Here is a 288,358-nt window from a genome sequence, read left to right as displayed (position 1 = left end):
CCCTTACAGAGCCAGAAGACTTCGGTGGCAAGTGAGTCACCGGCCCCCCTGGCAAGCGGGAAGCCAGTGTGAAGATGGTGGCAACAGGGTAGGGAGCGCAGTACTAACTGTGCTCCGGGTCACAGCAGTACATAGTGCGGTGCTGTGAGGTGCACCCTGAGCCAGCGTCTATACCCTACACTGGCCAGCAAGCCTGTCAGGGTCCCCGGATCACTGCCAGCAGACATCCTCAGGCCAGTATAATAAAATGAAGAGCGGGAAGTTCGGGGGGTGGAGCTTCTCCTCAGAGCGGACCCAGCAGCGTTCAGCGCCATTTTCCTGCCTGCAGTTCCTGTACATAGATGCTGACAGGGAAAGCTGTCCCTCCAAGCATCTCCAGCTATCCTGTGTGGTACCAGGGGGTTGTAGAAGGGGGGAGGCTGTGTAAAGTCTGTGTAGTCTATTAAGGTACACAGATAGCGCTGGTAGTTTTATTAGTTCTACTGTACCTCAGAAAGCGCTGTGTATGGGTTTGCTCCAATCTTTGTGTATCTTTGGGCATACTTGGGGGGAAACTGTGTCTGACATTTCTGTGTGTGTGTGTGTGTGTGTGTGTGTGTGTGTGTGTGTGTGTGTGTGTGTGTGTGTGTGTGTGATTAATATCTCCCATAACCATATCTAGGGACTCTGTGTCATATGCTGCAGAAGATGTTTCCTCTCAGGAGGGATCCATCCCATGTACACAGGATTGTAATGCTTTGTCTCAGATCCATATTGTTGAGCCTGAGTGGTTAACTTCTATCAAAGGAATGATCTCTCAGATCTCTACTCGGGTAGCTAATACTGAGACTGAAACTCAGGTGTTGAAGAAGTCTATGGCAGTTTGGTCAGGTTCTGTTCCTATTCCTGCAAAATCCCTTAGCATGTTCCCACAGAAACGTACACTTGCCCAAATTATGCAAGATGACATGGATACCGATTATGATACTGCAGACGGTGATGGGGATGTGCTAAGGGGGTGCAGCTCATGATTGAGGCCGTTAGAGATGTGTTAAACATTAATGACACGCCACCTGTGCAGGTTGAGGAGGCTTACTTCACTGACAATAAGAAAGCCTCGCTAACCTTCCCTGCGTCAAAAGAATTAAACGCTATATTTGAAAAATCCTGGGAAAACCTGGAGAAAAAATTTCAGATCCCCAAAAGGGTTCTGCTTGCTTTTCACTTCCCTGAGGAGGATAGAACAAAATGGGAAAACCCACCCATAGTTGATGCATCTGTCTCCAGACTGTCTAAAAAGGTGGTTGTACCTGTCCGTGGCTCTACCGCGTTAAAAGAACCAGCTGATCGTAACAATGACACTACGCTCAAATCGATATACACTGCTTCAGGAGTGGCATTAAGGCCCACTATTGCCTGTGCATGGATTTCTAAAGACATGGGGGGTCATTCTGACCCAATCGCTCGTTACAGTTTGTCGCAGTGCAGCGATCGGGTCGGAACTGTGCATGCGCTGGCGCCGCAGTGCGCCGGCGCATGGCAGTCGTCGGTGCCCAGTGATCACCTCTGAGACAGAGGCGGTCGCTGGGCAGGAGGGGCTGAACGGTAGCGTTAAGCCGCCATTTAGCAGGCGCAGTCCGGCCAATGCAGGCGTGGCCAGACCATTGAAGGGGCGTGGCGCGGCGGCTGAGTGACGTCTCACGCAGCCACTGCGGCCAGCGGCAGTGACAGAAAACTCCCAGCCAGCCGCAGGAGCTGCACTGGCCGGGAGTTACTCCCCAGATACAAAGGCATCGCCTCTGTGCGATGCTTTTGTATTTGGGTGGGGGGGCGGCACTGACATGCGGGGCGGATTAGCCCTGTGCTGGGCGTCCCCCCGCATGTCTGAGTTTACGATCGTAGCTGTGCTAAATTTAGCACAGCTACAATCAACACGGAATGACCCCCATAGTAAAGTGGTCAGGGACATTACTAGAGGATTTGGATACAATAGATAGAAGTGACATTGAATTGTTTCTACGTAACATACAGGATTCTGCGAGGTTCATGGTGGAATCCATGAAGGACCTGGGTACGCTGACTGCACGGATATCTTCCATGTCGGTCTCAGCTCGCAGGGGACTCTGGCTACGCCAATGGTCTGCAGACGCGGAATCCAGGAGAAGTGTGGAGAACCTATCCTACACAGGTCAGGCTCTTTTTGGGGAAGCGTTGGATGTGTGGATTTCCACGGCAACCGCGGGAAAGTCACCTTTCCTTGCCTCTGCTACACCATCTACAAAGAAACCATTTTCTTCAGCTGTGTCGCAGTCCTTTCGGACCGCTATGGCAAAAAAGTCCAAGCCTCCTACCACTTTCTTTAGAGGTGGTCGTGCAAAATCCAAAAAGCCTGCACCCGCAGGCTTCCAGGACCAGAAACCTGCTTCTGGTTCCTCAAAATCCTCAGCATGACGGTAGACCGCACAGCCTGGGGGACGGGCTGGTGGGTGTGAGACTCAGACATTTCAGACACGTCTAGGTGTCGTCCGGCCTGGATCCCTGGGTGCAGGATATTGTGTCCCAGGGGTACAGACTGGAGTTTCAAAAACTCCTGCTTCACCGATTCTTCAAATCAGGCTTGCCAGCTTTGCTGACATACAGGGCTATCCTACGGGAAGCCATCCTAAAATTGGAAAAGTCACAGGTCATTGTCCCAGTTCCCTTGGGTTATTATTCAAACCTTTTCGTGGTACCGAAACCGGATGGTTCGGTCAGACCAATTTTGAACTTGAAATCATTGAACCCTTACATGAGGGTGTTCAAATTCAAAATGGAGTATCTCAGAGCAGTGATTTCAGGTCTAGAGGAGGGAGAATTCCTGGTATCCCTGGATATCAAGGATGCGTACCTCCACATTCCGATTTGGCCACCACACCAGGCTTATCTCAGATTTGCACTGTTAGACAGTCACTATCATTTTCAGGCACTGCCACTCGGCCTCTCTGCAGCACCGAGGGTGTTCACCAAGGTGATGGCCAAGATGATGGTTCTCCTCCGCAGACAGGGGGTGAACATAATCCCATATCTGGACGATCTGCTGATTTGCTGATAAAGGCATCGTCCCGAGAGACGTTGTTGCAGTTCATTGTTCTCATGACTCATCTGCTCAGGGAACACGGTTGGATCCTGAACCTTCCAAAGTCACATTTGGAGCCGACAAGGAGATTGTCTTTTCTGGGGATGATCCTCAACATGGAAGTGCAGAGTGTGTTTCTGCCGGAGGAGAAAGCGTTGGTGATTCAAACAATGGTCCGGGATGTCCTGATGCCAACCCGGGTATCGGTTCATCAGTGCATCCGCCTTCTGGGGAAGATGGTTGCCTCTTACGAGGCTCTACAGTATGGAAGGTTTCATGCTCGGTCCTTCCAACTGGATCTCCTAGACAAATGGTCGGGTACTCACCTACACATGCACCTGAGGATACGTCTGTCGCCGAAAGCCAGGACTTCACTCCTCTGGTGGCTGCAAATGCCTCACCTTCTGGAGCGCAGCAGGTTCGGGATTCAGGACTGGGTCCTTCTTACCATGGATGCAAGTCTCCGGGGCTTGGGCGCAGTCACTCAGGGCTGAACCTTCCAAGGAAGGTGGTCAATCCTGTAATCCAGTCTTCAAATAAACATTCTGGAACTAAGAGCCATCTACAACGGTCTTCTCCAAGTGGCTCATCTTCTGCGAGATCGAGCCATTCAAAAGCAGTCGGACAATGTAATGACGGTGGCCTAAATAAACCGACAGGTTGCAGAGAAGAGCAGAGCTGCAATGTCAGAGGTAACAAGAATCATCCTCTGGGCAGAAAAGCATGCAGTGGCGCTGTCAGCGATCTTCATTCCAGGAGTAGACAACTGGGAAGCGGACTTCCTCAGCAGACACGATCTGCATCCAGGAGAGTGGGGACTCCATCCAGAGGTGTTCATGGATGTAACAGATCTTTGAGGTGTACCTCAAATAGACATGATGGCCTCTCTTCTCAACAAGGAGGTATTGTTCCAGGTCAAGGGACCCGCAAGCCATGGTGGTGGACATCCTAGTGACTCCGTGGGTGTTCCAGTCGGTGTACGTGTTTCCTCCACTTCCACTCATTCCAAGAGTTCTTAAACTCATAAGGAGAACAAGAGTGCAGGCAATCCTTATTGCTCCAGACTGGCCAAGAAGGGCTTGGTACGTGGATCTTCTGGATCTACTGCTGGAAGAGCCGAGGCCTCTTCCTCTTCGGGAGGACCTGCTACAGCAGGGGCCATTCGCTTATCAAGACTTACCATGGCTACGTTTGATGGCATGGAGGATGAACGCCAGCTATTAGCTTGGAAGGGCATTCTGAACAAAGTTATTCCTACCTTGATAAAGGCTAGGAAAGGAGTAACGTCTAAACATTACCATCTTATTTGGAAAAAAGATGTATCTTGGTGTGAGTCTATGAAGTTTCCTACAGTGGAGTATCAACTGGGATAGTTTCTCCTTTTCCTGCTAGCAGGTGTTGATATGGGCCTGAGGTTGGGATCCGTAAAGGTCCAGATTTCGTCCCTATCCATTTTCTTCCAGAAACAATTGGCTTCCCTCCCTGAGGTTCTGACTTTCTTGAAAGGGGTTCTGCACATCCAGCCTCCCTTTGTGCCACCTACGGCGCCCTGTGATCTTAACGTGGTGTTACGTTTCCTCCAATCGGATTGGTTCGAACCTCTACAGGAGGTTGAGGTCAAGTTTCTCACATGGAAGGCTGTCACTGTGTTGGCCTTAGATCTGCTAGACGTGTGTCGGAGTTGGGGGCTTTGTCTTGTAAGTGCCCCTACTTGATCTTCCATGAAGATAGAGCTGAGCTCTGGACATGTCAGCAGTTCCTTCCGAAGGTTGTGTCGGCATTTCATATCAACCAACCTATTGTGGTGCCAGTGGCTACTGACTCCTCAATTTCATCAAAGTCCTTGGATGTTGTAAGGGCTCTGAAAATCTTTGTGAAGAGGACTGCTCGTCACAGAAAATCGGACTATCTGTTTGTCCTGTATGATCCCAAGAAACTTGGTTGTCCTGCTTCTAAGCAGATGATCTCTCGCTGGATAAGGTTCACTATCCAGCATGCGCCTTTTACGTCAGTATTGCCGTGTCCTACGTCTGTTAAGGCCCACTCTACTCGTAAGGTATGTTCTGCCTGGTCAGCTGCCCGGAGTGTCTCGGCTTTACAGCTTTGCCGAGAGGCTACTTGATCTGGGTCGAACACGTTTGCAAAGTTCTACAAGTTCAATACTTTGGCCTCTGAGGACCTAAAGTTTGGTCAATCAGTTCTGCAGGAGCCTCCGCACTCTCCCTCCCATTCTGGGAGCTTTGGTACATCGCCATGGTAAAAATGTGGACCCCAGCATCCTCTAGGACATAAGAGAAATAGGATTTTATTTACCTACTGGTAAATCCTTTTCTTGTAGTCCGTAGAGGATGCTGGGCGCCCACCCAGCGCTTCGTGATTCTGCAGTGATTACTTAGTTCAGTACTGCTTAGTTCTTGGTTAAGTACTGTTTTGTTACTTGGTTAAGTAATATTGTTCAGCCGTTGCTGAATTTTCAAACTAGTTAGCTTGGTTTGCCTTGTATGTGTGAGCTGGTGTGAATCTCGCCACTATCTGTGTAATATCCTTCTCTCGAAGTTGTCCGTCTCCTCGGGCACAGTTTCTAGACTGAGTCTGGTAGGAGGGGCATTGAGGGAGGAGCCAGCCCACACTCTCAAACTCTTAAGGTGCCAGTGGCTCCTAGTGGACCCGTCTATACCCTATGCTACTAATGTGGACCCCAGCATCCTCTACGGACTACGAGAAAAGGATTTACCAGTAGGTAATTAAAATCCTATTATTACAGTGATTGCAGGCTGGGATCCCTCTCCCATAGGCTTCTATTGGTTAGAACACAAGGTCCAAGCTCCGTAATGTATCACATTATGGAGCTTGGTGCATATGCGCATAACAGCCAATCAGCAATTCCAGTATCAACCATTTAACTGTCTTTGCACCAGTATCTCCAGCAGAACACATATGATTTACTGGCAGACGGGATGCTGGCTGTCAATATACCGACAGCGGCATCCCATCTGTCATAATCCCATCAGCAAGGCAACAAATCCCCTCACGGGCTTGCTGCACTCTCCACACTTCAGGCCCAGTGGCTTGCTTCGCTCACCACAGGGTATATTCTCACTCAGTTGGTGGTGTGGACCCACCAACCAAGTGGGAATACCCCATGTTTGTCGGGATTCCACCTGGCAGCATTTTTCCAGCTGGTGGAACTCCGGCATTGGTCTCCTGAATACCGGGATCCCGACAGCCGGTATATTAACTACTACACAATATCATCAGTATACATTCAGTAAAGTTGACCATTGAGTGGGTTGGGTATAATGTCCAGGTAGTTGGGAAGCCGGCAGTCACACGAACGACAACGGCATCCCAACATTGAAGATCACAACAGTGGAGGGGTAAGAATTTTAACCCCACTTCCCTATCCTAACCCTCCGGGGATGGCGGCTAGGGACAACACCCCCCTTAGTGCCTAACCCTAACCCCTGCTCCCTAACATACTCCCCAATACTTACCTTCAGAATGTCGGCAGTCAGCCTTCTGTTTCCGTTGTCCTGAGTGGTGTCCATAACAGTGATCCTGGATACAAACTCCATAATGGATCTCATGGAAGGACTCCTAATAGTGTGGTGGATGGATAAATTAGGTTTTAGTTACTGTATGTCTGGAAATAGGTTTGCACTGCCTTTTACTACACCCCCTTCTCGTTGCTCATTCTATATTACAGCCTCTCCATTCTATATTATTCCTCTTAACAACACTACTGTACTGGAATTATGGCTCCTTGATCCTGTCCCATACCAATCCTCACTGCTAGGTCACCCCCCACCCAAATTTCCAGACCGCCCACACGCATTCATAACCCAGCCAACCTGATCCCCATCTCCCCTGTACCCTCCCTTCTCCTGTGCACTCTGGAATGCTAGGTCAATCTGCAACAAGCTGATTCACCTTCCCTGCTGCCCTCTCCTACAGAGGCCTCTCCTTCACCCACAAGGTCAGACCTGATGGCCGCCTGGGTGGATGCGTGGGCATCCTTCTCACCCCAAACTGCACCTTTCATGTCATCCCAACAGAGCCCTCCTTTGCCTTCTCCACCTTTGAGGTCCACACTGTCTGCCTCTTCTACCCCTTTCACCTCCATGTGGCAGTGATCTACCACCCCCTGCCCGCTTTTCACCTTTCCTTGACAACTTTGACCTCCCCTCTATAATTGTTGGTGACTTTAACATCCCTATTGACATCACTTATGCAGCTTCCACTAATCTTCTTGCCCTCTCCACCTCCTTTGGACTTTCTTAATGGTCCTCCACCCCTACTCACAATATTGGCCACTCCCTCGACCTTGTCTTCACCCACGGATGTGATCTCTCTGATTTCTCTAACTCTTCCTCCCTCTCTTTGACCATCATCTACTTTCTTTAACCCTCTCATCTTCCCCTCTCCTCCACACCCAGACCCACCATCACCAGACGCAATCTCGGTGCTCGTGTGTCTCAACCCTGCTATCTTGTCCTCCCTCGAGATCTTCCTCTCTCCTCTTTTCAGTATGACTTGTCCCAACCAGGCAGCCTCCTTCTATAACTCTTCCCTTACCGCTGCTCTCGACTCTGTGGCCCTCCTCTCCTCTGTCCCCCTCCGCCGCTCCAAACCCCAACCCTGGCACACCAAACTAACACGATTCCTACAAAAATGTTCACGCTCCGCAGAACGCTCCTGGAGGAGATCCCACTCTCTGGCGGATTTCCTCCATTTCAAGTTTATAATCTCCTACAGCTCTGCTCTTTCTCTCGCCAAGCAATCCTTTTTTCAAGCACTTATCTCTTCTCAGTCCTCCAGTACACGCTGACTCTTTGAAACTTTCAACACTCTCCTTCGCCCCCTCCTCCTCCCCTCCCCTCCTCCCTCACTGCTAGTGACTGTCTCCTTCTTCATCTCCAAAATTGAGGATACATCTCCTCCCGTCACCCCTCTGTTGCCCCCCTGCCCCCACCATCCCTCCCCTCCATCTATTCCACCCTGTCCTGCTTCTGTCCCACCTCAGACAAGGAAGTCCACTCCCTCATTTTATCCTTTCCCCTCAACCTTCCCCTTGGACACCCTCCCCTCCTGTATTCTCCGCCCCCCCCTCTACTGCCTGCTTCCACCTTGCTCATCTTTTTAACCTATCGCTCTCTACCGGCATCTTTCCCTCACCATTCAAACATGCGCTGGTGTCCCCTATTCTCAAAAAACAACAACCTCGACCCTTCATCACTCACTAGCTACCGCCCGATCTCCCTTCTCCCTTTCGCCTCCAAACTACTTGAATGACTGTTCTACAGCCATCTCACTAGCTACCTCTCTGACAACTCCATCCTTTGATCCACTACAAACTGGCTTTCGCCCACTCCATTCGACCGAGACTGCCCTGGTGAGAGTCACCAATGATCTGATTTTGGCCGAATCCAAGGGCCACTTCTTTCTGCTCATCTTTCTGGACCTCTCTGCTGCCTTTGACACCGTGGATCACCCTCTCCTCCTTTGCACACTCAAAAACGTTGGCCTCTCTAGCACCGTCCTTGACTGGTTTACCTCATACCTCACTAATCGCTCCTTCTCTGTGTCTGCCTCCAGAACCACCTCCCACCCTTCCATCCTTCCTGTTGGTGTCCCTCAGGTATCTGTCCTTGGCCCCCTTCTGTTCTCCCTGTACACCTCTTCCCTGGGTACGCTCAATAACTCCTTTGGCCTTCAAAACCACCTCTATGCTGATGACACACAACTCTACCTTTCCTCTCCTGATCTGTCCCCTCTGCCCTCTCTCAGGTCTCCAGCTGCCTCTCTGCCATCTCCTTCTGGATGTCTGAGCGTTCTCTGAAGCTCAACATGGACAAAACTGAACTCATTATCTTTCCCCCAGCCAGAGCAACACCCCCTACAAATATCTCTATCACTGTTGACAACACAATCATCTCCTCTGTTCCCCAACTCCACTGCCTGGGCGTCACTCTTGACTCCTCCCTCTTCTTTGCACCCTACATCCAAGCTCTGGTGCAATCTTGTCGGTTCCAGCTACGCAACATTGCTCGCATCAGGCCATTTCTCTCCCAGAGTGCAAATAAACTTATCATCCACTCACTGGTCATCTCACGACTTGACTTCTGCAATGTTCTCCTCACTGGCCTCACTTTCTCCCACCTCGCTCCCCTCCATCTGTCCTCAACTCCGCAGCTAGGCTCATCTTCCTCTTCCGCCGCTCCACTTCTGCTACTCCCCTTCGACAAATTCTACACTGGCTCCCATTCCCCTACAGAATCCTCTGCAAACTCCTCACCCTCACATACAAGGCCATCTCTAATTCCACTGCTCCCTACATCTCCAACCTCCTCTGCCTTCATAATCCCACCCACTATGGTCGGCCGATGACCATCGTCTCTCCTCTGCCTTGGTCACCGCTTCCCATGCACGAGTTCAAGATTTTGCCTGTGCTGCACCCCTTCGGTGGAACCCGCTCCCCCGCTCCATTAGACTCTCACTGACCTTGCAAAGCTTCAAACGGGCACTGAAAACCCACCTATTATCAAAGCGTACCCCTCCGATGCATAACCTAGTCCTTAGGCTGCTCCTCCTCCATCCCCCTGCCCCATGCCTTGAACATCTCTGCTTTGCTTGCATACTGCCATCAGGCTTCCTCCTGCTTTCTTGCACTTCATGTCATCTGTCTGTCGACCCTCCCCACTAGATTGTTAGCTCTTCAGAGCAGGGCCCTCTTTCCTCTTCATGTCTAAGCCCTCTTCTCGACACATTTCATTCAGCGACCATATTTACCTGCTTTTTCTCCTAGTGGTAATGGCTCCTCTCTATCTATGGCCGCCAGCCCCAAGTAGTACAATGATTACTCCCTCGCTACTTACATCTAAGCTGTATTAAGTTTTGAGAATTGTGGTGCTCTTTGTTACCTGCACTCTATTTTTGTTATTTATTTACCGTTATGCTAAGTTTTGTCTCCCTGTACGACGCTGCAAAACACTTGTGGCGCCCTATAAATTAAATGTAATAATAATAATAATAATAATAATAATCAATTAATTGGATTTCCAAGATGGTAAAACTATCTTCTTAAGGTTAGTTACTCCCTATGCCTTGAAAAAGATACCTAAGGGTGTAAAAACACGTTGGAGAGAGGGGAGCTGAAAAGAACAATTTGGAGGAACACCTGTGGGAGTGAGACATCGGTATCGGGGGTGCCTGGTGATTATATCTTTGCCTTGTCTGTCTGCTTGTTTTGGTTGACATAACCACATGGTGAGAGTCCATTTTGTACCTGGTAGTTGTGGAATTTAAAACTTTTCTGCATGAATAAAATGGTAGTACACTATGCACGTGTTTCTCTCATTTTAATGAGGAATTAATGATAACTGTGAAAGCAATAGAAGAGGAACCTGGTGGACGGACATATTATAAGGTTCTACCTTCTCCTATTCATGTGATCCTTGTCTAGCATAATAGTAGACAAAATATTACAGTACGGGTGCAATCCAGAGAACAGGATCTAACACTGTTGTGCTTTATTTCTTATTTTTTATATGTGGAGACACATGGTTCTATTGGAGCCACAATTGATGTAAACGAAGTTGGAAGTAACACACTGTGTAAAACCTGAATAACGTTCATGTGAGCAACTAATAAGGATAAAAGCAGCATAATATTGCTACACTGTAATAAACGTTTTTTGGAACATTAACAAGCAAGGGCAGTGTTACCACTAAGTAATATACAGGAGCAGGCTCAGACTGGGCCACCGGGGAGCCAATGAACTCACCGGTAGGCCCAGCCAAGTTTTATCCACGCCCTCCTTTATGTGAGGGCGGGGCCTACAAGAGTTTGACTGAGGGGAGGCGAGGCACGTGCTGCGCTCTCATCCCCAGCCACAGGAGCAGCGAGGGTGATCCGATTCCTGGGCAGCGGCGGTGAGTCGGTGACTGAGGGGAGGAGAGGCACGAGCTGCGCTCTCTTCCCCAGCCACAGGAGCAGCGGCGATCTGATTCCCGGGCAGTGATGCAGAGTCAGACTGAGGGAAGGAGAGGCATGCGCTGCGCTCTCCTCCCTGTCCCTCAGCCGCAGGAGCAGCAGGTGATCCCGGGCGGTGACGTCGGCGTCAGAGCATTATTTCTTTAAACCTGCAGATGGCCACTGAGTTAAGGGTTCAGCAAAAATTTAGTCTGCTTTTCTTTTTAAAGCAGTTTTACCTCCTAATGAAACTTTAAGTTACTGACTTGTACTCGCCATCCTGCAATGTTTACCAAATATAGTGGTCTGTACTTTTTTATCAGTGTCTTTATATAATCAATTGCTGTACCACAATACTGTTGAACATGAAATCTATTGTGTACCTTGTACAGTGGTATCCATAAAGCAGCTTTGTGTTGTGTTCCAGAGTTCTAACCCTTTTTGCTGTAAAGGCCTTGCAGAATAATCACACAAACAAGAAATGTAGAACAATGTAATTTTATATATCGGAGTGATTCTGTACAATTTGAATAAATACAGTATACAAGAATTTTATTTTACTTGCCAACCTTGCCCGGCATATTTTCTCTATAATATTATTGCCCAGATATGAAGATGCAGAGATATTTCTTTCATATGTGTATCTGGCACTGCACTACTGGGTTCATTATGTGTATCTGGCACTACTGGGTTCATTATGTGTATCTGGCACTACTGGGTTCATTATGTGTATCTGGCACTACTGGGTTCATTATGTGTATCTGGCACTACTGGGTCCATTATGTGTATCTGGCACTACTGGGTTCATTATGTGTATCTGGCACTACTGGGTCCATTATGTGTATCTGGCACTACTGGGTTCATTATGTGTATCTGGCACTGCTGGGTTCATTATGTGTATCTGGCACTACTGGGTTCATTATGTGTAAGTGTATATACTGTTCTCTCCCAGTGAAACTAAGGCACATATACAGTACTACTGTTCTCTCCTGGTGTATCCCAGGCACATATACTACTGTTCTCTCCCGATGTAACCCAGGCACATACACAACATCTTAAAGTGGACAGCGAGGTAGAGCTCTTTCTTTATATACCATATTAGGTGGTGCCTATAATGGGTGGCCACTCCTCTCTGGTCACATGGCCACACCCAGGGCCGGTGCAAGGTTTCTCAGCACCCTAGGCAAAACTTCAGCCTTCTGCCCTCCTGCAGGGATGGAGGAGCCCGGTGAAGCTGTGACACAGAAAATGGGTACATGAGGGGGCGACATGGCAACATGACGGGAGCAGGAGGGGATGGAGGGACACAGGACCTGGGGACATGAGGGGGTGACACAGTACATGGGGGCATGACACAGTACATGGGTACATGGGGTGTGACACAGGACCTGGGCACACAAGGGGGGTGGGGTGGTAACGCAGGACTTAGGGACATGGGGAGGGGGAATGGTACACAGGACCTGGGGACGGGGGAGGTAACACAGGACATGTACACATGAGGAGAAGGAGGTGACACAGTACCTGGGAACATGAGTGGGAGTGGGTGAAACTGGACATTGGCACAAGACAGGGGGAGATGGGACACTGGACCTGGAGAAATGGGGGGAGGTGACACCTAACATGTATACATGATTGGCAGAAGGTGATACAGTACCTGGGGACATGAGGGTGGAGAGAGGGATAGGAGGGACACAGTACTTGGAGACATTGGAGGGGGGTTTGACACAGGATATGTGGGGGGTGACACAAGCTGGCGGGGAGATACAGGATCCCGCACAGCGCGTTGGCGGATCAGTGTTGCATATACTGTACTATGGGGAGATTCTCTCCTCACCTCTGTTTTCTTCCTCTGTACTCTGAATATCCTGTGGAGTGGGGGCGGCTCTGGCCAGGCGTTGTTTGGTGAACATTATCTGTCAGCTGAAGCCGGCAAAACCTCATGAGCTGACAGCGCGGGCCGGGGACAGTTCCTGCGCTGCTGTGCATGCATCATGACACCAGCAGGGAACCAGGAAGTCCAGGTGACGCGCTGTCCTCCTCTCTCCATGGCGCCTGCCTGTCTGCGAGTGTATCCTCTCCTCCTGGCGCTGACTGATTCACACTGCCTGCCAACCGCTGATCTAGAAGAATGATTTCTCTCTTTCAGAGACATCCTTCATTTTTATCCCAGGCAGTCTCAGCGCGCCGCCCTTCAGCTCACTTCGCCCATAGGCAGCTGCCTAAAGCTGCCTAGTGAAAGCGCCGGCTCTGGCCACACCCCTTCCAGCATATGGCAATGCCCCTTAGAGGGCCCCTGTGATTGCATTTCCCTGGTGGGCCCTTCAAGCCCCAGTCTGACACTGTACAGGAGAGAAGCTACTACTGAGACAGGCTGTGTGGAATCAGACATGTTGTTACAAATTTACTGAGTGTATATGTATATATATAGATGGCCATAATATTGGTGGTAATTCAGTAAGGATGCATGCTGGTGGCCGCCCAGCATGCAGACCAGCGCTCCCCCCCCCCCTCAAAAAGCAGAAATTGTGATCACTTCGCCATCTTACCTGTCGTGGTGGCTGCGTGTGATGTCACGCAGCCAAGCGCAACCCTTCCCCCAACATGCCCCCATTCGCACCGTACCGCCCACCGTCCACGTGGATCCGCCCACGCAACACCGTTGCCGTTCCCCCTGCCCTGTGACCGCCTCTGCCTGATTGACAGTTTGCGATCCAACCTGAATTAACCCCATAATCAGTGCCAAATCAAAAAAGCATCTTTTCTGTCTCATACTTATCCGCTCTATCTAGTTAGGTGAATAAAGAGCTGTATGTATTATCACCGTTTTACACCCTCCTATTAAAATCCTTGGCAGAACACTGCATACCAAAGAAGCTGTACTGATATAAACGACAGTGAAGGCATGTATCAAACTTGCACAATACTTATGGGAGCAGCTGGCCCGATAAGAACAGCACTGATATTGCTACAATGTAAGAAATGTTTGTGCAACATTAATAAGCTAAATAGCAACTTCATTACCTAATATGACATATGAGAGCAGTCACTATTGATACAAGTTGTGTGGAATCAAATCTATTATTACAAATTTGCTAAATAGACATGTGAACATACAGCTGAGATATAACTAATGCTAAAATAACTGACATTTCAACAATATGGTCTCAGGATACTTATAATCAAAGTTGTAGCTCTGCTATAGAAGTGGATCCTGAAACAACGAATGGAGGATTACAGTATTTCTCTTACTTCCTAGAGGATGCTTGGGTTTCTTTTAGTACCTTGGGGTATAGATGGGTCCTTTGGGAGCCACTGGCACTTTAAGAGTTTAACAGTGTGGGCTGGCTCCTCCCTCTATGCCCCTCCTACCAGACTCAGTTTAGAAAATGTGCCAGAGGAGCCGGTCACAGCTAGGGGAGCTCCTAGGAGTTTTCTTAGTTTTATTGTTTTCTAGAGTTTGTTATTTTACAGACAGGTTGCTGGCAACAGCCTCCCTGCTTCGTGTGACTAAGGGGTTGGGGGGAGTAGTGTCCAACCCAGAGAGGTTAATTGCCACTATCTCTGCTGACAGGACACTGAGCTCCTGAGGGTGATGATTGTTAGCAGCCCGAGGCGACCGCTCACTCCCACGGCATGCCACCATGCCCTAACAGAGCCAGAAGAAAGAAGAGTTGTGAATCTGACGCCGGAGTCCCAGTAAGCGTATCCCCGGCGAGAATGGCAGCACAAGGGTGGGAGTGCAGCTCTGACAGGCTGTGCTCCGGAAGGCTCAGCGGCACACTATGTACGGCGCTGTGAGGGGCATCATGGGCCACCTCATTTACGTAACAGGGGTTACTATTCAAACCTGGTGTCATTGATTCCCTACTCGTGGGTGTTCAATTCGGGATGGAGTCTGGGAGTGGTGATCTCTGCTCGAGATGTTGAGGAATTCCTGCTATCCCGGGATATCAGGGGTGCGTACTTCACATTCCAATCTGGCCACCTCTCTAGGCCTATCTAAGGTTGCACTACAACTATGTCACTTCCAGTTCCAAACACTGAACTTGGCTTCTATGCAACACCGGGGGTGTTCATCAGGGCCATGGCAGCCTTTATACTCCCGCTCCACAAACCAGGAGTGGACATATCTGGGCGACCTTAAAATCCTCCAGGGAGATGTTGTTGTGGAGTGTTGCTCTCTCAAATCAACTGTCCCAGGATCTTGGGTGGATCCTGAAGCTTCCAATTTAGCATTTGAAGCCGATAAGGAGGTATTCCTTCCTGGGGATGATTCTCAACACGGAAGTGCAGAGGGTGTTTTTACCGGTGAAGAAACCATTGGTGATCCAATCAATGATCCGGGATGTCCTTGTGACAGCCCGGGTATCGGTTCATCAGTGTATTCGCCTTCTGGGAAGGATGGTTGCCTCCTAAGTGGCTCGACAGTACAGAACATTCCTTGCAAGGTCTTTCCCACTGGATCTCCTGGTCTTATGGTCAGGATCTCATCTTCACATGCACCAGCGGATACGCCTGTTGCCAAAAGCCAGAATTTCACTCCACTGGTGGCTGCCAACTGCTCACCTACTCGAAGGCCGCAGGTTCAGGATTCAGAATTGGATTCATCTAACCATGGATGCAAGTCTCAGGTGTTGGGAAGCAGTTGCTAAGGGGGAAAACTTCCATGGAAAGTGGTCAGTTCATGAATCTCTCCTTCCAATAAACATTCTGGATCTGAAAGCTGAAAGCTGGATCTGAAAGCTGGCACATCTTCTACGAGATCAAGCCGTTCAGGTTCAGTCGGACAATGTCACAGCAGTGTCCTACATAAACAGGCAGGGCGGTACGAAGAGCAGGGCTGCAATGTCAGAGGTGACAATAATCCTCCTCTGGGCAGAGAAGCATGCGCGGGCGCTGTCAGCAATCTTCATTCTGGGAGTGGACAACTGGGAAGCAGACTTCCTCAGCAGACACGATCTCCATCCAAGAGAATGGGGCCTCCACCCGGAGGTATTCGCAGAGGTAATAAGCTGATGGGGTGTACCTCAGATAGACATGATGACCTCTCGCCGCAACGAGAAGCTTCAGAGGTACTGTTCCAGGTCATGAGACCCACAAGCAGTGGCGGTGGATGCCCTGGTACCTCCGTGCAGAGGCGTCACTCACCTCTGTAACACCCGGTGCGGCAGTGAGGGAAAAGGGGGTGGGGCTTCACAGGAATAGGTGGAGTTTAAATAGAGGTGTGGCACCCGTTTTTAGCCTATTGAAAGCACAAAAGGGGCGGGGCTTTGCGGGAGGGGGAGGGGCTTCGCGTCCCAACACCCGTTTTGTTTTTTCACTGGGGGGTGTGGGAGGTGAGGGATGACTCCCAGGGGTGCTGTCCCTGCAGTGCTGGCTCCTACACAGTGACAGGAGCCGAGTGCTGCACATAATATAACAGTGCAGCACTCGGCTCCTGTCACTGTGCAGGAGCCGGCATTTTGGTGTCAACCCTCGGCAGGTGACACCCGGAAGCGGGCCGCACCCTCCGCACCTCCCTTGTGATGCCACTGCCTCCGTGGGTGTTCCAGTCAGTGTAAGTGTTCCCTCCACTTCCACTCATCCCATGGATTCTCAAGTTAAAAAATAGAACAAGAGTTCAGGCGATCCTCATTGCTCTGGACTGGCCAAAAAGTGCTTGGTACGCGGATCTTCTGGAATTACTGCAGGAAGATCTGAGGCCTCTTCCTCTTCGCGAGGACCTTCTGCAACAGGGGCCTTTCTCTTATCAAGACTTACCACGGCTATGTTTGACAGCATGGAGGTTGAACACCAGATCTTAGCTCAGAAGGGCTTTCCGAACAAAGTCATTCCTACCCTGATACAGGCTAGGAAGAGGGTAACATTACCATCGCACTTGGAAAAAGTATGTGTCTTGGTGTGAATCCAAGAAGTTCCCTATGGTGTAGTTTCAACTAGGACAGTTTCTCCTCTTTCTGCAAGCAGGTGTGGTTGTGGGCCTACACTTGGGCTCCATAAAGGTCTAGATTTCAGCCTTGTCTATTTTCTTCCAGAAACAATTGGCTGCTCTCCATGAGGTTCAGACTTTCTTGATAGGGGTTCTGCACATCCAGCCACACTTTGTGTCTCCTACGACACCTTGGGATCTTAAGGTGGTGTTGCAGTTCCTGCAGTCGGATTGATTCGAGCCTTTACAGGAGGTGGACGTCAAGTTTCTAACTTGGAAGGTGGTCACACTGTTGGCATTGGCATCTGCTCGACGGCTGTCGAAATTTGGGGCATTGTCATGCAAGAGCCCCTACTTGGTTTTCCATGAAGTTGGAGCTGAGCTCAGAACGTGTCAGCAATTTCTTCCAAAGGTTGTGTCGGTTTTTCACATCACCAACCTATTGTGGTGCCAGTGGCTACTGACTCCTCAATTACCTCACAGTCCTTGGATGATGTGAGGGCTTTGAAAATATCTGTGAAGAGGACTTCTCGTCACAGATAGTCGGACGCTCTATTTGTTCTTTATGATCCCAACACGGTTGGGTGTCCTGCTTCTAAGCAGACATTTGCTCGCTGGATCGGGTTTACTATCCAGCATGCTCATTCTATGGCAGGCCTGCCTTGTCCAAGATCTGTTAAGGCCCACTCTACTCGTACAGTGGGTTGTTCCTGGGCAGCTGCCCGGGGTGTCTCAGCTTTACAGCTTTGCCGACCAGCTGCTTGGTCGGGGTCGAACAAGTTTGCTGAAGTTCTGTAAGTTCGATACTTTGGCATCTGAGGACCTAAAGTTTAGCCACTCTGTTCTGCAGGATCCTCAGCACTCTCCCTCCCTTACTGGAACTTTTGGTACATCCCCATGGTACTTAATGGAACCCCAGCATCCTCTAGGACGTAAGAGAAAATAGGATTTTAATTACCTACCGGTAAATCCTTTTCTCGTAGCCCGTAGAGGATGCTGGGCGCCCACCCAGTGCTTCGTTTTCCTGCGTTGCTACTTGGTTAAGTATTGGTTCAGCTGTTGCTGCTCCTCTTTCATGCATGGTTTCTTCAGGTTACATGCTGATTGGCATGGTTGCGTCCTGTTTCATGCTAGATACCATGTTTTCTTCGTGTTGCATGATGGTTGGCATGATTTCTTCATGATTCATCCTGGTTGGCATGATTTCTTCATATTGCCTGCTGGTTAGCCTGGTTACTTCATGTTACCTGCTGGTTGACATGGTTTCTTCATGTTTCATGCGGTTTTGCATGGTTTTTCCATGTTGCATGCTGGTCAGCATGTTTTTTTTCAATTCGGTGTGAGCTGGTGTGAATCTCACCACTATCTGTATTTCCTTCTCTCGAAGTATGTCCGTCTCCTCGGGCACAGTTTCTAGACTGAGTCTGATAGGAGGGGCATAGAGGGAGGAGCCAGCCCACACTGTTAAACTCTTAAAGTGCCAGTGGCTCCCAAAGAACCCATCTATACCCCATGGTACTTAATGGAACCCCAGCATCCTCTACGGACTACGAGAAAAGGATTTACCGGTAGGTAATTAAAATCCTATTTTCTCACACAAGTGGCAACTATCCTCAAATGAATATTTTGAGTATACAATAATAATTTTGCAGCAAACCATCACTACATAATTGTAGAGAAGATATATCTAATCAGTGGTTTTATTCTACTGGTACCCGTACACTTCTGAGATTGCCTTCGACACAATGGCCCTCATTCCGAGTTGTTCGCTCGTTATTTTTCTTCGCATCGGTGCGATTTTCCGCTAACTGCGCATGCGCAATGTTCGCACTGCGGCTGCGTCAAGTAAATTTGCTAAGAAGTTCGGTATTTTACTCACGGCATTACAAGGTTTTTTCTTCGTTCTGGTGATCGGAGTGTGATTGACAGGAAGTGGGTGTTTCTGGGCGGAAACTGACCGTTTTATGGGTGTGTGTGAAAAAACGCTGCCGTTTCTGGGAAAAACGCGGGAGTGGCTGGAGAAACGGGGGAGTGTCTGGGCGAACGCTGGGCGTGTTTGTGACGTCAAACCAGGAACGAAACTGACTGAACTGATCGCAGTGGCAGAGTAAGTGTGGAGCTACTCAGAAACTGCTTAGAAATTTCTATTCGCAATTTTGAGAATCTTTCGTTCGCAATTTTGCTAAGCTAAGATTCACTCCCAGTAGGCGGCGGCTTAGCGTGTGCAATGCTGCTAAAAGCAGCTTGCGAGCGAACAACTCGGAATGAGGGCCCATATCGGGCCTGATTTCCCTTGCAGCTCACCTTGAGACAAATCACATCGAAAGTGCATTTTTTGTGCATTCGATGCGCATACAATCCTGCGATTTTATCTCATGCCCCTTACGACCGGAAATCGGGTGGTATCGGATGCTCGAATGCGAGTGCATCGAATGCTGACCAAAAGCACACCAGATTTATCTGCCAGATTTCTAAAAATTTAAATAGTGGGCTGACCTATCTGGGGGATATATAAACAAGCAGCCATTTTATAGTCTGTGCACTTCTATTTGCTCTGTGACTAGAGAAGTTTGGTTTATACCTGCTGCTCGTTCCACATTGCTAGCTACCATGCACTGCTTAGTTCTGCTTGCATTACAAAGCGTTTCTATAGTGCTGTGTGTGTAGAGATGGATTTTGCTAGCTATCAGGCTCTCATGTGCTACTCTGTGCTGAAGATGAGGGGAGACATGGAGAGGGCCCAGCAAAGGCGGAGGGAGAGATCTTGCTGGACCAAGGACTGGTTACTTGAAAGGCCTACTCGGTCCTACATGCCCTTCCTGGATGAGATCAGGGAGAACAACCCGGATGACTATCGCAACATCCTGTGCATGAATGATGACACCATCCAGGAGTTGCTGCATCTGGTGACCCCCCACATACAGAAGCGGGATACCAAATGGCGGGTTCCTATCCCTGCTGAGGAGAGGCTCGTGGCTACCCTGAGGTTCCTTGCTACTGGACAGTCATTTGAGGATCTGAAGTATCGGACTCGTATCTCTGCGCAGGCTTTGGGACACACAGCGCTGCAAGTATGCGGGTACGGGTTGGTATGGCTCCCTCCCCTGCTGCTGCTCCTCACCACGCCGCTGCTACCTTCAATTCGGTGCCAGCCCGTGATCATGGCTCGGCACCTAATTGAAGGTAGACACTGAGGGGCAGGAGAGGCGCGCGCTGTGCTCTCCTCCCCTCACACACAGGAAGCAGCAGCGCGAGGTAAACAGCAGGGGAAGGGTGGGAGGGGGGGCATGTGTACCTGGCACTGGAGCATATCTGGCACTGCGGGGACATATGTATCTGGAACGGGGGGCATATCTGGCACTGGGTGTATCTCTGTATCTGGCACTGGGGGCATATCTGGCACTGGGGGGCATTTCTGTATCTGGCACTGGGGGCATCTCTGTATCTGGCACTGGGGGCATATCTGGCACTGTGGGGACATATGTATCTGGCACTGGGGGCATATCTGGCACTGGGGGGCATTTCTGTATCTGGCACTGGGGGGGCATATCTGGCACTGGGGGCATTTCTGTATCTGGCACTGGGGGCATATCTGGCACTGTGGGAGTATTTCTGCATCTGGCACTGGGGGGGCATATCTGGCACTGGGGGCATTTCTGTATCTGGCACTGGGGGCATATCTGGCACTGTGGGGGTATTTCTGTATCTGGCACTGGGGGGCAATGTATATCTGACACAGTGGGTGCATTTCTGTATCTGGCACTTGGGGGCAATGTATATCTGACACAGTGGGGGCATTTATGTATCTGGCACTGGGGCGCAATGTACATCTGACACAGTGGGGCATTTGTGTATCTGGAACTGTGAGGCAATGTATATCTGGCACTCTGGGGGCATTTATGTATCTGGCACTGTGGAGCAATGTATATCTGGCACTCGGGGCATTTGTGTATCTGGCACTGTGGGGCTATGTGTATCTGGCACTGTGGGGCACTGGGGGCATATCTGGCACTGTGGGGGTATTTCTGTATCTGGCACTGGGGGGCAATGTATATCTGACACAGTGGGTGCATTTCTGTATCTGGCACTTGTGGGCAATGTATATCTGACACAGTGGGGGCATTTATGTATCTGGCACTGGGGCGCAATGTATATCTGACACAGTGGGGCATTTGTGTATCTGGAACTGTGAGGCAATGTATATCTGCCACTCTGGGGGCATTTATGTATCTGGCACTGTGGAGCAATGTATATCTGGCACTCAGGGGGCATTTGTGTATCTGACACTGAGGGGCAATGTGTATCTGGCACTGTGGGGCAATGTATATCTGGCACTGTGGTGCAACGTGTATCTGGCACTATTGGGGTCATATGTGTATCTGCCCCCCCTGTATGTGTATCACGCCCCAATTTTCATTGGCCACGCCCCATGTGGCATTTGGCACGTGCACACAGTACCTGTAAGACATTTTTTCTACTTGCACCACTGGGGACACATAATACCTGAAACCTGCAATGTTATTATCAAAGTGCTTCAGTATAAGTACTGCAAGGTAAGAACATTACACCACACATTGCTTGTCGTGTAACAAAATGTTTTATTTTGCAAACTGAAATTGCGTAGAAAAAATATGTGCTTTTTATTTCAAGACATAATTGTACATGTGGCCAACATGGCTAAACGTCAGCAAACAGTATAAAGTTTTCATGATGCAGCACATCTGCATCATTACATGTATGACATGATAACAAAAATGCTATATATAACAACGAATGTGCTGCATTTTGATACTACGGCGTTGAGTGGCACCGCAGCCAGAGGCACAATGCACACATGCAACTTGGGGTAGGAAGATGGCTCCCCGGTTCCATCCACCTGCACCAAGTTGCATGTGTGCATTGTGCCCCTGGTAGCGGTGCCACTCAATGCCGTAGTATCACAATGCACCACATCTGTTGCTATATATAGCAAGGGCAGCATTTCCATTTGAGAAACGTAAAAAAAAAGCCATATTTATATATCAAAATATAACTTTTTATAAATATGCAGCCAATATGGCTGAACTTTTTCAAACAGTATAAAGATTTCATGATGCAGCACATCTGCATCATTACATTTATGAAATGACAAAAAAATACTATATACAGGTTGAGTATCCCATATCCAAATATTCCGAAATACGGAATATTCCGAAATACGGACTTTTTTGAGTTAGAGTGAGATAGTGAAACCTTTGTTTTTTGAGGGCTCAATGTACACAAACTTTGTTTAATACACAAAGTTATTAATAATATTGTATTAAATGACCTTCAGGCTGTGTGTATAAGGTGTATATTTAACATAAATGCATTCTGTGCTTAGACTTGGGTCCCATCACCATGATATCTCATTATGGTATGCAATTATTCCAAAATACGGAAAAATCCCATATCCAAAATACTTCTGGTCCCAAGCATTTTGGATAAGGGAGACTCAACCTGTAACAACAAATGTGGTGCATTTTGATACTAAGGCGTTGAGTGGCAGCACAGCCAGAGGCACAATGCACACATGCAACTTGGGGTAGTAAGATGGCTCCCCAGTTCCATCAACCTGCACCAAGTTGCATGTGTGCATTGTGCCCCTGGCTGTGGTGCCACTCAGTGCCGTAGTATCACAATGCACCACATCTGTTGCAATATATAAGTGTAGTCTGATATACGGTGATGTATGATATACAGTGTTTTTTGAGTGGCAGCGCTTTCAGGGGCACAATGCACACATGCAGGTAGAAATAAACCCTGCGCTTCAAAAAAGGTGCTGCAATACTCCTGACACCCATCCACAAAGGTGTCGTAGAACAATGGTACAATAAATAATAAATGGACTATGCGCTCCTTAATTGGGACAATGGTGAGTCTTTAGATGTTATTTCTCAAAAAGTCTTTTAGTAGTGTCGGGGGATTTCTTCCTTTTATCCACAGAAAAGCCTCAGAGACAAGAAAAGAGACAGGGAACACTTCTCATAGTGTACATTAGATAATCATAGTAGGAGATGTATGAAACACAGGAAAAAGGGGATTTACTTCATACACTTTATAGGCCTCCACTAGGCCAGATTTCACATATAGAGGGTCATTCCGAGTTCGCTCGCTAGCTGCTTTTAGCAGCATTGCACACGCTAGGCCGCCGCCCTCTGGGAGTGTATCTTAGCTTAGCAGAATTGCGAACGAAAGATTAGCAGAATTGCGAATAGAAATTTCTTAGCAGTTTCTGAGTAGCTCGAGACTTACTCCTACACTGCGATCAGCTTAGGCCGTTTCGTTCCTGGTTTGACGTCACAAACACACCCTGCGTTCAGCCAGCCACTCCCCCGTTTCTCCAGACACTCCCGCATTTTATCCTGACACGCCTGCGTTTTTTCCGCACACTCCCAGAAAACGGTCAGTTTCCGCCCAGAAACACCCACTTCCTGTCAATCACACTCCGATCACTTCAACAATGAAAATTCTTCGTTCGGACGTGAGTAAATCTACGAAGTTTTGTGCTAAAATACTTAGCGCATGCGCACTGCGTATCATACGCATGCGCATTTTTGCCTTAATCGCTCCGTTGCGAAAATCGGCAACGAGCAAACAACTCGGAATGACCCCCATAGAACAGAAAATTCCTCACGTAGCTGTTTTGGAATTTCCACCTGGAGACCTCCACACAATGGGATTAATCCTGATATAGCCACTCCTTTTTCTCCAAATCTCCCTGCTACCAGACACAGCAATGGCTGCTCTCTGCTTCTGCTGCCTTGTGGGAATGATAGAAAGGTTTCTATCATTCCCACAAGGCAGCAGGAGCAGAGAGCAGAATTTTCTGTTCTATATGTGAAATCTGGCCTAGTGGAGGCCTATAAAGGGTATGAAGTAAATCCCCTTTTTTCTGTGTTTCATACATCTCATACCATGATTATCTGATGTACACTATGAGAAGTGTTCCCTGTCTCTTTTCTTGCCTCTGAGGCGCTGGAACTACCCAACATCGGGTCGGACTACTTCAATTATAAAGGCTACTTTAGCATTGTTCTCTGGCGGTGGTCAATGCAAACTATGAATTTATTTTCCTGGATGTTGGGAAAAATGGTCGTTGCTCGGATGGTGGATCATTGAAAAATACGCGCTTCTATGATAGACACACCACAAACTCCATTCATCTGCCACCTGTGGAGCAAACAAAGAATGGCCTGGGACTTGTGTTCCTGGCAGATGAGGCCTCCACACTTCACGAACACATAATGAAGCCCTATACGCAAAGAGTCCTGAAACCCTGATAGGTGCATTTTTAACTACCGCCTTTCTAGGGCCCGCAGGGTTGTTGAGAATGCATTTGGCATTCTCAGCAACTGGTTCAGGATCTTCCACAAACCAGTCAACATGAGGCTGGACAAAATTGACTGTGTAGTAACAGCATGTTGTATACTACACAACATGCTCTGACACAAGGCCACGAGGCAAATGCCTTTGCTGCCAGCAGGACCGGAAGATCCCAACCAGCCAGTGGTGACATCGCCGATTTGCTCGGTGGGACCACCTGCAGCAACTTTACGCGGCACTGCAAAAGAGGTCTGAGAAAAATATAATGCCTTCTTCAATGGGGAAGGAGCTGTGGCATGACAGGAGCAATGTATAAGGTAAAAACAATTTGAAAAGCAACTTACCCCTTCGGCCTCCTCCACTTCCAAACTTCCGTCCTCGAACTCGGCCATCACCACCAGGTACTCCTTAGCTGACCTTTTCTCCAGGAGGAAGTTGAGATCTTTGTAGTACCACAGCTGCGGCACATACACCTTCTCTGCATCGGCCCCTGACCTCTTGGACTCCTCCACCTTGCGGTTCTCTTTGACAAAGACTGTCCATAGATTGGCGATTTTCTTCCAAACCCAGGCCACCGAGGCAGCAGAGAAGGTGGGCTTGGAGTACTCCACCATGTGGGTAAAAGCAGCCTCCCTCTTCTGCTTGTTGCTGTAGTCTGGTGAGGACGTCAGCCACAGACACTCCTCCTCGCGGTACAGGCTGATAATGCCTGAAAGAAACTCACGGTCAGGGCCGGTGCTAGGGTGTTCGGCGCCCCCCTGCAAACTATAAATTTGCGCCCTCCCATATTCGCGCCGGGAAAAGGGGTGTGGGCTCACAAGTAAGGGGCATGGCCACACAATAGTACCCCCATTTAAAATTATGCCACAATGTAGCACAATCTTATTCCTCTTATACATAATGCCCCACCCGTAGTAGTAGCGTCATATGTAATGCACCCCAGTAGTAGTAGCATCCTTATACATAATGCCCCCCAGTAGTAGTAGTATCCTTATACATAATGCCCCCCCAGTAGTAGTAGCATCCTTATATGTAGTGCGCCCCAGTAGTAGACACGTCCTTATACGTAATGCTCCCCCAGTAGTAGTAGTATCCTTATACATAATGCCCCCCCAGTAGTAGTAGCATCCTTATATGTAGTGCGCCCCCAGTAGTAGACGCGTCCTTATATGTAGTGCACCCCCAGTAGTAGAAGCGTCCTTATACGTAATTCCCCCTAGTAGTAGTATCGTCCTTATACGTAATGCCCCCCCCCAGTAGTAGTAGCATCATTACGCGTAATGCCCCCCCCAGTAGTAGTAGCGTCATTACACGTAATGCCCCCCTGTAGTAGTAGCGTCCTTATACGTAGTGCACAGTGGCGTAACTAGAAATTTTTCTCCCCCAAGCCAAAAAATTCTTCGGCGCCCCCCCCCACCCCCCTTCATGCTCCATAATTGGGAGCAAGAAAGGGATAAATATGTGCGCGCCTTCGGCGCGCGCGGCAACAAGGGGGTGTGGTTTTGCATAAAGGGGCGTGGTGTTGCAGGAAAAGACTACCTTATACCCCAGTTTTGCAACCTGCACACCCAGATGTTGGCCACCACAGGAAAGAAAAATAATCCTGATTCATGCCCCTTACATTATTTGTCATTTTTCCTCCTTATAGTAATGCCCAGTATACATTATGCCACATACTGCAATGGCCCTTAGACATTATGCCGCACACAATAATGCACATGACACAATATGCACACACTGTAATGCCCCCAACACATTATGCCACACACCGTAATGCCTGTGACACATTATGCCACACACCGTAATGCCTGTGACACATTATGACAGGAATCGCAATGCCCGTTATACATTATGCTACACACTGCAATGCCCCTGATACATTATAGCACATACAATGTCTGTGACACATTATGACACACACCGCAATGTCCGTGATACATTATGCCACACACTGCAATGCCCGATACATTATAGCACATACAATGCCTGTGACACATTATGCCACACACTGCAATGACCTTGAGACATTATACCACAATGCCCGTGATATAGTATACCATACACCGTAATGTCTGTGACACATACCGCAATGCCCTGCCCGTTATACCCTATGCCACACACCGCAATGCCCGTTATGTATTATGCCACACTGCAATGACCCTGAGACATTATACCACATACCACAATGCCCGTGATATAGTATACCACACACCGTAATGCCTGACACATTATGACACACACCGCAATGTCCGTGATACATTATGCCACACACTGCAATGACCCTGAGACATTATACCACATATCACAATGCCCACGATATAGTATACCATACACCGTAATGCCTGTGACACATTATGACACACACCGCAATGTCCATGATACATTATGCCACACACCGTAATGCCCATTACACATTAAGTCCTACAGTAAGGCTTCTAATTACTTTTCAATTACCTGCTCGTTGTCAGGGGTTTCATGCACTGGGTGTCATGCTCGTTGCCAGGGGTTTCATGCTCTTGGTTCCATGCACGGTGCCAGGGGTTTTCATGCTCAGGGTGTCATGCTCGTTGCCAGGGATTTCATGCACTGGGTGTCATGCTCGTTGCCAGGTGTTTTATGCACTGGGTGTCATGCTCGTTGCCAGGTGTTTCATGCACTGGGTGTCATGCTCGTTGCTAGGAGGTAGTCCTTGTTGCTAGGGCTGTGCTCCCAGTGCCACATATGTCCCCAGTGCCAGATATTCCCCCACGGTGCCAGGTACTCACATGCCCCAGTGCCAAATATAGCCCCCCCCCATGTGCCAGGTACACATATACCCCCCCAGTGCCACATATGCCCCCAGTGCCAGATATTCCCCCCCAGTGCCACATATGCCCCCAGTGCCAGATATGCCCCCAGTGCCATATATTCCCCCCCAGTGCCAAATATGCCCCCAGTGCCAGATATTCCCCCCCAGTGCCATATATGCCCCCAGTGCCAGATATTCCCCCTGTGCCATATATGCCCCCAGTGCCAGATATTCCCCCCCCAGTGCCATATATGCCCCCAGTGCCAGATATTCCCCCCCAGTGCCATATATGCCCCAGTGCCAGATATCCAGTGCCAGATATTCCCCCCGGTGCCAGATATGCCCCAGTGCCAGATATTCCCCCCCCCCAGTGCCATATATGCCCCCAGTGCCAGATATTTCTCCCCCCCTCCCCCCCCCGCCGCTTTTTGGAGGGACACGGAGGGCACAGCTCGCCTCTCCTGTGTCCCTCCTGCTGCATCATCTCCGGCGGCCGCGGGTCTAATAGGGGGAAGTGCCGGTTCGTGAGCCAATTAGAGCTCACGGACGGCACTTCCCCCTATTAGACCCGCGGCCGCCGGAGATGATGCAGGAGGGACACAGGGAGGCGCGCTGTGCCCTCCGTGTCCCTCCAACAAGCGGCGGAGGGAAGGAGACCGCAGACTGACATGCGGACGCTCGTCCGCATGTCCGTCTGCTGTAAATCAGTGGCGCCCCCGCAGCCCCTCGCCCCCAAGCCACCGCGACGGCTGCAGGGGCAGTAGTTACGCCACTGGTAGTGCACCCCCAGTAGTAGAAGCGTCCTTATACGTAATTCCCCCCTAGTAGTAGTATCATCCTTATACGTAATGGCCCCCCCAGTAGTAGCGTTGTTTCACAAAATGCCCCCCCAGTAGTAGTAGCGTCCTTACATGTAATGCCCCCCCAGTAATAGCGTCATTATACGTAATGCCCCCCCTGTACTACCATCCATAAAGTGCGCGTACACAGACATACCTCACACACACACACACACACACAATTCACACATATATACACACACATACACACCCACCATATACACACACACACACCCGTATGCACACACACACACACACCCACCATATACACACACACACCATATATACAAACACACACTTCTCTCTCACCCTCTACTTACCTAAGCCAGTCTCCCTCGGTACAGCAGCCTGGTCCGTGTAGCCCCGCCCCCTTCCGTCCCGTTTAGCCCCGCCCCATTCCGTCCCGTTTAGCCCCGCCCCCTTCCGTCCCGTACACAGTTGCTGCCACACAGGTGAGGGGAGGGAGGAGGCTTTTCACGCTGCAGGCTCCGCTGCCAGTGACTGTCACAGTCATACAGTGACAGGCACAGCAGCAGCAGCAGCAGGGGGGCCAGGACGGCGCAGCAGGGAAGGAATGCAGAGCAGGGGGAGCGCCTCTCCATCCCAGCGCCTCCCTGCACTGCATCCCTTCGCTGAGCGGGTAGCGCCGGGCCTGCTCACGGTTCTCATAAGACTTCTACAGAATGCAAAAAAAAGGAAAAGTAATAAACATGAAAAAAGTTCCATTATTCTGGTTAAATAAAGTTTGTTTTCTAGTTACTGGTGTGAGTTATCTAAAATGTGCATACAATCCTCTGATTTGTCGCACAGATCCAGTCGAAATCGAAGGTTAGCACCGATTATCTCACAAGTGTATGGGCACCATAACATTTGGTGGGAATCATATTTGGATATTTATTATTTACAACAGGAATAAGCATGACCTAGTTTTTGGATATGTAACTTAATTTGTTTCAGTTAAACATAATACGGAACAACTATTGCATTTATTCATGATCTTTTACTGTCAGTTTTAGAAAAAAAGGTATAATAAATTGTTTTGATCTAAATGATGCACTATAGAGCCACTCTGGTTCATTAGTAACCCCACCAACAACTGCAATAGGATGTGTGTATATATGTGACTTCATTTATGGTCCAGGGGTCATGACAATCCCTCTGATGAATAGAGTTGTAGATATTATATTCTCTTCAACACACCAACCTACACTTTCAGCCCACCAATAAGGAGCACTCCTATGAGGCCATATAGGATAAGTGTGAGGTGATGCTATATGCAGCAGCTATTCTTATATTACAGGTTGAGTATCCCATATCCAAATATTCCGAAATACGGACTTTTTTGAGTGAGAGTGAGATAGTGAAACCTTTGTTTTTTGATGACTCAATGTACACAAACTTTGTTTAATACACAAAGTTATTAAAAATATTGTATTAAATGACCTTCAGTCTGTGTTTATAAGGTGTATATGAAACATAAATGAATTGTGTGAATGTACACACACTTTGTTTAATGTACAAAGTTCTAAAAAATATTGTCTAAAATTACCTTCAGGCTGTGTGTATAAGGTGTATATGAAACATAAATGCATTCTGTGCTTAGACTTGGGTCCCATCACCATGATATCTCATTATGGTATGCAATTATTCCAAAATACGGAAAAATCCCATATCCAAAATACCTCTGGTCCCGAGCATTTTGGATAAGGGAGACTCAACCTGTATAACTAATTGAAGGATTTGAGACAATGTGGACAATATGTGTATGAGATACTCAGATATTGAATCTTAAAGTAATAGTGTCTATAGTTTGAGGTTTAAAATCTGCAGATACATAAACCTATGCTTGTAGCCTCTAAATATAAGGAGCCTTCCTTTTGAGGCATTTACTAGAAAGTAGTAGATTTATGATACTGCTATATATACTAGAAATGAGCGGGTTCGGCTCCTCGGAATCCGAACCCCCCCGAACTTCACCAATTTTTCACGGTTCCGAGCAGACTAGGATCCTCCCACCTTGCTCGGTTAACCCGAGCGCGCCCGAACGTCATCATCCCGCTGTCGGATTCTCGCGAGATTCGTATTCTATATAAGGAGCCGCGCGTCACCGCCATTTTCACTCGTGCATTGGAGATGATAGTGAGAGGACGTGGCTGGCGTTCTCTCAGTTTCTGTGTTCAATGTGCTGCAAATATCTGTGCTCAGTGTGCTGCAAATATCTGTGCTCAGTGTGCTGCAAATATCTGTGCTCAGTGTGCTGCAAATATCTACGTTCTCTGCCTGAAAAATGCTCCATATCTGTGCTCAGTGTGCTGCAAATATCTGTGCTCAGTGCGCTTTATTGTGGGGACTGGGGACCACCAGTATTATATAGTAGGAGGACAGTGCAGAGTTTTGCTGACCAGTGACCACCAGTATTATACGTTCTCTGCCTGAAAAACGCTCCATATCTGTGCTGCATTGTAGTATATAGTAGTAGGACAGTGCATAATTTTGCTGACCACCAGTATATAATATATAGCAGTACGGTACAGTAGGCCACTGCTCTACCTACCTCTGTCTCGTCAAGTATACTATCCATCCATACCTGTGGTGCATTTAAGTTGTGCGCAGTATATATATAGCAGTAGGACAGTGCATAATTTTGCTGACCACCAGTATATAATATATAGCAGTACGGTACAGTAGGCCACTGCTCTACCTACCTCTGTGTCGTCAAGTATACTATCCATCCATACCTGTGGTGCATTTAAGTTGTGCGCAGTATATATATAGTAGTAAGACAGTGCATAATTTTGCTGACCACCAGTATATAATATATAGCAGTACGGTACAGTAGTCCGCTGCTCTACCTCTATGTCATCAAGTATACTACAAAAGTTCAGTAAAATGAACCAAAAATCAAAATTAAAAGCGTCTGATGAGAAGCGTAAACTTGCCAATATGCCATTTACGACACGGAGTGGCAAGGAACGGCTGAGGCCCTGGCCTATGTTCATGGCTAGTGGTTCAGATTCACATGAGGATGGAAGCACTCATCCTCTCGCTAGAAAACTGCAGATGGGGCAGGTGTTTGTGTCGGCCACTTGGGTCGCTTAGCTTAGCCATCCAGCGACCTTGGTGCACCTCTTTTTTTCTTTGTATCATGTGCTGTTTGGGGACTATTTTTTAAATCTGCCATCCTGTCTGACACTGCAGTGCCACTCCTAGATGGGCCAGGTGTTTGTGTCGGCCACTTGGGTCGCTTATCTTAGCAACACAGCTACCTCATTCCACCTCTTTTTTTCTTTGCATCATGTGCTGTTTGGGGACTATTTTTTAAATTGTCCATCCTGTCTGACACTGCAGTGCCACTCCTAGATGGGCCAGTGACCTCGGTGCAAATTTTAGGACTAAAAATAATATTGTGAGGTGTGAGGTGTTCAGAATAGACTGGAAACGAGTGGAAATTATGGTTATTGAGGTTAATAACACTATGGGATCAAAATGACCCCCAAATTCTATGATTTAAGCTGTTTTTGAGGGTTTTTTGTAAAAAAAAAAAAAAAACTAATCCAAAACACACCCGAATCCGACAAAAACTTTTCATGGAGGTTTTGCCAAAACGCGTCCGAATCCAAAACACGGCCGCGGAACCGAAACCAAAACACAAAACCCGAAAAATGTCCGGTACACATCTCTAATATATACAGAAGTGAAATTAGGATAATCCCAAGCATAACACTTCTCACATCCAGGATATTCTGAAGTGGGGTTGTTAAGCACAGATGTTTGGATGTCCTCATAATCTATAAAATTGTACTACATTCAAGGACCGAGTGGATGTGCAATTGACTATAATTACGATATACCATTTATCAATAATAACATGTGGACACAATTTTAATATCTTTAATCTACAATCTTCATTTTTTCTCACTCATATGTTAGTTAGTCTTTACGATTTTAACCTCTATGTTTCATTGTACTCTCGAATTAATATGTAAACTAGTTTAAATAAGATTATTTGGACAAAATTACTTTTATTCTCCTTGTGCATCAACAATACAGATTCTTCCTCTTTTAAAATTTGTGCTTTTCCCTCTTGAACATGGGCTTTTGAATGCAAATGAGATCTGCTTTCCAGATAAGATCTTCGGCCTCTACTTGTTCTTGCATGGATAGCAACCTATTGTTCTGTTAAAATTGTTGTCAATTTTATTATACTATGTTATTGTTTATATTTATTCAAATCACTTGTGACATATCTTGTGAAGTACATTCTTGGCCTACAGCCTTTACATAGAATTTGTTGGTAGGCTTTGTATGGCCTCTGAGCCACTCAACAATTTCTAGTATTGGGGGTCATTATGAGTTGTTCGCTCTTTGCTGATTTTCGCAATGCTGCGATTTGTTGCAAATTGCGCATATGCAAGGCACGCAGGGCGCATGCGCTTAGTTATTTAACACAAAACTTAGCGGTTTTGCTGTGGCTTCTGCTGCGTTTTTCAGTCGTACTGCTGTTCGGTAAATGATTGACAGGAAAGGGGCATTTCTGGGCGGCAAATCAGCGTTTTCCCGGCGTTTGCAAAAAAACGCAGGTGTGTCAGGGAAAAACGCGGGAGTGTCTGGAGAAATGGGGGAGTGGCTGGCCGAACGCAGGGCATGTTTGTGACGTCAAACCAGGAACTAAACGGACTGAGCTGATCGCAATCTGTGAGTAGGTCCGGAGCTACTCAGAAACTGCTAAGAATTATTTAGTAGCAGTTTTGCAAATTTTTAGTCACTATTCTGCTAAGCTAAGATACACTCCCAGTGTAGCGAGCGAACAACTCGTAATGACCCCCTTTATTCTATGTTACAACAGGAAATTTATTGTTCATATTATAAAATATAATCTAATGTTTTATCACCTTGATTGCTCTCTCTCTTTCTTTCTTTCTCTCTCTCTCTCTCTCACTTGCTGTCTCTCTCTTTTTTTCTCTGTAGGGAAAGGTCAGATGAGTTCTCGAGATGGAAGGTAAAACTCAGACAAATAAAGGGCAGGTAAGCCGAGTTATCTCTCTCACTCTAGAGGAAATGTGCCAACAAGGTAATGTGAGTTTTTTGTAAGAGCAAAGGTGGAGTCTACTGTGGATTATTGTTATTGTGTCATAATGCAGCTCTCTCCAGTTATAATACAAATGCACATAAAAAAAGTCTATTACTACTTTTCTTATATCATAATTAGAGATGTGTACTGACCCACATGTTTTGGTTTTGGATCTAGATTAATTTGTGTGTTTTGGTCCTGTTTTTTCAAAACTGTGCTCATATTTTTGTTTTTGATCTGTGTATTTAAAATACAATTCTAAAAACAGCTAAAATCATGTAATTTAGGCATGTTTTAGTTCCTACAGTATAATTCACCTCAGTATTATTAATATCCAACTCTGACCACCTCACAGCTCACAATATTGTTTTCACCAATATTGGCCAAAGGCTACAGTGAGCTTGCTGGCTACTAATAGCCCTTTTACACCTACGAGCACGGGTCGCAGCCGGGAGCCTGACACGGGAGCTGCCCCCTGCTGCGACCCGTGCTCGGTCCCTTTCCCATTAGCAGTCACAACCCGGCATATGCCGGGTTGGTGACGCTTCTAGCTACACGGCAGGGGCGGCGCAGGGAGATCACATGATCTCCCAGCGCCGCCCATCCATACAGTGTAAACGGGAGCCGTGTCGCATCGACACGGCTCCCGTTTACACTACACCCTACCCGGATCATTCCCGTGTCCTACCCAGGTAAATAGCCGGGTAGGATTCACGGGTCACTTGATCCGGGTTTACCCTTTTCCACTTGCCAAAAACACGGGTAAATGCGCGCCCCCGTGCATTTACCCGTGTTTTTTGAGCTAGTGGAAAAGGGGTATAAGTGACAGAGCACAAGCACACAGCAGTTTAAAAGAATATAACACATCAATGAAACACAGCAGCAACAGATAGCAGGAAGGCAGTTTATTAAACACTAAACAACCCCGTAGAAAGTAACCTAGAATGTTTTATTAATCAACTAGCTCAGAGACCCAGATGCAGTACAGGGAAATATAGGTGGAATATGTAGTGGAAGGCAAGTCAAAGAATGATTGATCAAATATTTTTTTTTTTTTTTTAGATAGAGACATGGGGGTTTATTTACTAATATTCGTGTTTTAGCCGTTTTTAAGGGTGTTTGATCTCGAATGGTATCGGGTGCATTTTACTGCAACTTTTTGAATCCTGATACGGTCATTTACTAAGCTGCCGAGTTTTCAACATTCGTATTTTCCGATGTCGATGTGATTCGTAATGTCAGGCAGTGTTTTACGGGAGTGACGAGTAAAACACTGCCTGACAAAACACAAGGAATCCCGGCCGGATCTGTAAGATCCATGCAGGGCTTCATTGTGTCCATTGTGAGCAGTGCAGAATGGGTAAAAAAAGTAAAAAAAAATTGCGTGGGGTCCCCCCTCCTAAGCATAACCAGCCTCGGGCTCTTTGAGCCGGTCCTGGTTGTAAAAATACAGGGAATAACCTGACATGGGTACCCCTATATTTAAACAACCAGCACCGGGCTCTTCACCTGGTCCTGGTGCCAAAAATACAGTGAACAAAAAACATAGGGGTCCCCCGTATTTTTTACACCAGCACCGGGCTCTACTCGTCAGAGAGATAATGCCACAGCCGGGGGACACTTTTATATTGGTCCCTGCGGACCTGGCATTAAATCCCCAACTAGTCACCCCTGGCTGTGGTACCCTGGAGGAGTGGGGACCCCTTAAATCAAGAGGTGTCCCCCCCCTCCAGCCACCCAAGGACCAGGGGTGAAGCCTGAGGCTGTCCCCCCATTCGTGGGCGGTGGATGGGAGGCAGACCCTTTCCCATATATAACCATGCACAGATCTCACTGATCCGTGCATGATTATCCAAACGCCTGGAAAAAGCAGGTCTATTTTTTTGCTGCTTTTTTTAAAGAATTGCAAAAAAATACACCCGCAATTGAGCATTCAGAGACTAACACCCAAATATGAATGAATAGTAAATTCCCGTGTTGTATGAACAAACAGCCGCGTTTGACCGATGGTCTATCCATTCGTATTTCTGAACTTTGACGTCAAAACCATTACGAATAGCCCAAACACTGCCGAGATTTGTGCTTATTAAATTCCCGTGTTGCCACTTTGAAAAAAACACACAAATCGGACAAACTCAGATTTTTAGTAAATATACCCCCTGGACTTTTATATTGCAGCAACTGTGAAGAGAAAAGGCCATAAAAGAATACAAGAATGATTGACTGATTATTAAATGACATGTGTAATGCCTAGATTGAGAGCTGTAGCCTGTTTTGCAGCAACCGAAAAAAGAAAAGGCCATAAAACAGTACAATATTGATTGATTGATTGATTGATTGATTGATTGATTAATTCATTCAAACTAACATGTGTGAGTCACGACATAATTTCTGGTTAGAAATGTGTTGCAAATTAGGAAATATTTTAGGGCAATAAACAAACCAATAAACATTTGTCTCTGCAAAATAGACCATCACCAATGCCCCCAAATAGCCGATAATTAAACAAAAGAGGTGCAAGATGGAATTGTCCTTGGTTGGATATTAAAAAGGCACAGTTTAACAAACCAAGCTCTTCAGCAACACGGACTGACACTATTATGGCTGAAGTGCATGGTTTGATTAAGCCAACACAAAACAATTTATTGGAATAACTATAAATTATTTATTTTTTAACTGTCATTTATAAAGCACACGTATAGTCTGCAGCACTTTACCAGTGACGTGAGGTGGGGTGCGGTAGAGCCTTTCCTGTCATTTTCCAGTATACAACAGAGTTTTTAATATATAAAGTATATGAAAAATACAAAGAATATTTTAGAAATTATTTCTTTCTATTATACTAATCATTTTTATAGTCAAAACTCTGGAGTTAAAAGTCTATGGGAGGTGAGGCACTGCCTTTTCTGTACATTTCTGATCAAAACTGACCAAATTTCCAGCAGTATATACTGCTACACCTGTGTATAATGCCCAAATGTATATACTGCTGCACATGTGTATAATGCCCTACATGCACCCTTTGGCTCATATATTATGTGTAATCTGGTTCTAGTACTAGACAGTGCCTCCTGAGCCATTTACCTCAGCACACGTCCCTGGCTTTTACAGATAATATTTATCCATTCACAGCAGTCCCTGCCTCCAGTGGAGCTTAAGGGGTAAATGTATAAAGCAGTGATAAGAGTGGAGAAGTGAACTTCCGGTTCCGGCTGCAATGTGAACGGCAGCGTGAGGAGAGAGCTCCGTGCTGCCCGCCAGCTACCGCATCTTTAACAAGGCTATTAGCCTCCAACGACAGCCGCAAAAGTCTCCCCACTGCAGCCAAAAGCCGGGACCGCTGTATGGAGCGGTATTTAACGCCGAGCATGCCCACCAGAAAGAAGGAGAAAGAAAAAGAGAAGCGCCGCACAGAATCCAAAATGGCGCCGGACGCCGGAGCTCTGCTGCATGCTCCGTCCCCTTCTCCTACACCCACCCTGCACAGCCTGTCTGAGGTCCCACCTGCATCAGCCACCCAGGTCAGTGACCCCAAGACAATACCCTCAGGGGACCAAATCCTATTTACCCCAGCAACACCTGTCACGTATAATGACATGGTGGGGGCTATCCGCATAGCCATGGGTCCTCTGTTACAGGCTCAAACGGCAGATATAAGTAAACAGATAGCACAGCTCTCACACAGAGTGTTACAAACCGAACAACGTACTGGGGAATTATTCCAAGACGTATCTGTGCTTAAGCAGGACATGCAGCATATCACTAAATCACAACACCAGATTTGGAATAAACTGGATGATCTTGAAAATCGATCTCGCAGATCGAATCTCCGTGTAATAGGTCTCCCAGAAACACTTAAGGGCACCGAGTTATACACATTTCTGCGAATCACCCTACCCGAGTTACTCGGTATATCCGCTGCCTGCAACGATATGGTGATCGAGCGTGCACACAGACTTGGCGCCCAGAAAACACACGATGGAGCCAGACCACGAGTGGTGCTTTTTAAGTGTCTAAATTTCTTACATAAAGAGGTGATATGGAGGGCATCCCGTAAAACACGCAATATTACATGGAATTCCTATAAGATCCTGTTGTTCCAGGACTATTCAGCAGAACTTTCCAAAGCACGAAAAGCTTTCTCTCCCCTTTGCTCTCACCTCATTCAACAAAACAGAAAGTTTTCCCTATTGTATCCTGCACGATTACGCATATACTCAGGCACATCCTTTGCTGACTTTCTCTCCGTAGCGGACGCTGAAGCCTTCTTGAAAGAAGAAGAGAATTACGCTGATACGCCTGATGACAATGATGAGAATTGACACGATACCAGTTGTTTACTCACAGAATATTCCACCTACCTAAACCTGAATGTGCCGGTCATCACTCTCTAGAACACACATTAATACACCCCCCGGACACTTCATTACATATGTGTTCTTACACCGGCACATACATGAGACTTCTGCACTGTAATATGATAGACAATTATATACCTCCAGGCATAGTTTCTGCAGATGACCAAATGGCAATACAACACTGCTGCGGGACGATTCCCAGATTACTAACCCGATCTTAATGCTGGCGGGATCGGCGAGGGCACGCTCTATCCTTGTTCTGATCCTTACATATATACTAGTATACCACGGAAGTCGTGATGTACTCATATTCATGTTTAAAATTGTTAGCTAAATGCCTTGTAAGTACCCCTTTGCTAGTCAGGGGGTTACTTTCCTTTTACTTACAATGTTATGTTCTTGGTACAGATAATTCTAACTGTACCATATTGTTCCTATTCTCACAACTTTCTTTCCTCCTCTTCTACCCGCCCTCCACTTTCCCAGTTACCCCCCCTCCACACAGAGCAATGCCATTGTATTACTGTACATTTAGAGTATGCCTATTTCTAACCATGTATAATATGAATAATGTCTACAATTAAATTAGGCTCCTGGAATATTGGCGGGATTAACTCGCCGCAGAAAAGGAAGAAAATACTATTGTACCTGAACAAACTGAAACTAGATATTGTATACCTGCAAGAAACACACTTAGTGGCATCTGAAATATTGAAGCTTAATACTTTGAAATGGAAGGTGCTAGCCGCCTCTCCATTTTCCTCTAAAGCCAGAGGAGTGGCGATCTTAGTCAAGAATACAATCCCTATTGAACTCACATCAGTGAAGGAAGACCCTGAAGGTAGATATATTTTATGTAATGTGTTATTGAATCAACGCCCATACCTTCTGTGCAATGTATATGCTCCCAACACCAAAATACCTATTTTTTTACGTAAAATGCTACATATTCTCACACCACTACATGACACACCTCTCATTCTGGGTGGCGACTTCAACATGATCACCTCTCCTCAACTAGATAAACAAGCCACAGGCACTGGGGGCACATCCCTACCCAAAAAGGGTATATCATGGTTTACACAATCCCTACATCTTTTAGACACCTGGAGGTCATTTAACCCCATAGAAAAAGATTATACGTGTCTCTCTGTAGCACATGGAACATTGTCTCGAATAGACTATGTCTTTATTTCTGAGCACCTACTGCCCCGCACCCGCAGGGTCATGATAGAGCCCATTGCACTGTCTGACCACGCGGTAGTTTGGATAGAACTACACATGCACACTGAGAAAAGTTCCTTCCGATCTTGGAGATTCCCATCCTCGCTATCCCACTCCCTTACCTTTAAGAATAAACTTGAATCAACATGGGACTCATTTTGCGACACCAATGCCGAAACCCTCACAGACTCACCTCAGATGTTTTGGCAAGCCTCAAAAACAGTCCTTAGAGGCGAGATTATCTCATATACTTCTCAAACATACAAATCCCTAAACTATGAATATTTACAGGCACAGTCTACTTTGACAGACTCATTCCAATCCTACAAATCTGACCCAACTCCGAATAACAGAACCCTATACCACTCAGCCAAACGAGAATTCGATAGCCTACTTCTTAAAATGGAGTCTAGATATTCCTTTAAAAAAGATGCTAGATTCCACCGGTTTGGAAACAAATCCGGCAAATTACTCTCACACCTTCTACAAGGCCAACGAACACCGAAATTGATACACCCCCTCAAGACTCCTGGAGGGTCACTCACCTCAACTAATGCCCAAATTGCCCAAATCATGCACCAATATTACAACACCTTATACTCCAAACCAACCACACCCTCTTCCTCAACCCAGACCAAAAGCTTTTGGAATGATTTACCCATTCCACAACTTGACCCCAACTTAGGAACCGCACTAACGGCGGCTGTAACTGAGACGGAGGTCTCCCAGACCATAGCTCACCTGAAACCCGGGAAGGCCCCAGGCCCAGATGGTCTTTCCTCTGAATTCTACAAAATATTAGCACCTAAATTGACGCCATTACTAACGAAGGTTTTCAATAATATTCTCTCCACAGGACAACTACCCCTATACTTTAACTCTGCCACAATTACCATCCTGCCCAAACCGGGCAGAGATCTGTCGGACCCTGGCTCTTACCGCCCAATCTCCCTGCTTAACCTAGATTACAAAATGTTGACAAAAATACTTGCAGAAAGACTCAAACTAGTACTGCCTTCAATCATTCATGGAGACCAGACTGGTTTTATCATGGGCCGCACCTCCACGGTGAACATTAGAAAGGTCTTATCGGCAATTATTACTTCCCAGTGTGCCATGCCCGATGTTCCCGCAGCTATACTATCTTTGGATGCGGAGAAAGCTTTTGATATGGTACACTGGGATCACTTATTTGACACAATGTCTAGATTTGGACTTCCTCCCCTTTTTATAGACTACATAAGAATCCTATATAATAACCCTGATTCGAGAATCCTCTGCAATGGTTTTATGTCACAACCTTTTCGTACCCAACGGGGTACCCGCCAGGGCTGCCCGCTATCCCCACTCCTATTCGCATTGGCATTAGAACCACTAGCCATTTCAATCAGACAATCCCCCCAATACCAAGGCATTAAAGTGGGTGATCTTGACCTCCGTCTCTCATTATTTGCCGATGACATGTTGCTACTAATGTCCCACCCAGATTTAACACTGCCAACAGTTTTTGACTTAATCAATGCTTTTGGTACATTCTCTGGATATTCCATAAATATACATAAATCAGAATTACTCCCACTGAATGGCCCACCCACTTATTTAGATACACACGGCCCATATAATACCATTAAAATAGCTACTAAAGCTATAAAATATCTAGGGGTACAAATACCCATACACCTCCGAGATCTGTATAATCTGAATTTCACTCCGGTTATCAAGGCTATCTCCAAGAAACTGGATAACTGGACATCTCTCCCACTCTCAGTATTGGGTAGAAATGCATTGATCAAGTCGGTACTCTTTCCCCAATTGTCATACCTAATACAATTGCTTCCCCTACGCATGTCAAAATCAGACATACAATTAGTAGAATCCCGGTTCAGTAAATTCCTTTGGAAAGGAGGCAAACCTAGAATAGCAAGTAAATTCTTGCAGCTACCACGTGAGGGAGGGGGTGTCGGTTTTCCGGACATATCTCTCTTTTCTCAATCGGTTCACTTTAGATATGTACTAGACTGGTTCTATGAACGCAGTGTGTTCACCTGGTTTGAATTAGACTGTGCTCTTTTCGCCCCATACTCTCCTTGCGCTTTGCTACACACACCCAGCTCCATGATCCCAGACAGAATACGTTTCCATGTGCTGTTCAGAGACATTTACCTGTCTTGGGGTGCAATTAACAGGAAATTATCTAGAAACCCAATGTATTCTCATTTTCTACCTCTGTGGGGTAACCCACTCTTCTTACCAGGCATGGAGGATGCAATCTTCCACCGCCTACAATTAAAAGGCATAAAGAAAATTGCAGACGTATTTGACCCAGGTGGAACTTTATTACCATTTCTCTCTTTACAAGAGAGATTTGGTTTACATGCCTCACACTTCTATGCTTACCTCCAAATGCGACACTACATTAACTCGTTGCCACCAGCAATGAGTGACACCACCTTGTCCGACCCTCTCTTTCCATTGCTAAATATATCACGCTCCCGACCATACAAAACCAGATACCTATACAAAGACTTACTCAATACCACACGCGACAAATTACAAAACAAAATTGCAACTTCATGGTGTAGATTTATTCCAAGCATTACAAATTCGGAATATATATTTCAACATTATGATAAAACATTACAAATACTGAAGACATCCTCTCTACAAGAGATTCATGTTAAAACTGTGTACAGGGCATATATCTCCCAGGCACAGAGACGACATTTCGTAGAGGAAGAGACTGGAGGTTGTATAAAATGCTTTCACTCTTCGGCAACCTTTTTCCACAACTTCTGGGAATGTGGTATCATTAAAAAGTTCTGGAATAAAATAGTGCAATATATTAACAATAGTCTTGGAATAAAGGCTACACTACATCCACAGGCATTACTACTGACAAACTTCTCGGTATGGGACTTAGACATATCCCAAACACACCTTCACCCATTCCTAACTATGCTAGTAACCATTGCAAAAAAGGTCATTCTCCAGAAGTGGATATCTAAACACACCCCAACTCTGTCAGCAGTACACAATATACTCCTTAAGGTTTTATATATAGAACGTTTTTCTACTATAGCTGACTCAGAAGGAGGTGTGAAAAAATTCTACAAACGGTGGAGCCCCTATATTAATACTCTTTCACATGCAGCTCAAGAACAGATCTTTTCCAGATTTGATTCCACTGATTGGTACTTACATTGGAAAGGGCAAATGACACCTTGACTATATACTCTGATGAGTTATGATGTTGGAGTACTGTATTCGGCGGTTGATATTGATCTGTATCAATAAGAAAATTGCTAATCTCATATATCCAATTATAGATTTATGCCACTATATCCCTCCCCCATTAAAATGTCTTCCATGCAAATTGATATCAACTACACTAGAATATAAGAGCCCAGTGACCATATAGCTAGGCATTGACCACTCCTACCCCACCTCTCCCTCTTCCCTTTCTCCCCCTCTTCTCTTCTCTAACTCTGTTTTCTCTGTTATGTTAAATTTAGAGGTAAACCCTAAGATTGTATGGACTTACATCTTACACAATAAGTTCATGGGTCCTCCATAAGATAACTATATGTTCCAATTATGTCACATTCTCTGACCCAATTATACCTACCCATGATTGACCATGTTGGTCCATAATTTGTCTAATGCAAATGTTTGTTACTTCATTTATGAAAACTCAATAAACATTATTTGAAAAAAAAAAAAAAAAAAGAGTGGAGAAGTGATCCAGTGGGGAAGATGCCCATGGCAACCAATCAGGATTGACGTAACGTTTATAATTTGCATACTATAAAATTATACAGAGCAGCTGATTGGTTGCCATGGGCAATTTCTCCATTGGCTCACTTCTCCACTCTTATCACTGCTTCATTCATTAACCCCTATATTCTATATTCCCAACCACATAAAGACACACATTCACGCTAGGGTTAATATTGCTGGAAGCCAATTAACCTACCAGTATATTTTTGGATTGTGAGTGGAACCAGAGTACCTGGAGGAAACCTACACAAGCACCGGGAGAATATAAAACTCCACACAGTTAGAGCCATGGTGGGAATTGAACCCATGACCTCGGTGCTGTGAGACAGTAATGCTAACGATTATACCATCCATCAATCATTAGCGATTACCCCATATCATTTCCTGTGTCAAAGGGCACCCAAATCTCCGCAGGAGGGTCTTATATCGAATCCAAAACACGCAAGATGTGACGCAGGTAAGATGACATTTTGCCTCATTTTGCAGTTAGAGCCTGGAGGGAAATCTCGAGCCACGGCATGGATTCAATCAGAAATCTCAAGCTGACAATATGCATGCTGCACTGATTTTTGTGTTGCTGACTTTTTTTTATAATATCTGAATGTAATACTGCTCCATCTCCATTATGTAGCATACAGTAGCTTCTTTCAATGACTTGCTGAGGAACTGCTTGGTGACCATTCCTGCATATATGATGCCCACTCTAATTACCATTTGGTGCATATGCGATTAGCAGCCAATCAGCAATTCCAGTATTATTCATTTAATTGTCTTTGCACCAGTTTCTCCAGCAAGACACATATGATTTAATCAAACTTATAGAAGAATGTGGTGACTTGCGCCCTTCTAGCTGCTGCTTAGATCCACTCACAAGAGCACCAAACTCGTTGGAAACATATATACAAAACAATGGAGAGCGATCCTTGAGCGCTGCTAGATGATCCCAAAAGTTCCTGATGACCGTAGCTCAGTGAGATGCGTTCACGTAAAGGTTTCTTTAATTGGTCGTAATTAAATTCCCACCAACAGCCACATATAAGCACATGTGAAATGACACTCACCTGGGCTTAAAGGCCCTATATGCACAGAAAGGTTTCTTTCATCCACGTGTTTTCAAGCAGGCAGACGTGACCAAAAGTTCATAAAAACAATTTATTCATCCATAAAAAATAATCCATAAAAACATACAAGTGAAATAATTCCTCCTGATTAAGCTGGAAGATGTTTTGTTCCACTCTAAACCCAAAAAGATGTATGGAAGACTCCTTTTAAGAAAAAAACACTCCTCACCATACCGTTCCCAGGACACGAGTAAGATGGGGCGTTTCCTCTCAGATGTTTAGCAAAAAAAGGGCTTCCAATCTATAGGGTAAATTGGAGTGGACACCAGCAATCAGGGGATCTCCAGAACACCAACGCGTTTCGGAATGTCTTCCTTCCTCAGGGTGTAGAGTCAAACAAAACACTGGGGTTTTTATACCCTATAACCTTGGTCACATGATCACTTCTGCCAATTTAATAATAAATCCCTTAAAAATACCTTAGTTTCTATACACTAAGTTTCTATATGCTATATTCATTAAATCCATATTATGAATATTCAAATATTATACATAAATTGATAAAACAAATAATATATCTGCATTTTTAGTAACTTCAATATCTGAATTGGTTATATATAAAGCCTGTTGGGTACCATAGGGTCCATTACTCTCTCTATTAGTAACACCGTAATTAAACCCATTCCATTCTAACCCATTCTCCACAATTTTTAATTAACCTTATACCCACAATTCCTGGCAGCATATTCCTAAACCATTGGTAGTTCATTGTCATAGCAACCGCACGTTCACAGTTCTTTATACAATTTTTGGACGCAATGTTCACGATCTTTAACCAACTTTTTTGCTAAACATCTGAGAGGAAACGCCCCATCTTACTCGTGTCCTGGGAACGGTATGGTGAGGAGTGTTTTTTTCTTAAAAGGAGTCTTCCATACATCTTTTTGGGTTTAGAGTGGAACAAAACATCTTCCAGCTTAATCAGGAGGAATTATTTCACTTGTATGTTTTTATGGATTATTTTTTATGGATGAATAAATTGTTTTTATGAACTTTTGGTCACGTCTGCCTGCTTGAAAACACGTGGATGAAAGAAACCTTTCTGTGCATATAGGGCCTTTAAGCCCAGGTGAGTGTCATTTCACATGTGCTTATATGTGGCTGTTGGTGGAAATTTAATTACGACCAATTAAAGAAACCTTTACGTGAACGCATCTCACTGAGCTACGGTCATCAGGAACTTTTGGGATCATCTAGCAGCGCTCAAGGATCGCTCTCCATTGTTTTGTATATATGTTTCCAACGAGTTTGGTGCTCTTGTGAGTGGATCTAAGCAGCAGCTAGAAGGGCGCAAGTCACCACATTCTTCTATAAGTTTGTTCTGTTCTGCACCTATTTGTGTGTGTTTTGCTGCCTTGAGAATGTTTAAACATAGAACAGAAAGAAGGGCTCATATCACAGAGATCTTCAATGATAATTTTGATGTTAATCTTAAAGATTATGATCTTAAGAATGCTATGTATAAAATGGAGAAAATTTTAGTTAAAGAAGGGAAATTATGGTGGGAGATAGCCTCCCTTGAAAAATATTGTTCAGAGAAAATTGTCCCGAGGGGATTACATATCAATAAAATGCCCACATTTGAAAATATATCTAAGGATTTTAAGGAAGGATGGTGTGGTATCTTAGACATATGCTCACTTTCATTAATGTCATTTATTATTAAAGAGAGGAGTAAGGAACTACGAAACTTAGAAAGTGAGATTGAAATGCTTAAATCTTTGATGGAACCTTTTTCAAAGTTAGAAGAATACCTTATAATGGAGGAAGAGGTTATAAGAAAAGTAGAGAGGAATGAAAAATAACTTAAGCTAAAGAAATATAAAAAATACACAAGAGATAAAAACGATTATGCTACAGGTACCCCATATCCTCTGAGGTACCAAGGGGGAGATAAAATTATAAATACTGAAAACCTTGGGGATGGTAAAACCGAAGGAAGGGAAAGACAGTATAGGGATGAAAATCCCAGGTACAATAGGAGGGAACAAGTACCCAGAGAGAGAGGATTAGATAGGAGGAGGATACAATACAATCAAACCCCTGATAGATCCACACATAGAGGCCGATTCAGGAATAATGAATATGGGAGATCTAATGGTACATATAGAAATTTTGAGGATCAACATAGGTGGCATCAGAAACCCAGGTATGGGGAAGAAAGAGTAAGAACAAGAGAGGAAAGAGAGAATTACTCCAGATTTCATGGGACCAATAGATTTAGAATGTTGGAGGACCAGGAACATTTTTTAGGGAACCGTACCAGAAGGTCACACTCACAGATACAACCCCAAAACATAAGAAGAGACCCAGGGGCAAGAGGGGAGGTAAGAACAGATGTTTAAATAAGGAAAGAAGACAGCGGAGAAATAGGGACAGATATATACCATCTGTAGAACAAATAGAAGGAAATACCTCTAATGAACATAAAACCAAAATATACAATTTGAGTAATTATACACTAACGGAACAAGAAACCAATGTGTTGGAGAGGGGCCTGAAATTTGCTCCCTCTAATAAATGTAAGAAATTCGATGTCTTTGTTGACATCGAAAAATTCATTAGAAGATTAACTCTAAAAAGATTTTTTGAAGAGAACCCCAGTAACAACAATACCAGTGAGGAACCAGTGGGGATTAAATTTAAAAGAAAATCTTCCTTTTATCCAAAGTATAAAAGGGGTTGCTTTGTGGAATCATTTGAAAGGGCAATAAAGGAGGAGTTAGAATCCATTGATCTTAAACCTAATAAGAAAGCAAATTTAACTAGAAAGGAGCAGGAGGCCATCAAATCCTTGAGTAATAACAAGGATATTGTAATAAAACCTGCTGACAAGGGGGGAGGGGTGGTAGTGATGAATGCAGAGGATTATAATGAAGAGATCATAAGACAACTCATGGATAAAACAACATATAAGAAATTAAAGGGCAACCCTAATATTAATATTATGAAAAAATTAGATACCTTTTTGGCTATGTATACCTCTAAAAGGGTTATAACAGATGAGGAACGTCTATTTATATACATTGAGAATCCATCCATCCCTGTCATTTATGCATTACCCAAAATGCATAAATGTAAAGAAAAACCCCCAGGTCGGCCAATAGTAGCTGGAACAAACTCCTGTTTATCTAACTTATCCTTGTATATTGATCATCTCCTACAACCTTATGTAAAAACCACCCCCTCCTATTTAAAAGATACAATCGATACCATCAATAAGATCAATGATATACAGTGGGGTGATAATTATTTCTTGGTTACAGCGGACGTGTCGTCTTTATATACTATTATAAATCATGAGACGGGTTTGAAATCTGTAGAAACTTTCCTTAGGAGAAGTGAGATGGTAGAAGACAAAATCCAATTTATATTGGAGGGTATTTCTCTTATCCTCAAAAATAATTTCTTTTGGTTCAGTGATGAGTTCTATCTCCAACTTAGGGGTACGGCGATGGGCACCAGACTGGCGCCGAGTTACGCTAACCTATTCATGGCCCATTGGGAAGAACATTTTGTGTGGAGTGGCCATGAGCTCGGCGCCAGTCTGGTGGCCTGGAGCCGATATATAGATGACATCCTGTTCGCATGGAAGGGTGACAGACAGTCTCTGGACCAATTCTGTAACCATCTGAATTCAAACAGTGATAATATTGTTCTCACCTTTAATATCAGTCCCACCCAAGTGGAGTTTTTAGATTTAAGTATATATGTGGAAGAAGGTAGAATCAAGACTAAGAATTTTATAAAACCCACCGATTGCAATTCATTTATTGACTATAGTAGTAATCATCATCGAAATTGGCTGAGTGGTATTCCCACAAGCCAATTTCAGCGTATCAGGAGGAATTGTACGGACCTCAATAATTTTGAGGAACAAGCTGGTACTCTTAGCAATCAGTTCATAGCTAAGGGTTACAACAAAGAAATGATTGACAAAGCAAGAGATGATGTACTGGCATTAAATAGAGATCATATGCTAAAAGGTGAAAAAAAGCGAAACAGTTTTAAGAGTAATAATAACATCCCATTTATTACGGGGTATAATAGCCAACACAGACAAATAGAAGGCATTATTAAAAAACATTGGGGTTTTTTAAAAAACGACCCCTTATTGCAACCCTATGTTTCAGAACGTCCACGATTTGTGTATCGGAAGGCACGTAACTTAAAGGATAATATTGTTAAGAGTGCACTATCTGTACCTAGGATGATGACCAGGAACAAATCCAAGGGTTTCTTTAGATGCGGAATGTGCCAGATGTGTCGTGTATGTACTAGTGAAACTAATAAGATCACGGAATATAGGTCCACACAAACAGGAAAAACGTATGTGATTAAAGATTTCATTACGTGCAATACAAAGGATGTAGTATACCTATTGGAATGTGAATGTAAAAAACAGTACATAGGTAGGACATCCCGGATGCTTAAAGTCAGACTAGCTGAACATGTCAGAAATATAAAAAAGGGATTAGAGACACATAATGTGTCACTGCATTTTAAGGATAAACATGAGTGTAATATCAAATACATGAAGAGTTTTTGTGGAATAAAGGCTGTGCAACCCAATTGGAGGACCAACAATAAGGAAGAAACATTAGCCAAAGAGGAGATGAGGAGCATTTATGAAATTAGAACTTTGGCTCCTAAAGGTTTAAATGTTGAATTTGAAACCAAATGGTTTTTGTGAGTCTTATTTATATAACACTGTTTGATAGCATGGGTATATGTACTTTTATCATGTTGCTAACGGTATTTTATCAATATGTTAGAATATGGTATTCGTATGCTGTAATATATGCACTAATATATCGTACTAATATGTACCCTTTTATCATGTTTTCTATGGCAAATATTGCATACAAAATGAGGGATCCATTGAGTCTAAGAGACAGAACTGAGAAGATCTTCTTTAATTACGAAATTTAATTACGACCAATTAAAGAAACCTTTACGTGAACGCATCTCACTGAGCTACGGTCATCAGGAACATATGATTTAATGGCAGACGGGATGCTGGCTGTCACTATACCGACAGCGGCATCTAGTCTTTCATAATCCCGTCAGTGACGCTGCGATTCCCGTCACAGGCTTGCTGCTCTTGCCACACTTCAGGCCCAGTGGCTTGCTTCACTCACCACAGAGTATATTCCCACTCGGTTGGTGGCGTGGACCTACCAACCAAGTGGGAATACCCCACGTTTGTTGGGATTTCACTTGGTGGCATTTTACCGGCTGGTTGGACCCTGGCATCGGTCTCCTGGATACCGGGATTCCGATAGCCGGTATATTAACTGCCTCTCTCTCCAGCTACACAATCTCTTCAGTATACAGTCAGTAATGTTTACCACTGAGTGGGTTAGGTATGATATCCTGATAGTTGGTAAGCCGGCAGTCACATGAATGACAACGCATCCCAACATTGAAGATCACAACAGTGAAGGGGGTAAGTATTTTAACCCCACTTCCCTACCCTAACCCTCTGGGGGTGGCAGCTAGGGCCAACACCCCCCTTAGTGTCCAACCCTAACCCCAACCCGCTCGTGCATAACCGTAACCCCCTGCTCCCTGGTCCCTAACCCTAACATACTCCCCAATACCTTCAGAATGTTGTCAGTCAGCCTTCTGTTGCTGGTGTCCTGAGTGGTGCTCATAACAGTGATCCAGGATACAAACTCAGTTATGGATCTCCTGGAAAGACTCCTAATAGTGTGGTGGATGGACAAATTAGGTGTTAGTGACTCTATGTCTGGAAATAGGTTTTACTTTGTAATGAATAAATTGGATTTCCAAGATGGTATAAATATCTGCTTAAGATTAGTTACTCCCTATGCCTTGAAAAAGAAACCTAAGTGTATAGAAACACGTTGGTGAGAGGGGAGCTGGTAAGGACAATTTGGAGGAACACCTGTGGGAGTGAGACATTGGTTCCGAGGACGCCTGGTTATTATATCTTTGTCTTGTCTGTCTGCTTGTTTTGGTAGACATAACCACATGGTGAGAGTCCATTTTTTACCTGGTAGTTGTGGATTTTAAAACTTTTATGCATGAATACAATGGTATTACACTATGCACGTGTTTCTCTCATTTTAATGAGGAGTTAAGGACAACTATGAAAGCAATAGAAGAGAGTCCTGGTGGATGGACATATTGTAAGGTTCTACCTACTCCTATTCAAGTGATTTTTGTCTACCATGATAGTAATCAAAATATTACAGTGCGGGTGCAATCCAGAGAAAGGGATCTAACTTCTTTATTAGAAGTCACGTTGCAATATTAAACTATTGTGCTTTATTTCTTCTTTTCTATATGTGGAGAAACATGGTTCTATTGCAGCCACAATAGATGTAAACAAAGTTGGAAGTAACACACTGTATAAAATCCTGTATAACGTTCATGTGAGCAACTAATTAAGATAAAAGCAGCATAATAATGCTACACTGTAATAAACATTAACAAGCTGAAGGGCAGTTTTACTACTCAATAATACACAGCAGAGCAGCTACTACTGAGACAGGCTGTGTGGAATCAGACATGGGGGTATATTTACTAAAAATAGTTTTTGGCCCGATTTGATGGGAGTTTAATCTCGATTTTCATCGGACTTATTTTACTACAACTTTTTGAATCCATTTTCGGGAATTTACTAAGCTGCCGAGTTTTCTATTTTCGTATTTTCCGATGTCGATGTGATTTGTATTGTCGGACAGTGTTTTACAGGAGTGTTTAGTAAAACACTGCCAAATATAACACAATGAAGTCCTGCCGGATCAGTGAGATCCATGCAGGGCTTCATTGTGTACATTATGAGAAGTGTTTAAAGAGTTAAAAGTTGAAAAAAAAATTGCGTGGGGTCCCCACTCCTATACATAACCAGCCTCGGGCTCTTTGAGCCAGCCCTGGTTGTAAAAATACAGGGGGGAAAATGCGTAGGGTCCCCCATATTTATACAACCAGCACCAGGCTCTGCGTCTGGTCCTGGTTCAAAAAATATGGGGGACAAAAGATGTAGGGGTCCCCCGTATTTTTAAGACCAGCATTGGGCTCCACTAGTCAGAGAGATAATGCCACAGCCGGGGGACACTTTTATATAGGTCCATGCGGCCGTGGCATTACCCCCCCAACTAGTCATTCCTGGCTGAGGTTCCCTGGAGGAGTGGGGACCCCTTAAATCAAGGGGTCTCCCCCTCCAGGCACCCAAGGGCCAGAGGTGAAGCCGAGGCTGTCCACCCGCCCATCCCTGGGTGGTCGATGGGGGGCTGATAGCCTTTGTGTAAAAAAAAGAATATTTTTTTTTGCGGTAGAACTAAAAGTCCCAGCAAGCCTCCCCTGCAAGCTGGTACTTGGAGAACCACAAGTACCAGCATGTGGGGAAATAACAGGCCTGCTGGTACCTGTAGTTGTACAACAACAAAAAATACCCCCAAAAAACCACAAGACACACACCGTGAAAGTAAAATTTTATTCAGACACACTTACACACTCACATACTTACCTACCTCCAACGCTGAGATTCACATCCACTTGTCTTTGTAGAATCCACGGGGGATCTGTAAAAATAAAATTATACTAAGGGTGTGTACACACGGTGAGATCCTTGCTATGTCCTATTTTTACTTGCGATTTCCCTTGAACTACCCGGAGGCCAGATAGGACAGATTTTGGCTAACTTTTCTTAAGATCTGTACCATGTGTGCTTACGATTTTGGCTTATGTGAGATTTTGGCTTATGTGAGATGTCATTGACATGGGAGATGAACTAGATAGGACACCGATCTAGCAAGGATTGACTTGCCTGCACAGTCTATCTTTTCTTGCGATGCCGACCTGGCGGGACCGCGCATCGGGATCGCAAGGTGACTTTCACCTTGCAATCTGCACTAACTTTTCTTACGATTTTGGCTATATAGTCAAAATCTTAAGAAAAAATCTCACCGTGTGTACACACCCTTACAACCAATCCAGTGAAGATCTGTTCTCTTCTTTCACGAAGTAATCCAGGGACTTGAATAAAATAAAAATCAAAAAAACCCATTCACGCACTTAAAGTTGTTCCATGTTTACACATGGAACCCCTTTCCCCGATTTCTGGGACCCCCCGTGACTTCTGTCACTGAAGGTCCAGCCAGCCAAGCACCATTTCATGGCGCTCTCCTGATTGGCTGTGCGCTGCTAGCCTGTCAATCAGGAGAGCTTAGCGCAGATCCATTCTACCCAATGATGGGAACTCTGCAGTCTGCGGTTAACCGCAAAGCTAATTGGGGTCACTCTTGTGGGTGACCCCAATTAACTTTGCGGTTAACCGCAGACTGCAAAATTCCAGTTATTTGGTAGAATGGAGCTGCGCTAAGCTCCATTCTAGCCAGTGTGCTCCTCCTTATTGACAGGCTAGGAGCGCACAGCCAATCAGAAGAGCGCCATGACTGTGGCGCTCCCTGATTGGCTGGCTGGACCTTCAGTGACAGAAGTCACAGGGGGTCCCGGCATTCGGGAAAATGGGTTCCATGTGTAAACATGGAAACCCCTTTTAAGTGCGTGGATCGGGTTTTAGTTTTTTTATTTTATTCAAGTCCCTGGATTACTTCGTGAAAGAAGAGAACAGATCTTCACTGGATTGGTTGTAAGTATAATTTTATTTTTACAGGTCCCCCGTGGATTCTACATGGACGTGAGTCTCAGCGTTGGAGGTAGGTAAGTATGGTAGTGTGTAAATGTGTCTGAATAAAATTTTACTTTCACAGTGTGTGTCTTCTGTTTTTTTGGGGGGTATTTTTTTGTTGTAGAACTACAGGTACTAGCGGGCCCGTTATTTCCCTGCATGCTGGTACTTTTGGTTCTTCAAGTACAAGCTTGTGGAGGAGGCTTGCTGGGACTTGTTATTCTTCCACAAAAATAATAAAACATTTTTACACAAAAGCTATCAGCCCCCATCCACTGCCCAGTGATGGGGTGGACAGCCTCGGGATTCACCCCTGGCCCTTGGGTGCCTGGAGGGGGGGACCCCTTGATTTAAGGGGTCCCCACTCCTCCAGGGAACCCCAGCCAGGGGTGACTAGTTGGGGTGGGGGGGTAATGCCACGGCTGCAGGGACCTATATTAAAGTGTCCCCCGGCAGTGGCATTATCTCTCTGGCTAGTGGAGCCCGGTGCTGGTTTTAAAAATACGGGGAACAACTACATCTTTTGTCCCTTATATTTTTTGAACCAGGACCGGATGCAGAGCCTGGTGCTGGTTGCATAAATATGGGGGGACCCTACAAATTTCCCCCCCTGTATTTTTACAACCAGGGCTGACTCAAAGAGCCCGAGGCTGGTTATGCTTAGGAGGGGGACCCCACACAATTTTTCTCTTTGGATTTTAACACTTTCACACACCTTTCCACAGATAAGCATGCACGGATCTCACTGATCCGTGCATGCCTATCTGAACACGCCACCAAAAAGCAGTTCTATTTTAAAACTGCTTTTTTAATGAATTCTATGCTTTCCCGGCAGTGTTTGGCTATTGGCCCTCATTCCAAGTTGTTTGCTCGCTAGCTGCTTTTAGCAGCATTGCACACGCTAGGCCGCCGCCCTCTGGGAGTGTGTCTTAGCTTAGCAGAATAGCGAACGAAAGATTAGCAGAATTGCTACTAAATAATTCCTTGCAGTTTCTGAGTAGCTCCAGACCTACTCATAGATTGCGATCAGCTCGGTCCGTTCAGTTCCTGGTTTGACGTCACAAACACGCCCTGCATTTGGTCAGCCACTCCCCTGTTTCTCCAGACACTCCCACATTTTTACCTGGCACGCCTGCATTTTTTAGCACACTCCCGGAAAACGCTCAGTTACCACCCAGAAACGCCCCTTTTCTGTCAATCACTCACCGATCAGCAGTGCGACTGAAAAGCGCCGCACGAACAACAGCAAAACTGCTAAGTTTTTAGTTAAATAACTAAGCGCATGCGCCCTGCGTACCGTGCGCATGCGCATTTAGCAACAAATCGCAGCATAGCGAAAATCAGCAACGAGCGAACAACTTGGAATCACCACCATTGTCGGCAGTTAGTGTAAATACGTATTCTTAGTAAATTACCGAGTTGTATCAAATAACAGGCATGTTTGACCAATGGTCTATTCATTCGTATTTCTTACCTCCCAACCTGACCCTCTCCAGGAGGGACAGAATGCTCTGCTTCTGGACTTCTCTCTTAATTTATGATTGCAATCACCTGTGCTGAAACACCTTTCTTATCCATTAACCTGTTCAACACAGGTGATGGCAATCATACATTAAGAGGGAAGTCCAGAAGCAGAGCACTGTGTCCCTCCTGGAGAGGGTAATGTTGGGAGGTATGGTATTTGTGAACTTAGCCAGGGAAAACAATACGAATGGACCCAACACTGCAGAGATTTGTGTTTAGTAAATTCTAAAGATGACACTTAGAAAAATAAAACAAAATCGGTCAAAATCGGGACCTTAGTAAATATACCCCCTGTTACATGGCCATGATATAATCAGTGCCATATCAAAAAAGCATCTTTTCTGTCTCTTACTTATCCGCTATCTCTAGTTAGGTGAATAAAGAGCTGTATGTATTATCACTGCTTTCCACCCTCCTATTAAAATCCTTGGCAGAACACTGCATACCAATGCAGCTGTACTGATATAAATGACAGTGAAGGCATGTATCAAACTTGCACAATACCTATGGGAGCAGCTGGCCTGATAAGAACAGCACTGATATCATATCTCCAGGAGGGACAGAATGCTCTGTTCCTGGACTTTTCACTTAATGTATAATTGCCATCACCTGTGCTGGACAGGTTAATGGATAAGAAAGGTGTTATGTTGGGAGGTACAGTATGCTGATACTGATACAATATAATAACAGACCCTCCAACATGACCCGCCCCACTAGGTACAAAATGCTCTGTTTCTGGACTTCCCTCTTAATTTATGATGTCCATCACCTGTGTTGAACTAGTTAAATGATAAGAAAGCTGTTTCTTCACAGGTGATTGCAATAATAAATTAAGAGGGAAGTTCAGAAACAGAGCATTTTGTACCTAGTGGGGCGGGTCATGTTGGAGGGTCTGTAATAAGTGTTTGGGCAACATAAATAAGCTGAAGAGCAACTTCATTACCTAGTATGACATATGAGAACAGTCACTATTGATACAAGTTGTGTGGAATAAAATATATTATTACAAACAGGGCTGCCATCAGAATTTATGGCACACTTGCCTCCCTGACCCTCTCCATAGGGGAGAAAATGCTCTGTTCCTGGACTTTCCTGGTAATGTATGATTGCCATCACCTGTGGTGAAACACCATCAATTAACTAGCTCACCACAGGTGATGGCAATCATACATTACCAGGAAAGTCCAGGAACAGAGCATTTTCTCCCTCATGGAGAGGGTCAGGTAGGCAAGTAAGAATTATGGGGCCCGGGACTGGCCAAATAGGCAGGGCCCCTTCAAAAATAAATAAAATGAAAAAATAAAATAAAATAAAAATATATAAATAAAATGTAAAATAAATACATATTTAAAAATAATAATAATAATAATAATAATAATAATAATAATAATAATTTCTATGCCCCCATCATCATATTATTCAATGTCCCACACAGTAATGCCCCAGTACCTGTTGTGGGGTTCTAATCATTTTCAGGGGTTCTGCTCATCCTCCTCCCTTCCCTGCCGCCACAGCAGGCTGTTCAGCAGCCTGCTTCTTGTAAAACTATTCAAAATGTCCCTCCCAAAATGGCCCACTCAGAGTTATTAAAGATAATAGAGCCTCCTCTAGTCTCCTCTGAGGTGGCAGCCATCTTAAGTGTGACATTTTCAATAGCCTGCTTGCGCTGGGCAGTGGGCACATACACAGAGGCAGTGGCGATGGACATACGGCAGCAGACAGGTGGTGGCGGACAGGCAGTGGCATGAGCAGCCCGGGCCCTCCCCTCTCTGTCAGAGAGGCCGGGCCCAGGACGGCTGTGCCTGCAGCACCCCCCTGATGGCGGGCCTGATTACAAATTTGCTAAATAGATATGTGAACATACAGCTGAGATATAACTAATGCTAAAATAAATTAAATTTTAACAATATTCTCCCAGGATACTTAGAAGCAAAGCTATACCTCTGCTACAGAAGTGGATCCTGAAACAATGAATGGAGGATTACAGTATTTCCTCACATAAGTGGCAACTATCCTCAAATGAATATTATGGGCGGGATTCAATTCTTTTCACCCCTTTCCACACCCATTCTGTTTCTGCCCTCAGGGACATTGTATCATTATTTCAGCTTGCTACCTCCGGAGTAGCGAGGCACCCAGCCCTTTACACAGCTAAACCCGATTACTATGGGCGCAATATGCACGATAACGGAGATCATTTTAGAAAGGAAATTGGGCGTGATATATCATTTGAATCTCACCCTAAGTGTATACTATTGATAACTTTATAGCAAACCATCAGTACATAATTGTAGTGAAGATATACTGTATCTAATCAGTGGTTTGATTCTAACATTTGGTGGGAATCATATTTGGGTATATATTATTTACAACAGCAGGGCCGAAACTAGGATTTATGTCACCCAGGTCAAGGCATTAATTTGATACCTCCGCCCCCCACCCCCCCAAAAAAAAAAAAAAAAAAAAAAAAAGAAAATAAATAAATAAAATAAGAAATAATAATATATAAATAAATAAAATAAAAAATAATAATACAAAATAAAAATAAATAAAAATACAGAAAATCCAACAACTGTACACTCTGCCTTTTTCAGACATTTTTTAACCATGAAAGATGGCCTTTCTGGCATAAATGTAATATGCACCCTTAACAATATTGAGTGAGGTATCTTAAATAACACCATCAAATATCCAATTAGCTTTATTCAAATTACAATTATTGAAATAACAAAATGGTTATAATCAGTGGCGGTTGCAGCGCCGACCATATAGTGCAGGGGAACTGCTTAGCACATGTAAACATACATTCAGCCACTACTGGTTACAATATAAAACACAGATGCACACAAAAAGCAATTAAAACTGTACTTTCCAAGCTTTTTTCGCAGCAAATATTTTTATAATGTCTTCATAGCAAAGAGTGGAGGCTCTCTTGTGTTCTATTGAAATTATGCTGAGGTTTGTCAGCCTTTCCTGACCCATGGTACACCTTAAGTAGGTTTTAATAAGTTTTAATTTACTAAAACTCCTTTCCCCTGAGGCGACAGAGACTGAAAGTGTTAGAAAAATTCTTAGTGCTGTAGTGATATTAGGATATGCCTCTTTAGGCCTATGTTTGTAGATGAGGGTCAAGATGGTCACTGGAGGGGATGATTTCATCTTTTTGTCGACTTCCAATGCACGAAATGTAAAACTTTTGATTTCATGGAGGAACTCTTCATTTATATCTTCCTTGTACATTTGAGCCAATTCCTTTGCATGTGTTTTCAGATGCTTTGTTTCTCTTTTCTGTAGTTCCATTCCATGTAGGAATACACATTTTTCATTGATTTTTTCTAGTGCTAGGAATCTCTTATTAAGTTCACTTATTATTCGATCAATAATTTCCAATAGTGAGATCCTAAACAATTTTTCCTGTGAGATGTTAGATGCATCATCACCAATATTTTCACTTTCTTCAAACATTCTCTTTTTCTTTCTTCTTCTTGTTTCTTTATAAATCAGTTGTAAGATTGTTAGTGTGTGCTATATCTTTTGCTTCAATTATAGCTTCGAGCACAGTACTCTCTTGCTAACTGAATCAGGTTTATCAGCCCACGTATATTTCTTACTGTCTTGTCAACTGTTACATCATCTCTCTATTAGAGATGAGCGCCTGAAATTTTTCGGGTTTTGTGTTTTGGTTTTGGGTTCGGTTCCGCGGCCGTGTTTTGGGTTCGAACGCGTTTTGGCAAAACCTCACCGAATTATTTTTGTCGGATTCGGGTGTGTTTTGGATTCGGGTGTTTTTTTCCAAAAACACTAAAAAACAGCTTAAATCATAGAATTTGGGGGTCATTTTGATCCCAAAGTATTATTAACCTCAAAAACCATAATTTACACTCATTTTCAGTCTATTCTGAATACCTCACACCTCACAATATTATTTTTAGTCCTAAAATTTGCACCGAGGTCGCTGTGTGAGTAAGATAAGCGACCCTAGTGGCCGACACAAACACCGGGCCCATCTAGGAGTGGCACTGCAGTGTCACGCAGGATGTCCCTTCCAAAAAACCCTCCCCAAACAGCACATGACGCAAAGAAAAAAAGAGGCGCAATGAGGTAGCTGTGTGAGTAAGATTAGCGACCCTAGTGGCCGACACAAACACCGGGCCCATCTAGGAGTGGCACTGCAGTGTCACGCAGGATGTCCCTTCCAAAAAACCCTCCCCAAACAGCACATGACGCAAAGAAAAAAAGAGGCGCAATGAGGTAGCTGTGTGAGTAAGATTAGCGACCCTAGTGGCCGACACAAACACCGGGCCCATCTAGGAGTGGCACTGCAGTGTCACGCAAGATGGCCCTTCCAAAAAACCCTCCCCAAACAGCACATGACGCAAAGAAAAAAAGAGGCGCAATGAGGTAGCTGACTGTGTGAGTAAGATTAGCGACCCTAGTGGCCGACACAAACACCGGGCCCATCTAGGAGTGGCACTGCAGTGTCACGCAGGATGTCCCTTCCAAAAAACCCTCCCCAAACAGCACATGACGCAAAGAAAAAAAGAGGCGCAATGAGGTAGCTGTGTGAGTAAGATTAGCGACCCTAGTGGCCGACACAAACACCGGGCACATCTAGGAGTGGCACTGCAGTGTCACGCAGGATGTCCCTTCCAAAAAACCCTCCCCAAACAGCACATGACGCAAAGAAAAAAAGAGGCGCAATGAGGTAGCTGTGTGAGTAAGATTAGCGACCCTAGTGGCCGACACAAACACCGGGCCCATCTAGGAGTGGCACTGCAGTGTCACGCAGGATGTCCCTTCCAAAAAACCCTCCCCAAACAGCACATGACGCAAAGAAAAAAAGAGGCGCAATGAGGTAGCTGTGTGAGTAAGATTAGCGACCCTAGTGGCCGACACAAACACCGGGCCCATCTAGGAGTGGCACTGCAGTTTCACGCAGGATGTCCCTTCCAAAAAACCCTCCCCAAACAGCACATGACGCAAAGAAAAAAAGAGGCGCAATGAGGTAGCTGTGTGAGTAAGATTAGCGACCCTAGTGGCCGACACAAACACCGGGCCCATCTAGGAGTGGCACTGCAGTGTCACGCAGGATGTCCCTTCCAAAATACCCTCCCCAATCAGCACATGATGCAAAGAAAAAGAAAAGAAAAAAGAGGTGCAAGATGGAATTATCCTTGGGCCCTCCCACCCACCCTTATGTTGTATAAACAAAACAGGACATGCACACTTTAACCAACCCATCATTTCAGTGACAGGGTCTGCCACACGACTGTGACTGATATGACGGGTTGGTTTGGACCCCCCCCAAAAAAGAAGCAATTAATCTCTCCTTGCACAAACTGGCTCTACAGAGGCAAGATGTCCACCTCATCTTCACCCTCCGATATATCACCGTGTACATCCCCCTCCTCACAGATTATCAATTCGTCCCCACTGGAATCCACCATCTCAGCTCCCTGTGTACTTTGTGGAGGCAATTGCTGCTGGTCAATGTCTCCGCGGAGGAATTGATTATAATTCATTTTAATGAACATCATCTTCTCCACATTTTCTGGATGTAACCTCGTACGCCGATTGCTGACAAGGTGAGCGGCGGCACTAAACACTCTTTCGGAGTACACACTTGTGGGAGGGCAACTTAGGTAGAATAAAGCCAGTTTGTGCAAGGGCCTCCAAATTGCCTCTTTTTCCTGCCAGTATAAGTACGGACTGTGTGACGTGCCTACTTGGATGCGGTCACTCATATAATCCTCCACCATTCTATCAATGTTGAGAGAATCATATGCAGTGACAGTAGACGACATGTCCGTAATCGTTGTCAGGTCCTTCAGTCCGGACCAGATGTCAGCATCAGCAGTCGCTCCAGACTGCCCTGCATCACCGCCAGCGGGTGGGCTCGGAATTCTGAGCCTTTTCCTCGCACCCCCAGTTGCGGGAGAATGTGAAGGAGGAGATGTTGACAGGTCGCGTTCCGCTTGACTTGACAATTTTGTCACCAGCAGGTCTTTCAACCCCAGCAGACCTGTGTCTGCCGGAAAGAGAGATCCAAGGTAGGCTTTAAATCTAGGATCGAGCACGGTGGCCAAAATGTAGTGCTCTGATTTCAACAGATTGACCACCCGTGAATCCTTGTTAAGCGAATTAAGGGCTCCATCCACAAGTCCCACATGCCTAGCGGAATCGCTCCGTGTTAGCTCCTCCTTCAATGCCTCCAGCTTCTTCTGCAAAAGCCTGATGAGGGGAATGACCTGACTCAGGCTGGCAGTGTCTGAACTGACTTCACGTGTGGCAAGTTCAAAGGGCATCAGAACCTTGCACAACGTTGAAATCATTCTCCACTGCACTTGAGACAGGTGCATTCCACCTACTATATCGTGCTCAATTGTATAGGCTTGAATGGCCTTTTGCTGCTCCTCCAACCTCTGAAGCATATAGAGGGTTGAATTCCACCTCGTTACCACTTCTTGCTTCAGATGATGGCAGGGCAGGTTCAGTAGTTTTTGGTGGTGCTCCAGTTTTCTGTACGTGGTGCCTGTACGCCGAAAGTGTCCCGCAATTCTTCTGGCCACCGACAGCATCTCTTGCACGCCCCTGTCGTTTTTTAAAAAATTCTGCACCACCAAATTCAAGGTATGTGCAAAACATGGGACGTGCTGGAATTGGCCCAGATTTAATGCACACACAATATTGCTGGCGTTGTCCGATGCCACAAATCCACAGGAGAGTCCAATTGGGGTAAGCCATTCCGCGATGATCTTCCTCAGTTGCCGTAAGAGGTTTTCAGCTGTGTGCGTATTCTGGAAAGCGGTGATACAAAGCGTAGCCTGCCTAGGAAAGAGTTGGCGTTTGCGAGATGCTGCTACTGGTGCCGCCGCTGCTGTTCTTGCGGCGGGAGTCCATACATCTACCCAGTGGGCTGTCACAGTCATATAGTCCTGACCCTGCCCTGCTCCACTTGTCCACATGTCCGTGGTTAAGTGGACATTGGGTACAGCTGCATTTTTTAGGACACTGGTGACTCTTTTTCTGAGGTCTGTGTACATTTTCGGTATCGCCTGCCTAGAGAAATGGAACCTAGATGGTATTTGGTACCGGGGACACAGTACCTCCAACAAGTCTCTAGTTGGCTCTGCAGTAATGATGGATACCGGAACCACGTTTCTCACCACCCAGGATGCCAAGGCCTCAGTTATCCGCTTTGCAGTAGGATGACTGCTGTGATATTTCATCTTCCTCGCAAAGGACTGTTGAACAGTCAATTGCTTACTGGAAGTAGTACAAGTGGGCTTACGACTTCCCCTCTGGGATGACCATCGACTCCCAGCGGCAACAACAGCAGCGCCAGCAGCAGTAGGCGTTACACGCAAGGATGCATCGGAGGAATCCCAGGCAGGAGAGGACTCGTCAGAATTGCCAGTGACATGGCCTGCAGGACTATTGGCATTCCTGGGGAAGGAGGAAATTGACACTGAGGGAGTTGGTGGGGTGGTTTGCGTGAGCTTGGTTACAAGAGGAAGGGATTTACTGGTCAGTGGACTGCTTCCGCTGTCACCCAAAGTTTTTGAACTTGTCACTGACTTATTATGAATGCGCTGCAGGTGACGTATAAGGGAGGATGTTCCGAGGTGGTTAACGTCCTTACCCCTACTTATTACAGCTTGACAAAGGGAACACACGGCTTGACACCTGTTGTCCGCATTTCTGGTGAAATACCTCCACACCGAAGAGCTGAATTTTTTGGTATTTTCACCTGGCATGTCAACGGCCATATTCCTCCCACGGACAACAGGTGTCTCCCCGGGTGCCTGACTTAAACAAACCACCTCACCATCAGAATCCTCCTGGTCAATTTCCTCCCCAGCGCCAGCAACACCCATATCCTCCTCATCCTGGTGTACTTCAACACTGACATCTTCAATCTGACTATCAGGAACTGGACTGCGGGTGCTCCTTCCAGCACTTGCAGGGGGCGTGCAAATGGTGGAAGGCGCATGCTCTTCACGTCCAGTGTTGGGAAGGTCAGGCATCGCAACCGACACAATTGGACTCTCCTTGTGGATTTGGGATTTCAAAGAACGCACAGTTCTTTGCGGTGCTTTTGCCAGCTTGAGTCTTTTCAGTTTTCTAGCGAGAGGCTGAGTGCTTCCATCCTCATGTGAAGCTGAACCACTAGCCATGAACATAGGCCAGGGCCTCAGCCGTTCCTTGCCACTCCGTGTGGTAAATGGCATATTGGCAAGTTTACGCTTCTCCTCCGACAATTTTATTTTAGGTTTTGGAGTCCTTTTTTTACTGATATTTGGTGTTTTGGTTTTGACATGCTCTGTACTATGCCATTGGGCATCGGCCTTGGCAGACGACGTTGCTGGCATTTCATCGTCTCGGCCATGACTAGTGGCAGCAGCTTCAGCACGAGGTGGAAGTGGATCTTGATCTTTCCCTAATTTTGGAACCTCAACATTTTTGTTCTCCATATTTTAATAGGCACAACTAAAAGGCACCTCAGGTAAACAATGGAGATGGATGGATTGGATACTAGTATACAATTATGGACGGGCTGCCGAGTGCCGACACAGAGATAGCCACAGCCGTGAACTACCGCACTGTACTGTGTCTGCTGCTAATATATAGACTGGTTGATAAAGAGATAGTATACTCGTAACTAGTATGTATGTATAAAGAAAGAAAAAAAAACCACGGTTAGGTCACTGGTATATACAATTATGGACGGGCTGCGGAGTGCCGACACAGAGGTAGCCACAGCCGTGAACTACCGCACTGTACTGTGTCTGCTGCTAATATATAGACTGGTTGATAAAGAGATAGTATACTCGTAACTAGTATGTATGTATAAAGAAAGAAAAAAAAACCACGGTTAGGTCACTGGTATATACAATTATGGACGGGCTGCGGAGTGCCGACACAGAGGTAGCCACAGCCGTGAACTACCGCACTGTACTGTGTCTGCTGCTAATATATAGACTGGTTGATAAAGAGATAGTATACTCGTAACTAGTATGTATGTATAAAGAAAGAAAAAAAAACCACGGTTAGGTCACTGGTATATACAATTATGGACGGGCTGCGGAGTGCCGACACAGAGGTAGCCACAGCCGTGAATTACCGCACTGTACTGTGTCTGCTGCTAATATATAGACTGGTTGATAAAGAGATAGTATACTCGTAACTAGTATGTATGTATAAAGAAAGAAAAAAAAACCACGGTTAGGTCACTGGTATATACAATTATGGACGGGCTGCGGAGTGCCGACACAGAGGTAGCCACAGCCGTGAACTACCGCACTGTACTGTGTCTGCTGCTAATATATAGACTGGTTGATAAAGAGATAGTATACTCGTAACTAGTATGTATGTATAAAGAAAGAAAAAAAAACCACGGTTAGGTCACTGGTATATACAATTATGGACGGGCTGCCGAGTGCCGACACAGAGGTAGCCACAGCCGTGAACTACCGCACTGTACTGTGTCTGCTGCTAATATATAGACTGGTTGATAAAGAGATAGTATACTCGTAACTAGTATGTATGTATAAAGAAAGAAAAAAAAACCACGGTTAGGTCACTGGTATATACAATTATGGACGGGCTGCGGAGTGCCGACACAGAGGTAGCCACAGCCGTGAACTACCGCACTGTACTGTGTCTGCTGCTAATATATAGACTGGTTGATAAAGAGATAGTATACTCGTAACTAGTATGTATGTATAAAGAAAGAAAAAAAAACCACGGTTAGGTCACTGGTATATACAATTATGGACGGGCTGCGGAGTGCCGACACAGAGGTAGCCACAGCCGTGAACTACCGCACTGTACTGTGTCTGCTGCTAATATATAGACTGGTTGATAAAGAGATAGTATACTCGTAACTAGTATGTATGTATAAAGAAAGAAAAAAAAACCACGGTTAGGTCACTGGTATATACAATTATGGACGGGCTGCCGAGTGCCGACACAGAGGTAGCCACAGCCGTGAACTACCGCACTGTACTGTGTCTGCTGCTAATATATAGACTGGTTGATAAAGAGATAGTATACTCGTAACTAGTATGTATGTATAAAGAAAGAAAAAAAAACCACGGTTAGGTCACTGGTATATACAATTATGGACGGGCTGCGGAGTGCCGACACAGAGGTAGCCACAGCCGTGAACTACCGCACTGTACTGTGTCTGCTGCTAATATATAGACTGGTTGATAAAGAGATAGTATACTCGTAACTAGTATGTATGTATAAAGAAAGAAAAAAAAACCACGGTTAGGTCACTGGTATATACAATTATGGACGGGCTGCGGAGTGCCGACACAGAGGTAGCCACAGCCGTGAACTACCGCACTGTACTGTGTCTGCTGCTAATATATAGACTGGTTGATAAAGAGATAGTATACTCGTAACTAGTATGTATGTATAAAGAAAGAAAAAAAAACCACGGTTAGGTCACTGGTATATACAATTATGGACGGGCTGCGGAGTGCCGACACAGAGGTAGCCACAGCCGTGAACTACCGCACTGTACTGTGTCTGCTGCTAATATATAGACTGGTTGATAAAGAGATAGTATACTCGTAACTAGTATGTATGTATAAAGAAAGAAAAAAAAACCACGGTTAGGTCACTGGTATATACAATTATGTACGGGCTGCCGAGTGCCGACACAGAGGTAGCCACAGCCGTGAACTACCGCACTGTACTGTGTCTGCTGCTAATATAGACTGGTTGATAAAGAGATAGTATACTACTAATATTATTTACTGGTGGTCAGGTCACTGGTCACTAGTCACACTGGCAGTGGCACTCCTGCAGCAAAAGTGTGCACTGTTTAATTTTAATATAATATTATGTACTCCTGGCTCCTGCTATAACCTATAACTGGCACTGCAGTAGTGCTCCCCAGTCTCCCCCACAATTATAAGCTGTGTGAGCTGAGCAGTCAGACAGATATATAATAAGATGATGCAGCACACTGGCCTGAGCCTGAGCAGTGCACACAGATATGGTATGTATGTGACTGAGTCACTGTGTGCTGTGTATCGCTTTTTTCAGGCAGAGAACGGATTATAAATAAAAGTGGTGGTCACTGGTCACTATCAGCAAAACTCTGCACTGTACACTACTGAGTACTCCTAATGCTCCCCAAAATTAGTAAATCAAGTGTCTAAACGGAGAGGACGCCAGCCACGTCCTCTCCCTATCAATCTCAATGCACGTGTGAAAATGGCGGCGACGCGCGGCTCCTTATATAGAATCCGAGTCTCGCGATAGAATCCGAGCCTCGCGAGAATCCGACAGCGTCATGATGACGTTCGGGCGCGCTCGGGTTAACCGAGCAAGGCGGGAAGATCCGAGTCGCTCGGACCCGTGAAAAAAAACATGAAGTTCGTGCGGGTTCGGATTCAGAGAAACCGAACCCGCTCATCTCTACTCTCTATAGATACTGACTTATGCAGTCGATCTTTCTTAGGATTCCATACCAGAAACAAGTATTGTTGATAAATTCAAACTTGCTTATGTGTTTTAACAGAGAGTTTGCCTTTGACTTAATTTCTGGAGAAGACAGAGGGCTGGTCCCCAATTCTTCCAGGGCCTTCATAACTTTATTGAAATGTTTGTTTACTGCCTCAACAGCTTCCACGTTCGCTGACCATCTCGTCTTACTTTGTGATTTTAGTGAGGTTGGGACATGTTTCTTCAAAATTTCCCATCTTGAAGTTGATGCTGCAAAGTACAGATAGAGAGAGTGCAGTGTCCCAAAGAAGGTCTGTGCTTCAGGAGATACATCAGCAGGAAATACTCCTACTAAATTTAGTGAGTGTGCTGCACAAGGCACAAAGTATGCCAATTTGTTTTCTTGGAGTATTCTTGCCTGGACACCTTTATAAACTCCAGCCATGTTCGCTCCATTATCATATGACTGACCTCTGCTCTAAACAGTAGCGGATCTTGCCACGGGCAAGCAGGACTTTTGCCCGGGGCGCCGCCTTCCGGAGGGCGCCGGCGCCATCCGGAGGGCGCCACACCATGGCAAGAGTCGCAGCTGTTGTGCCCCCCGCTGCCGCTGCCCACTGTCCCGCTGCCCGCTGTGAAGGGAAACTAGACACTACGCGTCTAGTTTCCCTTCGTCGGCTGCCCGTTGTGAAGGGAAAGTAGACGCTAAGCGTCTAGTTTCCCTTCGTGGAGAGGACCTTTACTGTAATGATGTGCGGTGCGTGTTGACGTCATTGCGCACCGCACAGCAAAGGTTCTCTCCATGAAGGGAACTAGACGCTTAGCGTCTAGTTTTCCTTCGTGGAGAGGACCTTTGCTCTGCGGTGCGCGATGACATCATCGCGCACCGCACATCCTACTACAGTACAGGGGGCGTAACTGACCACGCCCTCTGTATGAAGCCATGCCCCCTAATGCCGCCCGGGGCGCAAGAAGCCCCGGAACCGGCCCTGGCTCTAAACCATCATCTTGCACTTTCTTGAGGATTTCTTCACTCAGACCAAGGTCTGTCTTGTCAGAAACTACAAAAAAGTCAATAAAACTTTCCTAAATTTCTGTGCCATTTTCGCTTACTTTGACATATCTAATTACCACCGTCATTTTTTCAAGTTTGCTCACATCTGGAGGGCAATCAAACATGAGCGCAAAATATCTAGCTTCTTTTATTTCATTGAGTATATCTTGTCTTTTCCTGCAATTATTTTAAGTAATTTGTCCTAAATCGCTGAAGAAAAGTAGCTCACTTGGCCTTTTTTGTACTGTGATATAAGGTCTATGGTGTTTAGAAATTTGCCACTGTTTGGGTTCCCAAAATCACAACTTTCTTGAGATCCTCTCTAGGGACTCCCCTGCTTGGCCAAGGACATAATAGCATCTATAATACAATGCAAGACTACTCGTTAATGTTTTTCTTCCTTAGCTATCTGGAGTTGCAGTTCTCTGTCTATACCACCAATTCTGAGGGATGTTTCAAGAGTTTTCCAATTACAAAAATGTGATTTGTGCTGTTGTGAGTTCTCGTGGCCTGGGATTTTGTCACTGAGCTTTCTCCACTGAGTTAACCCTTCCTCTTAAGCCAAATAGGGCAGTGTTGTCTCTGATGCAGGTTGTGAAAATAGCCTACATGGAATGCTGAACAAAGCTTTTTTTGTTTGGCTATAACCTAGCCATGATCTTTATACTTTTTGACCATTTAGTACTTGTTTGAAAAACCACTCCTTTGTTAGATGTCTTCCATCTCTCAAGCTTCTGCTTAGATCAGGATTATGTTGGGCCCCTGCTCTCATTCTTGTGATGAAACATCTCTCAGGATCAGAAATTCTACTTGGCCATGTACCTGGGTCATTGATATCAAAAGCAAAATCCTTGCAACTAACACCTTGTGAGCCTGCTGAGGTTCCAGAAATGGTGTCCTGGTTGTGAATGTATGTAGAACTGGTACTGCTTGAAATATCTGCCTGCTGATCCCTAATCATCTCTTGTGTCTTATCTGCCTCCAAATCACAGCTCTTTTCAATTTCACCTGAAAAACACAAAATAATATAATATAATATTTTACAATTTACTACTTTGCCTGAAGTTCAAGTAAAAGCATTTTAATTTAGTGTTATTAGAAATGCATATTTTTAATGTACATTTGTTGGAGATTTTGTCACTCAACCATGACGACATCAAGGACGATGATCGTTGTGCTGCTTGTTCTCTTTCCCTTGCCTTCTTCCTGTACTCTGCTCCCAATGGTTTCTGTTATCTTTGCAACTTTTTAAGTTTATGCAAATTAAAGTGTAAAATACATCTACAAGATAACTAAAAATATTTGGTCCCGGTATTAATTTTCCTTTAACCCATCCCCTATTCCTCCCTGCTAGATACAGAGCAGGAGTTTTTTCTTAGCTACTGTATATGGTGGTTTCTCTTCAATGGGGAACCTGTGAATAAATGTATCCTCCCTGGGCATATGATAACTTCAGTCGGTATCCACTCATAAAGGTGATCACATGGTCTAGAAGACATCTGTTTATGTAGGAATATAACCAATGTCACCATCATACAATAGAAGTAATGTTTTTATTTTTTTATTTTTTTAGAATTGGTGTTGTCAAGACCTTGCGTGACTACTGGATTACTTTAAACCCGAAACTGCCACCAGCAAGAAGATTTTAGCGACTAAACGCAAAGCCGTCTTTGCTTCGGCCTACACACACAATTATTAATGCGTCACAAAATAATAGCATGGACCATAAGGCCTTTGGGCAGAAGAACACAGACCAGTACTAAAAATAAGATGTTTCATTTCAAGAATATCTTCAGAGCTTTAGTTATAATAAAGAGTTACAAAGATAATGAGAAATATTTAAAAGTACACACCGATTAGGATACAATATCAAATAAACAAAAGAGAATAATAATTTCAGAAGCCTAACTTACTCAGCAGTAGGTGAGCCTTCTGTGTGGAGGGATTTAACAATGTAAGATATATGGTGCATCCCAGCTCTTAGCTGTTCCCTCAGGAATGAACAAGCCAGTGTGGGTGAGAGGGGCAGATATAACCCCCTCACAGTTTCGGCCCCCACTCTTTCCTTAACTTTCTCAATGCTGTGTACCTTGGCAGTGAGAAACTAAATTTACTTTTTAAACAGCTGTATTCTTAAGCTTCAATAGGCTAGGTTTCTTGACCTGGTCTGTAATGTTGTTTATAGCTTCTTAGATAAGTTAAGAGCCATAAATTAACCTCTGACTCCCCACTATACATCAGTGTCCTCTACTCCCATAACTATGTAGCTATGGGTTCACTTAGAGGACAGGCTGGCAACCATGTTGTGTCACAGACTCCATTACAATATACACATAGACATTACAAACAAGACTTATATCGCTGGATGCAAATGAATGTCCCGTTTGCCACATTCCTACCTGTAAATTGAAGTTTAAGGGGACTAGTGACACATGTCACAGTCTTACTTGTGCACCACTGAACCCCTGCTCATTTTGTCATGAAAGCCCATCATCATTTCCATGCTGCGCACCCTTCCTATGCTGAATAGGGAAATTGAATTGTTGGAGCACCAGACTCCAACTTAGGAGTTTGCCATTATCTCCGGAAACTCTGTTCAACCAAATGAGTGGATTTTTGTCCGTGATTATGGTGAAGTCTCGTCCATACAGATATGGCTGTAGTTTTTGGAGAGACCATACAATGGCTAAACATTCTTTTTCAATGGTGGCATAGGCCACTTCCCGGGGAAGTCATTTCTTGCTTTAGAAAAAGACTGGATGTTCTTCCACCTGTTCATTGACCTGGCGGAGTACAGCACCTAAACCATAGTTAGAGGCATCAGTCTGTACAATAAACCTCCTTTTAAAATCTGGGGCCTGCAGCACAGGTGACTGGGATAATGCAGATTTTAAAGCTACAAAGGCCTCCTCACAGTCCTCTGTCCAGTTAACCACTTGGGGCAATTAATTTTTCCTCAAATCCGTCAGGGTAAATACAGTATGTGTTTTGGGATGGGAACACTCTCCTTCATACACGGTGCTCCCTGTGTTGCTATCTCTGCTGTTGTTTGTGTTATAGCTGCGTCACAGCTATGGCCTTTGTCACTCTACCCCTCCCCACAAGACTGGGGTCGCTCACCTCCATACACAACCTCTGTGAATAAACACTGTATACCCCTACTCCCTTGTTACTTTGATTGGGAGGGAGAGTACCATCAGACATCAGATTTTTTAAATTGTCATCTTTCAGGGTCACCAGCACAAGGGGTTGGGATTTCATCTGTGCAAGCTGAGACTCTGACACAGCCACTCACCTTACAACCAGACCTGATGCATGGTCATTAACCCCTGCAGCACAAGGCAACATCTGACCATCCGCGGTGTCAGACATCCCACAAGTTCTACATCCTCCATCAGGAACATATTGGAGACATAATGTTTTCAGCATAGGGTCAGACATTATAACTTGGGGCCCCAGCCCCGCTGTTTCTATTTTTACACCTGCGATCTCCACATCATCAAGGGAATATTCTGACACAGGACTAACTGTACCAGGCTCCACAGTACCTCTGGTAACCAGCCTAATGGGCTCTGTTCTGGGAGGTAGAGGGATGGAAAGGGTAGGCCTTTTCCTAACAGCTTGAGTCATTGCACGCCGTCCCTCAGTCAACACAATTTCTGGTACCACTGTGGCACCTGTCTCCCTGTATACATTATTGAAGAGTGTAACATATTCCTTTCCTGGCTCAACCTTAGGTAAAAGAGATTCTGCATCATCTGACTGTGGCTCTCTCTGAAGGGTCTCACCCCTCCCTGGCTGCTCTCTGCCAGGGCAGAGGGGGGTTTGCATGGCATGACTTGCATCACACTCCTTTCCAAACCTTTTGTTCATATAACCCCTGGCACTTGTAAATGGAGATTATCACCCTCCATCTTATCCACAGGTATCTCATCCTGACTGGAGAGTGCTATCATTCCCATCTATATGGGAAACACTGTACTATATATATATATATATATATATATATATATATTTATTTACACACACACACACACACACACACACACACGATATTTATTTATACATATATATATATATATATATATATATATAAAAAATATATATATTTATACATATATATACATGTACATGTATATATATATATATATATATGTGGCATACTGGTTTCCAAAAATGTATATTGAGCAGTCAATCAGTCACAGTGTATATAATATACTATATATTTATTAGGCTCCCCCCTTCTCCATCAGTGCTGTGCTATGTACTGCAGCCAGGTGTTATGTACTTAGCCTGTTAGCCCCAGTGCTGCCACTGTGCACTGCCAGCACACACCTTCTTTTTGGTGCAGTTTAAACAGTGCGCGGCCACCAGAGACTCCCGCCTCCGGCTCCATAATCTCTGTGACGTCACATGCACGTGCACGCGTGACATCATGACGTCACACGCACGATGTGCTGGTGTCCGCATCCCGGATGCGCCTGGAGCCTCTAGTGCTGCTACCACCCGAGAGCAGGCCACTTGCTGTTGGGGGGCCAGCAGAAGCGATCACTGCACCAGAAATGGCCTCGTTAGCGCCCCCTACAGCCCAGCACCCGGGGCACGTGACCCCCTAGCCCCCCTAGTTTCAGCCGTGATGACAGGAATAAGCATAACCTAGTTTTTGAATAGCTAAATTAATTTGCTGTTTTGTTTAAACATAAAACGGAACAACTATTGAATTTATTCATAATTTTTGACTGTCATTTAAGAAAAAATTGTATAATAAATTGTTTTGATCCGAATGATGCACTATAGATCCGCTCTGGTTCAGTAGTAACCCCACCAACAGCCGCAACCTACACTTTCAGCCCACCAATAAGGAGCACTCCTATGAGGCAATATAGGATAAGTGTGAGGTTATGCTATATGCAGCAGCTATTCTTATATTATAACTAATTGGAGGATTTGAGACAATGTGGACTGGGACCATATGTGTATGAGACACTCAGATATTGAATCTTAAAGTAATAGTGTCTGTAGTTCGAGGTTTAAAATCTGCTGCTACATAAACCTATGCTTGTATCCTCTACATATAAGGAGCCTTCCTTTTGAGGCATTTACTAGAAAGTAGTAGATTTATGATACTGCTATACATACAGAAGTGAAATTAGGATAAACCCGAGCATAACACTTCTCACATCCAGGATATTCTGAAGTGGGGTTGTTAAGCACAGATGTTTGGATGTCCTCATAATCTAATAAGATTGTACTACATTCAAGGACCAAGTGGATGTGCACTTGACTATAATTACGATATACCATTTATCAATAATAACACGTGGACACAATTTTAATATCTTTTATCTACAATCTTTATTTTTACTCACTCATATGTTTGTGAGTCTTTGGGATTTCATCCTCTATGTTTCACTATAGCCTCGGTTTAATATATAAACTAGTTTTAAATAAGAAAAGAAAATTATATTTTAATTGAACAAAATTACTTTCATTCTCCTTGTGCATCAACAATACAGATTATTCAATATTGTGTTTCTCCCTCTTGAACATGGGCTTTTGAATGCAAATGAGATCTGCTTCCCAGATAAGATCTTCGGCCTCTACTTGTTCTTGCATGGATATCACCTATTGTTCTGTTAAAATTGTTATCAATTTTATTACACTATGTTATTATTTACATTTATTTAATTCACTTGTGACATATCTTGTGAAGTACATTCTTGGCCTACAGCCTTTACATAGAATTTGTCAGTAGGCTTTGTATGGCTTCTGAACCACCCAACAATTTCTAATATTCTTGTATATTACAATGAGAAATTCATTGTTCATATTACAAAATATAATTTAATGTTTTATCGCCTTAATTGCTCTCTCTCTCTATGTATATATATATATATATATATATATATATATATATACAGGTTGAGTATCCCTTATCCAAAATGCTTGGGACCAGAGGAATTTTGGATATCGGATTTTTCCGTATTCTGGAATAATTGTATACCATAGTGAGATATTATTGTGATGGGACCTAAGTCTAAGCATAGAATGCATTTATGTTACATATACACCTTATACACACAGCCTGAAGGTCATTTTAGCCAATATTTTTAATAACTCTGTGCATTAAACAAAGTGTGTGTACATTCACACAATTCATTTATGTTTCATATACACCTAATATACACAGCCTGAAGGTCATTTAATACAATATTTTTCATAACTTTGAGTATTTAACGAAGTTTGTGTACATTGAGCCATCAAAAAACAAAGGTTTCACTATGTCAGTCTCACTCAAAAAAGTCTGTATTTCGGGATATTACGTATTTCGGAATATTTGGATATGGGATACTCAACCTGTATATATATATATATATATATATATATACATATCTTTCTCTCTTTCTCACTTCCTCTCTCTTTCTCTTTTTCTCTGTAGGGAGAAGTCAGTCGAGTTCTTGAGCTGGAAGGTGAAACTCCCACAAACAAAGGGCAGGTGAGCCAAGTTCTCTCTCTCTCTCTCTCTCTCTCTCTCGGAAACATAACACGAGAAGTTTTGCTGCCAACAAGGTAATGTGAGTTTTTTGCAAGAGCAAAGGTGGAGTCTACTGTGGATTATTGTTATTGTGTCATAATGCAGCTCTCTCCAGTTATAATACAAATGCACATAAAAAGAGCAGTCTATTACTACTTTTCTTATATCATAATTAGAGATGTGTGCTGACCCCCATGTTTTGAATCTGGATTAATTTTTGTGCTTTGGTCCTGGTTTTTCAAAACTGCGCTCACATTTTTGTTTTTGATCTGTGTATTTAAAATAATATGCTGAAAACAGATAAAATCTTGTCATTTAGGCCTGTTTTTGTTCTTACATTATAATTCACCTCAATCTCAGTAATTTCCGGTCAACTCTGACCACCTCACAGCTCACAATATTGTTTTCACCAATATTGGCCAAAGGCTACAGTGAGCTTGCTGGCTACTCAGCAACAGAGCACAAGCACATAGCAGTATAAAAGAATATAACACATCAATGAAACATTGCCTTACAGCAGCGACAGACAGGAGGAAGGCAGTTTATTAAAAACTATACAACCCCATAGAAAGTAACCTAAAATGTTTTCATTAATCAACTAGCTCAGAGACCCAGGGTAGTACAGAGATATGTAGGTGGAGTATGTAGTGGAAGGCAAGTCAAAGAATGATTGATCAAATAGTTGTTATTTTTTTTTAGATTGAGACATGGACATCTCTATTGCAGCAACTGAGAAAAGGCCATAAAAGAATACAAGAATGATTGACTAATTATTAAAATGAACATGTGTAATGCCTAGATTGAGAGTTGTAGCCCATTTTGTAGCAACCGAGAAGAGAAAAGGCCATAAAACAGTACAATATTTTGTGAGTCACCACATAATTTCTGGTTAGAAATGTGTTGCAAATTAGGAAAGATTTTAGAGCAATAAACAAACCAATAAACATTTGTCTCTGCAAAATAGACCATCACCAATGCCCCCAAATAGCCTATAATTAAACAAAAGAGGTGCAAGATGGAATTGTCCTTGGTCCCTCCAACCCGCCCTTATGTTGGATATTAAAAAAGACATGCACAGTTTAACAAACCAAGCTCTTCAGGGACTGACACTTTTGTGGCTGAAGTGCATGGTTTGATTTGGCCGCCACAAAACAATTTATTGGAAGGACTATAAATTATTATACATTTTTTACAAGTTATTTATATAGCACACGTATAGTCCGCAGCACTTTTACAGTGACATGCGGTGGGGAGAGGTAGATGAGGTAAAACCATCCCTGTCATATTCCAGTATACAACAGATTTTTGTCAATATAAAGTATATGAATAATACAAATAATACATTAAAAATATTTTCTTTATTTTAATCTAATAATTTTTATAGCCAAAACTCTGAAGTAAAAAGTCTATAAAGGTGGTCAGAGCCGCAGAGAAGATCATCGGGGCAAACCTTCCCTCAGTCCAGAACCTTTACCTGTCCAAAGCTAAAAGCGGGCAACAAAGATAATAAAGGACCAGCTACACCCCAGCCACAGCATGTTTAACTTACTTCCTTCAGGCAGGTCTTACAGGGCCGTCCCCACCGGGTCCACCAGAAGCCTCAGAAGTCTATTTCCCCAAGCGGTCCGCCTGCTGAACTCCTGAACATTGACTGACTATATGTACATGTAACTTCCTTATGTCCCTATGGTATTCCTATCTGTATGACTTTACTTGCCCCCCCCCCCACACACACACCTGCTTATTTGTTACATACGTGACTGTTGTATAACAAACCAAAGACAAATTCCTATTATTATTATTATTATTATTATCCTTTAGTTATAAATTTCCAGCAGTATACATTGCTGCATCTGTGTATAATGCCTATATAATGCCTGTGTGTAGTGCCTGTGTTTAGTGCTCACATGCACCCTTTTGCTCATATACAGTATTATGTGTAAATCTGGCTCTAGTACTAGCCAGTGCCTCCTGAGCCATTTACCTCACCACACGTCCCTGGCTTTTAAAGATAATATTTGTCCATTCACAGCAGTCTTTTCCCTAGTGGAGCTTAAGGGGTAAATGTATGAAGCAGTGATAAAAGTGGAGAAGTTTCCCATGGCAACCAATTAGCATTGATGTGAAATTTATAATTTGAATACTAGAAAATTATACAGATCAGCTAATTGGTTGCCATGGGCAACTTCTCCACTGGCTCACCTCTCCACTCTTATCACTGCTTCAAACATTTACCCCTGTATCCTATATTCCCTACCACATATACACACACATTCATGCTAGGGTTAATATTGCTGGAATCAATTAACCTAGCAGTATCATTTTGGACTGTGGGTGGAACCGGAATACCTGGAGGAAACCTACACAAGCACCGGGAGAATATACAAACTCCACACAGTTAGGGCCATGGTGGGAATTTAACCCATGATCTCAGTGCTGTGAGACAGTAATGCTAACCATTACACCATCCATCAATCATTAGTGATTACCCCCGATAATTTCCTGTGTGAAAGGGCACCTGAATCTCCGCAGCAGGGTCTTGTATAGAATCCAAAACACGCAAGATCTGACGCCGTTAAGATGATGTTTTGCCTCATTTTGCAGTCTGAGCCTGGAGGGAAATCCCGAGCCACGGCATGGATTCAATCAGAAAACTCAAGCTACCAATATGCATGCTGCATTGATTTTTGTGTTGCTGACTTTATTTTATAATATCTGTATGTAATACTGCTCCATCCCCATTATGGAGCATACAGTAGCTCCTTTCAATGACTTGCTGAGGAGCTGCTTGGTGACCATTCCTGCATATATGATGCCCACTCTAATTACCATATATAACATTGCTTATTACAGTGACTGCAGGCTGGGATCCCTCTCCCATAGGCTTCTATTAGTTAGAACACAAGGTCCAAGCTCCGGAACGTATCGCATTATGGAGCTTGGTGCATATGCGAATAGCAGCCAATCAGCAATTCCAGTATCAACCATTTAACTGTCTTTGCACCAGTATCTCCAGCAAGACCGGTTCGAGCCCTATCTGCGCCCCGTGCAGGAAACGGGGCGTGGCTTAATACAGGGGCGTGGTCAGTTATGCCCCCTGTACAGTAGTAGCGTCGCTTAAATGCTGAGCGGTGCGCGATGACGTCATCGCGCACCGCAAAAGGTCCTCTCCACGAAGGGAAACTAGACACGTAGCGTCTAGTTCCCTTCGTGGAGAGGACCTTTGCTGTGCGGTGCGCGATTACGTCATCGCGCACCGCTCAGCAAAGGTCCTCTCCACGAAGGGAAAACAGGAGACACAGCTGCACAGCCGGGGGACACAGCGGGCAGCGGAGGGCACAGCAGTGGCGGATCTTGCCATGGTGTGGCGCCCTCCGTAGGGCGCCAGCGTCCTCCGGAAGGCGGCGCCCCGGGCAACAGTCCTGCTTGCCCGTGGCAAGATACGCTACTGAGACACATATGATTTACTGGCAGACCGGATGCTGGCTGTCACTATACCGACAGCGACATCCCGTCTGTCATAATCCCATCGGCGAGGCAGCGAGTTCAACAACCAAGTGGGAATACCCCACGTTTGTTGGGATACCACCTGGCAATAGAAGATAGAAAGCAATAGAAGAGAGACCTGGTGGACGGACATATTGTAAGGATCTACCTTCTCCTATTCATGTGATCTTTGTCTACCATAATCGTAGACCAAATATTACGGTACGGGTGCAATCCAGGGAAAAGGCTCTAATTTCTTTTTTTATTAGAAGTCACGTTGCAATATTACACTGTTGTGCTTTTTTGCTTATTTTTTTATAAGTGGAGAAACATGGGCCCTCATTCCGGGTTGATCGCTCGCTGCCGTTTTTCGCAGCGCAGCGATTAGGCTAAAAATAATCTGTTCTGCGCATGCGTATGGTACTCAGTGCGCACGCGCGAAGTACTTTTACACAAAACTGCAGTTTTACACAAGCTCGAGCGACGCTTTTCAGTCGCTCGGGTGTTCGTAGTTTGATTGACAGGAAGTGGGTGTTCCTGGGCGGCTACTCAGCGTTTTCAGGGAGTGTGCTAAAAAACGCAGGCGTGCCAGGCAAAAACACAGGAGTGGCTGGTGAAACGGGGGAGTGGCTGGCCGAACGCAGGGCGTGTTTATGACGTCAAACCAGGAACTAAATAGACTGCAGTCATCACAAGCTAGGAGTAAGTCTTGAGCCACTCTGAAACTGCATGAAATTTTTTAGTTGCAGAACTGCTAACCTTTCGATCGCACTTCTGCTAAGCTAAGATACACACCCATGGGGAGAGGGCGGCGGCCTAGCGTTTGCACTGCTGCTAAAAGCAGCTATCGAGCGATCAACTCGGAATGAGGGCCATGGTTCTATTGGAAGAAGATCAGACAGTGTATCTCGACTATGGATTCCTGTTTCTCCATGAATCGGTAAGCGCCTGTGGACTGAGTGGTGATATCTTTTTAGATGTCTTTCCTGCAGTAGTCCAAATACAAACGTCAATTAAGTAATGCAAACAGAAAGACGCAGCTTCTATAATACTGCCCCAGTGCTAATGATTAAAGTACTATGAGCTGGAGGGGGTCAATGCACTGTCATCCAATTAGTAGTGGCTACACAGTACTACGTATAGTTGTCATCATCATCACTCTCCTATCTAATGAATGGCTATGTGTGCACCACGCATCACCCTTGGCTCTAAAGTGCTCAGAGGTTGTACTTTCATGCGGCGGTTACACATTTACACAACGGGTCTTTGGTGATTTTCAACCACTCCGCACATCATTGTTCACTTCCAGGCTGTGGCTGCATCTTCTCTGAGAGGAGCGTATGACCTACAGTATTGCATGTTACTTAATTAACTTGGTTCTTTTAATCTTTTTTTTTATGATTTAGGGGTCAATTTACTAAGCCTTGGAGAGAGATAAAGTGGTGAGATGAAATACTAACTAACCAGATCCTGTAATTTTCCACAGCCTGTAACATGACAGTTAGTAGCTGATTGGTTGGTGCTTTATCTGTCTCCACTTTATCACTCTCCAAGGCTTAGTACATAGACCCCTTAGATGGAGATCACAACACATTGAAGGTCACATTTATGAATACATTGTGAAAATTGTAAAATGTTCATAAACTTTCTAAACAGTATAGGCAGAGGCACAGAGTGAGGGGGGAGTTATGGGGGTCATTCCGAGTTGATTGCTAGCTGCCGTTGTTCGCTGCGTAGCGATCAGTGAAAATAACTGCAAATCTGCGTATGTGTGTGCACCGCAATGCGCACGCTCAACGTATGGGTACAATGAGCATCGTGGTTTTGCACAGGTACTAGCAACGCTTTCAGTTGCACATCTGGTCGCAAGAAGATTGGTAGGAAGTGGGAGTTTCTGGGTGTCAACTGACTGTTTTCTGGGAGTGTTTGGAAAAACGCAGGCGTGGCCGGGCGTTTGCTGGGCGGGTATCTGACGTCATTACCGTGTCACTCGTCGCAGCAATCATCGCACAGGATAAGTAACTACAGGGCTGGTCTTGTTTTGCACAAAATGTGTTTGCAGGCGCACTGCTGCACAGGCGTTCACACTCCTGGAAAGCTAAAATACACTCCCCTGTGAGCGGCGACTATGCGTTTGCACGGCTGATAAAAACTGCTAGCGAGCGATCAATTCGGAATGACCCCCTATATACTAATTACCCAGCCCTAAATCTACATTGATTTTTAGGGGGGACCACTCCCCTTCTGTACTGTGCCACCACATAGCAGTCTCAACGGCCCCACTGTATAACTACTGCCTTGTGCCTCATATAGAATTTATAGCCTATACACAAGCTGGATTGCTATTGGCTCCAATTATTTAAGCTCTGTGGTGTGACCGAGGTACAGTATATAGAGGGAGAAGTTTGGGTGGAACACAAATGATAGAAACAATTCCACACGGAACTCTAAAGGTGGCATTGCATTGGAGAAATATGCCAAATATTACATGGACCATATATAAGAATTTTGCTCATTTGTTTCTCATGCAAAAACAAGATTGGAAGCATCACAGGTACAAGAATATAATCTATTGTCCATTACAGCATAGGATGAGACACAAGACTGCCAGGTCAGATCTGGTGCAAAATGAGATCCCTTTAGCATCATGTAAATAGCAGTGTTCCCAGTGCCATAGCAGGGCCCTTGGCACATGTGAGGGCAAGATGTGATAGATGAAGTGCCGATGCACTGTGCCTGTCTGAACTTCTCCAGCCACCCCGTAAGTTGGAAAAACAGTAGGTGCTGTTGGAGCAGCAAGCGTGCCAATCTTTGGCACTACAGCCTAGCATGCGCCACACTGGAAGGAACACCCCTAACATGCACCTTCTTCACCTCTTTAATAAAGTAATCTCTGTAATATGAAATTTAGTTTCTGCAATGATCCTCAATAAGATGTGACTACTGTGTATCAAGAACATCTTTATTCCTCCCCTCTGTCTGCACAACGGTCAGTTGCCACCCACAAAAGGCCTCTTCCTGTCAGTCACCTTGCGATCGCCCGTGCGAATGGATCCTTCGCACCATCTCATCGCTGACCAGCGATGCCCGTGGTTGTAGCTGTCCGACGCGCCTGCACATTGCGGTGCATACGCATGCGCAGTTTGGACCTGATCGCCTGCTGCATGAAAATGCACCACAGTGATCAGATCTGAATTACCCTCAGAGAACATTCTACTGTATCATCTGCCGTATTGCACAGACTGCACATGGTATCATTGACCACCATACCATACAGACGACACCTTTGGGATTGCAATATAGTACACTGAGTACAAGGTGTGCTGGGTACTTGTGGTCCCTCTGCTAGCTGGGCATAGGCATGTCAGTCAGTTACATGGATTAATACAGGATTCACAAAATTCCCATGATCTGTAGCTGCACTTGCCAAATGTGGTGACGTGCACCAGAAAATAAAGGGGTGGGATAATTAATTGCTGACCAGGAGGGAATGGAGAGACTACAGCCAGGGAGGAGCCACCCGAGAACAGGTGCTGTACGGGCAGGTGACATCACAACACACGACAGTCATGTGACTGTCAGTGCCGATGTTGTAGCCATGCTGAGACCAGCACCTAGAGCCAGGCTGGCAGTTTAGTCATATGTGCAGCGCAAATGCAGAATTCGTGCCGGGGTGTTTCCAAAGAAACCCGTTCCATGCACGGCTCGGGTTTTCCCGCCAGATGCGGAAACCAGAATGAGGCAAAACATCATCATCCCGCTGTTGGATTCTCGCGGGTTTTGGATACCATATAAGGAGCTGCGCATTGCTGCCATTTTCACTCCAGTCCCAGAGAGTGTAGCGAGAGGACTTGACTCTCTCCTCAGTGTTTGTCTGTGCGGGAAAGTGGTGTGGTGACCTGCTCTGTCTTATGTGTCATTCCAGTGCTGTCTTGTGCTGCATCAGTCCAATCAAAGTGGTGGTGTCCTCTGCTGCCATATGTCCAGTGCTGCTTTATAAGTCCAGTCCACCGCAATGGTGCTGTGTTGTCTGGCATTAGTCCAGTGGTGTTGTCCCTGTGCTGCATCAGTCCAGTCCAGTGGTGGTGTCCCTGTGCTCCCATAAGTCCAGTGATACTTTCATATAAGTCCAGTGGTACTGCCATGTAAGTCCATTAGTACTGCCGTATAAGTCCAGTGATACTGCCGTATAAGTCCAGTGATACTGCCGTATAAGTCCAGTGATGCTGCCGTATAAGTCCAGTGATGCTGCCGTATAAGTCCAGTGATACTGCCATATAAGTCCAGTGATGCTGCCGTATTAGTCCAGTGATGCTGCCGTATAAGTCCAGTGATACTGCCATATAAGTCCAGTGATGCTGCCGTATTAGTCCAGTGGTATTGCCGTATAAGTCCAGTGATACTGCCGTATAAGTCCAGTAATACTGCCGTATAAGTCCAGTGGTATTGCCGTATAAGTCCAGTGATAATGCCGTATAATTCCAGTGGTACTGCTGTATAAGTCCATTGGTACTGTTGTATAAGTCCAGTCCAGTGGTACTGCCATATAAGTCCAGTGGTACTGCCGTATAAGTCCAGTGACACTGCTGTATAAGTCCAGTGATACAGCAGTATAAGTCCAGCGATGCTGCTGTATAAGTCCAGTCGTACTGCCGTATAAGTCCAGTCGTACTGCCATATAAGTCCAGTGAAACTGCCGTATAAGTCCAGTGATAATGCTGTATAAGTCCAGTGGTACTGCCGTATAAGTCCAGTGGTATTGCAGAATAAGTCCATTGGTACTGCCGTATAAATCCAGTACAGTGGTACTTCTGTATGAGTCCATTGGTACTGCCGTATAAGTCAAGTCCAGTGATACTGCCGTATAAGTCCACGTCCATTGGTACTGCCGTATAAGTCCAGTGATATTGCCGTATAAGTCTAGTGCTACTGCCGTATAAGTCCAAGACCGATGCCCAATGTCAGAGTAGAGGGCATGTAAAATCCAAAAAGCCAAAGTTCAGTAAAATGACCCAAAAAAATAAATTTAAATGGTCAGAGGAGAAACATAAACTTGCCAATATGTCATTTACGACACGGAGTGGCAAGGAACGGCGAAGTCCCTGGCCTATGTTCATGACTAGCCCTCATCCTCCTGCTAGAAAAATGATGAGTTAAGCTGGCAAAAGCACAGCAAAGAACTGTGCGTTCTAAGGTGGTATCACAAATCCCCAAGGAGAGTCCAAGTGTGTCAGCGGTTGCGATGCCTGACCTTCCCAGCACTGGACGGGAAAAGGTGACTCCATCAACCATTTGCACGCCCTCTGCATGTACTGGAGGGAGCACCCACAGTCCAGTTTCTGATATTCAAATTTAATATGTCACTGTTGAAGTACACCAGGATGAGGATATGGGTGTTGCAGGCGTTGAGGAGGAAGTTGACGAGGAGGATTCTCATGCTGATGTGGTATGTTTAAATCTGGCACCGGGGGAGACAGTTGTTGTCCATGGGATGAATAAGCCCATTGTCATGCCTGGGCAAATTAGCAAAAAATCCACCTCTTCAGTGTGGAATTATTTCTCCACAAATCTGGACAACTGGTGTCAAACCGTGTGTTGCCTTTGTCAATCTGTAATAAGTAGGGGTAAGGACGTTAACCACTGGCGTATAAATCCAGTGGTACTGCCATATAAGTCCAGTGGTACTGCCATATAAGTCCATTGGTACTGCCATATAAGTCCAAAGATACTGCCGTATAAATCCAGTGGTACTGCCATATAAGTCAAGTGGCACTGCAGTGTAAGTCCATTGGTACTGCTGTATAAGTCCAGTGATACTGTCATATAAGTCCATTGGTACTGCCGTATAAATCCAGTGGTAATGTCATATAAGTCCAGTGATACTGCCATATAAGTCCATTGATACTGTCGAATAAGGCCAGTGATACTGCCGCATAAGTCCACTGATACTGCCGTATAAGTCCAGCTTTTATTTAAACCTAGGATCAAGTACAGCAGCATCCCTGGAATTATACGGCAGCACACTCTGATTTATAAAGCATATGCTCACCTTTGGAGAATTAAACAGCATAGCAGATTGAAAACAGCACCCCTGGACTTAAACAGCAGTGGGACAGCACCCCTGGACTGTTAGTTCAGAGGGACAGCACCCCATATAGGGCAGCACCCCTGGAATGATGTGGCAAAGAAAAGAGGTGCAAGATGGAATTGTCCTTGGGCCCTCCCATGCACCCTTGTGATGAATAAACAGGACATTCACACTTTAACAAACCAATCATTTCAGTGACAGGGTCTGCCACACGACTATGGCTGAAAAGAAGCAATTAATCTCTCCTTGTACAAACTGGCTCTACAAAGGCAAGATGTCGTCCTCATCCTCTGATTACTCCCCCCCTTCAAATATTACATCCTCATCCTCATCGAGAAATAATTCACTCCAAAGAGGTTGCTTTTTTGGTATTTTGCTCAGGCATGACAATGGGCTATTTCCATAGGCGTGCGCATGGGGGGGTGCCTGGTGTGCACAGGCACCCCCTAATGTCCGGCACTCCCCTTACACACACCTGTAACAGAGTCATTGCCAAGCTTGCAGTTCTATTCCTGACTGTGTATGCCCACCCACGCTCGCCCGCCAGCACTGATTGCCCGCTCTCTACGGCCGTCCGCCTACTCGCTATGCCCACCCACCCTCGCTCTCTACACCTGCCCACCTTTGCTCTCTACACCCGCGACAGCCCTCCACCCGCCGCTTCCCTCTCTTCACCTGCCCGCTACGCCCGGTCAGCAGGATTGGCATTAGGGTAAGAGACACACCGCTGCAGGGGCAGTAGAGGGTGCATTTGTCAGCTGCACCCGCTACTGGAACCCACATGTGAACAGGACTGCAGGGAAGGAGGGGGTGAAGGAGAGAGAAAGGACAACAGTAGTTGTCTATGCATGGAGTGGCAGGTGTCGAGCGCACCCACAACAAGTATTGTATAATGTATAGTATATAATGTATTTGGAGAGGCACTATGTGTCACATAATGAGTGGGGGGGTCACTCTGTGGCATATGTGTTTAGGGTGCACTATGTATTATATAATGTGTTTGGGGGGTACTATGGGGTCTATTAAGGCTGGGGCAAAATGTGGCGTAATGTGAATTTTGGCTCATACTGTGTGGCGTAATGTTAATTTTATCTCTTACTCTGTGGCGTAAGGTGAATTTTATCTCATACTGTGTGGCATAATGTGAATTTTGGCTCATACTCTGTGATGTAATGTGAATTTCGTCTTATACTGTGTGGCGTAATGTGAATTTCGTCTCAAACTGTGTGATGTAATGTAAATTTCGTCTCATACTGTGTGATGTAATGTGAATTTCGTCTCATGCTGTGTGGCGTAATGTGAATTTCGTCTCATACTGTGTGATGTAATGTGAATTTCGTCTCATACTGTGTGGTGTAATGTGAATTTCGGCTCATACTGTGTGGCGTAATGTGACTTTTGGCTCATACTGTCTGGCGTAATGTGACCTTTGGCTTACACCATGTGGCGTAATGTGAATTTTGGCTAATACTGTGTGGCGTAATGTGAATTTCGTCTCATACCGTGTGGCATAATGTGAATTTTGCACCAAGACCCACCACTCTCTATTTCCACCACTACATCAGAGATAGGTTGGGGAAGTGGAAGCAGCAATAGGGTGCAGCGGCAGCTAGGATTATACCGTAGCGGCAGGGCCGGTGCAAGGTGTCTCAACACCCTAGGCAAAACTTCTGTATACTGCCCCCCCAAAAAACAAAAAACAAAAAAAACAACCCTCCCTCCACCCAGGAAAGGGGAGAGGGGTGAGTTGTGAGTCAGTGTGTGAGGGGTGGATATAAGGCAGCTGGGGGAGCAGGAGAGAGTGAGAGACAAAGAGGGTTTCAGGGAGAGAGAGAAAAAGAGGGGGGAGCAAGGGAGAGAGAGGGGAGAATGAGCGAGAGAGAGATAGACTGTATCAGGGATATTGAGAGGAGTGACAGTGAAAAAGGGTGTCAGGGAGCGAGAAAGAGATGAGAGAGAGGGTGTCAGGGAAAATGGGGCGGGGGTCAGGGAGAGAGAGGGGGTGTCGATGCGAGAGAGAGGGGGTGTCAACCAAGGAGAAAGGAAGTTTTGGGAAACCGTCAATGAGCACAGCAATTTAAGTCGAAGTAGTTAGAGAGGGGTCATAGAACAGTTCACATCAAAATGACATCAAATAACTAGCGTATATTTAATATAGCAGGTGGAGGTGCGCCCAGAGAGTAAATATAGTATTGACAGAAAAAAAGAGAGAAAGAAACTCTCTAGTTGGGGCACTCTTGTCTATGAAAAAATTGAATTAGTTAAAACTTTACTTTTATTAGTTATAATTATAATAGCTATACAATAGCCTGTGAGAAAAATTTCACATGGGGCATAAAACTAGAAATTTCTAGGGTTGGTGAAAAATATCAGAAATAATATTAAGAAGTTTGAGTTCAATGACTCAACTCAAAACATATAGGCAGTCCTCAGAGCCGGCCATAGGCATAGGCAAACTAGGCAATTGCCTAGGGCATTTGATATGCCTAGGGGCATCAGCAGCTTCTGTTGATTAAAATGATATGCGGCATGCCTATATTCTGTGTGTATCATTTCATATGCAGATACAGCCACAGTCTCACATAGTATATAGGCATGCCACATATCATTTTAATCAGCAGAAGCTGCTTGTGCATCCTAGACACATAGCAATGCAAATAATTTTCATTAAAAAAAAGGTGTGCCCGACGTTAGCATTGAGGCAAGATTTATGAGGACACATCTGTATCCAAGCAGAGGCAGAGGTCAGTGTTAGCGGCAGTGTGAGTGCTGTGTGCATGTGAGTGGGTTGGTTGTGCAGTAGTGTTCGGCATATGTGTAAGGGGCATTATGTGTGTCATGTAAAAATGCATTAATAATGTGCAACATATGTGTAAGGGGCACTATGTGTGTCATTATGTGTATAAGGGCACCAATAATGTGCGGCATATGTGTAACAGGGTACTACTGTATGTGTGTCATTATGTGTATAGGGGCACTAATAATGTGCAGCAAATGTGTAGGGGGCACTATGTGTGTCATTATGTGTATAAGAGCATTAATAATGTGCGGCATATGTGTAAGGGACATTATGTGCAAAAGGGCATTAATAAAGGTTGTCATAATGTGTAAGGCGCATTATATTTATAAGGACATTGATAAGGTGTCTCATATGTGTAAGGAGCATTACTGTGTGGAATGTGTATAAATGCATTACGAATGTATGGCATTATGTGTATAAGGTGCTCTACTATGTGGCGTTGCGTATAGAAAGGGCACTACTGTGTCATCTAATGTGAATAAAGAGCAATAGGGTGTGGTGTAATGTGAATAAAGAGCAATTCAGTGTGATGTAATGTGAATAAGGGGCTCTACTGTGAGGAGTAACATTTATAAGGTAAAGTGATACTACTGTGGGATGTAATATGAATTATGGACACTATCACATGATCAAATGTGAATAAAGTTGCAGTACTGTGTGGCGTAATTGGAATTGGGGTTACTATTGTGTGGCCATGCCCATTGCCAGCAAAAACACACCCATTTTTGGGCTGTGCGCCAAATGTGAGAAATGTTCCTAATTAAAATATAGGGGGCACAAACACCAAAATAAGGACTACTACCGGTGAGCGGTGATAGTGCTGGGAAAGAGGTGCAAGGTCAGAGGCGGAACCAGCGGTGGTGCTAGGGGGCACCAGCCAAAATCTTGCCTAGGGCATCATATTGGTTAGGGCCGGCTCTGGCAGTCCTATATAAATATAACGACAGTCTGATACGGTTATAAAATTGTCTGAAACCTGAAATATAGATAATAAAAAAAGCAGGATGCTTCAATATAAGGAGTTTCATCAATTGTAGGTCAGACTGACACTATATTAGGCCGAAGTAATTTCCACAGACACAATCAATTAGTAACACGTGCAGTCACAAAATACATGAGTGGCATATGCAGTCCATCTCAATAACCTGGATGTTAATGGTTAACAGATTCCCTCTGTATGGTAACAGTGTTGTTGAACTGTCGAACAATGGGGGCCCGACCCGTTTGCACTCTGCAGTTTGTCGCAATGGTGCGAATGGGTCAGAACTGCGCATGCACGGTGGCCGCATTGGGCACACGCGTTGTTGCCCGGCGACAGCAGTGATGCCGCCAGCGGAAAAAGTGATCGCAGTGGTGATCGCAAGAAGACTGACAGGCAGGAGGCGTTATGGGGCGTCAACTGACCGTTTTCAAGGCATGGTGAGGCGAACGTAGGCGTGTCCAGGCGTTTGGAGGACGGATGTCTGACGTCAATCTCTGGACCTTCGTCGCTGGATCCGTCGCACAGGGTAAGTAGGTCTGAGCCTGGTCTTGCTTTGCAGGAAACTTTTTTAGCATAGCAGGGCTGCTATGCAGAAATACACTCCCCCATAGGCAGGGTCTAGTTGATCGCACGAGCAGCAAAAAGTTGCTACGTGCGATCAACTCGGAATTACCCCCACTGTGACAATGTAAAAAATTAGTGTGATACAGTGCAGTTCAAAATAAGTCTGCCGCATAGATGGATACAATGTATAAGTCTGCCGCATAGATGGATACAATGTATAAGTCTGCCGCATAGATGGATACAATGTATAAGTCTGCCGCATAGATGGATACAATGTATAAGTCTGCCGCATAGGTGGATACAATGTATAAGTCTGCCACATAGATGGATACAATGTATAAGTCTGCCGCATAGTTGGATACAATGTATAAGTCTGCCGCATAGATGGATACAATGTGTAAGTTAGCTAGCAGTGAAAATATTACTGATTAGTTTAGATTCAATGATGTATCTACCATAATAAAACCCTGCATGGGCACACTGGGTGTGGATCATAGAGTCGACAGTAACTAGGACGACAGTCACTAGGTCGACCACTATTGGTCAACAGTGACTAGGTCGACACCTGAAAAAGGTCGGCATGGGTTTTTAATGTTTTTTTGGGGTCGTTTTCTTCGTAAAGTGACCGGGAACTCCAATTAGTGCACTGTGTCCCCTCGCATGGCTCGCTTTGCTCGCCGTGCTTTGGGCAAAATGCCTCGCACTGCTGCGCTTGGCACAGGTTACCGTTTCCAATCGTACGTGGACGTACAGTCCACGAGGATTGTAAAGAATGAAAAGTTAAAAAAAAATGTGAAAAACTCATGTCGACCTTGTCCATGTCCACTTAAAGACCGGATACCGGGCACACTCAGGGTGATAGAAAAGAAGGTCTCACGCGTATGAGCTCTGTAGGGCAGCTGCTGCTCTGTCATATGCAAAGGTCGCAGTGATGAGTGACTATGGGGCTGATTCAGACCTGATCGGTGCTGTGCGTTTTTTTGCACAGTGGGCAATCAGGTCTGAACATGCCAGACAGCCAACGGCTGTCTCAACCCAGCGATCGCCTCTGCCTGACTGGCAGACAGAGTCGGTCGCTGGGTGGGAGGAGGTGGCTGGCGGCATTCAGTCGTCATTTAGGGTGCGCGATCTGGGCAACGCAAGCGTGCCCGGAACGTTGGGGGGGGGGGGGGCGGGCTGCAGCAGCTGTGTGAGGTCACACGCAGCCGCTGCTACCTGAGCAGCAACGAGTAGCTCCCTGCCAGCGTGCAGGAGCTGCGCTGGCTGGGAGCTTCTCTTCCAGTACAAAGGCATTGCCGCTGTGCGACGGGGCAGGGACTGACATGCAGGGCGGACTAGCCCTGTTTTGGGAGTCTCCCCACATGTCAGGGAAGCTGATCATAGACGTGCTAAATTTAGCACGTCTACGATCAGGTCTGAATCACCTCCTATAGCCGTAGAGCCGGCAATCTAGAGAGGAGATAGGGGGGTATATAGAATGTCTGCTATTGGAGAAATGAAGTCAGATTGTCACTGTTGAATTCAATTAATGAATTAATTAAATTAAGCGCAGGGACACTGCTGACCCATGATTCAATGACAGCACTCTGGAGAGGAGAGGTAGAGAGATGAGATGAGAAGAGGTGCAGGCAGAGGAGAGTAATAGAGCTGGAGAGGGGTAGAACAAAGTTCCGGTGAGGTTGTGGAGAGCCGCTGCCGCCTGCTATATGTGATGTATAGTCACAGTATAGTCACAGGTCCTGCCGCAGCTGTGACCGGATAGAAGGAAGAAAGAGTGGGCGGCTGTGGAGAGCGGTCGAGTCAGCAGTGTACCCTGTTGCAGTGCCCTATTTTGAATTGAATCATTGAACTTAAATTTCTTAACATTATTCTTGATATTTTCGCCAACCCTAGAAATTTCTTTCTAGAGTTATGCCCCATGTGAAATTTACCTCAGAGACTATCGTATACTATCTAATTATAACAAATAAAAGTAAAGTTTTAAGTAATTCAATTTTTTCATAGACAAGAGTGCCCCAACAAGAGAGTTTCTTTCTCTCTTTTTTTCTGTCGAGAGAGAGAGAGGGTGTCAAGGAAAGAAAGGGAATAAGAGAAAGAGAGGAGAGCGAGAGAGGGTGTTAGGGAGAGAGTGAGAGAAGGAAAGAAAGGGGGAGAGAGAGTGATGGAGAAAAGGAGATATGAGAGGGGAGAGAGAGTGAGGGGGCAGAAAGGAGGGAGAGAAACAGTGTCAGGGAAAGAGAGCGAATGAGAGAAAAAGAGGAGAGCAAGAGAGAGAGGGTGTTAGGGAGAGAGAGAAGGAAAGAAAGAAAGGGGGAGAGAGTGATGGAGAAAGAAAGAGATGAGAGGGGAGAGAGAGTGAGAGGGCAGAAAGGAGGGAGAAAGACAGTGGGGGTCATTCCGAGTTGTTCGCTCGGTAAAAATCTTCGCATCGCAGCGATTTTCTGCTTAATGCGCATGCGCAATGTCCGCACTGCGACTGCGCCAAGTAAATTTGCTATGTACTTCGGAATTTTACTCACGGCATTTTCATCGTTCTGGCGATCGTAATGTGATTGACAGGAAATGGGTGTTACTGGGCTGAAACAGGCCGTTTTATGGGCGTGTGGGAAAAAACGCTACCGTTTCCGGAAAAAACGCAGGAGTGGCTGGAGAAACGGGGGAGTGTCTGGGCGAACGCTGGGTGTGTTTGTGACGTCAAACCAGGAACGATAAGCAGTGAAATGATCGCAGATGCCGAGTAAGTCTGAAGCTACTCAGAAACTGCTACGAGGTATGTAATCGCAATATTGCGAATACATCGTTCGCAATTTTAAGATGCTAAAATTCACTCCCAGTAGGCGGCGGCTTAGCATGAGCAAATCTGCTAAAATCCGCTTGCGAGCGAATAACTCGGAATGACCCCCAGTGTCAGGGAGAGAGGGAAAGCAAGTGAGAGAGAGCCAGAGGGTGTCAGAGAGAGAGAGAGACAGAGGGGGGGGGGGAGCAAGAGAACATGTCAGGGAGAGAGTGAGAGGTGAGAGCCAGTGAGAGGGAGGAGGATCGAGCTAGTGTGAGAGACAGAGGGTGTCAAGAAGAGGGAGAGAGAGAGAGAGAGCGTATCAGTGAGACAAAGGGGGAGAGAGGGAGGGGGTGCAAGGGGGAGAGAGCGAGGGTGTCAGGAATGGAGAGAGACAGAAAGGGGGGAGAAAAAGAGAGGGAGAGAGTGTTGGGGAGAGAAAGAGGACAGATTGAGCGGAGCAAGAGTGAAAGAGAGAGGAAAGACACAGAGGACGGGATGTATTGATACATCGACGCCCCTCGCCGGTTACCGCAGCGATGTTGATCGCATATGTACTAACAAATGCGATCAACATCGCGATGCGGTGATGGAGGCCCCCCGTGATACCTGTTAGGTGGTCTGTGGGGGGTCTCCGTCACCTCCCAGGGGTCCCCACACTGGCTAGATGCCAGGAAGCAGCAGCAGGCTGCCCCTGGCGCCTCCTCCTCCCTCCTGCAGCCGGAAGGACCTCCGGCTGCGTTGCTAGGGGGAGGAGGAGATTACCTTCTGGATCCAGGGCAGCCTGGAGGAAGGTAAGCCGGGGGGGAGGGGGGGAGGCATCTGCGGCGGTGTCGGCGGGTTGCGGCGGTCGCCGAAAAGAAGCCCATAGGCTTCTATAGGGTATCGCTATCCAGAGATGGCGATACCCTGGACGGCGAAAACGCTGCGGTACGATCTTAGTAAATTTGAAAATTCGGTAAAACCCCCGTTTTCGGGGGTTTTACCGCATTTTTGCTTTAGTACATCCCTCCCAGAGAGAGGGAGGGGTAGTGAGTAGGAGAGAGCACATCAGGGATAGAGAGAGGGGTGGGAGAGAGGGCGGGGGGAGATGGAGAGAGAGCTAGAGAGAGGGGAGAGGGAGAGAGAAGGAGGGTAGGGGGAGTAGGGAGAGGTAGAGCTAGGGAGAGAGGGGGAGGGAGAGAGGAAGGGGAGAGATGGAGAGAGGGGGGGATAGAGAGGGAGATGGAGAGGGGTGAGAGAGTGAGCTAGGGAGAGAGGGGGGGATAGAGAGGGAGATGGAGAGGGGTGAGAGAGTGAGCTAGGGAGAGAGGGTGGGAGATAGAGGGATAGATGGGGGGAAAGAGAGAGTGAGGGAGAGATAGAGAGGGAAGAGGGATGAGGAGAGACACACTACCTGTCCCAACCTTGCTAGGCTTCAGCACAGGTCTCTGATGGGGGCGGGCACTTCACAGCATTAGGCCCCGCCCCCTTTCCAACCGCAAATCTCGGCAATGCATTCCCCTGCTGCCAGGAGCCGGGCAGGTAGAATGGTCCCGCCGGGCCAGCAATATTTGTTGCGTTCTGGAGACCCCGGGATGACCGCCCGCCTGTCCTACAATCCGGCCCTGCACACATACACAGCACGCCGGCACTACGGAGCCTTAGCAGTGCCCCCACCAGGCCAGGCTCCAGCTGCAGGGGAAGAAACTCCCGGTGTACCCAGCGCTGCCATAGTCACACTCACCATATGTCCTCCAGTTGGTGCCCCTGCTCAGTGCTGCCCGGGATCCATCAGCGCGGTCATCATGCAGGGGGGGAGGTTCCCAACGGAAGTGGCTGTCCAGCCTGTCCTCAGAACAGGAGCGAAGGAACACCAGGTATTAGGGGATGGGGGGGGGGGGGCATCAGGTCACGGTGTATGAAGCACATGGGGGGACCACCTGACCTATGCACGCTGACCCACTGATGTCCCCACTGGCAAATTAGAAAAGAGATGGGCAGGCGCACTGACTGCAGCATGCGAGAAATCAGTGCCTGCCAATCGTTTGCTTCATATTTACCCCAGGCAACCTCAGCGGGCCGCCCTTCAGGTCCCGGCGCCCATAGGCAGCTGCCTAAAGCTGCCTAATGGAAGCGCCGGCCCTGCGTAGCGGACAGTCAGTAGTGGCTACTGGTCGCACTATTATGTTTCATTTTATTTCTCTGGGGTGTATTGTATCTACTTGTATTATTAGGAACTAGGGATAAATTAGATTACGCCATTTGATTACTGAGAGAATGTAAAATAGTGTTAGACATGTCCCTGGGCGGTGCTAGACATGCCCAAAAGGCGGTGCTAGACACGCCCCTCCAGCAGTGCACCCCCTAATAAAATTAGCTGCGCACGCCTATGGCTATTTCATTCCATGACCAACAACTGTCCCCACTGGTGCCTTATGCATACAAACCACATCATCATCAAAATCCTCATCATCAACTTCTCCCCCCACTTCAGTGTTTACATCCTCATTGAGAAATAATTCCACTCTGAAAAGGTGTATTTCTTTACTTTTGTGTTATTAATTTTTGCTTCTTGGATTTGACATGCCCTCTATGACATTGGTCATCGGCTTTAGCAGATGACGTTGATGGAATTGCATCATCAATGTCATGACTGGTGGCAGCAGCAGCTTCAGCACTAGTACTAGGAACTGGAAGTGGTTCCTGATCTTTCACTATTTTTTCCTCCAAATTTTTGCCCCGGATGCGGCGGTAGGCGAGCCGGGGCGGGTGTGCCCGGGCACAGATGGACCCACGATTTGTGTGGCTCCATCTGTATTTCAGCTCCAGGCCCATGGCCCCCTTAATCTGGCACTGGTGGCGCTCCTGTGTGTCTGCAATGTAAGAGGCGGCTATGTAGGAGTCCAAGTGCAGCACCAATAAGAATCTAGTAGTAAGTGTCAGCCAATCCTGTGCTAGTGCTGCCTATAAGTAAGTTGGGATTCTTACACTCTTGGCCAGTGCTTTGTTGTAGCTACTCTGTACCCTAGCTCTGTGCTCTCCCTGAGGATTCCTGTGTGATTTCAGTGGTCCTGATTCCATCTCCGCTCCAAGGAGTTTTCCTGCAGTCTTCGCCGCAAGTGACGCCGCAGCTCCCTGGTGCGCTGTCAGTGAACCGCTCTCCAAGTGGTTTCAGTGGATTCCCGGAGTCCCGTGAGAGGTTCCCCTGTCTATTCAGTGACTGTCTGCTATAATCTCACAGCCAGTGGATGATACTACTTAACCGTGGTCCTTGTTTTCTCACCACCCTGCAAACCATTCTTTACAGTTGTGCATCCTCGTCTTTACGTCATCTACTACAGTTCTTCACAGTGTCTCAAGTTAATTTCTTCAACATTTCTGCAATTAATCTTTTCAGTATTGTGTCTTCGTCTTTAAGTCATCCAGAGACAATTCTTCACAGTTCTTCAGTTCAGCCTCTTCAAATTTCAGTAACAAGTTTTCATAGTTATTCTTCTATGTTTTGCAACATCCAATCAACAACTCTTTACAGTTTGGCACCAGCCGCAACTTCCCGCTGGATAATTCTTCACGAATCTTCAGTCACGTTTGTCTTCATTCTTAAGAACATTTCTTCAAAGCATCTTCAATACAAATTCTGTTAATCAATATGCCACTCTTTGCAGTTCTTCAGTCTTATAGTTGGTGACTAGTAATTGTCATATAACTACTAATTGGAACTGTCGTCTTTTAATAAATATATGAAACGGAACTATCTTTTTCCTCCCTGTTTTCTCCATAGTACACCACCAATACCTTCGGTTGGTCTGAGGTTATCGGATTTACAAAATCAGTCGGCCCTGACGATGTTTCAGTGATGCTTACACATGTAATGCCCCCCTGTACCAGTGACGCTTACACACATAATGCCCCCTGTACCAGTGACGCTTAAACACGTAAAGCTTACACACCGCCTGGTCCCGTGTAGCTCTGCCCCTTATTCCCGTGAGCTCTGCCCCCGTATACTGCACTGTGACAGAGGAGGGGAGAGGAGGCTTCATGCTGCCGATGCCACTGCCTGTCATAGAGTGTGACAGGCATAGCAACCGGTAGCAGCAGGGACATCCGCTCAGCACTGGGATGCAGAGCAGGGAGAGTGCCTCTCCAGCCTGGTGCCTCCCTGCTTTGCATCCCTTTGCTCAGCGGGTAGCGCAGGGCTTGTATACAGCACTTTTCTACCAGTAGGACTCAAAGTGCTTTAAATTTGAATTTAAGAGCATAAGATACACAATAAACTTAACAGAAAAGATAACTAAGCATATTTGGGGGGGTTTCTGGTTTTTTTTTTAGGACCTTAAAACATTAGTGAAATGGGCCCTGGCAGAGGCGGAACTACCGCCAGTGCAACCAGTGCGTTGCACTGGGGCCCGCCTCTGTCTAGGGGCCCAAAGCATGTAATGAGTCAAACTGACTCATTACATGCCGCTGTGCGCTGCGGGCAACCGCTGCCCGCAGCACACAGCCGCCCGGACAGAGAGGAGAGTAGCAGCGGTACGGGGGAGAAGGAGGAGGAGGCGAGAACAGCCTATAGTGAAGCAGAGGGCCAGCAGCAGCGCCTCAACCAGTAGTAAAGCACTGCTACGGCTCCCTCCTCCACCTCCCTCCTCCTCCTTCTCTCCTGCCCGGGAATCGTGACCAGAAGCTGCACCGAGGAGCCTGAGCCAGCGGAGAGGGTAAGTATAATTCATTCTTTCTTTCTTTCTTTCTTTCTTTCTTTTCTTTTCTTTTCTTTCTTTTCTTTCTTTCTACAAAAAGGGGGACTGTCTGCCACAATGTGTAAAAAGGGGGAATCTGCCTGCCGCAATGTGTAAAAAGGGGGAATCTGCCTGCCGCAATGTGTTAAAAAAAGGGTGAATCTGCTTGCCGCAATGTGTAAAAAGGGGGAATCTGCCTGCCGCAATGTGTAAAAAGGAGGAATCTGCCTGCCGCAATGTGTAAAAAGGGGCACGCTGTCTGCCGCAATGTGTAAAAAGGGGGATGCTGTCTACCGTAATGTGTAACAAGGGCACGCTGTCTGCCGTAATGTGTAAAAAGGGGACGCTGTCTGCCATTATGTGTAAAAAGTGTACACTGTCTGCCGTTATGTGTAAAAAGGGCACGCTGTCTGCTGTTATGTATAAAAAGTGCACGCTGTCTGCCGCTATGTGTAAAAAGGGCACGCTGTCTGCCGTTATGTGTAAAAAGGGGGATGCTGTCTGCCGTAATGTGTAAAAAGGGGACGCTGTCTGCTGTAATGTGTAAAAAGAGGAATCTGTCCGCCGTAAGGTGTAAAAGGGTCTCTACCTGGTGTAGTGGTGCTACTGTGCGGCGTAATTTGAATAATGGAGACTACTGTGCACCGTTTTATGAATTGGTATTATTTTGTGGCCACACCCCTTCCCCACGAAGCCACGCCACTATGTATTTTTGCACACGCCTACGGCGCGCACTGCCCCTGTTTTGCATGCAGCGGTGGGGCTCCGATGCCATTTCTTGCACATAGTGCTAAAATGTCTAGTTACGGCATTGTTGCTAGGTATCCATTTCTCTGGCCCTGAGCAGGTCCCCCTCACCAGATCCTCTCCAGGGGTGAGGGGGTGGACATGGATGGGGGGCCCAAAGCATTTTGTCGCACCTGGGCCCACCGCTCGCTAGTTCCGCCACTGGGCCCTGGTCATGTAGAGCAGGGGTGTCAAACTCAAATTCATCGGGGGCCGCATCAGCAGTTTGGTCCCCATCAAAGGGCCGGTTGTATCTGTAGGTCTATCCAAAATTTACCGCTCCACCTGCCTTATATGTGCCCAGCCATCTGCCCCCTTTTAAAGTGCCCAGCCATGTGCCCCCTTTTATAGTGCCCAGCCATGTGCCCCCTTTTATAGTGCACAGGTCCCCATTTTACACATTGCGGCAGGCACAGGTCCCCATTTTACACATTGCGGCAGGCACAGGTCCCCATTTTACACATTGCGGCAGGCACAGGTCCCCATTTTACACATTGCGGCAGGCACAGGTCCCCATTTTACACATAGCGGCAGGTACAGGTCCCCATTTTACACATTGTGGCAGGCACAGGTCCCCATTTTACACATAGCGGCAGGTACAGGTCCCCATTTTACACATTGCGGCAGGCACAGGTCCCCATTTTACACATAGCGGCAGGTACAGGTCCCCATTTTACACATTGCGGCAGGCACAGGTCCCCATTTTACACATAGCGGCAGGTACAGGTCCCCATTTTACACATTGCGGCAGGCACAGGTCCCCATTTTACACATTGTGGCAGGCACAGGTCCCCATTTTACACATTGCGGCAGGTACAGGTCCCCATTTTACACATTGTGGCAGGCACAGGTCCCCATTTTACACATTGTGGCAGGCACAGGTCCCCATTTTACACATAGCGGCAGGTACAGGTCCCCATTTTACACATTGTGGCAGGCACAGGTCCCCATTTTACACATTGTGGCAGGCACAGGTCCCCATTTTACACATTGCGGCAGGTACAGGTCCCCATTTTACACATTGTGGCAGGCACAGGTCCCCATTTTACACATTGTGGCAGGCACAGGTCCCCATTTTACACATAGCGGCAGGTACAGGTCCCCATTTTACACATTGTGGCAGGCACAGGTCCCCATTTTACACATAGCGGCAGGTACAGGTCCCCATTTTACACATTGTGGCAGGCACAGGTCCCCATTTTACACATTGTGGCAGGCACAGGTCCCCATTTTACACATTGCGGCAGGTGGTGGAAGGAGGGAGAGAGAGAGAAAGAGAGGAAGGGAGAGGGCTGACTTACATTTGAAGCGGTTCTCGCCGCTCTTCAGCCGCCTCTCCCTCCTCGTCTGCGCGGCTCCCTTCTCCCTCCTCCGACGGGGTTTCGTTGAATGACGCGTTTGCGCCGTGACGTCACGACGCAGTCGCGTCATTCCGCGAAACCCCGCCCCCCCCCGAGCTGGGCACTCGGGAGAAGGGGGTTTCATGGCGGCGGCACCGCGGGCCATCAGACGAGGTCTGGCGGGCCGGATTTGGCCCGCGGGCCTTGTCTTTGACACCCCTGATGTAGAGCTTTGAAAGTCAGTAAGCCAATCTTGACTGACAGCTGTGTTTTTGTACCAGCTGTAAATGGTAAAATTCTTTTGCTGGGAGAACCACGTAGAGGCGATTGCAGTAGTCTAATCGAGATGATACAAATGCAATATGACTTTTGGCAGATCTCGGGGGGAATTAAGTGCTTCATTCTGGCTATGTTCCTCAGATGAAAGAATGAAGATTTGATTGCAGCTGATACCTGATGTCTAAAGGCCCCCATCCACTAGGGAGTTTTATCTCAGCAATGAGTTGGATCCATTTTTACTGCAATCTGGCTGGGAGCTTCCCGGGAGCCCTGCAATTGCGATTTGCTACTTGAGTGTATTTTTTACATGTGATTTATCTCATGTGATCAAACGCACTGCCATCCATCTCATGCCATATATCTTAACGGACATTTTTTTCCTGCAATTTCATATATGATTAATCTAATGGAAAGGGCTAAAATTAGCATATGTAAACAGCAGCCAGGGAGACTGAGGTATCTGGCTACTGGAAGATGTAAAGTTTGGGACCCTCATCTCTGCTCAAACTTTTGTGCGGATCATTCCTGACACCTGCAAGGCCGTCGTGAAGGTGCTGCAGAACCAGTATTTAAAGATAAAAGAACAACACGACACACTTGTTTACATGATTAGTAAAAAAAAATTTCTTAGGATAAAACATCCGAAAAAGTGCGCGACAAATGCCAACATGGCATATATTTTCACTGTAGCCAACATGGCTTTCAACAACCACAAATACTCCCAAATAATAAACAGTATAAAATACAAAAACTTTAATGGTAGAGGGATTGGGTAAAAGCCAGAAACATCCGGAGCCCCTTACGCCACACCGTACCAGATCCCAGCACCAAACCCAGCAATTTTGGAGAAAGCACTGCACATCCCCATACGTCCTGGTTTGGGGGGTCTCCAGCCCGATGGGGTGTATATGTCAGTGGTCATTGCAGAACACTGGGAAAGAGAGATTACAGCATCTCTGGATGGTCTAGGTTGTTCCGGTTTTTAAAAACATCCCTGGATAATGCAGAACAGCTGGAATCTCTCCCTCCCTTTCTCCACGATGACTGCTGTCACATACACCCCCCAGGCAAAGAACCCCCCCCCCCCCCCCCTTCCTTCCCGGATGGGAACCTGCAGTACTTTTTCCAAAAACTGACCAAGATTAGTGTGATGTTTCAGTACGGTGTGGCGTTTGAGGATCTGGGCCTGTCTGGTTTTTAGCAAATCCCTGTAATTCCCAATAAATATGGTGCGGTATATATATTCCTAACATGGGATGGATATATGGTGTTTTGGTCGCAGATTTAGGGCCTAATTCAGGTTGGATCACAAATCGCAATCCAACCAGATTTTTTTGCGATTGGCTCACGGGTACATGTGCAGCACCCACCCTGCACATGCGCCATCACTTTCTGTGAGGTGGCCGCAGAAAATGCAATCACCTCTGCCTGTCAATCAGGGAGGAGATGGAGCGTTGCGGGGGCGGTGCAATGCAAACTGAGGGCAGACACACAGGGCATGATCACGGCGGCTGCGTGACGTCATACACAGCCACCACAATCAGGAAAATGGTGGCAAGTCTCCTGCGGCTGCAGCTAACCTGCGCTGGCAGGAAGCTCTCACAGTTTCTGCTAACAAGCAGAAATTGCAAAGCATTCAGCGATGGGCGGCCCCCAGCATGCGATCCAAAGGATGGTAAATTCTGCTAATTAGCAGAATTTGCTATCCTTACTGAATTAGGCCCTTGATCCGGAGAATATACAAATGCTGTAAAGCAGGCTTGTCCAACCCGCGGCCCGCGGGCCGCATGCGGCCCAGGTCGGCTAGTAATGCGGCCCAGTGCAATTTTTTATTTTTTAAGAAATTCTAAATTAAAGTTTCAAGTTATACTGCCGGCGCTTGCGGCAGGAATGCGGCCGGAGCACGTCACAACGGTGACGCCAGCGCGCTTCACCCGCCCCATCCATTTTTTTTTTTTTGCAGAGTACGGACACCACATGTGAAGCTGAGCTGGCCCCAGCAGGCTGTCAGCACATCCTGATTGGATTGCTGCTGCTGGGACCAGCACCAGCTCACGCCCTCTCCGCTGTCAGTCACAGTGTAGCCCTCCTCCGCTGCATAGCGGCACACGTGACTGAGCAGCGCGAGAGTAGAGGAGCCCAGCGGAGAAATTGGTTCTACAAGAACTCGTAAGTGAGCCGAGGGGGGTGACTGAATTCCGTGGCCGCGCCGCTGTACAGTGTCCGGGGTGGGGGGGGGAATCGGGATCTGCAGTCCGTGGCCGCGGCCCGCGCCGCTGTACAGTGTCCCGGGGGGGGGGGGGGAGAGAGGAGGTCTGAACCGCTGTGCAGTGTCAGGGGAAGGGAGGGTCTGTTCTGAAGTCCAGCGCCACGCCGCAATACAGTGTCCGGGGGGTTTCTTGGGAGCTGGGATGGACTTGATGTCCAGCGCTGCAGCAGTAAAATGAGGCCGGCGGTGTCTAAACTCCACAGTACAGATTGGTTCGGGGGGAGGGGGTAACGAGGATGAAGTCAGATGCCACTGCAGTACAATGTGTCCGGAAGGGGGGGGTTTGGGGTCCGCTGTCAGTCACAGTGTAGCCCTCCTCTACTGCACAGTGGCATACGTGACAGCAGCACGGAGCTCAGCCCAGCGGGAGAAATTTGCGGGCCCTTGAAGAAGCACAGTGTGGAGGGAGGGGGGGAGAGGAAGAGGAGAGGAAGAGGACTACAGTGTGCGTGTGGGGGGGTGATGCATTGGTGGCTGAGAAACAATGTCAAACATCTCACTAACTTCATTTCCAAGTAAGTGTCACGATCCAGGTAATTCCTTATCAGTATTTACCTTCCAGATGTCTCCTGAGACTGTCCCAGTGTTCCAAGCCTGGATTCCATCTGCACTGTCTGTGTGCAGGACGCTGCATCTCATTGTCTCTAATCTCCTTACTGTGATTCTGGCAGCATCAGGGTTAAGTTTCACATGCAAGTTACAAACAATCTTTCCCTCCAAAAGCTAACATGGGCGCAGCCATGTTTTCCTAATCACATGATACCATTCAGCCTATCAGCTGCACTATGCTCTCAGCCTGATTACCCAGCAGCTGCACTCTGGTCTCTGGTTAATCAGCCAGCCAATCCCTGTTTCCCAGCTGGTATAAATATCTTGTTCCTGGGGTGGAAAGAGTTCAGTGCTTCAATTGTCTTCAGTGATTCCAGTGTGCAGTTCTCCCAAGGACTTTCTCTGCAGTACAGCCTGACTCTGCAGTGTCTCAACATTGCACCCTGTGACTGGCAGATACCCGACACCGGCTTCCAGCTTCTAGCTTCCAGCGGTGCTCTGCCCTGCCAGTAACCATCGGTGTTCCGCCATCGATCCCAAGTCTCCATCGGTGTTCCGCCATCGATCCCCAGTAACCATCGGTGTTCCGCCATCGATCCCCAGTAACCATCGGTGTTCCGCCATCGATCCCCAGTAACCATCGGTGTTCCGCCATCGATCCCAAGTCTCCATCGGTGTTCCGTCATCTATCCCAAGTCTCCATCGGTGTTCCGCCATCGATCCCAAGTCACCATCGGTGTTCCGCCATCAATCCCAAGTCTCCATCGGTGTTCCGCCATCGATCCCAAGTCTCCATCGGTGTTCCGCCATCGATCTCCAGTAACCATCGGTGTTCCGCCATCGATTCCAAGTCACCATCGGTGTTCCGTCATCGATCCCAAGTATTTCTCTGAACTGTGATTCCTGTTACCTGTACCAAGTCATCAGTATTCCTCTGAACTGTGTTTAATAAACCTTTGAACTTTCCTTCGTTGTCTTGGTCACGCCTTCGGGCATTTGTTCTAAAGGTTCCCTGCATGTCTAAGAACCCTGTACTGCCTCCCAGGTACACATATACCTCAGTCCCTACAACTGAGGCTTCCCCCTGGTCAGCACCAGCCCTCAGTTGTGACAGTAAGCACTGACCCAGGATCCGGCCGGAGACCAGGTCCAAGCGACCAGGCCGATGCAAGAACTTGCAGCCCACCTTGAACGTCAGGAGGCTGCACGGGGCCATGTGATTCTCTGTCTCCAGGACCTCTCCTCTTGGCTGGATGGAATACAAGTAACCCTCCGTGGTTCAGGGGCGTCCAGTGTGCCGACTGCAGTACCTTTGGTGGTATCTCCACCCACCATTCCTGTTTCTGCTCCTTGTCTCCATTTACCGACACCTGCCAAGTTTGATGGTTCCCCAAAAGCATGTCAGGGTTTCCTAAATCAGTGTGAGATTTATTTCGAGTTACAGCCTGGTAGTTTCCCAACTGACCGCACCAAGGTTGCTTACATCATCTCCCTCCTCAGTGGCTGCGCCCTCGATTGGGCATCACCTCTATGGGAGAAGTCTGATTCCCTGCTCTCTTCATATGCAGATTTCGTGGCAACCTTCAGGCGCATGTTTGATGAACCAGGTCGTGTGACCTCTGCCTCCTCTGATATCCTCCGGCTACGTCAGGGGACACGAACAGTCGGTAAATATCTGGTACAGTACCAGATCCTAGTGTCCAAACTTTCCTCAGCCCAAGGAAGGGCGTCTGTGTCTACAGCCCAAGAAGGGGCGTCTGTGTCTAAAGCCCAAGAAGGGACGTCTGTGTCTACGGCCCAAGAAGGGGCGTTCGTTTCTGCAACCCCAGGAGGGGTATCCAATGTTCAAGCTCTAGTAGGGGCATATGAGTCTTCTCAAAAAGGAGTTTCTGATCTGTCAGCCCCAGGAGGGGTGCTGGAGAAAACAACCCTGAGAGAGGTGTCTGATTCGTCAACCCCAGGAGGGGTCACCAAAGTTTCAGCCCCAAGGGAAGCATCCAGAGCCAAGTTCCCAGATGGAAATTTTTGTGCTACAGATGCAGTTATGAACTCCTGTTTGCCGTCTTCAGAGAGCACCACCCTGTTGGCATCCAGCATGGACCAGATCCAGGATGGTCTAACTGAACACTCGGATACCACTCATTCCGGTTCTAACCGGATTCTGACTCCTTCAGTTCCAGCTGATTCAACTGTCTCCAAACTCAATCCTGTCCTATCCGTCGGCCCAAAGATTCCGCCGGTCTCAGCCGGTTCAAGTTTGTCTGGAATCAATCTGGTCTCGTCCATAGGTCCAGTACAGTCTCCTCTGGTTCCAGCCAGTTCAAGTTCATCAGGATTCAATCTAGATTCTTCCATTTGTTCAGGTAAAGAATTTATAAGAAGTGTCCTGGGGCCACTCCTAAAGGAGGGGGTGCTGTCACGATCCAGGTAATTCCTTATCAGTATTTACCTTCCAGATGTCTCCTGAGACTGTCCCAGTGTTCCAAGCCTGGATTCCATCTGCACTGTCTGTGTGCAGGACGCTGCATCTCATTGTCTCTAATCTCCTTACTGTGATTCTGGCAGCATCAGGGTTAAGTTTCACATGCAAGTTACAAACAATCTTTCCCTCCAAAAGCTAACATGGGCGCAGCCATGTTTTCCTAATCACATGATACCTTTCAGCCTATCAGCTGCACTCTGCTCTCAGCCTGATTAACCAGCAGCTGCACTCTGGTCTCTGGTTAATCAGCCAGCCAATCCCTGTTTCCCAGCTGGTATAAATATCTTGTTCCTGGGGTGGAAAGAGTTCAGTGCTTCAATTGTCTTCAGTGATTCCAGTGTGCAGTTCTCCCAAGGACTTTCTCTGCAGTACAGCCTGACTCTGCAGTGTCTCAACATTGCACCCTGTGACTGGCAGATACCCGACACCGGCTTCCAGCTTCTAGCTTCCAGCGGTGCTCTGCCCTGCCAGTAACCATCGGTGTTCCGCCATCGATCCCAAGTCTCCATCGGTGTTCCGCCATCGATCCCCAGTAACCATCGGTGTTCCGCCATCGATCCCCAGTAACCATCGGTGTTCCACCATCGATCCCAAGTCTCCATCGGTGTTCCGTCATCGATCCCAAGTCTCCATCGGTGTTCCGCCATCGATCCCAAGTCACCATCGGTGTTCCGCCATCGATCCCAAGTCACCATCGGTGTTCCGCCATCGATCCCAAGTCTCCATCGGTGTTCCGCCATCGATCCCAAGTCTCCATCGGTGTTCCGCCATCGATCTCCAGTAACCATCGGTGTTCCGCCATCGATTCCAAGTCACCATCGGTGTTCCGTCATCGATCCCAAGTATTTCTCTGAACTGTGATTCCTGTTACCTGTACCAAGTCATCAGTATTCCTCTGAACTGTGTTTAATAAACCTTTGAACTTTCCTTCGTTGTCTTGGTCACGCCTTCGGACATTTGTTCTAAAGGTTCCCTGCATGTCTAAGAACCCTGTACTGCCTCCCAGGTACACATATACCTCAGTCCCTACAACTGAGGCTTCCCCCTGGTCAGCACCAGCCCTCCGTTGTGACAGTAAGCACTGACCCAGGATCCGGCCGGAGACCAGGTCCAAGCGACCAGGCCGATGCAAGAACTTGCAGCCCGCCTTGAACGTCAGGAGGCTGCACGGGGCCATGTGATTCTCTGTCTCCAGGACCTCTCCTCTTGGCTGGATGGAATACAAGTAACCCTCCGTGGTTCAGGGGCGTCCAGTGTGCCGACTGCAGTACCTTTGGTGGTATCTCCACCCACCATTCCTGTTTCTGCTCCTTGTCTCCATTTACCGACACCTGCCAAGTTTGATGGTTCCCCAAAAGCCTGTCAGGGTTTCCTAAATCAGTGTGAGATTTATTTCGAGTTACAGCCTGGTAGTTTCCCAACTGACCGCACCAAGGTTGCTTACATCATCTCCCTCCTCAGTGGCTCCGCCCTCGATTGGGCATCACCTCTATGGGAGAAGTCTGATTCCCTGCTCTCTTCATATGCAGATTTAGTGGCAACCTTCAGGCGCATGTTTGATGAACCAGGTAGTGTGACCTCTGCCTCCTCTGATATCCTCCGGCTACGTCAGGGGACACGAACAGTCGGTAAATATCTGGTACAGTACCAGATCCTAGTGTCCAAACTTTCCTCAGCCCAAGGAAGGGCGTCTATGTCTACAGCCCAAGAAGGGGCGTCTGTGTCTAAAGCCCAAGAAGGGACGTCTGTGTCTACAGCCCAAGAAGGGGCGTTCGTTTCTGCAACCCCAGGAGGGGTATCCAATGTTCAAGCTCTAGTAGGGGCATATGAGTCTTCTCAAAAAGGAGTTTCTGATCTGTCAGCCCCAGGAGGGGTGCTGGAGAAAACAACCCTGAGAGAGGTGTCTGATTCGTCAACCCCAGGAGGGGTCACCAAAGTTTCAGCCCCAAGGGAAGCATCCAGAGCCAAGTTCCCAGATGGAAATTTTTGTGCTACAGATGCAGTTATGAACTCCTGTTTGCCGTCTTCAGAGAGCACCACCCTATTGGCATCCAGCATGGACCAGATCCAGGATGGTCTAACTAAACACTCGGATACCACTCATTCCGGTTCTAACCGGATTCTGACTCCTTCAGTTCCAGCTGATTCAACTGTCTCCAAACTCAATCCTGTCCTATCCGTCGGCCCAAAGATTCCGCCGGTCTCAGCCGGTTCAAGTTTGTCTGGAATCAATCTGGTCTCGTCCATAGGTCCAGTACAGTCTCCTCTGGTTCCAGCCAGTTCAAGTTCATCAGGATTCAATCTAGATTCTTCCATTTGTTCAGGTAAAGAATGTATAAGAAGTGTCCTGGGGCCACTCCTAAAGGAGGGGGTGCTGTCACGATCCAGGTAATTCCTTATCAGTATTTACCTTCCAGATGTCTCCTGAGACTGTCCCAGTGTTCCAAGCCTGGATTCCATCTGCACTGTCTGTGTGCAGGACGCTGCATCTCATTGTCTCTAATCTCCTTACTGTGATTCTGGCAGCATCAGGGTTAAGTTTCACATGCAAGTTACAAACAATCTTTCCCTCCAAAAGCTAACATGGGCGCAGCCATGTTTTCCTAATCACATGATACCTTTCAGCCTATCAGCTGCACTCTGCTCTCAGCCTGATTAACCAGCAGCTGCACTCTGGTCTCTGGTTAATCAGCCAGCCAATCCCTGTTTCCCAGCTGGTATAAATATCTTGTTCCTGGGGTGGAAAGAGTTCAGTGCTTCAATTGTCTTCAGTGATTCCAGTGTGCAGTTCTCCCAAGGACTTTCTCTGCAGTACAGCCTGACTCTGCAGTGTCTCAACATTGCACCCTGTGACTGGCAGATACCCGACACCGGCTTCCAGCTTCTAGCTTCCAGCGGTGCTCTGCCCTGCCAGTAACCATCGGTGTTCCGCCATCGATCCCAAGTCTCCATCGGTGTTCCGCCATCGATCCCCAGTAACCATCGGTTTTCCGCCATCGATCCCCAGTAACCATCGGTGTTCCGCCATCGATCCCCAGTAACCATCGGTGTTCCGCCATCGATCCCAAGTCTCCATCGGTGTTCCGTCATCGATCCCAAGGCTCCATCGGTGTTCCGCCATCGATCCCAAGTCACCATCGGTGTTCCGCCATCGATCCCAAGTCACCATCGGTGTTCTGCCATCGATCCCAAGTCTCCATCGGTGTTCCGCCATCGATCCCAAGTCTCCATCGGTGTTCCGCCATCGATCCCAAGTCTCCATCGGTGTTCCGCCATCGATCTCCAGTAACCATCGGTGTTCCACCATCGATTCCAAGTCACCATCGGTGTTCCGTCATCGATCCCAAGTATTTCTCTGAACTGTGATTCCTGTTACCTGTACCAAGTCATCAGTATTCCTCTGAACTGTGTTTTAATAAACCTTTGAACTTTCCTTCGTTGTCTTGGTCACGCCTTCGGGCATTTGTTCTAAAGGTTCCCTGCATGTCTAAGAACCCTGTACTGCCTCCCAGGTACACATATACCTCAGCCCCTACAACTGAGGCTTCCCCCTGGTCAGCACCAGCCCTCAGTTGTGACAGTAAGTTTAATATGTTAACTATGTTTTCTATGGTTTTTTTGGATGATCAGGTATCGTTACTGTTATTTTATTTTATGTGCGGCCCAATCCAAATTTTCATCTTCTAATGTGGCCCAGGGAAGGCGAAAGGTTTGACACCCCTGCTGTAAAGTGTAGAGTCAGTGGACCCAGCCCCACGACTATGCACTTGCAGCTTGTGTGTATCCTCCATCCAAATTCTGCAACCAAAGCACCATTGATCACCGGTATGGCACCATATTTATTGGGAATATAAATATTACATTTATTAAAACAACTAAAATGCATCATCCTCACCCTCCAGCATAGCGGGGAAAAAAGATCTAGGGAAGATGAGTGGGGTTGTTAGCTCGGTTCGGGTGGAAGGAATAGGCAGTGAATCGGTGGGAGAAATGCTGGAGTTGGGTGGGAAAAAATAGGCTGGAGTTGGTTGGGAGGAATAAGCTGGGGTTGGGTGGGAGGAATAGGATGGGGTTGGGTGGGAGGAATAGGCTGGGGTTGGGTGGGAGGAATAGGCTCGGGTGGGGTCATATAATCTGAGATGACTTTGGAACAGTGACCAATCACTGTATCAGCACTCAGACGGCCTCTCCTTATCATAAAGACCAACTCAAGAGACAGTCACTCATAATGTTCCACTTGGTCAAGAGAGGCATCGCGTGTACACCTGGCGATGTATGTCCCAAACTCCGAAAAGCGGTCAGTGGATTGGACAAAGCCCTATTCACTTGCAGGAAGCAAGCTGCCTCGTCCTCATCCTCCGGTGTGTTCTTGTGCTTCTGCCTTCTTTTGCGTGGACCTTGTGGACGGGTGGTAGGAGGCACAGGTGTGTTGGTTTGTTGTGCTTGCAGGGTTTGTGTGGTGTCCTCTAGTTCCACCAAAACAGTGAGGTCTGGGGTGCTGGACATTTCAGTCTCCAAAGTTGTAAACTGTGGGGTATAAAGACAAACAGTGAATATGTGGTAATTTTTAATTGTTTTTTCCCTAGTTCCCTGCAAGTGTTGAAGAGTGTCAAGCCATCGGCCAGGAGTTTGAAACCAGATGGAATTTCACTAATTGCGGTGGAGCCATCGATGGGAAACACATCCTCATTAACCCACCTGTTGACAGCGGAACGATGTACTACAATTACAATGGGTACTTTAGCATCGTTCTGATGGCAGTGGTCAATGCAAGAGGAAGAGGAGGATTCACCTATTCCTTCTCTGCAAGCACCTCCTCTCCTGTCCTAGGGGACTAACTGTGAAAACCAGGTTAGGGAGGAGTACCTGGCCTATTATAATGGTGTAGGCACAGTCCACTGGCAGGAGAATGCGATAACATAACGTGAGTGGAGTGTGATGGATTGGGGGCCAAGGTTAACAATTAAAGTGACAATGACTGAATACTTACAGATGTGGCTTGTGAAGCTTCACCCGTTTCACTCTCCGCTATATCTGCCCATGGGATGGAGGAGAATACAGTCTTTGTTGGTTCTGGCTCATTTAGGAAGGATATCAGACTGTCATACCATAACGTAGGTGTATATATTTCATCTGTGCCTGCCCCGGACTGCTTAGAATACTCCATCTTTTTCTGCTCCTTTCTCCAAATCAGCTGCCACATAGAATGGTTACTAAATTCCACCAGTTCCTTATTGGCTGCAAGGCATTTGGGCTTATTAGCGTAGTCCTTGGACTTGACTTTCCACAAGCATTCTTTGGACTGGAATAGCTCAATGAGTCCAGTGAGAAAAGTCCAAATTTTTATCAAGAGACATATCTAAAAAAAAAGGTTCCTGACAAAATGTAGTTATTGTTTTATTACTAGGTTATGTTGAAATGATGTTTTTTATTGTTATTGTTGTAAAAATTATTATAAATAAAGTTTGTTTGGAAAGCAACGTGTCATAAATAAGCACCAACAGGTTCATTAAACGCTTTGGCACAATGGTAGCAATGTGGGCCATAATAGGGGTAAAGTGTAGGTGACGAGAATGGGCACCAACAGATTCTAGAAACAGCACAAAGAAGGATTTTTTTGCACCCCCTTTAGGGGGCATTGCCCTGCTGTGACTTTACCACCTGATGGACTCTTTGGACGAATAGGATGACATAGATGGTCAGTGGGAATTTAATCACAGGAGTCAACAAGCAGGTTATTTTCTGGGGTACTCCGCATCATTTAACACCTGCGGCTCCATATACTTTCACCGTTACGATTTTATTCCTGCCACCAAAAGTGTTTCTGAACCACTTTATTTCTTAATAATTTATTAACTATTTTTTTTAACTATTTTATTTCATTACCCTAAACTCACATGTGATTTATTTTATTATGTTTATCGTGTTTTATATGGATTAAAAGTGATTTTATATTCTACATTATCACACCTACTTATTAGACACCTAGCAACAGGGTGTTAAGGATCCAGCGTCCTAAAGGGGGTGCAAAAATGTCCTTCTTTGTGCAGTGTATTCAGGGAGTTCACTAGGGGAACTCCAGAACCTTCCCTGGGCTTGCTTAAGATTCTATACAGCGCATACATCTACCCCCACTCCCCACCTTTTCACTTCAGGTTCCATAAACACTTTTGGCACAGCAGTAGCAATGTGGGCCACAATAGGGGTACAGTGAAGGTAATGAGGATGGGCACCAAGAGGTTCTATAAACACTTTAGGAGAAGCTGGGACAAATAAACAGGATGCACAGGTTGAGGGATTTGGATGAAGTTAGGCAGTGTACAGTGGTTTAAATAGTGGTGGAAAGTGTTTACAAGCAATACTTGGCAGCTAGTGTGTGATTGGTGCAGTTGTTGGGTGCTGGTACTCACTTGCAATTTGATTGCAGTCCAATTTGAAGAATTCCAAGCAGTGTGCTATACTGATCCACAACTACTGGCGCTGCTGCTGCTGGGCGTGTGTATGGGTATGTCCAAGCCGTAACTAGGGGGGGGGGGGGGTTAGGAGGGCATGTGACCTGGGCGCTGGATAGGAGGGGGCGCCATGATGATCAGTTTGATCCCCCTAACACTCCCTTCCTATGTTCTGTGGTCCCTTAGAGCTGATGGAGCACAAGCTCCCGACTCTACTAGCTGGTGTGGCCACATTGCTGTGATGCTGTCACGACTAGTGAGGTTTGAGAATCCGGCAGCTGAGACTTGCCCAAGGAGGTAGTTGGCTGTGGATGAACGAGACGAGGGGGTTGGATATAGTTCCTTCTCATGGGACAAGGGGCAATGAAGAACATAGGCGGAGCTAAGAGCCAGTGGATTGTAGTTCTTATGGACAGGGCTGAGGTAGAGAACTGTGGTTGGTGAACGATGACTTAAAGACGTAGTTGTAGACAAAGAACTGCGGGTTGTGGCTTGAAAGACAAGGTTGTTAATAATGAACTGCGGAACTGTGAATAGTGGTTAGAGACGTGGCTGGAGACAAAGGACTATGGACTGTGGCTTGAAAGATGAGGCTGTAGATTATAAACTGCGGAACTGTGGATGGTGGTTAAAGACGTAGCTGGAGATGAAGATTTGTGGAGTGTGGCTAGAAAGACGAGGCAGAAGACCCGGGACCGACCGTGCCCAAAGAGTATTACTGGACCGTGTTTTCCAGGAGCGCTTCCACAGGCAGCAGCAGGCTAGGAACGGCAGGGCTGCAGCAGCAACAGAGAACCAGCCAAGCAGGGTCAAGAGTAACCAGAATACGGCAAGAATCCTGGGAGCACAGGCTAAAGCACCTACAACAGGGTTGTAACTCGAAGCACTGGTGTCCCTGTCCTAAACCAGCCCCATTTTATAGGGAGAACTTCCCCTGGATTGGCTGGAAGAAACAGGAAACAAGAACTATGCCTCAAACTTGGTATCCAACATGGCGGCGCCCAGTAATGCAGACCTTTCTGCATAGCCACACAGCTCACTGCCCCTGGTCTCCTAGCAACGGCTCAGCAAAAGCGACCCGCTGCAGCGGACCCCCTCACCGCCGCTACTGCTGCCCTTGGACCCGGCACAGCAGCCCACCTCCGCCGCTGCCCGCACGCCGCCTGAGAAACCAGCCCTGCGTACCGGTAAGACTCCGGACGCTGACAGATGCAACTGAAAATAAACTATAGCTCCCAGAAGCCCTTGCTGCGGTAGCTGTAGTTTATTTTCAGTTTATTCTATTTAGTTGCCTACAGTGCCTGCCCCGGCAGAGCTGGATGAAGAGGGAGCACAGGGAACAAGTTGACTCCCCAGTCTCCACCCTGCTTCCTTTAATCATCGCAGCAGTGCACTACTATAGTGCACTGTTGAGCTGGAAAAGAAGAAGCAGCCAGAGGTCCGAAAAGGGGACAGGACTACAAAGCACTGTACTGTACACAGTGCCAGGCCAGCCAGCAGCATCATTGGGAGCGAGGAGAGCTCACTATCCAGGAGCAGAAGAGCCTAAATAGTGACTGTTAGGGTAGCGGCACTGTATATGTTTGTGACTACCATATATGTGTGTCTCTATGAATGTGTGCATGTTTGTGACTGTGTGTGAATTCGTGATGTGCACCGGACATTTTTCGGGTTTTGTGTTTTGGTTTTGGATTCGGTTCCGCGGCCGTGTTTTGGATTCGGACGCGTTTTGGCAAAACCTCCCTGAAAATTTTTTGTCGGATTCGGGTGTGTTTTGGATTCGGGTGCTTTTTACAAAAACCCCTCAAAAACAGCTTAAATCATAGAATTTGGGGGTCATTTTGATCCCATAGTATTATTAACCTCAATAACCATAATTTCCACTCATTTTCAGTCTATTCTGAACACCTCACACCTCACAATATTATTTTTAGTCCTAAAATTTGCACCGAGGTCGCTGGATGACTAAGATAAGTGACACAAGTGGCCGACACAAACACCTAGCCCATCTAGGAGTGGCACTGCAGTGTCAGGCAGGATGGCACTTCAAAAAAATAGTCCCCAAACAGCACATGATGCAAAGAAAAATGAAAGAAAAAAGAGGTGCAAGATGGAATTGTCCTTGGGCCCTCCCACCCACCCTTATGTTGTATAAACAGGACATGCACACTTTAACCAACCCATCATTTCAGTGACAGGATCTGCCACACAACTGTGACTGAAATGACTGGTTGGTTTGGGCCCCCACCAAAAAAGAAGCAATCAATCTCTCCTTGCACAAACTGGCTCTACAGAGGCAAGATGTCCACCTCCTCCTCATCGTCCGATTCCTCACCCCTTTCACTGTGTACATCCCCCTCCTCACAGATTATTAATTCGTCCCCACTGGAATCCACCATCTCAGGTCCCTGTGTACTTTCTGGAGGCAATTGCTGGTGAATGTCTCCACGGAGGAATTGATTATAATTAATTTTGATGAACATCATCTTCTCCACATTTTCTGGAAGTAACCTCGTACGCCGATTGCTGACAAGGTGAGCGGCTGCACTAAACACTCTTTCGGAGTACACACTGGAGGGTGGGCAACTTAGGTAAAATAAAGCCAGTTTCTGCAAGGGCCTCCAAATTGCCTCTTTTTCCTGCCAGTATACGTACGGACTGTCTGACGTGCCTACTTGGATGCGGTCACTCATATAATCCTCCACCATTCTTTCAATGGTGAGAGAATCATATGCAGTGACAGTAGACGACATGTCAGTAATCGTTGGCAGGTCCTTCAGTCCAGACCAGATGTCAGCACTCGCTCCAGACTGCCCTGCATCACCGCCAGCGGGTGGGCTCGGAATTCTTAGCCTTTTCCTCGCACCCCCAGTTGCGGGAGAATGTGAAGGAGGAGCTGTTGACGGGTCACGTTCCGCTTGACTTGACAATTTTCTCACCAGCAGGTCTTTGAACCTCTGCAGACTTGTGTCTGCCGGAAAGAGTGATACAACGTAGGTTTTAAATCTAGGATCAAGCACGGTGGCCAAAATGTAGTGCTCTTATTTCAACAGATTGACCACCCGTGAATCCTGGTTAAGCGAATTAAGGGCTCCATCCACAAGTCCCACATGCCTAGCGGAATCGCTCTGTTTTAGCTCCTCCTTCAATGTCTCCAGCTTCTTCTGCAAAAGCCTGATGAGGGGAATGACCTGACTCAGGCTGGCAGTGTCTGAACTGACTTCACGTGTGGCAAGTTCAAAGGGTTGCAGAACCTTGCACAACGTTGAAATCATTCTTCACTGCGCTTGAGTCAGGTGCATTCCCCCTCCTTTGCCTATATCGTAGGCAGATGTATAGGCTTGAATGGCCTTTTGCTGCTCCTCCATCCTCTGAAGCATATAGAGGGTTGAATTTCACCTCGTTACCACCTCTTGCTTCAGATGATGGCAGGGCAGGTTCAGGAGTGTTTGCTGGTGCTCCAGTCTTTGGCACGCGGTGGCTGAATGCCGAAAATGGCCCGCAATTCTTCGGGCCACCGACAGCATCTCTTGCACGCCCCTGTCATTTTTTAAATAATTCTGCACCACCAAATTCAATGTATGTGCAAAACAAGGGACGTGCTGGAATTTGCCCAGATGTAATGCACGCTCAATATTGCTGGCGTTGTCCGATGTCACAAATCCCCAGGAGAGTCCATTTGGGGTAAGCCATTCTGCGATGATGTTCCTCAGTTACCGTAAGAGGTTGTCAGCTGTGTGCCTCTTCTGCAAAGCGGTGATACAAAGCGTAGCCTGCCTAGGAACGAGTTGGCGTTTGCGAGATGCTGCTACTGGTGCCGCCGCTACTGTTCTTGGCAATACATCTACCCAGTGGGCTGTCACAGTCATATAGTCCTGAGTCTGCCCTGCTCCACTTGTCCACATGTCCGTGGTTAAGTGGACATTGGGTACAACTGCATTTTTTAGGACACTGGTGACTCTTTTTCTGAGGTCTGTGTACATTTTCGGTATCGCCTGCCTAGAGAAATAGAACCTAGATGGTATTTGGTACCGGGGACACAATACCTCAATCAAGTCTGTAGTTGCCTGTGAATTAACGGTGGATAACGGAAACACGTTTCTCACCGCCCAGGCTGCCAAGGCCTGAGTTATCCGCTTTGCAGCAGGATGACTGCTGTGATATTTCATCTTCTTTGCAAAGGAATGTTGGACAGTCAATTGCTTACTGGAAGTAGTACAAGTGGTCTTCCGACTTCCCCTCTGGGATGACGATCGACTCCCAGCAGCAACAACAGCAGCGCCAGCAGCAGTAGGCATTACACTCAAGGATGCATCGGAGGAATCCCAGGCAGGAGAGGACTCGTCAGACTTGCCAGTGACATGGCCTGCAGGACTATTGTCTTTCCTGTGTAAGGAGGAAATTGACACTGAGGGAGTTGGTGGTGTGGTTTGCAGGAGCTTGGTTACAAGAGGAAGGGATTTAGTGGTCAGTGGACTGCTTCCGCTGTCATCCAAAGTTTTTGAACTTGTCACTGACTTCTGATGAATGCGGACCAGGTGACGTATAAGGGAGGATGTTCCGAGGTGGTTAACGTCCTTACCCCTACTTATTTCAGCTTGACAAAGGCAACACACGGCTTGAAATCTGTTGTCCGCATTTGTGTTAAAATAATTCCACACCGAAGAGGTGATTTTTTTTGTAATTTGACCAGGCATGTCAATGGCCATATTCGTCCCACGGACAACAGGTGTCTCCCCGGGTGCCTGACTTAAACAAACCACCTCACCATCAGAATCCTCCTTGTCAATTTCCTCCTCAGCGCCAGCAACACCCATATCCTCATCCTGGTGTACTTCAACAGTGACATCTTCAATTTGACTATCAGGAACTGGACTGCGGGTGCTCCTTCCAGCACTTGCAGGGGGCGTGCAAATGGTGGAAGGCGCCACCTCTTCCCGTCCAGTGTTGGGAAGGTCAGGCATCGCAACCGACACAATTGGACTCTCCTTGGGGATTTGTGATTTAGAAGAACGCACAGTTCTTTGCTGTGCTTTTGCCAGCTTAGGTCTTTTCATTTTTGTAGCGAGAGGATGAGTGCTTCCATCCTCATGTGAAGCTGAACCACTAGCCATGAACATAGGCCAGGGCCTCAGCCGTTCCTTGCCACTCCGTGTCGTAAATGGCATATTGGCAAGTTTACGCTTCTCCTCAGACGCTTTTAATTTAGATTTTTGGGTCATTTTACTGAACTTTTGTGTTTTGGATTTTACATGCTCTCTACTATGACATTGGGCATCGGCCTTGGCAGACGACGTTGATGGCATTTCATCGTCTCAGCCATGACTAGTGGCAGCAGCTTCAGCACGAGGTGGAAGTGGATCTTGATCTTTCCCTATTTTACCTTCCACATTTTTGTTCTCCATTTTTTAATGTGTGGAATTATATGCCAGTATCAATAGCAATGGCCTACTACTATATATACTGCGCACAACTGAAATGCACCACAGGTATGGATGGATAGTATACTTGACGAGACAGAGGTAGGTAGAGCAGTGGCCTACTGTACCGTATTGCTATATATTATATACTGGTGGTCAGCAAACTGTGCAAAACTGAAATGCACCACAGGTATGGATGGATAGTATACTTGACGACACAGAGGTAGGTAGAGCAGTGGCCTACTGTACCGTACTGCTATATATTATATACTGGTGGTCAGCAAACTGTGCAAAACTGAAATGCACCACAGGTATGGATGGATAGAATACTTGACGACACAGAGGTAGGTAGAGCAGTGGCCTACTGTACCGTACTGCTATATATTATATACTGGTGATCAGCAAACTGTGCTAAACTGAAATGCACCACAGGTATGGATGGATAGTATACTTGACGACACAGAGGTAGGTAGAGCAGTGGCCTACTGTACCGTACTGCTATATATTATATACTGGTGGTCAGCAAACTGTGCAAAACTGAAATGCACCACAGGTATGCATGGATAGTATACTTGACGACACAGAGGTAGGTAGAGCAGTGGCCTTCTCTACCGTTCTCCTATATATTATATACTGGTGGTCAGCAAAATTATGCATTGTACTCCTACTATATACTACAATGCAGCACAGATATGGAGCGTTTTTCAGGCAGAGAACGTATAATACTGACGGTCACTGGTCAGCAAAACTCTGCACTGTACTCCTCCTATATAGTACTGCTGGTCCCCAGTCCCCACAATAAAGCAGTGTGAGCACAGATATATGCAGCACACTGAGCACAGATATGGAGCGTTTTTCAGGCAGACAACATATAATACTGGTGGTCACTGGTCAGCAAAACTCTGCACTGTACTCCTCCTATATAATACTGCTGGTCCCCAGTCCCCACAATAAAGCAGTGTGAGCACAGATATATGCAGCACACTGAGCACAGATATGGAGCGTTTTTCAGGCAGAGAACGTATAATACTGGTGGTCACTGGTCAGCAAAACTCTGCACTGTACTCCTCCTATATAATACTGCTGGTCCCCAGTCCCCACAATAAAGCAGTGTGAGCACAGATATATGCAGCACACTGAGCACAGATATGGAGCGTTTTGCAGGCAGACAACATATAATACTGGTGGTCACTGGTCAGCAAAACTCTGCACTGTACTCCTCCTATAATACTGCTGGTCCCCAGAATAAAGATATTTGCTCTGCAGCCCCCTGAAACAAAGTGAGAGGACGCCAGCCACGTCCTCTCACTATCATTTCCAATGCACGAGTGAAAAATGGCGGCGACGCGCGGCTCCTTATATAGAATCCGAATCTCGCGAGAATCCGACAGTGGGATGATGACGTTCGGGCGCGCTCGGGTTAACCGAGCAAGGCGGGAGGATCCGAGTCTGCCTCGGACCCGTGTAAAAAGGGTGAAGTTCGGGGGGGTTTGGATTCCGAGGAACCGAACCCGCTCATCACTAATGTGAATAGGTGTGTGACTACATATCTGTATGTGTTCTTGTGTGTCACTGTATGTATATATGTGTGACTCTATATATGTATATATGTGAGAGTAAGTGAGTGAGTGAATGTATGCATGTATATATTTAGGTGTGTGACAGTATGCATGTGTATAGGAGTGTGATTTTACGTATGTTTCATGGTATGGGGGTAGCCCAAATAAATGTCTACTGTAGCTATCACCTTGATAAAAAGCTTTACAGCAGCTACCACACACACACACACACACACTTACAATGGGAGGGGGGTAATTTACTGTCTTGCCCCGGGTGTCAAAAATCCTAGTTTCGGCCCTGTTCAAGGTGCCAGTCAAGTGACTCCTCCAAGCAATCGCATGCGACCGGATCACAGGTGTACAAAAGCACTTTGATGTGCACCATTTTCTATGCAATTGAGATAAATATAACGGTTAGCCTGTGTGATCTGCAAGATATACTGTTTGGTATTTGTCACTGTGTGTTTCAGTCACCTCACACCGCTTAAATCCTCTGTTTGTGCTCTGCATTTGCTGTCACATAACAGGGTTTTTTTTTTTTTTTGCAGATATTGTGTTTGTCTGGGTATATTGTACTGTTACGCCCTAAGGCTACATCCCCAATAATGTCTGCTACACAGGGCGGGAGTTCCGCAGACGCTCCTGCATCATGCAGTGCTGGCGCTATGGATTTGACTGAGGTAAAGGTTTCAGCCGAGGGTTCAGGTACTGGGTGCCCTGCACCTTCCAGTCAGTCTGCAGCACCTGTGGTAAATCAAGACCCACCTTGGGCTGCATTTTCAAATATTCTGACTACACTTGTAACACGGCTTACGCTCCCTGTGGGACCTCCTGTGCCATTACAGCCACATATTGTCCCTGTAGTTAACCCGCCTTGGGCGGATACTCTGTCTACCCAGTTACAACAATTAAATCAGTCTTTTGGTTAGAAAAAAACCTACCCCACGCCCTGCTGGGGCCTAGGGGTCATCTAAGCGGGCCATTTCTTCCTCACAATCCACTAATATTTTGGATGATTCTTCTGATGAGGGTGGGGATTATACTGATCCGTCAGACACTGATACCGTTGTTTCTGATGAGGAATCTACAACTCAAGTTGATGTTCCTGACCTAGTGGAGGCTATCAAGCTGACTCTCCAGATTGATGATGACACTGAGCCCCCGCTAAGTCTAAGAAACCGGATAAGTTCAAACGTCAGAAGGTTACTAAAGTAGTTTTACCACATTCTGACCTTTAAATTGACATACGTCAGCAATCCTGGTCATCTCCAGGAAAGAAGTTTTCCCTGTCTAAAAAGATGCTAGCTCGTTATCCTATCCCTGCGGAGTTGAGTAACTAGTGGGAAACTCCACCTCCGGTGGACTCTCATGTTGCCCATCTTGTGGTGTCATCTACTCTGCCTCTCACCACTGTCACCTCACTGAAGGAACCAACAGATAAGTGTGTGGAGGGATGCCTGAAGTCTATTTACACTCTTACCAGTACTGTACATAGACCCACTGAGGCTGCCTCTTGGGCGGCAAAAGGAATTGAAGCATGGGTTCAGGCAATTGAGGATGAGCTGCCTCAGGATTTTTCTGACACTGCCAGACAAGATCTGTCGTATATTACTACAGCCTCTCACTATATTCAGGAGGCGGCCTCTGATGCAGGTGTAATGGTGGCCAAGGCATCTACTATGTCTATCCTGGCTCACTGGATTCTGTGGTTAAGGTCCTGGAAAGTGGACCTAGACTCTAAAAAGACCTAGGAGGTGCTTCCTTTCAAGGGAGACATACTATTTGGGGAGGATCTAAACAAGATTGTGACTGACTTGGCGACATACCAAGACTGCATTTCTCCATAGTACTAATCCTTCTGCTCCAAAGGCTAATAGTACAACTTTTCGTTCCTTTCAACCTCCAGGTAAAGCAAAAGGTCAGGCGTACCCGAGACAGGCTCATACAAAACCTTCAAGCCCAAATCTAAAAAATCCTGTGCCGCCCACCAGCCTGCTTCCAAACAAGACAAGCCTGCTGCATTATGGGGCGGGCCTCCCCCTGAGAGAACCCAGGGTAAGAGGCCGACTTCTGCAGTTTGCCCGGGCCTGGTTAAAGACCACTTCAGATGCCTGGGTGTGGGAAGTTGTCTCTCATGGGTACGCAATCTCTTTCAAGCGACGTCTCCCTCGCCAGTTTTGTTCAACGGTTATCCCCTCAGATCCTTTGAAATCGAAAGCTCTACACCTGGTTGTACAATCCCTCCTGGAAACAGGAGTGGTGGTGCCGTTCCATCTGGGTTACTATTCAACCCTGTTTCCTGTTCCGAAACCAAATGGGTCTTTCCGGCCTATCCTCAACCTCAAATCATTGAACAAGTTTGTGAGAGTGTCCACATTCCATATGGAAACCATGCGCTCTATTGTGCTGGCCATGGAACCCGAGGACTATATGGTATCCCTGGACATACAGGATGCTTACCTGCACATACCTATTGCCATTTCACATCAGCAATATCTGCAGTTTGCTATTGGCAACCTTCATTTTCAATTCCGAGCTCTACCGTTTGGACTGGCCATGGCACCTCAGATTTTCACCAAGGTCATGGCCGTGATGACGTCTTTCCTTCGTCATCAGGGAATCAGGATCCTGCCATATCTGAACGACTTGCTGATTCTGGCAAACTCCCTAGAGGTCCGCCTCAGTCAACTGGAGATGTCGGTCCAATTCCTACAAGCCCATGGTGGCTCATCAACTGGAAGAAGTCCTCGCTGGTCCCTGCTCGGAGCATGGTGCACTTGGGGGCGCTGCTGGACACACACAGCCAAAGACTGTTTCTGTCTCTGTAGAAGGTCCTGAAACTTCAGGACAAGATCAGATACTTCCTCTCTCACCCAAGCGTGTCAGTACACTCGGCGATGCAAGTACTAGGCCTCATGATGTCGGCTTTTGACATTGTAGAGTACGCTCAATTTCATTCCCGCCATCTGCAGAGGTTAATCCTTTCCAAGTGGTTGTTTTTCTTTGTAGTTACATCCTTTCCAAGTGGGATGGCCTGCCTCATCGGTCTCAAATGATTTCCTTGATTCCGGAGGTCCATTTGTAACTGAGCTGGTGGCTACAGGACCAACAATTGGGCAGGGGCCATCTCTACTGGATCTCCAACTGAGTCCTCCTGACAACGGACGCCAGTCTGCGAGGTTGGGGTGCGATGTTGGAGCAACACTCTTTCCAGGGTCTGTGGACCAGGGAGGAATCTCTCCTCCTGATAAACATTCTGGAAATATGGGCAGTGTTCAATGCGTTGACACTGGTCCTGCCTCTGGTACAGAACAGGCCTGTTCAAGTACAATCAGACAACGCCACCATGGTGGCGTACATAAATCATCACGGCAGCACTCAAAGCAGCATGGCAATGATGGAAGTGTCAAAAATTCTCCAATGGGCGGAACGCCATCTACCAGCCATTTCGACAATGTGCATTCCGGGAGTCCACAACTAGGAAGCGGACTTCCTCAGTCATCAGGACGTGCATGCCGGAGAGTGGAGTCTTCATCCAGAAGTCTTTCAACTCCTAGTGGACAAGTGGGGCCTACCAAATGTAGACCAGATGGCATCTCGACACAATCACAAGGTTAAGGTCTTCGGAGCAAGGACAAGGGATCCCCAAGCAGCGTTCGTGGATGCACTGGTGATTCCATGGAACTTTTGTCTGCCATACGTGTTCCCTCCGGTGTCCCTCCTGCCCCGGGGTAATACGGAAGTTCAAGCAAGAAAGAGGAATACTGCTTCTAGTCGCTCCAGCGTGGCCCAGATGGCATTGGTTCTCAGACCTGCAGGGTCTATCGCTAGAGCACCCTCTTCTACTTCCTCAAAACCCAGATCTCCTCGTTCAGGGACCTTGTGTCTACCAGGACCTGGCCAGACTGGCTTTGACGGCGTGGCTCTTGAAGCTTCACTCCTGAGAGCAAAAGGATTCTCTGAGGCAGTCATTCAAACTATGTTGAAAGCCCATAAACCAGCTTTGGCTCAGATTTATTACAGGGTCTGGAATTCTTACTTCACCTGGTGTGCTGCTAAGAATTATGATGCATATATTTTCAGAACTTTCAGGCTTCTGGCTTTTCAACAACAAGGCCTAGACTTGGGCCTTAATCTGACCTCTCTCAAGGTCCATATATCTGCGTTGTCAGTGTGGTGTCAGAGAAAAATTGCATCTCTTCCTGATGTTCACACTGTCACTCAGGGTGTTATACGGATTCATCCTTCCTATGTCCCTCCTGTGGCTCCATGGAATCTGTATGTTGTTCTGAATGCCCTACAAGAGTCTCCATTTGAATCTCTTAAGTATGTGGACCTTAAATGCCTGTCGTCCACCTTTTCTGATTTTTCACCGTGACAAGGCAGGTCTTCGAACTCGCCCAGGTTATTTGCCTAAGGTGGTATCATCTTTTCACCTTAATCAGGAGATTGTGGTTCCGGCCTTCATCTCTTCTGGTTTGTCCTCCAAAGAAAGATCTTTGGATGTGGAACAGGCTCTCCGTATTTATGTGGAAAGGACTGCCTCTAACAGGAGGTCAGATTCCCTTTTTGTACTTTGTTTTTCATAAATGTGGCTGGCCTGCAAATAAGCAGACCTTGACCAGATGGATTAGAATGGTGATTGCACAAGCCTATGCGCAGGCTGGGCTCCTAGCTCCTGCTGCTATCAAAGCCCATTCTACTCTGTTGGACCTTCTTGAGCGGCCCGCCGTTGCGCGTCCACAGAACAATTGTGCAAGGCAGCTATGTGGTCCTCAGTAAACACATTCATCAGGTTCTATGCCTTTGATACTTCTGCCTCCCAGTATGCTTCCTTTGGATGCCGGGTTCTTGTGCCCACTACAGTGCGTCCCATCCCATGAGGAACTGCTTTAGGACATCCCCGATGTTATTCCCTGTGGAATACCAGAGTACCCCACTGCAGAAAAGGAGATTTATGGTAGACTTACCATTGTTAAATCTCTTTCTGTGATGTACACTGGATTCCACAGGGCGCCCACCCTGATGCACTTAGCTTCTTTGGGTTTGTATGGCATTAGCTGCTAGTCCCTTCTCCTGTCGTGAGAATGTAGGTCTATGTCACTAACATCTACCGTCTCTCTTACCTGCTACTGCATTGGACTGGTTAACAAAACTGAAGTCCAGTGCCTGGAGGCGGGGCTATAGAGGAGGCAGTGCAGTGCATCCTGGGAACAGTCAAAGCTTTAGCCTGTTGGTGCCTCGGATCAAGATCCAACTCTACACCTTGATGTTATTCCCTGTGGAATCCAGTGTACCTTGCAGAAAGAGATTTAACAATGGTAAGTCTACCATAAATCTCCTTTTAAAGCCATACCTATTATGTATTTGATTTTTGGGGGATTTATATATATATATATATATATATATATATATATACAGGTGTCTATGGTCCTACAGAGAGGAATACTCACTCTCAATGTGCAAGATGGCATATACCTTATGATTCACTAAAGTTTCACCTGTACTCAACTAGTCCTTGGAGTGCCGCCTGGTTCTTGCATATTGAGAGTGAGTATTCCTCTATATAGAACCATAGACACCTGTATATTCTTTAAGGAGGGCACCCAGGCAGCTGCTCTTTATTCCAGGAGTGCCGACCAATTCCGTTTCTTTTCTATCTATCTATCTATCTATCTATCTATCTATCTATCTATCTATCTATCTATCTATCTATCTATCTATCTATATATATATATACAAGATGTATAGACCGGCACTCACTAATAGCTGGTAAACTTGGTCCAGTGCCTGAACAGTCCCTGGACTGGGAGTAGATAGCAAACGGAGGTACGGCACTCAGGACTCCTTTCATACAGTATACTATTAGCCCAAGGATGGAGGTCAACGTTTCAATTTTAATTAATTTTCTTCAGGGGAAATTTGTTGAAAAATTACTTCACAGAAAAAGTAATGGACAAGTGGAATAGCCTACCACCAGAGAAGTAAGAGGCTAGTTAAACAATTTAGACATGCATGGGATAGGCATAAGTATATCCATAAAAAGAAAAAAATATCAAATAAGGTTTTAGGTAACAATATGGTAAATAAGGGGAAGACTAGTTTGGCCCCGGAGGTTCTTATCTGCCCTCAAATTCAAGGCTATTATGTTGTTATTTTAAAGTGAGCCAACCTACTTATTGATTATCTAGTTTATTGTACATAAAGAAAGACACTAACCAGTAAACAAATCCATAGACAGTATTTCCATTGAACCTGCTTTTGTGTTTTGGATGTTGGGTTCATCTTCTTCATTTTGCTTTTGTTGACTTTTTGGTGGTTTGCTAGATGATTTTTTCTTTTTGGTTACATCTTCTGAAAAGATTTTTCCATTTAATTATTCTGTAAATCATGGTAAAAAATTGGTCGAAGTCAATAACAATATTTCACTAATGATCAATAAAAGAAAAATGAATAAAACACAAGCGTGGAGATTGGCGCAAAATAAACGTCAACCAAAAGGACCAATTGAGGTTTAACACATTTGCAAGATTTATTACCTTGCTCTTTGGATCCATAGCTAATCTCTGTGTCTTTGTTGCCCATGTAAGATGATGATGCTTCTGAATTCTGGCCGTGTGAGGTATTGTCCTCCAAACCTTTATTAAAAAATATACATATATATATATTTAATTGAAAGCCAGAATTGGCCGCCCACACCATACTCAATTATATTTTTGGATCAGCCTTGCTGCATGGCCAACCAGCAGACTATGGGGTCAATTTTCTAAGCCTTGAATGGAGATAAAGTGGATGGAGATAAAATAGCAACCAACCAGCACCAACCTGTCCTTTTTCAATCCCTGTCTGTGACATGGCAGCTAGGAGCTGATTGGCTGGTAGTTTATCTCCGTCCACTTTATCTCCTTTCAAGGTGTAATAAATTGACCCCTTAGTTAGTCAAGACATGCAGCATGGCATCACTTGTCCCTCTAGCATTCCCCAGCATTGGCGAGAGTCTATCCAATCACTAATGCAGGGTGCAAATACAGTATGTGTGCCCTTAAAAAAAAATACCTGCCTGCTTGGCTACACAATGCTGTATGAGTAGCTGAATCAATTCCACCAGCAATTCCAGTAACTGCTGCAGGACATATTTTCGTCATAACTTTATTCTCCCAGGAATTGAATTCAATGTTAAGAGGCCGACCTCCACCGGTTCCTCTGGCATGATGAGCCTTTTCAGCAAGCTTTCTTTTAACGGTCATCTTACAATCAGAAAAGTGTTTTTTACAAATGTAGGTTGTTCGTCGACGCTGTCCCACAGAGGATACGTTTTCAGCAATATTGCACCAAATCTGTTCTTTATTTTCTTTCCATAACTTTGTGGCATTTGCTGGCCAAACAATGGGGGTAATTCTGAGTTGATCACAGCAGGAACTTTGTTAGCAGTTGGGCAAAACCATGTGTACTGCAGGGGAGGCAGATGTAACATGTGCAGAGAGAGATAGATTTGGGTGGGGTGTGTTCAATCTGCAATCTAAATTGCAGTGTAAAAATAAAGCAGCCAGTATTTACCCTGCACAGAAACAAAATAACCCACCCAAATCTATCTCTCTCTGCACATGTTATATCTGCTTCCCCTGCAGTGCACATGGTTTTGCCCAACTGCTAACAAAGGGGGTAATTCTGAGTTGATCGCAGCAGGAACTTTGTTAGCAGTTGGGCAAAACCATGTGCACTGCAGGGGAAGCAGATATAACATGTGCAGAGAGAGATAGATTTGGGTGTGGTGTGTTCAATCTGCAATCTAAATTGCAGTGTAAAAATAAAGCAGCCAGTATTTACCCTGCACAGAAACAAAATAACCCACCCAAATCTAACTCTCTCTGTACATGTTATATCTGCCTCCCCTGCAGTGCACATGGTTTTGCCCAACTGCTAAAAAATTTCCTGCTGCGATCAACTTGGAATTACCTCCATAGTTCCTGCTGCGATCAACTCAGAATTACCCCCAATATACGGTAATATTTCACAACGCCATCTACTAATTTCTCATTTTCAGCCGTATTGAATATTGGTACTCACATTTTCTTTTCATCAGGATTTTTAGTTTTTTTGCCCATTATCTGTTTGCTCAGTAAGGGGATCGTCTATTTCTGTCTCATCATCATTGCTACTAGAAGACATAACTATTAGAAAAAGAAATTAATCACAAATACCCAAAATGCAAATTAACATTCAATTTAACAAATCAACTAAAAAACAAAACAAAAAAAACCCCAACACATTAAAATAAAAAACTTTAACATTCCAATCAGGACAGGAATCCAATGAACAGTGGTACTTCTTTACTGCTAATTTAATCACAATAGGTAATCCTATTAGGCCTATTAACCTCCGCAGTTTCCACGTCGGTTATTTGCAATGGTGCCATTTGTCCAGTCATGATACACCTTCACCACAAAAGCACTCAAACAGTTCACAGACTGCGCTGTGGTAGGAATACTGCCACCCTTGGCTCAAAAGACGATAATCATCCCTAAATGGAACTCTGATAAATCGTCCCTTTTACCCATGACAGTAACAGGTGATATGTCTGCAGATGGCCTATCACACACCCTATATACCCACCAAGGTCCACCAGAACCTTCACTGGCTAGTGGCTACCCTTCCCATTCAGCATCCAATTCAAGCTTCTCACACTCACCTTCAAAGCCCTCACCCACTCTTCTCCCTCTTACATCGCTGACCTTATCTCTCTTTACATTCCCACCCATCCTCTTCGCTCTGCTAATGCACACCGTCTCTCCTGACAACTGATTACCTCCTCCAACGCCTACCTACAAGATTTTGCACGTGCTGCTCCCTATCTCTGGAATTCTCTACCTCTCCCCATCCGACTCTCCACCTCTCTACAAAACTTCAAACGGGCTCTCAAGACCCACTTCTTCACCAAACCCAGCCAACTCTCCTCCTAACCCTCTTGTCTATGCTCACTGTCTACCCCGTCTGTGTCACTCTGGTCTGTTAGCCCCTCACCTTAAAGATTGTAAGCTCGCAAGAGCAGGGACTTCTTTCCTCATGTGCCTTTCCTTTTCTTACTTACACTATCTTATATTGCATACTCCCTTTGATGGCACCTAACCCCGGGTTTTCTGTACCTGTCCTATATTGTCTTGTACTGTAAGTGTGGTTTTCTTGTTTGCCCGTTTGATTATGTACTGTGTAATGGGCACTGCGGATACCTTGTGGCACCATATAAATAAAGGAGAATAATAATAACCAAGCCAGCGCACGACATCACATATAGGAGGTGGTCATAATAATGGAACTTGGCCATGTATTTTGCCCAATATTGACATGACCATTATTTTGCAAAATTAGCACCCTATAAAACAGCAGGCTCAAAAATAAAACAACAGAAATGTGTTTAGATTAAAAAAACAACAACATAAAACACTACCTTACTGTATATACTGGAAATGAGATGAATCAGACAAACACAGTTGCAAATGTACATATATTAAATCATCAACCTTTCCAGATTAGCTTGTGTACATAGCTTAATGAATCCAGCAAGCACAAAATAAGATTTATTACAACCACCAACAACAAACTACTGCTGCCTTGAAGAAACATCTCACATATAGGACAATTATAAAGATTAACAGCGCTTACACATAAAGCTTAGGAATCTTAATTCTGCTTCGGCAAACAACGCATACACCAAAATAACATAAAAGTTCTATTACCTGTAAGAGTTCAGCAGAACACATGTTTAATGCGGTTTTCAAAGGAAGCACCCTGAAGACTTCCAACTTCCACGGAACTGTTTGTGCCACAGTGATCTGCGCAGGCTCCAGTTCTTAACTGCACATGCATGATACGATCATTTTCAGGGTGTGGACTAGGAAAATGCGATGACAAGTCAGGTACATCATCGCATCCATATCGCAAAACCCCCACTGCATTGCAATGCAAAGTTAAATGGGGTGATTTTGATACATTAATCAAAACAACTTTTTTATCGCATTGCGATAAGCGGCGAACTGAAACAATGATACATAGACCCCCATGTCTCTTGAAGGTTTGATACAATACATCTCCCCCAAGTTCTGAAGCCCTCAAAGCTTCTTTTGATAGCAGACATAGCTGTGCTCAGTGGCTGAGTGTTAGAGTACATAGGGCAAGCCCAGCCAAATATGCGGTATTGTCAACTTGTCTTCCTGTCTTATTTATAGAAATGTAATATATATAAGTATATACATATGTAAATAGATGTTTCTCCTCCTGGGTATTGGCTGGATCACAGCCTAGTTCCTCCTCGTCTGAGCCTTACTTCATATAGAGCTCTAAAGATGGAAGTTAGTGTCTTCATCTGAAGTCTTGGTACCTGCCAGCCATTCATTAACAGGTCACCAGATCCACCTCTGTTACCCTGGATCCATGAAGGGTTTTAGACAAGTTGCAAAGCACATTAGGTGCCATGGCTGAAGCCCCAGATGATTAGATTGGTATACAAAGCTATTACAGAGTATGTACAGAGTAAAAACAGCATGTACAGATCTTGTACAGAGTAAAAATAGATGCCATGGGGTAAACTTACTAAGCACCGGGTTCATTCGAGTTGGCAATCACCGCCGTCATTTCCATCTCGGTAATTTACTAAATGCTCAAATAGAACTGAAAAAAAACAAACCATGGTAGAACAGACATGTAAGAAAAAATTGACCATCGGCAAAACTCGAAAGTACTTTCATAGACCACTACAACACGGAAATTTATCAACATACGTTTCTGCAAACACAACCATGAATCGGCTTAAAATGCACTTTTCAAATAGACGTACCCTTGAGCAGCGTTTTTTTTAGGTATTTTTGGAACCAGGACCAGCTCAAAGAGGCCATGGCTGATTATGCTTAGGAGGGGGAACCTTAACACTTTATAATAATAATAATAATAATAATAATAATAATAATAATAATAATAATTTTATTTATATAGCGCTCTTTCTCCAATAGGACTCAAGGCGCTTAACAGATACATAGCATAATATAGTAAAGAAAATAATGAAGTACAGAACATTTTTTCATAAAATACAGAAGCATGTAGATACTAAAGGGACAATTATGGGAATGCTTGAGTAAAAAGGAAAGTTTTGAGTCTACTTTTGAAGGATTCTATTGTTGGAGCCTCTAGGTACTGCTAAAAGTCCTTCATCTGAAGATCGCAGTAATCGAGTGGGGCAGTATGGGGTCAGAAGCTGCTTCAGGTACTTTGGGCCCTGGTCATGTAGTGCTTTGAAACTTAGTAAGCCAATCTTGAAGATGATTCGCCATCTTACAAGTAGCCAGTGAAGGGAGTAGAGTATGGGTGTTATGTGGCTAGAACGGGGCTGGTCAGTTAACAGCCTGGCAGCTGTGTTTTGCACCAGCTGTAAGTGCTGCAATTCTTTTGCTGGGAGATCAAGGTAGAGGACATTACAGTAGTCTAATCGAGATGATACAAATGCATGGATGACTTTTGGCAGATCATCTGAGGGAATTAAGTGCTTAATTCTGGCTATGATCCTCAGGTGAAAGAATAAGGATTTGATTGTGGCTGATATCTGATGTTTAAGTGTCAAGTGTCAATTATACTTATACTAATTAGTTCATTTGGTATGTATCCATATATCTATCTTTAAATGGATTTAATCCCAGTCTGAAATACATCTTGTTCTGATTTTGCTACATAATGCCACGTATAAGAGAATTTACTCGTATTCACTTTACATTCAATATGTCCTCCCTGTACTTTTATTATTCTCCCACCCAGTTTGCTCCATCTGCACCTAAGAAAGTCCATTTGGATGAAATGCGTAGGGTCTTGGTACGCAGTACCCACAAAACCAGGAGGTTCTTTATTCACCTGAAAATGATTTCTGTAATACTTATGTCATTGGTGTGACAGTGATAATTATTCTCTTTGTAAATTGTTGGATTGCTGCTGCCATTGTTCAGAAATTTTTAAAAATAGTGTATTGTTTTTATGGAAAATAAATGAAAATATGACATATTTTTGGAAATTTTAATTGTATGATCTACTGGGTGGTTACTGAAATAATCTGGTTTATGACTAATTGAAAAAGGAATTGGTTTGCTCCATTCCCACTAGCACCCTATTAAAAAAAAAATTCTATACTTTCTTATACTTATACACCAAGAAGCCCTGCATGGATCTCACTGATCCAGGCAGACTTCATGTTCGGCAGTGATTGGCTGCTGGCAAACCAAATCACGAATGCTTACACCCTTGGAAAACATGAATACAGCAAACAGAGGAGTTTAGTAAATTACTCGGAATTATTTTTCAAAAATACACCCGTGTACGTTTGTAACCAGACGAGTTTAATCTCGGCCAAAACACAAATGTTAGTAAATTTACCCCTTAGGAGTAAATTTACCAATGCTTCTAAAAATGAAAAGTGGTGATGCTATCATTTCTCTATTGCATCCTAGAAAATGGTAGAATCTGATTGGTTGCTATGGTCAACATCATGACTTTTTATTTTTAGAATCTTTAGTAAATGTACCCCTTAGAATCGATCTTAGCATAAGGAAAAAAAGGGGTATAAAACTGACGTGGTAATTCAGTCCTAATCCCTGGGCTGCTAACTTTGTGGTCCAGTCCAATATATATCATGTCAAAAAGTTGAACCAGTCCAATGGCTCAGCCCATAATTACAACCAGTTCAGAATAGCTTCATCAACCTCCACCCTCACCCGTACTTAGCACGCTGCACGGGCTGGATGGGACACCCCCTCATAACCTCCCTTTATTTCTTACTTTATTTTGCTGTAACTTGTACTCAGTTCCTAAATGCACTTCGTCAGTGGTGGTGTTCCTTGCTACTGTATCTTAATCATACTAGTCTGTTATTCCATGGATTTGATATATTATTCTCTATGTCTGCTTTATAATGACCACTGCTGCTGGGTATCCAGATGATAGATAGACAGTGTCTAGTTAGAATAGGACTTCTTATATGTTCTTCCTATCAGTAAACCTTTTTATTATTAACTGTTTTATTACATTTTTGGTAAAAAAATTATTAAAAGTAGACATACAGTACAAAAACAATGCAGTAGAGGCAGTGATGTAACAAAAAAAACAAGGTACAGTCGTCAGGGTGTGGGATGATACATAGACAGTGTCTAGTTAGACAGTCAATAGATAGACACCATATATTAGACAGACATTAGGTCAACAGGGTCAAAAGGTTGACAGAGTCAAAAGGTCAACATAAAAAAGGTAAACAGTAAAAAAGGTCGACAGGGTCAAAAGGTCAACATGAAGATGGTCGACATAAAAAAGGTAAACACAGTTTTTAATTTTTTTACATGTTTTTGGACTATTTCATACCTTCTCTATCCATGTCGGCACAGAGTTATAGAGTTGGTCATAAACCTTGATGCGAGTGCAACAAGCCAACAAGCACAAAGCGTGGTGAGCGAAGCGAGCTCTTTAAGGGTATGCCTTTCTACAATTGGGGGACCCAGATGACCAAACTATCCACACAAACCACAAAAGTGCAAAAAAAATGGTGTATACCTTTTTGTGTTGACCATTTTTATGTCGACCTTTTGACCATGTCAACATTTTGACCTTGTCGACCTTTTGTACTCTCTACCTTTTTTATGTCGACCTTTAGACAGGAACAAAAATTTAACAGGGTCAAAAGGTCAACATGAAGATGGTCATCATAAAAAAGGTAAACACAGTTTAAAAAAAAAAATGTACATGTTTTTGGACTATTTCATACCTTCTCTATCCATGTCGGCATAGAGTTATAGAGTTGGTCATAAACCTTGCTGTGAGCGCAGCGAGCCACCAAGTACAAAGCATGGAGAGCGAAGCGAGCCCTGTAAGGGGATGCCTTTCTACAATTGGGGGTCCCAGATGACAAAACTATCCACACGAACCACAAAAGTGCAAATAAAATGGTGTCTACTTTTTTGTATTGACCATTTTCATGTCGACCTTTTGACCATATCGACATTTTGACCCTTTTGAACTTTTGTAGTCTACCTTTTTTTCATGTCGACCTTTAGACAGTACAAAAAGGTTGAAAGGGTCAAAAGGTTGACATGAAAATGGTCAACATAAAAAAGGTAGACACAGGTTTTTTTTAAATTTTACATGTTTTTGGACTATTTCATACCTTCTCTATCCATGTTGGCATAGAGGGTTCCGGTATGAATGGTCGACCATGTTATGGTCGACAGTCATTAGGTCGACCACTATTGGTCGACATTGACATGGTCGACCTGAACATATGGTCGACACATGAAAGGTCAACACATGAAAAGGTCAACATGAGTTTTTTTTAACTTTTTTTGGTGTCGTTTTTTGCGTAAAGTGACTGGGAACCCCATTTAGTGCTCAGCTACCACTTCGCTCGGCACAGATTACCGTTCCAATCGTAGTCCACGTGGATCGTAAAGTATGGAAAAGTTCCCCAAAAGAAAAAACCTCATGTTGACCTTTCCATGTGTCGACCTTTCATGTGCCGACCATTTTCATGTGTCGACCATGTGTCCATGTCCATGAGAAAAGGAGCATAAAAAGTAGGACATAAAATATACAGGAATAAAGCAATCAAATTTCAAAGAAAAGAGGAGTAAATATCTTAACTTATGCTGCATTCAGACTGCAAATGCCGGATCCTACCCGGTAAGACAAACGTGTACTTACCGGGTGGGATCCGGCATTTGCACTCCGCTGCTGGCTTTCCGACCCGGCAATATACCGGGTCGGTTGCCATAACAACGGAGCACGCAGCAGCAGCAGGGGCGGGGGTGGAGGCGGCGTCGGGAGATGAGCTCATCTCCAGCGCCGCCTCTCCCTATCTTGTGAATGGGAACCGTGTCGCATCGACACGGCTCCCATTCACACCGCACCTGACCCGGTAATCAACCCGGGTAAAACCCTTCTTTTTTTACCGGGTTGATTTACCGTGTCAGGCGACCCGCTAAATCGGCCAGTGTGCTTTCACATCGCACACTGACCCGGTTCGACACGGCAATATGCCGTGTCGGTACCGGGTTATTTGTGCGATGTGAAAGGGGTATAAGTGTTTGAGGTTAGATCAAGGTAGCAACCAACGCGTTTCGTCCTGTGTGGACTTCATCAAATCCTACTTTTTATGCTCCTTTTCTCTTGGAGTTTTTTTTTTTTATGAGTATTTTATGCGTTTTTGTGTATGTATTTTTTCTGTATTAATTCCCACCTTTTTAAGACCTGGGTTTGTTTTAGTGCTTCATAAATAAATGATTTTCCTTTTTTACTAAACTGCCTAGTTTTTATAATATTATCTGGCACCAGTGGTCGCCTGTAGTACCTCATTCCCTGTCCACACACTTTTATTCAAGGCATCTATACCAGTGCCTTATCTTACCTGAGGTAAATAGGCTGACGCCCTAATAAACTATAGGGAGTGCCCACTAAGCAGTTCTTTTTAGTTTTTTTAGTAATTTTACTGTTTGGTCCTAATACTAGTGTTGATATTAGAGATACTGCATCTGTGGCACTGACAGCTTCCTTGGTACACACATATATATATATATATATATATATATATATGCATCCAAGGATTCGGTCGATCCTATGAGGATTCGTTTGATTTTATCACATGCTATCCGCATCCTTGGATACGGATGGTGATAAATCGTCCCCTAAGTGTGTGACACTATTTGATACTGCTTCAAATTGTAACCTGCCTTCGTGTAGTTGGAGCATAAGGAAAGGACAGCTTGTATCAATTTATCTCCTTTGCCATTCTGACAAATATGATAGCCTTGTACCTTTACAACTGGTTATCATTGTCTTTGCAAAAAGGGGAGTTACACCTATACTTGCCTCTCTGTCTCAGCGCGCCTTCACTGGTGGAGACTTCAGAGGAAATAAATGGTCACAAGAGCAGTAAATAAACAAATAAATATAATAGAACCAGTAGAAGACAGTACTGCATTTTTTAAGCACACATTCTCCCACCTCAGGGTAAGGCGCCTGTTTCTTCTTCCTGGCAGCTACTCTCACACCCAGTGCACTGCCTAAGGGCTCAGATTCGCACACACAGCAAACTTGGAAGAAGAAACTGCTACACTGGGCATGTGTAGTACCTCCGCTCTGTCCATAAAACTGCATGTTGTGATGGCAGCTCTAGTAATTGTATTAAATTCTATTGCTACTGTGGTCATAATTTGAGCCGCTGGCTAAGACGTGGGGGGTTTCTGGGCAACCGGAACCCCCCTTGTTTGCCTATGGTGCCAATGGAAAAAGTGCCCCCTTCAGGCTGAAGCCCAGTGGCAAATGACTCCATTGTCTCCGGCAGTTCCGCCTCTGATGTGGCTCACGGTTGTACAGTACAATAATACTAAATCATTATCTCCGCTTTGCTCTTGTGTTCAGTGTATCTTTAAGGAGTTTTCTGGCAAGTTTACAAAAACTTTATTGCAAAACTGTTTACTCTGGGTGAGAGAACTTGTCCTTTTCATACCTTTGATATTATGAGTTAGATCTCTCTATAAATACGGTACAGCCGAAACTGACTTGCTGAGAGTTGGTGAGATTTCTGTACCAGCCGTGCCCTCTGCAGACTCTAAGGTGAGTCCTTACTATAAGTGTAGAAAGTCCAGTTGGTGTTATTTAAAGTAATTAATCTATTCTAGTTATATTTATTAGAGATGAGCGGGTTCGGTTTCTCTGAATCCGAACCCGCCAGAACTTCATGTTTTTTTTCACGGGTCCGGGCGACTCGGATCTTCCCGCCTTGCTCGGTTAACCCGAGCGCGCCCGAACGTCATCATGACGCTGTCGGATTCTCGCGAGGCTCGGATTCTATCGCGAGACTCGGATTCTATATAAGGAGCCGCGCGTCGCCGCCATTTTCACACGTGCATTGAGATTGATAGGGAGAGGACGTGGCTGGCGTCCTCTCCGTTTAGAATTAGAATAGATTAGAGAGACACTTGATTTACTAATTTTGGGGAGCATTAGGAGTACTCAGTAGTGTACAGTGCAGAGTTTTGCTGATAGTGACCAGTGACCACCACTTTTATTTATAATCCGTTCTCTGCCTGAAAAAAGCGATACACAGCACACAGTGACTCAGTCACATACCATATCTGTGTGCACTGCTCAGGCTCAGGCCAGTGTGCTGCATCATCTATTATCTATATATAATATTATATATATCTGTCTGACTGCTCAGCTCACACAGCTTATAATTGTGGGGGAGACTGGGGAGCACTACTGCAGTGCCAGTTATAGGTTATAGCAGGAGCCAGGAGTACATAATATAATCCGTTCTCTGCCTGAAAAAAGCGATACACAGCACACAGTGACTCAGTCACATACCATATCTGTGTGCACTGCTCAGGCTCAGGCCAGTGTGCTGCATCATCTATTATCTATATATAATATTATATATATCTGTCTGACTGCTCAGCTCACACAGCTTATAATTGTGGGGGAGACTGGGGAGCACTACTGCAGTGCCAGTTATAGGTTATAGCAGGAGCCAGGAGTACATAATATATTATATAGTGAGTGACCACCAGACACATAGTGCAGTTTATTTAATATATCCGTTCTCTGCCTGAAAAAAGCGATACACACAGTGACTCAGTCAGTCACATACCATATCTGTGTGCACTGCTCAGGCTCAGGCCAGTGTGCTGCATCATCTATATATATTATATATCTGTCTGACTGCTCAACTCACACAGCTTATAATTGTGGGGGAGACTGGGGAGCACTACTGCAGTGCCAGTTATAGGTTATAGCAGGAGCCAGGAGTACATAATATTATATTAAAATTAAACAGTGCACACTTTTGCTGCAGGAGTGCCACTGCCAGTGTGACTAGTGACCAGTGACCTGACCACCAGTATATAATATTAGTAGTATACTATCTCTTTATCAACCAGTCTATATTAGCAGCAGACACAGTGCAGTGCGGTAGTTCACGGCTGTGGCTACCTCTGTGTCGGCACTCGGCAGCCCGTCCATAATTGTATATACCACCTAACCGTGGTTTTTTTTTCTTTCTTTATACATACATACTAGTTACGAGTATACTATCTCTTTATCAACCAGTCTATATATTAGCAGCAGACACAGTACAGTGCGGTAGTTCACGGCTGTGGCTACCTCTGTGTCGGCACTCGGCAGCCCGTCCATAATTGTATATACCACCTAACCGTGGTTTTTTTTTCTTTCTTTATACATACATACTAGTTACGAGTATACTATCTCTTTATCAACCAGTCTATATATTAGCAGCAGACACAGTACAGTGCGGTAGTTCACGGCTGTGGCTACCTCTGTGTCGGCACTCGGCAGCCCGTCCATAATTGTATATACCACCTAACCGTGGTTTTTTTTTCATTCTTTATACATACATACTAGTTACGAGTATACTATCTCTTTATCAACCAGTCTATATTAGCAGCAGACACAGTACAGTGCGGTAGTTCATGGCTGTGGCTACCTCTGTGTCGGCACTCGGCAGCCCGTCCATAATTGTATATACCACCTAACCGTGATTTTTTTTTCTTTCTTTATACATACATACTAGTTACGAGTATACTATCTCTTTATCAACCAGTCTATATATTAGCAGCAGACACAGTACAGTGCGGTAGTTCACGGCTGTGGCTACCTCTGTGTCGGCACTCGGCAGCCCGTCCATAATTGTATATACCACCTAACCGTGGTTTTTTTTTCTTTCTTTATACATACATACTAGTTACGAGTATACTATCTCTTTATCAACCAGTCTATATATTAGCAGCAGACACAGTACAGTGCGGTAGTTCACGGCTGTGGCTACCTCTGTGTCGGCACTCGGCAGCCCGTCCATAATTGTATATACCACCTAACCGTGTTTTTTTTTTCTTTCTTTATACATACATACTAGTTACGAGTATACTATCTCTTTATCAACCAGTCTATATATTAGCAGCAGACACAGTACAGTGCGGTAGTTCACGGCTGTGGCTACCTCTGTGTCGGCACTCGGCAGCCCGTCCATAATTGTATATACCACCTAACCGTGGTTTTTTTTTCTTTCTTTATACATACATACTAGTTACGAGTATACTATCTCTTTATCAACCAGTCTATATATTAGCAGCAGACACAGTACAGTGCGGTAGTTCACGGCTGTGGCTACCTCTGTGTCGGCACTCGGCAGCCCGTCCATAATTGTATATACCACCTAACCGTGGTTTTTTTTTCTTTCTTTATACATACATACTAGTTACGAGTATACTATCTCTTTATCAACCAGTCTATATATTAGCAGCAGACACAGTACAGTGCGGTAGTTCACGGCTGTGGCTACCTCTGTGTCGGCACTCGGCAGCCCGTCCATAATTGTATATACCACCTAACCGTGGGTTTTTTTTCTTTCTTTATACATACATACTAGTTACGAGTATACTATCTCTTTATCAACCAGTCTATATATTAGCAGCAGACACAGTACAGTGCGGTAGTTCACGGCTGTGGCTACCTCTGTGTCGGCACTCGGCAGCCCGTCCATAATTGTATATACCACCTAACCGTGGTTTTTTTTTCTTTCTTTATACATACATACTAGTTACGAGTATACTATCTCTTTATCAACCAGTCTATATTAGCAGCAGACACAGTACAGTGCGGTAGTTCACGGCTGTGGCTACCTCTGTGTCGGCACTCGGCAGCCCGTCCATAATTGTATACTAGTATCCATATCCATCCATCTCCATTGTTTACCTGAGGTGCCTTTTAGTTGTGCCTATTAAAATATGGAGAACAAAAATGTTGAGGTTCCAAAATTAGGGAAAGATCAAGATCCACTTCCACCTCGTGCTGAAGCTGCTGCCACTAGTCATGGCCGAGACGATGAAATGCCAGCAACGTCGTCTGCCAAGGCCGATGCCCAATGGCATAGTACAGAGCATGTCAAAACCAAAACACCAAATATCAGTAAAAAAAGGACTCCAAAACCTAAAATAAAATTGTCGGAGGAGAAGCGTAAACTTGCCAATATGCCATTTACCACACGGAGTGGCAAGGAACGGCTGAGGCCCTGGCCTATGTTCATGGCTAGTGGTTCAGCTTCACATGAGGATGGAAGCACTCAGCCTCTCGCTAGAAAACTGAAAAGACTCAAGCTGGCAAAAGCACCGCAAAGAACTGTGCGTTCTTTGAAATCCCAAATCCACAAGGAGAGTCCAATTGTGTCGGTTGCGATGCCTGACCTTCCCAACACTGGACGTGAAGAGCATGCGCCTTCCACCATTTGCACGCCCCCTGCAAGTGCTGGAAGGAGCACCCGCAGTCCAGTTCCTGATAGTCAGATTGAAGATGTCAGTGTTGAAGTACACCAGGATGAGGAGGATATGGGTGTTGCTGGCGCTGGGGAGGAAATTGACCAGGAGGATTCTGATGGTGAGGTGGTTTGTTTAAGTCAGGCACCCGGGGAGACACCTGTTGTCCGTGGGAGGAATATGGCCGTTGACATGCCAGGTGAAAATACCAAAAAAATCAGCTCTTCGGTGTGGAGGTATTTCACCAGAAATGCGGACAACAGGTGTCAAGCCGTGTGTTCCCTTTGTCAAGCTGTAATAAGTAGGGGTAAGGACGTTAACCACCTCGGAACATCCTCCCTTATACGTCACCTGCAGCGCATTCATAATAAGTCAGTGACAAGTTCAAAAACTTTGGGTGACAGCGGAAGCAGTCCACTGACCAGTAAATCCCTTCCTCTTGTAACCAAGCTCACGCAAACCACCCCACCAACTCCCTCAGTGTCAATTTCCTCCTTCCCCAGGAATGCCAATAGTCCTGCAGGCCATGTCACTGGCAATTCTGACGAGTCCTCTCCTGCTTGGGATTCCTCCGATGCATCCTTGCGTGTAACGCCTACTGCTGCTGGCGCTGCTGTTGTTGCCGCTGGGAGTCGATGGTCATCCCAGAGGGGAAGTCGTAAGCCCACTTGTACTACTTCCAGTAAGCAATTGACTGTTCAACAGTCCTTTGCGAGGAAGATGAAATATCACAGCAGTCATCCTACTGCAAAGCGGATAACTGAGGCCTTGACAACTATGTTGGTGTTAGACGTGCGTCCGGTATCCGCCGTTAGTTCACAGGGAACTAGACAATTTATTGAGGCAGTGTGCCCCCGTTACCAAATACCATCTAGGTTCCACTTCTCTAGGCAGGCGATACCGAGAATGTACACGGACGTCAGAAAAAGACTCACCAGTGTCCTAAAAAATGCAGTTGTACCCAATGTCCACTTAACCACGGACATGTGGACAAGTGGAGCAGGGCAGGGTCAGGACTATATGACTGTGACAGCCCACTGGGTAGATGTATGGACTCCCGCCGCAAGAACAGCAGCGGCGGCACCAGTAGCAGCATCTCGCAAACGCCAACTCTTTCCTAGGCAGGCTACGCTTTGTATCACCGCTTTCCAGAATACGCACACAGCTGAAAACCTCTTACGGCAACTGAGGAAGATCATCGCGGAATGGCTTACCCCAATTGGACTCTCCTGTGGATTTGTGGCATCGGACAACGCCAGCAATATTGTGTGTGCATTAAATATGGGCAAATTCCAGCACGTCCCATGTTTTGCACATACCTTGAATTTGGTGGTGCAGAATTTTTTAAAAAACGACAGGGGCGTGCAAGAGATGCTGTCGGTGGCCAGAAAAATTGCGGGACACTTTCGGCGTACAGGCACCACGTACAGAAGACTGGAGCACCACCAAAAACTACTGAACCTGCCCTGCCATCATCTGAAGCAAGAAGTGGTAACGAGGTGGAATTCAACCCTCTATATGCTTCAGAGGTTGGAGGAGCAGCAAAAGGCCATTCAAGCCTATACAATTGAGCACGATATAGTAGGTGGAATGCACCTGTCTCAAGTGCAGTGGAGAATGATTTCAACGTTGTGCAAGGTTCTGATGCCCTTTGAACTTGCCACACGTGAAGTCAGTTCAGACACTGCCAGCCTGAGTCAGGTCATTCCCCTCATCAGGCTTTTGCAGAAGAAGCTGGAGGCATTGAAGGAGGAGCTAAAAGGGAGCGATTCCGCTAGGCATGTGGGACTTGTGGATGCAGCCCTTAATTCGCTTAACAAGGATTCACGGGTGGTCAATCTGTTGAAATCAGAGCACTACATTTTGGCCACCGTGCTCGATCCTAGATTTAAAGCCTACCTTGGATCTCTCTTTCCGGCAGACACAGGTCTGCTGGGGTTGAAAGACCTGCTGGTGACAAAATTGTCAAGTCAAGCGGAACGCGACCTGTCAACATCTCCTCCTTCACATTCTCCCGCAACTGGGGGTGCGAGGAAAAGGCTCAGAATTCCGAGCCCACCCGCTGGCGGTGATGCAGGGCAGTCTGGAGCGACTGCTGATGCTGACATCTGGTCCGGACTGAAGGACCTGACAACGATTATGGACATGTCGTCTACTGTCACTGCATATGATTCTCTCAACATTGATAGAATGGTGGAGGATTATATGAGTGACCGCATCCAAGTAGGCACGTCACACAGTCCGTACTTATACTGGCAGGAAAAAGAGGCAATTTGGAGGCCCTTGCACAAACTGGCTTTATTCTACCTAAGTTGCCCTCCCACAAGTGTGTACTCCGAAAGAGTGTTTAGTGCCGCCGCTCACCTTGTCAGCAATCGGCGTACGAGGTTACATCCAGAAAATGTGGAGAAGATGATGTTCATTAAAATGAATTATAATCAATTCCTCCGCGGAGACATTGACCAGCAGCAATTGCCTCCACAAAGTACACAGGGAGCTGAGATGGTGGATTCCAGTGGGGACGAATTGATAATCTGTGAGGAGGGGGATGTACACGGTGATATATCGGAGGGTGAAGATGAGGTGGACATCTTGCCTCTGTAGAGCCAGTTTGTGCAAGGAGAGATTAATTGCTTCTTTTTTGGGGGGGGTCCAAACCAACCCGTCATATCAGTCACAGTCGTGTGGCAGACCCTGTCACTGAAATGATGGGTTGGTTAAAGTGTGCATGTCCTGTTTTGTTTATACAACATAAGGGTGGGTGGGAGGGCCCAAGGACAATTCCATCTTGCACCTCTTTTTTCTTTTCTTTTTCTTTGCATCATGTGCTGATTGGGGAGGGTTTTTTGGAAGGGACATCCTGCGTGACACTGCAGTGCCACTCCTAGATGGGCCCGGTGTTTGTGTCGGCCACTAGGGTCGCTAATCTTACTCACACAGTCAGCTACCTCATTGCGCCTCTTTTTTTCTTTGCGTCATGTGCTGTTTGGGGAGGGTTTTTTGGAAGGGACATCCTGCGTGACACTGCAGTGCCACTCCTAGATGGGCCCGGTGTTTGTGTCGGCCACTAGGGTCGCTAATCTTACTCACACAGCTACCTCATTGCGCCTCTTTTTTTCTTTGCGTCATGTGCTGTTTGGGGAGGGTTTTTTGGAAGGGACATCCTGCGTGACACTGCAGTGCCACTCCTAGATGGGCCCGGTGTTTGTGTCGGCCACTAGGGTCGCTAATCTTACTCACACAGCTACCTCATTGCGCCTCTTTTTTTCTTTGCGTCATGTGCTGTTTGGGGAGGGTTTTTTGGAAGGGCCATCCTGCGTGACACTGCAGTGCCACTCCTAGATGGGCCCGGTGTTTGTGTCGGCCACTAGGGTCGCTAATCTTACTCACACAGCTACCTCATTGCGCCTCTTTTTTTCTTTGCGTCATGTGCTGTTTGGGGAGGGTTTTTTGGAAGGGACATCCTGCGTGACACTGCAGTGCCACTCCTAGATGGGCCCGGTGTTTGTGTCAGCCACTAGGGTCGCTTATCTTACTCACACAGCGACCTCGGTGCAAATTTTAGGACTAAAAATAATATTGTGAGGTGTGAGGTATTCAGAATAGACTGAAAATGAGTGTAAATTATGGTTTTTGAGGTTAATAATACTTTGGGATCAAAATGACCCCCAAATTCTATGATTTAAGCTGTTTTTTAGTGTTTTTGGAAAAAAACACCCGAATCCAAAACACACCCGAATCCGACAAAAAAAATTCGGTGAGGTTTTGCCAAAACGCGTTCGAACCCAAAACACGGCCGCGGAACCGAACCCAAAACCAAAACACAAAACCCGAAAAATTTCAGGCGCTCATCTCTAATATTTATCAACTTCTTAAGCAAATACAGAAGTATACATTTTATTAGTTATACATAAAAGTATACCACAAAGTAATTGCAGATAAAATGCACATAGAAATATAAAAATACAACCTCCAAACACATACATTTTTTATATTGTCATTTTTGCATTTGAATGTCTTTGCACCAGCTCCTGGACTACACTGGAGATTTGCTGAAGGATTTAACTTTGCTAATCTGTGCTTAAAGGGTCATGAAGCGGGATCTGGTCTGAAGGTCTACACTGTCTAGGTCTACACTGTCTAGGTCGACAATGTTTAAGTCGACCACTATAGGTTGACAGGGTTTCTAGGTCGACAGCGTTTCTAGGTCTTCAGGGTTTCTAGGTCGACATGTGTTAGGTCGACAGGTCAAAAGGTCAACATGAGTTTTTCACATTTTTTCTTTTTTTGAACTTTTTCATACTTAACGATCCATGTGGACTACGATTGGAATGGTAATCTATGCCAAGTGAAGCGAGCCATGCGAGGGGACATGGTGCACTAATTGGGGTTCCCGGTCACTCTATGAAGAGACCGATACACACACACACACACACACACACACACACACACACACAAAAAACCCTCATGTTGACCTTTTGACCTGTCGACCTAGCAAATGTCGACCTAAAACCCTGTCGACCTTCCAACCCTGTCGACCTAGTGACTGTCGACCTATAGTGGTCGACCTAAACATTGTCGACAAAAACACTGTCGATCTAATGATCCACACCCCATGAAATATGTTTAAGTGGATCCACGGTGCTCAGTTGGCCAATTTGCTTAAATTGTAAAAGTCAAAATTTTCAATTTATTAAAATTTGAGAATGTGATAATGCTTTTTTTTTTTTAATTCAGTTTTATTTTAGTACTGTATACTTATTTTTATGGTGGTTGGTAGGTGTTGCTGATCTCGCTGTACCTATTCATGGTAGTGGGAGTCAGGAGAAGGTGTCCAGTTTATGGTATCAGGCAGTGCCAGATTAAGGTCCACATGGGCCTGGAGCTGAAGTTTTAGAAGGGCCTATTGTGTGCCTCGGTAGGAGGCGTGTCAAGTGCAGTGGTGGTGTGACTTGTGATGTGGGGGTGTGGTCTAAACAGTGGGTGTGCCCTGTGCCATGAGTGTGGCTATCTCCATGGAGGTCATAGCTAGTGCCTACTTTTAACAACTTAATAGTTGAGCCATAACAAGAAAAAGTTTGTGGCCACCATATAATACAGAGTATAAGTGACAGCCATGTGATACAGAGAGCATTGCAGTGAATGCCATATAATACAGAGAGCATCACAGTGACCACCATATAATACAGAGAGCATCGCAGTGACCACCATATAATACAGAGAGCATCGCAGTGACCACCATATAATACAGAGAGCATCGAAGTGACCACCATATAATACAGAGAGCATTGCAGTGACCACCATATATTACAAATACTGTATCAACATGCAAAGCTGGTGGAAAGTAGAGGCAACGATAGGGGAAAACAAAGCAGATATGGAAAGATTACAAAAGATAGGGACAATACAGTGCAGATAGGGAAAGGGAGCAGAGATGGGGGCAAAACAGAGCAGACCGGGACCTGAGGGCTCCTTGGAAACACTTACTGACACAGATACTTACTGACACAGACACCACTTACTGACAGACACTGCTTACTGACACAGACACACTTACTGACACAAACACACTGATACAGACCCTCTTACTAACACAGACAAACTTACTGAAACACTGTATTGACACACACTTATTGACACACACCACCTTCTGACACAGATTTACTGACACTTAATCACCACTTACTGACACCTACACAGACACCTCTTACTGACAAATATACAATTTACCGACACAGACACCACTTACTGACAGATATCACTTATGGACACAGACACCCCTTACTGACACATTCCACTTACTGACATAGCTTCCACTTACTGACATAAACACACTAATACAGACACACTTATGGACACACACATATTGACAGAGACACACTTATATACAAAAACACATTTACTGACAAACACAGATACAATTTACTAACACAAGCACCCTTTACTGACAGATACAATTTACTGAGACACCCTTTACTGACAGATACAATTTACTAACACAAATACCCTTTACTGACAGATACAATTTACTAAGACACCCTTTACTGACAGACACCCTTACTACCCACTCAGCTCTTATAGCCACGGATCTCCTAAAAGACAGCAGCTTCCTGCCCCAGACCCTTCCCTTCTTTCATGAGGCATGTGATTGTCACTGGAAGTGGCAGGAATGGTAAGCATTCGCATTTACTTTGGGTGAGAAAGGGTGTGGATCCTCGGATGGGTCTGGGGGTGGTGCTTCGGGTAGTATGGTGTGGTGCCTCGGAAAGGTCTGGGCGCAGAGGTTCGGACGGATCTGGGGGCAGTACCTCCAGCAAATTCAGGACGTTGGGCAGCCAGTTTGGCATGGGAGTGAATGGGCAGCCGGAAGGTGAGTGAGCTGAGTTTTTTTCCGGTCAACACTACTAGCTGCACTACAGGAGATCCTGTGGGCCTAATTTCAATGGGGTCCTGGAACTGCAGCGCCATACGCCCCATTGTTAATCCGACCCTGGTTACAGGTAAAATGGGGGGGGGGGGGGGGTACACTGTGCTGCACCTGATTTATGATAGCTATGTGTCCGTATAATGATAGCTCTGTGCTGTGATTGCCAACTTTATGGATATGGGATAGGGCAGCCAGCTTGGAGGTGTGGATGAGAAAGAGACAGAAGTGCTGGGGGAGTGTGGTGCCATAGTCGGGTCATTGCAGCCCACTCCCCACTATGCACAGCCTCGATTATAGTTACTGCAGAGCATGCAAGGGGGGGTTGGAGGTTGGAGCAGTGTCATCACCAACTTCACTCGATGGGCTGCCGGCAGACTTACTGTACCTTGTAGAGACACCTATATTATGGGAGTCTTCTGGAGAATTCAGAAGGGATGCAGTCAGGATGCTTGCCGTTGGGATGCAGCGGTCAAAATTCCGGTGCCAGAACCTTGACACATGGCCAGAATGCCAAAGCCGGTATCCCGACATTGCTCAGATTGCCATCACCAGAATCCCGACATACCGACTATAAGTATGCCGGGGACTCCTAGGGTTAGGCTGCGCAGGGTGAGGGGGGTATTTAGGTTTAAGCACCAAACGGAAGGTTAGGTTTTATGCCACAGGGAGGAAGGGTTCTGTTTGCAGAAATCAGCCTCTAAGTTGTGTGCTCCTGAGGAGTCAATCCTTGGTCCTGCAAGTGCAGTGCACTCCATTCTCTCTGGCTTTATCTTCTAGAGGTCTCCAAGAGCAACCTGCTGTGTGACAGCTCAGTGGGTTCCAGATGATGAATAGTGAGCAGCAAGGCAGTGGTGATATTGATATCCTCTACATTTCAGCTCATTAGCCATCACCAGGGATAATGATTGTGTCTGTGCAGTTTATACCCGTTTGTTACTCAGGTGGATGCATTCTGATTGGCTTCTATTTGAAATTGGTGCTTTATCTCTGTGACTGGAATGTGCAGGAAACAATGAGGGGTAAGGAATATAGGTGCGGGAAAAGAAAGTGTGTCTGTGATGCCACAGCTACCACCAAGAAATAAGTACTGTTTGATCTTTGTGCAAAAGCAATAGCCAGGAATATGATGCAAAGTAACGACAGGCTGTTTCCAGATCTACAGTATGTTCATTAAAGTATATGTGTGAGCAGACTTGTGTGTAGATGGATCAGAGACAATCTGATTTGTGATGCAATGGATATGAATATAGCATTCTTAATGTGGTTTGAAATACCATGGTATTATGTATCATGATTGTGGGGACTGATGATTAATGCACAAATTGGACATTAGTGTGCGTCCTAACTTTTTGTATGGGTCTAGTAATAATAACTGCTAAGGTTTTGATCACAGTGTTCCAATTGTCCTGGTAGTGTCCCCAACCGAGAGATACAGCCTCTGATGCTATAAAAGGGATCTGCACCTGTTGATCTTTGCTAGGTAATTATAGCTCCACTCTGTGATGCTATAATAGGGATCTGCACCTAGTGATCTTTGCTAGGTAATTATAGCTCCACTCTGTGATGCTATAATAGGGATCTGCACCTAGTGATCTTTGCTAGGTGATTATAGCTCCACCCCCTAATGTTATAAAAGGGATCTGCACCTGGTGATCTTTGCTAGGTGATTAGTCTCTAGTTTCTAAGGTCACCATTCTGATTATCTGCTGGTATGACCTTGTCCAGATTACCTACGTCCTTCTCTCCTTCAGTTAACTTCCATTTGCCATTTAGTGCTATTTGGATTCCATCTCTGCTAGAGATGTGTGGTTCTCCAGAATCCTAAATCCACACAAATTTTGTGGATCTGAACCAAACCGAACCAAAACCCGGTTTGTATCTTCCAGTGGTTTGGAATTCGTGCAACTGCCAGAAAGCGAACCATGCTGCCCCCTTTTCTAGTTTGCAACACAGAATTTGCTCTGCTGCATCTAGCTAGATTACTCCTTTGCAGGAAAATTAGCAATGTTTTAAAGTGACCTCCCTGTTTCCAACCTCTCTCGCTCCTATAAACCCAACACTGGCTCCCTCTCTATTTCAGAACCCAAATCAAACTCCTCACACTCACTTACAAAGCCCTCAAGTATTCCTCTTCTATTTTTTATAACTGATCTCATCTACCTTCCTACTCCTGCCCACCCACTTCGCTTCATAAACGAATGTCGTCTCTCCTCCCAACTGATTACTACCTCCCACATCTGCATCCAAGATTTTGCCCATGCTGCATCCTACCACTGGAACTCTCTCCCTCTGCCTAACAGATTCTCCATCTCTCGAAAAAACTTCAAACTCCCAGCTCTCATCCTAACTAGGGATGTGCGCTTCTGAATCTGTGGAATCCAAACCGCCCGAATACTGGAATCCAAGCGCACCCGAGCCTGAGGCTCGGTTGTTTCTGCCAGACTGGGATCCCAGTGCGAGGCTGAATGTCATGGTCCCGGCGTCAGATTCTCGCGGGACTTGAATTCTATAAAAGGTGCCGCAGACGAGACTATGAGCCATTTTTTGGAGAGAGCAGCAGCACACTGATCTGCAATAAAAAAAACATAACTGTATAAAATAATCTATATTTAGGGGGACATTTAGTATAAAGCAAGAGAAGGGAAGTGGAACATAAATGATCCATATACTAGACTGAGTCTGTCAGTATATTAAAGTATATGTATAGGGGATACACTGCTGCAAGCCTGCAACTGCTTTGTCCAGAGTCTCACAACGGGCTGTACTGTAGGGGGTACACTGTATGCTGTGTTGATTTTGCTGTTATTACAACTGTGCTGCCTCCATTCCAAACTCAGAGTCTCAAAAGGGGGTGCGCTGTACCGTAGTGCACTTTCTTTACTTTCATCTAACCCTATGATTCACGCAGTTTGAAAGGAGCTGCAAGTTATATAAAATATATAATTCATTTCTATTGTTTGTACTATTCATGTGCTGTACCCTAGTGTGCTTTCTTCACGTGCATCTAACCCTATGATTCATGCAATTTGAAAGGAGCTGCAAGTTATTTAAAATATATAATTAAATAACTTATTTTGTTTGTACTGTTTGGTGTGCTGTACCCTAGTGCGCTTTCTTCACGTGCATCTAACCCTGTGATTTATGCAGTTTGAAACTAGCTGCAAGTTATATAAAATATATCATCAATGAATTTCTATTGTATGTACTATTTGGTGTGCTGTACCATAGAGCGTATTCTTCACATGTATCTAACCATATGATTCATGCAGTTTGCAAGTAGATGCAAGTTATATAAAATATATTGTTAATTTCTATTGTTTGCACAAGGGGGTGCGCTGTACCCTAGTATGCATTCTTCCAATGCATCTAACATTGTGATTCACATAGTTTCCCTGTCACTGGAGGGTTTGATTTGTTAAAGTGTGCATGTCCTTTTTAATATCCAACATAAGGGTGAGTGGGAAGGGCCCAAAGACAATTTAATCTTGCACCACTGTTCATTTCTTCCACTGCTGTGTGTCATAGATATGCTATATGGGTTTGTGCCGCTGCTCTGTCACTTAGTAAACCAGCCAGCTCATTGCAGACGGTGGCCTAAAGTGGATGAAAACAACATTTGCTGTAAGGTGGTCAAAACTGTCGGCAAATGACTGGAAATTAATGTTGTTGAGGTTGATAATACTCTAGGAGCAAAAAAAAGGCACAAATTAATAGCTTTTTATTGTACATTTTTGAAAAAAAATCCCAAACCAGTCACGGCAGTTTGGCAAATCCAAATCCAAAACCGTCCGACAAATTAGAACCAAATCCAAATCCAGCACAAATGGCCAACCGCACATCCCTAATCTTAACCCAGTTATCCATCATGCTTGATTACTGTCTCTCTCCCCTGTATCATTCCTGTCTGTCTCCCACTCCCCTTTAGATTTTCAGCTCTCAAGAGCAGGACTTTCTTCTGCCTTTTCTTTACATTTTGTGTCCTATTCACAATGCAGATGTTCTTGTGCTTTTCCTTCCCTCACACTATTATCTCTCATTGTTCAAAACAGCACTAATCCCCTTGAAGCTGTTTTCATGGCAGACATCACACTGATATTCAATTTACTGTTTCTATAGGAGAAAGCTTTGCCGACACCATGAGTATCGCCGACCCAGTCACTATACTGTCTATCATCCTATGCATTTTCGTGGCAATACTTTACTATGGACGCAAAAGAAACATTTATCACAATTTCCCTCCTGGTCCCACGCCATTTCCTATCATCGGAAACATCCACCTTATGGACATGAAGAAACCTTATGAAACACTTCACCAGGTAAGCTTCAATTTACTATAATACACCTACTGTAATGAAGGGGTTAAATGATGATCTGTTTCTATATTACTACAAACAGTGAAAGGTGGCTGGTGCCACCATTGGCAGACGGTAAGAAGTACTGGAATGCAGAATTGCAGTCTCAGGGGTTGATCCTATTATATGCGATAGTCGTGAGTAGCTGTTGCAATGTTGCAGAAACGTTGGCAATGGCACTGCAACTCGCCGCTGTCCTAATCCAATCTCGCTCCGCACTCACAGATTTTTGTACATACTGTAGCTATTTGGGGCTGCAAAAAAAAAGTCCATAGGTACCATAAATGTGGCTTATACTCACGCTGCAAGGGGACTGACGGCTAATAGGATTGACCCCATAGTGTAACAGTACAGCTAAACTAGTGTAGGCGAGATAAACAGGTCAATGGATAATGTGACTAGCGAACTGAAAAAATGAATGACTGTCATGCATATCTATTTTACTGCATTGTTTACTGTATATCGCTTTAATTACTGGGGTCATGGAGTATTACATATACTATAACATCTCTAAAAACCAGTAAGAATGAGGAAAATGGGCGTGGTCACGGGAAAAGGGGGCATGTCCCTGCAGTGCTGCTATAGAAATCTATAGAAAGCCAGAGGCACTGCACCCGGTACAAAGCCCCTGTTTGCCGGTACAGACCATAAAAAATGGTACTGTACCGGCTAAAATGGTACTGTTGGAAGGTGAGGTATTATGGGTGATGTCCTGCCTCAAAGATGTCAGTCCTTCATGTTGCCTTATCTGAGAGCATCCAACTAGGCTCCATCCTTTCCCCCCAGAACAAGAGGTTGCAAGATGAAATGAAAGTTGTGATTTTACTGCAGAGCATCCAGCAGTGATCTTACACAGCACAGAGTGGGCCTATAGCTGGTGTTACCCCATAGAAGCCTATGGGTTTCATTCCACGTTGCACTGGTTTGAAGGATCAGAACCGATTCCCCGAGCATGCTCTGCGGCGCCACGTCCTTCTGTGCATGCGCAGATGGACTCCCAGGTCATAAACCCAGAAGTCCAGGGACCGGAGCTCATCGCGAAGGACAGCATTTATCGGAAAATCTGCCCATCACAATACTAATCGCATATGTTCATAAATATGTAATCAGTATCAATGCGCTGTGTGGTGGAATGTACACTGCAAGGTTAGTACAACTGCATTCCCTCCAACATGACTAGAGTTGAGTGGGTTCGGTTCTCTGAGAACCGAACCCCCCCAAACTTCACGTTCCAAGCCGGGAACCGAGCCTGACTCGGGACTTCCCACCAGACTTGGGTCCCAGAACGAGGCAAAACATCATCATCCCGCTGTTGGATTCTTGTGGGTTTTGAATTCCATATAAGGAGCCGTGTGTCGCCGCCATTTTAAGTCCAGACTTAGAGAGTGAAGGAGACAGACCTCTGTCTCTCTCTGTGGGTGGTGGCATCGGGTGGGGTCAGTGTGTGCTCTCTAGGGGTGCTATCCTGTCACTGTGGTGTCCCTGTGATGTTAGGGGTGCTGTCCTGGCTGTCACTGGTGTTTCATGTGCTGTTAGGGGTGCTGCAGCTGTATGTGGGTGTTGCTGTCAAGGCTGCTGTGCTGTACTTGGGCCTTGTCCTCCTATATGCTGTGAAAATACAGGGGTGCTGGCATTGTCTTGTAAACTGCAAAAATACAGGGGTGCTGTGAAAATAAATGTACACTGACCCTGTCTTATATGCTGTAAAAATTCAGGGGTGCTGTGAAAATAAATGTACACTGGCCCTGTCTTATATGCTGTAAAAATTCAGGGGTGCTGTGAAAATAAATGTACACTGGCCCTGTCTTGTATGCTGTAAAAATTCAGGGGTGCAGTTAAAATAAATGTACACTTGCCCTTTCTTGTATGCTGTAAAAATATAGGAGTGCTGTGAATATAAAGGGGTGCTGGCCCTGTCTTGCATGCTGTAAAATTACAGGGGTGCTGTGAAAATAAAGGGGCACTGTTCTGTGTGCTACAAAATAAAGGGGTGCTGTCCTATGAAATGGAGAACAAAAATTTGCAGGAAAAAATAGTGAAAGATCAGGAACCACTTCCAGTTCCTAGTACTAGTGCTGAATCTGCTGCTGCCAACAGTCATGACATTGACGGTGCAATTCCATAAATGTCGTCTGCCGATGCCCAATGTCATAGAGGGCATGTAAAATCCAAGAAGCAAAAATTAAGAACAAAAAAAAGGAAACTATCTGATAAGAAACATAAAATTGACAATATGATATTCACGACACGAAGTGGCAAGGAAAGGCTAAGGCCTTGGCCTATGTTCATGACCGGTGGTTCAACTTCTCATGAAGATGGAAGCCCTCCTCCTCGAAAAATAAAAAAAATAAACCTTGCAGGTGCTGGGAGGAGCACCACCATTCCAGTTGCTGATATTGATATTTAGGATGTCACTGTAGAAGTACACCAGGATGAGGGGGATATTGGTATAGCTGGCACTGAGGAGAAAGTTGACGATGAGGATTCTGATGGTGATGTGGTTTGTTTGAATAAGGCACCAGCGGAGACAGTTGTTGTCCTTGGGATGAAAAACCCCATTGTCATGCCTGGGCAAAATATCAAAAAAGCCACCTCTTCAGTGTGGAATTATTTGTCCAGAAATCAAGACAACAGGTGTTAAGCCATGTGTTGCCTTTGTCAATCCATAATAAGTAGGGCTAAGAATGTTAACCACCTAGAAACATCCTTCCTTATATGTCACCTGCAGCACATTCATCATAAGTCATTGTCAAGTTTAGAAACTTTGGGTAATAGCATAAGCAGTCCACTGAAACATAAATGATGTGAATTGTTTGAATAATATTTCTCTGTGAGGATGAGGATGTAAATACTGAAGGGGGGAACCTTAGGATGAGGATGACATCTAGCCTCTGTAGAGCCTGTTTGTGCAAGGAGAGATTAATTGATTCTTTTTTGGTGGGGGCCCAAACAAAGCAATCATTTCAGCCACAGTTGTGTGGCAGACTCTGTCACTGAAATTATTGTTTTTTTGAAGAGTGCATGTGCTGTTTATACAACATAAGGGTGAGTGGCAGAGCCCAAGGACAATTCCATCTTCCACATCTTTTCATTGTCTGCCACATCTTTCCAGGGCTGCTGCCCCTATATGGGGTGCTGCCCTTCTGCCCTATCAGTCCAGGGATGCTGCCCCTCTGCTGTTTAAGTCTAGGGTTGCTGTTGCCTGTCTTCTGTGTTGTGTAATTCTCCAGGGTTGCTGCCTATACTGTATACAGTAAGTCCAGGGGTGCTGCCTATCTGCTGTATAAGTCCAGAGGAGCTACCATATAATTCCAGGGGTGCTGCTGTACTTGATCCTAGGTTTAAATTAAAGCCTAGAGCATAATATGAAACAAGCTTCAACATCACAAACAGATTTGTGAAAACATATAGCCACAAAGGTGGATATAACCCTTGGTTACGTATAATAATAGTATACTATGCACTTCTAGACTATTAAGGTAATGTGCCCCCACCCAAGCTTAACCTAATGTTTTAATTTTCTACACTTTACAGTGCTAGCTTGGGACATCAGAAAATTCTTGTCGTATTCCCTGTGCTATATAAACTATTAACACTCTACACTGCTTTCTTGTGTGTAAATAAATGTGATAACATTTAATTTGAATAAAGTTAAATAATATTACATAGAGTATAATATAACAAGAAAATACAATTTGTAGATTACACTCCCCTTCTAAACCTACCCTCAAGGCCTATACAGTTTTACCTGCATGCAATACAAAAATTACCTTTTGGTAGCTACCAAATTTTGCCTTAGGCAATAGAGAAAAATAATCCTTGGTGAGTACCCGGGTCTCTAGGTTAAATGCCATGCATGACAAGAATCACTTATGCATACCTCAATTACAAAATCACTGCTTAAGAATATACATATTAATGGATCAACATTTAAATATACTCAAGACCTTAACTCATGGTACTTAATGCAAAAGCTCTTTAGGTATTTTCTCAGTTGTATGGGTTACAGTATTTAAATCCGTGCACACTATGAAATAGTTTGATGTCAATTAATGCATCCAGACATGCTGTATTGGGGGGTTCCTTGTATAAAGTACAGTTACTTCACCAAACAGTAGTTGTTTCTGTTTTGTGTCTCTATGCTGCAACAATTGTTGCTAAACTGTCTGGCTGTGCTCCGAGTCTTAACAGTTATACCGCTTTCACATCGCAAATGCCGCATCCCACCCAGTAAGAGAAACGTGTCCTTGCCGGGTGGGATCCGGCATTTGGTCTCCTTTGATGGCTTTCTGACCCGGCAATATACCGGGTCGGTTGCCATAGCAGCGGGGGGGCGCAGCAGCAGCAGGGGAGATGAGCTCATCTCCTGCGCCGCCTCTCCCTATGCTGTGAATGGGAACCGTGTCGCATCGACGCGGCTCCCATTCACACTGCACCTAACCCGGTATTCAACCCGGGTATAATCCTTCTTTTATACCGGGTTGAATTACCGGGTCAGGCGACCTGCTAATTCGCCGAAAGTGCTTTCACATCGCACACTGACCCGTGTCGACACGGCAATATGCCCTGTCGCTACCGGGTTATTTGTGCGATGTGAAAGGGGCATTACTTTGTATAGCCAGATCCCTTAGTCGCAATCAATGTAGCTTTAAATGTTGCCAAAGTCTGTTTATGTTTGTCTGGTAGCACTTGTTATGTCACTTTTGAAAGTGCCCTATGTTAAACTGTTCTGTAATTAATGTCCAGCAATAGTAAGCTGAAGTCAATTAGTGTCTATGTTTTAATAAGCTACTGTCTGACTGTGTTGCAGGTGAGTGCATTTAATGATTCTCACCAATCCTTGGTTAGGTAGATGGGCTCTCTGCTCTCTTTCTAGACCTGCCTTGTGCTGCGCTGCCCTGGTACTGCTGCACTGCTCTGGTACTGCTGCATTGCTCTGGTACTGCTGTGCTGCTCTGGTACTGCTGTGCTGCTCTGGTACTGCTGTGCTGCCCTGGTACTGCTGCACTGCTCTGGTACTGCTGTGCTGCTCTGGTACTGCTGTGCTGCTCTGGTACTGCTGTGCTGCCCTGGTACTGCTGCACTGCTCTGGTACTGCTGTGCTGCTCTGGTACTGCTGCACTGCTCTGGTACTGCTGTGCTGCTCTGGTACTGCTGTGCTGCTCTGGTACTGCTGCACTGCTCTGGTACTGCTGTGCTGCTCTGGTACTGCTGCACTGCTCTGGTACTGCTGTGCTGCTCTGGTACTGCTGCACTGCTCTGGTACTGCTGTGCTGCTCTGGTACTGCTGCACTGCTCTGGTACTGCTGTGCTGCTCTGGTACTGCTGCACTGCTCTGGTACTGCTGTGCTGCTCTGGTACTGCTGCACTGCTCTGGTACTGCTGCATTGTCCACTCTCTCAACTCTGGCACCAACGACCATCTGCACTGGTTATCCGTCATTCTCATGCAGTGTCCAGGAGTTACTAACTTCAGTCTTTGTAGCTACTCCTTGCTCAGTTGTAGCGGCATTAGCACCTATGGTGCTCCCCAGTCTCCCACTTATGTTTACAGCTGCGGGGGGTGAGGTTACCCTTTCTGATGTGCCCAGCTATTTCACCTGTGCAATATAGGCAGCGTCATCAGCCTCCAGCCCCAGAGCCTTCCTCTGCCCTTATGTTACAGCTCTTACATCAGCGGGGAATGCACCCAGGAACTGAGCTCTCACCAAGGGAACTCTAGACTGCCAATCAGCGCAGATGAGCCCCCTTATATCTTACTGCAGTGCTAAGTCCGGCTCGCACTGATCAGCAGCCTCCCATTGGTTCCATATTCTCCCCGCTGCCAATAACCATCTCCTCACCTCCGGCGGCTCAGGGTCAGCTCTTTCGGCGCGTGTGAGTAGTCTTTCCCGCTCCTGCAGGTTGATTCTCCCCTGTCTCGCGGTCCTCACAAGGGACTCATTTTACCGCTCTTGCAGGCCATCACTCTCAACTGTCACTATGAGAGCTGATGACCTGTCTCGTGCACTATGTGCAGGGCCGGCTCCAGGCCTACTAGCACCCTGAGCGAAAACATGTAAAAGCGCCCCCCCCCCCCCCCCCCCCGCCATGCGCTCGCGCGCTCCAGGGAAAGTGGGCGTGGCCTCTTGGAAAGTGGGCGTGGCCGCAGGACTTCATATTATTAGACTATAAATAAATGTGTTTTCACACCCCCTCTACGCACACAATTAGCAGCCTTACACATTACAGCTACAGTAGTGTTCCTTACACACAATGTCTCCAGTATAGTGTCAGATACATATAATGTCTCCAGTATAGTGCCAGATACACAATGTGCAGTGCCAGATAGACATGATATGCCCCCCAGCAGTGCCAGCTACACACAATATGCCCCCCAGCAGTGCCAGCTACACGATAGTGTTCACTTTTTAGGGCAGGGAGGGCACATTTTTAAGTTAGGAGGGCAAAATGATGTACATACTGTAATGCTTGTTGCTCATCTACCTACATGGTAAAGCATGGACAGTGCGCGCCGAAGGCGCGCAGCAAAAATTTAGGGGCGTTGCTTCGTGGGGAAGGTGCGTGGCCACATAATAGTGGCAATTCGCATTACACCACACAGTAGTGCAGTTAATACACATTGCACCAGGTAGAACCTCCTAGACACTTTGCGCCAGGCAGAGCACGTTAGACACTTTGCGCCAGGCAGAGCACGTTAGACACTTTGCGCCAGGCAGAGCACGTTAGACACTTTGCGCCAGGCAGAGCACGTTAGACACTTTGCGCCAGGCAGAGCACGTTAGATACATTGCCTAGCCACAGACACCTAGCGGGAACACTACATGATATGCTCCCCAGCCGTGCCAGCTACACATGACATGCCTCCCAGCAGTGCCAGCAACACATGACATGCCCCCCAGCAATGCCAGATACATAAATGGCCACACAGTGCCAGATATGTCCCTACATAAATGCCCCTAAAGTGCCAGATACAGAAATGCCCCCACAGTGCCAGATACAGAAAAGCCCCCACAGTGCCAGATAAATGCCCCCACAGTGCCAGATATGACCCCACAGTGCCAGATATGACCCCACAGTGCTACATAAATGTCCCCACAGTGCCAGATATGACCCCACAGTGCCAGATATGCCCCCAGCAGTGCCAGCAACACATGACATGCCCCCCAGCAATGCCAGATACATAAATGCCCCTACAGTGCCAGATACAGAAATGCCCCCACAGTGCCAGATAAATGCCCCCACAGTGCAAGATAAATGACCCCACAGTGCCAGATAAATGACCCCACAGTGCAAGATAAATGACCCCACAGTGCTACATAATTGCCCCCACAGTGCCAGATATGCACCCACAGTGCCAGATAAATGCCCCCAGTGCCAGATAAATGCCCCCACAGTGCCAGGTAAATGCCCCCAGTGCCAGATAAATGTCCCCACATTGCCAGATAAATGCCCCCAGTGCCAGATAAATGCCCCCACAGTGCCAGATAAATGCCCCCACAGTGCAAGATATGCCCCCACAGTGCCAGATAAATGCCCCCAGTGCCAGATAAATGTCCCCACAGTGCCAGATAAATGCCCCCACAGTGCCAGATAAATGCCCCCAGTGCCAGATAAATGTCCCCACAGTGCCAGATAAATGCCCCCACAGTGCCAGATAAATGTCCCCACAGTGCCAGATAAATGCCTCCCACAGTGCCAGATAAATGCCCCCACAGTGCCAGATACATAAAATGCCCCCACAGTGCAGATATGCCCCATACAGTGCCAGATACATAAATGCCCCCACAGTGCAGATATGCCCCCACAGTGTCAGATACATAAATGCCCCCACAATGCAGATATGCCCCCACAGTGCCAGATACATAAATGCCCCCACAGTTCCAGATACATAAATGCCCCCACAGTGCCAGATACATAAATGCCCCCACAGTGTCAGATACATAAAATTCCCCCACAGTGCAGATATGCCCCTACAGTGCCAGATACATAAATGCCCCCACAGTGCAGATATGCCCCCACAGTGCCAGATACATTAATGCCCTCACAATGCAGATATGCCCCCACAGTGCCAGATACATAAAATGCCCCCACAGTGCCAGATACATAAAATGCCCCCACAGTGCAGATATGCCCCTACAGTGCCAGATACATAAATGCCCCCACAGTGCCAGATACATTAATGCCCTCACAGTGCAGATATACCCCCACAGTGCCAGATACATAAACGCCCCCACAGTGAAAGATATACCCCCACAATGCAGACATACATGCCCCCACATTTCCAGATACATAATTGCCCCACAGTGAAAGATATGCCCCAACAGTGCCCCCACACAGAGCCCGATCCACGATACCTGTGGTTGTGGCGGGAGGGGGAGTGCCGCTGAGGACGCGGGCGGCTCTTCTAAACTCCTGTGTGCGTGGCTGCCCGGCGCCGGCGTCTAACGTCAGGCGCCGCACAGCCGCATACACAACAACTTAAGTTTAGGCCAGGCAGCACTGCAGGCTGGCTCCAGGCACAAAGATGGCGGCGCCAGCGGCGCCCATAAAGGGTGGCGCCCCGCGCGGCCGCTCTAGTCGAACGTGCCTGGAGCCGGCCCTGACTATGTGCACTGTATATCTATGCTGGCTAATTAACTCAAAGTGGCCATGCATCTTAAACAGCACTAATGTACATATATATATATATATATATATATATATAAATTCACCTAAATAGGCACAATTTACATTAATTAAAATTACATTTTAATTACACTACATCAATTAATAATCCATGGGCATTTTATTTTTTATTTTTTCTACGTAACATACTGTGTATAAATTTTAAATAAATGAAGTTACCATATTATTCATTTTCACATAATTTATTTATTATACTATGTCCTATATTTATTATGTAATACATGGCTACATTCCAAGGTTTCAAAGTTCATAGGATTGGCTCTATAGATTACACCTGATCATGTTTAGAGATGTGCTGTGGACACTTTTCGGGTTTTGTGTTTTGGGTTTGGACCTAGATCTCTGCCACCAATGATAAGATAAACAACAGGATTCTCTAAAACAAAATTCTAGGTTCAACCCAAGTTTATTGCTCTCAGACGGGTGATTGTCTACCAGTTATAAAGTTCTAAGTACAATTTTGCAATAATTATTTAAAAAAACATACCGACATTCGGGATGCTTGCAGTCGGAATGCCGACACTTAGTCAGAAGACCGACACTGGGATCCCAACATCAAATGCAATGCCGGTGCCAGAATTCCGACAGTTGGTATACCGGACGTAAGTATGCTGGGACTGGTTAGGGTTAGCCTTGGGACGGGGGGTAGATTTAGTCAGTATATGGGTGGTTGCAGGAAGGGAGTGCTAGGGTTAGGCGCAGAGTGGGGAGGGTTAGGCAGTGAAGTGGAGTGTTAGGGTTAGGCTGCGGGGATGAAGGGTTAGGCTGTGAGGTGGAGTGTTAGGGTTAGGCTGCGGGGATGAAGGGTTAGGGTTAGGTTGTGAGGTGGAGTGTTAGGGTTAGGCTGCGGGGATGAAGGGTTAGGCTGTGAGGTGGAGTGTTAGGGTTAGGCTGCGGGGATGAAGGGTTAGGCTGTGAGGTGGAGTGTTAGGGTTAGGCTGCGGGGACGAAGGGTTAGGGTATGGGGGGTACAAGGGGCAGGTTAGACTACTCACCTAATCTCCGGCATCCCTACCCCCATAGTTCTGCATGAGTTAAGATGAAAGCAGTAATCATACAAACGCTATATACAAGTAAGTGACTGCAGCATGACAAGTGCACAAAACCACAAAAGGGACTAGGTTTACAGCCCTGGGGGACACGTGGGAGCAGACATGTTGGTTTGTGTGCAGTATGCAACTACTTGTGCTTCATGTTATTAAGAAGGCAATCAGTTTTATATATTTCACACTTATAGAATAATTGAACTGAATTGTGACACAGCGTTACTGCTTGCAGAACACATTTTTACCAATGCCCAGGGACATATGATGTCACAGCTCGGGTGTAGTATGTTATGCCAGCGCTTGAGCGCAAAAGAGCCCCTTGTGGGCTCGCTGTGCTTACCATGCTACGGGCACAGTGGCGCACCATGCTATTTATTCTCCCTCCAGGGGTGTCATGAACACCCCAAGAGGGAGAATAGTTGTCGTTATCCGGCTGTCAGGATTCCGGCGCCGGTATGATGAGCACCAGGATCACAACAACCAGCATATCAAATGCCTCCCTTACAGCTCATAGGCTACTGTGTACATTCAAAGTTGGATCCCAGTTTATGGTCGCTGAGGGGTTAAAGAGAGACAGAACTGGGGACAAATCCAAAAGCTTAGTATACAGGTAGTAAGTCAGGAATATGTTGCTTGTAATCAAGAGATGATCCTAGGACAAGGTCATAAACAGCCAGGGAAATCAAAGCTGTAGTGGAAGTCAGATGAAGCCAAGGGTCAAAGTTCAGGAAGTCAGCACAGCGGAGCCAGGATCCCAGGAACACAGAGAACAGAGAGCAGCACAATAACCAGGGCATGGTGCTGTTATTTTCCAGCCTTTTATACCTCCAGGTTGCAGAAGATTGGTTGTACCCAGGAAGAAGAGGCATGCGACAACCCCTGTGTTTTACATCTGTATTCATTTTGTATTTTGGCTCTAATTTTGCAAGACCATCCTCATGCGTTTTGGTTTTGGATCTATATTTTTTTCCAAAATGCTAAAACCCGCTAAGATCATGTAATTTGGGCCTGATTCTGTTCCTACATTATTATTATTATTATTATTATTATTATTATCCTCAAAAACATTCATTTCCAGTCAAGTTTGCTGATTTCCAGTGAGCTGGCTGATTACTAGCCACAGAGCAGCGGCACAAACATACGGCAGTTTACAGCACATCTATGAAACATTGCCACACAGCAGTGGCAGACATGAAAAGTGGTACAAGATGGAATAGTTCTTGGGCACTCCAACACACCCTCATGTTGGATATTAAAAAGGAAATGCATACAGTAGTTTAACAAACCAAGAATACTGCTATATGCAGCAACAATGACACATCTGTACATGCAAAATGGAACTGACATGGAATTTGGTACTGGGACATGAGACCTCAAGTAACTGTCTAAAACCAGATGAATTAATGACAAATACTGACCGCAGATCTAACACTAGCATAGCTGCTATGGCTTCAGTGGTTCATTGTGCAACTGAATGGCAGCTTTCATACAGTACTTGCTTCCTCTTGCAAAGGATTGTTTTACAGTCATTTGCTGTTTGAAACTACTAATTGTCTTCTTGGTCCCCTTCTGGGATAAAGATTCACCCCCACCAGCAGCAGCAGCTGCAGCCTAGAGCTCAATAAATCTTATGAGGAATCCTGGATAGAGGAGGAGGCAATTATCCTTAGCAAATTGGATTCAAGAGGACTGCATCCAATAATGAATAAGATGAAGGTGTTGGCGGTGGAGATGGCATGTGCTGGGAACTAGCTGAGATGTGAGATTTAGCTGATGCTGGACTGCTTAGTATTATTTTAGCTGATTTTGAGATTTTGACAACAACTTTTCATAAACTCACTGCAAATGACGCAAAAGGGAGGAGGTTCCTAGATGGTCAATGTCCCTACCTCTACCTACTGTACGTTGGCTTTACAAACACACAAAGAGAAAGAATGCAGGTACACTATTCAAACATTACTAATTAGAATTGTAATACATTTTGTAATAACTTTTGCAATTAAATAGAGCATAATCATGGCCATGGTTATGGGCTTACCCACCACATCCAGGTAACCAAGTATTCATGTAAGTCCTTAACATTCTAAGGGTTCAAGGTCTAGGGTGTGGGACACCCGCAAGCCAACCCAATCAAACCACCTCAAGGCAACACACTAGTGAGAGATAGCAAATTAAGTGTTAAAAAGTGTTAGATAAATGAGAGTAGTGTCTGGAGTGTTACAGGGGTGAAAGAAAAATGTCTGAAAAATGTTACATTTGATAAAGTGCTAGAATAATTGTGACATTGTAATGCTTTGAAGCAGCACTGTCAGAGCAATTCAGGGGGCCCCACGCCTCAAAGCTCACCCCACTACTGACAAACTATATACATTTATACAGGTCTTACCTATAACAGTGCCTTGTTCAATGTGCAGTCAGCAAATGCAAGAATACTAACTTAAAAACAAGTAGGGACGTGTGGGCGGGGTGCTATTCAAGACAGAAGATGTCTCTTGCCTTCAAGAGCACTTGCAGATACACAATGTAGGATATATATGGGGAGGGCCCTAGACTGCACACCCTAACTACTTGTAATGAGAGGCGCCACATTGCTGAGACTGATGTTAATTATGCAATTATAATTAGTAATGTTTGAATAGTGCACCTGCATTCTCTCTCTTTGTGTGTGGCACTAAAAGTCTCAGCAGGGTGTCACCCCTCATTACATGTAATTAGGGTATGCAGTCTAGGACCCTTCCCTTATATTTCCTATACTAGCTGAATACCTGTGCTTCGCTACGGAATTTAAAGAATAATGGCAATCTTTGTCAGGCCGCACCTCTGGGCTTCCCCGGATTGATGCTGTCAAAATGCTCTTGATGAGGAGAATAATCTGCTTCCTCCTCCTCTGCCCCGTCCTGCCTCTGATACTGCCCTGCTCAGTGCTATAAATGCTGGGACGACAGACATTCTACCTTTTTGCCTGTGGCTTCGGCTGTGTGGAAATCTTAACGCAATAATACTATTTTCATTGCGGCCATCTTCAAGTTTAAGGTCACTACCCCTTCTCAACCCCCATTCTGATGGAGGCTGAACTTGGACTGAACGGAATCGGGAGTGTCACTATTTATCTCAGCGACCCCGAAAACGATGGATTTTTACATGTCACCCCCTTCCCACCCCTAGGGGTGCTAGGGGAGTCTTACCCCCACAATATTTTTTTCCAGATTGTCAGTCATATGTGTACCATGTTTGGTGCAAACTGCTCCAGGCATTCCAGAGTTATGCTGGAACATACATAAAACTATGGATTTTTACACGTCACCCCCTTCCCACCCCTAGGGGTGCTTGGGGAGTCTTACCCCCACAGTATTTTTTTCCAGATTGTAAGTCATATGTGTACCAAGTTTGGTGTAAATTGCTCCAGACATTCCAGAGTTATGCTGGAACATATACACACACATACATACATACATACATACATACACACACACACACACACACACACACACACACACACACATAGATCCATTTCTATCTACCATTGTGCAGTGCCAATTTACAAAGTGTCATGTGCTTAATGAAATTGCACAACAAAAACAATTTATAGTGTGTGAAGTGTTACCTGAAAGCTGGTCCTCCCGCCAATGACATCACCCGGAAGTGCCGCTCGAAGTCGCGCGCCGGACATGATGTCAGGGGAATGGCATGCCAGTACTCCTCCCTGTAATACACCAGAAGGAGCCGGCCTGTCCTCCCCACACGGAAGTAATGAACTTCCAGAAACGCGACCACATGACTCATGACGCCACCTCCCGCGTGTCATTGCCATCAACGCCCAGGACATGACATCAAAAAGGGAGTGCACAATCAGCTCCGAGTTCACAGGACTCGGAACCAAAAGCACAATACCCTAATTGCCGGGAGTGGAAGAAACAGTTCCCATGTGCACAAAAACCCAAATAATAAAAAAATATAACACTGCATCAATAACTAAATAGTGGACATATGGAGTACCACAATAGCCAATGGATAAAGTTATATTGGAATCCGTATTTTGCTATATGTTAACTACTCACAAGCCTGAAACTAATAAATCAAATATTCTATTAATAAAGACAAATCCAGGATTCCATATGTACCACTCAATAAACAATTAAAAATACATGTACAGTATATACATTACCATAAACAAAAATATATAAACATATATCCCCAGTCAAGTAATGGATCTCAGTGTCATATCATCAAAAGGTCAAGTTTCACATGTAAAAACAACAAAAAGAAAATTCTAGAAAAGAAGTCACCAAAACATTATTACAAAAATGGTGCAAAAGAAAGTTCCTCGTTAAGTCCAGGTGGAGTATATATATATATATATATATATATATATATATATATACACAGAGAGAGAGAGAGAGAGAGAGAGATTGTGTATTTGCTTTACAAATGCTGCAAATGGCTTCACAAATGTTGTCAGAATTTGGGTAAAAATAATTCCACACATAAGAGGCAATTTGTTTGGTTTTATGCCCAGGCATGACAACTGCCTTCTTTTTATCATGGGCAAAAACTGCTGCCACTACTGGTACCCGACTTAACAACATCCTCATCATCAACAGCATCATCATTAATGATGTCAGCTACACAAATATACCCCTCATCCTGCTGCACTTCCACAGTAGCATTCTCAATTTCTATGTCACCAGCAATACTTGCTGTTCGTCACCACATTTGCAGAGAGTGCAGAAATTGTGGAAGGATGCTTCTCTATGAGTACAGTACCAGTATCAGAAATGGTAGATTCACACACAGCTAACATGGATGCCCATAGACTTTCCTCTGGGATTTGTGAAATTTTTGAACACACCGTGTGTTCTTCAGCCTTAGTGTGTTTTTTCCTGCACTGTTTTGCCTATTTTCCATTTGACACCTCTTCTAGACTCTGAGTGACAAGGTGTTACATCATCACCTTTTGACCCTGTTGACCTAATGCATGTCTATCATTAGTGGTTGACGTATTGACTGTAGACCTTTTTAGTTTAATCTAATTATCCACACCCGGCACAGCCTGGCCCTGAAAACAAAAATTTTATTGTATTTTTTTTTTTAGATTTATTGTATAACAAATGACAACAACTGCACACTGCAACTCACACAGCGCTTATATTATTAACGTGATGGCATGGTACCTACTGAGCATTATTGTAACACAGTGCCACTGCGTGACCCTGAACACACACAAGATTTACAGATAAAAACCTGTCTTATGTTTTTTTTAACAATCAACACCAACTTCACACTACGACACCCCTTATATTATTAATGCATCGGCACAGCCTGGCCCTTAATACAGAAATCTTTTTTCTTTTCACTTTTTTCTTTTTAAATATATTTATTTTTTTAACAAATGACAACTTCACACAGTAACTCACTGCACTTATGGGCCAAGTTCTTAAGGTGGGTACACACTGATAGATATATCTGCAGATCAATTGATATATGTCTATGGACGGATCGGGCAGTGTGCTGTGCATATACACTGCCCGATCATCGGGGACTGTACACACACCCGCCCAGTTCAGCAATCACCGCCGGCTGCTGCAGCATGTGTACGGGCGGTCGGCTGATCGCCCGTACACGCACAGCGATGCGCCAATATATCATTCACAGACATATCACCCGTACACACTAGCCGACGGACCTGCGATATATCGGCCATTCAATGGAACGGCCGATATATCGGCCAGTGTGTACAGGCCATTAAAGGTCTTGATCAGATGCAAGGAAGACTGAGAGCCTTGCGCACAGTGGCAAACGCAGGATTTGCATGGGGGGGTTTCCAGAACTGGGTGGAGCCAAGCACGGTGGTGGGGACTGAGGTGACCCAGTATATGCTGGGTCCGTAAAACTAGTGTGTCTGTGTGTGTGTGTAAATATATATATATATATATATATATATATCTACACACATATATATATACACCGTATATACACACACACATATATATATATATATACATACATATATACATATACACATAGCATATTAAACATGCATATATAAATATATATATATATAGTACACGTATATACGCATGTATATATATCATATGTGTGTGTGTGTTTATATGTATGTATTTACATGTGTGTATATATGTATGCACATGGATATATATGTACTATAATTAAAATAAAATAAACTTTTATTAAGCACTTACAAGTGCCACCAGGAAGACAGCAGGCTGCAGAGGACGCTAGACAGCCATTAATAATACTCATGCAGCTAAAAAAAAAAAAATTGAATTGAATTGAATTTAATGTACTTTTAAATATTACCACACTTATATTAGTTCCCACTAACCGTTATTAACAGTGAAATTCTTGCAATTTCAGACAGTTGTAGAAGATGTCTGCTTGTGACATACAGGCAGTACTAATGAGAAATGCTTTCATTCATCCCTAGCTGTATGCTAAGTAATAGGCTGAATTGTCTAATAGTTATTCAATCGACAAATAACTGGTCTCCAGTTTGATAGGTTAATTCTGGTATTGCAGCTAAATCAGTATAAGCCTTGACTCTATTAACTAGCACACCACCGTGGACACACTACGATTGGCAGGAATGTATCATGTATCAGACTTAGGGGGTCATTCCGAGTTGATAGCACGCTAGCTATTTTTTGCAACACTGAGCTAAGATAGTCGCCGCCTATAAGGAAGTGTATTTTCACTTTGCAAGTGTGCGAACGCTTTTGCAGCCGAGCCGTACAAAAAAGTTTTGTGCAGTTTCTGAGTTTGACAGAACTTACTCAGCCGCTGCAATCACTTCAGCCTGTTTGTGTCCGGAATTGATGTCAGACACCAGCCTTGCAAACGCTTGGCACGCCTGCGTTTTTCCAAACACTCCCTGAAAACGGTCAGTTGCCTTCTTCCTGTCAATCTCCTTACGATCGGCTGGGCGAATGGATTCTTCGTTAAATCCATCGCTCAGCAACGATCCACTTTGTACCCGTACGACACGCCTGCGCATTGCGGTGCATACGAATGCACAGTTGTGACCTAATCGCTGCACTGCGAAAAACGGCAGCATGCGATCAACTCGGAATGACCTCCACAGTCAATATGCAATTAAAGTAATATAGCAAGTAACTCAGTATATCACCTTCCCGTATTATGGGGGGTTATTTAGAGTTGTTTGCAAACAATAAAAAAGTTTTTGCACTGCAGGGGGGGCAGATATAACATGTGCAGAGAGAGTTAGATTTGGGTGGGTTATTTTGTTTCTGTGCAGGGTAAATACTGGCTGCTTTATTTTTACACTGTAATTTAGATTTCAGTTTGAGCACACCCCACCCAAATCTAACTCTCTCTGCACATGTTATATCTGCCCCATCTGCAGTGCACATGGGGCCTAATTCAGATCTGTTTGCTTGCTAGCTATTTTTTGCAGCGCTGCGATCAGATAGTCGCCGTCTATAGGGGAGTGTATTTTAGCTTTGCAAGTTTGCGATCGCGTGTGCAGCCGTCCTGTGCAAAAACAGTTTGTGCAGTTTCTGAGTAGGTCTGACCTTACCCAGCCGCTGTGATCCCTTCAGCCTGTTCGAGGCCGAAATTGACATCAGACACCCGCCCTGCAAACGCTTGGACACGCCTGCGTTTTTCCAACCACTCCCGGAAAATGGTCAGTTGACACCCAGAAACGTCTTCTTCCTGTCAATCTTCTTGCGATCTGCTGTGCGCATGGATTCTTCGTTAAATCCATCGCTGAGCAACGATCCGCTTTGTACCTGTACGACGCGCCTGCGCATTGCGGTGCATACGCATGCGCAGTATTGCCCTGATCGCAGCGCAGCGGAAAACGCTAGCGAGCGAACAGATCTGAATTAGGCCCCGGCTCGCTAACAATTCTGAATAACCCCCTATAACCACCAATTTATGAATTAGTGATCACTACTGTATAGCAGATCTACTGAGTCAGAGAGGTCAATATGAGCAGTCATGTTGTTAGCTATCACACCACCATATCTTGAGCTGTCCATGCATTATAAAAATAAAAAACAATGTTTTTGCCAACTGCCTACATCAAAACTAGTTTGGCCATTATTAACACTAAAGGGACATGTGTGTGCCTTTCAAACAGTGTCTACCTACTCTTGTGCGCTTTGTAATCTGTGACCTCCTTTATAAAACACCTCCGGCAGTCCTGTGTGAAATGGCGCCCAAACTCGCAGGAGTGACTTATATAGAATCCAAAACATGTGAGCATACCTCCCAACATGACCCTCTCCAGGAGGGACTTAATGCTCTGCTCCTGGACTTCCCTCTTCATTTATGATTGCCTGTGCTAAAACACCTTTTTTTATCCAGTAACCTGTTCAACACAGGTGCCGGCAATCATAAATTAAGAGGGAAGTCCAGGAGCAGAGCATTTTGTCCCTCCTGGAGAAGGTCATGTTGGGAGGTATAGTATGCGTGAGATCTGATACCAGAAAGATTGCGTTTTGCCTCATTTTACAAACTGAATATGGTGTAAGGATCAGAGTCCTGGCTCAGATCCACTTGGCACTGGTACGTTCATGCAGGTTCAGTCTTCAGAAAACCATACCCGCATATCTCTACCAGGAAGTGGCTGAAAGTCACGCAAATACATGATATTTAAGTTATTCTGAGCAGAAGCCTAAACAAACATCACTTTGGCAAGATCGCTGGTCCTGAGATCCTAAAACCAGGGATCAACTAAGTTTATATTTTAATTCTGAGAACATGAATCTTGATATACTGTATAGATGCAATGCTTAGTCAAAGAAAAAGAATGTAGAGTACATCAATAAATGTTCTTATGTGGATTTGCAGCTTTCTGAGAAATATGGTCCAGTGTACAGTGTTCAACTAGGAGAGGAGAAGATGGTCATCCTGACCGGATATGAGACGGTGAAAGATGCTCTTGTAAACCACGCAGATGAGTTTTCTGGAAGACCAAAAGTGCAACTTTTTGATGAGTTATTTGGAAGACATGGTAATCATTATTGTATAATTGTTACTGTTACTGTTATTATAGGTGTAGCTTGTCTGCTTGTTTATATACCATAGATAAAAGCAGGTTTCGACACTTTGCAAGAGTTAATGATGGAAGGCCTCTGGAGAAGGACCATTACTAAAGTGCCAAATAGAGAGGGTATTACCCCTGTACTAATGTTTTGCACGGGATATAGTCAGAATACTGGTGGTTACCATGCTGACGTTCACAATACCGGCTGTGGAATCCCCACAGTTAAAATACAGATGAATCCCAATTGTGAGTGTTAAGGTTAGGGTAATGGTTAGGCTTAAGGTTAGGGTAATGGTTAGGGTTAAGGTTAGGGTAATGGTTAGGTGTAAGGTTAGGGTAATGGTTAGGTGTAACGTTAATGTTAGGCAATAGGGGGAGGGTTAGGCTGTGGGAGGGGTCAGTTAGAGTGCTGAAGGGGATGGTTAAGGAGATAGTAAGGGTAAAGGGCCCTACACATAGCGCGATCCGCCGCCGAGCTGCCCGACGGCGGATACGGCCAACGGGCGACCTGGCGGCAGTGACGGGGGGAGTGAAGTGGATGATCTCGTCCATATTGGCCTGCATGCACAAGCGACGGGGCACCAGCGATGAACGAGCGCGGGGCCGCTCATCGTTCATCGCTGGTGCCTCCACACTGAAAGATATGAACGGTATCTCATTCATTAATGAACAAGATCGTTCATATCTTTCAGTATTATCTGCCAGTGTGTAGGGCCCTTTAGACTACTCACTAAAATGTATCTGGGTTTTGACCTTAGAGGATTCTGCTGCCAGTATTGTGATCTCTGGGATGATATATTGGTGGTCATTCCGAGTTGATCGCTAGCTGCATTTGTTCGCAGCGCAGCAATCAGGCTAAAAAATGGCAGTTCTGCGCATGCATATGTGGCGCAATGCGCACGCGCGACGTACGGGCACAATGAACGATGCAGTTTTGCACAGGGTCTACCGATGCATTTCAGTCGCACTGGTTGCCGCAGAGTGATTTACATGAAGTGGGCGTTTCTGGGTGGCAACTGACCGTTTTCAGGGAGTGTTCAAAAAAATGCAGGCGTGCCAGGGAAAACGCAGGCGTGGCAGGGCGAGCGCTGGGCGGGTGTGTGACGTCAAATCCAGAACTGAATAGTCTAAAGTGATCGCAAGCGCTGAGTAGGTTTTGAGCTACTCTGAAACTACACAAAAAATCTTTGCAGGCGCTCTGCGATACAACTGTTCGCACTTCTGCTAAGCTAAAATACACTCCCAGTGGGCGGCTGCATAGCGTTTGCACGGCTGCTAAAAACTGCTAGCGAGCGATCAACTAGGAATGACCCCCATTGTCCCCAACACATTTTGCACAGAGAACATATGTGTTTAAATATTTGCACTTTTAACTGATGTTCAGTAGAAAAAATATCTAATTTGTTAACTAGTATTAGATTATTACTATATAGCTTTATATTTCTCTTACGTCCTAGATACTGGGGTCCACATTAGTACCATGGGGTATTGACAGGTCCACTAGGAGCCATGGGCACTTTAAGAAATTAATAGTGTGGGCTGGCCCCTCCCTCTATGCCCCTCCTACCAGACCAGTGGCGTGCGGTGAGGTCAGAGGCTGGTGAGGCACTACAGCCATAATGTCCGCCGGATCCTGCCTCTGAGCTGATGCCCACTGCCACCGCCAATGGCTTACAAACTTGCCCACCATCAACTGACCCAGCCCTCCGCTACTAATTTGCATCTCAGTCCGATGCCGCCAATGCCCGCTGCCTGCCTGCTCATCATATTTGTGATTTATTGTACATTTTTATAGAAAATAAAAATAATAATTAGTGTTTGGTACTGGGAAGGGAGTGGGAGGAGGACACAAATGCAATTTTGTTGTCCAGGGCTTCCATTAACTTAATGGAGAAGGGGTCTGAATGGGTTAAAAAATGTAAAAAAAAAATGCGTGAGGTCCCCCCTCCTAAGTATAACCAGCCTCGGGCTCTTTGAGCCGGTCCTGGTTGTATAAATACTGGGGAAAAATTGGACAGGGGTTCCCCGTATTTAGACAACCAGCACCGGGCTCTTAGTCCGGTCCTGGTTCCAAAAATATGAAGGACAAAAGATGTAGGGGTCCCCCGTATTTTTAAAACCAGCACCGGGCTCCACTAGCCAGGGACATAATGCCACAGCCGGGGGACACATTTATGTAGGTCCCTGCGGCCGTGGCATTACCCCTCCAACTAGTCACCCCTGGCCGGGGTTCCCTGGAGGAGTGGGGATCCCTTAAATCAAGGGGTCCCCCCCTCCAGGCACCCAAGGGCCAGGGGTGAAGCCCGAGGCTGTCCCCAGCACCCCCGGGAAGTGGGTGCCGGGCTGATAGCCATAAGTGTGTAAAAAAAGAATATTGTTTTTTGTTGTGGAACTACAAGGCCCAGCAAGCCTCCCCCGCTTGCTGGTACTTGGAGAACCTCAAGTACCAGCATGTGGGGAAATAACGGGCCCGCTGGTACCTGTAGTTCTACAACAACAAAAATACCCAAAGAAAACCACAACACACACACACACCGTGTAAGTAAAAATTTATTATAACACACTTACACACTCACACATACTTACCTACATCCCATGCTGAGATTCACGTCCACTTGTCCAGTAGAATCCAATAGGGGTACCTGTAAAAATGAGAGAGATCACTTACCTACATCCTACGCTGATAACGTCCACTTGTCCAGTAGAATCCAATAGGGCCGGTGCCTGTAAAAATGAACATTAAACTTACAAACAAAGTAATCCACAGGAGTGGGGGAGGGGGGGGCGAGAGAGAGAGAGAGAGAGAGAGAAATGAATGAATATTATGCACTCGCTGACGCAGGAAGACATTAGCACAGACAGGGGAGAGTGCTGCTGCTGGCTGGGAGGATGGAGCAGGCGCCCCCAGTAGTTGTGACCCCTCTAGCTGTGCCCCCAGTAGAAGTGCCTGAGTAGTTGTGCCTGCTGTCGCTGTGCCCCGAGTAGTTGTGACCCCTGTAGCTTTGTCCCCAGTAGCTGTGCCCCCAGTAGCTGTGCCCCCAGTAGCAGTGCCTGAGTAGTTGTGCCCGCTGTCGCTGTGCCCCCTGTCGCTGTGCCCCGAGTAGTTGTGACCCCTGTAGCTTTGCCCCCAGTAGCTGTGCCCCTTGTGGCTGTGCCCCCAGTAGTTGTGACCCCTGTAATTGTGCCCCCAGTCGCTGTGCCCCGAGTAGCAGTGCCCCCAGTCGTTGTGCCCCGTCGCTGTGCCCCCTGTGCCCCCTGTAGCTGTGCCCCTTGTAGCAGTGCCCCTGTAGTTGTGCCCCCAGTCGCTGTGCCCCGAGTAGCAGTGCCCCGAGTAGCAGTGCCCCCAGTCGCTGTGCCCCCTGTAGCTGTGCCCCCTGTAGTTGTGCCCCCAGTCACTGTGCCCCTTGTAGTTGTGCCCCCAGTCGCTGTGCCCCATGTAGTTGTGACCCGTCACTGTGCCCCTTGTAGCTGTGCCCCTTGAAGCTCTGCCCCCAGTCACTGTGCCCCTTATAGTTGTGCCCCCAGTCACTGTGCCCCTTGTAGTTGTGCCCCCAGTCGCTGTGCCCCCTGTAGTTGTGCCCCCAGTCACTGTGCCCCTTGTAGCTCTGCCCCCAATAGCTATGCCCCCAGTCACTGTGCCCCTTGTAGTTGTGCCCTCTGTCGCTGTGCCCCCTGTAGTTGTGCCCCCAGTCACTGTGCCCCTTGTAGCTCTGCCCCCAATAGCTATGCCCCCAGGGTAGATGCTAGAATCAAGTGGGCTAAGGGACCTTTTCCGTAAGGGGGAGGAGTTACAACACAAAGGGGAGGAGCTAGGCCAGCGGGATAGTTCCTCTACTATCCACGCCACCAACTATTACCTTTATTAATCAGGTGGCGAGCGAAGTGGAGCGTAGCGAGCCACCGAGCCCGAAGCGTGGCGAGCGAAGCAAGCCCACGAGGGTACTTTTCGGGTACCCTGATCGGCCGTAGCTCCTTCCCCTGGTGACGTGTCTCCTCCCCTAGATACGTCAGAAGGTCCCTTCTCCCACTCCGAAATAGAATCAACCCCCAGTCACTGTGCCCCTTGTAGTTGTGCCCCCTGTCGCTGTGCCCCCCGTAGTTGTGCCCCCAGTCACTGTGCCACTTGTAGCATTACCCCTTGTGGCGGTGCCCCCCAAAGCCCAAACACATTAAAAAAAAACCACACACACACACATACTTACCGATCCTACAGCGCGCTGTCCTCCGTCTCCGTCCGCCGGGCGGCTCCTCTCTGTACTATGAGAGAGACGTCATGACTCACGACGTCTCTCCCATAGTAGCGCCGCTCAGACACTAGGGGTCAATTATGACCTCTAGTGTCAGTCAGCGGCGCTGGCTGCAGCGGGCGCCCACACGCCTGCTGCAGCCAGGAAGGGGAGATCGCTTGTGATTGGACAGCGGATCCAGCACTGGATCCGCTGGGCCAATCACATCTGGGGGACTGACAGGGCTGAATGCACGCCCCTGTCATTGCGGCACCAGTAAAGGTGCCGCTTCCCCATGCATTTTCAATGGGCTTTTACAGCCCATTGCTGCGCCCCGCCCCCTGCCCACCCCCCGCTGCCCGGACTGTAATAGTAGCAGCGGGAGGCACCTCTCCTGCTGCCTCACATGCAGCAACACACAGCAACAGGGGACAATGGTTAAAATAATAGAAGAAGATATTTATAACAGACGCTGTGTCATAAATATCTTCTTTTTATTATTTAAATCATTATGACAGGGGAGGCACTGCCTCCCCTGCCTCCCCTGACTGCACGTCCCTGTACCAGACTCAGTTTAGAAAATGTGCCCGGAGGAGCCGGTCACGCTTTGGAGAGCTCTGAAGAGTTTTCTACTTTTATTTTAAATGTTTGTTTTTTTCAGTCAGGACTGTTTTGGCAGCGGTCTGACTGCTTCGTGGGACTTAGGGGGGAGAACAGCCCAACTTCTTTAGAGTTAATGGCCCCGTTTCTCTGCTGACGGGACACTGAGCTCCTGAGGGAGCCATTCGCAAGCCACACCACGGAGCATCGTATCCTCCCGCAGCACGCTGCCACCCCCTAACAGAGCCTGAAGACAGAAGAGTGGTGAGTAAAGTGCTGGCATCCCGGTTAGCCGGTCACCGGCGGGAATAGCAGCATAAGGGTGGGAGCGCAGCTCTGAATACAGGCTGTGCTCCAGGGGGCTCAGAAGGCACACACTGCAGTGTGTCTGACTGTGAGGGGTGCACTGAGCCACCAATGATACCCACACTGGCCACAACTATCTAACGGATTTTAACCCTTGGTTAGACATTATATTACCTCAGGCCAGTATAATAAATGCGGGAAGCCACGTGCCATTACAGGGGGTGGGGTTTCACTCAGAGCGGATCCTACAGCTCTCCAGTGCCATTTTTCCTCTGCAGCTCATACAAGCAGCATTCACAGTGAAGGGCAGCTCCTCCACAAGGACTCCAAGTCTCCTCAGTGGTACCAGGGGGTCTTAGTGAAGGGGGGGAGCAGTGTTAAGAGTATAAGCACTACTGAGGTGTTAGTTCTTGCGACTCAGATAAGTTTCACTTTTGCTAAAGGGGCGCTGTGTGGCTTGCTCTGACTTCTGTGTCTCTCTGAAGACCCTGCCTACATATACTGTGTTTTCACCTGGTGTGTGTGTGTGTGTGTGTGTGTGTGTGTGTGTGTGTGTGTGTGTGTGTCCCTTCACAATCATGTCCAGGGACTGTGTTTCTTGTACAGCGGAATGTCTCTCATCCCCTGGGGACTCCCTACCCTGTACCCAGGATAGTGCTCACTCCCAATCCAGTGGGGCTGAACCCCCATGGTTAGCTTCCATAAAAGGGTTGATTTCTAATATTTCCACTAAGCTGTCTTATAATGAGAAGGAGATGAAATTATTGAGGCAGTCTATGGATGACCTGATAAATAGAGATTCAGCTCCCTTGCCTGCGTCTCAAGCCCCCACCATTTGCCCACAAAAGCGTACTCTGGCCCAAATCATGCAGGGTGATACTGTTCCTGATACATCAGATCCAGAGGAGTGTGAAGTGGATGCGAGTGTGGGGGGGATGCTGTCCTGTCACAGGGGATTCAGGCCCTCATTGAGGCTATCAGAACTGTCCTGCACTTTTCTGAAAGGACAGAGGAGGTAGAGGAGGAATCTTATTTTAATACAAAAAAGAAATCCTCAGCTACTTTTCCTGCTTCAAAGGAATGGAATGCCTTCTTTGAAGGGACTTGGGTAAACCCTGACAAAAAATTTCAGATCCCTAAAAGGTTGATTTCTTCCTTTCCCTTTCCATTGGACTATAGGAAGAAATGGGAGAACCCACCGATTGTGGATGCATCGGTGTCCAGGTTGTCGCGTAAGATAGTATTTATGCAAGTGCGCGACCAACAGCAGCAGGTAAGAGGAAGGTCAATTCCTCAAAAACTAGACAATAGAGAAAAAGATATGTATACCAGCGCTGGCTGTGCAAATCAATATTAAAAATACATTAGCAATAAATTAGAATAGTAATAATAATAATAATAATAATAATAATAAGGATGGTTTGTTCTATGTAAAAAAGTAACAATTTATTTATATATCACATATAACACTACTAAAAAGAAGGAATTCCTTTTGCCACAAGGTGGCAGTAAAACTGAGATATATCTTTATCTGGTAAACCTTTCATAGGTTTCACATTCTCCTGTATTAGAATTTGTCCATTCCTATAGGCTAGGACAGCCTCCCTTTGTGCATTCACTGTAAGGTAAATAATTACCGGATCCCCACGTTGGTAAGCATCAGCCTTGGAGCAAGTCCATTTGTAGCTGTAGGGGTGCTGGTTAGACCGGTTGGATGATTTGATTCAGTGGTGGGAGCGAGGTCCAAAAGATGTGCCGAAGGATGACAGGGCTTTGCGGGCCAATTGGAGAGTGAAGTCCAGATTAGATGAAATAAGCTCAACGCGTTTCACTGGTACAGTCCAGCTTCCTCAGGAGCATATGATCCATAGGTATGGGATACCACATTTATACCCTGCTTAATGAACTTAATAAGCACCATCTGTTTGGGTAATTGCTAATACATAAGAACAAAACCATCCATAATAATAATATAAAAACTAACATCCACAAACATAGTCTTGGTATTTGTCTAAAGACTATATTTAATCATAAAAACGAGTATTATAACTCTATTTAAACAAGAAAAGAATATAAGCTAGTGCCGGTCACGTGACGTGTCTCATCACGTGATCGGCAAGAAAGCAGTCTCATTGGTCCAAATTGTGTAACACCGGTCACATGATCTCTCCCATGTGACCATATACATAGATCCCCTTCTTTCGAGGTATAATCCTATTCCTAAATGTGACTCGGCAATCAGCCGTCCCATAGGTTGTTCTATACCACCTGACATTACGCCCACGTGACGCGCGTCACTGTCCGTCCTTGCACGTGAGCGCATTCAGCATGCCGTGAGTTCCCCTTCGTGACGGAGACCCGGAAGTCTATACGGTCTCCCAATTAGAGAGCTTAGACCGCCCCGGACTTCCTCCGTATTCAGCTCTATGTTCCCTAGTAGTCATGGCAACACGTTCGGCGTGACTGACCTTTCCAACTTATATAGGATTTCTAAGTTTTATTATTAGAGACTTATTTTGAAAAATATATAAAGGACAGTGATCAATAAATAGAACATTGAGGACTCCTCAGGAGACAGATTACCTTCCCTTTTAGCAGATATGCACATATATTTCATAATCTCATATATATCTTTATAGATCCACATAGAATTACATATTTTGACTATTACTGTAATTGGAAAACGGACAGAATATATGTATACATGAAAAAAATGAATTTTTGATACACATATAATTAACCCTGGATAACATTCTAAACATTATACCATGCTAATTGGTTAATTTCAATTAATCTTAAACCTAGATGACAGAGTTCAGTTCTATGGCCTCGTTTAGTCCATCTGGATGTAGCGAATTGTATTTGAGCATCCAGAAGACTTCCCTACGGCATAATTGATTAAACCTATCACCTCCTCTATCTGTCGGTGTAATGTGTTCAAGACTAATGATGGAAAGACAAGCAGGATTACTTTCATGTTTCTCAGAGTAGTGTCGTGAGACACTATGGGTCTCTATTTTACGTAATATGTTTCGACGATGTTCCATAAAACGTGTATGTAACGCTCTTGTGGTTCTGCCTACATAGTTTAGGCCACATCCACATGTTAACACATAAATCACGAATTTTGAATCACAATTCATGAAAGATTTAAGGTTGTATTTCTCAGAAGAGCCAGGTATCGAAATGTGTGTGGTTTTGCGTTCCATGTGATGACACATGGTACATCTATTCTTTCCACACCTATGGAATCCTACTGGTTTGGTGGTTAGCCAATCTGAACCATCACCTCTTCCTTTCGTTATTGCTGGTCTAAAGTGGCTGGGGGCCAAAACGGTCTTTAGGGCCCTATTTTTCTTATATATAATTTGTGGCTTATAGGGTAACAGACTCCCCAAGACATTATCCTGTTTTAGTATCCTGTAGTTCTTATTAACAATGGTCTTAATCTCATTGGCACATCTATTATATTTGCATATAAAGGCCACTTCTCTATCCTTTGTATCTTTTTGAACATTATTATTTTTTGACGGGATGAGTAAGTCTTGTCTATCCATATCTAAAACCTCCTTAAGAGCCTTATCAAGAATATATTGTGGATCTTCCCTATTTATGAAAGAGTCTATAAGTTGATTCGCCTGTGTTTTGAAAATATCTATGTTAGAACAATTGCGTCTAAGTCGCATTAGTTGCCCCTTGGGAATGTTGTTCTTCCAGGGGGCATAATGAGCACTTCTGTAATGTAAATAAGAGTTAGTGTTAACTGGTTTAATGAAATTAGATGTGATAATTATATTATCTTTTATCTCGAGGGTCACATCCAGGAAGTTAACACGGTCCCTATCATAAGTGAAGGTAAAATTAAGATTGTGCACATTAGACTGTAAGTGAGAAACAAAAGCATTAGCTGAGAGAGAATCCCCATCCCAAATAATAAATAGATCATCTATGTACCGTCCATAGAAAACCAGGTTCGCCTCCCAGTCCGCGCCCCACACACGGGCGTCATCAAAGTCCCCCATGTAGAGGTTCACGTAGCTAGGGGCGAACCTGGTTCCCATGGCGGTACCTGTGAGTTGTAAATAATATTTGTGATTGAAAATAAAATAATTGTGTGTAAGGATAAAGGAAATACATTGAATAAGAAAAGATTGATGCTGTTCGTCAAGAACCTGTGTCTTGCGTAACAGATCTGCAATAACTTTGATACCTGTAGTATGAGGTATATTCGTGTAAAGTGCCTGAACATCCAGTGTAAGGAAGGCATATGTCTCCTTCCACTGGATGTGTTGAATTTTATTTAGGAAATCTTTGGTATCTTTTAAATGTGATTTCAATGATGGTACATGTGGTTGAAGAAATGCATCAATGTAAAAGGAAAGATTAGATGTGAGTGAATTAATACCAGAAATACTTGGGCGTCCCGGTGGTGCAGTGAGGGACTTGTGAATCTTTGGAAGAAAATAAAATGTGGGGGTGGTGGGGAATTGTGGTAATAGGAACTGTGATTCGTCCCTGGATATGACCCCCTTATTCAGCCCTGACTCCAATAGTATTTTCAATTCTTGGATGAATTTGGGGGTGGGATCATGAGTAAGTATCTTATAAAATTTAGTATTCTCTAGTTGGTTGGAGGCCTCATTCAGGTAATATGACCTATTCATTACCACCAAGCCTCCGCCCTTGTCGGCTTCCTTAATGATTATGGATGTGTCCTGTGTTAGTTCTTTAATAGCTTTCCTCTCTTGTCGGGTAAGGTTAGAAGTATATTTGGAATTATCATTATTCTGTCCTACCAGTTGTTTGAAATCCTCCAGGGTTACCTTATAAAAAGATTCTATACAACTGCTTTTAAATGAAATAGGAAAAAATTCTGACTTACATTCGAATATGGGTCCTTCTCTCTTTATGTCATATACCTTTTCTTTCATCCTGGGGGTGTCTTCCTGTATATGGTTCTCCTCCCATAGTTCTTCAAGTACCGCCAACATATGGTGGTCAGAACTATCCAGCACTATGGGTAGAGAATCATCATTTTTAGCCAAGAGGTCTTTCTTTGCGAAATACCTCTTTCTACAAAGAGTACGAATGAATCTATTTAGTTCAACATATAGTTCAAAAATATTTGGGCCACTGGATGGAGAAAACTTGAGGCCTTTCTCTAATAATGAAAGTTCGGACTTGGACAATACTTTATCGGACAGATTAAAAACACTTGATTTGGATGTTGAGGGATCAACATTCATATCCTTCTTGGATTTTTTTGTCTTATGTCCTCCTCCTCTACATCCTCTGTGCTTAAATCTCTGCCTCTTTTTGGGGTGGTTTTCTGTTCGGTGTCTAAAGTCCACCTTGAGTGAGTTTTCGGGCGTGCCCCTAAAAAATTGGTCCTTTGTTCTAGGGGTTCATTGTCTCTGGTGGTGTATTTACCAAGGCTTTTGTTATAATTTTGTCTATTCCTATTTGGTCTATAGGAATTAAATCGGTTTGGAGAGTCTATATCACTCTCTTGATGTTCTGCCAAAGGTTGAAATCTATTCGAATGTGTAAAATCCCTATAGCCTGAAGTTTTGTATTCTCGTTTATGTGTTGTGTGTGTGCCAAGGTCTTGATATCTAGTGTCTTTGGGATGGGTATTCTTATCGGTATAACTTTGTTTATGTTTGAATGTGCGGACCATATTGTTCTCGTAATCAGTCAAATCACGTTTAAATTTCTTTTGTTTCATTTCCATCAAGCCCTGTTCAAACTTAATAACCTTTTCGTTAATAATCCTGTCTTTCCTTTCGAATATTTCATCATCTCTAAATTTTTCCATTGTCTTTTTAAGTTCCTCAATCTCCTTTTCGATTGAGGAAACCTTACTGTTTCTGTATCTGATAATCAGCTGAATCAATTCTAAAGAACATTTATCTAGTAATTGATCCCATTCCTTTTGATAATTTGCGTCATCTTGAAATATTGATGGTTTAAAGAGCCGAAGGCCCCTAGGGATCATTTTCACGTTTTATGGAACATCGTTGAAACATATTACGTAAAATAGAGACCCATAGTGTCTCACGACACTACTCTGAGAAACATGAAAGTAATCCTGCTTGTCTTTCCATCATTAGTCTTGAACACATTACACCGACAGATAGAGGAGGTGATAGGTTTAATCAATTATGCCGTAGGGAAGTCTTCTGGATGCTCAAATACAATTCGCTACATCCAGATGGACTAAACGAGGCCATAGAACTGAACTCTGTCATCTAGGTTTAAGATTAATTGAAATTAACCAATTAGCATGGTATAATGTTTAGAATGTTATCCAGGGTTAATTATATGTGTATCAAAAATTCAGTTTCTTCATGTATACATATATTCTGTCCGTTTTCCAATTACAGTAATAGTCAAAATATGTAATTCTATGTGGATCTATAAAGATATATATGAGATTATGAAATATATGTGCATATCTGCTAAAAGGGAAGGTAATCTGTCTCCTGAGGAGTCCTCAATGTTCTATTTATTGATCACTGTCCTTTATATATTTTTCAAAATAAGTCTCTAATAATAAAACTTAGAAATCCTATATAAGTTGGAAAGGTCAGTCACGCCGAACGTGTTGCCATGACTACTAGGGAACATAGAGCTGAATACGGAGGAAGTCCGGGGCGGTCTAAGCTCTCTAATTGGGAGACCGTATAGACTTCCGGGTCTCTGTCACGAAGGGGAACTCACGGCATGCTGAATGCGCTCACGTGCAAGGACGGACAGTGATGCGCGTCACGTGGGCGTAATGTCAGGTGGTATAGAACCACCTATGGGACGGCTGATTGCCGAGTCACATTTAGGAATAGGATTATACCTCGAAAGAAGGGGATCTATGTATATGGTCACATGGGAGAGATCATGTGACCGGTGTTACACAATTTGGACCAATGAGACTGCTTTCTTGCCGATCACACGTCACGTGACCGGCACTAGCTTATATTATTTTCTTGTTTAAATAGAGTTATAATACTCGTTTTTATGATTAAATATAGTCTTTAGACAAATACCAAGACTATGTTTGTGGATGTTAGTTTTTATATTATTATTATGGATGGTTTTGTTCTTATGTATTAGCAATTACCCAAACAGATGGTGCTTATTAAGTTCATTAAGCAGGGTATAAATGTGGTATCCCATACCTATGGATCATATGCTCCTGAGGAAGCTGGACTGTACCAGTGAAACGCGTTGAGCTTATTTAATCTAATCTGGACTTCACTCTCCAATTGGCCCGCAAAGCCCTGTCATCCTTCGGCACATCTTTTGGACCTCGCTCCCACCACTGAATCAAATCATCCAACCGGTCTAACCAGCACCCCTACAGCTACAAATGGACTTGCTCCAAGGCTGATGCTTACCAACGTGGGGATCCGGTAATTATTTACCTTACAGTGAATGCACTAAGGGAGGCTGTCCTAGCCTATAGGAATGGACAAATTCTAATACAGGAGAATGTGAAACCTATGAAAGGTTTACCAGATAAAGATATATCTCAGTTTTACTGCCACCTTGTGGCAAAAGGAATTCCTTCTTTTTAGTAGTGTTATATGTGATATATAAATAAATTGTTACTTTTTTACATAGAACAAACCATCCTTATTATTATTATTATTATTATTATTACTATTCTAATTTATTGCTAATGTATTTTTAATATTGATTTGCACAGCCAGCGCTGGTATACATATCTTTTTCTCTATTGTCGCGTAAGATAGTCTTACCAGTACCCGGGGCTGCGTACGTAAAAGACGCGGCTGACCGCAAGATTGAGAGCACTCTCAAATATTTATACACGGCAGCTGGGGTGGCCCAGGGACCCACTTTTGCTTGTGCATGGATCACTAGGGCCATCGCTAAATGGTCAGGTAACCTAATTGATGGTTTAAATTCCTTAACCAGGGATGATATTATTTTACTCCTACACCATATCCAGGACTATGCTAACTTTATGGTGGAAGACATAAAATAAATTGGTTTGCTCAACGCACGCACCACTGCCATGGTAGTGTCAGCACGCAGGGGCTTGTGGCTACGCCAGTGGACTGCGGATGCGGATTCCAGGAAAGTCGTGGAAAGCCTACCGTTCATGGCTGAGGCGCTTTTTGGATATGAACTGGATTCGCTATGGCGGGTAAGTCTACATACCTTCCTTCCGCGGCTACCCCGGCTTTGAAAACCTACTCTCATCCAACTCTGCAGTCCTTTTGACAGCTAAATTCAACGGCAAATCCAAAGGTTCTTCTACAGCCTTCAAGGGTAATAGAAGTAATCCCAGAAAACCCGCAGCTGCAGGTTCTCAGGAACAGTCCTCAGGGTCTGCTTCCTCAAAGCCGTCAGCATGACGGTGGAACACACTGCCTGGAAGACAGGCCGGTGGGAGCCAGGTTACGTTATTTCAGTCACATTTTGGCAACGTCGTGCCAGGATCCCTGGGTCAAAGATCTTATAACACAGGGATACAGACTGGAGTTTCTGGAACTCCCACCTCCCAGATTCTTCAAATCCGGCTTACCAGCTTCTCCAGTAGCAAGTTTGACCTTACAAGCAGCAATTCAAAAACTGGTACTGACTCAGGTCATTGTTCCAGTTCCTCTTTAACTGCAAAACAAAGGTTTTATTCCAACCTGTTTGTGGTACCGAAACCGGACGGTTTGGTAAGGCCCATTTTAAACCTCAAGTCACTGAACCCGTACTTACGGATGTTCAAATTCAAGATTGAGTCTCTGAGAGCGGTGATCTCAGGTCTGGAGGAAGGGAAGTTCCTGGTGTCTCTGGACATCTAGTATGCATACCTTCATGTTCCGATTTGGCTGCCTCATCAGGCTTATCTAAGGTTTGCATTACAGGACTGTCACTACAGTTCCAGGCCCTGCCCTTCGGCCTCTTCATGGCACGAGGGTGTTCACCAAGGTAATGGCAGAGATGATGTTTCTCCTCCGCAAGCATGGAGTGAACATAATACCGTACCTGGATGACCTGCTGATAAAGGCACCGTCCAGGGAGAAGCTGCTGCGCAAAATTGCCCTATCAACTCATTTATTCCAGGATCATGGGTGGATTCTGAATCTACCAAAATCTCACCTGGAACCGACACGGAGGCTTCCGTTCTTGGGAATGATACTGGATACGGAGGCACAGAAGGTGTTCCTTCCAATGGAAAAGGCATTGGTAATCCAATCGATGGTGCGGGACATTCTAAAACCGGTATGGATATCGGTGCACCTATGAATTCGCCTCCTGGGAAAGATGGTGGTCTCTTACAAGGCATTGTAGTATGGAAGGCTTCACGCAAGGCCCTTCCAGCTGGATCTGTTGGACAAGTGGTCCGGATCGCACCTTCACATGCACCAGAGGATGCGTCTGTCGCCAAAAGCCAGTATTTCTCTTCTGTGGTGGCTTCAGACTTCTCACCTGGCTGAAGGTTCGGGATTAAAACTGGATTCAGCTAACCACAGATGCAAGCTTCAGGGTTTGGGGAGCAGTCACCCAAGGGGAACAGTTCCAAGGAAAATGGTTAAGTCAGAAAACCATTCTTCCAATCAACATTCTGGAACTCAGGGCCATTTACAATGACCTTCTACAGGCATCCCATCTTCTTCAAGATCAAGCCATTCAAGTTCAGTCAGACAATGTGACGGCAGTAACGTACATAAACTGACAGGGCGGAATGAAGAGCAGAGCAGCAATGTCAGAGGTAACAAGGATTCTCCTCTGGGCAGAGAGGCACCCTGTGGCGTTGCCGGCTATCTTTATTCCGGGAGTAGACAACAGGGAAGCAGACTTCCTCAGCAGACAAGACCTCCATCCAGGAGAGTGGGGTCTTCACCCGCAGGTGTTCGAGTCCCTGACAAGTCGTCGGGGTATTCCACAAATAGACATGATAGCCTCTCGTCTCAACAAGAAGCTCCAGCGGTATTGTTCCAGGTCGAGAGACCCACAAGCAGCGGCGGTGGACGCTCTGGTAACCCATGGGTCTACCAGATAGTATATGTGTGTTACACACACCAGTGCTAACAGGAGTATACCGGTGTATGAACAGAGAGGGAAGCGAAGCAAACGAACTCACAGGCAGTATAACATAACATACACAGGAGGTGATGGAATAACTAATAAACACAAAGTTAACGGAGAAGCCCAAAGGCTCAGGAATTGGGTGTCTTCCTAGTGTCAGGAATGCTCAGATGGAATAGAGCGGAGAATGAAGCGAGGTGTAGTGATTTAACATGTGGAGCACCTGAAATTATGTTGCTAAGAGCAACAGAAAAAACCCCAAAGGGTTACCAACGGGTGTGGGAGTAAACTCCTTGGTCAGAGATAGAAATATAGACACAAGGAGAGTATCCACAATCCTAACCCCCACTTGCAGGGCACAAGTTCAGCTTACAGCCACTAAACTGACACCTGGACGCCCTGCACAGTGAGGGAGGATTAAGCAAGCAGGTCTGAGAGTACAGCCGCAAACCTGCTGGGTTCACAGAATAGCAAAAGAACCCCAGCAGGTCAAACAACTGACTCCAGTCTTACTGCTAGGTCTGGATTGGCAGAATGAAGTACCGAATCCCAAGGCCTATTTGCAGTAAGCAACAAGTAAATACAAAGTCACACAGTACTAGCTAACTCTCTGGAACTGACTAACAAACAAAGATTCAGCAGCATTTGCCTAGCCTGAGAGGATGGTTTATATAGCAGGTGCTGTCCACGCCACACTCAGACCTCACAGACTGTGAGCACAAAACCAGCGCCGGATTCCCTGCCGTGCACAGAGCCTGTAACCACTACACAGTAAAAACCCGGACCGGAGTATCAGCTGCGCTCAGGTTACTTCGCTAACACTTGCCTCCCAGTTGCCATGGCGACGTGGAAGCACAGAGCAGGAGATCCTAACAGTACCCCCCCTCTGACGAGGGGTCAAAGAACCCCTACCACCGGGTTTATCGGGGAACTGCGAGAAGAAAGAGCGTATCAGTCTAGGGGCATGAAGATCACAACTGCGCACCCACGACCGCTCCTCCGGGCAATACCCCTTCCAGTGCACCAAAAATGACAGCCGACCCCGAACCATCTTGGAGTCAAGAACCCTTTCAACCACAAACTCCCTCTGACCCCGTATCAGAAGAGGAGAAGGTCTTCCACTGGAAGAAGGATTACTAACCGCCAGTTTTAAAAGGGAACAATGAAATGTTTTATTGATACCCAATGAACGGGGCAGATCTAACTGAAATGCCACCGGATTGATAACCCTGGTGATCTTATAAGGGCCAATGAACCGGGGGCCTAACTTATGAGATGGCTGTCTCAACTTCAAATTCTTGGTGGACAACCAGACGAAGTCTCCTAATTTGAAGCTGCAGAGTCTTCTCCGCTTATCAAAAACCCTTTTGGTCACTAATGACACAGACACAAGGGCTTTCTTCACTTTCCTCCAAATACCCCTAAGGACCGAAACAACAGAGGAACCACCAGGCGTGGAATCCAGGGGGTCAAAATAATTGGCCTTAGGATGATGCCCATACACACAAAGGAAGGGAGAGATCCCTGTAGCAGAGTGAGCCGCGTTGTTATAGGCAAACTCCGCCATGGACAGATGAGCAACCCAGTCAGTATGACACTTGGAGACATAACACCTGAGGAACTGCTCCAAGGATTGGTTCACCCTCTCAGTCTGCCCATTAGACTGTGGATGGTAGCCTGACGACAAGCTCACAGAACTCTGGAGATCAGAACAAAATGCCCTCCAGAATTTGGCCACAAACTGGGATCCACGGTCAGAGACCACATCAAGTGGCAACCCGTGGAGGCGCACAACATGCTGCATAAATAACTCAGACAGGCGTCTGGCCGATGGCAACCCAACCAGTGGAACGAAATGCGCCATCTTCGAAAACCTGTCAACGACAACCCAAATGGCTGTCATCCCCGAGGATTTGGGCAAGTCCACCACAAAATCCATGGAAATGTGGGTCAATGGCTTAGACGGAATAGAGAGTGGATGTAATGGGCCGACAGGAACCCCTCTAGGAGTTTTATTTCGGGCACAAACGTCACATGCCCGAACCCACTGATCCACATCCCTAGCCACCGAGGGCCACCACACCGCCCTAGACAGCAACTCCCGAGTTCTGGCAATACCCGGATGCCCTGCCGACCTCTTGGCATGGAATTCCAGGAACACTCGCTGTCTTAACCTAGGAGGCACAAACAAGAGACCTACCGGAAGGTCTGGAGGAGCCTGCTCCTGTGCTCTAAGGACTAATGACAAGAGGTCCTGGGTAATGCCCACTTTAATACATGATGGGGACACAATGGGCAATGGCTCCTCGGTGGTCTCTTGAACTGGAGCAAAACTCTGCGAGAGCGCATCAGCCTTGATGTTTTTTTGACCCAGGGCGATATGTTATCAAAAAATTAAAGCGAGCAAAAAACAAAGCCCATCGTGCCTGCCTGGCATTGAGCCGCTTTGCTGACTCTAAATATGCCAGATTCTTATGGTCGGTGAGAATTGAGACCACAAACTTAGCCCCCTCAAGCCAGTGTCTCCACTCCCCGAGTGCATCCTTTATAGCCAACAATTCCCGGTTACCCACATCATAATTCATCTCGGCAGACGAAAATTTACGGGAAAAGTAAGCACAGGGATGAAGGCGATTATCAGACACCCCCATCTGAGAGAGCACTGCCCCAATACCTATCTCAGAGGCATCCACTTCTACCACAAAAGGACGCTCTGGATCTGGGCGTCGCAGCACCTTGGCCGAGACAAATGCCCTTTTGAGACGGGCAAAGGCCGCTTTGGCCTCACAAGACCAGTGAGCAACATCCGCCCCTTTCTTAGTGAGTGCCACCAAGGGGGCCACTATAGACGAAAATCCAGCGATAAACCGTCTATAAAAATTTGCTGCACCCAATCCAGGACTGCCTGTACCTTAGAACCCTCCATTTGGAAACCTTCTGAGGAGATAATATACCCTAGGAATGCGATTTGCTGGACTTCAAACTCGCACTTCTCCAGCTTCGCCCCAAGCTGGTGGTCTCTGAGTTTCTGGAGGACTAAGTGTACATGCTTCCGATGTTCCTCCAGGGAATGAGAGAAGATTAGGATGTCATCTAGATAAACAACTAAGAATCTATCCAAATATTCCCTGAGCACATCGTTCATGAATTCCTGGAAGACTGCCGGGGCATTAGAGAGCCCAAAAGGCATCACCAAATATTCATACTGCCCTGAGTGAGTAATAAAGGCAGTCTTCCATTCATCCCCTTCTCTTATTCGGATTAGATTGTAAGCACCGCGTAGGTCAATCTTAGAAAAAATGGTGGCAGTACGAAGCTGGTCAAACAAAACCGAAATGAGAGGCAGTGGGTACGAGTTTTTAATCGTGATACGGTTCAATTCCCTGAAGTCGATGCAGGGTCGCAACGAACCGTCCTTTTTACCCACGAAGAAGAACCCCGACCCAACTGGGGACTGTGAGGGTCTGATAAATCCCTTAGCCAAGTTCTCCTGAATGTACTCTGCCATAGCCTGAGTCTCAGGACGTGACAGGGAGTACAACCTGCTCTTGGGAAGCTTAGCATCCGGCAACAAATCAATGGCACAGTCATAGGGGCGATGGGGAGGTAGTACCTCCGCAACTTTTTTGGAGAACACATCCGCAAAATCTGCATAACATCCTGGCAATCCTGGCAAATTTAGCTGCGAGAGCCTGACTGGAAGGCTCAAGCAACTCCTGAAACAATCACTACCTCAACTAAGAATCTCCCCAGAGACCCAGTCAAATTGAGGGTTATGGGCCCTTAACCAGGGTAACACCAAAACCAATGGGGCAAAAGAACAGACAGTCACATAAAAAGACAATTTTTCAGAGTGTGTGGCTCCAATAAACAAAGGAATTTGGCTGGTGCAGGAGGTAATTTTACCCTGGGACAATGGTTCCCCGTTTAACCCACAGATCTCAATCTCTGATGCCAAAGGTACTGAGGGAACAGAATGTTCCAGGGCGAATTGACGGTCCATGAAAACCCCATCGGCCCCACTGTCAACAAAGGCCTCAGTCTTGACAGTTTGACCGAGGATCTCCAAAGTCACCGGAATGAGAAAAGTCTTTTTGGGAAATTCTGACTTCTGGCCTGACAGGATATTTCCCATCACCCTCAGGCCCAGAAGTTTTCCGTTTTTTCTGGGCATGATACTACAACATGACTTTTATTCCCACAGTACAAACACAAACCCTGCTGTCTCCTCCGCGTCTTCTCACGCGAGGAGAGGCGGGTAGCCCCAATCTGCATAGGCTCCTCTGAATATTCCTCAGAGTCTGAGGTTCCCTTGGGAAAAAAGGAAACTGCGGTCTCCCTTTCAAGCCTACGCTCTCTCAGCCGTCTATCCACCCGGATGGATAACTGCATGAGCTGATCTAAGCTATCAGGCGAGGGATATTGTACCAGTTGGTCCTTTATCTGGTCAGAAAGGCCCCTTCGGTACTGGTTTCTCAGGGCTGGGTCATTCCACTGGGTATCATGAGCCAACCTCCGATACTCCATACTATAAACCTCAGCTGGCCGTCGCCCTTGCTTAAGAACCGTAATCTGAGCCTCGGCTGAAGCCATCTTGTCAGGGTCATCATACAAAATGGAAAGAAAGGGGGAGTATTCCTGCACAACCAGTTGTTAAAATTAACTCAGTGGTATCTCACTAAGTACTTAGAACCAGCAATAAAGGAAATCGTTAGTATAGATAATCGTGGTTTAATCAATCTGCTGGTGGTGCTCCCCGAGGTAAATGACAAGTAAATCACAAAAACAAGTTGTTCCTTGAAAGGGATCAGAGAACAGAGAAGTAAACCTCTTTGTGGGGGCACTCTTATAGTTGTAAATATAATAATTATTAAAACATAACTTTTATTTGTTCTCAAGTAAGATATAATATTTGTCTTTTCTTTAACAGGGTTTTTAATATAATTTTTTGGATATTTTTATGTATTTTTTTAAATTTTTAAACAAATGATGAAGAGAAAATATATATATATATAAATTCAAAAAGCAAAAAGGTGAGTATATTAATTCCCATATAGTTGAGGTTTTCTATTTAGATAATTCAAACCTCTATATGTGGGTTTTACCCATGGGTGAAAATATTGTAAACTGTGTAACAAATAGATAATGCACAGCAAAATAATAAATAAAAAAAGAAAGAATTAAATTTAAAAAATGTTCAAAATAATCTTATGACCACAATGGCATTGTAATAATTCAAACGGAGCTGTTTGCCTACAGCATATTTCCCAAGGTATCAGCTGGAAAGGTTATAACATTTGAAATAGTGGGAGAGCCAAATATGCCCGTTACAATTAGTAACAAATTATCAGTCACATCATAATCTCCAGAGTATTCAATAAATATAATTATACGGGCATTGAGCAGATAGTATGTCTGTTTCCTGTTAGGAGGAAAGAAGAGGAAAAACCGGAAAGAGCAGTTCTGTATAGATAACAGAACTTATATCAAGTCACAATGTATCAGGACTATTTCTTCTGTAACCTAGAAATATTATTGGTTCATCTGGAGCATATCATTTGCTATAAAAACAATTATGATACCTGAATGAGCTCAATTCCCCTGTATATGAAGGGTATATTGTATAGATGTGTCATATGTAACTTGGTGGTCTGGTTCCTTGAGAAAATGACACAATGATAACAAATTCAAACATTTACATTGAGCTCAGTCCTGTGAATAAATTAACCTGTAGTGCTGACTTAGTGCAAGATGGCTCAGATTTCTTATATGCTTAACCAATGATACTTTGATGCAATATCAGTCATTGGGTTAGATTAACACGTTTGTAATAAACAAGAAAAACCTTGTGGATAGTAAAGTAGCCCGTCCCGTGTGTCTGGCTAACTTCTGCTGCCTTCCCATGTGCGTGCTAGCACACAGTGAATGGGAGGTGAGAGGGGGCCACTATAGACGCATCAACACTTTTAAGCGACGGACAGTCAGGCTGTAACCCATATGCCCAGACCTGTGGGTCTCCTTGTAGCAAGAAAATCACCATGCGCACCCGCTGAATCTCCGACCCCGAAGACTGGGGCCTAAGCCTGAAATATAGTTTACAGCTCTCCTTGAAACAAAAGAACTGCGAGCGATCTCCAGAAAAACGATCCGGGAGATTTACTTTCGGCTCCTTAACCCCTGAACTTGCCGCTGCTGCTGCGGGAGCTCCGCTAGCGGCCTGCGGGGTGTTCATTTTAATGGACATCTCATTAAATTGTCGAGTCAGGACCTGCACCTGATCGACCACCTGTTGCAAAGTATTTTGAGGGGTATGCTCCATATTCCCACAAAATTTCAACAGGAGTAGGGCTGCTGAATATGTTACACACACCAGTGCTAACAGGAGTATACCGGTGTATGAACAGAGAGGGAAGCGAAGCAAACGAACTCACAGACAGTATAACATAACATACACAGGAGGTGATGGAATAACTAATAAACACAAAGTGAAGGAGAGTATCCACAATCCTAACCCCCACTTGCAGGGCACAGGTTCAGCTTACTGCCACTAAACTGACACCTGGACGCCCTGCACAGTGAGGGAGGATTAAGCAAGCAGGTCTGAGAGTACAGCCGCAAACCTGCTGGGTTCACAGAATAGCAAAAGAACCCCAGCAGGTCAAACAACTGACTCCAGTCTTACTGCTAGGTCCGGATTGGCAGAATGAAGTACCGAATCCCAAGGCCTATTCGCAGTAAGCAACAAGTAAATACAAAGTCACACAGTACTAGCTAACTCTCTGGAACTGACTAACAAACAAAGATTCAGCAGCTTTTGCCTAGCCTGAGAGGATGGTTTATATAGCAGGTGCTGTCCACGCCCCACTCAGACCTCACAGACTGTGAGCACAAAACCAGCGCCGGATTCCCTGCCGTGCACTGAGCCTGTAACCACTACACAGTAAAAACCCGGACCGGAGTATCAGCTGCGCTCAGGTTACTTCGCTAACACTTGCCTCCCGGTTGCCATGTCGACGTGGCAGCACAGAGCAGGAGATCCTAACAGTGTGTTTCCGCCACTTCCATTGATTCCAAGAATTCTCAAAAGAATAAAAAGGGAAAAAGTTCAAGCAATTCTCATTGCTCCGGACTGGCCAAGAAGGGCCTGGCACGTGGATCTACTGGAGATGCTTCTGGAGGATCCGTGGCCTCTTTCTCTTCGCGAGGTTCTTCTTCAACAGGGGCCATTTGTCTATCAAGACTTACCATGGCTTCGTTTGACGGCATGGAGGTTGAGCATAAAATCCTAGCCCGGAAAGGGATTCCGGATAAGGTTTTTCCAACCTTGATCCAAGCCAGAAAGGGGGTAACATCTAAACATTACCACAGTATTTTGGAAGAAATACATCTCTTGGTGTGAGAACAAGCAATTTCCTGTGCTGGAATTTGAACTGGGACGGTTTCTCCTTTTTTTGCAGACAGGAGTGGATGTGGGCCTACGTTTGGGCTCCTTGAAAGTCCAGATTTCGGCCTTGCCCATTTTCTTCCAGAAACAATTGGCGTCTCTTCTGGAAGTTCAGACTTTTTTGAAGGGTGTTCTGCACATCCAACCGCCCTTTTTGCCTCCCACGGCACCTTGGGATCTCAACATGGTGCTGCAGTTCCTCCAATCGGATTGGTTTGAGCCTTCACAGGACGTGGACATAAAGTTTCTTACGTGGAAGACCATTACACTGTTGGCCCTGGCTTCGGCTAGGCAGGGGTCGGAACTGGGGTCATTGTCTCACAAGAGCCCCTATTTGATTTTTCATGTGGATAGAGCTGAACTCAGAACTCGTCAGCAATTCCTTCCAATGGTGGTGTCTGCGTTTCATATCAACCAACCTATTGTGGTTCCGGTGCTTACTGACACCTCTGCTACCTCAAAGTCCTTGGATGTTGTGAGGGCTTTGAAGATCTATGTGAAGCGGGCAGCTCGTCACAGAAAGTCTGACTCGCTGTTTGTTCTCTGTGATCCCAAGGAAATTGGGTGTCCTGCTTCAAAGCAGTCTATTGCTCTCTGGATCAGGCTTACTATCCAGCATGCTTATTCTATGGCAGGATTGCCAGTTCCTAAAGTACATGCCCACTCTACTAGGTCGATGGGTTCTCCTGGGTGGTTGCCAGTGGTGTCTCGGCTTTACAGCTCTGCCAAGCGGCTACTTGGTCAGTTTTGAACACGTTTGCTAAGTTCTACAAGTTCGATACTTTGACCTCTGAGGACCTTCAGTTTGGTCAATTAGTTCTGCAGGAACCTCAGCACTCTCCCACCCAGTTTGGGAGCTTTGGTACATCCCCATGGTACTAATGTGGACCCCAGTATCCTCTAGGATGTAAGAGAAAATAGGATTTTAATTACCTACCGGTAAATCCTTTTCTCGTAGTCCATAGAGGATACTGGGCTCCCGCTCGGTGCTTCATTTTTCTGCAGTGTTACTTGGCTAAGTATTGTTATTGGTTCAGCCGTTGCTGTTCCTGTTCAAATTTGGTTAGCATGGCTTTCCTCTTGTTGTATGTGCTGGTTCGAATCTCACCACTGTTCAGTTAAATCCTTCTCTCGAAGTATGTCTGTCTCCTCGGGCACAGTTTCTAGACTGATCTGGTAGGTGGGGTATAGAGGGAGGAGCCAGCCCACACTATTCATTTCTTAAAGTGCCCATGGCTCCTAGTGGACCTGTCTATACCCCATGGTACTAATGTGGACCCAGTATCCTCTACAGACTATGAGAAAAGGATTTACCGGTAGGTAATTAAAATCCTATTATTATCTAGCCCTAAAAGTTGATTCCACAAATGAGTAATGTTTATATTTGGAGACGGGTCAATATATACGGTGCATTTATTTTTATAAATTCGTGGTGTACCTCATGGTGTATGAGGCATAGGAGATCCCATGAAGCCAACCGGAGTATTGCAAATGATGATGTGGTTCACTGATGTGCTGAGGTTGTAAGATGAGTGAGGAATATACAGGTCAGTAGTACCTTGGTAGGATAAGGATTTGCAGGTCTACTCTCCAGGACTCAAACTTTGGCAGTGGAACTGGAAAAGAGGAGATTAAGAGGGGACATAATCAACATTTACAAATATATAAGGGGACAATACACAGATCTTGCGCAGGACCTGTTTTTGGTTAGATCAACACAGAGAACTCGTGGACACTCGCTCAGGTTAGAGGAGAGGAGATTCCACACAATAGGCTTTTTTACGGTAAGGACGATACGTGTTTGGAATTCCCTGCCTGAGGTTGTTGTAATGGCCAACTCAGTCAACACCTTTATGAATGGGTTAGATAAATTCCTAATGGATAAGGATATCCAGGGTTACGGGGCATAGTCACGCACTATGGTTATTATAAAAAAGAGGGGTTAATCGGAACGGCAGTCAGCAACTTCAGTCAAAATTTTATACAAAATAATCGTGCATAGGAGACCACAAATAGGTTGAACCCGATGGACAATTGTCTTTTTCCAACCTTAGATACTATGTTACTATGTTACTAGTAGTCCTGCCCAGTACCGCACCATGGCAGAGAAGGCTATGGATAAAAGAGTTATTGTATTTATCTATTTCCTAAATTCATATGGTCTATGGCCACTATTTCTAATGGAGAACTGTTCCAGAGTCAGTGGAGTTGGCCTCCTGACTTGGCTGTAGATCCTTATGCATGGTGCAAGTGATAAAATCCTAGCACTTTTTCTTAACATCTTGTCACATCCCAATCAAAGAGAATTTCGGCCTTCTGATTACCCAAGTGAGCAGCAACGTGTCTTAGAATTACAGCTCATGTGAATACATGGTGCGTCTTTAGGTCCATATTGTATTAGACTATCAGTCTATTAGACAATCGCTTTATCTTCACAATTTGACAAGTTTAGGGTCAGAGTCTTCCTAGGAGGAAAATCAACAGCTGCCTTGTAATCACCAACACCTTGTCTCCTGTCTATTCCTTGTACAACCCGTCCAGGATCATGGTCATCTAAATCTGAAGAAGGTGTGGCATTGAGCATTAAGGTAAACACCTCACAATGGGTCTGTCTGTAGTGTCTCCCATTGGCAGGTAGGACTTCCAATAGGAAGTCACTACCAGTAACAGTGAAGCCAGTGCAGTCTCACGGACTGCATCTGGCTTCACTGTCAGTGAGCTCAGTGGCGGATTTGACCTGGGGGCTACAGTCCTGCAGCCTATAGGTAAAAACCGCCACTGTTTCTTAGTGTTTTTGACTGCCTCTTTTTTCACAGTGGGTAGAACAGACAATTAGCATTATCCTTGGATTTCACACTTCAATATTTGATTGTAAAGTGTAGATTAACCAATCTGGAGACCCATCTATTCTCAAGTGACCCCACATCAGTCGTTTGCAAGTGTGATACCAGATTATTATTCGTGAAACCACAAAGGGAATAGCTGCTAGGTTATCTCTGTATTTGTCAGTGACAGCACACACAAATGCCAGAACTCCAATTTGAAATCATTCTAATTGTCATAAATTCTTTCTAAATTTTGGGGGCAAAACTGGTGCAAGCAATGACTCATTTAAAACCTTCCTAAACCTGTACCAAGACCAATGACTTCGAAAATGGCATCACTACATATTTGGATGGGTTTTTCATAGTCATGGTAGGCTAATAATGGCTCTTCGTCAAGGAATAAGTTTGCTAAATTCTCAACAAATCTTACATATTAATAGCAGAAGGATGACTTTTATGAGTGACATACAGTATTTCTATGATGCTATTGTCTGAGCATGGGTACATCATATACCAAATGAAAGGTCTTGGTTAATAGATTTTCAGAGAAATATTGGCATTGTACTTGGCTGCTTCATTTTGGAGTTATGTGGAAAAAAACGCCCGCCTGTCATTTACAATGCATAAACATTGTGCTCTGGAAAATGTAAGCTGCTGGATATTCTGTAAACTGTGATAGTTATTTGCAGCCACCCACTAAGCAGGGAATTTTAAAAATGTGACTCCTAAGAGGGTGAAAAGGGGTAAAATGTTCTGCCAGCAAATCTTTGCCCGGATCAAACTAGGCACATTCCTACCTCTGTCTGTCTGTTGTTCCCCAGTTTTGTTCTATTACTGTTGCTCTAATTGTAAAGCGCAACGGAATATGCTGCGCTATATAAGAAACTGTTAATAAATAACTAAAATAAATAATCAGCTAGTTTACTATAATTCCCTATAAATCTGAGAAACATTTTGACTTTCTTGACCATTTCTGGGAATGGCCAATCCCATACTACCTTAATTTTTAATAGGATCCTGAATCAATCACTCTGAGCTATGTGTACTAAGTACTGGGCTTTGGGTTTCAAAAGGTGACATTTCCATGATTTAACCTACAGGTCATACAGTACTTAACAAATTGCATCTCTGAGATGTTATAGATGGTCTTTATACAGGTACATACTGTAAAGATATGATAATGTCATCCAAGTACAGCAATACAATCTCAAAGTTATTGTGACCTAGGCAACACTCCATCACTCTTTGGAAGGTGTTGGGTGCAATACACAACATGAATGGCATTTTGTCAGACTTGAATATTCCCATTAGAGATGAGCGGTCCGGATTCCTCTTAAACTTGACCGATCTGAATAGCAGGGATACAAGTCCACCCGAGCCGTGTCTCTGGTATTCCCGGCAGACTTGGATCCCACTGCGAGGCTGGATGTCATCTTCCTGGTGTCGGATTCTTGCTGGACTTAGATTCTATATAAGTGGCTGCGGCTGGGACTTGGCGAAATTTCACACTAACGCACGCTGGTGAAAGCTGTGATATACTCTGCTTTAGTATCTGCTGGCTGTGCTGTGAATGTCTAGGGGGCACGCTGCTGAAAGCTGTGCTATACTCTGCTGTAGTAGCTGTAATTAAAGAGTAGGACTCTCGACTCACAAGTAGCTGTGCTGTGACTGTATAGGGGGCACGCTGCTGAAAGATGCGCTATACTCTGCTATACTAATGCGACACCCCAAAAAGTAGTGTGTGTGCCCCTTTAAAGCTAACTTACATTGTTTGCAGCAGAGAAGATGAGGAGCTGGTATAGCAGGGGTAAGGACGGACCCTGGTCCAATCACATGTTCCAGATGGTGAGTTCGGATTGGACAAGGCAGTCTGGGAGCAGAGGAGTCTTGTGGGAAGAAAAAGGAGGTGTTGCATAGAAGTGGTTGGAGGTGCTGGACACTCTGAGTGAGGAGTGGATCATGGATGCAAACTACATGGTCACGCTGAGTGGTGAGAGCCACGCTGCAAAGGCCTACTGAAATACATGGACGCTGTGGCCATCTTGTGCAGTAAGGAGTTTATATGCCCAGGGAATCCTTATTACTAAGTAAGCTGTATTTGTGGAAAGACACTACAATAGCTTTGCTAGCTTCATCCTTTTTTAATAGACTGAGTCAAAGTGACATTCTTGCTAACCCAGGATTCAATGTTTTCAAATGTGCCATTCCCCATTGCAAAACTGACCTCAGTTCACCTCAGGATTTAAAGAGAGCTTCAACGTTATTTGCCGGTGAAGATTGCAATGACCTTGCTAGGGAACGTTAAGAATTGTAAATTGTATTTTTCATCACTCTTCTCATCACCACATTATTATTGTGCCATATTGGAATAAGAATATATATCTGTAATTAGATTGATTGTCCTTTTGAATTATCACTTGTTTTCTGCATGCCATTAGCTAAAGTCAAACGTGATTTACCAATCTTCTTTAATGACTGTGATTTACGAGTCTTCTTTGATGCCATGTCATTCTTGTTATTATCTTAATTATTCCAAACAGCTAATAATCCTCTTTAAACCGGAGTTCATTGTGGCTCAATAAAAAGACATCCTGTTGGAAATAGTGTCTCACTCCTGTTTCATATCAATCTGTCCTACCTCTCTGAGCAAGGTACTACAAACAAGGTACAGGGAAGAACTTTCAAGGGAAACATCTGTCACATAGCCACCCAACACCTGTGATACCTCTACCAACCACTTAGACATACCCACCAACCCTGGGGTGTTACACTAGCTGTGCACATGCACAAATGCCCAAAAATCACTTGTTTGCAATTTTAGGACATTTGCGTGCCTTACTGAATAAGACCCTAAGTCCTCTGGATACTTCAGGACATCACATTTTCCATCATGTTGAAGAGAAACCACATTATTTATTTTTCAATATACTCAGTGTATCTTTAAGTGGTCAAAGTAGGTGTCTCAGTTGGAGATTTCTATAGGGTAAATCCTAAAAGATAAGGATCTTGTATCCATTAAAATCAACTCTTTCCAATACCTTGTCCTCTTAATTTCTTTTTTTATCATTGTGATTATCTAGACTCTGGTGGCACCATGTGGTCTATTAGACTTGAGAACTTGGGAATGGAGCGCACCGTGCTATGCACCATATGAAATACAATTTTGGTTTCTTATTTAAGAATCATATAAATAATGCTCATCAAGACAGTGATTCCTGTAGGTGGAATATTTTCAGGAAATGCCTCTATTCTTAAACTGGTTATGACATCTATACAAGAAAATAGAGAGAAATTAGTGGAATTATTTCCTTACACTGTAGTCCTTGTGCCACTTTTTCTTCTTATGTCCTTATCCAGGTAGCTGGTCTTATTTTATGAATAGCGGTGCTCAAAACAGATTTGCTACTTCTAAGTTGGGTAGCTGTAACGCACCTGGGTATTTACCCAAAAAAATAAAAACAAATAGTTATCTACACACTTGGTTCTCAGATATGTTTGAAATATAAAAATAATTATTTTTATTTATTTAATTCACAATGAAAGCAGTTCTGATCATTTGGATAAAGATGTATTGATAAATGACAGTAACAAATGTTCTTCTTATAATTTGGTACATTCCTGTATTACCACTTGACCATTTTCCTTTTGGCCATTTCTAATCACTAAGCATATAAATCAGCAATCTCTGTATTATAGTCACAAAGGTAATGCAGGCTTACACAAGTGGGTAAAGTTATAAACTCCTTATAATGCTCCACTTAAACTGAACTGAGGAACTACGGTATAACCTGAACAGCATGTAACACCTTGTATTATCGGCTTCTTAATATGAAATGGAAATATTGAAAAAATATTTGTCCCTTCTACCTAGGAATTATATTTGCTAATAATGAAAGCTGGAAGGTGATGAGACGGTTCACTCTTTCAACTCTACGAGATTTTGGGATGGGGAAAGAAACAATTGAAAACAGGATTGGTGAAGAAAGCGATTGTTTAGTAGAAAGGATAAACTCCTACAAAGGTTGGTGGCTGCTTTATTTTACTTTGCACCCTGTTCAGTTATTGAATGCACATAATGTAAGGCTTGGTTGTTGTGCAGAGGCGGACAAAATGTCGATCGCGTTCTACCAGTTTCTCCCGGAGCTCCCGCGGGTAGATTGCGACCAACTTCAGTCATTTGCCGCCTCCCGGTGATTTGCAGTGTTCCCAGTGCTGCATTGCACGGGTGTGCGGCTGACGTCATGACGTCACCCGCGACCCACCATGTGAAGAGCCTGTGTGCCTTTGGATGCAGTCAATGGCGGCGGGAAGTAGGACTCGGAAGCAGTCACAGCGGAGAGCCAGCCTCTGAAGCCAGCCAGTGGGGAGCCTCTGAAGCCAGCCAGCGGGGATCCTCTGAAGCCAGCCAGCGGGGAGCCTCTGAATCCAGCCAGCCAGCGGGTAGCCTCTGAAGCCAGCCAGCAGGGAGCCCCTGAAGCCAGCCAGCGGAGACCCTCTGAAGCCAGCCAGCCATCGGGGATCCTCTGAAGCCAGCCAGCAGGGAGCCCCTGAAGCCAGCCAGAGGAGAGCCTCTGAAGCCAGCCAGCCATTGGGGATTCTCTGAAGCCAGCCAGCAGGGAGCCTCTGAAGTCAGCCAGTGGAGAGCCACTGAAGCCAGCCAGCCAGCCAGCGGGGAGCCTCTGAAGCCAGCCAGCAGGGAGCCTCTGAAGCCAGCCAGTGGAGAGCCTCTGAAGCCAGCCAGCCAGCGGGGAGCCTCTGTAGCCAGCCAGCAGGGAGCCTCTGAAGCCAGCCAGTGGAGAGCCTCTGAAGCCAGCCAGCCATTGGGGATCATCTGAAGCCAGCCAGCCAGCAAGGAAGCCTCTGATGCCAGCCAGCCAGTGGGAAGCCTCTGATGCCAGACAGAGGAGGGCATTGCACATGGGGCTGTTCTGCATAGAGGGGGGTATAGCACAGGGGGCTGTTCTGCACAGAGGAGGGCATTGCACATGAGTCTGTTCTGCATAGAGGGGGGTATAGCACAGCGGGCTGTTCTGCATATATGGGGGTATGGCACTGTGAGGGGGGAGGGGGGAATTCTGCAAAAGGGGGAATCTGCAAAACATTGTGTTTAATAATATTAAAGGTTTTTTTGTAATGTGGACAGTACTATTGGGGCTGTTATTTAATGTTGTCATTATTACTGATTCTTTAAACGTGTGCATTCTTATTGGTTCTGTTATTTGATGGCATCATTCTTAAATTAAAAGCCATGCATTGAAACAGCTAAGTTTCAACACATGGACGCTGATAGATCACCGGTAAGGAAGTGTACAAAAAGTACAGTAGATCCCAGATCCGAAAAGTCTGACCACCCCTGTTGTAGAGCAATACAGTATATAAGATTTCAGTGTAGAAGCCAGTGTGACGTTCCACAGCACAAATACAGTTTTTGCATCGCTGTGAGCCATGATCTGTGCTGATGCGCCATTCCTATGACTGCTCTAAATGATGTCATAAAACGCATCACACATGCAAAAATAATACATGTAATAAGACATTGATGTCCTCTCACTCTAATGATTTTTTTTATTCCCAAAACACTCAAACCAAGTGATATTTTAGAAGATTTTTTTTTATTTATTTAACCCATTCACTACTGATGGTTGTCTCACCACTGTGCTATTTTTTTATGTTTACCCTTATCACATTCTAACATCAATATCACGGATTTTGTTATGATGCACCCACATAAAGTGTACCTTTTTTTCAGTTGAATTTGTATTTTGCAGAAAATACCATTAGTCTTTTTGGTCATTTTAGCACATTACATAAAATGTAACCAAAATGGCCAAAAAAGTGGGTTTTTAATGGCCAACAGGAGACTCGTTATTGCAAGACCCATTCTGCAAATGAGCAGAATGTGGTCTTTTGCCTGCACAGACTCCTAACCATCGGGTTTACATACAAATCTAAATTACAGTAGCCACAAGGAGCATTGGGGCAACTATATTGCATACTTACCTACTCTCCCGGAAGCTGCGGGAGGCTCCCGTTTTTTGGGGTAGCCCCCCGCACCCCCGGAAGAGTGGGCAGGTTTCCTGCATCCTGCTCGCACCATAGTGATGCGAGCAGGATGGAGAGATAACCTCCCGCATTCGCGGGTCCGTCGGGTGGAGAAGGGGTTAAAATGACACAAATTGCATCATTTTAGCCCCGCCCCGCCCCCTTCCCACGGACCCGCGAATCGCGACATTTCCCGATGCGGGGTGGGGCTTAGTGATGTCACAGTCCGGCCCCGCCCCCCGAAGACACCTGCAGCGTCTCCTCTCCGGGCTTCTTTCGGAGAGGAGACTTACAATGTAGGTAAGTATGCTATATTGTTGTATGGCTAGTAAATCTGGCTTGGGGGGTCATTCAGACCTGATCATAGATGTTCTAAATTTAGCACATCTACGATCATTTTCTAAGACATGTGGGGGAACGTCCAGCAAAAGGCTAGTCCGTCCCGCATATCTATCTCTACCCCCCCCACATGGGTGCGATAGCATTGCACGGCGGTGATTCTTTCGCACCCGCTATGTAGCTCCCTGCCAGCGCAGCTAGTGTGCATTCTAGCTGTGCTGGCAGGCGGCTACCTGCCTGTTCCCGGGTTTACAGCGGCTGCATGTGACATCACGCAGCCACCTGGCCCCGGCCCCGCAATGGTCCGGACACGCCTCAGTTGTCCGGACAGCACCCCACAAATGGCGTTCTAACGTCATTGACACAACCCCTCCCACTCCGCAACCGCCTCTGCCTGTCAATCAGGCACAGTTGATCACAGCCCTGAGAAGCTATTAGCATCTCACTGGGCCTCCCGGAGTGCTCACGCGATCCAGTCTGAATGACCCCCTTGGACCAGGTCATAACAAAATGTAACACTCTGGATGGAGCCTGCGCTGCTGGAACATGGGTGCTGCCATCTTGCCCTGTGCCAGCTGACCATGATTCCTCCAATCCAGGACCAGCTTTGCTGCACATAACCGCTGTTACCAAATTACAGCAAGGGCTCCCTATTAAAACCTCTCCAGATGCATCATCCATCACCATTGTAACTTCTGATGAACTGGTATTTCCTCTCTGAATACTGGCCCTCATTCCGAGTTGTTCGCTCGGTAAAAATCTTCGCATCGCAGCGATTTTCCGCTTAATGCGCATGCGCAATGTTCGCACTGCGACTGCGCCAAGTAAATTTGCTATGCAGTTAGGAATTTTACTCACGGCTTTTTCATCGTTCTGGCGATCGTAATGTGATTGACAGGAAATGGGTGTTACTGGGCGGAAACAGGCCGTTTTATGGGCGTGTGGGAAAAAACGCTACCGTTTCCGGAAAAAACGCAGGAGTGGCCGGAGAAACGGAGGAGTGTCTGGGCGAACGCTGGGTGTGTTTGTGACGTCAAACCAGGAACGACAAGCAGTGAAATGATCGCAGATGCCGAGTATGTCTGGAGCTACTCAGAAACTGCTACGAGGTGTGTAATCGCAATATTGCGATTACTTCGTTCGCAATTTTAAGATGCTAAGATTCACTCCCAGTAGGCGGCGGCTTAGCGTGAGCAACTCTGCTAAAATCGCCTTGCGAGCGAACAACTCGGAATGACCTCCACTGTCCGTAGAGTTTGTTGCCACAGTACCACTCCCACTGCTATTGTGTAAAGTTCTACACAGCACATCTTGCTGTTCCTGTCTCCAGTGCACATCAAAGTGTCAGTGCTAGTCAGTCTGTTCCTATCATCGGTGCACTATAAGTCCAAGTCTGTTTCTGTATCCAAATCAAAGTGTCTGCACAAGTCTCAGCTCATTCCTCTGTTCCTATCTATTGTGCTACATGTATCATCACCAGTCCAGCATGTTCTGCTGTTCCTGTCTATTGACTCATAAGTATCATGTCCAGTCTCAGCATGTTACTATTGTTCTACTATTGTGCTAGAAGTACAGGTAGCTTCTCAAGACTCAGCACATTCTGCTAATGCCAAGAAAAAAACTGAGCTTTTCCAAGAGATCCATTGCTGATGAGTCAACTCAGCACACCAGAGTGAAAAAATATGTTCAGGCTTATAAATCTGACATCAGGTCAGGCTTAAAAGAAATCGGCCAATACTGCGTATACCGACACCTCTACTGTAACTCTATCTGATACTGTAAGCATAAAAAGAATGGTGGAGGATACTTGTAATAATAATGTACAAAATTAGTATCTCACAAAGTCCCTTTGAATATTGTGAATCTTGTACAAACTAGCTATGGTGTACTTAAGCTACCAACCCTCCAGTGTGTACTCAGAAAGAATATTTAGAATAGCTCGGAACCTTGTGAGTGATTGGTGTAGGAGGCTACTTCCAAAAATGTGGAAAAAAACAATGGATGTTCATCAAAATGAACTGCAAATTCTATGAGGAATACCTTTGCCAACAATTACAGAGACTGTAACAGTAGATTCTAGTGGGGGTGAGCTAATGTTGTATAATGATGATATTAATGACAGTAATGATGAGGATGATAAGGATGATGACATTTTCAACTTTGAGGGTGATTAACACTTCTAGCCTTCAACCCATTAGTAGGTGGGTTTAACCAAACCACCAAAATATTTTCTTTTGTGGGGCTCAAACAAACCAAGCACTTCAGCTACAAAAGTGGCAGGCTGTATCACTGAAATGCTGTGTTTGTTGAACCATGCATGTCTTTTATAAAATACAACAAAAGGGTGGTTGGGAGCGCCCAAGGAAAATTCCATCATGATCTACTTTTCACCAAGGGCCTCACCAACCTTGCTTTTTTGGTGTACAGACTACTAGCCTGTTACTGTATCTCCATTTACAAGAACTGGCCTGAGGCCTGTGATTTACTGGTTGGAGAAGTCTGTTATTATAATTTCTTGTACTAGGCTGTTACTCTGTCTTGAATCACCTATATTGGCCTGAGAACTATGATTTGCTGTTTGGATTTTAAAACTCACATTTGGAAGCTTGTCTTTTAATAATTTGTTCCATGTTTCAAATTTACTTTTCCTAATAGTAATAAATGCTTTACCTTCCACTAAATACTCCACCTCAAATCACCTGTACTGGTCTTGGGCCTGTGATTTGCTGTTTGTAGAATTGTATTGGTAATATTTGATATTTTCTAGTAGATTTTTACTTTTATGCTATTGTTGTAACTCTTGATTAATGAAAACATTCTATAGGATAGAATAGTCTGCCACTCCTGTGCCATTATGTTTCATAGATGTGCTATTTGCTCTTTTAAATGGTCAAGTGTTTGTGCTGCTGCTTTGTCGTTTAGTATAGCCAGCCAACTTGCTGCAGTCTTTGGCCAATATTGGTGAAAATAACATAGTGAGCTGTGAGGTGGTCAAAATTGACTGGAAATTAATATTAATGATTTTTAATAATACTGTATAAAAAAGGTCCAAATTACATAATTGTAATCTTTTCCGCACTTCTCTAAGCAAAACTCACCAAATTTCCAGGAGTTTATACTGCTGCACCTGTGTATAATGCCCAGATGTACCCTTTGGCTCATATATTGTGTGTAAATCTGGCTCTGGTGCTAGCCAGTGCCTCCACAGCCATTTACCTCACCACATGTCCCTGCACTGCAGGTGGGGCAGATGTAACATGTGCAGAGATATTTAGAAACACCTTTCTCACATTCCTATGCACATTTTACATCTTCCCTTACTGCAGTGGAACATTTAACAGTTACTTGCTGGCAGGAGAAGCAGCTGCAGTATTGCAGTGGACAGAGCAGCAGAAAGATTGCAGCAGAACCAAAAGAGCCAGGTTCTATATACTATTATCATCAGTCTATAAACTTATATTTCATACAAGCTCTCCTATTCTCCCTCTATATGTTCTCTGTAGGTGAGCTCATCAGTTTTCTTGGCCTCCATTATCACCTCTATGCTGATCTACCTTTCCTCTCCTGACCTTCTCCCCTCTCTCCTCTCGTGTATCTCTGCTATTTTCTCCTCGATGTCCCAGCGCTTTCTTAAACGTAACATGTCTTACTGTAGACTGATGTGATCATCTTCCCACCCTCACACATAACCTCACCTATCACAATTTAATTATCTATTGATGGCATTACTATCTCCTCTAGTCCCCAAGTCTGCTGTCTTGGAATTATTCTTGACTCTTCTATGTATTCAAATCACATATTAATTACCTATCACAGTCCTGCCATTTCCATCTCATAAATATATCCAGGATCATACTCTTTTCACCCTCGAGGACCCTTACTCACTCACTGATCATCTCCTGACTGGACTATTCTTATATGGCCTCCCTGTCACCCACCTTTCTGCGCTACAGTCTGTCCACAATGCTGCTGCCCGGCTCATCTTCCTCTCCAAAAGTCTGCCTCCCCTCTTCTACAAGCCCTTCACTCAGGGACGGATCCCAAAAAAAATTACAGGGGGGCACCATAAGTGGTTGGGCTATCAAGGAGGGGTGGAGTTAGAAGTGGAGTGGGAGTGACCAAGTTTCAGTGGGTGTGACCAATTGTGTGAGGGGGTGTGGTCAAGTGCTCAATGTGAGTATCGAGTGTGTCTATGGTCGAAATGCACTGCTGGAGGGGGTACAGGTCCACGGTTATTTCTTATACCTTATGGGGGTCATTCCGACCCATTCGCACGCTGCTGGTTTTCGCAGCTGTGCGAACGGGTCGGAACTGCGCATGCGCTATGGACGCAATGCGCAGGCGTGTCGTTGCCCACACAGAAGAAAGCGATCGCAGCGGCGATCGCATGAAGATTGACAGCAGGAAGGCGTTCCAGGGCGGCAACTCAATTCAAGGCCTCCTCTGTCCTCATTGTAGATGTGAAATCCTCTCCCCAGCAGCCGTTCTCACCCACTCCCCCACACCATTCAACCCCTCCCCAGCAGCAGTCAGTCTCCCCTCCTGAGCAGCAGCTTAGCTTCCAGCTACTGGTCCTTCTGCCTTCTCCCTCGAATACACAGTGACAGCACTGCACAGCTCTTCAGTTCTCCCTCCCCAGCAGCACCAGGCTTCTGCTCTGTCCACTCCAGCACTCCTCCTCACCACTTGTGACCCCCCACCTCAGCAGCAGACTCCTAAGTTCCTAGGCCTTCAACCCTCACCCTGGTCACCCAGCAAAAGACAGCTCACCAGCAGAAAGCAGGGCCAGGCTGAGGCAGGCGTCTTCTTGCTCAGTGGGCTGGCGGGTGCGTTGTCCCTCATTGGCGGCGCCAGCGGCTGCTGTCTCGGACCCTTGCGCTGTGTACAGGTGGGCTGCTGCTCCCACTGGTGCACTTTTTCTCAGCGCCACGGGCCTGCGGCTGCTGGTCACCCCGATGTGCTGTGTGAGCTGCTGCCGGGGCGCTGTCCCGCAGCGGCGGTGCGCAGTCCCTCAGCGGTGGCAGGCTGAATCTGGGAAGTTCCTCCTCCTGCTCTGCTCCTCTGCACAGACTGCATGTCACATTTCTCCAGGGAGCCAATCAGGAGGAGGAACACACTGGCCTGGCAATGCAGGAAGGCGTGGAGCTAGAGCAGAGCAGCAGCAGCTAACAGGGGAGGGACATCACCTCATGTCGGGTGGGTGCGCCGTGCACGCAGTAAAAAAACAATAAACAAAAATCAATTAAAAATGACAGGGGGGAGCACGTGCCTTGGTGCCCCCCTCCCCCCCAAACCCGCCACTGCCTTCACTGGCTCCACTTTCCATTCAGGACCCATTTCAAACTTCTTACACTCACAAAACCCCTCTTACACTCACAAAATCTTCTCCTATTTACATCTCTGACCTTATTGCCCTGCACACCCTTGCCCACTCATTTTTCTCCACCTCTCCTCCCAGCTGATTACAGTACTTCCTCCCTCCCCTACCTCCAACATTTTGCCCGTTCTGTTCTTTACCTCTTGAACTCTTTCCCTCTCAATATCAGTCTCTTTACCTCTGTAAAAATATTCAAGTGGACTCTCAAAACCAACTTCTTCATCAAAACCTTCAAGTTCTCATCCTAACCCACCAATGCATGTGCCTCATTCACTGTCTCTCCCCTCTGTGTCACCCCTGTCTGTTTGCCATTCCCCTTTAGATTATAAGCTCTTACGATCAGGGCCCTTTTCCCTCTTGTGCTTTTCCTTCCCTCACTTATACCATCATCTCCTCCCACACTCCTAACAACAGCACCTAACTTTTAGGATTGTCCGTCTTCCAGCTTATTTGGGTATCATGACTTCTGATGCAGCAAGGTCTATAAACAATTTCCATGTGCTGATTCTATTTCTGCACTTTGTAAGACGTTGCAGACCCCTTGTAGCACCATATAAATAAAGGATAATAATAACATTGGGGAACAGTCAATCTGTCTCCAGGATTTTGTGCTCCCGATCATGAATATGCCATGCTTATTTTTCAATGTTCAAAATAGTTAAACAGTTATTTTTTTATTCTGATTAAATTTAATTCATAAAATGTTTTAAAAAGACACAAGATAATTAGATACAGTACATATGTGTTAGGAAGCTATAAGACCCATTTTTTGTAGGATTTTCTTTTGTATTCTTGTTGCAGTCCCTCTACAGACTCCAGCAGTAATCGGCCATTATGTGGTGATCAAACCTTCCTTGATATCTTTCTTCCATTACCTGAGTATCCTGGTGGAACCGTTCACCTTGTTCTTCACTTAAATCTCCTAGATTGGACAGGAAGTGATCTAAAACAAAACTATAATACTCATGTTGGCACCTACTTTGTCGAAACATTTTAGCATATTGTGGACTAATTCCTGATAGTTGTTTGCCTTGTGATTGCCTAAACATTTTTGAATGACAGACACATATTTCAGATTCAGTCATGGATGTGGTCAAATTTGGATCCTTCACCAGTTTCCGTACTTGTGGCCCATCAAAAATTCCTGCCTTTAATTTTTCAATACTAAGAGATGAAAATGTTTGACAAATACACGTGACAGAATCGCTAGGCTTGTCCAATGCTTTTACAAATCGTTTCATTAAACCCAGTTTGATATGGAGAGGCGGCAGTATGATTTTTTTTCCTGTCAATTAAGGGCTCGTGAATGATGTTGGCTTCTCCTACAGTTATAATTTCTCTTGGAGGCCATACGGTTTGCTGCCAGTGTTTTTGTTTTGCATGACTATCCCATAAGCATATGTGATAAGGATACTTAGCATTTCCACTTTGCTGCCCAAGAAGAAAGTTTACCATTTTTAAATTGACACAAACAGACCACTGATGCTGAGAATAAGCACTGTTTTCTAAGACTAACTTGATATTTTCATACTGTTCTTTAAGTTTTGTTGAATGACCGATAGGAATCAATGAAAATGTATTCCCATTGGTGGTCATTCCGAGTTGTTCGCTCTTTGTCGATTTTCGCTACGGAGCGATTGAGGCAAAAATGCGCATGCGCATGGTTCGCAGTGCGCATGCGGTTAGTATTTTAACACAAAACTTAGTAGATTTACTCACGCCCGAACGAAGATTTTTCATCGTTGAAGTGATCGTAGTGTGATTGACAGGAAGTGGGTGTTTCTGGGCGGAAACTGGCCGTTTTCTGGGAGTGTGCGGAAAAATGCAGGCGTGTCAAGGCAAAAATGCGGGAGTGTCTGGGGAAATGGGGGAGTGGCTGGCCGTACGCTGGGCGTGTGTGTGACGTCAAACCAGGAACGAAACGGCCTGAGCTGATCGCTATTTGTGAGTAGCTCTGGAGCTACTCAGAAACTGCTAAGAAATTTCTTTTCGCTATTCTGCTAATCTTTCGTTCGCTATTCTGCTAAGCTAAGATACACTCTCAGAGGGCGGCGGCTTAGCGTGTGCAATGCTGCTAAAAGCAGCTAGCGAGCGACCAACTCGGAATGAGGGCCATTGTGCAGTAATATGCATTTTAAGCTCCTTTTAGAACTATCCAAGAAGAGCCACCAGTCTTCTACTCGATATTCTGGTAAACCCATCATCTGGAGAAGTTCAGGAATATTGTTGCAATACACAAGATCGTTATCTTGGCTAAAGAACGGTGGTAGTATGGCTTGCTCTCTATTTCGATATGACGTTATAGTAATGTCCAGCTCAAGACAATGCTTTTCTTGATGTCTGGGTGCTAAAAGCTCAGCTCCTGTTTTTTTTTATAAATTCAAGTCACAAATGTAATCGTTTAGTTCCTTTTGAGAATATTTGTTTGGAGTAGAGGAACGTTCTTCAAGCTCACTTTCATCTGTGTTGTCACTTGCACTGGATGAAATTAACATTTCCACATCATCACATTCATCTTCGCACAAAGAACTGAATGATGGTACAGGTAAATCTTAGCTATGTGGTATCGGTCGCTTTGCAGAATTCTTACTTGGGTATTCCCATTTGCGTTTCTTAAATCGATTCATACCCTTCTCATTTACAGCACAAAAATAGCAGTCACTCAAGTAGGTATGCCGAAATTAAGGACCTATTTCAGACCTCATAGTAGCAGCAAATTTGTTAGCAGTTGGGCAAAACCATGTGCAGTGCAGGTAGGGGGGCAGATGTAACATGTGCAGAAAGAGTAGATTTGGGTGGGGTGTGTTCAAACTGATATCTAAATTGCAGTGTAAAGATAAAGCAGCCAGTATTTACCCTGCACAGAAACAAAATAACCCACCCAAATCTAACTCTCTCTGTATATGTTACATCTGCCACCCCTGCAGTGCTCATGGGCCCTCATTCTGAGTTGATCGCTAGCTGCCGTTGTTCGCATTGCAGCGATCAGGCTAAAAATTGGGATTTCTGCGCATGCGTATGGCCCGCAGTGCGCACGCGCGACGTACTTTCACAAAAAACTATGCAGTTTCACACAAGGTCGAGCGACTCTTTTCAGTTGCTCTGCTGATCGGTGAGTGATTGACATGAATGGGGCATTTCTGGGAGGTAACTGATCGTTTTCCGGGAGTGTGCTAAAAAACGCAGGCATGTTAGATGAAAAGGCAGGCGTGCCTGGGGAAATGGGGGAGTGGCTGGCCGAACGCAGGGCGTGTATGTGACGTCAAAACAGGAACTAAATAGTCTGAAGTGATCACAAGGTAGGAGTAGGTCTGCAGCTACTCAAAAACTGCATGAAAATATTTTGGAGCAGTTCTGCGAACCTTTTGGTCACACTAAGCTAAGATACACAGCTAAGATACACTCCCAGAGGGCGGCGGCTTAGCGTTTGCATTGCTGCTAAAAGCAGCTAGCGAGCGATCAACTCGGAATGAGGGCCATGATTTTGACCATCTGCTAACAAGTTTGCTGCTACGATCAGGTCTGGATTACCCCCTAAGTCCTTTCGTTCACCTTTAGGCCAATTGCAAAGTGATTCCATGTGGGTTTTACAAACTTTGTCAGGCAGCCATTTCTTGTCTTGCTGGCTTACTGTATGTGACGTCCAAAATAAGCCTGATATGCTTGTTTTACGAATACAGTTTGTTGCCTTATAGGTAATTGTCTGCACTTAGTATAATATTAGGGCAATGGATATTGTCTGAATCAAAATATAATTCATTATAAATAGGCGATGTTACCATAGTGGACAGTATACTGGATATATATAGTAAGGAATAGATATGAAATAAGTTTGAATGTATGAGGTAATGTTTAGCTGATTTAAGAGATTAGGTTTGTGTATGTGTTTATATAGATATACTGTATATTTGTGTTTTACAGCAAGATGGTAAAAAATAATGTAGGGAACAGGTTTATTCTGCTCTAGTCATAAATAAGGCCAGAGAGGTTACAGTAATATCATGAGTCATTGTAGAGAAAAGGTATTAGGCCATAAATGATAATAGGTATGTGACAGAGCTCTGTTGGTCATTGGAATTCACAGGTGTGCTTACAGTAGATCAGAATCTACTGGTTTGTCTATTGTCCAGTGAAGGTTAAAAGCTAGGGAGTATAAATTAACTACTATGAAAAGAGATCACATCCATTGATAAAACATTGTGTAACCGACCCCAGGAAAACTTGTCAATACAACAGAACTTTGGATGAAAAGACATTCCAGATTTTACAATACTATACTTGCTTAAGGCAGTGTGGACACCACACTTTTATGACACCATGCCTCCGTGAACAGGACACGACAGCCCAGTTCAATGTTTGTTTTATTACACCTTGGAATCTGACAAACCTATAATTACCTATTCCATTGGAAACTATGAGAATATGATAGTTTGAATTGGTAAAATATGAGATAAAAGGACCAGACTTGTAGTTAGGAGTTAGAAGGAAGAGGGAGAGGGAGAAGAAGAAGGAGAAGGAAGGAAGTCAGTCAGGAGGAGAAGTCATGGAGAACATGCAGAAGGAATGATTCTTGGGATGGCAATCTTTAACTTGCAAGTATACATTTTATGTTAGCAATTGAAACTGTTTGTGAAACTTATGTCATGTTGTTTTATGTTATGTAACGAAGGAAGCATATATAATTATAATTAGTATATATATCACTACTGTGTATATCTTATTCTGTACGATTTGATCTGCCTGTAAATAAAGAATCATATAAAAAGAGCGGTAATATTCAAGCTTGAACTCTCTTTAAGGAATCTTAACTTAATAACTTCATAAGTCATATGTATAAGGACTGCATATATGTATCAGCCAATTAGTTTGTAAGCCTGACATAATATATTTGCAGATATATATGATAAATGCATATTAATTGAAATATATCCATATATTAAATACCATATATGATATATTAAATATTAATATTCATAAATATGATTCCAAAAAGCAATATTGGCGACCACGAATTGGACTTGTTATTACTGAATCTGATTATCTGATCTATAATATTTATGAGGAGTAGCAGATGCTATAAGCTGGCTACCAAATCTGCAGAATCACGGTGGGGATGTATCTATGAAAATTTATTACCATTGTGTAATGTCAATTTTGTATTCTGTATAACCTAGGATAAATGTGTTAGTGCAATATACGTTATTTTAACTAACATAATATCTATTAGGAAGCAGCACCAAAGGCTATAAGCCTGCTGGCAAAATACAAGATCACAGTGGAATAGGTTACAAATGAGAATAAAGAATTTAAAGGCCTAGAATAGAAAATGTGCACAGTGGAAAAGGGTATTTCCAAATAAATGTATAAATGTACCAGGTATTAGAGTTTAACCTTAAGACACCGGTCAATCTTAAGGAGAGGATACCTTCAGTACTAAAAACAAAGAATATATAAATTTAGCATTGAAATGTTAAAAATGCAAAAGTTTTCTGTAGCATTTAGAAAAATGCGCAGAACTGCGGCTCTAGAAGCCAAACAGAAATGTAAAGAAGAATCAGGTTCACGTCTTCGTAAGGCGTGCCTGACCATTAATGCAAAAATGCATTCGTTATTTAAGTCCCTTAAACAGAAAAATAAACAGAAAAAGTTTGGGGCAGAAGCGAAAAGCCTGACAGTTTGTAATCAAATTGTCAAGATCTCTGATGAAGAGATAACATCCAGCAAGCAAGCTGAGATAGAAACACCAAACAGGAATAGTGTTGAGGTATGTGAAACTCTGTACACAGAGTCTACAGGAGTCAGAAATGACTTAATCAGTCAAGATCCTAAAATTAAGGAAAGTTACATGTTGCAGGACTGCATCAATGTGCAGCGCATGGAGTCTGCTATGGTCACACAGACCACCAGCAGAACAGCCTCTGTGGTAAAGGAAGAAAGTAGCAATGTGCCGGATGTGTCTATCATCAGACAGCACATTAATGTAAAGGAGGTAGCAGCAATAGGAGATGTCCCCTATACTGTGTCTAGTAAGGGGGAAGATCATTGTAACTCAGATTATGAGTATTCTGCTGAATACACTCTCAGAGTTCCCAATGTAAATGAAGAATTTGTTATGCCCTTAGGCAAAGGTGAATTGTCAGCAGATTTAAACACTGATAGCAGCAGTACAGTGCACACAGGGGTGGGGAAGTTCCCCATGGTGAAAACTCCCATGGCAACCAGAGTTGCAAACCTTGAAATGTATTCACCTGGAAACATGTTTAAAGGGAAAATCCATGAAATTAATTCAGGAATGCATGTTTACAAACAAAGTTCCCAAACTTATGTAACCCCCACAGAGCACTCAGAGACTTCTAGTGATGGTGCAAATGTTTGCATGCTCTCAGAGAGACCACATGCAGAGTGTCATTCTGCAAACCACACACCAATTAACAATGACAAAAAGGATCACCAGGATGAAAATGTTTTTATGCCCTGGTGCCATAACCATTTTATTACAGGTGTGGAAAGACAGAAAGCCCTGGGACCTGCAATACATATTTGGCAAAGTTTAACAAGTTTCTCTCCCCACAAAAGTAGGTTTTTTCAGAAGCTCCAAGATTCTTCCAAACTAAGGAGCCACACCAAGCAGCAAACGCTATGGTTAAAGACAGTCTGGGACCAGGCTGCATCACAAGGGAGTATGGTCACAAGTGAATACGGTAGTATCATTCCTTTACTTGTTAGATCCAATGAAGCCATTGTTTGCTTTGATGTTCAAACAGCCACAGTTTCCAAATTAAACCTGCATCATATCTGCAGCGACAATTGTGCTGTCATTGACACACAATGTGACAGGAAAGATTGGCACAGGCCAGAAACAATTGTTTGTTTGTTATTCAATCGTTAAAAGACACATTTGTAAATTCTGTACCTGATAACATGCAGCAGATAGGACAGAATGCATAGCAAGCTATGTTAAATCACTGTATAAATATCTGTGATAGTCATTGTATGTATTTTTGTTTGATTCATAGTAATCCTGGCAACCTGTATACAGAATGGTGCAAGACTCCAAAAAGACTCCAATTTACAAGGGAAAAGGTCTTCATTAACCCTTTCATCGCTGCTATCCAGCAAAATCTACATAGCATCCCTAAAGACTGATATATGGACAAATCCTCAAGGAGTTTTCCAGTTTCACAAGAAAGGGGAAGGTTTTCATTAACCCTTTCATCACAAGTAATCATTACTTGTCTTTCAAACTACATGTACACTCCCACAACAGTGTACAGCACATCTCATCACTGTGATTATACAGAACTGTCTCATCCCTTCATATACCTTAATCACATATATGTAAACATTTGTCTGAGATATATTTTATATCATTGCATATATACCTTGTAAATATTTTATGCTTTTTTTTATATATTACACAATAGATACTACCTATGCTTCCTTCGTAAAAGCTTCAAAAGTAATTAAATATCTAATACAGGATGGTATACCACGTTATAACAAATTGGGCCGAGATTATTAAGTGGGATGAATAATTCTCTTAATAAAGACTGTCACAAGTCTAAGATAATTATTTGTAGCATAACAGGGTCACTGTATATGCACATGGCTGCATATAAAATAATATTGGATGGAATTAGATATATTTAAAGCCATTCCTAAATGATATTTAATATCTGTTTGAAGCAAAATTATATTCATTTATTGTATTGATAGGATGTTACTATATACACATCAAAAGCATTTTAAATAATTATTAGTCAAAATATAGGTAGGATAGAAAACGCCTTTATATGGGTTAAACTGGTATAAGTTTATGTAAGATTGAGATGTATAAATAGGTACAAGGTAGAATAAGGAGATTTAAGACTGCATGGTAATTTATTCAGTGAGGAAATACAGAACAGAGTAGGTGTACTACTCACAGCCATTTGTGGTACTATTGCCCGAAGACAATTAAGACCTACTATTAACAAGCAAGGAAAGAAAGAAAGAAAGAAAAAAAAAAAAAAAGACTGTTTCATATATGCCTGTTCTATTCAAAATCACAACCTGTTTGTGCAAAAGCAATATGGACACTGGTCACAACTGCGGCATTGGATAAACGCAAAGGAAACAGAACTGCTAAAGACTGTATAAAGACTATTACTATTACTGAGGGTCGTCACAAGTACTGAATGTTCAAGACACAGCACTCGACGTACACAGCCCTCTGCCTCAAACAGCGAAATGGCAAGCAAAGGAGCAGCTGCTACGAAGAATTCTACTTCTAGTAATGGTGCAAATGTTGCAAACGCAAGGCCATAATGCAAACGCAAGGCATCTCCAATTGCAAGCAAACCACGCAGATGACAGTCTTATCCCAGTAAATTGCTACATACAAGAACAGCAAAAATGTCCAAACGTACTGATCCAGATACAGAAAAAAGGTCTACAATTGGGCTATGGTATTCCAAATGTCTGTAGAAATTAGTTTTCCTCATGAATACTGAATAAAAACCTCAGTTTTGTCTGCTTTAGTTAAAAGTAGAATAAGGTTAGGTAAGCTAAGAATTTTTAGAGATTTTTAAAATCATAATGGTTATTATTATTACACTTATGGTATATATTATGGTTACAACGAAAGTTATGTTTGAAGGAATATTTTGAAATGTATTTGGAAGCAATTACGCTAGTTTAATGTGTGGCCAATCAAAAGAATTTCTCATGGCCACAAGGGGGCGACTGTTGCCTTATAGGTAATTGTCTGCACTTAGTATAATATTAGGGCAATGGATATTGTCTGAATCAAAATATAATTCATTATAAATAGGCGATGTTACCATAGTGGACAGTATACTGGATATATATAGTAAGGAATAGATATGAAATAAGTTTGAATGTATGAGGTAATGTTTAGCTGATTTAAGAGATTAGGTTTGTGTATGTGTTTATATAGATATACTGTATATTTGTGTTTTACAGCAAGATGGTAAAAAATAATGTAGGGAACAGGTTTATTCTGCTCTAGTCATAAATAAGGCCAGAGAGGTTACAGTAATATCATGAGTCATTGTAGAGAAAAGGTATTAGGCCATAAATGATAATAGGTATGTGACAGAGCTCTGTTGGTCATTGGAATTCACAGGTGTGCTTACAGTAGATCAGAATCTACTGGTTTGTCTATTGTCCAGTGAAGGTTAAAAGCTAGGGAGTATAAATTAACTACTATGAAAAGAGATCACATCCATTGATAAAACATTGTGTAACCGACCCCAGGAAAACTTGTCAATACAACAGAACTTTGGATGAAAAGACATTCCAGATTTTACAATACTATACTTGCTTAAGGCAGTGTGGACACCACACTTTTATGACACCATGCCTCCGTGAACAGGACACGACAGCCCAGTTCAATGTTTGTTTTATTACACCTTGGAATCTGACAAACCTATAATTACCTATTCCATTGGAAACTATGAGAATATGATAGTTTGAATTGGTAAAATATGAGATAAAAGGACCAGACTTGTAGTTAGGAGTTAGAAGGAAGAGGGAGAGGGAGAAGAAGAAGGAGAAGGAAGGAAGTCAGTCAGGAGGAGAAGTCATGGAGAACATGCAGAAGGAATGATTCTTGGGATGGCAATCTTTAACTTGCAAGTATACATTTTATGTTAGCAATTGAAACTGTTTGTGAAACTTATGTCATGTTGTTTTATGTTATGTAACGAAGGAAGCATATATAATTATAATTAGTATATATATCACTACTGTGTATATCTTATTCTGTACGATTTGATCTGCCTGTAAATAAAGAATCATATAAAAAGAGCGGTAATATTCAAGCTTGAACTCTCTTTAAGGAATCTTAACTTAATAACTTCATAAGTCATATGTATAAGGACTGCATATATGTATCAGCCAATTAGTTTGTAAGCCTGACATAATATATTTGCAGATATATATGATAAATGCATATTAATTGAAATATATCCATATATTAAATACCATATATGATATATTAAATATTAATATTCATAAATATGATTCCATAAAGCAATAAGTTATATCCTTTCTTTCTTTTGCAACACTATATTTGCCACAAATAAAACAAAAAAACATCAGGGTTGTCAGTACACCATCTCGGAGAAGAACTCATTTTTACGGCAAAAACTTTTGTTTCACACATATAGCGCTAACTCCCAACAAAAGCCGAGAACATACTGAACAAAACAAGCCCAACCGGCAGGAAAACGGTTGTGGTGGGACAGAGTGAGGGCCGAACAAATGAACAGGAGCTGTGCTAACTGCGTCACTCGGTCCTCTCCATTGCTCCTCTCTGCATGCTGGGAGGAGGCGTGGCTGTGGTCTGATGATATCCCAGCAGGCTCAGCAGTGCACTGCCACGCCTCCTCCCAGCTTTAGTGAGGAGATATGAATGTGTAATGGGGGTCATTCCGAGTTGTTCGCTCGCTAGCTGTTTTTATCAGCCGTGCAAACGCTAAGCCGCCGCCCTCTGGGAGTGTAGCTTAGCTTAGCAGAAGTGCAAACGTAAAGATCGCAGAGAGACTACAAAAAAAAATTGTGCAGTTTCAGAGTAGCTCCAAACCTACTCCTAGCTTGCGATCACTTCAGACTGTTCAGTTCCTGTTTTGACGTCATGAACACGCCCTGCGTTCGCCCAGCCATGCCTGCATTTTTCCTGGCACGCCTGCATTTTTTCAGTTGACACCCAGAAATGCCCTCTTCCTGTCAATCGCTCTGCGGCCAGCAGTGCGACTGAAAAGCTGCGCTAGACCTTGTGTAAAAACACATCGGCCGTTGTGAAAGCACGTCACGCGTGCGCATTGCACCGCATACGCATGTGCATTGCGCCGCATAAGCATGCGCAGAAATGCCATTTTTTTTGCCTCATCGCTGTGCAGCGAACATTTTCAGCTAGCGATCAACTTGGAATGACCCCTATGTGTCTCCTCTCTGTATGCTGGGAGGAGGCGTGGCTGTGGTCTGAGGATGTCCTCAGCAGTGCACTGCCACACCTCCTACCAGCGTTAGTGAGGAGATATTATTATTATTATTATTATTATTATTATTATTATATGAATGTGTTATGTGTCTCAAACGTGACTATCAGCTACATTATCACAAATACAGTAAAACTAATTCTTGTTATTGTTGAAAGAGGGTAGTTATTAAAAAGCAAAATGGCCTCGACTAGTAAGGTCATTCAAATGGAGAAAATAATTGAATTTTATTATTTTTCATTAATTTGAAAACTGGAGTCAATTCATCTAAAGAGAAGATCTAATGCGAAAATAGGACCCGTGAGTACTCGCAAACCGATCTTAAATCCTTGGCAACAAAAATAACACTTTTTTTTTGTTCCCCAGTGTAATAATAATAATAATAATAATAATAATAATACTGTAGCTACTATATGGTTAATGGTGACTACGTTTTCCCCAAGTTCCATGCGCCTCTAGTTATTGTTTTTGGGGTCACTACAATAAAACTAAAAATACATTTCTGGGACAAATCTAAGCTTAATTATTAGAGTATTATGTAAAAACAGAATAACCCTTTTAGCTGTTTAAAAACTGTAATTTATGCTACATACATGTCCTTTTCTCTGTAATTACAGGCAAACCATTTGAAAATACCAAGATTATAACCGCTGCTGTTGCCAATATAATTGTTTCCATAATACTGAACCATCGGTTTGATTATGAAGATCCAACACTCTTGAAGCTTATGAATATAATCAATGAAAATACCAAATTAGCTGGTAGCCCGATGGCCCAGGTAAGCAATAAAAATTTAATATTTAGATATAATGAAAACCTAACAGAAAATCTCAGTGATCATTAAATAAGCAGAGCAAAAATACACAATCTGTAGTGGCAAAGAGGGTACTTTGCCACATTCTGATACTCAGAACAGGTCTCATTCCCTAGGACATGGGGTAGATAGGGTTAAGAATTCTGCTGCTCTCTATAGAAAAGGTAATTCATACATCTGCACTGCCTGGATGTGACTGATTGCTGTGTCAAGGTATAAAGGTTTGTGGTAACCAGTGGGTGGTGCTTCCGATGCAGACAAGCAGCCGGATGACAGAGAGGCACTGCTGTGTATTAGCTAGTGTTCAGGGAAGCCATGCTTGACTGGCCCAGACATGCTGGCAACTGAATCAATGGTTGGACATCAGACCCTACATGATCCTGTCACTCACACCCCAGAACCGGTGGGAGGAGTCGGGTAGCAGCAATATCAGGAGCCTGGGTGCAAGGCTATGGCTGCAGTCAGGCCATTGTCACTTTCTGGAGAAAGAAGGCATGGTCAGAAAAGGCTGGAAGGAAACAGAGACCTTGACAGCTGGTGAAGAAGATTGGTTTCCTGTGTTTAGAACTGTAATGCTGCAGGACTTGCTCAACATCAGTTAGGGGACTGTGCATTGGGGAGTGCTTACAGATATGTTGTAAGAGTAATGGGAGTAGGGAAGGTAGAGTGACCAGCTAAGAGAGAACCATACTTTATAATGGAAAGGGGCCTGCTATTTAGGGTAGCAGCGGTACAAGACAGGCTGAATTGGCTCCAGTTTGCAAATTAAACAGCTCCTGATGCCAGAGGTACACATTCCATTGGTGTTGGCAGTGACCCATATACACCCCAGAAGTGGGCATTTGAGAGAGAAAAACTTATATAGGTGCTCCAGAGGTTTCATTGCCCAGGCATTCGCAAGGTAGTCAAGAGGTACTACCAAGCCTGCACAGTCTGACAATGGACTGTTCCTAAACCTGATTACTGATGTTCCTAGGAACCTCTTCATATATTCAAAGGTCCATTAGGGAGACAGCTCTCAAAGGATGCACAAGGGTGCGATACCCGAGCCACCACACTAACCCATAATTTGGGTGATAAGGTGCTTGTCCGGGTACCCCCCCAAGAAGCCAAATTGTGTGCACATAGGAAAGGTCTTTATGAGGTTATATATGTAGCAGGACCAGTAAGTTGTCTAGTACGGCAGTTGGGTAGACGGCAAACAGAAATAGTTGTCAGGTCAACCAGTTCAAACCATGGGTGTAGGAAGAGCTTATTCAGCAAAGGATTTCACCAAGATGGTTCTGTCACAGGTTGCACAGACCCTTCCATCCTCAAGCCCCACCTCATTAGACCGCAGTGGAAGGTGATGAGAAAAGAGTGTTGCTAAAGTTGGCAAAGCTAAGAGAGGGGGATTTGGGAAAAGGGAAGTCTTTTCTGAAAACAAAAATGTCTGCTTCACAAAGTATGGCAAAGACAAGGGGAAGGGCGTGTCGCAAAGAGGGTACTTTGCCATGTTCTAATACTCAGAACAGGTCTTACACTCTGGGACAAGGCGCAGACTGGGTTAAGAGTTCTGCTCCTCACTACAGAAAAAGTTTGTTCATACAGCTGCATTATCTGGGTGAGACTAATTGCTGTGTGAAGGTATAAAGGTTTGTGGGAATCCGTGGGCAGTACATCCGATGCTGACAAGCAGCCAAATGACAGAGAGGGGTTGCTGTGTATTACCTAGTGTTCAGGGAAGCCATGTTTGGGAAAGGAAATGTGTTTTGTGAAGAATAAAGAAGTCGCCTGAAAAAGCAACCAGAGTGGAGCTGTTTTTTGCAAAGTGAACCTTATAGAATGGTTTCAGAAGCTTACAATGGGGTCAAACCTTTTTACAATAAATATATGCATATATATATATATATATATATATGTATTAGAGATGAGCGGGTTCGGTTCGTTGAGATCCGAACCCCCCGAACTTCACCTATTTTACACGGGTCCGAGGCAGCCTTGGATCTTCCTGCCTTGCTCGGTTAACCCGAACAAGGCCGAACGTCATCATCCCGCAGTCGGATTCTCGTGAGATTCGTATTCCATATAAAGAGCTGCGCGTCGCCGCCATTTTCACTCGTGCATTGGAGATTGAACGGAGAGGACGTGGCTACGTTCTCTCCCTGAAAAGCTACATATCTGTGCTCAGTGTCCTGAAAATATCTGTGCTCAGTGTGCTGCAAATATCTGTGCTCAGTGTGCTGCAAATATCTACGTTCTTTGTCTGAAAAGCTCCATATCTGTACTCAGTGTGCTGCATTGTGGGGACCACCAGTATATAATTATAGTACAGTACAGTAGGCCATTTCTGTATCTTGCAGCTCCGTTTCAGACTCAGTTCTAGATAGTATCCTGATCATCAGTGCTCAATATCTGCTGCATTGTTGTGTTACCATTATACAGTATATTATATGTAGTAGTACAGTGCAGCATTTTGGTGACCAACAGTATATAGTTGTACAGTACAGTAGTCCATTGCTGTATCTTGCAGCTCCGTGTCACTGCAAGTATCCATCCATATCTGTGCTGCATTGTTGTGAGCAGTATATATAGTAGTACAGTGCAGCATTTTGGTGACCAACAGTGTATAGTTGTACAGTACAGTAGTCCATTGCTGTATCTTGCAGCCCCGTGTCACTGCAAGTATCCTTCCATATCTTTACTGCATTGTTGTGAGCAGTATATATAGTAGTACAGTGCAGCATTTTGGTGACCAACAGTATATAGCTGTACAGTACAGTAGTCCATTGCTGTATCTTGCAGCCCCGTGTCACTGCAAGTATCCATCCATATCTTTGCTGCATTGTTGTGAGCAGTATATATAGTAGTACAGTGCAGCATTTTGGTGACCAACAGTATATAGTTGTACAGTACAGTAGTCCATTGCTGTATCTTGCAGCTCCGTGTCACTGCAAGTATCCATCCATATATTTGCTGCATTGTTGTGAGCAGTATATATAGTAGTACAGTGCAGCATTTTGGTGACCAACAGTATATAGTTGTACAGTACAGTAGTCCATTGCTGTATCTTGCAGCTCCGTGTCACTTCAAGTATCCATATCTGTGCTGCATTGTTGTGAGCTGTATATAGTAGGACAGTACAGTAGGCCATTGCTATTGATATAATAATATTACTGGCATATAATTCCACACATTAATAAATGGAGAACAAAAATGTGGAGGGTAAAATAGGGAAAGATCAAGATCCACTTCCACCTAGTGCTGAAGCTGCTGGCACTAGTCATGGCAGAGACGATGAAATGCCATCAACGTCGTCTGCCAAGGCCGATGCCCAATGTCATAGTAGAGAGCGTGTAAAATCCAAAAAGCAAAAGTTCAGTAAAATGATGACCAAAAAAGTTAAATTAAAAGCGTCTTAGGAGAAGCGTAAACTTTCCAATGTGCCATTTATGACACGGAGTGGCAAGGAATGGCTGAGGCCCTGGCCTGCGTTCATGGCTAGTGGTTCAGCTTCACATGAGGATGGAAGCACTCATACTCCTGCTAGAAAAATGAAAAGAGTTAAGCTGGCAAAAGTACAGCGAAGAACTGTGCGTTTTTCTAAATCACAAATCCCCAAGGAGTCTCCAATTGTGTCGGTTACGATGCCTGACCTTCCCAACACTGGACGGGAAGAGGTGGCTCCTTCCACCATTTGTATGTCCCCTGCAAGTGCTGGAAGGAGCACCCGCAGTCCAGTTCCTGATAGTCAAATTGAAGATGTCACTGTTGAAGTACACCAGGATGAGGATATAGGTGTTGCTGGCGCTGAGGAGGAAATTGACAAGGAGGATTCTGAAGGTGAGTTGGTTTGTTTAAGTCAGGCACCCGGGGAGACACCTGTTGTCCATGGGATGAATAAGGCCATTGACATGCCTGGTCAAAATACCAAAAGAATCACCTCTTCGGTGTGGAATTATTTCAACAGAAATGCAGACAACTGGTGTGAAGCCTTATGTTGCCTTTGTCAAGCAGTAATAAGTAGGGGTAAGGACGTTAACCACCTAGGAACATCCTCCCTTATACGTCACCTGGAGCGCATTCATCAGAAGTAATTGACAAGTTCAAAAACTTTGGGTGACAGCCAGGGGCGGATTGGGAAATAAAAGTGGCCCTGGAAAAATTTATAGAAGTGGCCTCATGTGGGCGGCACCAAATCAACTGTAGGCGGAACCAATATCAAAGTAGGCGGGATTTCTACTTCAAAACATAATGTAGGCGGAGTTGCACCAGTAAAAGGCAGAGCATGTCATATTAGCTGGACCTAACATATTAAAATTTTTAGAAAGTATTGTATTGTAGCAGAAGTACTAAATAAATTAAAACTGGGGTGACATTTAATTTTTTGCACACTCATTAGTAAATACATTTTAAAGCAATTACAGCTACATGATTTACTCTATTACAGTGGTTCTCAAGCTTAGTCCTCAGGACCCCAAACAGCTCACGTTATCGAGGTCACCTAGCAGGTGCACAGGTGTATTCACTACCACATTTCATAAGGTGGAGCTAACTATTTCACTTGTGATTCTGTGAGGAGACCTGAAAAACATGCACCGTTTGAAGTCCTGAGGACTGAGTTTGAAACCTGTGCTCTATTAAAAACAAGGAATATCATCGCCACTAAAACTTCCCCCCAACCTACCGCCGCTGACACCCCCACCGGACCTGACGCTAAGACATCATCATATTTTGAAATATAGATTGAGCAAGAGACAAATATGCTTCTTATTTCAGCCCTGTTTTGTTGCATTTTCATGAACACACCGTTACTGTATTCACCGAAAACATATTGGCATCTACCCACCCCTATTCTGCCTCTCTAAGCATAAGTAGCTACAGTATAAGTGCAAGATGAGAACAAATTTGCCTATGGACACAAGTCTTTTTTTAGGTCCTTGTGCAGTACAGAAATTAATATTTTACAGATAACACAAATACATTCAACTTACGTGAGCCCCTATTATATAGATTACTGATTGTAAGCTTACGAGCAGGGCCTTCCTACCTCTATGACTGCTTTGTTTTATCAATTATAAAGCGCTAAAGACTTTGCTGCGCTACATAAAAAACTGTTAATAAACAAGACCCCCTGACCACCGGACCAGACGACAGGACCCCCTCTCGACCCCCAGACCGAATCCTACTGCTACCATCAACTCCACCCGCATACCACCCGTACCTACTGCAGCTGCTACCATCAAAGCCAGGACCTGCCGCAACCGGATCCAACCTACACCCCTCATTCTCAGTGGAGGGCATCGTGGCCATTGCATCCCGTATTTGAGTGCCGGACACCCCAAGGCAAATTTTTAAACTCACACACATATAATAGATCACATACACACACATTTAATAAAAAATTAGCACCCCACACACACATAGTTGTATGCTCACTTGCACATGTATTTTTCCCACACACTCACATACAGACACACTTAGTATACACACACCCAAATGTATGCCACACTGTTACATTTCTGGACATAACCAACACCCCCCAAGCATTTGTTTACCTGGTAGGTGTAGAAAGCAGGGAGCAGGATGCATGCTGGCCAGGGAAAAGTGAGTCCGTAGGCAGCAGGTTGGGAGACAGGAGAGGAGGGGCCAGCCAGTATAGGAGCTCAGCTCATTGCTGGCTTGTCCCAGGGGAGGGGCCCCAACAATCCTGATCTGCATCTGCATATGGAGAAGGCTGGCTGCGCTGTGACACTGACCAAACTGCTGCAGCCCTGAACCAGCGCTTTTGAGGACACAGTGAATGGGTGTCAGAGTTCAGAGCGGCCAGGAGCACACATTGCAATGCCCCCCGGCCGCAAGCTATATGAAAGCACACAGCAGCTGCAGCCTGGGGAACACAGTGCAGGCTGCGGAACTGAGTGACCTGACCTCTCCTGCTTAATGCTCTCTTGTCCAAGGTGCGTGACGTGCCTGGCGTTGGGTAGCGTATACGTCCTTCCTTGTGGGCGGGGCCTCTTCATTATAGCAACTGTACTAGTAGATCGGATTGGTGTGCGGGGCTGACTGTCATCTGTTGCCCCGCCCCCCTTGGCACGTCACCCAATCACGGCTTTTGTGCATAACAGGTAGCCAAGGGAGGCTGGCCAACATATGAAAGGCGGCCCCGCACACAGGTACTCCCGGGTACTTCTATGGCCAATCCGGGCCTGGTGACAGCGGAAGCAGTCCACTGACAACTAAATCCCTTCCTCTTGTACCCAATCTCCTGCAAACCACACCACCAACTCCCTCAGTGTCAATTTCCTCCTTAGACAGGAAAGCCAATAGTCCTGCAGGCCATGTCACTGGCGGCAAGTCTGACGAGTCCTCTCCTGACTGGGATTCCTCCGATGGATCCTTGAGTGTAACGTCTACTGCTGCTGCCGCTGCTGTTGTTGCTGATGGGAGTCGATCATCACCCCAGAGGGGAAGTCGGAAGACCACTTGTACTACTTCCAGTAAGCAATTGACTGTCCAACAGTCCTTTGCAAGGAAGATGGAATATCACAGCAATCATCCTGTTGCAAAGCGAATAACTCAGGCCTTGGCAGATGTGTTGGTGTTAGACGTGCATCCGGTATCCGGCGTTAGTTCAAAGGGACTTAGAGAATTTCTTGAGGTAGTGTGTCCCCGGTACCAAATACCATCTAGGTTCCACTTCTCTAGGCAGGCAATACCTAGAATGTACACAGACGTCAGAAAAAACTCACCAGTGTCCTAAAAAATGCAGTTGTACCCAATGTCCACCTAACCACGGACATGTGGACAAGTGGAGCAGGGCAGACTCAGGACTATATGACTGTGACAGCCCACTAGGTAGATGTATTGCCCCCCGCAGCAAGAACAGCAGCGGCGGCACCAGTAGCAGCATCTCGCAGATGCCAACTCGTTCCTAGGCAGGCTACGCTTTGTATCACCGCTTTTCATAAGAGGCACACAGCTGACAACCTCTTATGGAAACTGAGGAACATCATCGCAGAATGGCTTACCCCAATTGGACTCTCCTGGGGATTTGTGACATCGGACAACGCCAGCAATATTGTGCGTGCATTACATGTGGGCAAATTCCAGCACGTCCCATGTTTTGCACATACATTGAATTTGGTGGTGCAGAATTATTTAAAAAACGACAGGGGCATGCAAGAGATGCTGTCGGAGTCCCGTAGAATTGCGGGCCACTTTCGGCATTCAGCCACCGCGTGCCGAAGACTGGAGCACAGCAAACACTCCTGAACCTGCCCCGCCATCATCTGAAGCAAGGGGTGGTAACGAGGTGGAATTCAACCCTCTATATACTTCAGAGGATGGAGTAGCAGCAAAAGGCCATTCAAGCCTATACATCTGCCTACAATGTAGGCAAAGGAGGGGGAATGCACCTGACTCAAGCGCAGTGGAGAATGATTTCAATGTTGTGCAAGGTTCTGCAACCCTTTGAACTTGCCACACGTGAAGTCAGTTCAGACACTGCCAGCCTACGTCAGGTCATTCCCCTCATCAGGCTTTTGCAGAAGCAGCTGGGGAGATTGAAGGAGGAGCTAAAACGGAGCGATTCTGCTAGGCATGTGGGACTTGTGGATGGAGCCCTTCATTCGCTTAACCAGGATTCACGGGTGGTCAATCTGTTGAAATCAGAGCACTACATTTTGGCAACCGTGCTCGATCCTAGGTTTAAAGCCTACGTTGTATCTCTCTTTCCGGCAGACACAAGTCTGCACATGTTCAAAGACCTGCTGGTGAGACACTTGTCAAGTCAAGTGGAACGTGACCCACCAACAGCTCCTCCTTCACATTCTCCTGCCACTGGAGCTGCCAGGAAAAGGATCAGATTTCCAAAACCACCCGCTGGAGGTGATGCAGGGCAGTCAGGAGCGAAAACTGACATCTGGTCCGGACTGAAGGACCTGCCAACGATTACTGACATGTCGTCTACTATCCCTGCATATGTTTCTGTCACCATTGAAAGAATGGTGTAGGATTATATGAGTGACAGCATCCAAGTAGGCACGTCAGACAGTCCGTACTTATACTGGCAGGAAAAAGAGGCAATTTGGAGGCCCTTGAACAAACTGGCTTTATTTTACTTAAGTTTCCCCCCCTCCAGTGTGTACTCCGAAAGAGTGTTTAGTGCAGCCGGTCACCTTGTCAGCGATCGGCGTACGAGGTTACTTCCAGAAAATGTGGAGAAGATGATGTTCATCAAAATTAATTATAATCAATCCTCCATAGAGACATTCACCAGCAATTGCCTCCAGAAGTACACAGGGACCTGAGATGGTGGATTCCAGTGGGGACGAATTAATACTCTGTGAGGAGGGGGATTTACACAGTTAAAGGGGTGAGGAATCGGAGGATGATGATGAGGTCGACATCTTGCCTCTGTAGAGCCAGTTTGAGCAAGGAGAGATTGATTGCTTCTTTTTTTGGTGGGGGCAAACCCTGTCGCTGAAATTATGGGTTTGTTAAAATGTGCATGTCCTGTTTATACAACATAAGGGTGGGTGGGAGGGCCCAAGGACAATTCCACCTTGCACATCTTTTTTTATGTATTTATCTTTGCATCATGTGATGTTTGGGGCCAATTTTTTAAGTGCCATCCTGTCTGACACTGCAGTGCCACTCCTAGATGGGCCAGGTGTTTATGCCGCCCACTTGTGTCGCTTAGCTTAGTCATCCAGCTACCTCATTGCACCCTTTTTTTTCTTTGCATTATGTGTTCTTTTGGGCCTAGTTTTTAAAACTGCCATCCTGTCTGACACTGCAATGCCACTCCTAGATGGGCCAGGTGTTTGTGCCTCCCACTTGGGTCACTTAGCTTAGTCATCCAGCCACCTTGGTGCAAATTTTAGGACTAAAAATAATATTGTGAGGTGTGAGGTGTTCAGAATAGACTGAAAATTAGTGGAAATTATGGATTTTGAGGTTACTAATACTATAGGAATAAAATGACCCCCAAATTTTATGATTTAAGCTGTATTTGAGGGGTTTTTGAAAAAAAACACCCGAATCCAACAAAAAATTTTCAGGGAGGTTTTGGCAAAACGCGTCCGAATCCAAAACACGGCCGCGGATCCAAATCCAAAACACAAAACCCGAAAAATTTCCGGTGCACATCTCTAATATGTATATATATTAGGGATGAGCGGGTTCGGTTCTCTGAGAAACGAACCCTACCGGACTTCACTTCGCGAGCCTGGATCTGAGTCCGGCTCGGGACTTCCCGCCGGACTCGTCAACCAGAACGAGGTAAACGTCATCATCCTCCTGTCGGATTCTCGCAGGCTTTGGATCCCATTAAAACAGCCGAACATTGCCGCCATTTTCACTCCGGATTTGGAGAGTGAGGGAGACAGACCTCTGTCTCTCTGTGGGTGGTGGCGTGGGGTTAGTGTGTGCTCTGTTGGGGTGCTGCTGCAGTCACTGTGGTGTATCTGTGTGTTGTTAGGGGTGCTGTCCTGGCTGTGCCTGCTGTCCTGGCTGTTGCTGGTGTTACTGCCGGGTGCGGAAGCTGTACATATGTGTTGCTGTCTTGGCTGTCACTGTGTTGTACAGGGAGCAAAGGCACTGTGAAATATAGGGGTGCTGATGTCTTAATAACATTACACTGGCCCTGTCTGCTATAAAAGTTTGGTTGCAGTTAAAAATCAAAAGCACACTGTTCCTGTATGCTGTGAAATATAGGGGTGCTGATGTCTTAATAACAGTACACTGGCCCTGTCTGAAATAAACATTTGGGTGCAGTTAAAAATTAAAAGCACACTGTTCCTGTATGTTTTGAAATATAGGGGTGCTGATGTCTTAACATTACACTGGCCCTGTCTGCTATAAAAGTTTGGGTGCAGTTAAAAATCAAAAGCACACTGTTCCTGTATGCTGCGAAATATAGGGGTGCTGATGTCTTAATAACATTACACTGGCCCTGTCTGCTATAAAATTTTGGGTGCAGTTAAAAATTAAAAGCACACTGTTCCTGTATGTTGTGAAATATAGGGGTGCTGATGTCTTAATAACATTACCCTGGCCCTGTCTGCTAGAAAAGTTTGGGTGTAGTTAAAAATTAAATCACACTGTTCCTGTATGCTTTGAAATATAGGGCTGCTGATGTCTTAATAACATTACACTGGCCCTGTCTTCTATAAAAGCTTGGGTGCAGTTATAAAGTTAAAAGCACACTGTTCCTGTATGCTGTGAAATATAGCTGTGCTGATGTCTTAATAACATAACACTGGTCCTGTCTGCTATAAAAGTTTGGGTGCAATTAAAAATTAAAAGCACACTGTTCCTGTATGCTGTGAAATATAGGGGTGTTGATGTCTAAATAACATTACACTGGCCCTGTCTGCTAGAAAAGTTTGGGTGTAGTTAAAAATTAAAAGCACACTGTTCCTGTATGCTTTGAAATATAGGGCTACTGATGTCTTAATAACATTACACTGGCCCTGTCTGCTATAAAAGTTTGGGTGCAGTTAAAAATTAAAAGCACACTGTTCCTGTATGCTGTGAAATGTAGGGGTGCTGATGTCTTAATAACATTACACTAGCCCTGTCTGCTATAAAAGTTTGGGTGCAGTTAAAAATTAAAAGCACACTGTTCCTGTATGATGTGAAATATAGGGGTGCTGATGTCTTAATAACATTACGCTGGCCCTGTCTGCTATAAAAGTTTGGGTGTAGTTAAAAAATAAAAGCACACTGTTCCTGTATGCTTTGAAATATAGGGGTGATGATGTCTTAATAACATTACACTGGCCCTGTCTGCTATAAAAGTTTGGGTGCAGTTAAAAATTAAAAGCACACTGTTCCTGTATGCTGTGAAATATAGGGGTGCTGATGTCTTAATAACATTACACTGGCCCTGTCTGCTATAAAAGTTTGGGTGCAGTTAAAAATTAAAAGCACACTGTTCCTGTATGATGTGAAATATAGGGATGCTGATGTCTTAATAACATTACGCTGGCCCTGTCTGCTATAAAAGTTTGGGTGCAGTTAAAAATTGAAAGCACACTGTTCCTGTATGCTTTGAAATATAGGGGTGCTGATGTATTAATAACATTACACTGGCCCTGTCTGCTATAAAAGTTTGGGTGCAGTTAAAAATAAAAAGCACACTGTTCCTGTATGATGTGAAATATAGGGTTGCTGATGTCTTATTAACATTACGCTGGCCCTGTCTGCTATAAAAGTTTGGGTGTAGTTAAAAAATAAAAGCACACTGTTCCTGTATGCTGTGAAATATAGGGGTGCTGATGTCTTAATAAAATTACACTGGCCCTGTCTGCTATAAAAGTTTGGGTACAGTTAAAAATTAAAAGCACACTGTTCCTGTATGCTGTGAAATATAGGGGTGCTGATGTCTTACTAACATAACATAGTCACATAGTTGTTGAGGTTGAAAAAAGACAAATGTCCATCGAGTTCAACCTACTGTACATTACATTTAAATCATATATATATATATATATATATATATTAATTAAATGCTGTATCCCTGGAAAAAAATTTCCGTTAGGAATTTATCTAATCTATTTTCAAACTTATTGATTGAGTCAACCATTACTACCTTCTCTGGCAGAGAATTCCAAATCCTTACTGCTCTTACTGTGAAGAATCCTTTTCTCCGTTGGGTATGGAATTTCTTCTCTTCTAACCTCAGGGGGTGTCCTCGTGTCCTATGTAGTGGTTTTTTTTTGGTAAACAAATCGTTTGATAGATCCTTGTATTGTCCCTTAATGTATTTATAAATATTAATGATGTCCCCTCTCAGTCGCCTCTTTTCCAGTGTGAACATATCAAGCCTTTTAAGTCTTTCCTCATAGTCCAGTGCCTCTAACCCCTTAACCAGTTTAGTGGCTCGCATCTGAACCCTTTCGAGTTCCAAGATATCTTTTTTATAGTATGGTGCCCAAAACTGTACACAATATTCCAGGTGTGGTCGCACCAATGATTTATACAGATGCAGGATTACACTCTCATCCCTTGTCTCCATACCCCGTTTTATCATGATAACACCTTATTAGCCTTTGCTGCTGCATTTTGATATTGCATACTGCTACCAAGTTTATTATCGATGAGCACCCCCAGATCCTTTCAACTACCGTTATTCCTACATTTTCCCCATTTAATTTATAGGCTGCCTCATTGTTCTTAGTCCCAAGGTGCATAACTTTACATTTGTCTATATTGAACCTCATTCTCCATTTGTCTGCCCAGGCCTCCAGTCTAGATAAATCATTCTGTAGAGACTTAACACCCTTGTCTGAATTAATAATTCTACATAGTTTAGTATCATCTGCGAAAATTGACACTGTGCTTTCCAGTCCCTCTCCTAGGTCATTGATGAATATATTAAACAGCAATGTCCCGAGTACTGAGCCCTGCGGTATTCCACTGAGTTTTGAAACCCATTCAGAGTACTGAAACCCATTCAGAGTACTGAAACCCATTCAGAGTACATCCCATTAATCCCCACTCGCTGTTCCCTATTAAACAGCCAATTACTCGCCCAAGTACACATAGTATTTCCCACCCCAAGCTCTCTTAGTTTGAGAATTAGTCTCCTGTGTGGAACTTTGTCAAAAGCCTTAGCGAAGTCTAAAAAGATCACATCCACTGCTTGACCCTGATCAAAATTATCGCTCACTTTCTCGTAGAAGCTTATTAAGTTAGTTTGACATGACCTGTCCTTCACAAATCCATGTTGATTCTTAGTAATAACCTTGGAGGTATCCAAGTACTCTAGAATGCTATCCCTTAATATACCTTCTAGTATTTTCCCCACTATAGATGTCAAGCTAACCGGTCTATAGTTCCCGGAGAGCGTTTTTATATCCTTTTTAAATATTGGGACTACCTCGGCTATACGCCAGTCCTTTGGTATCATTCCTGATCATTACACTGGCCCTGTCTGCTATAAAAGTTTAAGTGCAGTTAAAATTAAAAGCACAATGTTCCTGTATGCTGTGAAATATAGGGGTGCTGATGTCTTAATAACATTACACTGGCCCTGTCTGCTACAAAAATTTGGGTGCAGTTCTCTTACAAATTAAAAGCACACTGCTCCTGTATGCTGCGAAATATAGGGGTGCCGATGTCTTGTTAACATTACACTGGCCCTGTCTGCCATAAAAGTTTGGGTGCAGTTAAAATTAAAAGGACATTGTTCTTGTATGCTGTAAGAATACAGGGGCACTGTGAAAACAAAAGGGACACTGTTCTGTGTGCTGTAATAATAAAGGGGTGCTGTCCTGTGAAATGGAGGACAACAATTTGAAGCAAAAATAGTGGAAGATCAGATATCACTTCCAGTTCCTAGTGCTAGTGCTAAAGCTGCTGCTACCACCAGTCATGACATTGATGATGCAATTCCATCAACGTCATCTGCTACGGCCGATGCCCAATGTCATAGAGGGCGTGTAAAATCCAAGAAGAAAAATTTAATAATCAGAAAAAAAAGAAATTATCTGATGAGAAACATAAAATTGGCAATATGCCATTCACGACACGAAGTGGCAAGGAAAGGCTAAGGCCTTGGCCTATGTTCATGACTGGTGGCTCAGCTTCTCATGAGGATGGAAGCCCTCCTCCCTCTCGAAAAATATAAAAAAATAAGCTTGTTAAAGCACAGGAAAAAACAACTGTGTGTACAGAGATATCACAAATCCTCAAGGAGAGTCCAAGTGTGTCCACGGTTGCGATGTCTAGGCCTGACCTTCCCAACACTGGACGGGAAGAGGTGGCTCCTTCCACCATTTGCACGCTCTCTGCAAGTGCAGTAAGGAGCACCTACAGTCCAATCTCTGATATTTAAATTGAAGATGTCACTGTAGAAGTACACCAGGATGAGGATATGGGTGTTGCTGGTGCTGAGGAGGAATTTGACGAGGAGGATTCTGATGGTGATGTGGTTTGTTTAAATCAGGCACCGGGGGAGACAGTTGTTGTCCGTGGGATGAATTAGCCCATTGTCATGCCTGGGCAAAATTCCCAAAAAGTCAACTCTTCGGTGTGGAATTATTTCTCCACAAATCCAGACAACAGGTGTGAAGCCGTGTGTTGCCTTTGTCAATCCGTAATAAGTATGGGTAAGGACATTAACCAACTCGGAACATCCTCTCTTATACGTCACCTACAGCGCATTCATCAGAAGTCATTGTCAAGTTCAGAAACTTTGGGTAAGAGCGGAAGCAGTCCACTGACACCTAAATCCCTTCTTCCTCTTGTACCCAAGCTCCTGCAAGTCACACCACCAACTCCCTCAATGTCAATTTTCTCCTCAGTCAGAAACGTCAGTATTCCTGCAGGCCATGTCACTGGCATGACTGACGAGTTCTCTCCTAACCGGGATTCCTCCGGAGGATCATTGGATGGTACGCCTACTATTGCTACTACTGCTGCTGTTGTTGCTGCTGGGAGTCGATCGTCATCCCAGAGGGGAAGTCGGAAGACCACTTGTACTACTTCCAGTAAGCAATTGACTGTCCAATAGTCCTTTGTGAGGAAGATGAAATATGACAGCAGTCATCCTGTTGCAAAGCAGATAACTGAGGCCTTGACAGCTATGTTGGTGTTAGATGTGCATCCGGTATCCGCCATTGGTGCAGTGGGATTTAGACAATTGATGGAGGTAGTGTGTTCCTGGTACCAAATCCCATCTAGATTTCAAATCACTAGGAAAGCGATTCCCGGACTGTACAGGAACATTAAGAAAAGTGTCCTCAGTGTCCTGAAAAATGCTGTTGTACCCACTGCCCACTTAACCATGGACATGTGGACAAGTGGAGCAGGGCAAACTAAGGACTACATGACTGTGACAGCCCACTGGGTAGATGTATTGCCTCCTGCAGCAACAACAGCAGTGGCACCAGTAGCAGCATCTCGCAAATGCCAGCTCATTCCTAGGCAGGCTAAGCTGTGTATCCCTGGATTCTAGAAGGGAAAAGAAATACTCTATGCTGGGGCACTCTTATTGAGAAAATGAGACAGTAAAATTTAACCAGTGAACAAGCCTGTAAAAGGTGAAATGGTCCGTTTGGTCAGTGGAGATATAGGGCAGCACGCAGCCCATATCTCTTTGGTGATATCCCGGTCATGTAAGCGCCCACTTGGGCAAAATTATACCAGTACTAACTGCTCACTTTGATAATCTTTTTGTGCACCATTCACTTTAAACTTTTTAAGAGATTACTCTTACATACTTGTTACTCTTTTCCAAGAGACTGTCTTTTTATGCTTATGCTGCAAATTAGGCTCATAATGTGTTTATTTTGACACATATGTTCCTTTCTCTTGGTTCAAGAGATTGCCTTCTAATGTGTTTTAAGCTATACCTATACTGTGATTGCACAGCTGATTTGTTTTCAGGACAAATTTATACACTTTACGTAGTTTGATCATCATTTAATACAAATTGAAACAGCTGACACTAAAAGGGTTATTTTGCTATATTTGTCTTTCCCTTCTGTTTGAAGAGATTATTTTTCAATATTGATGGTGCTAAATTATGTCTATAATTAAATAGAGAATCTACTTTTAGGACCAATTTACTAACCTGACTCAGCTTAAAAACTAACCTCTTCATAATTAATTGTATTTGATTGATTTCAATTAGCCATACCTGGTCACTGTACATATATTTATAAGTTATTGTCTTCTTCCTTTCTTTTCTCCTATACCCAATTCATGCCTTATTGGCATTTATTGCTATCATTTTTTCTTTCCTTGCACTCTTGCACCTCTGAACCGATGTGCTCTCTCATCCAGTTCCTCTCACCATGGTGGTGTTGATTAATGTTTGTGGAAGCCCCCATTCTGGACAGCAGAAGCACATTTCTGTTTATCAGGAACAAGTACTCACTCATCCAACCATTTATGGCCATACTCCACAGGAGACGCCTAATCTCGTCAGATCTTGGGAGCAAAGCTCTGGAAGGCCTGGTCAGTACTTGTTTGGGAGACTGCCAAGGAACACCAGGTGCAGTAAACTTGGTTGAAAATCAGCAGGAACATTCCTCTAATCTTCTTTTTCTCCTCTTTCAATAGAAAGAACAGATTTATTATTATATGCTTCAGTTCATATATGAATGTCCACATCTTTTCACAAATCTGTTGTGTCTGTAAAATCACTTCTTTATGTTTCAATCCACTATCTGTTGGTTATCATTAATTAATTTTTCGTTAACTCAGCAGATTATACACTCCTGTCTAATCCGCTGCATTAAAATGCCTATGGTGACACTACCGTCAGACATTGATACAGAAGGTGGTTCAACACCATACTAGGCAACAAACCTTTCAATCCAATGGTGCTTAGATTAACTCACGGGGTATCATCACAGGAGACTCCAGCTATCCACCTGTTGATAGTGGACATATGTTTCGCTACTCCTGCGATTATATAATACATTTTCATCTTTTGCGGTATTTACTGTTTATTCATTTGAAATTACCTTGGTATTTATATTTGTGTTTGGAATACCTTATTTTGTCTGTCACACTATATTATAAATGATCCATAATAAAGGTTACATTTTACTGTCTCATTTTATCAATAAGAGTGCCCCAGCATAGAGTATTTCTTTTCCCTTCTTGATTTTTTCAATGTAATCCCATTGACTCTGGGAGCACCACCAACGGTTTCATCTGCACATTAGTGATATATTTCCAAGGTCGGTTACGGACATTTTACCTTGTAATAAGGTTTTGTCTGCTATTTTTTACTAGTGCGGAACACCCCTCTTTTTCTTTTGCATCAAGTATCACTGGATTCTGTAAGAGGCACACTGCTGACAACCTCTTACGGAAACTGAGGTACATCATCACACAATGGTTTACCCCACTTAGACTCTCCTGGAGATTTGTGATATCGGACAATGCCACCAATATTGTGCGTACATTACATCTGGGCAAATTCCAGCACGTCCCATGTTTTGCATATACAATTAATTTGGAGAATTTTTTGAAAAATTACAGGACCGTGCAGGAAATGCTGTCGGTGGCATGAAAAATTGCTGCCCACTTTCGGAATTCTTGAGACTTGAGCGTCAGCAAACACTCCTGAACCTATCCTGCCATCACCTGAAGCAAGAGGTGGTATTGGTAACGAGGTGGAATTCAACACTCTATACCCTTGGTATTATATGATTGGTTGCTATGGGCAACATACCATCTTAAATGGAATTCCTATCTTAGTAAATTTACCCCCAGTAGTGAATATACTTTAGTTTCGGATTCACTGATCCCTGCAGAGTCAGAGACTATCTGACTGGTCGCATCTTGTACAACCAGGTCAGATGAAGCCCTTGCTGGTATTGTTGCATCTGATGCAACCACGCCAGGCAAGTGGTTAATGGGGTTTAGCCCTTTTGAGCTACTATATGGGAGACAACCCTGGGGCATTTAGGGTATGCTAGAGGAGGGTTGGGAACAACAAGGGACTAAAGAACCAAACATGGTACAATTTGTTTCCCAAGGTTGGGAGGTTGGGAAAGCCTTTTGGTGCATCAACACTTTGGTGTACCAACACTTAGAAGAAGTGCAAAGTAAACAGAAGAAAAACTGTGATATTACTGCGATAACCCGGTTCATCTGTCCCAGGAATAAGGTCTTGGTTACAGTGCAAACCAAAGAGACTAAACGCTTTGCGTATTGGCAGGAACCCTATGAGGTGGCAGAGGCAGTTGGCCCTGTAAACTACAAAGACCTGTAGCGAGAGAGGAGGAAAGGAAGAGCATATATATCATCTAAAACTATGGCATGATGAGATTTCAGTGCCAGGGTTGCTGAGTATGGTAGTAGAAAAGTCCATCATTATCATAAAATCTACAGTACCTTGTCCACAGAGCAAAGGCGGCATGCGGAGGAGATGGTACAGCAGAACAAAGACATGTTCTCTTCCCTACCAGGGCATAGCTTTGATTGAACATGATAATGGCATGGCTTTCCAGAGTAGGAATGAAACAAAAGCCCTTCAGGATCCCTAAGGTTATATGAAGTGCAGTTAGAAGGGAGGTGGAGAGCATGGTCCAACTGGAGGTAAAGAAGCCTCTGATGTTGGCTTAGGTGCAGTCCTTTCCCAGGAAAATAAGGAGGAAGAACACTCCATATTGTACTTGTACAGGTAGTTGTTGCCGAAGGAACAAAAATATGCTACAGTAGAGAAGTGCATGGCTATAAATTGCCATAGAGACACTTCAGTACTATTTGCTGGGGAGATAATTCTCTTTAATCACGGACCATGCTCCATTATATTGAATGCAGAGAAACCATAAGGTGAATGCTAAGGTTACTAAATGGCTTATGGTACTGCATCCTTTTTAGTTTACAGTGGAGCAAAACGTAGGTCTGTGATTCTAGAAAAAAATGCAGATGCCTTATCCCAGAAATTTTTACTCCTTGTGAGGTCTGTATTACCTGACTTGTGAATGCTAGGGGGAGGGATATGTGGCAATAGGGACAATGTGATAAAAAGGAACCAGGGGTGTTTGGTGGTCATTCCGAGTTGTTCGCACGTTGCTGATTTTCGCAACGTATCGAATAGGTGGAAAATGCGCATGCGCATGGTACGCAGAGCGCATGCGCTTAGTTATTTTACTAAGAACTTAGTAGATTTACTCACGAGCGAACAACATTTTTTCCACGCTGAAGTGTTCGTAGTGTGATTGACAGGAAGTGGGTGTTTCTGGGCGTAAACTCAGCGTTTTCACGGCGTTGGCAGAAAAACGCAGGCGTGCCAAGGCAAAATGCGGGAGTGGCTGGAGAAATGGGGGAGTGGCTGGCCGAACACAGGGCGTATTTGTGACATCAAACCAGGAACAAAACTGACTGAACTGATCGCTATCTGTGAGTAGGTCTGGAGCTACTCAGAAACTGCTAAGAATTATGTATTCGCAATTCTGCTAATCTTTCGTTCGCTATTCTGCTAAGCTAAGATACACTCCCAGAGGGCGGCGGCCTAGCGTGTGCAATGCTGTTAAAATCAGCTAGCGAGCGAACAACTCGGAATGAGGGCCTTTATCTGTTAAGCCCAGTAAAACCATGCATTTGGAGGATAGGAAATGTGTGTTTTACCTGCTTGATTAATTTTAGTGCAGTTCTCCTCTTCAGCCTGGTGTAGTTGAAAGCATGTGATTAATCAACCATAGGTTTTAACAGTGATTGCTATTCACCACCTCCTGTGCAAGTGAAGAGTTGGGGGAAATCCCTTATTTAAAGTAAAGGTCGGGACTTGATTTAGAACCCCTTAAAGACTAAAAAGGCACTTAGAAATTTGTAATTATTTTTCTTTATTCTCGTCGGCCATGGCATGTCTGAAGCTGCAGTACAAAAAGATACATCTGTACTGTCATCCTTCAGAGGTCGATAGTCGTACCAAGCTTCCATTTTATATTGACCCCCCCAAAAAATGAACCTATTATTTTCAAAGCCTTGCTTTTCCTAGACCTGCACTCCCAGCAGTCGGTCTCCCAGATACTAAATGTTAACCTACAGTGGATCTATACAAAGTACTGTTGATAGGCCATGCAGGGGCCATACCTCCCTACATGACCATCTCCAGGAGGGACAGAATGTTCTGCTCCTGGACTTCCCTCTTCATTTATGATTGCCATCACCTGTGCTGAAACACCTCTCTTATCCATTAACCTCTTCAAAACAGGTGTCGGCAATCATAAATTAAGAGAAAAGTCCAGAAGCAGAACATTTTGGCCCTCCTGGACGGTCATGTTGGGAGGTATGAGGGGCGCATCTAGAGAGGAGGAAGCCCATGTGCAGGCTCCATATGGGCCTCCTCCTCCTCTAGCTGGCAATGCTGTAGCTCTGGGCACTAGGGTCCCCTAGTGACTCTAGTGCTTTCCCAGAGACTAGAGCGCATGCACAGGTCTCTGGGAAAATGGAGCGTTGGCCATTTTCCCAGTGATTTTCCTACTGCACATGTGCAAAACACCAGGAAATTGGCTGCCGCTCTACTCTGGAGGGTAAGTATACAGATAATGGATGTAGGGTGCACACACCCGCACCCATTATAAATACGCCAGTGAGTCCATAACAAAGGACAGCTTCAAGAGATCCACAATTGAAAGAAAAATTAATCTGATCACTCTCAATGACCTGATATGGTAGGGCATTTATCATTGGTCTTACCGCCCAGGATCGCATTGCAATGTGTGATCCTATCGGCTGGATTTACCATCCAGCTCCCACAGAGATAAGAGCTCCACAAGGAGCCTGTCCCTGCAATGTGCTGTGGGGGCTGTCGGGGGGGAGGGAGTCTGCGCATGCGCGGTCTGCACAGACCATGCCGCACAGCTGCCACTTCTGGTTAGGGTTCTGGAAGAACCCTCTTCCCATCCAGCAATGCGATGTGTAGCCCATAGACTACAATGGGCTATCACGATCTTTGGATGGCGGTAGCCGCAGGGACCAATATCAGGAATGCATCGCATTCCGGATAGTGGTACATCGGGCAGTATCGCTTTCCTCACAAAAACCAATGGGGGATGTGGCTGCGGGCGGCAATGGAGGGATTGCAGCTGGTATCTCTTCTTACATTCAGGAGATACCTAATATTTGTAGCTAACCCCCGAAAATGGGTGTGTTCGGGGATATAGCCGCAAATACACTTTGATAAATGGTGTGAATCATTACCACTATATATTGGGAACCATTACCACAAATTAAGTCACTGGTAATGTTTTGTTGTGACATGTTGCTTAATTTTACATAAAGTTTCTAAAAAAAATAATACATAAAGTGCTTCGTGAGACCGTACTAGCTGTTGTATGTCTGTATACCTAATGTAGATCAATAAAATATATGTGGTTTTTTTTCTCTGCAAGCTGTACAACGCATTCCCCTCTGTGATGAGCTGGTTTACTGGAGTTCAGAAAACAGCAGCTAAATATCGAGATGAATTGCACAAATTTATTGAAGAGACTTTCACCGCCCAGAAGAAACAATTGGATGTTAATGACCAGAGGAATCTTATTGACAGATTCCTGGTGAAACAACAGGAGGTAATGCAGCACTTACTGGTTCTTGTATGATGCATTTTGTTTTTTAAATAACCCTCACATTATGGACTACTGTACCTAGAAAAGGTAGGTGATAAGAGTAATAACCTCCCATCACAGGTGGAAGCGGCTAATAAGACAGTAGAGCACTGTAAACATGCTAGTGATAGGCATAAGAATATCCTGACACAGAACCAGGCCCAAATGTATTAAGCCTTAAAAAGTGATGAAGTGGAGATGGATAAACAATGATGAAGTTCCAGCCAATCAGCTTCCTAACTGCCATGTAACAGGCTGTTTTTGAAAAATGACAGTAATGAAGCTGATTGGCTGGTCATTTATCACTCTTTGGGGGTAATTCAGACCTGATTGCTCGCTAGCAGTTTTTTGCAGTCCAGTGTTCACATAGTCTCCAACCACCGGGGAGTGTATTTTAGCTTTGCAAGTGTGCGATTGCATGTGCAGCCGAGCGGTACAGAAAAAAAAACTTTTTACAGTTTCTGAGTTGCCCAGAACTTACTCAGCCGCTGCGATCACTTCAGCCTGTCCAGGGCCAGAATTGCCGTCAGACACCTGCACTGCAAACGCTTGGACATGCGCACGTTTTTTCAACCACTCTCGGAAAATAGTTAGTTGACACCCATAAACGCCCTCTTCCTGTCAATCGCCTTGCGATCGGCTGTGCGAATGGATTCTCTGTCAAACCTATCACACAGCAATGATCCGCTTTATTCCCGTGCGACGCGCCAGCACATTGCGGTGCATACGCATGCGCAGTTCTGACCTGATCACAGCGCTGCCAAAAACGCTAGCGAGCAATCAGGTCTAAATTATCCCCTTTATCCGTCTCCACTTTATGAATTTCTAAGGCTTAATACATTTGGGCCTAAGGAACAAATAGGGTTGAATTTACCAAAAGGGGGGAAAAAAAGTAGACTGCCCGGGTCTAGAGGATCTAATCTGCCAACAAATTGTATGTTTCGATGTTTCTAGAGATTTCTACGTCACAACACGTTATGTAATAAGGAGGAAAAAGGGGAACAAGTGTCTCAAAGCACTACACCGGGACTATGGGGGTCATTCCGAGTTGTTCGCTCATTGCTGATTTTCGCTATGCTGCAATTCGTTACAAATTGCGCGTGCGCACAGCATGCAGGGCGCATGCACTTAGTTATTTAACTAAAAACTTTGTAGATTTGTTGTGGATCCTGCGGCGCTTTTCAGTCGCACTGCTGATCGGTGAATGATTGACATGAAAGGGGTGTTTCTGGGTGGTAACTGAGCGTTTTCTGGGAGTTTGTTAAAAAACGCAGGTGTGTCAGGGAAAACCGCGGGAGTGTCTGGAGAAACGGGGGAGTGGCTGTCTGAACGCAGGGCATGTTTGTGACGTCCAACCAGGAACTAAACGGACTGAGCTGATCGCAATCTGTGAGTAGGTCTGGAGCTACTCAGAAACTGCAAAGAATTATTTAGTAGCAATTCTGCTAATCCTTTTGTTCGCTATTCTGCTAAGCTAAGATAACTCCCAGAGGGCGGCGGCCTAGCGTGTGCAATGCTGCTAAAAGCAGCTAGCGAGCGATCAACTCGGAATGAGGGCCAATAGCTTATTGTAGTAAAACGGTACTGACTTGTAGTATAATACAATATAATAAAGATGGAGCTAATTTATTTATGATGTATTATGCAAACCAGCACTGCATAGGGTGGTCTGAATAGCATTGTATTAAACAGTTTGACTCAAGAGTGATACTGTGGGCTTGTAGGGGTAAAGAGTGTGTTAGGTTCCTGGTGCTCAGAACAGGGGAGATGTTGCGTAGTGAGTCCTGAGCACCAGAACGTGACACTGAGACTAGGTGTGGTGTGGAAATGGAACGGGAATAGCCCCTGGCACCCTATCTCTGTTGTCTCGTCCGTGCTGTCAGTACACTCTTGCGAGACTATGGTTGCTTAAACCCATGGCAGCCGCGTTTGAAGGGCGGATTACGTCTGCCCAACTTCGATGCCCCCTCAGGTCTTAATGAGAGACAAAGAGTGAACCGAGACAGGGTGATAACAAGAGGCCCTCTAACTAAACAACAAGGCCTGGGGCTACTAACAAACCTAAAACTAAAGTATGTGCGGCTTGCCGCCAAAGGAAAAGAACAACAAAGGAAATGCTGACCACACGCCGACACAATACTTTTGTGTACCGGCGGTGACAGCATAAGCAGAACCCTCTGCAAAACACCAGTGACAGAAATAATAACGGAATACAGCAGCCTAGGCCGACGGACGCGGCAGAGCCGCTGCTCACGGAACAGGTACGAATACTGGCAAATGGACAGGAACCCCCAATGCTGCCGACACAGACTCTCAGAACTGGAGGACAGGCAGAATCCCAAACGACAGACCGGTGGACACCAAGAAGCCAGAAACTCGACCAGGCATAGGCAAAGCCACAGGACAGGAATGCTTCACGGCAGGACACGGGATCAGACACAGGAATCGACACAGGAACCGACACTCTGGAAGCAGCTAGACTGAGACTGCTAAACAGGAGCTCAGGAACTGGCAGGAACAAGCTCAGAACACAAGCACTCTGGGAGACTGGAAACCTAGAAATATCACCAGCGTCTGTGAATTGCAGTCAGCCAGCATATAACAGAGAGGCCTAATTAATTATCTCGTGCAGCTGCCCTGTTACATGACTCCAAACTGACAAGATGCAATCAGCCAACAGGTGAGGATAACCAGATAGACACAGGCTGCAATTGCACAGACTCACCACTGACAGCAAACAATAATCCTCTAAACCAGAGCAATGGGAAATCCTGGCCTGCAAGAGAATAATAAACATAAAATAGGAATGAACCACTACCTGTGGTTCATAACAGTATCCTCTCCTCAAAGGTGAGCTCCGAGCACCCCATAACACCCACGGGGAACATAAACAGAAGTATAACATAAAATACCTAACCGAAATGCAAAACAGGAATGAGCCACAGCCGTGGCTCATTACAGTACCCCCCCCCCCCCCTTGAGGAGGGGTCAAGGGACCTCAAAATTTAGACTTTTCAAAACAAGGGATACAAAAAAAATCTGACACACTGGTCTAACAGACAAGAAAACAGAAACAAGCTGTAGCAACAACTTGTAACAGTACCCTCCCCTTGACGGTGGCCACTGGACACAAGACAAGGAGGAAAAAAAAACTTTTTTTTTTAATATCAAGGAAAGAGTCAAAAATTATTTATTTTTCTTCTTCCTCTTCTTCTTCTTCTTCTTCTTCTTTTTACAAAGCTCTTTAGGTCTGACCAAGGTAATTCCCTAAACATTGTTTGAACTGATGGTACCACCCAGCAAGGCTGCGTTCAAATCAGAAATGGGTTTCTTACCCTTGGGAACTGAACTTTCAGGCAAAGAACTATTATTAGAAGAAGAGAGAAAAGCACATCCTGCAGTCAAAACAACGGGCTGACACTCTTGTGCCAAGTCTACAGAATCTGGTGAACTCTCAGCGGACAAGATGAGTGACCTAGAGAAACCAAAACCAATTTCTTTGAAACCATATCTTTTAATAATTGCATCACTGAATTCTGGTGGATCCTGAAGAATGGGATCTTCAGCTTTCATTAGGCTGGTCGCCCACTCAAAAGGCTCTCCTCTAAAGGAATAAATCAGATAGAGCACAAGGTTCTCAGAAGTGATGCCCAGAAATGGTCTAGACAACATAATGATGTAATAGTGTTTGTAAAGCGCCAGAAATTGGGCTAAGTCCCCATCAAAGATTATGGATGTTGAGATATCAACAGAGTCAGGATCTGCTTCCTTCCCATCTGACTGACTAGAGTGCTTTGCTAGGACCTGGTCACTATTGACCTTACTCGAGGCTGAGACTTTCTGAACCCCACCCGGGGCAGTGACTTTCTGAACCTCACCTGGGGCAGGGACTTTCTGAACCCCACCCGGGGCAGTGACCTTCGGGAACCCCGCTGGGGCAGTGGCCTTCGAGAACCCAGCTGGGGCAGTGGCCTTAGAGAACCCCGCTGGGGCAGTGACTTTCTGAACCCCACCCAGGGCAGTGACCTTCGGGAACCCCGCTGGGGCAGTGGCCTTCGAGAACTCCGCTGGGGCAGTGGCCTTTGGGAACCCTGCTGGGGCAGTGACTTTCTGAACCCCACCTGGGGCAGTGACTTTCGGGAACCCCGCTGGGGTCAGCACCTCGGATTCTTTTACTGGGATCGAGCCGTCGGCCTCCCCCACTGGGACCGAGCCATCAGCCTCCCTCACTGGGACTGAGCCATCGGCTTCCTTCACAGGGACTGAGCCATTGGCCTCCCTCTCTGAGTCGATAATTATCGAAATTTCTCCCGGGACTATTACTTCCGGGACTTTTGCTGAAGTTATAACCTTCATAACCTCTACTAATGCTATGCCTCTTAAGTTCTTTCCTGGGGAAACGATCTATAGACCCTTCTTTGGGGCTGCGTCTCTCGAGACCCCACTTGGGGATATTACTTCAAAGATCCCTTCTGGGGTTTTGCTTCACGAGTTCCCTTCTAGAACTATGGTTTTAGATACCCTTTCTGGGGTTGCGCTTTTCAAGTCCTTACCTGGGGTAACAGCTTCTGAGACCCCTTCTGGTATTGACACCTGAGCTATAGTATTCGATGTCCCTCTATAACATAGAGCATCAGGTACCGCTCCAGAACTCTGGGCACCGGGTACCGCTCCAGAACTCTGGGCACCGGGTACCGCTCCAGAACTCTGGGCACCGGGTACCGCTCCAGAACTAAGGGCACCGGGTACCGCTCCAGAACTCAGGGCTCCGGGTACCGCTCCAGAACTCAGGGCACCGGGTACCACTCCAGAACTCAGGGCACCGGGTACCGCTCCAGAACTCAGGGCACCGGGTACTGATCCAGAACTCAGGGCACCGGGTACCGCTCCATGCTCTGGGCACCAGGTACCGCTCCAGCGCTCTGGGCATCGGGTACCACTCCAGCACTCTGGGCATCGGGTACCACTCCAGCGCTCTGGGCATCGGGTACCACTCCAGCGCTCTGGGCATCGGGTACCACTCCAGCGCTCTGGGCATCGGGTACCACTCCAGCGCTCTGGGCATCGGGTACCACTCCAGGGCTCTGGGCATCGGGTACCACTCCATAGCTCTGGGCATCGGGTACCACTCCAGAGCTCTGGGCACCGGGTACCACTCCAGAGCTCTGGGCATCAGGCACCACTCCAGGGCTCTGGTCATTGGATACCACTCCAGGGCTCTGGGCATCAGGTACCACTCCAGACCTCTGGGCATCGGGCACCACTCCAGGGGTTTGCAACTCTGCTTCAACTGGAAAATCAAGAGAGGAGAGAAACATTCTCCTTTGGTTCCTGAATCTATAATGGGGCTCCCTAGCCCAAGGACCCCAATTATAGGACAGAGTGCTTTTTAGTGTGGGTTGTGCGACAAGCACCTCTGCCACAGTTGAGACAGGAGTAGGTCTTATATCCTGACTCAACTTGGCCAGAGGGCAAGACTTGTCGCCACACTTTAGCTTGCGCAACTAACAGGTCTGCAAATAGTGGCCTAAACCCCCACAATATAGGCATAATTTTAAGTTTCTGCGACGCAGACGCTCCTTTTCTGAGAGCCTGGGCCGCAGAAAACTTTTAAACCTTTTCTCTTCAATTAAACCAGAGGATTCTCTTGTCACCATACTGTGAACAAGAGTCTCTTTAGAGATAGATGTACTCTCAACGACTTCTGGCAAGATGAGCAAGATTTTAGTCAGAAGGTTTTGCAGTTGCTTTAAAGATTGCTGCAAAACTTCTAGTCGCTCAGGTTTCAAAGCACTGAAAGCAGAGTTCAGGGCTGAGAGAGATGCCTGCAGAGCTTGCATAGTAGGCATAGGAGGATTACAAACTAGACAAGACAAGACTAGACAAGACAAGACAGGATTCTTAAACTAGACAGGACAGGACTGGATTTTTAAACTAGACAAGACAGGACTAGATTTTTAAACACCGGACTGGATTCTGCAAACTGAATTCTAGACAGGACTGGATTCTAAACACCGGACTGGATTCTGCAAACTGAATTCTCGACAGGACTGGATTCTAAACACCGGACTGGATTCTGCAAACTGAATTCTAGACAGGACTGGATTCTAAACACCGGACTGGATTTTAGACTAGACACTGGACTGGGCCAAAAAAGAAAAAGTTTTATTTCTTTTTTGTGGTTGGGCTGGTGATAATGTTAGGTTCATGGTGCTCAGAACAGGGGAGATGTTGCGTAGTGAGTCCTGAGCACCAGAACGTGACGCTGAGACTAGGTGTGGTGTGGAAATGGAACGGGAATAGCCCCTGGCACCCTATCTCCGTTGTCTCGCCCGTGCTGTCAGTACACTCTTGCGAGACTATGGTTGCTTGAGCCCATGGCAGCCGCGTTTGAAGGGCGGATTACATCTGCCCAACTTCGATGCCCACTCAGGTCTTAATGATAGACAAAGAGTGAACCGAGACAGGGTGATAACAAGGGGCCCTCTAACTATACAAGGCCAGGGGCTACTAACAAACCTAAAACCAAAGTATGTGCGGCTTGCCGCCAAAGGTAAAGAACAACAAAGGAAATGCTGACCACATGCCGACACAATACTTTTGTGTACCGGCGGTGACAGCATAAGCAGAACCCTCTGCAAAACACCAGTGACAGAAATAATAACGGAATACAGCGGCCTAGGCCGATGGACGCGGCAGAGCCGCTACTCACGGAACAGGTACGAATACTGGCAAATGGACAGGAACCCCCAATGCTGCCGACACAGACTCTCAGAACTGGAGGACAGGCAGAATCCCAAATGACAGACCGGTGGACACCAAGAAGCCAGAAACTCGACCAGGCATAGGCAAAGCTACAGGACAGGAACGCTTCACAGCAGGACACGGGATCAGACACAGGAATCGACACAGGAACCGACACTCTGGAAGCAGCTAGACTGACATTGCTAAACAGGAGCTCAGGAACTGGCAGGAACAAGCTCAGAACACAAGCACTCTGGGAGACTGGAAACCTAGAAATATCACCAGCGTCTGTGAATTGCAGTCAGCCAGCATATAACAGAGAGGCCTAATTAATTATCTTGTGCAGCTGCCCTGTTGCATAACTCCAAACTGACAAGATGCAATTAGCCAACAGGTGAGGCCAACCAGATAGACACAGGCTGCAATTGCACCGACTCACCACTGACAGCAAATAATAATCCTCTAAACCAGAGCAATGGGAAATCCTGGCCTGCAAGAGAATAATAAACATAAAATAGGAATGAACCACTACCTGTGGTTCATAACAGTGTGTAATTGGCATGCTATGGAACTGGCAGACAATCTTGTTATTTGAAACAATCTTGTTATTAGAGATGAGCGGGTCTGGTTCTCCGAGAATCAGACCCATCTGAACATTGCAATCCGAGCTGGGATCCCAGTGCGGCTCAGGTTTTCCCGCCGACTCAGATCCCAAAACTAGGCGAAACGTAATTCTCCTGCTGTCAGGGTTTTGGATTCTATACAAGGCTATAGTAAACGGACGTGTCACTGCGGTGCAGTGTCTGACTGGGGTATGAAGGGCCCACCGGGGGAATGCAGTGATAGGGGCCCATACTTATGGGTGTGCCCAGCCTACAAACGTGTACCAGCCACAGAGGCTTGAAATGCACAATAGTCTTGTGCAGTGTAATGCAACATATCTACCATGTATAATGCAAGTGCACAGTCTGGAACCTGATCCCTAGAGTAAGGAGTGGGCCCTCAGGCAGTGGGGCCCACCGGTGGTTTCCACTGTACCCCTGTGGGCCAGTCCGACCCTGCTGCGGTGTACGTCCAGTGGTGCTCAATTTTGGCCATCAATGGGCTGGAGCTGCAGAAGGGGTACCTGGGTCCTTGACTGCTGTGTTAAGGGTTACTCTCTCTTTCCATAAAGGGGCTTCTGTGTAATCAGTGTACTATAATCATATATCATACACGTATTGTGAGTGACACTGTAGGTGGTCCCTGTTTTGTTGTACATAAAAGGATGCTGTGTCCATCCACCAAGGGGCTGAACTGTCAATCTAGGGGTGCACCAGTTTAAACAAAAATAAAAGCAATATATATATATATATATATATATATATAAATGTATATATATATATATATATTAGAGATGTGCACCGGAAATTTTTCAGGTTTTGTGTTTTGGTTATGGATTCGGTTCCGTGGCCGTGTTTTAGATTCGGACGCGTTTTGGCAAAACCTCCCTGAAAATTTTTTGTCGGATTCGGGTGTGTTTTGAATTTGGGTGGTTTTTTAAAAAATAAACTCAAAAACAGCCTAAATCATAGAATGTGGGGGTAATTTTGATCCCATAGTATTATTAACCTCAATAACTATAATTTCCACTCAGTTCCAGTCTATTCTGAACACCTCACACCTCACAATATTATTTTTAGTCCTAAAATTTGCACCGAAGTGACTGGATGACTAAGCTAAGCGACCCAAGTGGCCGGCACAAACACCTGGCCCATCTAGGAGTGGCACTGCAGTGTCAGACAGGATGGCACTTAAAAGAAATTAGCCCCAAACATCACATGATGCAGAGATAAATAAATAAAAAAAAGAGGTGCAATGGAATTGTCCTCCCACCCACCCTTATGTAGTATAAACAGGACATGCACACTTTAAAAAACCCATCATTTCAGCGACAGGGTCTGCCACATGACTGTGGCTGAAATGATTGGTTGGTTTGGGCCCCCACCAAAAAAGAAGCAATCAATCTCTCCTTGCACAAACTGGCTCTACAGATGCAAGATGTCCACCTCCTCCTCATCGTCCGATTCATCACCCCTTTCATTGTGTACATCCCCCTCCTCACAGAGTATTAATTCGTCCGCACTAGAATCCACCATCTCAGGTCCCTGTGTACTTTCTGGAGGCAATTGCTGGTGAATGTCTCCACGGAGGAATTGATTATAATTCATTTTGATGAACATCATCTTCTCTTTTGTGGAAGTAACCTCGTACGCCGATCGCTGACAAGGTGACCGGCTGCACCAAACACTCTTTCGGAGTACACACTGGGGGGGGGGGGCAACTTAGGTAAAATAAAGCCAGTTTGTGCAAGGGCCTCCAAATTGACTCTTTTTCCTGCCAGTATACGTACGGACTGTCTGACGTGCCTACTTGGATGCTGTCACTCATATAATCCTCCACCATTCTTTCAATGGTGACAGAATCATATGCAGTGACAGTAGACTACAAGTCAGTAATCGTTGGCAGGTCCTTCAGTCTGAACCAGATGTCAGCACTCGCTCCAGACTGCTCTGCATCACCGCCAGCGGGTGGGCTCGGAATTCTTAGCCTTTTCCTCGCAGCCCCAGTTGCGGGAGAATGTGAAGGAGGAGCTGTTGACGGGTCACGTTCCGCTTGACTTGACAATTTTCTCACCAGCAGGTCTTTGAACATCTGCAGACTTGTGTCTGCAGGAAAGAGAGATACAACGTTGGCTTTAAAACTAGGATCGAGCACGGTGGCCAAAATGTAGTGCTCTGATTTCAACAGATTGATCACCCGTGAATCCTGGTTAAGCGAATGAAGGGCTCCATCCACAAGTCCTGCATGCCTAGCGGAATCGCTCCGTAATAGCTCCTCCTTCAATCTCTCCAGCTGCTTCTGCAAAAGCCTGATGAGGGGAACGACTTGACTCTCAGGCTAGCAGTGTCTGAACTGACTTCACGTGTGGCAAGTTCAAAGGGTTGCAGAACCTTGCACAACATGGAAATCATTCTCCACTGCGCTTGAGTCAGGTGCATTCCCCCTCTTTTGCCTATATCATAGGCAGATGTATAGGCTTGAATGGCCTTTTGCTGCTCCTCCATCCTTTGAAGCATATAGAGGGTTGAATTCCACCTCGTTACCACCTCTTGCTTCAGATGATGGCGGGGCAGGTTCAGGAATGTTTGCTGGTGCTCCAGTCTTCGGCATGCGGTGGCTGAATGCCGAAAGTGGCACGCAATTCTTCAGGCCACCGACAGCATCTCTTGCACGCCCCTGTCATTTTTTAAATAATTCTGCACCACCAAATTCAATGTATGTGCAAAAGATGGGACGTGCTGGAATTTGCCCACATGTAATGCACGCACAATATTGGTGGCATTGTCCGATGTCACAAATCCCCAGGAGAGTCCAATTGGGGTAAGCCATTCTGCGATGATGTTCCTCAGTTTCCGTAAGAGGTTGTCAGCTGTGTGCCTCTTATGGAAAGCGGTGATACAAAGCGTAGCCTGCCTAGGAACGAGTTGGCGTTTGCGAGATGCTGCTACTCGTGCCGCCGCTGCTGTTCTTGCTACGGGAGGCAATGCATCTACCCAGTGGGCTGTCACAGTCATATAGTCCTGAGTTTGCCCTGCTTCACTTGTCCACATGTCTTTAGTTAAGTGGACATTGGGTACAACTGTATTTTTCATGACACTAGTCACTCTTTTGCTGACATCTGTGTACATTCTCGGTATTGCCTGTCTCGAGAAGTGGAACCTAGATGGCATTTGGTACCGGGGACACAATACTTCAAGAAATTCTCTAATTGCCTGTGAACTAACGGAGGATGTTCCTTGGTGGTTAACGTCCTTACTCCTACTTATTACAGCTTTACAAAGGCAACACATTGCTTGACGCCTTTTGTCCGCATTTCTGTTAAAATAATTCCACACCGAAGAGGTGATTTTTTTTGTAATTTGACAAGGCATGTCAATGGCCATATTCATCCCATGGACAACCGGTGTCTCCCCGGTTGCCTGACTTAAACAAACCACCTCACCATCAGAATCCTCCTCGTCAATTTCCTCCTCAGCGCCAGCAACACCCATATCCTCATCCTGGTGTTCTTCAACAGTGACATCTTCAATTTGACTATCAGGAACTGGACAGTGGGTGCTACTTCCAGCACTTGCAGGGGGCGTGCAAATGGTGGAAGGAGCAACCTATTCCCATCCAGTGTTGAGAAGGTCAGGCATCGCAACCGACACAATTGGACTCTCCTTGGGGATTTGTGATTTAGAAGAATGAACAGTTCTTTGCTGTGCTTTTGCCAGCTTAAGTTTTATAAAAAATTTCTAGCGAGAGGATGAGTGCTTCCATCCTCATGTGAAGCTGAACCACTAGCCATGAACATAGACCAGGCCCTCAGTCGTTCCTTGCCACTCCATGTCATAAATGGCATATTGGCTAGGTTACGCTTCTCCTCAGATACTTTTAATTTAGATTTTTGGGTAATTTTACTGAACTTTTGTTTTTTTGGATTTTACATGCTCTCTACTATGACATTGGGCATCGGCCTTGGCAGACAACATTGATGGCATTTCATCGTATCTGCCATGACTAGTGGCAGCAGCTTCAGCACGAGGTGGAAGCGGATCTTGATCTTTCCCTATTTTACCTTCCACATTTTTGTTCTCCATTTTTTAATGTGTGGAATTATATGCCAGTAATATATCAATAGCAATGGCTTACTGTACTACTACTGCTGGTCACCAAAATGCTGCACTGTCCTACTATATACTGCTCACAACAATGCAGCACAGATATGGATACTTGAAGTGATATGGAGCTGCAAGATACAGCAATGGCCTACTGTAATGTACTACTGTATATGTATATTGGTGGTCACCACAATGCTGCACTGTCTTACTATATACTGCTCACAACAACAATGCATCACATATATAGATAGTATACTTGACACAGAGCTGCAAGATACAGCAATGGACTACTGTACTGTAGTGTACTATATGTATAGTGCTGGTCACAAAAATGCTGCACTGTCCTACTATATACTGCTCACAATAATGCAGCACAGATATCGATAGTCTACTTGACACAGAGCTGCAAGATACAGCAATGGCCTAATATACTATACTATATACTGCTGGTCACCAAAATGCTGCACTGTCCTACTATATGCTGCTCACAATAATGCAGCACAGCTATGGATAGTATACTTGACACAGAGCTGCAAAATACAGCAATGGCCTACTATACTGTACTATATGTATACTGCTGGTCACCAAAATGCTGCACTGTCCTACTATATACTGCTCACAATATCGCAGCACAGATATGGATAGTATACTTGACACAGAGCTGCAAGATACAGCAATGGCCTACTGTACTGTACTATAAATACACTGCTGGTCCCCAAAATGCTGCACTATCCTACTGTATACTGCTCACAATAATGCAGCACAGATATGGATAGTATACTTGACACAGAGCTGCAAGATACAGCAATGGCCTACTGTACGGTAGTGTACTATAGTGTACCCCATTCAAACACTGCTGACAAGATTGAGGTCAAGTACTTTAATCCCAGTGTCTCCTTTTCAGTCCTTCTCTGAGACAATCTTGAGAAGGTGGGAGCTACATTTTTCCAATACTGGGTGACAAGAGTTCTAGTGGCAATAAGTATGTGACTCATTTACATTAATGGTATGAAACTAAGAATGGAATAATGCTGAAGAAGAGCTATTTTAGGTAGATGAGAGAGGATAGATACTGCAACCTGTTCCAGTAACTGAAATGCTGCCATCAACAAATTATGGGCAGTGTTTGCGAACAGTGAAGAGGAGAACCTCTAGAGGGAAGGGTCTGTGTTTCTCTTAAAAAAATTTTCAAGGTTTGGAATGGGCAGGAACAAACCAGTCCTTACTCTGGGCCAACAGGCTAGCCTGTTGATAACTTTTTAATTTAGGAGATGGACCTCCATAAATTTTCTATCTGAACATGTGATCTCCTAAAAGTCTGACTTGCCAAGTATTTTAAACATGTGACTTGCCAGTTATGTGGGTACTAGGAGTGAAGCAATTACAAGGCAAGAGACTACAAAAGCTTAAACTTCAGAGCTCAAATTTAGAAGTATTTAATTTAAAGAATGAGACCTGGTTGTATTCCGGGAGAAACCAGGGATGAATGATAAATAAGTCTCAAGGTTGGTAATAAACAGTAGTTTATCATCTGCAAATACTGAACAATTCTTTTATACAAATTACAAATGCAATTCTGTGTGTTTTAGGAAAAACCAAATCCTGAATTATTTTTCACCAATAAAAATCTAATAGGGCTTGTGAACGACCTCTTTGGTGCTGGCATGGAGACGACCTCGACCACTCTGAGATGGGGTCTTCTGTTGATGATGAAATACCCCGAAATGCAAAGTAAGAGAACATCCTAAATTTCTGTAAACCTTTTTATTCTCCATGGGGAATTTGCATCATTCATTTTGGTTGGTGTTTATATTCCCCGCAGGCTTGTGTAAATGAGGCATTACACCATTTTTCTGCTCATATTTCTGAGGTGGAGCATAAGCACCCGGGCCCTCATTCCGAGTTGATCGCTCGCTAGCTGCTTTTAGCAGCAGTGCACACGCTAGACCGCCGCCCTCTGGGAGTGTATCTTAGCTTTGCAGAAGTGGGAACGAAAGGTTAGCAGAACTGCGATTAAAAATGTTCATGCAGTTTCTGAGCAGCTTGAAACTTACTCCTACCTTGCGATCACCTCAGTCAGTTTAGTTCCTGCTTTCACGTCACAAACACGCCCTGCGTTCGGCCAGCCACTCCCCTGTTTCCCCAGGCATGCCTGCGTTTTTACCTGACACACCTGCGTTTTTTGGCAAACCACTTCCTGTCAATCACTCACCGATCAACAGAGCGACAGAAAAGCGTTGCTCGCCCTTGTGTAAAACTGCATAGTTTTGTGTGAAAGTACTTCGCTCGTGCGTACTGCGGCCCGTACGCATGCGCAGAAATGCCACTTTTTCACCTAATAGCCGCGCTGCAAACGAAAGCAGCTAGCGATCAACTCGGAATGAGGGCCCCGGACTCTTTGCATATTGTGCTGGGAGATTTTAATAGAGAAAATTTGAGTCAGGAGTTACCCAAGTGAAATCAACATGTCAAGTGTTCAACTAGGGAGGAATGCACATTGGACCATTGTTATGCCATCTTAAAAGATGCTTATCAGTCTGTACCTCGGGCAGAATTGGGTCTTTCTGACAACCATTTGATACAACTGCTCCCCACTTATAAGCAGAAGCTAAGATTAATCAAGCCTGTGGTTAAGACCATGAGGAGCTGGTCTAACGAGTAGAGATGAGCGCCGGAAATTTTTCGGGTTTTGTGTTTTGGTTTTGGGTTCGGTTCCGCGGCCGTGTTTTGGGTTCGACCGCGTTTTGGCAAAACCTCACCGAATTTTTTTTGTCGGATTCGGGTGTGTTTTGGATTCGGGTGTTTTTTTAAAAAAACCCTAAAAAACAGCTTAAATCATAGAATTTGGGGGTAATTTTGATCCCAAAGTATTATTAACCTCAAAAAACATAATTTACACTCATTTTCAGCCTATTCTGAACACATCACACCTCACAATATTATTTTTAGTCCTAAAATTTGCACCGAGGTCGCTGTGTGAGTAAGATAAGCGACCCTAGTGGCCGACACAAACACCGGGCCCATCTAGGAGTGGCACTGCAGTGTCACGCAGGATGGCCCTTCCAAAAAACCCTCCCCAAACAGCACATGACGCAAAGAAAAAAAGAGGCGCAATGAGGTAGCTGACTGTGTGAGTAAGATTAGCGACCCTAGTGGCCGACACAAACACCGGGCACATCTAGGAGTGGCACTGCAGTGTCACGCAGGATGTCCCTTCCAAAAAACCCTCCCCAAACAGCACATGACGCAAAGAAAAAAAGAGGCGCAATGAGGTAGCTGTGTGAGTAAGATTAGCGACCCTAGTGGCCGACACAAACACCGGGCCCATCTAGGAGTGGCACTGCATTGTCACGCAGGATGTCCCTTCCAAAAAACCCTCCCCAATCAGCACATGATGCAAAGAAAAAGAAAAGAAAAAAGAGGTGCAAGATGGAATTATCCTTGGGCCCTCCCACCCACCCTTATGTTGTATAAACAAAACAGGACATGCACACTTTAACCAACCCATCATTTCAGTGACAGGGTCTGCCACACGACTGTGACTGATATGACGGGTTGGTTTGGACCCCCCCCAAAAAAGAAGCAATTAATCTCTCCTTGCACAAACTGGCTCTACAGAGGCAAGATGTCCACCTCATCTTCACCCTCCGATATATCACCGTGTACATCCCCCTCCTCACAGATTATCAATTCGTCCCCACTGGAATCCACCATCTCAGCTCCCTGTGTACTTTGTGGAGGCAATTGCTGCTGGTCAATGTCTCCGCGGAGGAATTGATTATAATTCATTTTAATGAACATCATCTTCTCCACATTTTCTGGATGTAACCTCGTACGCCGATTGCTGACAAGGTGAGCGGCGGCACTAAACACTCTTTCGGAGTACACACTTGTGGGAGGGCAACTTAGGTAGAATAAAGCCAGTTTGTGCAAGGGCCTCCAAATTGCCTCTTTTTCCTGCCAGTATAAGTACGGACTGTGTGACGTGCCTACTTGGATGCGGTCACTCATATAATCCTCCACCATTCTATCAATGTTGAGAGAATCATATGCAGTGACAGTAGACGACATGTCCGTAATCGTTGTCAGGTCCTTCAGTCCGGACCAGATGTCAGCATCAGCAGTCGCTCCAGACTGCCCTGCATCACCGCCAGCGGGTGGGCTCGGAATTCTGAGCCTTTTCCTCGCACCCCCAGTTGCGGGAGAATGTGAAGGAGGAGATGTTGACAGGTCGCGTTCCGCTTGACTTGACAATTTTGTCACCAGCAGGTCTTTCAACCCCAGCAGACCTGTGTCTGCCGGAAAGAGAGATCCAAGGTAGGCTTTAAATCTAGGATCGAGCACGGTGGCCAAAATGTAGTGCTCTGATTTCAACAGATTGACCACCCGTGAATCCTTGTTAAGCGAATTAAGGGCTGCATCCACAAGTCCCACATGCCTAGCGGAATCGCTCCGTGTTAGCTCCTTCTTCAATGCCTCCAGCTTCTTCTGCAAAAGCCTGATGAGGGGAATGACCTGACTCAGGCTGGCAGTGTCTGAACTGACTTCACGTGTGGCAAGTTCAAAGGGCATCAGAACCTTGCACAACGTTGAAATCATTCTCCACTGCACTTGAGACAGGTGCATTCCATCTCCTATATCGTGCTCAATTGTATAGGCTTGAATGGCCTTTTGCTGCTCCTCCAACCTCTGAAGCATATAGAGGGTTGAATTCCACCTCGTTACCACTTCTTGCTTCAGATGATGGCAGGGCAGGTTCAGTAGTTTTTGGTGGTGCTCCAGTCTTCTGTACGTGGTGCCTGTACGCCGAAAGTGTCCCGCAATTTTTCTGGCCACCGACAGCATCTCTTGCACGCCCCTGTCGTTTTTTAAAAAATTCTGCACCACCAAATTCAAGGTATGTGCAAAACATGGGACGTGCTGGAATTTGCCCATATTTAATGCACACACAATATTGCTGGCGTTGTCCGATGCCACAAATCCACAGGAGAGTCCAATTGGGGTAAGCCATTCCGCGATGATCTTCCTCAGTTGCCGTAAGAGGTTTTCAGCTGTGTGCGTATTCTGGAAAGCGGTGATACAAAGCGTAGCCTGCCTAGGAAAGAGTTGGCGTTTGCGAGATGCTGCTACTGGTGCCGCCGCTGCTGTTCTTGCGGCGGGAGTCCATACATCTACCCAGTGGGCTGTCACAGTCATATAGTCCTGACCCTGCCCTGCTCCACTTGTCCACATGTCCGTGGTTAAGTGGACATTGGGTACAACTGCATTTTTTAGGAGACTGGTGAGTCTTTTTCTGACGTCCGTGTACATTCTCGGTATCGCCTGCCTAGAGAAGTGGAACCTAGATGGTATTTGGTAACGGGGGCACACTGCCTCAATAAATTGTCTAGTTCCCTGTGAACTAACGGCGGATACCGGACGCACGTCTAACACCAACATAGTTGTCAAGGACTCAGTTATCCGCTTTGCAGTAGGATGACTGCTGTGATATTTCATCTTCCTCGCAAAGGACTGTTGAACAGTCAATTGCTTACTGGAAGTAGTACAAGTGGGCTTACGACTTCCCCTCTGGGATGACCATCGACTCCCAGCGGCAACAACAGCAGCGCCAGCAGCAGTAGGCGTTACACGCAAGGATGCATCGGAGGAATCCCAGGCAGGAGAGGACTCGTCAGACTTGCCAGTGACATGGCCTGCAGGACTATTGGCATTCCTGGGGAAGGAGGAAATTGACACTGAGGGAGTTGGTGGGGTGGTTTGCGTGAGCTTGGTTACAAGAGGAAGGGATTTACTGGTCAGTGGACTGCTTCCGCTGTCACCCAAAGTTTTTGAACTTGTCACTGACTTATTATGAATGCGCTGCAGGTGACGTATAAGGGAGGATGTTCCGAGGTGGTTAACGTCCTTACCCCTACTTATTACAGCTTGACAAAGGGAACACACGGCTTGACACCTGTTGTCCGCATTTCTGGTGAAATACCTCCACACCGAAGAGCTGATTTTTTTGGTATTTTCACCTGGCATGTCAACGGCCATATTCCTCCCACGGACAACAGGTGTCTCCCCGGGTGCCTGACTTAAACAAACCACCTCACCATCAGAATCCTCCTGGTCAATTTCCTCCCCAGCGCCAGCAACACCCATATCCTCCTCATCCTGGTGTACTTCAACACTGACATCTTCAATCTGACTATCAGGAACTGGACTGCGGGTGCTCCTTCCAGCACTTGCAGGGGGCATGCAAATAGTGGAAGGCGCATGCTCTTCACGTCCAGTGTTGGGAAGGTCAGGCATCGCAAACGACACAATTGGACTCTCCTTGTGGATTTGGGATTTCAAAGAACGCACAGTTCTTTGCGGTGCTTTTGCCAGCTTGAGTCTTTTCAGTTTTCTAGCGAGAGGCTGAGTGCTTCCATCCTCATGTGAAGCTGAACCACTAGCCATGAACATAGGCCAGGGCCTCAGCCGTTCCTTGCCACTCCGTGTGGTAAATGGCATATTGGCAAGTTTACGCTTCTCCTCCGACAATTTTATTTTAGGTTTTGGAGTCCTTTTTTTTCTGATATTTGGTGTTTTGGATTTGACATGCTCTGTACTATGACATTGGGCATCGGCCTTGGCAGACGACGTTGCTGGCATTTCATCGTCTCGGCCATGACTAGTGGCAGCAGCTTCAGCACGAGGTGGAAGTGGATCTTGATCTTTCCCTAATTTTGGAACCTCAACTTTTTTGTTCTCCATATTTTATAGGCAGAACTAAAAGGCACCTCAGGTAAACAATGGAGATGGATGGATTGGATACTAGTATACAATTATGGACGGACTGCCACGGTTAGGTGGTATAAAAAAACCACGGTTAGGTGGTATATATTATAATAATAATACAATTATGGATGGACGGACTGCCTGCCGACTGCCGACACAGAGGTAGCCACAGCCGTGAACTACCGCACTGTACACTGGTTGATAAAGAGATAGTAGTATACTCGTAACAACTAGTATGACACTATGACGACGGTATAAAGAATGAAAAAAAAACCACGGTTAGGTGGTATATATTATAATAATAATACAATTATGGATGGACGGACTGCCTGCCGACTGCCGACACAGAGGTAGCCACAGCCGTGAACTACCGCACTGTACACTGGTTGATAAAGAGATAGTAGTATACTCGTAACAACTAGTATGACACTATGACGACGGTATAAAGAATGAAAAAAAAACCACGGTTAGGTGGTATATATTATAATAATAATACAATTATGGATGGACGGACTGCCTGCCGACTGCCGACACAGAGGTAGCCACAGCCGTGAACTACCGCACTGTACACTGGTTGATAAAGAGATAGTAGTATACTCGTAACAACTAGTATGACACTATGACGACGGTATAAAGAATGAAAAAAAAACCACGGTTAGGTGGTATATATTATAATAATAATACAATTATGGATGGACGGACTGCCTGCCGACTGCCGACACAGAGGTAGCCACAGCCGTGAACTACCGCACTGTACACTGGTTGATAAAGAGATAGTAGTATACTCGTAACAACTAGTATGACACTATGACGACAGTATAAAGAATGCAAAAAAAACCACAGTTAGGTGGTATATATTATAATAATAATACAATTATGGATGGACGGACTGCCTGCCGACTGCCGACACAGAGGTAGCCACAGCCGTGAACTACCGCACTGTACACTGGTTGATAAAGAGATAGTAGTATACTCGTAACAACTAGTATGACACTATGACGGTATAAAGAATGAAAAAAAAACCACGGTTAGGTGGTATATATTATAATAATAATACAATTATGGATGGACGGACTGCCTGCCGACTGCCGACACAGAGGTAGCCACAGCCGTGAACTACCGCACTGTACACTGGTTGATAAAGAGATAGTAGTATACTCGTAACAATTAGGATGACACTATGACGGTATAAAGAATGAAAAAAAAACCACGGTTAGGTGGTAGGTATATAATAATAAATAATACAATTCTGGTCGGACGGACTGCCTGCCGTGTGCCGACACAGAGGTAGCCACAGCCGTGAACTACCGCACTGTACACTGGTTGATAAAGAGATAGTAGTATACTCGTAACAATTAGGATGACACTATGACGGTATAAAGAATGAAAAAAAAACCACGGTTAGGTGGTAGGTATATAATAATAAATAATACAATTCTGGTCGGACGGACTGCCTGCCGTGTGCCGACACAGAGGTAGCCACAGCCGTGAACTACCGCACTGTACACTGGTTGATAAAGAGATAGTAGTATACTCGTAACAATTAGGATGACACTATGACGGTATAAAGAATGAAAAAAAAACCACGGTTAGGTGGTAGGTATATAATAATAAATAATACAATTCTGGTCGGACGGACTGCCTGCCGTGTGCCGACACAGAGGTAGCCACAGCCGTGAACTACCGCACTGTACACTGGTTGATAAAGAGATAGTAGTATACTCGTAACAATTAGGATGACACTATGACGGTATAAAGAATGAAAAAAAAACCACGGTTAGGTGGTAGGTATATAATAATAAATAATACAATTCTGGTCGGACGGACTGCCTGCCGTGTGCCGACACAGAGGTAGCCACAGCCGTGAACTACCGCACTGTACACTGGTTGATAAAGAGATAGTAGTATACTCGTAACAATTAGGATGACACTATGACGGTATAAAGAATGAAAAAAAAACCACGGTTAGGTGGTAGGTATATAATAATAAATAATACAATTCTGGTCGGACGGACTGCCTGCCGTGTGCCGACACAGAGGTAGCCACAGCCGTGAACTACCGCACTGTACTGTGTCTGCTGCTAATATAGACTGGTTGATATTTAAAGAGATATTAGTAGTATACAACAATACTATACTGGTGGTCAGGCACTGGTCACCACTCCTGCAGCAAAAGTGTGCACTGTTAATTAATATAATTGTACTCCTGGCTCCTGCTAACAACCTGCAGTGCTCCCCAGTCTCCCCCACAATTAATTATAAGCTTTTAATTTATACATTGATGACTGTGCAGCACACTGGGCTGAGCTGAGTGCACACAGACTGAGTCACACTGTGTGACTGACTGTGCTGTGTATCGTTTTTTTTTTCAGGCAGAGAACGGATATAGCAGAGAGAAGTGAACGGATATATTATATTAAATAAAAGTTAACTAGCAACTGCACTGGTCACTGACTGTGGTAAACTAACTCTGTCTGCGACTCTGCACAATCTCTCTCTATCTAATCTATCTATCTCTATTCTAATGGAGAGGACGCCAGACACGTCCTCTCCCTATCAATCTCAATGCACGAGTGAAAATGGCGGCGACGCGCGGCTCCTTATATAGAATCCGAGTCTCGCGATAGAATCCGAGCCTCGCGAGAATCCGACAGCGTCATGATGACGTTCGGGCGCGCTCGGGTTAACCGAGCAAGGCGGGAAGATCCGAGTCGCTCGGACCCGTGGAAAAAAAAGTGAAGTTCGTGCGGGTTCGGATTCAAAGAAACCGAACCCGCTCATCTCTACTAACGAGTCCAAGATGGAACTTCAGACTTGTTTTTACTGTACAGACTGGGGTGGTTTTGAGGTTGCTGCAAATGATTTGGATCATCTAACAGATATTGTGATATCATATATTGGTTTCTGTGAGAACATTAAGATCTTTCCGCATTTTTAGCAATAATAAACTGTGGCTTAGTCCTAAGCTTAGGCAGCTTCGTTGTGCCAAGGAGAAGGCTTATGGCAACAGCGATAGGGTCTTGCATAAGCAGGCCAGGAACACTTTGGAGAATAGGGCTGCTAAGAAAAGCTTTACTGATAAGCTGATCAACAACTTTTCATCTAATGATCCTGTGTCTGTGTGGAGAGGCATGCAGGCTATTGCAAACTATAAGAAACCACCCAGCCACACTGTTATGACCTGGAAATTGGCCGATAACTTGAATGTATTTTACTGCAGGTTTGAAAGGCCAGAATCAAAATTTATTATGGGTCTGCTAAAAACTGCTCTGCTTGAGACTTGGAGTTGTTCCTATAGATTGCAGACAGGTCAGGCAGAGGTGGCTGAGTTATGCGGATGGTTAAAGCCCTGGAAGGCTCCAGGTGCGGGTGGTGTATCACCATCTGTCCTGAAATCTTATGCTGATTAACTGGCCCCTGTTTTCACAAGGATATTTAATAGATCTCTGGAATCCCTTCCTGTTGTAAGTTGTCCACTATTGTACCTGTACCTAATAAATCTGTTATTTCAAGTATAAATGACTACAGACCAATTGCTCTGACATCTGTAGTCATGAAAACGTTTAGTGCTGAACCATCTGAAAGTGACGGCAGGTTCTCGCCTGGATTGCCTGAAGTTTGCCTATCAGGAGAATAGGTCTTGTTGAGGATGCGGTCAACATGGGGCCGCATCATATTTTTCAACATGATAACCTGCCTGGTACATACTGTACAGATGGCGCTGCACTCATCTAGTGTAGTTCCATCGCATACGAGCGCTCCTGGTGTGACTAGGTGATCTGTCCACCTTGTCACGCCGGGAGTGCAGAGATGCTCCCATTCTAGTGAATGGGGTGCGTGAGCGCCACAGACACGTGTTTGCCCCAGACGCGGTGGTAGGAGCGCACAGGCACAAGCCTAGCCACAATTAGCGTGGATGCCATCTGTATGTGAGGGTCTTGTTCACTGACTTCATATCAGCATTCAACATGATTGTTCCAGGGATATTGTTCTCAAAATTGTTGCATTTGTGGTTTCCAGTATCCACCTGTGAATGGATTGTTGATTTTCTGACAGATAGAGACAGTATGTGACAGCAGGATAGGTTTCCTCGAGTGTACGTAGGATTAGCACAGGGGCCTCCCAAAGGTGTGTCCCTTCTCCCATGCTTCTCTCTCTGTATACCAATGACTGGTAATCCGTGAAATTTCTGAAATTTGCAGACGACACCAATGTTATTGGTCTAATTATGGACAGGGACGAACCAGCATACAGGAGAGAGGGTGAGTAGTTGGCACTGTGGTTTTGCAGGAGCAACCTGGAGTTAAATCTGCTTAAAATGGTAGAGATGGGTGTGGACTTTAGGAGGTGTCCAGCTTCTGTGTCCCCACCTACTGGCAATGTTGGGCCTATGACATACTTGCCTACTCTAAATATTTCCTCTCCGGGAGAAGCCGGAGAGGAGACACTGCAGGAGACTTTGGGGGGCCGGGCTGTGACATCATTAAAGCTGCCGCCACATTGGGAAAATGCCACAATTCGCGGGTTCACGGGAAGGGGGCGGGGCTAACATGACACGATTCGTGTCATTTTAATCCCTTCCCCACCCCACGGACTCTCGAACATGGGAGTGTGCAGATGGGTCCACTGTTATCTTGGATAGTTTGCTGCGCCTAGGCATAACATGGTTTATTAACATAAACCCTTCATCTATTGTTCTCAGCTGCAATACAATAGAGAGAACAATACAGCAGGGGATTAAGTCATTACAGCAGGGGATTAAGTCCGACTGCCCAGTCTCAATTAATCCTATTAAAGGTCAAGATAAATATGAACCCATCTGTATCTCTTCATCCTGGTCACATTTCTAGGGTGCAAGCAGGATGCGGGAGATCTGCCTACTCTTCCAGGGGTGCGGGGGGATACCCCAAAAAACAGGAGCCTCCCACAGCTTCTGGGAGAGTAGGCAAGTATGGCTTTAAGATTTTTTGGGGACTACAATTGCACGAGACCTTACGCGGGGGCCCAATATTGATGCCATTGTCAAGAAAGCTCAGCAGAGATTATACTTTTGGCATCAGTTTAAAAAGTTTAACCTCCCTCTAGAGTTGCTGATTCCTTTTTTTCTGCAATAATCGAGTCTGTGTTATGCTTCTCAGTCATAGTTTGGTTTGGTTCAGCAACATAAAGTGGTAGGCATAGGCTTCAAAGGATTGTTAAACAGCGGAAAGGAATATTGGGGCACAGCTTCCATCTGTTCTGGAGCTGTATTTGTCTAGGGTGAGGCTACAGAGCGCTGCCTGAAAAAACCTCCAGACAGCTTTTTCCCGCAGGCAATTTGCTTGCTGAACAATTGATGGAAGTGTCTGCTGCTTAGTTTTGTACTATTCTACTTTTTATAATAGGACATCACTTTTTATTAATATTTTACTGATTTTATGTACTGTGATGTGGTGGAATGTATGATGTTACTTTATGTGAGCTTCTTGGTGTCCAGTAAACTGGAGATAAACCCGGGTATACGGAGGTATACTTGGCCAATAAAATTGATTCTGATTCCAATCTATTCCAAAACATGTCACTTATCGTGATTTGTAAAGAAAGGACTATGGGGTTCATTCTGACCCGTTCACACACAGCGGTTTATCGCTGCAGTGCGAACAGGTGCGGATTGCGCATGCGCGGCAGCAGCCGCCGTGCGTGACGTTGCCAGGCAACAGGGGTCGCCGGGTTACGTCGCGTCTAAAGAAGAAAGCGGTCGCAGGACGGACCGCAAAGAAGATTGACAGGAAGGAGGTGTGCCAGGGCGGATCCGGACCGTTTGGAGCCGTTTTTGGGGAATGGTGAGTATAACATAGGCGTATCCAGCAGAACGGATGGTGGAGGAGTGACGTCAAAGCCGGGCCCATCATCGCTGGATCCATCGCACAGGGTAAGTATGTCCAGGGCTGGTCTACTTGTGTTTGAAAATTTTTTAGCTTAGCAGGTCTGAACAAGCGATCGCAGCCCTGCTAAGCTAAAATACACTCCCCCATAAGCGTGGACTATTGATCGCAGCAGCAGCTAAAAGTTGCTGGCTGCGATCAACTTGGAATTACCACCTATAAACAGCAAGATACAGCAATGATGTCCGCACACATCATTGCTGCAGTGATGCCGAACAGCCCATCTTAGTTCAGTTTGCCCAAAAATGCCTCTCAGTCGCTCGCATGATTAGGGTTGAACCTTGCCTTCACAGCCCAGCTATGAAGGTAGAAGACGGGCTGCCATGTTTCGGGTCACAGCGGTTGCGTGTGACATCATGTAGCCGCCATGGCGCATCCAGCAAATGGCGCATCAAAGCCCCCTCCCAGCGAACGCCTCTACCTGTCAATCAAGCAGAGGCATTTGCATATGTGAGATGATGTTGCATCTCACTGTGTGCGGTGCACACAGGACCCTGGGTCCCGGGGGCCCACACCGTACACACTGCACTTGTTTATTATACTTACCCCTTAGGAGTCCCGCGACGACGGCCCTGGTGTGTGGGCACAAATCACTTGGAAAATGGTCGCCACAGCCATCGTTTGAGTGATTTACACATGCGCTCTGGAAGTGTCCCCGGCGCGCCATGTTCCCGGAGACCTGAGCATGCGCAGTAGACTCTGGCATTGTGCTAGAGTCTACTGCTGCGGAGAGGAGGTAGCCGGCGACGGAGGCTGCACTTGTGTCCCCTCCTCTCTTAAAACACCCCTGGTTCAATGCTGAATCGGGCCCTAAGACCATTTTGATGCCCGACACTAGCAGGTTTGCACAGGTCCTGGCAGCTCACTTGCACCAGGCATCTCCTGCTGTGTGTCGTATTGAGGCTAGATGTGTGAGGAGACACCTGTATATGTATCAGTTACTCTGGGTGATGCGTTTTACTGGTAAGTTATGTGTCCGTTGTAATAAGTAATAATGATAGCGTGAGGATTCCACAGGTGGTTTTGTGCCTAATGTGCTTCAACTGTTATTTTGCAAACAGGAAAAGTCCAAAATGAGATTGATAAAGTTATCGGTACATCAGCGCCTCAGGCCGCTCACCGTAAGGAAATGCCCTATACTGACGCTGTTATACACGAGATCCAAAGATATGGAAATATAATCCCAACAAATGTCCCTCATGCTACTACTCAGGATGTCACATTCCGAGGGTATTTTATCCCAAAGGTAAGAACCAAATCTTATTGTGTTTCCCATCATGAGGCCTGATTCAGAGGGTTACGCTAATGTATCTCATCTGTGAATGTGTACATAGCTAATGTGTGAAGATATGCAAATTTCTGCAGGCGCCTGTATTGAGACGCCCACCGGCGACTTTACTAATCTCAGCAGCTGCGCACAAAGACCCAGCATCTGTCACATACCAGTCAATTATCAAAGTTCTGAATATCCCCATGGTCACGCAGCATGGCTGCAGGAAGTAAGATACTATAGCCCTTTCTACTGCGCATGGGATCACAGTTGTGTGCTAAACATGGCCGATCATTATATTTTAGGCAATGATAATTAATTTAACATAGTTACCAACATTTTTAAATAATTTACACAGCAGGTTAATATCATTACAACATAAGAGTTATTACGGGGGTCATTCCGAGTTGTTTGCTCGTTGACGATTTTCGCAACGGAGTGATTAAGGCAAAAATGTGCATGCGCATGGTACGCATGCGGTAAGTATTTTAGCACAAAACTTAGTAGGTTTACTTATGTCCGAACGAAAAATTTTCATTGTTGAAGTGATCGGAGTGGGATTGACAGGAAGTGGGTGTTTCTGGGCGGAAACTGACCGTTTTCTGGTAGTGTGCGGAAAAACGCAGACGTGTCAGGGAAAAACGCGGGAGTGTCTGGAGAAACGGGGGAGTGGCTGGCCGAACGCAGGGCATGTGTGTGACATCAAACCAGGAACGAAACGGCCTGAGCTGATCGCAATCTGTGAGTAGGTCTGGAGCTACTCAGAAACTGCTAAGAATTTTCTATTCGCAATTCTGCTACTCTTTCGTTTGCTATTCTGCTAAGCTTCGAAACACTCCCAGAGGGTGGCGGCCTAACTGTTAGGGTCTCCTGCCCTGTGCTGCCACGTCGTCATGGCAACCGGGAGACAAGTGCTAGCGGAGTAACCTGAGCGCGGCTGATACTCCGGTTCGGGTCTTTTGCTGTGCAGTGGTTATAGGCTCTGTGCACGGCAGGGGATCCGGTGCTGGTTTTTGTGCTCACAGTCTGTGAGGTCTGAGTGGGGCGTGGACAGCACCTGCTTTATAAGGCCTCTTCTCAGGGTAAGCAGATGCTGCTGAATCTTTGTTGGTTAGTCAGTTCATGAAAGTTAGCCAGTACTGTGTAGCTTTGTATTTGTTTGTTGCTTACTGCAAATAGGCCTGGGGATTTGGTATTACACTCTGCCAATCCAGACCTAGCAGTAAGACTGGAGTCAGTCGTTTAGCTTGCTGGGGTTCTGTTACTACTCTGTGAACTTAGCAAGTTTGCGGCTGTATTCTAAGACTTGCCTGTCTAATCCTTTCTCACTGTGCTAGGTGTCAGGGGTCAGTTTAGTGGCAGTAAGCTGAACCTGTGCACTGCAAGTGAGAATTAGGATTGTGGAGACTCTCCTTGTGTCTATCATTCCATCTCTGACCAAGGAGTTTACTGCCACACCCGTTGGTAACCCTTTAGGGTTTTGCTGTTGCCCTTAGCAACAGCATTTCGGGTTCTCTACGTATTAAAACACAACATCTTGCTTTTCCCATCTGAGCAGTTCTAATACAAGGGAGATACCCAGTTCCTTAGCCTCTGGGCTTCTCTGTTCACTTTGTGTGTATTTTGTTACCCTATCACCTTCTGTGTACGTTATGTCATATTCCCCAGTCTGTCTGTGAATCCATTTGTTTTGCATAACAGTTCAAACACCAGTACATTCCTACAGGCACTGGAGTGCATAACAGTTCTGACACCAGTACTTTCCTGCAGGCACTGGTGTGCATAACACTAACGTGTGCAATGCTGCTAAAAGTAGCTAGCGAGCGAACAACTCGGAATCACCCCCAACATCTGAAAAAGAATGAATAATTGCATAATGTAATGTAGGATATAGAGGTGTGCGCAGACCCTTGTGTTTACATTCTAAATCTTTGTCATGTTTTGGTTTTGGCTTTGGCAAAACCACCCTCTGTTGTTTTGTTTTTCTTTCAAAATTTATTAAAACAATTAATCATGTTATTTTTGTTCCTAACATATTATTACCATTAATAGCATCTATGTCCAGTCATTTCCAGCCAACTTTGGCCAACTAACAGCTCACGGTATAGTTTTCACCAATATTGGCCAAAGGCTGCAGCGATCTAGCTGGCTAAACTACAGTAAGTGACAGAGCAGTGAACTAAGCAACAGCACAGCAGCACAAACACAGAGCAGTTTAATAACCAATGAACTGGCGCCGTCATTTCCTAATCCAACTAATTTCTCCTCCAGTCTTCTACAGTCTGTGAAAGAGCATTGAAAGTAGTTTCAGATTTTCCATCTGGAATTTAGGTATCTTTAATAAAGGACGCTGTAGCTTCTCCGTCTTTCATATACTTTCCAGCAGTTGCTAAATGCTTTTTGTTTCTGATGTCTTTAGTTTCATCAGTCATTATTGAAAAAAGATGGACTCTTCTATAAAGACAATATAAATTTCTCTCTTTGAATACTGGCCATTGAGTTGAAAAATGCACCACTGAGGATCCATCTGTGAATTTCTTGAAATTTGCAGATGATACTATGGTTATTGGTCTCATTAAAGATGGTGAGGAGTCTGCCTATAGAAGAGAGTTTGAACAGTTGTCCTTGTGATGCAGTCGGAATAATTTGGAGTTAATGTAGCTTAAAACTTTGGATATAATAGCTTGATAACCCGGAAGCACCCAATTTTGGTGTCTCCCCTTTCTATAGCTGATAGCATTGCATATGTAGTGGACACCTTTACATTGTCACGCCTGAGGGTTGAGGATGACCTGGGGAAGCCACAGGCATAAGGGCGGACGTGTATGTGAACCTGGGTGGCAGTACGGGATTCCTGGACATACAGGGTACTCTTAGCACAGACGCCCGAAGGCGTGACCAAGACGACAGAGGTGTAAAAGTCAAGTTCTTTATTGTGCACACAGTTCAATAATCACAACAGCAGTTTGGTGAAAGAACCAACGTTCAGCAGTTAGAATTCTCAGTGTAATAATAGCAGCACAGTTCCTCAGATACGGTAGTAGCAAATAAGCTGTTAGGTGTAATACAATAACAATATGGCACAGTCTTGGAAGACACTGAGATGGTATTGTCCATAGATGTTAACAGCTAACCACTGTACTGACAAGAAGAACTGATACTGACCAAAGGATGACACACTGGAAGCTGGGGACGATGGCAGAGCACGGAGGTAAGCTGAGAGCTGGAGGGCTGCCGAGGATGCTGGGTGAACTGGCGCAGATGGTGAGAATACAGTGGAACTCACGGATGGTGACAGAGTTCGAAGCTGAGAAACCGATGATGACAGAGTTCAATGTTGGTGCACTGATGGTGATCTGCAGGCAATGTAGGAACACTGCTGGAGACTGGAAATGATGTAGGAATGCTGCTGGCGACTGGAAATGATGTAGGGACACCACTGAGAACTGGAGACAGTGAAGGAACACTGCTGATAACAGAAGGCAATGTGGAAACAACGCTGGAGTCAGGCAGCACCGCAGGATGGAAATTGGTGCAGGTCTCTTTAAGTGGAGCAAGGTCACAGGAACTGGAATACCTGGAGACAGAAAGCAGGAACAACCACAGAATGTAGAGACAGCCAACACTGAGTTAGACAACCATAGCACTGACAACAGGAAGCCTTGGTTCAGGATTCTTATATCTGCTGGGAAGCAGGGATTGGCTGAGCAATCAGAGAGGATTCTATGTACTGCGGATTGGCTGTGGAGAGTCATGTGATTAACCCAAACATGGCTGCACCCATGTTTGGCTCTGGAGGGAAAAGTGTGTTTGTAAAGAGCATGTGGAAATTTGTAGTAGTGGCCGCGGAGAGCAGGAGACGCCATCTGCTAGGACAGGAGGGACATGCTGGATAGCTGTCATGTCAGCATCGCCAGGATCACTGAGGAGAGACCGTAGAGATGGCGTGCAGCGTGCTGCACACAGGCAGCGCAGATGGAATCCAGGCTTGTAGCGCAGGGACAGTCTCAGAAAGCACTTGGATGGTAAGTGTGTTTGGTTACCCGGATCATGACATACATTTTTGGGTTACATTACTTTGTGTGATCTAAAGTGGGTGTCCATCATAGGGGGTAATTCAGACCTGATTGCTAGGGTGTGTTTTTTGCATCCCTGTGATCAGGTAATCGCCGCCTACAGGGGGAGGGGGAATTTGCTGTGCAAGTGTGCTTTCGGATGTGTAGCAGAGCTGAACAAACTATTTTTGTGCAGTCTCTGCGCAGCCCAGGACTTACTCTTCAAGTGCAATGATCGGGGCCGGAGCTGACGTCAGAAACCCTCCCTCCAAATGCTTGGTCCCTCCTGCGTTTTTCTGGACACTCCTTTAAAACGGTCAGTTGCCACCCACAAACGTCCTCTTCCTGTCAATCTCCTTGGGATCGCCAGTGCATTCGGAATTTTCGCACCATCCCGTCGCTACCCGGCGATCCCCGTTGCTGCAGTCCATCGTGCCTGCGCATTGCGGTGCATACGCATGAGCAGTTCAGACCTGATCGTCCGCTGTGCGAAAATGCACAGCAGCGACCAGATCTGAATTAGCCCCATAGGTCCTAATTTTGAAGCTTGGGAATTTTTTTTAAATCTGCAATTCATCGGTGGCTTTGACAGATGAATTTAAAGCAACAACAGAAATAAATGGAACCACAGGCTGGATCATCAGCAGTTTTGACAAATGGCGGGTTAGTAAATCTACCCCAAGGATCAATCAGGAATACATAGGGCACACTAGGTAGTCCGTGGGGGTGTTATCAGCAATCGGATTCTGTTTCTGTGCAAAATGTTTGTACCATGATTTGCAGGTTAATAAATACAATGGGGGTCATTCCGAGTTGTTCGCTCGCAAGCTGCTTTTAGCAGCTTTGCACACGCTAAGCCGCCGCCTACTGGGAGTGAATTTTAGCTTATCAAAATTGCGAACGAAAGATTAGCAGAATTACGAATAGAAAATTCTTAGCAGTTTCTGAGTAGCTCCAGACTTACTCGGCATCTGCGATCAGTTCAGTCAGTTTCGTTCCTGGTGTGACGTCACAAACACACCCAGCGTTCGCCCAGACACCCCTCCGTTTCTCCAGCCACTCCCGCGTTTTTCCCAGAAACGGTAGCGTTTTTTCGCACACACCCATAAAACGGCCAGTTTCCGCCCAGAAATACCCACTTCCTGTCAATCACACTCCGATCACCAGAACAAAGAAAAAACCTCGTAATTCCGTGAGTAAAATACCTAACTGCATAGCAAATTTACTTGGCGCAGTCGCACTGCGGACATTGCGCATGCGCATTAGCGACTAATCGCTCCGTTGCGAGAAAAAAATAACGAGCGAACAACTCGGAATGACCCCCAATGTTGTTAACAATATTAATGCTCAATCTTACACATTTTAATCGTTGTGTACATAAGCGTTCTATATTCAAATGTTCTTACTTTTTTAGGGGACACAGGTAATCCCGCTGCTGACGTCAGTGCTGCAAGACAAGAATCACTTTAAAAAACCAAAAGAGTTTTACCCGGAACATTTTCTGGACGCCAGCGGCAATTTTGTGAAGAGCGAAGCATTCATTCCCTTCTCAGCTGGTGAGTTACATCTGACATTCTGCCTTACTAGGGTATTCAATTATCCGCAAATTCGCGGCAATTTTTCGCGCAAAATTTTTTTGCGGCAATCGGCCGAAAATTGCCGCGAAAACGCTCCATTTTTCGACCTATTCAATTCCGACCGGGTTTCACGTGAAAATTCTTGCAGTTAAAAGTGCAGGTGAAAATGGGGAAATCAGCCTGTACCCCAAAAAATGCTAAACTAACATAGGAAAACAGAAGAGAAGTGTGTTAGAGATCACATTAGAGAGTTTTTGGGGACTTAAATTGTGTGAAATGGCGGTTATATGCATTTTTTTTTTAAATGCAAAAAAATGATAGAAAGCAAGTTTTTTTGAGCAAAATAAATGCTCTCATTAAATTTGGGGTACATGAAAATGGGTATAAGTATATATTTGGGTCATTTTAGGGTACTTTAAAAAAAAGTGGAAACAGACCGATTACTCCCATCTGCAAGCTTAAAAAACACCTGTCCCACTCATAAAGCACCCCAATATACCTGTCCCATACCTTGAACCCCAATTTCCATCACTTTTTACTTTTTCACCCCAAAAATGACGTGTCATTATTGGCCAATTAAAAATAATTAAAAACTTCAACGTGCCTAATTAGTCATAAAGGGGGGTGTCCCAGGAGTTCTGTACCATGGCCCTCATTCCGAGTTGATCGGTCGCAAGGCGAATTTAGCAGAGTTACACACGCTAAGCCGCCGCCTACTGGGAGTGAATGTTAGCTTCTTAAAATTGCGACCGATGTATTCGCAATATTGCGATTACTAACTACTTAGCAGTTTCAGAGTAGCTTCAGACTTACTCTGCCTGTGCGATCATTTCAGTGCTTGTCGTTCCTGGTTGACGTCACAAACACACCCAGCGTTCGCCCAACCACTCCCCCGTTTCTCCAGCCACTCCTGCGTTTTTTCCGGAAACGGTAGCGTTTTCAGCCACACGCCCCTGAAACGCCGTGTTTCCGCCCAGTAACACCCATTTCCTGTCAATCACATTACGATCGCCGGAGCGATGAAAAAGCCGTGAGTAAAATTACTTTCTTCATAGTAAAGTTACTTGGCGCAGTCGCAGTGCGAACATTGCGCATGCGTACTAAGCGGATTTTCACTGCGATGCGATGAAAAATACCGAGCGAACAACTCGGAATGAGGGCCCATATCCAAACATTTTTACCTTAAAATAGTGACTTTTCCCAACTTTTCACCTGCTTCAGAGAAGGTGAAGTGAAATTAGTGAAAACATGATCACCGATAAATTTTCCAGGATAATTGAATAGGCTGTAATTGCATTTCACGTGAAAAGTCCGGTTTTTCACCCGAAAACCGGACTTTTCACGTGAAAAGTCCGTTATCACTGCTAATTGAATATGGCCCTTAGTGTAGTTACACAGTAGGAATAATTGCAATAGTCCTAATTTATGTTATCCAGGAAAAGGCATAACATGAGAAGTACAAACATCAATATCAGTATAATTAGGAGAGTAAGGTTAGTTTTCAAATTTGAGACTCCCAGAGTAATACAACTAGTGAGAACAATAGAACACGGTTCAGAAGATATTGCCTGAGGTGACACTGCTTTCATATACAAGTTGCCCTGTTAGTCCAAAGGATTTGGACCACCTCAGAGGTACAGTAGGAACTCCAGCATTCTATTTGGGAGAAACAGGAATATATCAATACTACACCCACACTGCTGGCCTCAGTCCTTCTTCTTCATCTCTCTTCCTCATCTTCTTCCTCTCCATTACTTCACTAGCAGGGTACCTTAAGATATACGTAGGGTTTTGCGCAAAGGCAAGAAGACTTTTTTGTCTTTCTGGGGCACACTTAAAATATAATGTGGTATGTGACAGAGTATGATTAAAACTTAACTTTTATTGTTATACACTTAAAAATGTCAAGACGACCGCAAACCTTATAAAGATTAGAAAGTCATTAAATTGATTACTCAAAGTATTCCTTTTTGTGATGCATCTTATCATGGGTTTACTGTGTATGTGTCACCCAATTAGTTTATTTTGTACAGTGAAGAAACTACTTTAGAGTGAATAAAGGTCAATTGTGATGTTGATCAGAGTGAAAATTTCTATGTACTGTTCTCTTATCCTTTGAATCAATAAGGAATATATTATAATCACAATTCAAGAGAACAGAAGCCAGGCCGTTTTGCTCCAAACGGGAAGTGCAAATTGTTTTTTTCATAGCGCAAAATTAGTATAAATGAGTGACAAATGTACAATTAAAAGATAATTACTTTAATCTAGAAGAAAAAAATCATAAAAGGTATATCATATAATTCATAACATGAATATAAGAATCCCCTATGGTTGTCTATGGACAATGTTCAACAAAAATTTCAATTTACTGATGCTAGTTAGGCACGCAACTTTTCGGATCACATCTGGATTTACATGAACTTATAGACTGGCTGAGATAAGCATGGACTTGTGATCTCCTTTCTCATCCTTCATCTAAACACTGCCATTTGGGGGTTGCCCCTATAAAAACTTTGTGTTATAAAGACAGAGAGGATAAGCCGCTAAACAGTGCACTCTCTTTGACTACCCATACGTTCCACCAGCCTATATATATGCTCAGCACACGATAACAGACCGTGGACATACGGGCTTTAGCACCTTATGTGTTTTATGTAGTCTGTCTTTTGTTTACTGGTAATAGGTGTCTTATTTATATTTATAATTTTTTTTTAAAATACAGTCTCTATTATATGGTGTTTTTTGTTGAACATTGTCCATAGACAACCATAGGGGATTCTTATATTCATGTTATGAATTATATGATATACCTTTTATGAATTTTTTCTTCTAGATTAAAGTAATTATCTTTTACTTGTACATTTGTCACTCATTTATACTAATTTTGCGCTGGAAAAAAACAATTTACACTTCCCGTTTCAACAGCGGAATTGGGTAGAGATTCCGCAGTTTTCCATAGCAGCATCCATAGTGAAGTGAGTGCACCTTTCTGTTAGCGCAGTGCCATTACCTTTTGTTTGGCGTTTTGCTCCAAACAGCTGCAACAGGAGTCAGACCATGGACTGGTTAAATATGAATTAGGTAATTAACCAATTTGATCTTAAACAAATGATAATGCATGCGCGATGTACAGTGGCACCAGTTTTGAGACAGGTCTGGGTTTAGTAGAGAGGAATCTTGTAAAGACCAAAAATAGAAACCAGTCACTTCTGCTTTTGCTCATCTGTAACCGTAGAATGAGCAATGAGAGAGTGTATGCACCAAAATATCTGGTGTTGAAAGAAGTAAATTGCACATCTGCTTTCTAAGGTAAGTATGGTAGTTCAGTTGTTTCATAATTCTGCAGTACCTGGTATTCCCACAAGGTCCCCCTTTCTGGTACTGACCAAACCCAACACTGCTTCACTTCCAAGATCAGATGAAATCGGGCATAACCAGTGTAGTGTGGTGTGACAGTAGATGGAGGATAAGCGTCACTACGGTTTGCCTAGGATTACCCATATTTGGATGAGAGAGTGTATGACAGGGATATATGAGACAGAATATGATTCAGATAAGTTAAAAGTTTGTGGAGAATAAGTGAGAAGGAAGAAAAGTATTACACTTCTGCTGTCCAAGAGGAAATCTCTGTTGTTTGTATCAACATTGCAGAGTGCAACCCTAAATTTGGATGAGAGAGTGTCTTAAGGGAAACATAGAAAAATGTTAAGAAAGTAAAAAAAACTCGGTAATGCTGAATCAATTGATATTTTGGCGCATACTGTACACTCTCTCATTGCTCATTCGATGGTTACAGATGAGCAAAAGCAGAAGTGACTGGTTTCTATTTTTGGTCTTTACGAGATTCCTCTCTACTAAACTCAGATATACCTGTCTCAAAACTGATGCTACATCGCGCATGCATTATTATTTGTTCAAGATCAAATTGGTTAATTACCTAATTAATATTTAACCAGTCCATGGTCTGACTCATGTTGCGGGTGTTTGGAGCAAAACGGCCTGGCTTCTGTTCTCTTGACTTGTGATTATAAAATATTCCTTATTGATTCAAAGGATAAGAGAACAGTGCAATAGAAATTTTTGCTCTGATCAATGTCACAATTGAACTTTATTCACTCTAAAGTAGTTTCTTCATTGTACAAAATACACTAGTTTGGTGACACATACACAGTATACCCATGATAAGATGCATCACAAAAAGGAACACTTTGAGTAATCAATTTTATTACTTTTTAATATTTATAAGGTTAGTGGTCATCTTGACCTTTTTAAGTGTATAACAATAAAAGTTAAGCTTTAATCTGTACTTTATCTGTTTCATACCACATTATATTTTAAGTGTGCCCCAGAGAGACTAAACAGTCTTCATGCCCTGAACTATTTTCTGGGAGCACTACCAACCAAGTATTACTGTATAATACCCTAAGGGTTAAGTCAGTAGCCCCATGTAGCACTACCACCCCCCCCACCCGCTCAGGTGCGAAAGCATCGCATGGTGCGTTAGCAGGCGGCTATCCGCCATGTTTTGGGTCGCAGCAGCTGCGTGTGAAGTCACGGAGCCACTGCAGCCCGTCCCAGCAACAGTCCGAACACGACTGCGTTGTCTGGACCACGCCCCTCCAACGGCGTTCTAACGCAGTTGGCACGCCCCCTCTCGCCCCACGCCCACCTCTGCCTGTCAATCAGGCAGAGGCGATCGCACCTGTCAAAGAACTAAAAAGTTTAATTGGTCAAGAACTCAAGACAGAGATGGTCTAGAGAGACATGTAGGAAAGAAAAAATTAGGAAATACGCACGTATTAGAAATTAGTTGCCCAGTATGTTTCCAACCTCCTTTGCAAACATAAAGCTATGAAATGTCAATGGTGGACAGGAGAAAGTATATAAAAATAAAATATTGTTCCGGGGTCTGCGGTGTCCGAGCATTCCCAAACTTCCATCAAAATTAATGAATTATCTTAACCATCTGCCTTTGAAGGTCTAAATGTTCATAGACTTATTCAGCCTCTACAGTATGCACAAAGCCTTTAAATGGTCATCACCAAGAAACATAGAGGGAGATGTATTATAGTGGCACTTATAGTGCTGCTATATCTCTAAGAGGTAAGCAGTCAGCAATAATAGCAAGTTGCGTAAACATCTCTGCTGCCAGAGTGAGGGAAGTTGGGGGTGGGGGTCAACACATATATTTATACATACCCAACTAGAGGTATGTACAGGTCCAATATCTCTTATGTATTAAAAGAGTACGCATACAGATGAGGCCTCCATTGTCTTTGCTCTTTCTGTGACTAGGCGCGCCCACCTGGGCGCACTTAGTCACTGTGAGCGTCTCCGTCTGGATGGGCATGCACGCCCGGACGGAGATGCACCCCATTCATTGAATGGACAGCGCCTCCGTCCGCGTGCCCGGACAGAGACGTTCGCACCCGGACAGAGACGCTCAGATGGATAGCCTAGTCACGCAGGGAGTGCACGCCTGTGTCTAGGCAGGCAAAGATAATGGAGGCTCCATCTGTAAATCTAGAGAGGTAACGAGAATTGATCATAGCAGATAATCTGAAAGTACTGTGCTGTGCTGAATTGTGTATAACAACTGATATATAATAATATGCTATACTCTGACACATGTTCCTCTGTTCTAGGTAAGAGAAGTTGTGCCGGTGAGACTTTGGCCAAAATGGAGCTCTTCATGTTCTTTGTGAAGCTGCTGCAGAACTTCACCTTCCAGGCTCCTCCGGGGGCCACACTGGACCTGACCCCTGCAGTTTCTTTTACATGTACTCCTATGAGCTATATGATGTGTGCTGTGCCTCGTACATAAAATCCGATTGCAACATGCACTAAAAATAAAGGTTTTATTTTTTTTCCTAGTTGGGTTTATAAAGACATAATAAAGAATATACCATTTTTTGAAACCAATGAAAGTTGCTTAATTTGTCAGGGCTGTTTTGTGCTGTTAGATGGGATTAATATCCCCTTTCAATCTATACTAGTGATGAGCGGGTTCGGTTCCTCGGAATCCGAACACCCCCGAACTTCACCCTTTTTACACGGGTCCGAGGCAGACTCAGATTCTCCCGTATGGCTCGGTTAACCCGAGCGCGCCCGAACGTCATCATCCCTCTGTCGGATTCTCGCGAGATTCGGATTCCATATAAGGAGCCACGCGTCGCCGCCATTTTTCACTCGTGCATTGGAAATGATAGTGAGAGGACGTGGCTGGCGTCCTCTCACTTTGTTTCAGGGGGTTGCAGTGCAAATATCTTTATTCTGGGGACCAGCAGTATTATAGGAGGAGTACAGTGCAGAGTTTTGCTGACCAGTGACCACCAGTATTATACGTTGTCTGCCTGAGAAACGCTCCATATCTGTGCTCAGTGTGCTGCATATATCTGTGCTCACACTGCTTTATTGTGGGGACTGGGGACCAGCAGTATTATATAGGAGGAGTACAGTGCAGAGTTTTGCTGACCAGTGACCACCAGTATACGTATGCTCACACTGCTTTATTGTGGGGACTGGGGACCAGCAGTATTATATAGGAGGAGTACAGTGCAGAGTTTTGCTGACAGTGACCACCAGTATTATACGTTGTCTGCCTGAAAAACGCTCCATATCTGTGCTCAGTGTGCTGCATATATCTGTGCTCACACTGCTTTATTGTGGGGACTGGGGACCACCAGTATTATATAGGAGGAGTACAGTGCAGAGTTTTGCTGAACAGTGACCACCAGTATTATACGTTCTCTGCCTGCAAAACGCTCCATATCTGGGCTCAGTGTGCTGCATATATCTGTGCTCACACTGCTTTATTGTGGGGACTAGGGACCAGCAGTATTATATAGGAGGAGTACAGTGCAGAGTTTTGCTGACCAGTGACCACCAGTATTATACGTTGTCTGCCTGAAAAACGCTCGTGCTCAGTGTGCTGCATATATCTGTGCTCACACTGCTTTATTGTGGGGACTGGGGACCAGCAGTATTATATAGGAGGAGTACAGTGCAGAGTTTTGCTGACCAGTGACCACCAGTATACGTTGTCTGCCTGAAAAACGCTCCATATCTGTGCTCAGTGTGCTGCATATATCTGTGCTCACACTGCTTTATTGTGGGGACTGGGGACCAGCAGTATTATATAGTAGGAATACAGTGCAGAGTTTTGCTGACCAGTGACCACCAGTATACGTTGTCTGCCTGAAAAACGCTCCATATCTGTGCTCAGTGTGCTGCATATATCTGTGCTCACACTGCTTTATTGTGGGGACTGGGGACCAGCAGTATTATATAGGAGGACTACAGTGCAGAGTTTTGCTGATAAGTGACCACCAGTATACGTTGTCTGCCTGAAAAACGCTCCATATCTGTGCTCAGTGTGCTGCATATATCTGTGCTCACACTGCTTTATTGTGGGGACTGGGGACCACCAGTATTATATAGGAGGAGTACAGTGCAGAGTTTTGCTGAACAGTGACCACCAGTATTATACGTTCTCTGCCTGCAAAACGCTCCATATCTGTGCTCAGTGTGCTGTATATATCTGTGCTCACACTGCTTTATTGTGGGGACTAGGGACCAGCAGTATTATATAGGAGGAGTACAGTGCAGAGTTTTGCTGACCAGTGACCACCAGTATTATACGTTCTCTGCCTGAAAAACGCTCCATATCTGTGCTCAGTGTGCTGCATATATCTGTGCTCACACTGCTTTATTGTGGGGACTGGGGACCAGCAGTATTATATAGGAGGAGTACAGTGCAGAGTTTTGCTGACCAGTGACCACCAGTATTATATTTTCTCTGCCTGAAAAACGCTCCATATCTGTGCTGCATTGTAGTATACAGTAGGAGTACAGTGCATAATTTTGCTGACCACCAGTATATAATATATAGGAGTACGGTACAGAAGGCCACTGCTCTACCTACCTCTGTGTCGTCAAGTATACTATCCATCCATACCTGTGGTGCATTTCAGTTTTGCACAGTTTGCTGACCGCCAGTATATAATATATAGCAGTACGGTACAGAAGGCCACTGCTCTACCTACCTCTGTGTCGTCAAGTATACTATCCATCCATACCTGTGGTGCATTTCAGTTTTGCACAGTTTGCTGACCACCAGTATATAATATATAGGAGTACGGTACAGAAGGCCACTGCTCTACCTACCTCTGTGTCGTCAAGTATACTATCCATCCATACCTGTGGTGCATTTCAGTTTTGCACAGTTTGCTGACCACCAGTATATAATATATAGCAGTACGGTACAGTAGGCCACTGCTCTACCTACCTCTGTGTCGTCAAGTATACTATCCATCCATACCTGTGGTGCATTTCAGTTTTGCACAGTTTGCTGACCACCAGTATATAATATATAGCAGTACGGTACAGTAGGCCACTGCTCTACCTACCTCTGTGTTGTCAAGTATACTATCCATCCATACCTGTGGTGCATTTCAGTTTTGCACAGTTTGCTGACCACCAGTATATAATATATAGCAGTACGGTACAGTAGGCCACTGCTCTACCTACCTCTGTGTCGTCAAGTATACTATCCATCCATACCTGTGGTGCATTTCAGTTGTGCGCAGTATATATAGTAGTAGGCCATTGCTATTGATACTGGCATATAATTCCACGCAATAAAAAAATGGAGAACAAAAATGTGGAAGGTAAAATAGGGAATGATCAAGATCCACTTCCACCTCGTGCTGAAGCTGCTGCCACTAGTCATGGCCGAGACAATGAAATGCCATCAACGTCATCTGCCAAGGCCGATGCCCAATGTCAAAGTAGAGAGCATGTAAAATCCAAAACACAAAAGTTCAGTAAAATGACCCAAAAATCAAAATTAAAAGCATCTGAGGAGAAGCGTAAACTTGCCAATATGCCATTTACGACACGGAGTGGCAAGGAACGGCTGAGGCCCATGCCTTTGTTCATGGCTAGTGGTTCAGCTTCACATGAGGATGAAAGCACTCATCCTCTTGCTAGAAAAATGAAAAGACTTAAGCTGGCAAAAGCACAGCAAAGAACTGTGCGTTCTTCTAAATCACAATTCCCCAAGGAGAGTCCAATTGTGTCGGGTGCGATGTCTGACCTTCCCAACACTGGACGGGAAGAGGTGGCACCTTCCACCATTTGCATGCCCCCTGCAAGTGCTGGAAGGAGCACCCGCAGTCCAGTTCCTGATAGTCAAATTGAAGATGTCACTGTTGAAGTACACCAGGATGAGGATATGGGTGTTGCTGGCGCTGAGGAGGAAATTGACAAGGAGGATTCGGATGGTGAGGTGGTTTGTTTAAGTCAGGCACCTGGGGAGACACCTGTTGTCCGTGGGACGAATATGGCCATTGACATGCCTGGTCAAATTACAAATAAAATCACCTCTTCGGTGTGGAATTATTTTAACACAAATGCGGACAACAGGTGTCAAACCATGTGTTGCCTTTGTCAAGCTGTAATAAGTAGGGGTAAGGACATTTTAACCACCTCGGAACATCCTCCCTTATACGTCACTGCAGCGCATTCATCATAAGTCAGTGACAAGTTCAAAAACTTTGGATGACAGCGGAAGCAGTCCACTGACAACTAAATCCCTTCCTCTTGTAACCAAGCTCCTGCAAACCACACCACCAACTCCCTCAGTGTCAATTTCCTCCTTACACAGGAAAGCCAATAGTCCTGCAGGCCATGTCACTGTTAAGTCTGACGACCTTTACTCTCCTGCCTGGGATTCCTCCGATGCATCCTTGAGTGTAACGCCTCCTGCTGCTGGCGCTGCTATTGTTGCTGCTGGGAGTCGATCGTCATCCCAGAGGGGAAGTCGGAAGACCACTTGTACTACTTCCAGTAAGCAATTGACTGTCCAACAGTCCTTTGCGAGGAAGATGAAATATCACAGCAGTCATCCTGCTGCAAAGCGGATAACTCAGGCCTTGGCAGCCTGGGCGGTGAGAAACGTGTTTCCGTTATCCACCGTTAATTCACAGGCAACTACAGACTTGATTGAGGTACTGTGTTCCCGGTACCAAATACCATCTAGGTTCCATTTCTCTAGGCAGGCGATACCGAAAATGTACACAGACCTCAGAAAAAGAGTCACCGGTGTCCTAAAAAATGCAGTTGTACCCAATGTCCACTTAACCACGGACATGTGGACAAGTGGAGCATAGCAGACTCAGGACTATATGACTGTGACAGCCCACTGGGTAGATGTATTGCCTCCCGCAGCAATAATAGCAACGGCGGCACCAGTAGCAGCATCTCGCAAATGCCAACTCGTTCCTAGGCAGGCTACGCTTTGTATCACCGCTTTCCAAAAGAGGCACGCAGCTGACAACCTCTTATGGAAACTGAGGAACATCATCGCAGAATGGCTTACCCCAAATGGACTCTCCTGGGGATTTGTGACATCGGACAATGCCAGCAATATTGTGCGTGCATTACATCTGGGCAAATTCCAGCACGTCCCATGTTTTGCACATACATTGAATTTGGTGGTGCAGAATTATTTAAAAAAACGACAGGGGCGTGCAAGAGATGCTGTCGGTGGCCCGAAGAATTGCGGGCCACTTTCGGCATTCAGCCACCGCGTGCCGAAGACTGGAGCACTAGCAAACAGTCCTGAACCTGCCCTGCCATCATCTGAAGCAAGAGGTGGTAATGAGGTGGAATTCAACCCTCTATATGCTTCAGAGGATGGAGGAGCAGCAAAAGACCATTCAAGCCTATACATCTGCCTACGATATAGGCAAAGGAAGGGGAATGCAACTGACTCAAGCGCAGTGGAGAATGATTTCAACGTTGTGCAAGGTTCTGCAACCCTTTGAACTTGCCACACGTGAAGTCAGTTCAGACACTGCCAGCCTGAGTCAGGTCATTCCCCTCATCAGGCTTTTGCAGAAGAAGCTGGAGACATTGAAGGAGGAGCTAAAATGGAGCGATTCCGCTAGGCATGTGGGACTTGTGGATGGAGCCCTTAATTCGCTTAACCAGGATTCACGGGTGGTCAATCTGTTGAAATCAGAGCACTACATTTTGGCCACCGTGCTCGATCCTAGATTTAAAACCTACATTGTATCTCTCTTTCCAGCAGACACAAGTCTGCAGAGGTTCAAAGACCTGCTGGTGAGAAAATTGTCAAGTCAAGCGGAACGTGACCCATCAACAGCTCCTCCTTCACATTCTCCCGCAACTGGGGGAGCGAGGAAAAGGCTAAGAATTCTGAGCCCACCCGCTGGTGGTGATGCAGGGCAGTCTGGAGCGAGTGCTGACATCTGGTCCGGACTGAAGGACCTTCCAACGATTACTGACATGTCGTCTACTGTCACTGCATATGATTCTCTCACCATTGAAGGAATGGTGGAGGATTTTATGAGTGACCGCATCCAAGTAGGCACGTCAGACAGTCCGTACGTATACTGGCAGGAAAAAGAGGCAATTTGGAGGCCCTTGCAGAAACTGTCTTTATTTTACCTAAGTTGCCCACCCTCCAGTGTGTACTCCGAAAGAGTGTTTAGTGCAGCCGCTCACCTTGTCAGCAATCGGTGTACGAGGTTACTTCCAGAAAATGTGGAGAAGATGATGTTCATCAAAATGAATTATAATCAATTCCATCGTGGAGACATTCACCAGCAATTGCCTCCAGAAAGTACACAGGGACCTGAGATGGTGGATTCCAGTGGGGACGAATTAATAATCTGTGAGGAGGGGGATGTACACAGTGAAAGGGGTGAGGAATCGGATGATGAGGAGGAGGTGGACATCTTGCCTCTGTAGAGCCAGTTTGTGCAAGGAGAGATTGATTGCTTCTTTTTTGGTGGGGGCCCAAACCAACCAGTCATTTGAGTCACAGTTGTGTGGCAGACCCTGTCGCTGAAATGATGGGTTTGTTAAAGTGTGCATGTCCTGTTTATACAACATAAGGGTGGGTGGGAGGGCCCAAGGACAATTCCATCTTGCACCTCTTTTTTCTCTCATTTTTCTTTGCATCATGTGCTGTTTGGGGACAATTTTTTTGAAGTGCCATCCTGCCTGACACTGCAGTGCCACTCCTAGATGGGCCAGGTGTTCGTGTCGGCCACTTGTGTCCCTTAGCTTAGCCATCCAGCGACCTTGGTGCACCTCTTTTTTTCTTTGCATCATGTGCTGTTTGGGGACTATTTTTTTGAAGTGCCATCCTGTCTGACACTGCAGTGCCACTCCTAGATGGGCCAGGTGTTTGTGTCGGCCACTTGGGTCGCTTAGCTTAGTCATCCAGCGACCTCGGTGCAAATTTTAGGACTTAAAATAATATTGTGAGGTGTGAGGTGTTCAGAATAGACTGAAAATAAGTGGAAATTATGGTTATTGAGGTTAATAATACTATGGGATCAAAATGACCCCCAAATTCTATGATTTAAGCTGTTTTTGAGGGTTTTTTGTAAAAAAACACCCGAATCCGACAAAAAATTTTCAGGGTGGTTTTGCCAAAACGCGTCCGAATCCAAAACACTGCCGCGGAACCGAATCCAAAACCAAAACACAAAACCCGAAAAATGTCCGGTGCACATCACTAATCTATACTGATGTGAAGGAGCCCAGCTCAGTGTAAACCTGTGTTCATTCAATGCAGCACCAACCACAGCATGCAACAACTGCACGTCCAGAGGTGGAACTACCATTGGTGCAGCAGGCGCATTGAACTCGGGGCCCCTGAGGACTAAGACCAGCAATGAGTCCCCCCCTTTCACTGCAGATCATGTTGAGCAAAGACGGATGAATGGCCCAGTGCAGAGAGCAGGATGGACCCTACTGCCTGAGAGAACTTCCACTTACCTTAGGTAGGTTAGGTGTGCCAGACTGATTTAGTAACAGAGTGCCTCTAAGTAACAGACAGCTGCTCATTTTTTAGGATTCACTGCTGTCTGTGAATTAAAGGCAGCTTACAATTGGTATGGAGTCAAATCCCCATAGAGAGGGGAAAAGGAGAAGAAACCAGTTACATTTAAGGTGCACTCATCCAACTACTAAATCATTGATATGATTGTTGTTATGAAACATTTGTATCCACAGCAGCAATATCAAATAAAGGCTACTATAGTGCCCTGAGGAAGCTCATTAAGAGTGAAATGCGCATAGGCTTCAGCAATGTGTTCCCGTATTAGTAATAATGTTTAAAATGTGCAATTGGTATACAACATACATGTGAGACCTATAGTGTATTATTATTAGGAGCCAAACCTGCTCATGTTAGAGAGGAGTCTTTGAACGTATTCATATTCACCTGAAACTCTATTTCATATGCTGTGGGCTGGCTGACATTAATATCAAATAAGAGAGACAACGGGGTTAATGCCAGATACAAGGTTGTCTCTGTGTCTAGCGGATATTTAGTGCTATTGTATGTGTACTGCAGTCAGTCGGTAAACAGGGGCACGATCCTCTGGTACCTATACAAATTATAATTTACTTGAACTTAACTAGCAATATTTAAGTGCTACTAATATGTCCTGTATGGACACAATCCAATATTGCTGAGTACCAGTAACGACTGTTGCCAATACTAACCTATACATACAGTGTAAAACACTGTGGATTAACATCGTATGGGATATATTAAACCCATCTTTCCAGCACATTTATTCATGCATCATTAATAACAGTAATTGGGGTCTGAGATTATTAAGATCTACAAAGTAGACAGCCTTTAATACAGGGTAGTGAAACTATTTACCCAGGCTCATCCCCATCAGTTCTCTCAAACACTGAGTTTATTTATATAATGTCATACCAGCATTTTCTGCACTATGTGACACTCTAGGATTTCAGGCATAAGTTACATATTCAGCAACTTCGTTTCACTCCTCCATTCATAACATTAGAATCAAGTTATCATAATTACAGCCCTAAGGGCAGGAGTGGAAAAAAACTTGGGGGGTCATTCCGAGTTGTTCGCTCGCAAGCTGCTTTTAGCAGCTTTGCACACGCTAAGCCGCTGCCTACTGGGAGTGAATCTTAGCTTATCAAAATTGCGAACGAAAGATTCGCAATATTGCGAAAAGACTTCTCTGTGCAGTTTCTGAGTAGCTCGAGACTTACTTTGCCAGTGCGATCAGTTCAGTGCTTGTCGTTCCTGGTTGACGTCACAAACACACCCAGCGTTCGCCCAGACACTCCTCCGTTTCTCAAGCCACTCCCGCGTTTTTCACAGAAACGGTAGCGTTTTTTCGCACACACCCATAAAACGGCTAGTTTCCGCCCAGAAACACCCACTTCCTGTCAATCACATTACGATCTCCAGAACGAAGAAAAAACCCTGTAATGCTGTGAGTAAAATACCTAACTGCTTAGCAAATTTACTTGGCGCAGTCGCACTGCGGACATTGCGCATGCGCATTAGCGACTAATCGCTCCGTTGCGAGAAAAAAATAACGAGCGAACAACTCGGAATGACCCCCTTGGTTACAATTCTATGTAACAGTTTGTAACTTTAAAGCAAGACAGCATATTTCCCTCTATCGCAGCATAACAGGCTCCAATGAATATGAAAACTGCAGGTCATATAAAGATAGCACTGATACAGTGCTGCACAAATATATGTATGTAAATGCACAATTGAAATAAACACAGGAAAATATATGAAGGGAAAAACACATCAGCTTTGTTTTTAAATCTTTATCCACATATAGTTCAATTTCTGTCACCTTCTATTCTCTGTCTCTTATTCTATGAATTTTAATATTTCGCTCTAATTTTAATAAAGGACAATTAAGTCCCATATAAATGAATAATAAAATAAACCTCTATATCATTTTAGGTTATTGAGCATTTAAGCCTTTATTTGATATTGCTGCTGTGGATACAAATGTTTCATAACAACAATCATATCAATGATTTAGTAGTTGGATGAGTGCACCTTAAATTTAACTGGTTTCTTCTCCTTTTCCCCTCTCTAGGGGGATTTGACTCCATATCCTTGTTTAAACCAGTTGGTAGCACCTTTAGGAGCCTCCTAATCTTTTCTCATATATATATTTATATATGCGAATCCCTAAAATAGGGTGCAATTAGATATGACAATAGGCACTCCAACTTTGTGATTGACATCGTAATTTACAAATCTCGGTGCAGGTTACCCTCCAGATCTGGTGGAAGCTTATTGCTAGACCAGCATTGGAACTTTTGAGCTTACAATTGGTGTAACTGGCACTGGAGTCTGCCTGACCAAGTGCCAAACAGAGGCCCTTGTCAAGAACATAGCAGAGGCCGCTGTGTGTTCCTGCCCCCACCAAGGTACATGCCCCCTGTTCACACTAGAGATGAGCGGGTTCGGTTTCTCTGAATCCGAACCCGCCCGAACTTCATGTTTTTTTTCACGGGTCCGAGCGACTCGGATCTTCCCGCCTTGCTCGGTTAACCCGAGCGCGCCCGAACGTCATCATGACGCTGTCGGATTCTCGCGAGACTCGGATTCTATATAAGGAGCCGCGCGCCGCCGCCATTTTCACACGTGCATTGAGATTGATAGGGAGAGGACGTGGCTGGCGTCCTCTCCATTTAGATTAGAAGAGAGAGAGAGAGAGATTGACCTGATTTACTGGAGCTTAGGAGTACTGTAGAACTGTAGAGAGTGCAGAGTTTACTAGTGACTGACCACAGTGACCACCAGACAGTGCAGTTTTATTTAATATATCCGTTCTCTGCCTGAAAAAAATGATACACAGTGACTCAGTCACATACCATATCTTTGTGCACTGCTCAGCCCAGTGTGCTGCATCATCTATGTATATATCTGACTGTGCTCAGCTCACACAGCTTATAATTGTGGGGGAGACTGGGGAGCACTGCAGTGCCAGTTATAGGTTATAGCAGGAGCCAGGAGTACATATTATTATTAAAATTAAACAGTGCACACTTTTGCTGCAGGAGTGCCACTGCCAGTGTGACTGACCAGTGACCTGACCACACTGACCACCAGTATAGTTAGTAGTATACTATATTGTGATTGCCTGAAAAAGTTAAACACTCGTCGTGTGACTTCACTTGTGTGGTGTTTTTTTTTTTATTCTATAAAAAACTCATTCTGCTGACAGACAGTGTCCAGCAGGTCCGTCATTATATAATATATACCTGTCCGGCTGCAGTAGTGATATATATATATTTTTTATATCATTATTTATCATCCAGTCGCAGCAGACACAGTACGGTAGTTCACGGCTGTAGCTACCTCTGTGTCGGCACTCGGCAGTCCATCCATAATTGTATACCACCTACCCGTGGTTTTTTTTTCTTTCTTCTTTATACATACATACTACTTCATCTCTTTATCAACCAGTCTATATTAGCAGCAGACACAGTACAGTACGGTAGTCCACGGCTGTAGCTACCTCTGTGTCGGCACTCGGCAGTCCGTCCATAATTGTATACCACCTACCCGTGGTTTTTTTTTCTTTCTTCTTTATACATACATACTACTACATCTCTTTATCAACCAGTCTATATTAGCAGCAGACACAGTACAGTACGGTAGTCCACGGCTGTAGCTACCTCTGTGTCGGCACTCGGCAGTCCGTCCATAATTGTATACCACCTACCCGTGGTTTTTTTTTCTTTCTTCTTTATACATACATACTACTACATCTCTTTATCAACCAGTCTATATTAGCAGCAGACACAGTACAGTACGGTAGTCCACGGCTGTAGCTACCTCTGTGTCGGCACTCGGCAGTCCGTCCATAATTGTATACCACCTACCCGTGGTTTTTTTTTCTTTCTTCTTTATACATACATACTACTACATCTCTTTATCAACCAGTCTATATTAGCAGCAGACACAGTACAGTACGGTAGTCCACGGCTGTAGCTACCTCTGTGTCGGCACTCGGCAGTCCGTCCATAATTGTATACCACCTACCCGTGGTTTTTTTTTCTTTCTTCTTTCTACATACATACTACTACATCTCTTTATCAACCAGTCTATATTAGCAGCAGACACAGTACAGTACGGTAGTCCACGGCTGTAGCTACCTCTGTGTCGGCACTCGGCAGTCCGTCCATAATTGTATACCACCTACCCGTGGTTTTTTTTTCTTTCTTCTTTCTACATACATACTACTACATCTCTTTATCAACCAGTCTATATTAGCAGCAGACACAGTACAGTACGGTAGTCCACGGCTGTAGCTACCTCTGTGTCGGCACTCGGCAGTCCGTCCATAATTGTATACCACCTACCCGTGGTTTTTTTTTCTTTCTTCTTTATACATACATACTACTACATCTCTTTATCAACCAGTCTATATTAGCAGCAGACACAGTACAGTACGGTAGTCCACGGCTGTAGCTACCTCTGTGTCGGCACTCGGCAGTCCGTCCATAATTGTATACTAGTATCCATCCATCTCCATTGTTTACCTGAGGTGCCTTTTAGTTGTGCCTATTAAAATATGGAGAACAAAAATGTTGAGGTTCCAAAATTAGGGAAAGATCAAGATCCACTTCCACCTCGTGCTGAAGCTGCTGCCACTAGTCATGGCCGAGACGATGAAATGCCAGCAACGTCGTCTGCCAAGGCCGATGCCCAATGTCATAGTACAGAGCATGTCAAATCCAAAACACCAAATATCAGTAAAAAAAGGACTCCAAAACCTAAAATAAAATTGTCGGAGGAGAAGCGTAAACTTGCCAATATGCCATTTACCACACGGAGTGGCAAGGAACGGCTGAGGCCCTGGCCTATGTTCATGGCTAGTGGTTCAGCTTCACATGAGGATGCAGGCACTCAGCCTCTCGCTAGAAAAATGAAAAGACTCAAGCTGGCAAAAGCAGTAGCACCGCAAAGAACTGTGCGTTCTTCGAAATCCCAAATCCACAAGGAGAGTCCAATTGTGTCAGTTGCGATGCCTGACCTTCCCAACACTGGACGTGAAGAGCATGCGCCTTCCACCATTTGCACGCCCCCTGCAAGTGCTGGAAGGAGCACCCGCAGTCCAGTTCCTGATAGTCAGATTGAAGATGTCAGTGTTGAAGTACACTGTCACAACTGAGGGCCTGAGCTGACGGGAGGCAGCCTCAGTTGTAGGGGCTGAGATGTACCGGAACCTGGGAGGTTGTATCAGACCCCTGGACATGTAAGTAACATGAATAATAACTGCCCGAAGGCGTGACCACGACAACTTAGATAAAAGTCAATGATGTTTATTATGACAACTCCGCATCACAGCAGCAATAAAAGAAAACGTAAAAGTCAGCAAAGAATAAATACAGTTCCTGAGTACTACAGCATGGCAGGAGCCACAGGGCACTGGTAGTGTGAGATAGTTCTTATGATCTTCTAGATGGAAAGTCCTTACCAGGCCCGGCTGTAGCAATGGAGATAACCCAGGATTGTACCAGCTGGTGTTCCAGGAAGAGCTGGGTTGCTGAAGGTAAAACAGCTGCTGTGGATACTGGCTGGAACCAGACTGTTGTTAGCACGGAGTGGATACTGGCTGGAACCAGTTAAATAATAAATGAACTTTGGGAGCGATGAAATGTGAACTGAAATGTAGAACTTGAGAGCGGAGAAATAATAATTCCGGTGGAGAGTGGTAAAGTGTAGAAAGGACACCGGCCCTTTAAGGGAAGCTGTATTCTGCTGGAAGCTGAGGCTGGAAGCAGGTAGTGTTGTAGCTGGAAACAGATGAATCCACAATGGATTGGAGAGTCAGGCTACACTGCAGGTGGAATGCTGGTGCGGGTCTCTATGGTGGAAGTCTTGAGACAGGAGCTGGAACCTGGAAGACAATCATAGAAGAGAGACAAACAGGAACTAGGTTTGACAACCAAAGCACTGACGTCTTCCTTGCTCAGGCACAGCTTACTTATACCTGCAGCAAGGAAGGGGTTGGCTAGGCAATTATGCAAATCAACAACACAAACAGCAGATTGGTGGAAATGATCAGACGACAGAATCCAAGATGGCTGCGCCCATGCAGACACTTGGAGGGAAGCCTGGCCCGTAATCCATGTGGTCTGGGAAACAGTAATGGCGGCGCCGGCCACCGGAGACAGGAGACGCCAGGCTGATAGATGCACATTTAACCACGCGGGCACAGCGGAGGCCGCGGCTGATGAAAACACCACTCTGACACTCTGCATGTGGAAACTCAGGAACAGCGGAATCTGGTCCCGGAACGCTGAGCCCGCCTTAGGAGGCATCTGAAGGGTAAGTAATGGCGTCCAGATACCCAGATCGTGACAGCACCCCCCCCTTTAGGAGTGGCCCCAGGACACTTCTTAGGCTTTAAAGGAAACTTTGCGTGGAAATTTCGGACCAAGGCAGGAGCATGGACGTCAGAGGCATTGGTCCAAGAGCGTTCTTCAGGACCATAGCCCTTCCAGTCAATGAGATACTGAAGTTGACCGTAACGGTGACGTGAGTCCAGGATCTTGGCCACTTCATACTCAACGCCTCGTTGAGTTTGGACTTTCGGAGTTGGTGGAAGTGAGGAATGAAACCGATTCAAGATTAGCGGTTTCAACAGGGAAACATGGAATGTCCTGGGTATTTTTAAGAAGGGAGGTAACTGGAGTCTGTAAGCAACAGGATTGATGACTTGATCAATTTTAAAAGGACCGATGTAGCGAGGTGCAAACTTCATACTGGGAACTCTTAACCTCAAATTCTTCGTGGATAACCATACCCGATCACCCACCTTGAGAGCAGGAACTGCTCGACGCTTCTTATCCGCAAACTTCTTGTACCTGAACGATGCCTTGAGCAGAGCTGATCGTACGCTCTTCCAGATATTGGCAAACTGATGCAAGGTGATATCCACTGCGGGAACAGAAGTTGCTGGAAGCGGTTGGAACTCAGGGACTTTAGGGTGGAATCCAAAGTTGGTGAAGAATGGTGTTGAAGAAGATGAAGAATGATACTGGTTGTTATGACAGAACTCGGCCCAGGGAAGTAATTGAACCCAGTCATCTTGAGAGGAGGACACATAGATGCGGAGGAAGGCCTCCAAGTCCTGATTCACCCTCTCAGTTTGACCATTGGTCTGAGGATGGTAAGCCGTGGAAAACTTTAACTTGACTTGGAGGACTTGACATAAACTTCGCCAGAATTTGGCTGTGAATTGAACTCCTCGATCTGAGATAATTTCTTCTGGAAGACCGTGGAGTCGGAAGATCTCTTGTATGAATACTTGAGCCAACTTGGAAGCTGACGGAAGACCGGTGAGAGGAATGAAGTGTGCCATCTTGGTGAACCGGTCAACTACCACCCAGATGGTATTGAACTTGTTGCACATGGGCAAATCTGTAATAAAATCCATCGACAAATGGGTCCATGGTCGACGGGGAACAGATAGTGGAACCAGTTGCCCCGCAGGCGACTGGCGGGATACTTTATGTTGAGCACACTTTGGGCAAGATGCAATAAACTCCAAAACGTCCTTTTTCAGAGTTGGCCACCAATAGGACCTAGAGATAAACTCCAGGGTTTTTTGGATACCTGTATGTCCGGCAAAACGGGAAGCATGGGCCCAATGCATGAGCTTCTTCCTTAGTGTCGGCTTCACAAAACTTTTCCCTGATGGGGGCGTAGAGTCCATCCCTACCGTGGAGAATGCCAACGGATTTATAATAGGATGCTTGTCTGAAGACTCTGACTCATTTTCTTGCTCCCATGAGCGGGAAAGGGCATCGGCCTTGCGATTCTGAGAGCCCGGACAGAACTGGAGTTTAAAGTCGAACCTGGAAAAGAAAAGTGCCCATCTGGCCTGACGAGGGTTGAGACATTGTGCGCCTTTTAGATATAGAAGGTTCTTGTGGTCTGTAAGGATGGTGATTGAATGAGAAGCTCCCTCCAACAGATATCTCCACTCCTCTAGAGCGAGCTTGATGGCTAGCAACTCCTGGTCGCCAATGGCATAGTTGCGCTCCGCTGGGGAGAACTTCCGTGAGAAGAAACTGCAAGGATGTAAATGACCATCTTTAGCCCTCTGAGATAACACCGCTCCTACTCCAACGGAGGAGGCATCCACCTCTAAGATGAAAGGAGAGTCGACGTCAGGCTGTTTCAGGACAGGTGCAGAGATGAACCTCTGTTTTAAAAGATGAAAAGCTTGCATGGCTTCTTCCGACCACTTGGACGGGTTAGCACCCTTCTTGGTGAAAGCAGTAATAGGCGCCACAATGGTGGAAAAGTCTCGTATAAACTTTCGGTAATAATTGGCGAACCCTAAGAACCTCTGGACCCCTTTGAGGGTTAAGGGTACTGGCCAATTCTGGATTGCTTGTAGTTTCTCAGGATCCATCTCTAGTCCGGAACCGGACACAATGTACCCTAGAAACGGAATGGACTTGACTTCAAAGACGCATTTCTCTAATTTGCAGTAGAGATGATTGACACGGAGACGGGACAGAACCTCCTTTACCCAGAAACGATGTTCCTCTAAATTGTTGGCAAAAATGAGGATATCATCTAGATAGACCACGACATGACGGTATAGAATGTCTCTGAAGATCTCATTGACGAAATGCTGGAAGACAGCTGGAGCATTGCTCAATCCGAAGGGCATGACGAGGTACTCATAATGTCCGTCACGGGTGTTAAATGCGGTCTTCCACTCGTCACCCTCACGGATCCGGATGAGATTGTATGCACCTCTCAGGTCCAGCTTTGTAAAGATGGTAGCTCCGCTAACTCTGTCAAAGAGCTCAGTAATCAGGGGTAAAGGATAGCGGTTCTTGATGGTAATGTCGTTCAAACCTCTGTAGTCGATGCACGGCCGCAGACCACCATCTTTCTTCTTTACAAAAAAGAAGCCTGCGCCGGCTGGAGAAGAAGAAGGTCGAATGAACCCCTTTGCTAGGTTCTCTTTTATGTATTCCTCCATAGAATGCGTCTCGGGGAGAGACAACGGATAAGTTCGGCCTCGAGGTGGAACCTTCCCTGGAACGAGATCAATCGGGCAGTCCCATTCTCTATGAGGGGGAAGGATATCAGCAGAAGCTTTACTGAACACATCCGTGAAATCTTGATATGGAGGAGGTGGAACATCAGACGACCTGGGGGA

At 45.1% G+C, this 288,358-nt stretch overlaps 1 protein-coding gene across 2 annotated transcripts; it reads left to right on the top strand.

Moving 5' to 3' along the window:
* The first annotated feature begins 131,822 nt into the window (after positions 1–131,822).
* On the top strand, positions 131,823–272,242 carry LOC134908932 (cytochrome P450 2C5-like). 2 transcript variants are annotated; one of them, XM_063915185.1, is made up of 10 exons: positions 131,823–131,930; positions 146,187–146,386; positions 164,991–165,153; positions 194,506–194,655; positions 214,013–214,173; positions 235,059–235,235; positions 248,311–248,452; positions 260,472–260,656; positions 266,150–266,291; positions 271,961–272,242. In XM_063915185.1, the coding sequence occupies exons 2-10, from the start codon at positions 146,207–146,209 to the stop codon at positions 272,137–272,139; spliced, it is 1,479 nt and encodes a 492-aa protein (XP_063771255.1). In that variant the 5' UTR covers positions 131,823–131,930; positions 146,187–146,206; the 3' UTR covers positions 272,140–272,242. The 2 variants fall into 2 exon arrangements, with proteins under 2 accessions (XP_063771255.1, XP_063771256.1); XM_063915186.1 differs by lacking the exon at positions 266,150–266,291 and having other exon boundaries at positions 271,961–272,184.
* Positions 272,243–288,358: the final 16,116 nt, after the last annotated feature.

This window comes from Pseudophryne corroboree, chromosome 4, assembly GCF_028390025.1.
Source record: "Pseudophryne corroboree isolate aPseCor3 chromosome 4, aPseCor3.hap2, whole genome shotgun sequence".
NCBI classification, from domain to species: domain Eukaryota; kingdom Metazoa; phylum Chordata; class Amphibia; order Anura; family Myobatrachidae; genus Pseudophryne; species Pseudophryne corroboree.
The sequence above is the reverse complement of the archived record's forward strand: the minus strand, read 5'-3'. Positions and strand labels throughout refer to the sequence as shown.

Coding starts and splice junctions, on each gene's coding strand:
- LOC134908932 (XM_063915185.1), top strand. CDS start 146,207: ATGAGTATCGCCGACCCAGTCACTATACTGTCTATCATCCTATGCATT. Junction 194,656..214,012: donor AAGGATAAACTCCTACAAAG/GTTGGTGGCTGC, acceptor CTGTAATTACAG/GCAAACCATTTGAAAATACC. Junction 214,174..235,058: donor CTGGTAGCCCGATGGCCCAG/GTAAGCAATAAA, acceptor TTTCTCTGCAAG/CTGTACAACGCATTCCCCTC.